At 43.0% G+C, this 288,358-nt stretch overlaps 5 protein-coding genes, 5 non-coding genes and 1 pseudogene across 22 annotated transcripts; 9 read left to right on the forward strand and 2 right to left on the reverse strand.

The window, feature by feature from the left end:
- Positions 1 to 47,158: 47,158 nt before the first annotated feature.
- On the forward strand, positions 47,159 to 58,512 carry LOC132875439 (splicing factor C9orf78-like; annotated as a pseudogene).
- A 44,070-nt stretch (positions 58,513 to 102,582) lies between these two features.
- LOC132876113 (splicing factor C9orf78-like) lies at positions 102,583 to 119,485 on the forward strand. Its single transcript, XM_060913385.1, has 9 exons — positions 102,583 to 102,765; positions 102,923 to 102,982; positions 109,882 to 109,933; positions 110,034 to 110,104; positions 110,216 to 110,287; positions 113,181 to 113,378; positions 115,827 to 115,963; positions 116,142 to 116,240; positions 118,807 to 119,485. The coding sequence occupies exons 1-9, from the start codon at positions 102,683 to 102,685 to the stop codon at positions 118,899 to 118,901; spliced, it is 867 nt and encodes a 288-aa protein (XP_060769368.1). The 5' UTR covers positions 102,583 to 102,682; the 3' UTR covers positions 118,902 to 119,485.
- Position 119,486: 1 nt separating this feature from the next.
- Positions 119,487 to 132,544, reverse strand: med22 (mediator complex subunit 22). Of its 3 annotated transcripts, none has more exons than XM_060913387.1 (5): positions 132,466 to 132,544; positions 132,095 to 132,229; positions 127,753 to 127,833; positions 127,415 to 127,623; positions 119,487 to 120,073 (listed from the first exon to the last, which is right to left on the reverse strand). In XM_060913387.1, exons 2-5 carry the CDS (start codon positions 132,215 to 132,217, stop codon positions 119,884 to 119,886), a joined length of 603 nt encoding a protein of 200 aa, XP_060769370.1. In that variant the 5' UTR covers positions 132,218 to 132,229; positions 132,466 to 132,544; the 3' UTR covers positions 119,487 to 119,883. The 3 variants fall into 3 exon arrangements, with proteins under 3 accessions (XP_060769370.1, XP_060769371.1, XP_060769372.1); XM_060913388.1 differs by having other exon boundaries at positions 132,462 to 132,543; XM_060913389.1 differs by lacking the exon at positions 119,487 to 120,073 and having other exon boundaries at positions 123,528 to 127,623; positions 132,466 to 132,543.
- On the forward strand, positions 132,524 to 138,368 carry rpl7a (ribosomal protein L7a). The gene is made up of 8 exons (XM_060913386.1): positions 132,524 to 132,590; positions 133,566 to 133,686; positions 133,916 to 134,065; positions 134,971 to 135,111; positions 137,261 to 137,340; positions 137,594 to 137,724; positions 137,925 to 137,994; positions 138,206 to 138,368. Exons 1-8 carry the CDS (start codon positions 132,588 to 132,590, stop codon positions 138,308 to 138,310), a joined length of 801 nt encoding a protein of 266 aa, XP_060769369.1. The 5' UTR covers positions 132,524 to 132,587; the 3' UTR covers positions 138,311 to 138,368.
- Positions 133,407 to 133,482, forward strand: LOC132876184 (small nucleolar RNA SNORD36). The gene has a single exon (XR_009651920.1). It is a non-coding gene; the product is annotated as a small nucleolar RNA SNORD36 (small nucleolar RNA).
- LOC132876186 (small nucleolar RNA SNORD24) lies at positions 133,755 to 133,827 on the forward strand. Its single transcript, XR_009651922.1, has one exon. It is a non-coding gene; the product is annotated as a small nucleolar RNA SNORD24 (small nucleolar RNA).
- LOC132876187 (small nucleolar RNA SNORD24) lies at positions 134,178 to 134,243 on the forward strand. The gene has a single exon (XR_009651923.1). It is a non-coding gene; the product is annotated as a small nucleolar RNA SNORD24 (small nucleolar RNA).
- On the forward strand, positions 137,409 to 137,486 carry LOC132876182 (small nucleolar RNA SNORD36). Its single transcript, XR_009651919.1, has one exon. It is a non-coding gene; the product is annotated as a small nucleolar RNA SNORD36 (small nucleolar RNA).
- On the forward strand, positions 137,779 to 137,846 carry LOC132876185 (small nucleolar RNA SNORD36). Its single transcript, XR_009651921.1, has one exon. It is a non-coding gene; the product is annotated as a small nucleolar RNA SNORD36 (small nucleolar RNA).
- A 938-nt stretch (positions 138,369 to 139,306) lies between the features above and the next one.
- Positions 139,307 to 153,725, reverse strand: LOC132876112 (surfeit locus protein 1). The gene is made up of 9 exons (XM_060913384.1): positions 153,562 to 153,725; positions 148,322 to 148,391; positions 146,225 to 146,352; positions 145,771 to 145,853; positions 145,484 to 145,675; positions 145,264 to 145,336; positions 142,821 to 142,983; positions 142,000 to 142,081; positions 139,307 to 139,962 (listed from the first exon to the last, which is right to left on the reverse strand). The coding sequence occupies exons 1-9, from the start codon at positions 153,622 to 153,624 to the stop codon at positions 139,896 to 139,898; spliced, it is 921 nt and encodes a 306-aa protein (XP_060769367.1). The 5' UTR covers positions 153,625 to 153,725; the 3' UTR covers positions 139,307 to 139,895.
- Positions 153,726 to 153,775: 50 nt separating this feature from the next.
- On the forward strand, positions 153,776 to 222,683 carry LOC132875513 (kynurenine--oxoglutarate transaminase 1-like). Of its 11 annotated transcripts, XM_060912335.1 has the most exons (16): positions 153,776 to 154,026; positions 154,142 to 154,261; positions 157,258 to 157,482; positions 159,289 to 159,368; positions 207,801 to 207,859; positions 210,161 to 210,308; positions 210,536 to 210,685; positions 212,016 to 212,102; positions 213,302 to 213,427; positions 213,620 to 213,740; positions 213,944 to 214,020; positions 214,332 to 214,421; positions 217,045 to 217,231; positions 221,321 to 221,397; positions 221,498 to 221,584; positions 222,204 to 222,683. In XM_060912335.1, the coding sequence occupies exons 2-16, from the start codon at positions 154,168 to 154,170 to the stop codon at positions 222,261 to 222,263; spliced, it is 1,668 nt and encodes a 555-aa protein (XP_060768318.1). In that variant the 5' UTR covers positions 153,776 to 154,026; positions 154,142 to 154,167; the 3' UTR covers positions 222,264 to 222,683. The 11 variants fall into 11 exon arrangements, with proteins under 11 accessions (XP_060768318.1, XP_060768327.1, XP_060768322.1 ...); XM_060912339.1 differs by lacking the exons at positions 153,776 to 154,026; positions 154,142 to 154,261; positions 157,258 to 157,482; positions 159,289 to 159,368 and adding exons at positions 184,869 to 184,968; positions 198,958 to 199,057; XM_060912340.1 differs by lacking the exons at positions 153,776 to 154,026; positions 154,142 to 154,261; positions 157,258 to 157,482; positions 159,289 to 159,368 and adding exons at positions 184,871 to 184,968; positions 198,961 to 199,057.
- The last annotated feature ends 65,675 nt before the right edge of the window (positions 222,684 to 288,358 follow it).

Raw genomic sequence — 288,358 nt, forward strand, 5'->3', positions numbered from 1 at the left:
AGGGTGCTCCGGTTTCCCCCACAGTCCAAAGACATGCAGGTTAAGCTAACTGATGGCTCTAAGGCCAAGTTTACATTAGACCGTATCTGTCTCGTTTTCTTCGCGGATGCACTGTCCGTTTACATTAAAACGCCGGGAAACTGGAATCCGCCAGCGTCCACGTATTCAATCCAGATCGTGTCTGGTCCGGTGCTGTGTAAACATTGAGAATACATGGATACGCTGTGCTGAGCTCTAGCTGGCGTCGTCATTGGACAACGTCACTGTGACATCCACCTTCCTGATTCGCTGGCGTTGGTCATGTGACGCGACTGCTGAAAAACGGCGCGGACTTCCGCCTTGTATCACCTTTCATTAAAGAGTATAAAAGTATGAAAATACTGCAAATACTGATGCAAATACTGCCCATTGTGTAGTTATGATTGTCTTTAGGCTTGCCATCCTTCCACTTGCAAGTGGTAAGTGACGCGCATACCCGATATGCACTGGGATCACACACACACAGCGGCTCAGTCCCGAATCACTGCTCGTGCACTTCACTCGCGCGCTCTGTGAGCTGCGCAGGGCCGGAGTGCGCACCCTCCAGAGGGCAGTCGCTGTTCAGGGCAGAGTGATTTGGAGCACAGGATGCCTGCGGAGCCGAGCGTATCCGTGTATTGGTGTTGCTGTGTGCAGGCGAATTGTGTATTGGTGTTGCTGTGTGCATGTTAATCGTTTTAAAAACGTTAATCTGATGATCCGCTGATACGGTCTAATGTAAACCCCACCTAAGTTGACCGTAGGTGTGAATGGTTGTCTGTGGTGGTGTTTACATTAGACCGTATCAGCGGATCATCAGATTAACGTTTTTAAAACGATTCGTGTGCACACAGCAACGCCAATACACGATTCGCGTGCACACAGCAACGCCAATACACGGATACGCTCGGCTCCGCAGGCATCCTGCGCTCCAAATCACTCCGCCCTGAACAGCGAGTGCCCTCTGGAGGGTGCGCACTCCGGCCCTGCACAGCTCACAGAGCGCGCGAGTGAAGCGCACGAGCAGTGATTCGGGACAAATAGCAGGAAGTGAAAGTCCGTGCCGTTTTTCAGCAGTCGCGTCACATGACCAATGTGGCATGACCAACGCCAGCGAATCAGGAAGGTGGATGTCACAGTGACGTTGTCCAATGACGACGTCAGCTAGAGCTCAGCACTGCGTATCCTCGTTCCTCAATGTTTACACAGCACCGGATCAGATACGTAATGGATTGAATACGTGGGCCCTGGTGGATTCAAGTTGTTCCGCCTGTGGAGTCGTTTCCCAGTGTTTTAATGTGAACGGACAGTGCATCCGTGACGAAAATGAGACAGATACGGTCTAATGTAAACACCACCTGTGTCTACAGTGCTCAGCGTACCGGTAAATGAGTGTACCCCTTTTGAAAAGTAACATTTTAAACAATATCTCAATGAACACTAACAATTTCCAAAATGTTGAAAAGACCAAGTTTAATATAACATCTCTAACTTATAACGTGAAAGTAAGCTTAATAATATAACTTAGATTACACATTTTTCAGTTTTACTCAAATTAGGGTGGTGCAAAAATGAGTACACCCCACAACAAAAACTTTGTATGGCCTGCATGATTTTTAATGACAGCACCAAGTCTTCTAGGTATGGAATGAACAAGTTGGCGACATTTTGCAACATCGATCTTTTTCCATTCTTCAACAATGACCTCTTTTAGTGACTGGATGGAGAGTGATGCTCAACTTGTCTCTTCAGAATTCCCCAAAGAAAATAATTTATTTACAGCACAAAGATGAAGGCTACAAGAAGATCAGCAAAGCTTTACTTATCAGTCAGAATACTGTAGCAAAAGTCGGACAAAAATTTAAGAAAGATGGAACCGCAACCATCTCACAGAGACGTCCAGGTCGTCCACGGTAGTTAACACCTCGACAGGAGCATCTTCTGATGAGAAGGGTTGAAGAAAATCATCATGCAAGTTCACTGCAGTTATCTAAAGAAGTAGAAAGCCAAGCTGTGGTGACTATTTCCCGTGACACAATACGGTGTACGCTGCAGAGGAATGGCATGCATGGATGCCCTCCACGAAAGAAGCCTCTCCTAAAGCCCAGGCACAAAAAAACCCACCTAGAGATTGCCAGGGCCCATGCTGACAAAGATGAAGACTACTGGGACTCTAGACTCTGGAGTGATGAGACCAAGATAAATGTTTTTGGAACTGATGGCTTCAAAACTGTATGGCGTCGCAAAGGTGAGGAATGCAAAGAAAAATGCATGGTGCCTACAGTGAAACATGGTGGTGGCAGTGTCCTTATGTGGGGCTGCATGAGTGCTGCTGGTGTCAGGGAGCTGCATTTCATTGATGGCATCATGAATTCACAGATGTATTGCTCTATACTGAAAGAGAAGATGCTACCATCACTCCGTGCCCTTGGTCGTCGCACACTTTTCCAACATGACTAAACACACATCTAAGGCCACTGTTGGATTTCTGAAGAAGAACAGGGTGAAAGTGATTCAGTGGCCAAGTACGTCTCCTGATCTGAACCCAATCGAACACCTGTGGGGAATTCTGAAGAGACAAGTTGAGCATCACTCTCCATCCAGCATCCAGTCACTAAAAGAGGTCATTGTTGAAGAATGGAAAAAGATTGATGTTGCAAAATGTCGCCAGCTTGTTCATTCCATGCCTAGAAGACTTGGTGCTGTCATTAAAAATCATGGAGGCCATACAAAGTACTAGCTGTAGTAGTTTTTGTTGTGGGGTGTACTCATTTTTGCACCACCCTAATTTGAGTAAAACTGAAAAATGTGTAATCTCAGTTATATTATTAACCTTACTTTCACGTTACACGGCTCGAAATTCGTGGTGGTCCGGTCACCCAAGGCGACTGAATTTGTCATTTGGCGGGTAATTCCTGTCACTAGCCAGCCCGGCTGGCTAGTTGAAAATAAAAAATATATATGAAGCGAAGATTCAGACACACCGTCAACTAAAGCCGCCACATATTAAGCGTGTGCCGTGTCTGTGTTAATCGATGTGTTTATCGGCAGGATGAAAATATTCCGAATCATATCGTGTACAAGTCAGGCTGTCTGTTTTTTCACTACTGCGCATGCATATAATGCATCTCGTTGAATATTGCGGTAATCACGTTATCAAATTCAATAGATGTGGCCACATTATCGCCCATTTAAACACGTATTTTTGTTGTTGTTTACATCTACATCTGCCAAAGCTACGTTGCGATGTGGAATTTTCTGAAAGGTGTACAGCAGGCCTATTCAAATAGCGGCCCGGGGGCGAAATTGGCCCAATTGAAAGTTAATCCGGCCCGCGGCAGATTTTTAAAAACAAAACAAAAAAACATATCTACGTATCTGCCGCGGCCACAGTTTTCTCTACCGCTCTGGCACAGACCAGAATACAGGTCATCTCCATGGTGACAAACACTCATACTCGCCGACACACTCCACGCAGCTACAGCAGTGGCAACATGGCACTGTCCAAGCAACATCGCAAAGTTGACAGAGAAAACCATAAATTTCAAAGCGAATGGATTGAAAAGTACTTATTTACTTTGCCAACTATGGCAAGCGATAGACCTGTGTGTTTATTGTGCAACGAATCCGTAGCTGTGGCCAAAGAGTCCAACGTAAAGAGACATTTTACAACAAAACTTGCTTCATTTTCTGAGCAATACCGAGACGGCTCCGAGGAGAGACGAAGGAGAATAGACAGACTGCTAACTTCTTTGGAACAAAGTCAGCGTGCAATTGGTGGCTTTTGCACCGAACAAGAGAGCTCACTGATAAATAAGGTAAACTAAATGAGGAAAAAAACTACTCGTTAGTAGTCAGTTTTCATCAAGAGTATGTTTACAGCACATTGTTTTAATTAGCAGATTTGTACTTACTGTACACTTGAAATGTTGATCTCGTTTTAAAATGTGTACTGTTTTAAAAGAATATTTCAGGGATATTTGAATGTTGTTATCACCCCAAATAAGATTTGATGCTTGAAACTGCAGTTGCAGTTTGCACTTATGGCAGCTTTATTTTGATTGTCTGAATTTGTTATATAAGCTATTACTTATGTTTACTGTGTATATTTCTCAATATACTTGTTATCATCACAAGTATTATGCAGTATTTGCATTTGCAATTTTGCACTTAGGGAAGCTTTTGTTGTAATCATTACAACATGTTGAATGTGTTAAATGCTTTCATAATAAAGGAAAGGAAAATAATAATGTACCTTATTTTATTTCATATATTATGTACCTTAGTATAGTATATTTTAATTGCCTTTAGCTGATATCAATTTTATGTCAATTGTCCGTCCGGCTCTCACAAATTTTGTAATTTTCTAGTTTGGCTCCCCTGCAAATGTATTTGAATAGCCCTGGTGTACAGAAACCGCCAGAGACGGGGACAAAGCGACCTCGATCTGAAGAGGAGAAAAAGGCCGCCGACAAAGCGTATGAGAAGGAGAAACGACAAAGGACTCATAAGCAAACGTGGGAGCAGGGTAGGCCTTGGCTGCGATACGATTTTTATGGAATAATTAATTTTTTTCAAGTTGATTCCTAGTCAATATGCTAATGCTTTCTCTCTCATAAATGGTTAAATACAGAAAGCATGTTGGACATATTTTGGGTGCTATAGTCATGATAGTAAGTAGATTTGTTTTCAATACTCATACACCAAGTTGCCAAGTTTTCCAATATATTATTATTTGTTGATATTATATTATAGTGCTCTGTGTTGTTCTCATTTATCTACAGGTATTTAACAACAGCATCAAAACACTCGGGTCTTGAAATAAATGCACATTAGTCATGAACAATGGTAACTACTCTCTTTTGTGTTATTTTTGACAGAAGTAAAATTCATACATGAACAAATTTTGGCTAGTTGATTTTCTGTTTGGCTAGTTACTTTGGAAGGTAACTAGCCTGGCTGGCTGGTGAAAAAATATATGAATTTCTAGGCCTGCGTTATAAGTTAAACAGATGTTATATTAAACTTTGTCGTATCAACATTTTGGAAATTGTTTGTGCTCATTGAGATATTGTTTAAAATTATACTTTTCAAAGGGGGTGTACTCATTTATGCTGAGCACTGTATGTGTTAGCCCTGCGATGACCTGGTGACTTGTCCAGGGTGTACCCCACCTCTCACCCACAGTCAGCTGGGATAGGCTCCAGCTTGCCTGCGACCCTGTAGGACATGATAAGCGGCTACATGGATGGATGGATGGAAGTTCCATAACATTTTTCCTCGTGTCCGAAGGGGTTAAGGCCCATCTACTGAAGCTGGGGTTCATTATAAAAGATCCCAGGGTTCTCCGCTTTTCAAAAATAAAAGGTGGTGGCAGGGGTTTGGGGGTTTGTCAGGGGGGTAAAGCCCCCTTTGAAGCTGACAGACTTTGGGCTTTTTTGACAGTGAAACTGGCCAATAAATGAATAGGAAATGCTAAATCATTGTTAATCATTTTACAAAAAATGAACTCATTCTTACTGTACATATCATCTGATGGACAACGGCCAAAGATAGAACTTTTAATACAAGATGTTTTATTGGGTCCGGTTTCCCAAAGTAGCAGCAGAAATTTAACACAAAATAAATTATAATAATAAAATAAAAGTTCAAGTAATTATTCCAACAAAAAAAATACCTTGTCTACAAAACATAATACTGTATTACATTATGTTTGCACCACCTGATTACATGTACATTACATGACTACTGCATAACAGCCAGTGCCCATGACCCAACTAATCCACCTCCCTTCAGAGGGCTAGATATAGTGGCCTGTCCCCACCCACTGGAAGATACCAATTACTTTATATTACCAACATTGCATAAACCATACATTTACATAACAATTTCAAGTCTAAGTGCATGCCAATAATCTCTATAATTCATAAACAAAATACCCAATTACAATAAATGCATACATTTTTTTTACAATACACATAATTAATGTTAATTGGGTGAAACCACTCCAATCCATGCACGAGCTGGTGCACGTGCCCGAGACCAACACTACAAAGCCACCCCGGCCTCCACAGTTCGGGTCCTTTGACCTAGGAACCCGGAAGTCCTGCAGCAAACAAACAGCAAAGCAACGGGAAAATGCAGCTCTCGCCTGTACAATCACAGATATGTAAAATAAAATACCTGAACTTAACTAATGTGTGTGTGTGTGTGTGTGTGCTGTTATATGATTACTGTAACTATGTATGGTCAGAAAAGATGATAGATAAGCTTAACCGTTGCACAATAACGCTACAAACAATCTGCGTGTGCACCGCAAAGTTATTTAGCTGCTGGCTAGCTGCAGCTTGTAGCTTCCAGCATTACTCTGTGTCAGTATAGTGTAATGTGGTGCAGTGTAGTGTAACGCAGGGATAGACCTCAAGCTGCAGAGCTCTGTGTCACAATCTGTATGCAGCTGGCCGGATGTTTTTCTACTGCAATTGTGTGGCCACTTCAGGTAGTCCCGTACGCATTTGTTTAATGATCTTCTGCGTGTTAAATAGTTACAAAATTATAATAAAGTGAATACAATTTATTTGGTGTATACTGATGAAGTTACAGTTTTGGTTTGGTTTTTTTTGGCCAAGGGAAGGGTGTGCCACTTTAAAAGCACCCGTGGAGAACACTGGATCCCCAATTATTTTGGCTCATCTATTCTAATAGAATCTAATTAGCCCAAGAGCATTAGCTCAAAATTGAGTCCAACCCGGAACAAATTAGTAACAAGCTGAATTTTTCAGAATATGTTCAGAATACCCTTAGGAATAACATACTAAAAGTCCCCGGGAATCCACCTTGTGCTCTCTGAGAAATTCAAGATGGCGTCCAAAATGGCCGCCGATTGGAGATTTTTCAATATCTCAGGGATAAAACATTATATAAATGCAATTAAAATGTTAAATTATATGTTCTCTCATACAAGCAATGCAAATTCACCATTGTCACACTGTTAAAATTAAAATTAACCAAGATTACAAGGTCATTAATGTGGAAATTACATGGAATTTGATGGTTGACATGATTGACAGATTAGCTTAGTAGGCTACCTACATACATGAACATAATGTAAGACAACAATTAGACATCAATTTCCTTAATATTTAGTGCATCTTTAAGCTTTGATAAAATATTAAAGGGAAATTAAATTTGAGAACTCTATCTTCTAAAACTACAATGGCAAGCTGTTTCAGTACACTTCTTCAACATTCCGGCGACTTTCATGACAAAAAGGTCTGCCTCAATAAGAGCTCTTGCTTATAAACAATGAGTAGACTTAAACACTTCTCAGTGCCTCAGTTGTAATGCTTGGACCTTTGTTGTACCATCAATGAAGTAGGGAATTTATTCAAGCTTGTTTAAGGGTGGAAAAAAATTAATCTTTGAGTTTCTAGCGCCAGTCTTTACTACTAGCAATGCCAGTGTGTTCGGACAAAAAATGACTAAACTCAGCATGACCTTTTAAAAATGACTGAACTCAGCATGACCTTTTAACATGCCATTTTTCATTTTACACCACCAATTTACTTTAATATTAATGAAAATAAGTGCTCCAACTCCTAGTAATTGTGTTTGTTGTTTTGTGAACAGAATAGGATGATACGGAGTGAACGAGTAACCAATGGATCCACACTCTATAATCGGTAGTGTACATTAAATAGCACATGTATAGATTTACAATTATAAGTCTGTAATTATTAGTCCTAAACATTAAGAACTGAAGCCATTTCAAAAACATATGAGATATCGTCATGATACCATAACGATTATTTTGTCATAACAGTCATTGTTATTTCTTCTTGGATGTGAATTTATGGACCAAGGCGTTTCAAGATTGATACTTGATTCAAGGATCGGACTGGATGAAACCTACACACATTCATAGTACTGTGCACATTCATAAATGTGAACTGGTGAAGTGCCAAAAATATGACAATCTAACCAGACATGGCAAGCGAACACATTATACACAAATATACTGTTATAATAATGTGTACATTGTTATTATATAATGTTAATACACAATGTAATTAATACACACATGTTGGCATTTACTCTCCTACCCTACAAAACATATATTCTGACCTTTTAATTGCATTAATATTTTGTTTTGGGCCTGAGATATGGGCAGAGCTCCATTTGGCAGCTATTTTGGACGCCATCTTGAATTTCTCAGAAAGCACAAGGGGGATTTCCGGGGACTTTTAGTATGTTATTCCTAAAGGTATTCTGAACATATTCTGAAATTTTCAGCTTGTTACTAATTTGTTCCGGGTATAACCCTATTACTCCTGGGCTAAATAATCTTTTGTAAAGTGTATCAGTGGAATGCAGCATCACTCCATGTTACAAATGGGAGCCCAGGAATTAAATAAATGCATTAAAAACAAGCTGTTTTTAATTGTAGGTATTGTATTTAAAACTGTATGGACGTTCCAGAAGCCAACATAAAATCATGCATGCAGGGCATTCTCAGTCAAAAGGAATTAATGATCCAAAAGTGAACTCTGGTCGAGTAACACAACAACTTATTGTCATGTTTGTGTACAGCAAAGAAACAAGTTATTACACTTAGTACACTCAAAAGAAGTGGATATAGAAACCACTCAATGGGATTAGATCCTTACACATTAACAAAGAAGGATTTTTCCTACGAGTTGGAAAATTATCCATCTGTTGAATTCCCCGACATCTCAAACTACCTGGTGCTGCAGACATCATTCTACACGGACACACAGATGAAAACCTGGAAGAGCATGGGGGCGTACAACTTTTTATATGTGACTGGGTTAATAATCTGGGAATCAAGACACTACAAGCTGGACTCTACTCTCTCTTTTGACTCACACATTAAAAGTATCACTAAAACAGCTTTTTTTCACCTGAAAAGTCTCTCCAAACTCCGTCCCTCCTTGACTTCATCTGCAGCTGAAACGCTTATACATGCTTTTGTCACCTCAAGACTGGACTACTGCAATGCCCTGCTCGATGGCATCCCAGCCAAGTGACTAAATAGGCTGCAATATGTCCAAAACTCAGCTGCTAGGGTACTCACTCACACCAGGCCCTGGGTTCATATCACTCCTATAACCTGCACTGGCTCCCAGTTAAATACCGCATTCAGTACAAAATTATCTTACTTGTTTACAAATCCCTACATAACCTGGCCCCTCCCTATTTATCAAATCTCCTAACTCCATATCAGTTACCTTTAAATCTTCGCTCCACAGATGCCCACCTATTAGCAGTCCCTTACTCTCGGCTCTGCTCTATGGGTGACAGGGCTTTCAGTGTAAATGGCCCTAAGCTGTGGAATGCCCTGCCACTAGTGTTGCGCCAATGCTTAACACTGTCCTCTTTCAAAAAACAGCTAAAAACACATCTCTTTAGCGTGGCCTTTTCTCTTAGATTTTTAATAACGTTGTTATTATTATTATTGATTTCTTATTATTTTATTATTGTTGTTATTTTATTGTTTTGCTTTTATTGTTTGTTTTTTACTGTTCAGTGTCCTTGGGTACCTTGAAAGGCGCTTATGAATAAAATGTATTATTATTAAGATAAATCCTGTATCGTTTATGCCAGGGTAAGTAGGCATTTTTGGGCTTATTGTATGCGTCTTTGTGATGTTTGCGAGGAAGCTACAAGTTTTAGTATTGGGTGTAAACAAACCACAGCCACTCGATTCTCAATCCTCCCTGCTCTTCTCTTCCAGCAGGCATCATATAACCACAATCACAGATCCACACTGTAAAAAAAAATAGTTGAGAATACTTGAAATTTCAAGGCAACCGTCTGCATTAAGAATTTTATGTTTTGCCAACGATGTGCCCATGATAATCCAAACTATGATAAAACTGTTATCTTTATTAAGAATTCTTAATTAAGTCAATTTTCAATTCCTCATTCTGCCAACATAGATTTCTCTTTTTGCTGAACAGTGGCATTCACAGTAGTGCAAAAAGGCAATCACAATTTTTTTTTTTAGATTTTTTTGGGACTTTTTTCACCTCTATTTGGATAGGACAGCGTAGAGACAGGAAATGAGCGGGAGAGAGAGAGACGGGGAGGGATCGGGAAATGACCTCGGGTCGGAACCGAACCTGGGTCCCCGGATTTATGGTATGGCACCTTATCCACCTGAGCCACAACGCCCCCAAGGTTATCATAATTTATACATGCCTTTTTTCATTGTTCTACACAATTACAAAAATTTTTCAAACCCATGTCATGGGTGTGGCTCAGGTGGATAAGGCGCCATACCATAAATCCGGGGACCCAGGTTCGAATCCAAGGTCATTTCCTGATCCCTCCCTGTCCCGCTCATTTCCTGTCTCTACACTGTCCTATCCAAATAAAGGTGAAAAAAGCCCCCCAAAAAAGTCTGATAACCTCAATTGCCTTTTTGTACTACTGTGAATGCCACTGTTCAGCAAAAAGAGAAATCTATGTTGGCAGAATGAGGAATTGAAAATTGACTTAATTAAGAATTCTTAATAAAGATAACAGTTTTATCATAGTTTGGATTATCATGGGCACATCATTGGCAAAACATAAAATTCTTAATGCAGACTGTTGCCTTGAAATTTCAAGTATTCTCAACTATTCTTTTTTTACAGTGCACATAATTTACCCACAAATGTATTTACTTATTCTGCCCACTGTGTGCTCTCTCTCTCTCTCTCTCTCTCTCTGTCTCTCTCTCTCTGCATATGCATGGTGGAGGAGTGAGCATGGTGTGTAGAGCACGTGAGAACAGTTGGCATTTTGTCAGCTTTTTTCAGCATTTAATGCTTTTTTTCCGTACAACATCTCAGACTTTTTGCATGAGCAAATAATTCTGTGTGTGTGTGTGTGTGTGTGCGTGTGTGCAGCGTGCTGGAGAAGCATGGTGCTTCCCAGCACAAGGCTGTGTGAGAGTTTAACTCGCCAGCACGGTGTGCGGATTATGTGCGGGGCAAGTGTAGAGGAGTGTGTGTTGGTGGTTGAAAATGTGGTGGGGCATGAAAATATATTGTCTGCATCCATGACGTGAAGCAATTTAGAAGAGAAGGAGCTTTTATTAATGTGGAAGTTTTTCATCAAAGGAAACTGATTACAAAGTTGAACAGAGAAATTTCTGATGATGATGTATAAAGTGGCTGGTGTTTTTTATTCTAGAACAGTTTTCATTATCTGGTTGTTTTACCTACACATTTTTTTAATGAGTAGGATTCATATTACAAGTTTAAATATCAATGGAGTAAGACAATATGAGAAGAGACTTAAACTATATGAGCCAATAAAGCAGAAGTATGTGGATGTTACAATCAGAGGTGGACAAAGTACCCAACTTCATTACTTAAGTCAAAGTACAGATCACACTGGTCAAATGTTACTCCGATACAAGTGAAAGTTGTCCAGTCGAATTTTTACTTAAGTTAAAGTACTGAAGTACTTGCTTTTAAAACTACTTAAGTATTTAAAGTGCATTTTCTGTCAATGCACTGTTGTATTATTGCCACAATGCTTACAAAACCTAATGCCACTACCAAGGACAGAAATGTGAATTCACAAAATGAACGCATGCTGTGCCATCATGGTGGTTTAATGTTAAGCTAGCTAGTCAGTGAAACTCCACCTGACATGCTAGCAAACTCTTTTCAAACTCGAAATCATATTGGGTAGCTAACACTACTAGAAAAGAAAGATTTATATATTCTGTTTATTTGGCAAGATTATGGTGAAACATATTTCTGAAAGGACTTTTAGAGACGTTAACATTATTCATGTTAGTGTAACTCCGTTTTTACATGCTAATTAACAGTGTCCAAGTTAACTAGCTATGTGTAAACATTAGCTGTGGACAAGGCTATGGCAACTTGGCAGGCAAATCCATAGAAAGTCATTTGACTAACCAGACTGCATAGCTTTGTTTGCAACATTATTGCTAGCTCTAAAAGCAGAGACAACTTCACTGCAAGCTTTCTTTTGGAATTAAACATTTAAATACTTCGATATGATTCCGCAGGTTGGATGGCGAGTTTTTGTTGGCCGTGATGTGGTTCGTTTTCGGTAAACAAAGCAAACATTTAAAATGAAATGTATCTTTAATCCTTTCAGAAAACTGAAACATGGGTTCATGGACCATGAGTGTGTGCATTCCCCAGAAGAACCGCCTCCTTCCATTCTGTCATCAACTGATCGTGTGAAATAATGCTGTTGAGAAATCATTGAGCTTGATTTTATACAGTCTATGGATGTGATGTGACCCTAGTGATTACTGATAGACTGTCTCAGTGTCACCTGTGAAAAAACCCCATCATGTTTTAGAAAAGAAAAGAAAAAACATCCACTTTCAAAGCCGCTTCATAGTAGCGAGTAACGAGGACCATGACAGAAATGTAGTGGAGTGAAAGGTACGATATTTGTCTTTCAAATGTAGTGAAGTTAAAGTCATAAGTTAAAAAAAAAACTCAAGTAAAGTACAGATACTCAAAAAGTGTACTTAAGTACAGTACTCAAGTAAATGTACTTCGTTACTGTCCACCTCTGGTTATGATGTTACAAGAGACACACAGTCTTGCTAGCGAAGCAGCTGACTGGGTTAAGGAGTGGAACAGGTTGGTGATTTTAAGTCATAATACATCACTTGGTGGTGGGGTTGCATTGCTGTTTCAGGGTGTTTGCGCAAGTCTTGAAAGTCTTAAAAAGTATGGAATTTTGAAATGCTGTTTTCCAGACCTTGAAAAGTCTTGGATTTTGTGTGAAAGTCTTAATAAAGTATGGAAAAAAAATCTCAAAGACACAGATGCTCAAAGACACATAATATTGTGAAATAAGAAACAGGAAGGGTGTAAAAACTATGATTTCGGTAACCGGTCACGTACCCAGACAGCAAATTAGGTCTTGCTGACATTGGGGCAACAGGCGCCGCCCGACATATGGTGCATCGGTGAGATGTATTATGGAGATCGGTAGCTAATTGGCAATATATCGGGAAGATGTTGGCATTAGAATGGTGGCCGAACATGAGCCAACGTACACCCGACATAACTGTGACCTATGCGGCTCATGAGCCAACGTACACCCGACATAACTATGACCTATGCAGTGCGATCCCACTAGAGCGGGGAAAGCATTCGGACGCCTCGCTCTCCCATTGGCTTAACACTGAAACAGCTGACTTTCACGGCATCGCTGGAAACACTGCAGCACATTTGAAAATCAGCCCTTCCAAAGTTAAGTCAACGGGAGGGAGGCATCTGAATGCTTTTCTCCGCTCTAGTAGGATCCCACCGTTATATTAGTTCTTATTGATTTGTTTATTTAGGCTGCATCAAAATCTAAAACCCTTGTATGTTTCACAAATGAAGAGACCGAAGGTTCAAAGTCAGAAACGTCATTTCATTTATTTTGATATAGGCAACATTACAAGGCAAGGCAAGTAAGAAATCATAATTTTTTGGCACCTTAGCTTAGGCTACTTTTACGATACTTGCGCAGCTCATCCATGATGTCCTGCAGCCACAACTTTGCTGTCATCTCAGCCTCAGTGGAATTAGGAAGGACTGAATTTCTTAACACAGCACCTAAATAAAAGAAATAAAGCAACAGGGGAAAATAAGACACAAATAATGTAACCGCAACAGACGTCAAAGGTTATCATATAATCACTTCTACTATGAGAGAACAAACGTTTTATCATCTTAACTGCTTAGCAAGTTAGCAGCTATGCTAACCACATAGCTTGAAGCCATAACTTACTTTTCACAACTTCTCGCTGTCATCTCAGACTGAATTTCTTAACACAGCACCTAAACAAAAGAAATAAAGCAACGGGGGGAAAATAAGACACAAATAATGTAACCATGACAGGCGTCAAAGGTTATCATATAATCACTTCTATGAGAGAACAAACGTTTTATCATCTTAGCAAGTTAGCAGCTATGCTAACCGCATAGCTTGAAACCTTAACTTACTGTTTCCAAAAAGTTAGCCGACACCGGATTGTGACTATGCATTCTACCAAATCAAATAATATATCATATATCACATCATATATCATATCATAACTTTACACAAGCTGAACGTAATACCTGAACCCGTGCTTACACAGCCGGCTTGATGTGGTGTGGCAGCATCACTTAAGCTGACCCCACACTACACGATTTTGAAATCTTATAAGTTTTTAAAATCAGGACTACGCCACACACATGAAGAGAATCTTGACCAATATTTTCTCTCTCCGACTGTAAACACGCTCGTATAAGATTCGAACGCACAATAGAACACCACACACTACATGACAATCATGCCCGATTGCTTCTCCCCGATTCTGATATTAGGCTACCAGTCATGGGCTGTAGGCTATCTGAGATAGGCTATTCTCTCATAATGTTTGATCAAAGCATGTGATCCATGATCGCATGCTCAAGGACTTAAGAACCAAGAAAAAGGTGTCAGAAAAGCAGGTATTTGCCCTTCGCACCAGCACCAAAACATTCATTCAGGCTACGGTTGCCAAATTACTTGAGAAATGCCCACTTAGATATTCTCTTGTTCGAAATTTGGTGTGGTTGGACCCTACACAAATTGTTTAGAATTCGGACAAGTGCAAACAGAAATTAAAGGTCTGTCTCGAGCACCTTGTAAGTGCCAAACAAATGAAAGAGGGGAACTGTGATGATATCCTTAAGCAGTTTAGTGACTTCTCTACATACTGCAGAGCAGATGAGGAGTTTGTGACCGATGATCCTCAGTCCAGACTCGATAGCCTGATGTACAAACATATGGGAAATAAACCTGAGTGGAAAAACTTGTGGGATTTGATGAGAAGGGTCCTCTTGCTGTCTCATGGACAAGCCTCAGTTGAGCGTGGCTTTTCTGTGAACAGAGAAATAGAGGTAGAAAATATGAAGGAAAGAACACTTGTCACACAAAGGATCATCAGTGATCACATCTTTTATGTTGGAGGTTTGACGAATGTCGCAATTACAAAAGAACTCCTTTCGGCATCATGTGCTAGACAGAAGTACAGGTGTTTCTTGGAAGACGAAAAAAAGAAAAAAGAAGACTTGCAGCGTGGAGAAAAGAGAAAGGCCATCTTGGAAGATGTTGATGAACTAAAGAAAACAAAAAAACGGATCGAGTTGAACATCAGTGGCCTCTTGTCCTCCGCTGATGACCTGGCTACCAAAGCGGAAAAGCTCGGTCAAATACAATTGATAGCCCAGTCAAATGCTATGAGGAAGTCTGCCAAAGAAAAGGAACGGGAACTTAGTGATATCCAGAAGAAGCTGGATTTGAAGTTAAATGAAATTAGAAATTAGACAAGTCTTTGCCATTTGCAACTTTTTTTTTTCTAACCAAATGCTTGGTGGTATATATGCACTTTTGTGAATGTTCTTGCGATACAGCTTGTTAAAGTTAAATAGAACATAACATATGAGAACATAAAGATAGGTTCAGTTATGTCAAGGATAGAAAATAAGGTGTGAATGAATTGACTGAATTCTACATACTTTCATCCATTCATTTCTGGTTTTATATTTACAGATGACCTCTTAGTGAAACTTGTTTGTGTGAAATTCTTTCACTTGTTATTTTTATCCTGAGTTCATTTTGTTAATTCGATTTTATTAAAATGTACTAAACACAACTGGTACTATCTCAACCAATAAAGTAGGCAGTAGGCACACAAGTGTAAAAATACATAAAGTCAAGGTCTTGGGAATAAAAATATCAGTTTTGAAAAAGTCTGGAAAAAGTCTGGAATTTTGATTTGGAAAAAGAGCAAGCACCCTGTGTTTGCTTGCAATTTTATCCCCCAGCTCTTATATGGTAGAAGAGTTTTTAAAGGAGAGGCTTTCAAAAGTAAAAGCTTTTTATGAAAATGAGGTTTTTGTTTTTATCCGTGTGTACACTCCCACCAATGCAATGGAGAGAATGTTGTTTTTAGACAAGCTCAGTCATGTAAGTGCTAACTGCAGCACCTCTGACATTTTAATTCTGGGTGGAGATTTTAACTGTACAACTGATAATTTGGATAGAAACCATATACAGTGTCTTGCAAAAGTATTCATCCCCCTTGGTTTTTGTCCTGTTTTGTCACATTACAAGCTGGAATTAAAATGGATTTTTTTTTGGGGGGTGAGCACCATTTGATTTACACAACATGCCTACCACTTTAAAGGTGAAAATTGTTGTTTTATTGTGACAAGAACAATAATTAAGATGAAAAAACAGAAATCTGGAGTGTGCATAGGTATTCACCACCCAAAATCAATGATTTGTAGATCCACCTTTCGCTGCAATTACAGCTGCAAGTCTCTTGGGGTGTGTCTCTATTAGCTTAGCACATCTAGCCACTGGGATTTTTGCCCATTCCTCAAGGCAAAACTGCTCCAACTCTTTCAAGTTAGATGGGTTGTGTTGGTGTACAGCAATCTTCAAGTTATGCCACAGATTCTCAACTGGATTGAGGTCTGGGCTTTGACAATGCCATTCCAAGACATTTAAATATTTCCCTTTAAACCACTCCAGTGTAGCTTTAGCAGTATGTTTAGGGTCATTGTTCTGCTGGAATGTGAACCTTCATCCCAGTCTCAAACCTCTGGTCAACTCAAACAGGTTTTCCTCCAGAATTGCCCTTAGTGTTGCCACCTGTCCCAGTTTTTCCTGATTGTCCCGGATTTTCATGGTCTGTCCCGGAAAAAAAAAAAAATCCAGGACACTGAATGTCACGGTTTTTTTTTTTTTTTTAAAGATATTTTTTTGGGCTTTTTGCACCTTTATTGGATAGGACAGTGTAGAGACAGGAAATGAGCGGGAGAGAGAGACGGGAAGGGATCGGGAAATGACCTCGGGCCGGAATCGAACCCGGGTCGCCCGCATTCATGGTATGGCGCCTTAACCACCTGAGCCACAACGCCCCCAATGTCACGGTTTTTTGTACATGATAGGCAAAATGTGTATTTCAACTTGCGAGCCAGCTGAGAACCAGTTTGCTTTTCCGTAGCTCGCCGTGCTAAGGGGAGCCATGTCATTACGTCGCTGAATACGTCACTTATGTCGCTGTATACGTCAGTTACGGCGCCACGTTTACATAAACCTTGGCGCGAATGTCGAAGCAAAAACAACACGGAAGAAGCAACAGCAATAATAATAATGGATGACTTCCCGTTTGTACAGCTGCTGCTTCTCGGCGCTTAAAAATGGCGATCTTTCGCGGTCTTGTTATTGTTGTTGGTCTTAACAACTCCGCCCCCCTGCTGACGTAAGCGGTTCTTTCCTCTGGCCCAGCAGAGAGTTGGTGCTAGCCTGGAACCGGCTTGGACTGATAAAAGAAACAGACTCTCTGTTGCAATGGTGAAGGCTGAGCTTCAAGTCAGGCTAAACTTTCAGTTGTCCTGTACTGAGTTCAAGACATTCATTGAAAATTAGCCAGGACTCATAGCAGCAGCAAAGAAAAACACCAAATATAAATGGAAGATTAGGTAAGGTTTTGGTGAATTAAATGATATAGTGTAGTACAGGGGTTTTCAAAGTGTGGGAGAGTCAGCCCCCCCTTAGAGAGCAAATAAACAACAGCGCCCCCCTTACAATTTTTGTTGTTGCTATACTTAATGTTCCATTCTTATTTAAAAAAATGGTTGTTGTACACATTTTTATTTTTTTTCTTTTACACATTTTAAACATCTGTGCTTTTTGAAAACATCTTTTTTTACACATTTAAAACATCTGTGCTTTTTAAAACATCTTTTTTTACACATTTTAAACACCTGTGCTTTAAAAAAAACATCTTGTTTTACACATTTTAAACATCTCATAGCATCGTTAGCTAGCACCTCTTGGCAGACAACACACTGTGGCAGTGGAGCATCTTCAGATCCAGTCCATGAAAATCCAAACTTTAAATAATCGTCATCATACTTCCTTCTTTTTTTGCTTGGCCCAGACTCTGTCTCCTCACTCACTGTAGCTTTAGGTACTAAAAATCGATCCATTTTGTCTCTGGCAAAGGCTAGCTGAAGTTCGCTAAGTGTCCGTAATAGTAACTTATTCTGGTTTATTTTTCCTCACGTTGCGCCCCCCCTGAAGAACTCTGGCACCCCCTAGGGGAGGCATGCCCCACACTTTGAAAAGCCCTGGTGTAGTACATACTCCTGTATGTACTGTATGTGCCCAGTTATATCAGTTACATGTCCTCCTATGTATTTGTTTAGCCAAGAGCAGCAAGCAGCAGAGGCACAAGCAAAGCACACACCACACTCTAAGCAATCAGGTAAGCTGTTTGACACTACACCTTACATTGTTACATTCAGGTATTCTTAGATACAATGAAAAATTAGATTATTTATTTTTATTCCACATAAGCAAACAAACAGAACTTAATTATGTATTCCCCTTTTACCTGTGCCCATTACTACCCCCAGGTGTCCACAACCAAAAACTGTTGGAAATAAACCAAAATAATGAAGACCTGCTATATTATGTAAAGCAATTAACTAAACAAATAACTAGCAAAAGCGTCATTTTTACTAATTAGAGCAATACAATTTCAGCGTAGAAGGGTGATTTTTGTCTTGGGTTAGATGTGCGAAGGGCGCCATTGCTTACAAGCAAAAAGGTCGATTGGATGGTCGAAATGTCCAGGATTTTTGTCAGACACAGGTGGCAACCCTAATTGCCCTGTATTTAGTGCCATCCATCTTTCCCTCAATCCTGACCAGCTTTCCTGTCCCTGCAGATGAAAAACATCCCCACAGCATGATGTTGCCACCACCATGCTTCACTGTAGGAATGGTGTTCTCAGAGTGTTGGGTTTGCGCTACACATGGCATCACCCATGATGGCCAAAAAGTTAAATTTTAGTCTCATCTGACCAGAGAATCTTCTTCCATGTATTTGGGGAGTCTGCCACATGCTGTTGGGCAAACTCCAATGTGTTTTCTTATTTTCTTCCTTTAAGCAATGGCTTTTTTTCTGGCCACTCTTCCATAAAGCCCCACTCTGTGGAGTGTATGGCTTAAAGTGGTCCTATGGACAGATACTCCCATCTCCACTGTGGATCTTTGCAGCTCCTTCAGTGCTATCTTTGGTGTCTTTGTTGCATCTCTGATTAATGCCCTCCTTGCCCGGTCTGTGAGTTTTGGTGGGTGGCCTTCTCTTGTCAGGTTTGTAGTGGTGCCATATTCTTTCCATTTTGTTACAATGGACTTAATGGTGCTCCTTGGGATATTCAAAGTTTGGGATATCTTTTATAACCCAACCTTGATCTATACTTCTCCACAACTTTGTCTCTGGCCTGTTTGGAGTGCTCCTTGATTTTCATGTTGCTTGCTTAGTAGTGTTGCGGAGTCAGGGTCCTTCCAGAACAGGTTAATTTATACAGACATCATGTGATAGATCATGTGACACTTTGATTGCACACAGGTGGATCTTATTCAACTAATTATGTGACTTATGAAGTGAATTGGTTGGACCAGCTCTTATTTAGGGGTTTCATATGAAAGGGGGCAAATACCTATGCACACTCCAGATTTCTGTTTTTTCATCTTAATTATTGTTTGTGTTACAGTAAATAAAAAAAATCTATTTGCACCTTTAAAGTGGTAGGCATGTTGTGTAAATCAAATGGCGCTAACCCCCCAAAATCCATTTTAATTCCAGCTTGTAATGTGACAAAACAGGACAAAGACCAAGGGAGATGAATACTTTTGCAAGACACTGTAGAACCTCATACCCAGATAGCAATATGATCTGAGCCCGATCAGCACCAGATGTACCCCAAAGTCCGGTCTGAATACAGCAAACGGATCTGTCCCACATAACTTTTGCTCTCCGCCCCATATCCGGCACAGATACAATTTTTGGATCTGGAACGGATGTGGGCCAGGTCCAGCACAGATCACTAAAAACCTCTCTCGGCACTGCCCAAATCAGGTATGGATGTGAGTTGGATCAGTGCCAGATCAGGGCCGGATGTAGTCCAGATATATACAACAACCGTCTGAGGTAAACCCCCAGCCCCAAGTTTGCTTCATTAGCATTAATAAGACAAATGTTAAGAAAAATCTTCAATCACAAAGTGCTTTTATTACAATGTGAGCATGTGACTTTGTAGATCAGCTACTTTCATATTGGTAATCGGTATCAGCTCACAAAATTTCTGGCACAGTGCAATAATGAACAGTGCAAAAAAAAGTTAAACAATGTCAACAATGTTCAAAATGCTGAACTGCACCATATATGTAAAACATGGATTAAGTGCTGAACTGCATTATAAACACCATACAAGTAAAACATGGATATAAAATCAGAATCAGAATAATTTATTTGTCATTGTAAAATATTGTAAGACATTGTCACAACGAAATTTAAAATGCTACTCATTCTGGTGCATAGAAGTATACATTCATACACTCACTCACGCCATACTCTCATATCAAACTCATACCGATACATACACATCATAGGACAGGTCACATAAGAAAACAGTATAAAAATAGATATTAGACAGTATAAAAATAGATTTTTTTTAAAAGGATCAGAGTACTGGAAAAGTGCAAATGCAGTGCAAACAGGCAAGATAATCATTCAGCATGATGAAGTCCTATTTCTGTAATCAAATGTTTAAAGTTGTGATGGCTGTGGGGAAAAAGCTGTCTCTGAATCTGGTCGTGCGGGTTCTGGCAGACCTGTAACGCCTTCTTGAGGGGAGTAACTGAAAGTGTTCATGGCCTGCGTAAGAAGAGTGCTTGATTATGTTTTTTGCTCTGCTGAGGTAACGGGATGAGGCGATGCTGTCAAGTGTGGGCAGGGAGCAGCCAGTGATCTTTTCTGCAGACCTGATGACCCTTTGCAGTGATTTTTTCTGTGCCACAGTGCAGCTTGCATACCACACTGTGATGCAGTACATCAGTATGCTCTATATAGCAGAGCAATAAAAGGCCACCAGCAGCATTTCCCTTAGGTTGTTTCTCTTTAGCAGTCTCAGGAAGTAGAGATGCTGCTGTGCCCTTTTGATGATGGTAGCGGTGTTTGCTGTCCAGAAGAGGTCGTCGGTGATATGGACTCCCAGGAATTTGAAGATGTGGACCCTCTCGACACTGGCACCTTCTATGAGGAGTGGCGGTGGGTCCATATGCCGCTTCCTCCTGAAGTCCAGGATCAGCTCTTTGGTCTTTGATATGTGGAGCTCGAGGTTGTTGTTATGGCACCATGCTGTCAGCCTCTCGATCTCAGCTCTGTAGTGTGTCTAATCATCTCCCTCTACTGTGTGACTGACGACTGTGGTGTCATCTGCAAATTTGATGATGGTGTTGGAGGGATCATCAACATATGGCTTTCACACCAAAATGTACTCAGGTTCATGGTCCAGGCTTGTAAAGTGAACCTTATGCATGCTGTCGCTGAGAAGAGGTTGCTTTCACACCAAAATGTCCTGAAGTTCACACAGGCCCAGCATGTCAAGTGAACCATGGCTTTAAAAATTGGGTTTAAAAAAAAGAAAAGAAAGAAAATGGCAGCCTATGGTATTGGTACAAAGTTTTCACACATGTGATTTAATCAGCGATCACACCACTACAAACGAATCAAACCAACGGAGGACACTGACCAAACTTCCTGGTGTGACTGCGCCCTCAGAGAGCACCCCTCTCTACAATCACACATCATCATTAGCCTCGTGCTCAGCCCCTTGTACCTGAAGATGAAAAACATTTATCAGTTCTCAAAATGGCATGATTCAAACATGATCACACACAAAATAACTTATCCCAAACAACCTTAGCTTCATTCCGTAAAATACTATGGTTATTCATCCAAAAGAATCATATCATAAAACCACTTAATGCCAAAAAGGCACTTTCCAAAAAAGTCTGCCAAGTGCTGCATACAGTGAGTGGACTGGACTGAAGTGGTGTCTGTTGAAACTATTGAAGAAATTGTTGGTGTTTGTTGAAACTGTTGAAGAGCGTGCCTGCGCAGTCCCGCCCCACGGGTGTATAAACCTATCACTGTGTGTATCATTCTGCTCACATCCGACGCTGACCCAGGGAAAGGGTTGGCCTGTCACACAGAGCCAATGCAGACCTTAGAACATCAGCCGTGGACTGTAATGCTATCTGGGTATGGCCTCCCATAAGTGATTATTGGAGATGATGGAGAACTTTAAATGCCTAACTGGGTCCAGGGGCAAGACAGAATCAATACGGCTGGAACTAGGTCGGGATGCAGTGGATGGCCAACAGTGTTCTAAGTGTTGCACTGTGCCCTGATTGCACTCCACAAATGTTTTGCTGGGTCCGCCTTCCTGCTCATTGAACCATCAGGTGGTGGTCTCCTCCACTCAGTCTGCTGAGTCCAATCTATGGTCGTAACCCTGACCAGGAGGAGTGAGGGGTTGCAAGTGCCTGCTCAAGGTACCACCCCAGGCTAGTGGAGGTAAGGAGATGCCTTACTACTCCATTGCATGGTGGTCAAGGATGGCACATGCTCACTGCCCTAATTTATTGTGTGTATCTATCTATAATAATGTACTACCACCTTAATCACCACAGGAAGCACATATTTATGGTGTGATAGTTTATTTCCAATCACAGCAGCACTGACAACAATGCTGGTGTTCTGAAATTGTTTCCTGCCAAAACATTTTCCTACCAGTAGTGTAAATTTATATTAAATTTATCAATAGTCCTACCTTTGGAGAATAAACTATCACACCATAAATATGTGCTTCCTGTAGTGATTAAGGTGGTGCACATTATTATAGATACATTATTACAGACTGTAGCAGTTCCTGATGTGGGTGGAGCACAGAAGCACGGCAGGCAAGAGTTGATGGTCACACACAAACTCATTATTTCACTTATTTTGCTTTTCAGCTTTTACTCACTCACTCACACTATCACACAATACATGCACACATGCGTTGTGGTCGGGAGGGGAGCCTCTTCCCTGCTCTCCCCCTCCTTTTATGCTCCGTCCCTGCCACAAACAAACACACACACACACATTAATTGACAGCAGGTGTAATGACTTGGCTACTTACCTTCCCCAACCCCGCCCTCCATTCACAAACTGCTGCTTGGCCACGCCCCTGCTGCCACATACCCCCACCGCCTGACTCAGGCCGGGGAGCCGTCCGGCCTGAAGCTGACTCCCCTCCTTACGGGATAGGAAGTCCACCACCACCATCTGTGCCCCTGGTCTGTGGACCACCTTGAACTTAAACAGCTGGAGGTCGAGATGCCAACGGGTGATCTGTGCATTGGCATCCTTCATGTGGTGGAGCCACTGGAGGGGTGCATGGTCCAAACAGAGAGTGAAAGGGCAGGTAGTATCGGAGGGCGAGGACCACCCACTTGATGGCAAGACACTCTTTTGATGGTGCTGTACTTGCTTTCATTCATCGAGAGTTTACGGCTGATGTACAGCACAGGGCGCTCTTCACCCTCCACCTTCTGGGACAAAACGGCCCCCAGCCCTCTGTCCGATGCGTCAGTTTGCAAAATAAAGGGGAGAGAGAAGTCAGGGGAGTGCAAAAGTGGCCCCCCACACAGCGCAGCTTTTACCTCAGAGAAAGCCTGTTGGCACTGCTCCATCCACTGGACTGGAACTGGAGCCCCCTTTTTAGTGAGATCAGTCAGCGGGCTGGTGACATCTGAATAATTAGGTATAAACCTACGATAATAGCCAGCCAGCCCCAGGAACCGTCTCTCCTCCTTTTTGGTCTTGGGCCTTGGGCAGGCCGCAATCACTGCAGTTTTGTTAATTTGGGGACACACCTGCCCATGACCCAAGTGGAACCCCAGATACCGTACTTCCACCCACCCAATTGCACACTTTTTATGGTTAGCTGTGAGGCCCACATGCCTCAGCAGCCTTAGAATGGCCCTCAGATGTTCCAAGTGCCGCGGCCAATCATGGCTGTAGATTATTATATCATCTAGATATGCGGCCACATAGGCAGCGTGAGGGCAGAGGACCCTGTCCCTGAGCCGCTGGAACATAGCGGGTGCCCCAAATAACCCAAAAGGGAGCGTGACAAATTGGTGTAATCCAAACGGTTTGGAAAAGGCCGTTTTCTCTCGGGATAGAGGAGTCAAGGGGATCTGCCAATATCCCTTTGTTAGATCCAATGTCGAATAAAAGCGAACAGCGCCTAACTGATCAAGCAACTCATCAATGTGAGGCATTGGGTATGCGTTGAATTTAGACACCGTGTTGACTTTTCTATAGTCCCCACAGAACTGGACCAACCCGTCGGTCTTGGGAACCAAGACCACCAGGCTGCTCCAGTCACTGTGGGACTCCTCAATTATGGCCACTTCGAGCATGGCCTTGAGTTCATCCTGAACCACCTTTTTCTTGTGTTCGGGTAAGCGGTAAGGGTGGCTACGCACTACCACCCCTGGGGGCATTCCTATGTGGTGTTCTATGAGGCGGGTATGACCAGGAAGGGACGAGAACATGTCAGGAAATTCCTTTTGCAACCTCCATGAGTTGGGTTGGTAAGAGGTGGTCTCCACAAGGGACCAGAGTGGTTCGAGATGTTATCCTTTTTACCTACAGCCCCAGCTCCGCCTTCTCCAGGACTACCAACGCCAACGCCATGGGGACCCCCTCATTCCAGCATTTTAAAAGGTTGAGGTGGTAAATTTGCAATGCTCCGCTCCTATCCATTTGCTTCACCTCATAGTCGACGTCCCCGACTCGCCGTGTGACCTCGAAGGGCCCTTGCCACTTGGTGATTAATTTAGAACTTGACGTGGGCAATAATACGAGTACTCTGTCTACCGGCGTGAACTCTCTAAGGCGTGTGCCCCTGTCATACAGCCAGCTTTGATGTTCTTGTGCCTGCCGCAAATTCTCCTGGGTTAGGTGCGTGAGGGTGTGGAGTTTTGCTCACAGGTCAAGAACGTACTGGATTTCGTTTTTGCTAGGTGAAGGTCCCTCCTCCCAATTTTCCCGTAGCACATCCAGAATGCCACGCGGCTTATGCCCATATAATAATTCAAATGGAGAAAACTCTGTGGAGGCTTGCGGGACCTCTCGTACTGCGAATAACAGGGGCTCAATCCACTTATCCCAATTACATGCATCTTCACTTACAAATTTCCGGACTATGTTCTTGAGTGTTTGGTTAAATCGCTCTACTAAGCCATCCGTTTGTGGGTGATAGACACTGGTGCAGATAGACTTAATCCCCAGTAACCCATACAGCTCGTGCAGTGTGCATGACATAAACGAAGTGCCTTGGTCTGTCAGGATTTCTTTCGGAATCCCGACCCTGGAGATAAAGCGGAAGAGCGCTTTTGCAATACTGCATGCTGAGATATTGCGGAGAGGCACTGCTTCCGGATTTCGCATTGCATAGTCCACCAGAACTAAAATAAAGCGATATCCCCATGCTGACCGATCTAATGGCCTGAAGAGATCCATCCTAATTCACTCAAACGGGGTCTTGATTAGAGGAAGAGGGCGCTTTTGGAGTGGCCACAGGATTGACTAATTGGTATTCACGGCATGCCGCACAACACCAACGGACATCCCCGCAAATCCCTGGCCAATAGAACCGGGCCATTATTCGGGCTAGAGTTTTGTCCTGCCCCAAGTGTCTAGCCATGGGATTAAAGTGAGCTGCATAGAGTATTAGTTCCCTACAGCTCTTTGGGATCAATAATTGAGTTATCTGTTCTCCCATTTGAGTGTCCTGTGTCACTTGGTACAACCTATCCTTAATAATAGCAAAATAAGGGAAGCCAGTGTCTCGCTCGGCTGGAGAGTTTGACCATCGATTACTCTCACTTGGTCAAATGCATGCCACAGAGTCTCATCTCACAATTGCTCTAACAGGAAATCCCTAAGGGAATCCCCGAGAGAGGGAGGAGGGGTGGGGTGCTCTTCACTCCTCATATCGCTCTGACACGGTGCTGATGTGGAAGGCTCTGCAACAGCTTCCCCAGTCAATGCCACATCGGGAGCTTCCCGTAACGTATTTATGCAGGACCCACCTCGCATTATGTGTTCCATCAATTCTTTAAACCCTGGCCAATCAGTTCCCAAAATTAACGAGTGGGTGAGATGAGGGTTAACCGCCACCTTAATTCAATGCATTTGGCCCCGGAATAGAATATGGACAGACACTAGAGGGTAATGGTGAACATCCCCATGCACACATAACACCTTCACAGTTTGTGTTCTCCCCAATGCCTCACCTTGCACCAGGCGTTGGTGAATTAAAGTCTGGTTACAACCGGAATCCACCAACGCGTGATATGTATCCCCTTGAACACTTACTGGTATGCGATATGTTCCGGCCTGATCGGGGCGGTTTCTGGCCCATCGGGGATCTGGATCACAGCTCCCACCTCCCTTGCGGAGCTCTGACTCTGGAGATGCTCCGACTCCCTGCCACACCAGCACACTGGCCCAGGCTTTCCCTCTGCACCGGTGTTATGGGTGTCACTCACCTGATGAGGAGATAACACAGAGATGGAAGAGGAAGATGGGAAGACACCACGGGTGCGACGGGCCGGCTGGGGAGGAGCCAGCCACCACCTTTGCAGCAGGGGAACGGGGTGGGGAGGGGAATGAGAGATGGGGGGAAAGGGAGAGAGAGAAGAGAAGCGAGGGGAGATGCCTCGTCTGCCTGCCGTCGGAGCCGCCTCAAGATGGTCCTCCGCCAGCTCAATGGCTCGTTCCAGCGATGACAGCCGATGACACTGGACCCATTCCGCTGTTCCTTCCGGAAGTCGAGAGATAAACTGTTCCAGTGCCCCCAGATCGATGATCTCGTTGGCGTCGCGGTCTTTCACCCTCAGTCACCACCAGCAGGTGTCCCGGAGTTGCTGGCCGAATGCAAACAGCTAGCTGACCTCTTCCAATGCCAGTGTCCGGAAGCACTGGCGATGTTCCGGGGAGCGGCCGACCAGCTGCAGGATGGCTTTCCTCAGGTCAGCATACACCAGTTGGCTATCAGCAGAGAGCTGCGAGCTGCGCCTCACCAGTCAGGATTGGGAGGAGGCGCGCCATGCGCTGCTCCAGTGGCCACCCACACACCTCGGCTGCTTGCTCGAAGAGGGCGAGGAACTCTTCTGGATCGCCCTGCAGGCCCATCTTTGTAAGAGTACCGGCTGTAGTGATGGTAGACGCCCCTGCTGACACAAGCAGATGCATTTAACCCATCTGTATGTGTGTGGCACACATACCCAGAGCAGTGGGCCACTGTGCTGCAGCACCCAGGTGCTCTGGAGCACTTCAACCATTCCTGCTGGTCCAGGGAATCAAACCAGCAATCTTTTGGGCCCAAAGCTGCTTCTCTCACCTTTAGGCTATGGTTTCCCCAGATGATCTGCTATTCCAATATTGTCAGACAGTACAATAACAGTATTGTAGTTCCCAGACCTGGGCACATCCTGGAAGTAAAGCTCTATTATTAAACAATGGGAAATTGCACTTATGCCAATCGCTATAATGACTAATAAACTGGGAAGACTGTTAAAAAAAGACCCCATAGAAAAAATTAAGCAAAATGAGACTGTAAATCAGAAGTAATCCATCCATCCCAACATCCATTATCTATACTACTTATCTGTCAGGGTCATGGATGAGCTGGAGCCAATCCCAGCTAATTGCAAGCAAGAGGTGGGGTATAACCTGGGCAGGTCACCAATCTATCGCAGGACTAACATAGAGAACAACCATTCATACCTATGGGCAATATAGAGTAGCTAGTCGACCTAATCCACATGTCTTTGGAACGTGGGAGGAAACCTGAGCACCTGGAGGAAACCCACACAGGCACAGGGAGAACATGCAAACTCCACACAGAAAGGCCCCAGTTGACTGCAAGATTTGAAGCCAGAACCTTCTTGCTGTGAGGAAACTGTGTTAACCACTGCATTTGCAATTTTTAGAACCATTTTTATCATTAATATATTATTTTAATTGTATTATTTTATTTGAAATGTTTGGCACAAAATTAGGTCCATACAGAGAGCCTTGACCTCAACCCCATTGAATGAATTTAAGATGATCTAGATTCTAGAACACTACTGTGCCCCAAGCCTTCTCACCTGACATCAGTGTCTGACTTCAGTGTGGCTGAATGAACACAAATCCCTGCAGTCACACTCCAAAATCTCGTGGAAAGCCTTCCCCAGAAGAGTGGAAGTTATTATAACAGTAAAGGGGGACAAAATCTGAAACAGGATGTTGAAAACCACAGCATGTCCAAAAACTTTTGGCCATGCAAAAGTATTTGAAATGTATTTGAATTTATTCAAATGTACAGTGGTGCTTGAAAGTTTATGAACCCTTTAGAATTTTCTATATTTCTACATAAATATTACCTAAAACATCATCAGATTTTCACATAAGTCCTAAAAGTAGATAAAGAGAACCCAGTTAAACAAATGAGACAAAAATATTATACTTGGTTATTTATTTATTGAGGAAAATGATCCAATATTACAAATCTGTGAGTGGCAAAAGTATGTGAACCTCTAGGATTAGCAGTTAATTTGAAGGTGAAATTAGAGTCAGATGTTTTCAATCGATGGGATGACAATCAGGTGTGAGTGGGCACCCTGTTTTATTTAAAGAACAGGGATCTATCAAAGTCTGATCTTCACAACACATGTTTGTGGAAGTGTATCATGGCACAAACAAAGGAGATTTCTGAGGACCTTAGAAAAAGCGTTGTTGATACTCATCAGGCTGGAAAAGGTTACAAAACCATCTCTAAAGAGTTTGGACTCCACCAATCCACAGTCAGACAGATTGTGTACAAATGGAGGAAATTCAAGACCACTGTTACCCTCCCCAGGAGTGGTCGACCAACAAAGATCACTCCAAGAGCAAGGCGTGTAATAGTCGGCGAGGTCACAAAGGATCCCAGGGTAACTTCTAAGCAACTGAAGGCCTCTCTCACACTGGCTAATGTTCATGAGTCCACCATCAGGAGAACACTGAACAACAATGGTGTGCATGGCAGGGTTGCAAGGAGAAAGCCACTGCTCTTCAAAAAGAACATTGCTGCTCATCTGCAGTTTGCTAAAGATCACGTGGACAAGCCAGAAGGCTATTGGAAAAATGTTTTGTGGACGGATGAGACCAAAATAGAACTTTTTGGTTTAAATGAGAAGTGTTATGTTTGGAGAAAGGAAAACACTGCATTCCAGCATAAGAACCTTATCCCATCTGTGAAACATGGTGGTGGTAGCATCATGGTTTGGGCCTGTTTTGCTGCATCTGGGCCAGGATGGCTTGCCATCATTGATGGAACAATGAATTCTGAATTATACCTGAAAATTCTAAAGGAAAATGTCAGGACATCTGTCCATGAACTGAAACTCAAGAGAAGGTGGGTCATGCAGCCAGACAACGACCCTAAGCACACAAGTCGTTCTACCAAAGAATGGTTAAAGAAGAATAAAGTTAATGTTCTGGAATGGCCAAGTCAAAGTCCTGACCTTAATCCAATCAAAATGTTGTTGGAAGGACCTGAAGTGAGCAGTTCATGTGAGGAAACCCGCCAACATCCCAGAGTTGAAGCTGTTCTGTACAGAGGAACGGGCTAAAATTCCTCTAAGCCAGTGTGCAGGACTGATCAACAGTTAACGTTTAGTTGCAGTTATTGCTGCACAAAGGGGTCACGCCAGACACTGAAAGCAAAGGTTCACATACTTTTGCCACTATGTAATATTGTTCATTTTCCTCAGTAAATAAATGCCCACGTATAATACTTTTGTCTCATTTGTTTAACTGGGTTCTCTTTATCTACTTGTGTGAAAATCTGAAGACGTTTTAGGTCATATATATGCAGAAATATATAAAATTCTAAAGGGTTCACAAACTTTGAAGCACCACTGTATTTGAATGACCCTTTTAAATCACAGTAGGTTATCATTTACTGCTTTTTTTTTAGTGCAGCCTCCCGATTTGACTTAATCTAAATAATGCAAAATTCCAAACCGTCACTTCTCAAGAAAAAAAAAATCCAACACCCATAACAGTTCAAAAGCTTTAAAAGGGAAAGCAAAGGACCTGGCAACACTACTAGCAGCCATCTGCAGGACAATGAATCTTAAATTCATTTTTCAAGTGTGCCGATTGTACTGGAGGCAATAAATAAATAAATAAAATCTCTCTGCTGCTCTGTTGTTGGATTATTAATGTCAGTATCATAATGATTAATGATAAAGATAGTATAGTAATATTAATGATACCGATGGCATATTAATTATGGGAAATCACTTTCGTATTTAAGTGTGTAAAATAAGAGAAAAGTAATAAAATGTAGAAACTTTTTAAACCATAGAATGATGAGACTGCTTCTGGAATGTATGACAAAACAACAACAATAACAAAAGAAATTCCTTAAAATCCCTGAACGAAATTAGCCATCATTTTATCATAGTAGTAGTGAAACCATGGTGAGTATAGTTGTTTAGCAATGTGAAAAAACATGGCTTACAACCATGATATTGTGGCCACTGTCATATTATTATTTTTGTCTACATTATAAGTAAAACAGAAATGAAAAAGTTTCACATAGAATGTGAATGGAATAATTAGGATAATTAAGAAATGGGGGGCGGCACGGTGGGGTAGTGGTTAGCGCTGTCGCCTCACAGCAAGAAGGTCCGGATTTGAGTCCCGTGGCCGGCGAGGGCCTTTCTGTGCGGAGTTTGCATGTTCTCCCCATGTCCGCGTGGGTTTCCTCCGGGTGCTCCGGTTTCCCCCACAGTCCAAAGACATGCAGGTTAGGTTGACTCTAAATTGACCGTGAGTGTGAATGGTTGTTTGTGTCTCATTCCTAATTAAAGGACTACATTTATGGAATAGTTTGCCCCCTGAAATCAAGGCCATTCATAGTCATGGGTGGTTCAGGAGTCAGATGAAGGAGTTCCTAAAAAGCAACCAGGTATGTAGCCATGTGTGAATATGCATGTGTGTGTGTTGGGTGAGTAGGATGTCGATTTAATATGTGTGTGTGTGTGTGTGTGTGTGTGTGTGTGTGTGTGTGTGTGTGTGTGGTGATCTTAAGTGTGTTGGTGGGTTGGGGGATGGGGGTTGTTAATTTTGAGTGTGTGTGTTTGAATTAGTAGGTGTGCGTGTGTGTTCGTGACAGTATGTTTATTATGTAGAGCAGGTGTAAAGAAAGGTAGGTAATGTCTGACCATTTTTATTAATTTTACTAATTTTATATTTAGTGGATGAATGGCTATGTGGATGGACATTGACATATGGTTAGTTATGTATATGTATATTGGCTGTATTTTAGATTAAATGAATGGCCTGGATGAATGGATAGGCTGCTCTTTAAAATAAAAATAAATAGTTATCTATATATTATTTTAAAAGCCCTTCTAGGGACGGGCATTGGAAATTAGCCTATGGCTATAAATGTTATGATGCCTCCTGTTAGGTTGTTGTACAGCCTGCATGATATGTATCTGTCCCTATCAAATAAACCATAACTAACTAACTAACTAACTATATGTCAGTCCTGTGATGACCTGGCAACTTGTCCAGGGTGTACCCCGCCTTTCGCCCGTAGTCAGCTGGGATAGGCTCCAGCTTGCCTGCAACCCTGTAGAACAGGATAAAGCGGCTAGAGATGATGAGATGAAGAAATGGGACCAGAGTTGTTGTGAAAATAATAATATAATAAGAATAATAAGTTACATTTATATAGTACCTTTCTCAAATTCAAGGTCACTTTACTAGTGCATCTCAAAAAATTAGAATACCATGAAAAAGTTCCTTTTTTCATAATTTAATTCAAAAAGGTAAACTTTCATATATTCTATATTCATTACATGTAAAGTGAAATATTTAAACCCTTTTTTGTTTTAATTTTGATGATTATGGCTTATAGCTCATGAAAATCAGAAATCCAGTATCTCAAATTATTAGAATATTCCCTAAGATCAATCAAAAAAAGGATTTACAATACATAAATGTCCAACTTCTGAAAAGTATATTCATTTATACACTCAATACTTGGTTGGGGCTCCTTTAGCATGAATTACTGTATCAATGCGGTGTGGCATGGAGGTGATCAGTCTGTGGCACTGCTGAGGTGTTATTGAAGCCCAGGTTGCTTTGATAGTGGCCTTCAGCGTATCTGTATTTTTGGGTCGGGTGTTTCTCATCTTCCTCTTGACAACACCCCATAGATTCTCTATGGGGTTCAGGTCCGGCAAGTTGGCTGGCCAATCAAACACAGTAATATCATGGTCAGCAAACCATTTGGTAGTAGTTTTGGCACTGTCGGTAGGTGCTAAGTCCTGCTGGAAAAGGAAATCAGCATCTCGAAAAAGCTCGTCAGCAGATGGAAGCATGAAGTGCTCTAAAATCTCCTGGTAGATGGCTGTGTTGACTTTGGACTTGATAAAATACAGTGGACCAACACCAGCAGATGACATGGCACCCCAAATCATCACAGACTGTGGAAACTTCACACTGGGCTTCAAACACCTTGGATTCTGTGCCTCTCCACTCTTCCTCCAGACTCTAGAACTGTGATTTCCAAATTAAATGCAAAATGTACTTTCATCTGAAAAGAGGACTTTGGACCACTGAGCAACAGTCCATTTCTTAATCTCCTTAGCCCAGATAAGACACTTCTGACATTGTCTCTGGCTCAGGAGTAGCTTGATATTAGGAATGCGGAAGTTGTATCCCCTTTCTTGAAGATGTTTGTTCGTAATGGGTCTTGATACACTGACACCAGCCTCACTCCACTCCCTGTGAAGCTCTCTCAAGTTCTTGAATCAACTTTTCTTGACAATCCTCTCAAGACTGTGGCCATCCCTGTTGCTTGTGCACCTTTTCCAGCCACCCTTTTCAGCAATGGCCTTTTGTGGCTTACCCTCCTTGTGGAGGGCGTCAGTGATCATCTTCTGGACAACAGTCAAGTCAACAGTCTTCCCCATGATTGTGGTTGTGTGTACTGAACTAGACCGAGAGATACACTGTGTTCATACTGTTTTACTCAAACTCGAAATGAAATATTCTAATATTCTGAGATGGGTTTCTTTTATGTTTTTGTACTGTATGCCATACTGATTAAAATTAAAATAGAAAAATGCTTGAAACATTTTAGTTTATGTGTAATGAGTCTATAATATATAACATTTTCACTTTCTTAAATAACTGATGGAAAATATTGAACTTTTTCACAATATTCTAATTTTTTGAGATGCACTAGTACATAGGTCAGAGAAAACACCAAAAAAAAAAAGTTGCTAAAGATTGGTGAGTTTATGCACTGGTGGAGAAATGTTCATGAAACAGAAAGGTTTTGAGATGAGATTTGAAGAAAGAAAGAGAAGCGCAGTCACAGAGGGGTTGAGGAAGGGAATTCCAGAGCTTGGGGGCCATGGCACCGAAGGACCTGCCACCCAGGGTAGAGAGTCTAGTGCAAGGAACAGCAAGGAGATTATAGCTAGAGGATCTGAGAGAGTTGGATGGAGTATAAGGGGTCAGGAGATCACAGATGTAAGTAGGAGCAAGATTATGGAGAGCTTTGAAGGTGAGTAGTATGATTTTATATTTAATTCTGGACAGAACAGGCAGCCAGTGAAGCTGAGAAAGAATGGGGGTGATATGAGCAAATGGTTTGGTATGGGTGAGGAATCTCACTGCAGAGTTCTGAATGTATTGTAATCTTTGAAGGGATTTAGTAGGGAGGCCAATGAGAAGGGAGTTACAATAATCTAGGCGGGACATAATGAAGGAGTGGACCAACGTTTGAACATCACTAGTGGAAAGAAAGGGGCAGAGGCAGGCAATGTTCTGGAGGTGGAAGAACGCAATCTTGGTGAGGGATTTAATGTGGGGATCAAAGCTGGGTGAGGGGTCAAGCAGTATTCCAAGGTTTCTAACAACAAGTGAAGATTTAACAAGTGCACCGTCGATGTTAGCCACCCACAGAGGTAGCAGTAGGGGACTGGTGCAATGTGGATTGGGTGGCAGTCGAAGGCAGGGGCCTCGACGACCTGATCCCCGGACACAGCGGCTGGCTGTTGGGACATGGAATGTCACTTCGCTGGGGGGGAAAGAGCCTGAGCTTGTGCGGGAGGTTGAGAGGTACCGGCTAGAGATAGTCGGGCTCACCTCCACGCACAGCTTGGGCTCTGGAACCCAGCTCCTCGAGAGGGGCTGGACTCTCCACTTCTCTGGAGTCGCCCGTGGTGAGCGGCGGCGGGCTGGTGTGGGCTTGCTTATAGCTCCCCAGCTCAGCCGCCATGTGTTGGAGTTTACCCCAGTGAACGAGAGGGTCGCCTCGCTGCGCCTTCGGATTGGGGAGAGGGCTCTTGCTGTTGTTTGTGCCTATGGCCCAAATAGCAGTATAGAGTATCCGGCCTTCTTGGAGTCCCTGGGAGAGGTACTGAGGAGTGCTCAGACTGGGGACTCCATTGTGTTACTGGGGGACTTCAATGCTCATGTGGGAGATGACAGTGACACCTGGAGGGGCGTGGTTGGGAGGAACGGCCTCCCCGATCTGAACCCGAGTGGTGTTTTGTTATTGGACTTCTGTGCTAGTCACGGTTTGTCCATAACGAACACCATGTTCGAGCATAGGGGTGTCCATAAGTGCACGTGGCACCAGGACACCTTAGGTCGGAGGTCAATGATAGACTTTGTAGTCGTTTCATCTGATCTCCGGCCCTATGTCTTGGACACTCGGGTGAAGAGAGGGGCTGAGCTGTCAACTGATCACCACCTGGTGGTGAGTTGGATCCGCTGGCGGAGGAGGAAGCTGGACAGACCTGGCAGGCCCAAACGTATGGTGAGGGTCTGCTGGGAACGTCTGGCCGAGCACTCTGTCGGGGAGGTCTTTAACTCCCACCTCCGGGAGAGCTTTTCCCAGCTTCCGAGGGAGGCGGGGGACATTGAGTCTGAGTGGACCATGTTCTCTACCTCCATTGTGGACGCAGCTGTTCGGAGCTGTGGCCGCAAGGTCTCCGGTGCCTGTTGTGGCGGCAATCCCCGAACCCGGTGGTGGACACCAGAAGTAAGGGATGCCGTCAAGCTGAAGAAGGAGTCCTATTGGGCCATGTTAACCTCCAGGACTCCCGAGGCAGCTGACGGGTATCGGCAGGCCAGGCGTGCTGCAGCTCGGGCAGTTGCGGAAGCAAAAACTCGGAACTGGGAGGAGTTCGGGGAGGCCATGGAGAAGGACTATCGGTCGGCCTCGAAGAAATTCTGGCAAACCGTCCGGCGCCTCAGGAGGGGGAAGCAGTACTCTGCCAACACTGTTTACAGTGCGGGTGGGGAGCTGTTGACCTCGACTGGGGACATTGTCGGGCGGTGGAAGGAATACTTTGAGGATCTCCTCAATCCCACCGTCATGTCTTCCACTGAGGAGACTGAGGCTGATGACTCAGAGGTGGACTCGTCCATTACCCAAGCCGAAGTCACTGAGGTGGTTTGCAAGCTCCTCGGTGGCAAGGCACCGGGAGTGGATGAGATCCGCCCTGAGTATCTCAAGTCTCTGGATGTTGTGGGGCTGTCTTGGTTGACACGCCTCTGCAACATCGCGTGGCGGTCAGGGACAGTGCCTCTGGAGTGGCAGACTGGGGTGGTGGTCCCTCTTTTTAAGAAAGGGGACCGGAGAGTGTGCCCCAATTATAGGGGAATCACACTTCTCAGCCTCCCAGGGAAGGTTTACTACAGGGTACTGGAGAGGAGAATTCGACCAATAGTCGAACCTCGGATCCAGGAGGAACAATGCGGTTTTCGTCCTGGTCGCGGAACACTGGACCAGCTCTATACCCTTCATAGGGTGCTCGAGGGTTCATGGGAGTTTGCCCAACCAGTCCACATGTGCTTTGTGGATCTGGAGAAGGCATTCGACCGTGTCCCCCGTAGTATTCTGTGGGGGGTGCTTCGGGAGTATGGGGTTCGGGGCTCTTTGCTAAGGGCTGTCCGGTCCCTGTACGAACGGAGCAGGAGTCTGGTTCGCATTGCCGGCAGTAAGTCAGACCTGTTCCCAGTGCATGTTGGACTCCGGCAGGGCTGCCCTTTGTCACCGGTTCTGTTCATAATTTTTATGGACAGAATTTCTAGGCGCAGCCAGGGGCCAGAAGGAATCCTGTTTGGGAACCACAGGATTTCATCTCTGCTTTTTGCGGATGATGTTGTCCTGTTGGCTTCTTCAAACCAGGACCTTCAGCATGCACTGGGGCGGTTTGCAGTCGAGTGTGAAGCGGCTGGGATGAGAATCAGCACCTCCAAGTCCGAGGCCATGGTTCTCGACCGGAAAAGGGTGGCTTGCCCTCTCCAGGTTGGTGGAGAAGTTCTGCCTCAAGTGGAGGAGTTTAAGTATCTCGGGATCTTGTTCACGAGTGAGGGAAGGATGGAGCGTGAGATCGACAGGCGGATCGGTGCAGCCTCCGCAGTGATGCGGTCGCTTTACTGGTCCGTTGTGGTGAAGAAGGAGCTGAGCCAAAAGGCGAAGCTCTCAATTTACCGGTCGATCTACGTTCCGACTCTCACCTATGGTCATGAGCTTTGGGTAATGACCAAAAGGACAAGATCGCGGATACAAGCGGCCGAAATGAGTTTCCTTCGCAGGGTGGCTGGGCGCTCCCTTAGAGATAGGGTGAGAAGCACAGTCACTCGGGAGGAGCTCGGAGTAGAGCCGCTGCTGCTCCACATCGAGAGGAATCAGCTGAGGTGGCTCGGGCATCTTTTTCGGATGCCTCCTGGACGCCTCCCTGGGGAGGTGTTCCAGGCATGTCCCCCCGGGAGGAGGCCCCGGGGAAGACCCAGGACACGCTGGAGGGACTATGTCTCTCGGCTGGCCTGGGAACGCCTCGGTGTTCTTCCCGAGGAGCTGGCCGAGGTGTCTGGGGAAAGGGAAGTTTGGGCTTCCCTGCTTAGACTGCTGCCTCCGCGACCCGGTCCCGGATAAAGCGGAAGAAGACGAGACCGTCGATGTTAAGACTGAAACTGGAGGATTTGGACAATGAAGGTTTGGAGCCAATAAGCATGATTTCTGTTTTATCTGTGTTAAGTTTTAGAAAATTATTCTGCATCCACAACTTTAGGTCTGATAGAGAGTCACTGAGGGAACTGGGAGGGGGGTCAGCGGGGGAGTATGTAGTGAGATATAATTGGATGTCCCCAACATAGCAATGGAAGTTAAGACCATGGTTACGAATAATTTGGCCAAGGGACAGGATGTATATAAGGAAAAGGAGGGGCCCAAGAACAGACCCCTGGGGGACACCATGAGTAATAGGGGACATGGAGGACTTATGTAAACCCAGTGCGACAAACTGTCATCTGTTGGTGAGGTAGGACCGAAACCATTGGAGAGCTATGTCTGTGATACCAATATCTGACAGACGGGAGATGAGTGTGTCATGATTGATGGTGTCAAATGCAGCAGATAAGTCAAGAAGAATAAGAATGTTAAGTGAACCACTATCAGTAGACAGGAGGAGGTCATTTACCACTCGCAGGAGAGCAGTCTCTGTCCTGTGATGTGTGCAGAAACCAGATTGAAAGGGCTCATACAGATAGTTTTCAATGAGAAAGGAATGAAGTTGTGAAGCAACCACTCTTTCCAGTATTTTTGCTAAAAAGGGGAGGTTGGAGATTGGTCAATAATTAGACAGGCAGGTTGGATCTAAATCAGGCTTCTTTAAAATGGGAGTAACTGCAGCCATTTTGAGGGCAGTGGGAACAATACCAGAGTTGAAGCATGAATTAACCAACAATGCAATTGGTTCACAGATGATTGTGGAGCATGCCTTGAGTACAGGAGTTGGGGCAGGGTCAAGCTGACATGAGGAGGAGTTAGACTTAGCAATGATATTAGAGACAGAAAGGGAGTCAACAGTTGTTAAGTGGGTGAGTTTAGGACCCAGAGGAGGAGAATAAGGTGAGAAAAATAGAGCAGTAGGTTGAAAGCACTGGTAAATTTGGTTAATTTTGTCCTCAAAGAAATTTAAGAAAGCCTGACACTGTTCAGCTGTCTTGGGGCAGGCTGCCACAGGAGGTTTGAGAAATTTATCAACAGTCCTAAACAGTATTTTCGGCTTAGACTTAGAACCACTTATGATTAATGAGTAGTAGTTAGAATGGGCAGCATTTAAGGCATCCTTAAGGCATACTTATGAATGTGCTCAGTGTAGAGCAACGAGTGGACAGTAAGGCCAGTTTTCTTTTGCAAGCACTCAAGACGTTGGCCAGTGGCCTTCATTACTCTGAGCTCAGGGGTGAACCAGGGACAGGTGCGGGTGACAGGGACAAGCCTATTCTTTACAGGGGCTAAGTCATCCAACAAGCTACAAAGATTGTCATTATAAATGGCAACCAGATTGTCAGGGGAGGAGAGCTCATCATGTAGATCAAACAAGGATGATGCTTATATAGAAGCAGCAAAGAGGTTGTGGTTAATAGACCTAATATTCCGGTAGGTGATAGACGTTTTCTTAAAGGTGGGAGGAGGAATGGTAGTATGGAAGCTGCATACAATGTGCTTATGATCAGAGATACCAGAGACAGAACCAGAGACAGATGTCATTTAGACCAGTGGAACAAAGCAGGTCAAGAGTGTGACCTTGATTGTGGGTGGGGAAGTCAACATGCTGCATCAGGTTAAAACAATCCAAAACAGAAATGAACTCAGAGGTGTAAGAACATTTGGTATCAACATGGATGTTAAAGTCACCAAGCATAATTACAGCAGGACAAAGAGGTGAGATAACTGTAACTAGACTGCAGTTTCCCCGCATTTCCGGTGGAGTGAACGCTGTGCACGTCTGGCTGCCGCTACTCTCTGGTGTTTTTCACAACTGTTTTTTGTTTTGGGAAACTCCTAGGACACTATCAGATTACTTTCACCTTTACTATCTGGTGTTTTGCTGAACTTTTGCTGATACTTTGGACTAAATTGCTGGTATTGCCGATGTTTACCGGATTGTACACTCGCTTTGCCAGTTTACTACTGTCTGTCTCCTAGCACACCTGCTTCTCACCTATATGAGCCCTCGTTATGGCCAGCGTGTTTCTGTGGTAAGTGTATTAAACTTGCGTTGATCATAGTTCTTGCTGGGTTGTGTTGGGAGTTTGCTTGGTTAACATGCAGCATTAGCATGGTGGTATTATGTACAGTGGTGCTTTAAAGTTTGTGAACCCTTTAGAATTTTCTATATTTCTGCATAAATATGACCTAAAACATCAACAGATTTTCACACAAATCCTGAAAGTAGATAAAGAGAACCCAGTTAAATAAATAAGACAAAAATATTATACTTGGTCATTTATTTATTGAGGAAAATGATCCAATATTACATATCTGTGAGGAGCAAAAGTATGTGAACCTCTAGGATTAGCAGTTAATTTGAAGGTGAAATTAGAGTCAGGTGTTTTCAATCAATGGGATGACAATCAGGTGTGAGTGGACACCCTGTTTTATTTAAAGAACAGAAATCTATCAAAGTCTGATCTTTGCAACACATGTTTGTGGAAGTGTATCATGGCACAAACAAAGGAGATTTCTGAGGACCTCAGAAAAAGCATTGTTGATGCTCATCAGACTGGAAAAGGTTACAAAACCATCTCTAAAGAGTTTGGACTCCACCAATCCACAGTCAGACAGATTGTGTACAAATGGAGGAAATTCAAGACCATTGTTACCCTCCCCAACAAAGGGTTTGTTTGACCAACAAAGATCACTCCAAGAGCAAGGCATGTAATAGTCGGCGAGGTCACAAAGGATCCCAGGGTAACTTCTAAGCAACTGAAGGCCTCTCTCACATTGGCTAATGTTAATGTTCATGAGTCCACCATCAGGAGAACACTGAACAACAATGGTGTGCCCAGGGTTGCAAGGAGAAAGCTGCTGCTCTCCAAAAAGAACATTGCTGCTCGTCTGCAGTTTGCTAAAGATCACATGGACAAGCCAGAAGGCTATTGGAAAAATGTTTTGTGGATGGATGAGACCAAAATAGAACTTTTTGATTTCATGAGAAGCATTATGTTTGGAGAAAGGAAAACACTGCATTCCAGCATAAGAACCTTAGCCCATCTGTGAAACATGGTGGTGGTAGTATCATGGTTTGGGCCTGTTTTGCTGCATCTGGGCTAGGACGGCTTGCCATCATTGATGGAACAATGAATTCTGAATTATACCAGCAAATTCTAAAGGAAAATGTCAGGACATCTGTCCATGAACTGAATCTCAAGAGAAGGTGGGTCATGCAGCCAGACAACGACCCTAAACACACAAGTCGTTCTACTAAAGAATGGTTAAAGAAGAATAAAGTTAATGTTTTGGAATGGCCAAGTCAAAGTCCTGACCTTAATCCAATGGAAATGTTGTGGAAGGACCTGAAGCGAGCAGTTCATGTGAGGAAACCCACCAACATCCCAGAGTTGAAGCTGTTCTGTACGGAGGAATGGGCTAAAATTCCTCCAAGCCGGTGTGCAGGACTGATCAACAGTTACCGCAAACGTTTAGTTGCAGTTATTGCTGCACAAGGGGGTCACACCAGATACTGAAAGCAAAGGTTCACATACTTTTGCCACTCACAGATATGTAATATTGGATCATTTTCCTCAATAAATAAATGACCAAGTATAATATTTTTGTCTCATGTGTTTAACTGGGTTCTCTTTATCTACTTTTAGGACTTGTGTGAAAATCTGAAGATGTTTTAGGTCATATTTATGCAGAAATATAGAAAATTCTAAAGGGTTCACAAACTTTCAAGCACCACTGTAGTGACAGTTCTACTGTTTGGCGTTTGCTGGTGTTTGGATTAAAGCCTTCTCAGTCCATCTTTTCATGCTCTGGTGTTGTGCTATGCATGTGTACTTTTTTTTACCATCTGGCAATGCAGCCTTTATACACCTCGACTAATCTCAAACTACTCCGTTGTCACGCCTCTCTGGACTCGGCGACTTATAACCTATGCCACTCACTTGTAATTACTCGTCACTAGGGGTGGGCGATATGTATCGTCTGCGATGTCATCGTGAATGTTGTTTTGACGATGTGTAATTTTGCATTATCGAGTTTTTTTAATTAAGCCGCCAAAAATCAATACAGAGCGGAGCAGACCCGGCGCCAGACACGGACTGACGGACGGGCCTTGAATTGCTTTGGGGGGCACACATTTTATACGCCAAGCCAGGGCAACACAACTGTTTCTAGCAACCCAGGAGAGCAGCACAGACGTGACGAGTTAAATATTCTAAGAAACCTATAAAGCAACCAAAACAACTTTCCAAAATGTATCAAACATTGCTCAGCATATTAAAAGTTTTTTTTTTTTTTTTTTTTTTTTTTTGCTCCGCTGGCCTCACAACGCACAAAGCTGATTTCGGGTATCTACCGGAAGATGTCGTGATATGATCCCGTCCAGCAATAAAATGTGATTGGCTGAGACAGCTGCTCATTTACCCAGATACCATCTGAAGAAAAAATGCGATTGGTCGGTTGGGTCATTCCATTACATTAAGCCATTGGTTCCCAAGAAATATTAGTCCACGTTTATAGCAATGATCCAGAAATTATTACTAGTGTTTCTGTTCTCACGGATAATAATGAATGAACCGATCAGCCGATTTCGAATAGTTTCAATACATTTTAAATTGAGCACATTTTTCTTTATTATTGTTATACTGAAAAACTTTGACTTGTAGTTTACGGTTTTTTTTGAGGGGAAAAAAAAAACAAAGAAGAAGAAGCAGCTGTGACGGGCTCCTATCAGGCCAAGTGCGGTCACTCGCCGGCCACTTTCAGGCATCTTTTTCGGATTAGTGAGACCAGACCCTCTGAACATGAATGGGAAGATATCAATACTGGACTCTGTGAAAACTAACGGTCGCGAAGAGCATATGATTGAAATCGCCATGAAAAGTTGATTATACTTGAGTGTTAGGTTGGTTCTCATGACTCAGAAAAAGCTTTAAAATCCACTTTTCTCGTGGATTATTTAGACACTGCGCAGGCGCAGTACTTCTATAACGGCAGGAGAGGGACAGCGGAGCACGAAGCTGCAAGATGATTGGAAAGCTGTTGGTTCAGATCGACATATGATTGGTTGTTGGCAGCGGAACAGGCGAGATATTTGCAGACCCGTACTGCTGTCAGAGACGGTTGATTAGAATGTTTGATGCCGTTACGAACTGTCAGTTGAATTATTCATTTTTATTAATTTAAAGTCTCATCTCATCTCATTATCTCTAGCCGCTTTATCCTGTTCTACAGGGTCGCAGGCAAGCTGGAGCCTATCCCAGCTGACTACGGGTGAAAGGCGGGGTACACCCTGGACAAGTCGCCAGGTCATCACAGGGCTGAGACATAGACACAGACAACCATTCACACTCACATTCACACCTACGGTCAATTTAGAGTCACCAGTTAACCTGCATGTCTTTGGACTGTGGGGGAAACCGGAGCACCCGGAGGAAACCCACGCGGACACGGGGAGAACATGCAAACTCCACACAGAAAGGCCCTCGCCGGCCCCGGGGCTCGAACCCGGACCTTCTTGCTGTGAGGCGACAGCGCTAACCACTACACCACCGTGCCGCCTAATTTAAAGTTGTTTAAGAAAATAAATATGGCTTTTCCTTAAATACTTGTGTCACTGCAATGATTCTTTTAGTCATTGAAATTATTGTAATCTTTAAGCAAGTGTTTTTTTTTAAATATCGTCAAAATATCGTTATCGTTAAAATCCTAAAAAATATCGAGATATTATTTTTTGCCCATATCGCCCACCCCTACTCGTCACCCACGTTACATACACTGCTCCAAATGAGGACCATTGCTTATCTACAGATGTGATGCTCAAATTCCAACTCTATGTACTTACAGTATGCTAGTCGACCCCTGAAAAAAGCCAGCAGAGAAAGTGAGAGAAATGCAGGAAATATCCAGGAAATATAAGATGGAGAAACAGAAGGGAAGAATTTCACTACACACACACACACACACACACACACACACACACACACACACACAATATATATATATATATATGTAATACACACACACAGCTCTGGAAAAAATTAAGAGCCCACTGCAAAATTATATATAAATTTCATTCAATGACTTAGTCATTGTGGAATAAATTAAACTTTTAAAATGATTGGGAAGCATAATATAGAGAGCTGTCATGTCAGCAATGTCAGTCTCATGTCAGTGTAGTAAAAAACTGAAATGTATTTTGAGAGAAATGAGTATTGATTGGTCCAATCTAAAAATGCTACTATAGACTGAATCACAGTAGATTAGCACAGCACAATTTACATTTTACTGAAAGTAGGGTTGGAGAATAGGACACAGAGACTCTGCAGCCTGTGATTGATTGATTGATTGATTGATTGCCTCCACCAACTTTGTTGGAGGAGGTTATGTTTTTGCTTCTGTCTGTTTGTTTGTTTGTCTGTTCCCAAAGTAGTGAATGGATTTTGATGAAATTTTAAGGAAAGGTGGGCCATGGGCCAAGGAACAATTGATTACATTTTGATGCAAATCCAGATATGTATGTAAACATAGTACACATCTGGATATTCTCAAATGTGGCTTGGCGGAGGTATGCGCTCTCCTGATTGCCCTTCTAATTTATTTATTCATTCAACTGTCACAGTAATGTAAAACAAGTTGACCTATAAATAATGTAAACTTAAAGCTAATGTTTGATGTTACTATCAATGTTCAGGAATAAAAGCTTTGTGGCTCAAATAAATAGCCAGAATATTATTGCACACTTCTGAATATCCATCCATCCATTACCTGTAGCCACATATCCTGTTCTACAGGGTCGCAGGCAAGCTGGAGCCTATCCCAGCTGACTATGGGCGAGAGGCGGGGTACACCCTGGACAAGTCGCCAGGTCATCGCAGGGCGAACACACAGACACAGACAACCATTCACACTCACATTCATACCTACGGTCAATTTAGAGTCACCAGTTAACCTAACCTACATGTCTTTGGACTGTGGGGAAAACCGGAGCACCCGGAGGCAACCCACGCAGACACGGGGAGAACGTACAAACTCCACACAGAAAGGCCCTCATCGGCTGCTGGGCTCGAACCCAGGACCTTCTTGCTGTGAGGCAACAGTGCTAACCACTACACCACTGTGTTGCCCCCCGCTTCTGAATAATGACCCTGATATTTTTGAGTAGATGGATTATTTATGTTCAGGGTGTTGTTGGGTGTGTGTGTGTTGGGGGGGGGGGGGGGGGGGGGTGGGACGATTCTAAGGGCCCATCATTGACAGAGGGCCCTCAGAGGACAATATTAATATTATTACCATGTATAATTTAATTTAATAAAAATATTTTTAATAATTTTGTCTCTTCAAATGAGCAAATACAATGGCCTCCTGGTTTGCGTTTCCATTTTCTGCAAAATTATTAGAATAGATAGTCTTTATATTTCATCCCTCTCCCTATTCATTACATGGCAGAGCCAGAGCGTGACACCATGTTAGGGTTGATGCTTTCCAATCCACCACTAACGTTAGCTGCACACAGTACAAGCAGAATTGATGGTGAACCATCAGTAGATTGATACCATCATGAAGAAGTCGGGTTACCAGAAACATAAAGAGAGGCAGCAGAAAGCTGAGAGAGAGAAAAAGGGTCGACAGTTAGTCACCCAGTTTTTTTTCCAAAGAACGGCAGCCTATACATTTATTCACTGATGTTCCTTTGGTGGCTATTAACCTAACATACTAACATTAATGCTACAGAAGATTATTATTAGAAGCTACAGATGAAACAGAAGGAGGTGAGCAGTATTTTGTTGATAATGTATTGACAGAGCAATCTGTGAATAAATGGCTTTGGGGTTAAGTGTCTGTGAAGATTCTCAGTCATCCAGGTCATAGTAAACTGTGGGTGGTAAAAGAGAGCAACTGGACTTGCTTGAAGATTCTTGAAGACGGCTTTCTTCAAGAGCAGAAAAAGGAACATAACGGACAAGGAGGACAACAGGAACAAACGCAAGAACATTGTCATTCCCTATATTTCTGGTCTATCTGAGAAACTCAGGAGGATCTTCTACAAACACAACATTCCGGTACATTTCAGACCCAGTAACACCCTGAAGCAGAAACTGGTCCACCCTAAGGACAGAATAGCCAGACTCAAACAGGACAACGTAGTGTATGCAATTCAGTGCAGTGAGGAATGCACGGATTTGTATATTGGGGAAACAAAACAACCGCTTCACAGGTGCATGGCTCAACACAGGAGAGCCAGTTCCTCAGGCCAGGACTCTGCTGTCTATCTTCATCTTAACAACAAAGGACACTCATTTCAGGATTGCAACGTATGCATTTTAGCCAGAGAGGATCGTTGGTATGAGCGAGGAGTTAAAGAAGCCATTTTTGTCAACCTGGAATGGCCATCACTGAACAGAGGTGGGGGTCTAAGACATCATTTATCAGCCACCTACAATGCAGTCCTTGGCACACTTCCCAGACAACTGAATGCACACCAGCTGTTTTCAGTGACTCACAGGAGGACAGAGAGAACCAACAATCCATTGATCACCCCAACGACTCTCTAGGCCGTTCACACCCAGCCCCCATTGACCTACACTAACAGGATGACTCAACGACACCTTAGGATTGCTTTTCATCCATGAGAGGATAAATACCTGATACTCCCTATTAGACAGAACTGAAGAAGCCTTTCGGATGAGAGGTGAAACATCTTCAAGAATCTTCAAGCAAGTCCAGTTGCTCTCTTTTACCACCCACACTTTGGGGTTAAGGCTCATACAGACCGATTTTTAGTATTTTTGCTGCAATAACCATGTGAGCAGCTAGCAAAGACATGCAGGTTAGGTTAATTGGTGGTTCTAAATTGACCGTAGTTGTGAATGTGAGTGTGAATGGTTGTGTGATCTGGAGACTTGTCCAGGGTTTACCCCGCCTCTCACCCATAGTCAGCTGGGATAGGCTCCAGCTTGCCTGCAGCCCTGTAGGACAGGATAAGCCAGCCTTTCTCAACCGGGGTGCCATCAAAAAATAATATATTCTAACATTGAAATAAATAAAATTAATTAAAATTCCAAAAAACGATAGTTACACGAATGCAGATCATCGCCGCCTCATGCATCATCAAAATTTGTCTCACGGCCCCCTTTCCCATGTCACAACATCACTCCTGGGGTCAGCGTATGGTCAGCGTGACTGTGTATATTTTATATGGGGGTGCCTTGAGAATTTGCATACTTCTGAAGGGTGCCGTGACTGAAAAAAGGTTGAGAAACGCTGGGATAAGCGGCTATAGATAATGGATGGATGGATGGATGGATGGATGTACAGCTTGGACTTCAAAACAACCCATGCACATAAACTTGAAATATGTCCACTTTTCAAATTTGTAAACTTTAGATTCTTCTTATTTTTTATTCCATTTATATAACTACTTTTTGGGGCGGCACGGTGGTGTAGTGGTTAGCGCTGTCGCCTCACAGCAAGAAGGTCCTGGGTTCGAGCCCCGGGGCCGGCGAGGGCCTTTCTGTGTGGAGTTTGCATGTTCTCCCCGTGTCCGCGTGGGTTTCCTCCGGGTGCTCCGGTTTCCCCCACAGTCCAAAGACATGCAGGTTAGGTTAACTGGTGACTCTAAATTGACCGTAGGTGTGAATGTGGGTGTGAATGGTTGTCTGTGTCTATGTGTCAGCCCTGTGATGACCTGGCGACTTGTCCAGGGTGTACCCCGCCTTTCGCCCGTAGTCAGCTGGGATAGGCTCCAGCTTGCCTGCGACCCTGTAGAAGGATAAAGCGGCTAGAGATAATGAGATGAGATAACTACTTTTTGTCCTTTTTTTCATTCATCTATCTTAGCTGTTCAAGCACCAATCACCAAAGCAAATTACTTGGATGTGAGAACGGACTTGGCGGCGTAGTTACCGTTGCTATGGGGTCACGTGACGGTGCAAAGCCATAAAAATTCGATTCTGATTCCGATTCTGGAAAACTCTTGAGAGCAGTACACTCTCTAGCCCAGTAGGTGGCAGTAATAAACCATAACCTTGGCTGTCTTCTGTCACAGTTAGTAAACATAGTGAAAGTTGTTTCCTAAAACATTTACAGTCAGGAGCAGTTTCATAAAAATACACAGTGAAATATTTCATCATGCCCGCGGGTAAAAATATCAGGAGAAGGAAAGAGGACTCTTCTGATGAAGAGGAATCTGATGAAGTAACTGCTGAACTCAGGTTGATCATCTGTCCACTGTATTAGTTACTGCTAATCAGTTATTTTTTCTAAATAAACCAATTTGTTTGGAAACTACTTCAAAACTCTTTTTCTGAGACTGGCCCGTTATGAAGACAGTGTGTTGTAATTTTAAGTTTTAAATTACTGTGTCCACAGGACTAAACTTGATGAAGCAAAGGAGCTGCAGAGTTTACGGAAGAGACAGAGCGGTGTGAGGTGAGGCTTATCTAATGTAGCTTTATACCCTAATGGAGAATATTCTCGATTCTGATTGGTCAGTAGGTGTTGATTAAGCAGCTCTGACAGTAGATCCGGCTGCAAGGCAAATCACAGCTTTATATTACTGCGCGCCTTCTGAGGCCTTCCAGTTTCTATACTACAACCCCGATTCCAAAAAAGTTGGGACAAAGTACAAATTGTAATAAATAAAAACTGAATGCAATGATGTGGAAGTTTTAAAATTCCATATTTTATTCAGAATAGAACATAGATGACATATCAAATGTTTAAACTGAGAAAATGTATCATTTAAAGAGAAAAATTAGGTGATTTTAAATTTCATGACAACAACACATCTCAAAAATGTTGGGACAAGGCCATGTTTACCACTGTGAGACATCCCCTTTTCTCTTTACAACAGTCTGTAAACGTCTGGGGACTGAGGAGACAAGTTGCTCAAGTTTAGGGATAGGAATGTTAACCCATTCTTGTCTAACATAGGATTCTAGTTGCTCAACTGTCTTAGATCTTTTTTGTCGTATCTTCCGTTTTATGATGCGCCAAATGTTTTCTATGGGTGAAAAATCTGGACTGCAGGCTGGCCAGTTCAGTACCCGGACCCTTCTTCTACGCAGCCATGATGCTGTAATTGATGCAGTATGTGGTTTGGCATTGTCATGTTGGAAAATGCAAGGTCTTCCCTGAAAGAGACGTCGTCTGGATGGGAGCATATGTTGCTCTAGAACCTGGATATACCTTTCAGCATTGATGGTGTCTTTCCAGATGTGTAAGCTGCCCATGCCACACGCACTAATGCAACCCCATACCATCAGAGATGCAGGCTTCTGAACTGAGCGCTGATAACAACTTGGGTCGTCCTTCTCTTCTTTAGTCTGAATGACACGGCGTCCCTGATTTCCATAAAGAACTTCAAATTTTGATTCGTCTGACCACAGAACAGTTTTCCACTTTGCCACAGTCCATTTTAAATGAGCCTTGGCCCAGAGAAGACGTCTGCACTTCTGGATCATGTTTAGATACGGCTTCTTCTTTGAACTATAGAGTTTTAGCTGGCAATGGCGGATGGCACGGTGAATTGTGTTCACAGATAATGTTCTCTGGAAATATTCCTGAGCCCATTTTGTGATTTCCAATACAGAAGCATGCCTGTATGTGATGCAGTGCCATCTAAGGGCCCGAAGATCACGGGCACCCAGTATGGTTTTCCGGCCTTGACCCTTATGCACAGAGATTCTTCCAGATTCTCTGAATCTTTTGATGATATTATGCACTGTAGATGATGATGTGTTCAAACCCTTTGCAATTTTACACTGTCGAACTCCTTTCTGATATTGCTCCACTATTTGTCGGCGCAGAATTAGGGGGATTGGTGATCCTCTTCCCATCTTTACTTCTGGGAGCCGCTGCCACTCCAAGATGCTCTTTTTATACCCAGTCATGTTAATGACCTATTGCCACTTGACCTATTGAGTTGCAATTTGGTCCTCCAGCTGTTCCTTTTTTGTACCTTTAACTTTTCCAGCCTCTTATTGCCCCGTCCCAACTTTTTTGAGATGTGTTGCTGTCATGAAATTTCAAATCAGCCAATATTTGGCATGAAATTTCAAAATGTCTCACTTTCGACATTTGATATGTTGTCTATGTTCTATTGTGAATACAATATCAGTTTTTGAGATTTGTAAATTATTGCATTCCATTTTTATTTACAATTTGTACTTTGTCCCAACTTTTTTGGAATCAGGGTTGTACATAGGTACTTACCAACTTTTCAAAATTCTCATGGGGGAGAAAAGTGTATGAACGACATTTTCAGTCGGACGAGGCTATGATGTGCAGTTGAAACGATAAAAACAGTGGATCCCAATTAATTGCAAACCATTTCAGATTTATACAATTAAAGAGTTTTTGAATTGCTGATATTGTTCTATCAGTTACTCTCGGTTATGGGATTCATGTATCAGGCATGAGAGAGCTCAGAGTGAAACATCTGAAATAATACTCTTGTCTTGAATTTTAATCTAATAACAATGAAAGGGAAGTCTTAAATCAGATTTTGAGCTGAAAAATCTCATGCCTGAATATTGTATACATACACAGAAAATAACACAAGCGATGCTTTAGAAGAATGTTTATCGTTTCTTAAAATAGTCAAAGTGAATGAAAGTATTATTGGATTGCATCAAATGTGTTTTCCTTCTGTAAGCTCATGTAAAAATACAGAGAACTATAATATCATATAGAAATTAAATTTTAATAAGATTTAACCAAAATAATAACAACTCAATTAAATAGTAAATACTGCACTTTCTTAGTACTACTAAAATGCATCTCTCCCACTAAACACTTTCCAACAGAATTTTTAAAAAGCACTAGAAATCCGATCAAAATCCTGTCGGAATGCATCAAAGGAATTTGCTCATTTGCAAACTTTGACTGAAAGTTTTCAAACAAAATTTAAAAATGGCACTATAAATACTACCATACTATCAAAATATACTCCACAAAGAAATTCACTCGAATGCAAAATTTTAGTCCGACCAAAATACACTTAATCTTTCACTTAAAACCTCAAAACTCTATCAAAATCAATCACTTTCCAGATAATTCACTTGTAAACTTTCACTTAAAACTTTCAAACATAAATTCAAAATAGCACTAATGGCCCTTTTCCACTACCCTTTTTCAGCTCACTTCAGCTCGACACGGCTCGCGTTTCGACTACCTCAGAGCAGCACGACTCAGCTCGCTTCAGCCCTACTCAGCACCCAAAACTTGCACGGTTTTGGAGTGGGGCTGAAGCGAGCCAAACCGAGCCGAGTGGGGCTAGGGGCGTGAGGAGACACTCCCCTGTGCACTGATTGGTGAGGAGGAGTGTCCTCACATGCCCACACACGCCCCGCGAGCACGCTGGGATCTGTAAACACCGTAAACCCGGAAAAAGAATAATTACGAATTACGAGAATTTCTGAAGCCTTATGCGCCTCGCCTCATCTATACGCTCTTGCCAGTATCTGTTGGCGTTGTCGGTGACAACAAGCCACAGCACCAAGACCAGCAACACTAACGACTCCATGTCCTCCATGTTTATTGTTTACTATCCGGGTCGTGAGACGACCGCTTAAAAGGTCACTGATGTCACTGTTTGCGCCGCCTAACGACATCACGTGACATCCACCCACTTTCGCTAACTCCACCCAATGTGTCCACCCACTTCCAGCCAGCACGGTTCAGCGCGGTTGTAGTCGAAATGCAACTCCAACAGCCCCGCTCAGCTCGACTCAGCTCAACTCAGCACCGCACGGCTCAGCCCAACTCAGCCGCGTTGGTAATGGAAAAGGGGCATAAGACACGACCACACTATTCAAATACACTCACCAAACAAATTCTCTGTCATGCAAAATTTCCCTCAACACTTTAGAAGTTGTACAGTTTGTTTCTGAAATGGTATGGAAGACTAGTTTAATTTCACACTCAAATGTCCATTATATTCTGATTTAAGGTATCTTTACCTTAAAATGTGTAACTGGCTGGTCGAACATTTGCTTATCCATGGAAATTCATTCTCTCATGCAACCTGGTATTTGCATTCATATTTTTGCCGTTTGGTATTGGGCTTAGTGGCCATGATGAATGACTGCTTGTAAAAAATGTCGGACAGCCTGGGTGAATCCTACATTACGGAAGTGACTGTCGTTCTGTTCGTTGATTGGTTAAAAATCAGTTGACGTCAGCAGTGTTTCTCATACGATTCTGATTGGACATAATCGGGAGTATTTTTAACTTGGCGGTAGGGATTTCCCAAAACCGGGAGATTATCCAGTTTTTAAACAAATACGATCGGGAGGCGGGAGACGGAGGCTAAAATCGGGAGCCTACCGCCGAAATCGGGAGGGTTGGCAAGTATGATAGTATCAGTTTATTCACAGGGACTAGTGCAGCGGAAGATTTACACAATCTAAGGTTAATAAACGGATTAAAAAAGTCTAATCATTGATGGTTGTGTAAAGAGACCTTTCACATTCTGAACCTGATACAGATTTAGACTTGTGTTTATCTTGCATCAATGAGGTGAATGTTTTCAGTGCTCTTGAATGGAAACCTCTGCCCTAAAACACATTATATTATAGTATAATATTATTATACATACAGGACATTTTTTCGATGGAATAAAAACATATATTCTATTCCCTTCTAGCGGGTTTAATTCATTTGGTTTGATAGCATGCAATATTGTTAGCATATCACTTATCCTACATGTATTACATCACTCTACCCAATGGAGAATGAGCGTTGAATATGCTTTACAATATTGCATGGTTGTCAAGATAACATGACGTCAGATGTCAGAGCTGATGTGAATATTCGATTAGTTTTCTGCTGTGCATGTGCTGAAGCATTTCTTTGTTCGCCGGGAAAGAGAAAGATGCGTTGAACACCCGAAAGGCTACCAAAAATTCATTAGATATTCTTCATGCATGTTTACAAGAGAAAAACTTGTTGGTATAATGGACATCGAAAAACTGGAAAAGCGAATGTGAATAATAATAATAATAATGGTAGGCATTGAGTAGTATATCAGCTATATTCCATATAGCTGATATATGAAATATCTAATGGGGCAGCATGGTGGTGTAGTACAGTAGTTTGCACTGTCGCCTCACAGCAAGAAGGTCCTGGGTTCAAGCCCAGTGGCCGACAGGGGTCTTTCTGTGTGGAGTTTGCATGTTCTCCCCGTGTCTGCGTGGGTTTCCTCCGGGTGCTTCAGTCTCCCCCACAGTCCAGAGACATGCAGGTTAGGCTAATTGGTGGCTCTAAATTGGCCGTAGGTGTGAATGAGTGTGAATGGTTGTTATGTGTCAGTCCTGCGATGACCTGGCGACTTGTCCAGGGTGTACCCCGCCTCTCGCCCATAGTCAGCTGGGATAGGCTCCAGCTTGCCTGCAACCTTGTAGAACAAGATAAGCAGCTACAGATAATGGATGGATGATGGATGGAATAATAATAATAATATTGGTAGGCATTGAGTGGTATATCAGATATATTCCATTCAGCTAGCATGACATTGAACGAGTCGAAGACAAGTTTTCCGATATTTCACTCCGATGAAGTCACTCCCAGTGTTTTCCCGCTGACTGGACGCGCATTGTCAAAATGAAAATTCTTTTGATTAATTTGCATATTTTTTGTGGATGTGTCCATATAATAAAAAGAACATTACATGGTGGCATGAAGATATGTTTATCTTCTCATTTTTTGGGGAAAAAATGATATATTTCACCACTCAAAGATAAACTTCATATCTTTGTGCAACTATGTATATGTGTGTGTATATATGTGATGTGTGTAGCGATTCTGGTTTGTGGGTTAGTGCTCTATTCTCATTATTCCAGTGAGACGTTATGTCATGGGGCAGTTTACCTACATGTACTTTAACACTATTGAGACCTCTCCTGGAAGATATTTGCTTTTTGTCAATATTCCTTTTTAACCCCCGATGGCTGAAAGGCCCGAAGGGGGGATGTTGTGGAGATATCCGTCCGTCCCGGGAACGGTACTCACCTTCTGAAATCAACTCCTCTCACAATTTTTGGAGGAATTTCACAAAACTTGTCAGGATTCTTTGTTATATGTTGGTAATATGCATATTGCAATTTTGTTCAATTCAGTCGCATTTTACCAGAGTTATGGCCTAGTTGCCAGCAGGGGATATTGTGCTCGCAGAGCACTCTTTTTTTTTTTCTTTTTTACATTAAAATGTTCTAATTAGGTTGTACATCTCATTTCAAAGTTTGTTTAATCCACAGTATCTATGGAACTGTGAGGATAATTGAAGTAAATAGTGGGTTTTTTTTTTTCATTTTACTGTAGTGAACCTTAAGCTGGGTGAGGTAATGTCATCAGTAGTTCAGAATTCACCATGTAAATTCTTATTGCCAACATTTTAATGTGTCCTAAGAGTAAAAACCAAATATTGAGAGAGAATACTGAGTCCTATTTCTCCTCATGTGTGATATAATACGATTAACAGCAGCCTTCCATCTTTCTTTGAATAACATCGGGGCCCTGATTCATGATAACTTTCAGAACCTTGAATAATCCTAACTTGTTTTGTTCATTTGGTCAGTTGAAGCATCTGTGAGGTGGGTCTTCACGCAGAGGTGTGGCGTTTGTGTCGGGAATCAAAATGTCGGACAGCAAAGGACACACGTTTTGCGATGTCACGTGAAAACAAAGGATGGGGGGAATGTAATTGATCTCAAACGTAAATGATAACAGTCCAGCTGTGCTGTTAGCTCCTAAAACAAAACAAAAGAGCAAGTGCTTGTTTTCTCACTCCTCATTTTCCAGCAGAGTTCATAGTCCTATTAACGAGGAATCCGGTGCAGAAGTTGTGGAGACGGCACTTTTTTCTGTTGTAGGATGTGAGATGTTTTCCCACAGCTCTTAATTTAACTATTAATGTCAACGAGGGTAAAAACTTGAGTTAATAAGCATAAGTGCTGACTTTTATCATAATTCTTGATTGTATTGTAGCAGGCATTCATAGGAAAAATGACTTAAATGAATGTGGAAGTCAGTTTCCGTCTGTCATTTGTCTTACATATTGTACAATAACAGTAGCATAAGGCAAAACTTAAAGATTTTCTCCACTTTTTTTTTTCCCTCCCCAGTTTAGCATCGTTACTTGTGGGAGAGAAGCTGCCATTGGAAGCAGAGCTAGAGGTATGCTTATTTTATGACTGAAGATGTTACGTGTTTAATTAATATGCTGACAGTGAGTTCTGTGGATTTTTCCTCCCTGTATTTCAGGATGATCCATTTAAGCTCAAGACAGGAGGCATTATAGACATGAAGAACCTGAAAGACAGAACCGCAGATAAGTAAGTGCCCCAGCGACTATATTGTTTGGTCCGTAGGTTCTTTTACAGTGGGTGAGTGTATTTAACAAATTCTGCTTTTTTTTTTCTTCCCTTCAACTCCAGTGCAGAGGATGATCTGTGCCTGGGAACTGCTTTCTCTGCTGAGACAAACAGAAGAACTGGAGATGCAGACATGTATGTATCCAAAATTATATAGGGAGATTAATATTAATGGCTTAAATTGAGGGTTTAAAGATGGGTTAAATGGACAGTAGAGCTGCATTAATAAAAAAAATTATTTATTAAGGAAAAAGAAGGGGGAAATGAAAAGTGAAATATACTTTTTTTTCTTGTATTATCATAATCTGTTTTTCCTCCTTTCAGGATGAAGTACATTGAAACTGAGCTGAAAAAGAAGAAGGGATTATTGGAGGCAGAGGAGCAGAAGGTGAAGATGAAGAATGCTGAGGATCTCCTGTATGAGCTGCCTGAGAACATCCGCGTCAATTCTGCCGAAAAGACAGAAGAAATGTTGTCCAATCAGATGCTTAGCGGCATCCCAGAAGTGGATCTGGGAATCGAGTAAGTACAAACGCAGTTTCTTCTGCCATGTTGAATTACAGCCTGAGTAATAATCAGGAATATTCACAGCTGCTGAATGGGAAGATCCTGAGCTGAGGTGTATAAATTGAAGCAATTTTGACCCACTCTGGGTTTAGCAAGTGTAGCTGGCTTCATTTAATCAGATCTCCACAAGCTGGGTTAATTGAGGTCCTGATAATAGGGATAAGACGCCAGCAAGAGAACTGTCTGCTCGTGTTCCTGTAAAACTGGGTGGATCTCATGAACTGAAAGTCACTGGGAAATGAAGAGGCTGACAGAACGTCTTGTTGGAGTGGTGTGATCATTTCTCTTAAAGGGATCCTCCAGCTGATTTATTCTCATACTTATTTTAAGTAAAAATAGTCACAGATTTCAAAAATCAACATTTCATTTTTGGAGACCAAATAGTGTTCGAGAAAAATGAATTTTCTTTAAAATGCCAGATGGGCTTGACGTATGTGATGACCTCAGGTAGTGGTCACTTGTAGCAACTCAGCTGTTTATATTCTCTGCTTACATCGTAGTTTTGCTAGTTTTACAAGTACTTTACCAAATTTATCAGTTTTTAAATAAGTATGCCTTGTTGTGTAGCATATAACTGCCACGGTGATGCTAAAAAGAGAGCACAAGCTGGAACTAGACTGCATTTCCACAGAGAAAATGCAGTGTGCTTGATCAGCTGTGGCAGAGGGTCACCGACAGAAACTGGATCAGACATGAGACTTCACACTGCAAAGTCTTTTTTTTTTTTAATATGATCTACATGGTACTGGCTCTGGGTAGATTAACAGAGAGAGAGAGTGTGTGTGTGTCTGTACCTGTGCACTTTAAAATCTTGGTTTAAAGTGTCTGAACTTGCAGCGTGACATGACACTTCATGCTCTAAATTTTTTTTACATGATCTACAGCTGGTGCTGGGTAGATTCACAGAGTGAAACAGAATGGAGTTTCGGGAGAGAAACTTGGTGTCATGCCACGCTTGCGTGCCTTGCGCTCTAATCTGTTTTAAATCATGCCTCACACTCTTAATTTACCCAGCACCATGTCGATCATAAAAAAACAGATTTGAGCAAGAAGTGTCGTGTCACATGTTGAGCCATTTTAAACTGAAATTTTAGGCGGCACGGTGGTGTAGTGGTTAGCGCTGTCGCCTCACAGCAAGAAGGTCCAGGTTCGAGCCCCGTGGTCGGCGAGGGCCTTTCTGTGTGGAGTTTGCATGTTCTCCCTGTGGGTTTCCTCCGGGTGCTCCGGTTTCCCCCACAGTCCAAAGACATGCAGGTTAGGTTAACTGGTGACTCTAAATTGACTGTAGGTGTGAATGTGAGTGTGAATGGTTGTCTGTGTCTATGTGTCAGCCCTGTGATGACCTGGCGACTTGTCCAGGGTGTACCCCGCCTTTCGCCCGTAGTCAGCTGGGATAGGCTCCAGCTTGCCTGCGACCCTAGAACAGGATAAAGCGGCTAGAGATAATGAGATGAGATGAGATTTTAGAGTGCGCAGGCACACACACGGACGCGCACACACACACACACACACTCTCTCTCTCTCTCTCTGTTAATCTACCCAGAACCAGCACCATGTAGATCATGTTAAAAAAAAAAGATTTCAGCATGAGGTCTCATGTCTGATTCAGTATCTGTCGGTGATCCTCTGCCACAGCTGAGCAAGCACACTTTGCATTTTCTCTGCAGAAATGCAGTTTAGTTCCAGCTTGTGCTTTCTTTTTAGCATCATTATGGCCTTTATATGCTACACAATGAGGCATACTTATCTAAAAATGGAAATTTGGTAAAATACTTGTAAAACTAGCAAAACTCCGATGTAAAGAGAGAATATAAACAGCCAAGTTACTCCAAGTGACCGCTACCTGACATCATCGCATACATCAAGCCTATCTGGCATTTTAAAGAAAATTAATTTTTCTCAAACACTATTTGGTCTTTGAAATCTGCAACCACTTTTACTTAAAATAAGTTTTAGAATAAATTTGCTGGAGGATCCCTTTAACAGCACATTGAGAAACGTGTGGGTTTTGTTGTGGTGTTTTTTTTGCTTTACTTAATCTGTTTACTGTTAGATGTGGAGCATCTGCTGTAGTCCCTGTAAATTAGTTATAATATAAACCTGTGATTTCCTGCACTAATTTTTATAGGCGTGTGTATGCATCCGAAAGGCTCTTGTTTGTGTCCTGTGCAGTGCAAAGATAAAGAACATAATCAGTACAGAGGAGGCCAAAGCAAAGCTGATTGCCGAGCAGAGGAATAAGAAGAAACATAGCGGTACCTCATTTGTTCCCACCAACATTGCTGTGAACTACGTCCAGCATAATCGCTGTGAGTATTATTATCCATCGTTTAGGACCACTAGCTCTTACATACACTCTCCCTACTTTTGCGTATCTGTTAAAATGTCTATTTTAGCATTAAGAACATGAACACTGAGCATTCTGTTGTGTGTCATCTGAATATATAAGATGGTTCAACAATTGACTGTTACTCACTTTTCAGTCTACCATGAAGATGTGAACGCACCTCACAGACGCCACCGAGAAGAACCTAAAGCACGACCACTGCGTGTTGGAGACACTGAGAAACCAGCACCGGAAAGTAAGTGTAAAACATTGCAGTCACACATGAAAGCCATTCAGAATCAAATCACTGTTTGTCCTCTTATGCATATATGAATTATTGTTTATCATGAGTAGGTGATAATCGAATTGGGCACCCAGGTTTATACACAACCTGGTAATGAAGACTTTTTATTTATTAAGCCATTCTGAGGAGAGAGAGAGAGAGAGATACAAACAAAACTAACAGACATGTGTCAGTGCTTCTTTATCAGTGATACAGTGTTCTATACAATGTTTAATTTTAATGTAGGTGGAACATGACAATTTAACATGGAAATGTGTAACAACAAATAAAAGTCTCTAAGTTAAAAAGGGTAAATGCAAAAATAGTAACTGCAATAATTATACTGTAACCTTAACTTTATTGGAAATCTGAACAAATAAAAAGGAAAAAGATAAATATTTAAGGGTTATTATTAAGTTCCAGGAGTCCAACAGACAGGTGAGTTAGAGAGAGGTGTGTGTGTGTGTAAGAGAGACCCCATTACACTTGAGCTGACGAGTGAATAGAGTGACTTTAAACAGAGCTGCGCTTAGTGCAATAGTGTAAGTCCAGAATAAAAGCAGCATAATATAATAAATACACAGGACAGTATGGAAAAGAACACGGTGTACAGAGTGAACCAGAGGGTAAAAAAACTGAGGCTCTTTGCTATTTTTCAACTCATGGAAAATTAATCCAAAACTATTCATCACCAAAGACGAGGTCCTGTTCACATAATGAAGTGTACACATTTTGGTACTAATTTTGCTAGCTTTTATTCATTTGATATTTAACAGTATCTTACATTTAATGGGTTCTGGTCTCCCCCCCAGAATCACCAGCCAACTACCACAAGAGACCAAACAATGAGAAGGCCACAGATGACTATCATTATGAGAAATTCAAGAAGAGGATCCGAAGATACTGATCCCTCATGACCTTTTCAAAAACTCAGCCAGTATTTATTTAGCTAGCCATCCATCTGTTTGTACTGTCAATTGTAATACAGAACTTGGTAAAACATCTTTCTCATCATATGTACCAAATGTCTGGAATGAACTCCAAAACACTTTAAATCTAGAATCACTTCCATCTTTCAATACTTTTAAAAACCTTTTAATATCAACTCTGACTGAACAGTGTAATTATTTTTAACTACGTGCCCTTTAAGTTGTGTGTCTGCATTAGCTTTTTATTTGTCATATTAAGTGTAATGTCTTGTTTGTGTTTTAGTATGTATAGTATGGGATTTGTGGTGTAGTATGTAACTTTGTCTTGTTTTTTATGTATTTTGAAACTTTTTGCCGCCAGTCTTGGCCAGGACTCCCTGGGAGAAGAGTTATTGTAACTCAATGGGACTTTTCCTGGTTAAATAAAGGTTAAATTACATTTTAAAAATACTGATTAACCAATAACCAGTAATAAAATTTGTGCACTTGTGATCATACAATGTTAATGCCTGGCAATGAAAGAACATGAACTTATAAACAGTGACTTAGGCCAGTTTTCAAGATGTACACTCGTTAAACTTGGGTATACATACACACTGACAGATGTAATACAGATTACAAATTAGACATAAAACAAAAAAAATAAAAAGGGAGCTTTTGTGAATATTATTATTACATAATAATTACATAAAGGAAGTTTTGCTTACAATGGAGGTAGAAAGGACGTGGGTTTGTATGGTGTTATCTACACTAATGTACAACACTCACAAACTATGCAGGTGACAAATATATAGATATATGAAGTGGATTATAAAGTGACGGAGGGGAACTGAATTGATTCCAGCAATTCAAGAAGAGGGTTCCATATCCTGTAAAAAATTTGTGGTGGAGCCATGCAGCATAGAGCTCATCTTCTCTAGCTTAGAATAGGGCAAAAGGTCTCATCCAGTGAAAGACTGGTGGTAGAGTGGAAGATTTCCATCTCCGTAAGACTAATCTAGCTAATAGTGGTGAATGCTATGAAGTCAGCCTTATATTTAGGTATCAGTAGGGTGGAGGGTAGCACTCCAAACAAAATAGTTACTGGAATGGGATCGAAAGGTACATTTAATATAGTAGATAGGATGTTGAAGACGTCAGTCCAGTAGTTATGAAGAGAGGGGCAAGACAAGAATGTATTAAAGAGGCTGGGACTTGCTGGCATCGGCCACAGAGGGGGCTTATGTGTGGGTATATCTTAGAGAGCTTCTCCTTTCTCCAGTGCATATGGTGGAGAATCTTAAACTGTAGGAGGCCAGAACGAGGAGGAATGTACTCGATACAAGATTTTCTCCCAAATGTCATCAAGCACCTCTCCAAGATCCCGTTCCCAGAGGTTCTTAACGGAAGATAAGATATGGTTTTATTCAAAGCAAGTTCTACTATACACCCATCTATCCATAATCTGTAGTCGATTATCCTGTACAAGGTTGCAGGCAAGCTGGAGCCTATCCCAGCTGACTATGGGCGAGAGGCGGGGTACACCCTGGACAAGTCGCCAGGTCATCACAGGGCTAACACATAGAGACAAACAACCATTCATACTCACACCTACGGTCAATTTAGAGTCACCAGTTAACCTAACCTGCATGTCTTTGGACTGTGGGAGAAACCGGAGCACCTGGAGGAAACCCACACAGACACAGGGAGAACATGCAAACTCCACACAGAAAGGCCCTCATCAGCCTCTGGGCTCGAACCCAGGACCTTCTTGCTGTGAGGCGACAGTGCTAACCACTACACCACCGTGCTGCCTTCTACTATACATATAGAATATAATGCCCTTTTCACTATGAACTGGTTTTAGAAATATATCTATTTGTGTATTTTCTGGTTTAAAAGGAAAGTTAGAAGTCTTGGTGTAACGGGGGAAATGTTATACATGAGATAATGGGGAGGTGGGGCAGCCTGTGTATGTTCGTGGGGTGTGTTGGTGTTGTGCTTGTGGTATATTTTCTCTTCAGGTGTTCCCGATATCGGCGTTGATCAGTCGCCAGCAGGGATTGGTGGAAAGCCTCTTTAAAAGGAAGCTCTGGAGATTCACTGATGCGCACCTGACTATTGATGCCTGAGAAGAGAAGAGAAAGGAGCTGAGTAGAGCTGACGTCCTTTGTTCACCCTAGTTGCAACTCGCTGGAGCGAGTATACAACGCACTCGACCCTTCTACTAAAGGGAAGTAATTGTGTTTTTACTGTGTGCGTGTGTGAGTATGGTTTCTCTAACTGCTGTAGCTGACTGGTGCTGATTGTGTTCTCCCCCTCCTGCACTTCGCAGCCCCGGAAGAAGTGGACACTTCTGTGACGGGCAACCCAGCAGATAAATTTTTAATGCACTCAATTCATCTCATAAAGTTTGGACGCAGCGGCCAACGTTACCAAGAGGGCGCGTAGGCGTAGTCAAGCGACCTATGCGTTCAGTGCAACGTCTCCCCTTGGACTGCCGAAGGAGACTGTGGGTGGGGTCGTGAGTAAATGTGGACTGTGATGGGCTCTTGGAGCCGTCCCTTTCTCCTCAACGAGTGTTAAGTGTAGTTTTTTTCCTTTTTTTGATCTGTACTTTGTTGAGGTTTTATACTGGCAACTCTCTTAATTGTTTGTGTAGGAGTATTACCCTGTCTAAGTGATAAGCCTAGTCCACTGATGAATTATAGCGTGGTGTTTCGTTTGTAGTGGCTTTCTTTGTGTGGCGTGTGGACCTTTGAAATTGGTGTGAAAACGAATGCACAAGTTTTACTATTATCAGTGTTCACTGGGCTTGTTCTTGGATTATAGTATCCCCTACCTGCTATTTGGTCGGCCTACGGGCTTCTATTGCAGTGGTTTGATCTGCCCTCATGACTGTGATGTGTAATTGTATTATTACACTTATTGTCTACATGTTTGTAATTTGTACATACTGAGTGGGTTTTTTTTTTGTAGTGGTGTGGCATCTATCTCGCTCGCATGTTGCTTGTACTGTTTCTTTCCCAAGTTGCTTTTGCTGCTTAGGCTTTTGCATGCCTGTGTGTGTTGCCAATGGATTTTACTTGCAATTTGCACTTGCTGCATAGCCCATGTGAATTGGTTTCGTAGGGCAAATCAGCCATTAGTCAATTTTGACCTTTTTGATTTGTTCTAACTGTTTTTTTTAAACTAGTGCCACTTATTTACATTTGATAGTTGTTTTTGTTCTTATTGTTTGTTTTTTATTATTAGTGTTTATTAAGCCTTCAGCAGTGTGTTTTTTTTTTTTTTTTTAGATATTGTCAATTAAAATATATATATATATATATATATATATATATATATATATATATATATATATATATATATATATATATATATATATTAGTTTGCGCTCACGTCCTTGTGTTGTTGTGTATTTCAAGGGTCCATTATTCCAACCTGTAACGCTACATTGGCATGGACAAAGCTATGGATCTGCAGATACTAAAAAAAAAATTGCTTTTGTTCAAAGGACAGCCTTGTCTGTTAGTTGCTGAAACGAGGCAAAAGTTCCACCAATGTACAGTACATATCACTGAAAGAAGTGATGCCTGCTTGTGCCCATGCTGAGAAAGCCTGGTCCATTAGTGATGGAGGGAAAGAATGGTTGTATTGAATGGGGCGACCAAGACTGTATGCTAAAATGTCTTTTAAATTGCATCCAGATTCTGAGGGTCGATTTAACTAAAACATTTTTAGTGCAGTGTATAGTAGGAGAGCCTCCTGAAGAATATAAGAGTGCTGGGAGGGAGGATGGTTTACAAGAGACTGATTCAATCTTCAGCCAGGCAGCAGTATTGTTTGAGTTGTCAACTTATAACTAGTGATATAACACAAGTAGATTTGTAGCCCAGTAGCAGTACTGAAAGTTGGGGAGCACAAGTCCTCCTAGGGTGTTCTAAGAACGCTTTATGAAGTCTTGGAGCCCATCCTTGCCAGAGGAACTCAAGTATTACCCCATCTAATCTACAGAAAAATGATTTTGTTAAATAAACTGGTATACATTGAAAGAGATATGAAAATTTGTGGAGAATGTTCATTTTAATTGAGTTAACACGTCCAGCTAGAGATAAAGGGAGTAGCGACCAGCGCTTTAGATATTGTTTGGTTCTAATAAGGAGAGGCTCAAAGTTTGCCCTAAAGAGATTTCCAAAGGAATTTGTAACCTGGACACCCAAATATGCAACTTTATCAAGGACTAGTTTAAATTGTAGTTTGTGTAGTGGAGAATTATGGGCAGCTGCATTTAAAGGAAACTGCTCACGTTTGTCATAATTGAGTTTATAACCTGAGATTGAGCCAAAGGTCTCCAGTGTGGATAACATGTGGCAGTGACAAGCTGAGGTTTGAGATAAAAACGAGGAGCTCATCGGCATACAGTGAAACTTTTTGTTCAGCATCCCCTCTAAAGACTCCTGGGCTCTGTTGATGGCAGTGTAAGACTATGGAAAGGGGCTCAATGGCAATAGCAAAGGTGTAAAGGAGATAAAGGACAGCCTTGTCTGGTCAGCTTCTAGACTAGTCAATGAAGAAGGGGCGTATATAATATTAAACAGACGTCTGACATTGAAGAAGGAGTGCCAATTTTTAATGAATCCAGTTTGATCATTAGAAATTAATGTAAGAAGGATTGAATCTAAACACACTGCCAACACTTTAGCTAACAGTTTTGCATCTACATTGATCAATGAGATGGGTCTGTTAACATCTTAACAGCTTCCATATTTAACATCTATTCTAGTGTTACTACCATCATTTAAGCACACTAAATTCTTCTAATCTAACAACTCTTCTATTACTTGACCATTAGTGTCTGTCCTATCACTCCCCCATAATGTATTGTGTCCATTAAAATTACAGCACCAAACAATATTATCATTATGTCCTTCTATTTCCTCAAGTTTACTTAATTCTATTTTTTTTTTGCATGGATTATAATAATTCACAATCACCAATTCTTTATTATCAGCTCACACTTTCACTACTACATATTCTTGTATACTTCCTATTCCCAGAACTCTACAAGGAATGCCTTGCTTTATAAAGGTGGCACATCGTCCTCCTCGTCCTCCTCCTCCTTCTTGCCTGTCTCCCCTCACTGCTAGGTAACTATATAAAACAGAATCCAGTTGTGGTTTTAACCAGGTCTCTTGAATACACACGATGTCTGGTTTTTCTCTTCTACTAACTATGAACTGCTTGAGTTCTTGTCCATTAGCAATCAGACTTCTTGAGTTCCATTGAAGAATTAACATTATTAGTATAACGAATCCATACATGCTGTCTCTTGACTTCACTGTACCCTGAGCTCATCCCTTCTTCCCACTTTAAGCCTGTCATATCAAGGTGGTGTTCTGCAGCTTTCACAATAATCGGAATCCTCTCAATTTTAGATTTGATCTCATATGTTGCATTTAGTACTCCTGCTACAAAGGTTACCAATAAATTTTTTTCTATCCATACATTCATCTTATCTTGCTTTTCTTTTGTTGCCTCTTGTTCTTTATTACATTCCCCCTTCTTTTCATGTTTTTCCTGTCTAACCAACTTAACTGCTTCAGCATATGAGACTTTTTCCTTCACTCTTATTTGTTGTACCTCCACCTCTTTTTTCAACACTTCACATCCCTGGTAAGCTACACTGTGATTTCCTCCACAATTGTAGCACTTTGGCTTTACTCCTCCATATTTTCCATATTCATGGTCCCCACCACACTGAGCGCATCTTCTCTTTCCTTTCTATACTTTGGCCACATGTCCATATTCCTGGCAATTAAAGCACCTCATAGGTTTTGGGACAAATTCTCTTATTTTATATCTCAGAAATCCAAAGTATACCTCCTTTGGAATAACCTTTACATCAAACTCTATCAGGACAGTTTCCGTCTCCTTTCTTTCTGCTCTCCTTGCCATTCTTTTCACACTCTTCACCAAACTATTCCCTAATGGTTTTTTGTTCTCCAATAGTTCCTTCTAATTAACACTGAGGGGAACCCCAGAAATCACCCATTTACTACCATTGGACCCTGGTCACTTTAATTTTACCAAAATTAGTTATCTTCATGGGTTTCAAGGTTGTCATAGTGGTGGTAGTGGGAACAAGCTCCTTTATCTATAAAATGCCCCCATACAGCGTGCATCTCAAATAGCCTCTGACAACCGAAGTCCAACTCCTGGCCTGCCCATGTGGCTTAGCCTCTAAGCCCAGCAGAACCTTCTTTTACTGACAGGAGAAGGGGCGAAGGCAGGTCATTAGCACCTTAAAACCAGTTGTTTTCAGGTAGATGGGGCTCATCAACCTCAGCTGGTAGTCCACCTAGGAGAAGGAAAACTCTGATCTCAAAACTCCACTGCCTTACAGCCATACCCACTCATGGGAAAGGCTTCAGGAGTAAACCCAGAGGAAAAATCCGGAGTTGGAGTCCCTAAGTCAGTTCGACATTGTTTACAACCTCCTGGTAACTCCTGCGACAACACTGGTGCCAGGATGTATTGGTAACTGCCCCTCCTCTGGATCACATCAGTGGAGTGGAGAGTGGGGATCTGCTGCATGAGCAACAGCTTGTTCTCCATATTTCACTGCCCAGGCTTGGGCCCTGGAGAGGACACTCCAACATCGCTTTGCAGCATTGACACAACATGGGGAGCAGCAGTTTACTGGTCATAAGCCTATGCACTCGACTGGCATAGAGTGAGGTGCCAAGGGTTGCTCTCGACAATAGGAGGGATTCTAGGATCCCATTGGGCAGCTACCACCCACTTCAAGCTAAGCAATCCTGTCAGTTAGGTGCTGCCTCACCACGGTCCACTTGCTCCACTGGGTGTGTGGTACTTAGGGAAAAACCCGACAGGTGGATCAACAACCTTACACCAGGCAGAACAAAAGAACAGAAAAAACATCCAGCCCTCAGGATGGGCACCTGGAATGTGAGGACCATGACTCCTGGACTCACAGACGACCTGCAAGAAGTCAATGATGCTCACAAGACTGCAGTGATCAACAATGAACTACACAGACTGTGGATGGATATCATCACCCTGCAGGAAATAAGACTGCCTTCATCTGGGAGCTTCTGAGAGAAGGACTTCACCTTCTTCTGGCAGGGAAAAGCACCAGATGAGACTAGAGAACATGGCATAGGCTTTGCCATCAGAAACAGCCTTGTTGGGTTGGTCATCCCACCAATGGAGGGAACAGAAAGATTGCTTAAGATCCAGCTTCAAACATCAGTGGGTCTAGTTAGCCTTGTCAGCGTCTATGCGCCAACTCTACCCTCCACTCAGGAAGCAAAGGACAAGTTCTATGATGAACTCAGCAAAGTCATCAATGACATCCCTTTCAATGAGCCACTGTTTGTCCTTGGGGATTTCAATGCCAGAGTCAGCAGTGATCACCACAGCTGGCCTTCCTGTCTGGGACAGTTTGGTACAGAAAAGATGAACGAGAATGTTCAGTGACTCCTTGAACTTTGCTGCCAACACAACCTCTGCATCACCAACACCTTCTTCAACACCAAGCCCCAGCGCAAGGTATCATGGAGGCACCCAAGACACCATTTACAACACTGTGATGTCAACATTTGGGGAGAAGACTACCAAGTCTGCTGACTGGTTCGAAGCACACTCTGTGGAGTGGCTACCTCTGATTGAGGAGAAGAGACATGCACTGACAGTATACAAGTCCACCCCAGTGAGAAGAACTTGCAGTCACTCCAGACAGCTTGGAGTAAAATTCAGCAGGCTGCCAGGAGGTGTGCCAATGAATATTGGCTCCATCTTTGCTCCAAGATCCAGACAGCAGCTGACACTGGCAACATCAGAGGGATGTATGATGGGATCAAGCAGGCCATTGGCCCAACGCAGAATAAAAGAGCCCCACTCAGGTCATCCACAGGAGAGGTCATCAAGAACTAGACTCAACAGATGGAACGCTGGGTCGAACACTACTCAGAGTTGTATGCCAGAGAGACTGTTGTTACAGAGGCAGCCCTCAAAAGTGTTGATTCATTGCCTGTTATGGAGGAACTGGATGCTGCACCCAACTTTGAGGAACTCTGTGAAGCACTGGAAGCACTTGCATCTGGCAGAGCACCAGGAAAAGATGGCATTCCTCCAGAAGTCCTCAAGTCTGCCAAGGGCACCCTCACCAAAGAACTACATGATCTCCTCTGCCACTGCTGGTGAGAAGGCATGGTGCCTCAAGACATGAGGGATTCAAATATAGTCACCATATCCCCTTCGGACATAATGTGTACAATTGTACACAAAGTTCCACTGCATGAAGTTTCATAGCAGTTTTCCTGGTGTCTGAAGGGGCTATACAAGAACAAGGGAGACAGGAGCGATTGTAACAACCATCACAGAATTTTGCTTCTCAGCATCATGGGGAAGCTCTTTACTAGAATTGTTTTGAAGAGGCTGCAGGTCCTTGCTGACAGAGTCTACCCTGAATCTTAGTGTGGGTTCAGAGCAGAGTGGTCCACCATCAACATGATCTTCTCCATCAGGCAACTACAAGAAAAGTGCAGAGAACAGAAGAAACCTCTGTATCTGGCCTTCATCAACCTAACCAAGGCATTTGACCTTGTGAGCAGAAAAGGCCTGTTCGACATCCTGGCCAAAATCAGCTGCCCTCCAACCCTGCTTAGCAATGTCAAATCCTTCCACAAGGACACAAAGGGGACCATCATTTACGACAGCTCCACATCTGAGCTGTTTGACATCCACAGTGGAGTGAAGCAGGGTTGTGTGCTTGCGCTGATGCTGTTTGACATCTTCTTTGCAGTCCTGCTCAAGCACACTTTTGGAACAGCCATAGAAGACATCTATCTCTGCACAAGATCTGATGGAAACCTCTTCAACCTCTCCAGGCTCAGAGCAAAGACCAAAGTGCAGACCAGATGTCTCAGAGACTTTCTGTTTGCTGATGATTCAGCTGGTGCCACTCACTCCCAGCAGGAGCTACAATCTCTGATGTCCTGCTTCACTGATGCCTGCAGAGAATCTGGCCTCACAATCAGCCTGAAGAAGACACAGGTGATGGGCCAAGACATTGAACAGCCACCATCCATTAGCATTGTTGACTAAGAACTGGAAGTCTCATCTCATCTCATTATCTCTAGCCGCTTTATCCTTCTACAGGGTCGCAGGCAAGCTGGAGCCTATCCCAGCTGACTACGGGCGAAAGGCGGGGTACACCCTGGACAAGTCGCCAGGTCATCACAGGGCTGACACATAGACACAGACAACCATTCACACTCACATTCACACCTACGGTCAATTTAGAGTCACCAGTTAACCTAACCTGCATGTCTTTGGACTGTGGGGGAAACCGGAGCACCCGGAGGAAACCCACGCGGACACGGGGAGAACATGCAAACTCCACACAGAAAGGCCCTCGCCGGCCCCGGGGCTCGAACCCAGGACCTTCTTGCTGTGAGGCGACAGCGCTAACCACTACACCACCGTGCCGCCCCGAACTGGAAGTCATCCATGATTTTGTGTACTTGGGGTCAACAATCTCAGACAGCCTGTTGCTTGAGAATGAGATCAACAGACATTGGAAAAGCAGCCACAACCTTTTCTTGACTGACAAAGAGAGTCTGGTCAAACAGCCAACTCACAGAACACACCAAAATCCAGTTTTACTTACCTTGTGTTCTGGCAGTGAGACATGGACCCTGCTTTCAAAACAAGAACAGATGCTGAACTCCTTCCATATGTGCTTGAGGTGCATCCTGGGCATCACCTGGAAAGACAGTCACCAACAATGCAGTACTGGAGAGGACACATACCACCTCCATGTTCACCCTTCTCAAACAGAGGTGCCTGTGCTGGTTGGGTCATATCTCTCACATGGAAGATGGCCGGATCCCCAAAAACTTCCTGGTCAGTGAGCTGACATCTGGAAAAAAGCCAACAGGATGGCCCCAGCTGTGCTACAAGGACATCTGCAAGCATGACCTCAAGGCAGCTGCTATCAGCACTAGTACCTGGCAGCTGCTTGCCTCAGACAGAAAAACCTGGAAACAGGTGGTGCACAAGGGCCTCTTCAACCATAAGACCACACTGAGGTGCCAAGCAGACAACAAGAGGTCTCACAGAAAGTCCTGCCCCCAAGACACCAGTTCTGCCCCCACCTTTTACTGTGCAAGATGTGGCAGGGCCCGCCACTCTTGCATTGCACTTCATAGCCACAGCAAACGCTGCTTGGAAACATCCACCGGCACACATTCATGATCCCCTGGGATCAACGGCTACATACTACTACATTGCCCTTTGCACCTGCCCTTCATTTATACATCCTATTAGCAAGTTTCCATCTCCTAAAACTCTCGCATACTTCACTTCTCCAACTTCGTCTTGAATTATTTTAGCTAACTTAAGCAGATTTAGGTTTTTTTACTCCCTCTTTTCCCTCAAATCTTATTATTATATTATACAACCCTCCTTTGGGGTCCTTCTGAACATCTCTATCCTCGGTTTCTGAATCTCTTCCACTATATCGGTCATTTTTCATCCATTTACAACTAATTGCCTTCTTCCCTCTCACCACCTCTTCCCATTCAATCTCCCCCCCCCCCCGTCTTCCTCATTAAATTCCATTGTGTTAGTGTTATTGTCTGTCTCCCTCCCTGCCATCCTGTCAGAGCCTGTGAGGAACACTGGAAGAACACCATTCTGGACCTACACAGGCCATCAGTTGGTATTTCCACCCAATGTCCCCCACAATACCCAGTTCTATTGCTCACATTTCCAGGTGAAGAGAATGTTCTCTGAAGTGCTATTGCGCTTGTCAGTAACAGCACTGAAAACCTGAGTTCGGAACAGCCTCCAAACATGGCTGCTCCAGACTACACTTCCTATGATACACAGCACCCCATCACCAGAGTTTTAACCACATCACCTGTCTCCACTTATCCCGCAATTACCTTCTTTATATAAGCTCAGCAGCCACAAACACACCTCATGAAGTATAACTCTGTGTCCCATACCTGACTTTACCAAGCCATTTGTTTTTTGACGGACTTTCTGTTAAAGACCACTGTTTACATTTACTTCCTACTTCATCTTCTTGTCTGCCCAGCACTGCTCTATTTGCCAATCGATCAACCTCCCCCATTTCCTGACTATGATTCCTGATTTGGCTTTATCTGCAGTTTGCGCCGTACCTGCTCTCCCCTGCATCTGCATCCATAAGTGCCTGCAATCTGACAGGATACTTCGCCATCCATGGATGCAGCTGAAGAGGCAAAGCAGACTGCAATCAACGTGCAGGGGCGTCTGTTAGGAGAGCACCAGCAGATGATCAGTGATCTCAACACCAGGATATCACAGCTCACTGCTGTAGTGTTGCAGGCCATCCTCACATGCCCCTCATCACCCGCAGGTGCACCTTGATGCATTCCTCTGCCTGAAAAATTTTCCAGGGAAGTTTCCAACTGCAATGGATTCCTTCTTCAATGTTCTCTGTATTTTTCATCACTCACAGGAGTAACCAATGAACACAAGATCTCCCAGTTCATCAGTCTTCTCACCAGTAAAGCTCTCCAGTGGACAAGCATTTGGATGCATGGGGCGAACACACAACTTCTTATGACTGTTTTCTGGAGCTGTTCATGAGAGTCTTTGACCATCAACCTGAGGGAATAGAGGTCAGAGACAGTCTACTGATGATCTGACAGGGAAAAAGGAGTGTCACAGAGTATGCACTGGACTTCTGCACCTTAGCCACTGGCAGCAGCTGGAACGAGCCTGCCTTGAAAGACACATTTTGCCAAGGTTTGCATCCAGAGGTGCTCAGCGAGCTGGCATGCTGTGATGAACATCTCTCTCTGGACTCTCTCATTGACCTGACCATCCATCTAGATCACCTCATCCAAAAGCAACCTTCATTAGAACTACCTCCTGCTCCCTCTCCCAACACGAATCCCGTAACTCCTATGGAGTTCTCATGTACATGACTGCAGCAGTCAAAAAGGGAGAGATGGTGTGAGGGCCTCTGCTTTTACTGCAGTGAGGCCGGTCATCTGATCTCAAAGTGCCCTACTTGACCCCCATGGGACTGTCAGCCAAGCAAAGCTACCAGCCCTACTAACCCGGTGAGTCCAGAAATGTCTCACAACTCACAATCTTTCCAAGTGCCAGTGTTATTAAAGTTACCAAACTCGACCCATGTGCTTTCTGCATTCATAGTCTCTGGGACAGAAGGAAACTTCATAAACAGCATGACTATGCATGTTCCACCCAGACTTAGAGGAAAACTAATCACCTGGGCACACTCCTCTCCTGTCACCGGACATCCCAGCAGCCAGTACACTTATCAGTTCCTCCAACACAAGTACTGGTGGGAAAACATGATCACAGACATCAACCATTACGTCTCCTCATGCTCTGTCTGTGCCCAAGCCAAGGTTCCCAGAACTCCCCCTGCCAGCAAACTATGTCCTCTCCCAGTACCCCAGCGGCCCTAGTCACACATTGCCCTTGATTTCATCACTGACCTACCCCAGTCTCAAGGCAACACTGTCATCCTGGTCATCATTGATAGGTTCTCTAAGACATTCAGACTCATCCCACTATCGGGTCTTCCCACTGCATTTGAAACTGCCAAACTACTATTCAATCACATTTTCCACTACTATGGTATCCCTGAAGACATTGTCAGTGATCAGGGCCCCCAGGTCATATCACGGTTATGGTCACATTTCATGGACAGGCTGGGAGTGTTAGTTAGCCTCACCTTTGGATATCACCCACAGTCCAACAGTCAAGCAGAACGAACAAATCAAGAAGTGGGCTTCCTCCACATGCAGAACCAGAAGGATTGGGCATGATTCCTTCCATGGGCTGAGCACACACAGAATTCTCTCAGACATTCAGCCACTTAGCTAACCCCATTCCAGTGCATACTCGGATACCAACCCCCATGTTTTCTGTGGGATGATACTCCTATGCAGATTCTGGCTATAGACCCCTGGTTCCAGAGGAGTCAGCAGATATGGGAGGAGGTACATTAAAAAATGGAAGATGTTAATACAAAGTACAAACACTATGGTGACAAGCACAGAAGTGCCACTCCAGAGCATGTCCCAGGTGATAGAGTATGGGTTTCCAAGAAGAACATCAGAGCCCCCAACTCCTGCAAGAAATTACAAGCCAGATTCATCAGGCTGTTAAAACTTTTATGCAAAATCAACAAGGTCTCTTACAGGCTTGAGCTTCCCCCTCACAGCAAGATGGGTCTGTGGCAGCGGGGGCGTGGCCAGGCAGCAGTCTGTGAATGGAGGGTGGATTCGGGAAGGTAAGTGGCTAAGTCATTCCACCTGCTGTCAATTAATGTGTGTGTTTGTTACAGGGACAGAGCATAAAAAGAGGGAGAGAGCAGAGAAAAGGGGCTCCCTCCCGACCACAACGCATGTGTGTATAAAGTGAGTGAGTGAATGAATGAATGCAAGCTGAAAAGCTAGTAGTAAAGGGAAATAAAGAGTTTCTGTGTGACCATCAACTCGCCTGCTGTGCTTCTGTGCTCCACCCACATCAGGAACTGCCACAGTCTCCAACATTCCATGCCTCGTGCCTCAAACCTGCTATCCAAGGTCCTCTAGCCTCAGACACACCCACCCAAGAAACCTCCTACCCAGACATCGAAAGCGAGCCCATCTACCAGGTCAACAAATCCTCAATTCCCGCTGCAGACAGGGACAACTTGAGTACTTGGTCAACTGGGAGGGTTATGACCCAGAGGAATGTAGTTGGGTCAGTTCCAGGGACATCTTAGACCCCCTCCTCACTCAAGAATTGTACAGCTAGCACCCTGAAAAACCTGCGCCAAGAAAGAGGTTGGCCAAGGAAAGATGTTGCTCCCAGAGGGAGCTCCTTGGGGGTGGGGGGTTCTGTCACTAACAGCACTGAAACCCTGAATTTGGAGCAGCCTCCAAACATAGCTACTCCAGACTACACTTCCCATGATACACAGTGTCCCCCTGTTAGGGCTGGTGGAGGTATGGTGAAGTTAAGATCCAAAAACAGAACACAGACAGTAATCCAATAAATAAGATGATTTAATACAGGGAAGAAAGGGTGTGGCAAAAGATAAACAGGACAAAAAACAAATAGCAAAAATAGTCAGGGCAAAATGAGAACAAACAACTTGACAAAAACATGAGACAGGCAAAGACAAAAACGCTAGCACAAAAAAACCATAAACAAGAAAAAGACCCTTAGTGCAAGAAACCATGAACCAGAAATAACCCTTAGTGCAAAAAAACAAGAACCAGAAATAACCCTTAGTGCAAAAAACCAAGAACCAGAAAAATGCTAGTGTAAAAACCATGGACAAGAGAAAATAGCTAGAGAGAAAAACCATGAGGAGCAAGAAAGGCACAGAAATGGCTAAAGAAGCAAACAAGACATTCTAGCAAAAACAAAGTCTGAGAATGGCCTTTAAATAAGCAGCAATGAAACTAACTCTGATCGCCCTGATTTCTTCTGCAAAATTTTCAATCTTGTGGCCAACGACAGCACTCACAATATTATCATAGGTGGAGACTTCAACTGTTATCTAGACCCTCAGATTGACAGGTCTTCTTCAAAACCAGCCCCACCTTTAAAATCTGTACCCACTCTTAATAATCTCATGAAGTCACTTGATTTAGTAGACATATGGAGACTTCAGCACCCCTCTGACAGACAATATTCTTTTTTCTCCCCAGTCCATGGCAGCTTCTCCAGAATTTATTACTTCTTAGTTGATGCTAGATTAATATCAAAAGTAGACAATTCTGCATATCATAGTATCTTAGTCTCAGACCATGCTCCCCTCTCAATGAACATTAATTTTAACTTAAATGCACATCACTATAACTGGAAGTTCAACCCTACTCTACTCACAGATAAAGGTTTCTGTGAATATATATCCATTAAGGGCCATGTGGCTGCAGGTTTTCATTCCAGCCATGCAGCAGCACACCTGACTTGGCTCATTCAATCAACTGAACTGTCTTCACACAGTCAAATACTTGCAGCCACACCCACTCTTGATTAAAGGGTGGGTGTGTCAGTTGATTGAATAAGCCAAATCAGGTGTGCTGCTGCATGGCTGGAATGAAAACCTGCAGCCACACGGCCCTTTATGAATCAGTTTGGACACCCCTGCTTAAGATCTCAGACTTCCTGCAAAGTAATGACACAGGGGAGGTCTCAGATTCAACATTATGGGAGACTTTTAAAGTTGTTGTGAGGGGGCAAGTCATATCATACCAGTCTTCCTGTAAAAGAGCTTGGCTAAGACGTCTTTCTGAGATTGAGTCGGAGTTATCTGCATTAGAAGAATCTTATAGAAACTCAAAATCTGAGGACACCCTCAACTCTATTTTGAAAAAAAATATGAGTACAATCAGATTCTTGGTGGGCAGGTGAGGCATTGTATTAATAGGCTGAGACAAACACACTTTGAGCTTGATGAGAAAGCACATAAGCTGCTTGTTATACAGTTAAAAGGAGTGCAAGCTGATCGGGCAATACATAAAATTTACTCTACTAGTGGTCAGCTGATAACCGATCCCAAAAACATAAACAAAAGATTTTTGGATTTTTACAGCCATTTATATACATCAAGGTCCACAGCCACTGACACAGAGATAGCAAACTTCCTCAATGCGCTGGAAATTCCATCCCTTGATGATGATGCCAGACAGGTTTTGGATGCGTGTATCACACTGGATGAAATAAAAAATGCCATACGCTCCTTTCCTAATGGCAAAGCTTGCAGTCCCGATGGATTTGGTATTGAATTTTATAAAGCTCACACTGACACCATTGCACCCCTTTTACTTCGTATGATAAACTGCTCTTTGGAGGATGGAATGTTTCCCCAAACCCTCTATGATGCCCATGTCTGTCTGCTTCTGAAGAAGGACAGAGATGAAGCTGATGTGGCATCTTATTGTCCCCTAAGCCTGCTAAATTCTGATCAAAAGATTATAGCCAAAGTTCTAATGAATCGACTGAACAGATACATTGGCACCTTAATCCACTCTGATCAAACTGGGTTCATTCCTGATAGATTCTCATTCACTAACACCCGCCGTTTGTTGAATATTATGTACTCTACTAAATTGCCCCATGCTGCTGTTATCTCACTAGATGCTCAGCAGGCTTTTGATCAAGTTGAATGGAGATACATGTTTGCAGCCCTGGAAAAATTTGGTTTTGGCGACAAATTTATGACATTATTAAGAATGCTGTATGCATGTCCCAAGTCCTCTGTTCTGACAAACTTTGATAGGTCTCCTCAGTTTACGTTAGGGCGTGGTACAAGACAGGGATGCTGTCTTTCCCCCATGCTTTTCGCCCTGACTCTTGAGCCTTTGGCAATAGCTATTAGAGCCAACTCTCAAATTAATGGGATAAGATGTGGCATATCTGACTGTGTCATTGGTTTGTATGCAGATGATGTGATTTTGAGTTTGTCGGATGCGAAATCATCCCTATCCCCCCTCCTTGATTTGATAAAGCGATTTGGGCAATTTTCTGGGTTCACTATTAACTGGGATAAAAGTCTGTTCATGCCTTTGTCTAGTGGCCTAGACTCCACTTTTATCAATGCTCTGCCATTCAAGCTTGCAACAGACCACTTTAAATACTTAGGGATTAACATCACTAGAAATCCCAAACTTCTCTTTAAACACAATTATATGGAATTTATTGCAAAACTTAAAGGTATGGTTGAAAAATGGAAGTTTCTCCCTTTATCATTAATTGGGCGTGTTAATATTATTAAAATGATTGTGCTACCCAAATTCATCTATCTTTTTCAAAATGTACCCATCTTTCTTACATCCTCCTTCTTTAAGACAGTAGATTCTATCATCATGCCCTTCATTTGGGCCAGCAAGCCACCCCGCATAACCAAGGCACATCTACAGAAACCCACAACTGAAGGTGGCCTTGGACTCCCTGTATTGCGCCATTATTACTGGGCCTGTAATGCCAGAACATGGGTTTTTTGGTGTCATGCTGCAACTGCTGGTGGACAAGAGAGCAACCTCCACCCCAGCTGGCCTGCGATGGAGTCTCATAAGGCACTATCACTAACAGGAGCATCCTTACCTGCAGCTCTATTCTCTGAGTCAAACCTGCTCACCAAACTACTCAAGCAGCTTAAGGCGGACTTTATTTTATCTATTTCACTTAGAATTCTTAAGCAAATTAAAAGTGTGCTGAAGCTCTCTGATTTGTCCAGTTACGCCCCCATATGGCAGAATCCTACTTTCAAACCAGGTTTATTGGACTCTACATTTACTTCCTGGGCTGTGCAGGGCCTGTCTGTAGTTAGAGATTTCTATATAAACAAATGTTTTGCATTTTTTGCTCAACTTCAGGAGAAATATCAAATTCCCACTGGGCATTTCTTTCGCTATCTACAAATCAGAAACTTTGTAAAACAGTCTCTACCTCTTGGTCAGTTGCCTGACCAACATAACTTCTATAATCTTTTGACTACAAGCCCTATATCCAAAGGTCTCATTTCTCGGTTTGTTTCACTTTTCCCAGTAAACATATCCTCTCTTCACATTAGGGATGCCTGGATGAAGGACACAGGTGTGGAGATTTCGGATGGGCTATGGGCAATGGGGTTAGAAAGGATTAAAGTATGTTCTATTAATGCTAGACTTCAGCTTATTCAGTATAAAGTCATCCACCGCTTACATTACTCAAAAACTAAACTTAATAGGATATTCCCCTCTGTCTCAGCTATCTGTGATAAGTGCAAATCAAATGATGGGACCCTGGCTCACCTTTTTTGGGACTGTCATAAGCTCAGAGGTTTCTGGGATGACATTTTTCATTTATACAGTGTTATTTATAACAAGCCACTGCAACCAGATGGTATCTTTGCTATATTACACTGCTCCACCTACTCCATAACTCTTCCAACGGCTCTACAAGAGGCTCTTATGTTTGGTATGGTTATAGCAAAAAGGGTGATCTTAAGGGAATGGAAATCTTGTTCTCCACCATGTTTTAAACAATGGCTGAATGATATGGTGTCTTGTTTATTCCTTGAAGAACTGCGATACACAATATCAGATAATTGCACCAAATTCTTTAAGATTTGGGGTCCCTTTATTGATTATATTAACAGGGACAGAGAGACAGTGTCGAATTAGGCACACCTGAGTATTCTATAATGTACCTTTTTGTATAGCTGTCTGTTTTCCTACCCTTAGAATATTAAAAAAAAACACTCTGGGACATTGCCTTTGGGACCTCTCTGATCACTTCTGGCCTTCACCTCATGGACAGTTCCTGACATCTAAAGAACATTTCTATCATTTGTTGGACTGACTTATTGAGATGCGTATCTTGAATAGACTGGCAGTATTTGTAGATGTAGTTTGTGTTGTGATGCTGTCTTGTTGTGGTTTATGTTTTGTCTGTTTGCTGTGAGCTGTCTTTACCTGTGTCTTAACTTGTCAAAAAAAACCTTTCAAAAATAAAATGCTTAAAAAAAAAGAAATGATGTTGGTGGGTAGTCCATGTAGGTGGAAGACATGGTGGACGAGTAATTCTGCGGTTTCTTTTTCTGAGGGGAGCTTGGGCAGAGGAATTAAATGGACGGTCTTGGAGAAACGGTCAATGACAGTGAGGATGCATGTGTTGCCACCTGAGTTGGGGAGTCCTGTGATGAAGTCCAGGGCGATGTGAGACCAAGGTCGATGTGGAGTCAGGAGGGGTCTTATCAAGCCGGCAGGGGGTTGATTGGCTGTCTTGTTCTGGGAGCATGTGTCGCAGGCTGCCACAAACTCCTGGACGTCCTCCTTGATGGATGGCCACCAAAAGTGCTGCTGGATGAGTGCCAGGGTTCGGGTGGCTTCCGGATGACAGGCCAGTTTGGAGCCATGACCCCACTGCAGCACCTGGGTTCGCACAGGACAGGGAACAAATAGATGTTTAGGAGGAGTGTTACTTTCACCGGGGTCCTGCTCCAGGGCTTTTTGCACAAGCATCTCAACCTCTAGAATGGCGGCTCCCACCAGGCAGCGTGGAGGAAGGATGGTCTCGGGCGGCTTGGATTCCTCTTGGTGGGAAGAGAACATCCTGGACAGGGCGTCGGGTTTGCCATTCTTGGAGCCTGGGCAGTAGTTGAACTGGGAGAAGAAGAGAGACCAACAGGCTTGATGGGAATTCAGGCGTTTGGTGGACTTAAGGCGTTTTGGTGGACTTGAGGTATTCCAAATTCTTATGGTCAGTCCAGACTAGGAAGGGGAGCTCCGACCCCTTGAGCCAGTGCCTCCACTCCTCCAAGGCTAGTTTAACAGCCAGTAGTTCTCGGTCGCCAATGTTGTAATTCTGTTCGGCTGGGGATAGCCGGCAGGAGAAGAAGGAGCATGGGTGGACCTTGTCATCACTGGCCCTCTGGGATAGTATAGCTCCGACCCCTGACTCAGAAGCATCGACCTCGACAATAAACTGCTTGGTAGGATCGGGTATGGTGAGAATGGGTGCTGTGACAAACCTGTGCTTGAGCATGGAAAAGGCTTTCTCTGCTTCCTCCCCCCACTTGAATTGGGTCTTGGTCGAGGTCAGGGTTGAAAGAGGTCCGGCCACTGTGCTGAAGTTGCAATTGAAGTGCCTGTAGAAGTTGACAAATCCTAGGAAGCGCTGGAGCTCTCGTCTCGAAGATGGGGTGGGCCAATTGACAACTGCCTCAAGCTTGAGGGGGTCCATCTGGATCCTTGCCAGGGAGATGATGAATCCCAGAAATGAGACAGAGCTCTGGTGAAATTCACTCTTTTCCACCTTGATGAATAACTTGTTCTCTAGCAGGCGCTGGAGGACCTGCCGGACGCGACCCCGATGTTCCTCCAGGGAGCGGGAGAAGATCAGGATGTCATCCAGGTACACAAAAACAAAGATGTTTAGAAAGTCCCTTAAGACGTCATTAACAAGTGCCTGGAAGACTGCGGGCGCGTTGGTCAGGTCGAAAGGGACCACGAGGTACTCGTAGTGACCAGTGGTGGTCTCTCAATTACGTTCATTATGTCTTATATTAGATATGGTTAGTTTTTTTCTTTTTTATCAGACATCTAGTTTTAGGTTTGTTTACCTGACATGTTTCGACGTACGTACGTCAAAACATGTCAGATAAACAAACCTAAAACTAGATGTCTGATAAAAAAGAAAAAACTAACCATGACCAGTGGTGGTGTTAAAGGCCGTCTTCCACTCGTCCCCCTCCCTGATCCTGACAAGATGGTATGCATTGCATAGATCTAGCTTGGTGAATACCTTGGCTCCCTGGAGTAGTTCAAAGGCTGTGGTCATGAGCGGTAGTGGGTAGCGGTTCTTGACCGTGATGGTGTTGAGACCCCGATAGTCAATGCAGGGACAGAGTGACTTGTCCTTCTTTTCCATGAAGAAGAATCCCACCCCTGCTGGGGAAGAGGAAGGACGGATGATCCCAGCTGCCAAAGATTCGGAGATGTACTTCTCCATGGCTTGCCTTTCGACAGGAGAGAGTAGAGTCGTCCTTTGGGTGGTGCTGTCCTGGGTAGGAGGTCAGTACCACAGTCATAGGGTCTGTGAGGAGGGAGGGACACTGCTTGGGTTTTGCTGAAAACAAGTTTGAGATCCAGATATTCCAAAGGCACATGAGCGAGGTCGGGGAACTCACTGGCTGAAGGCTGCGGTGGTTTGGTGGGAGGCAGAGCGGAGTTCAGACAGGAAGCTAAGCAGGGCTGGCTCCAGCCTAGGATGGTGTTGTCAGCCCAGTTAAGGTGGGGGTTGTGCTGCATTAACCATGGTAATCCTAGGACAATGGGTACGTGGGGGTTGTTCATGACGTGAAGCTGGATGGTTTCTGAGTGGTTATCAGAAATCCTTAGGGTGAGCGGGGCAGTAAGGTGGGTGAAGCTCGTCAAGCCGGTGCCATTGAGTGTCAAGACAGTGAGAGGGACGTCAAGAGCAAGTAGCGGGATTCTCAGACGCTTGGCAGTGGTGGAGCAGATCAGATTCCTGTCCGCCCCTGAGTCGACGAGGGCCTGGAGGTGGTGATGCTGGTTGTCATGGATAATGATAACAGGAAGTAACAGACGATTAGCGGGGGACTGGTTCCGAGCGTTGCCCACCAGGGCCCCTTGATTCACTGGTGGGCTCATCCTTTTAGCGGGCAGGCTCGGCAGATGTGTCCCAGATGACCACAGTAGAAGCAGGCCCCTGTGCTCTGCCGGCAATGTCGTTCCTCCGCTGAACCCAAACCCGGTCTACCTGCATGGGTTCGATGGACGCGGTGGGAGGTAGAGAGGAGGTGAATCTGGGGGGGGGTTCTTCTCTCTCCTCTGTTGCTGGATCTGAGCGTTGATGCGGTTGGCGAGGTCCATGAGGCTGGAGAGGTCTGATGGCAGTTCCCACGATACCAACTCGTCCTTGATGGTGTTGGACAAGCCATGCAGGAGCGCGTCGATCTGGGCGTTATCGTTCCAACCGCACAAAGCTGCCAACATCCGGAACTCGATGGCGTAATCTAAGGTAGACCGGGACCCCTGCCGCAGCTCCATGAGCTCTCTGGCTGCCTCCCGGCCGGACAGAGAACAGTCGAAAGTTCGTCTCATTTCCTTGGAGAAATCCTTGAAACTGGAACAAAAGGGTGCATTGGCATCCCAGACCGCAGTTCCCCACTCTCTGGCCTTGCTGGTGAGGAGCATTATTGTATATGCTACCCGGGAGCGTTCTGTGGGGAAGGCCAGAGGTTGCAGTTCTAGAATCAACGAACATTGAGACAAAAACAATCTGCAAGTACCTGGTTCTCCAGTGTAGGGCTGAGGTGCTGGAAGTCTCGGTTCGTGGAGAAAGGCGGTAGCAGGAGCTGAAGTAGGAGATGGCTGAGCAGGGGTAGGCACGGCTTGACAGCGCTGCATCTGCGTGGTGAGAAGGTTGAGTGCATTGGACAGGGTGGTGAGGTTCTGGGTAATTTGTTGTAGGTCTTGTTGGTGGGTCCCGAGGAGAGTCCCTTGCTGCTGGATGGCTGTTCTCAGATGGGCGAGTTCCGCTGGATTCATGTTGGCCAGAACGTACTGTTAGGGCTGGTGGAGGTATGGTGAAGTTAGGATCCAAAAACAGAACACAGACAGTAATCCAATAAATAAGATGATTTAATACAGGGAAGAAAGGGTGTGGCAAAAGATAAACAAACAGGACGAAAAACAAATAGCAAAAATAGTCAGGGCAAAATGAGAACAAACAACTTGACAAAAACATGAGACAGGCAAAGACAAAAACGCTAGCACAAAAAACCATAAACAAGAAAAAGACCCTTAGTGCAAGAAACCATGAACCAGAAATAACCCTTAGTGCAAAAAAACAAGAACCAGAAAAACGCTAGTGCAAAAACCATGGACAAGAGAAAATAACTAGAGAGAAAAACCATGAGGAGCAAGAGAGGCACAGAAACAGCTAGAGAAGCAAACGAGATGTTCTGGCAAAAACAAAGTCTGAGAATGGCCTTTAAATAAGCAGCAGTGAAAACCAGGAAGTAAGTTCAGGGAGAAAGAATTCCTGTCCAAGATCCGGATCGGTGCTGGCATGAGAGATCTGTAATCTCTGGAGTGGATGTCCAGGGTGGAGCATGACACCCCCATCACCAGAGTTTTAACTACATCACCTGTCTCTAATTATCCCGCAACTACCTTCTCTATATAAGCTCAGGGGCGGCACGGTAGTGTAGTGGTTAGCGCTGTAGCCTCACAGCAAGAAGGTCCGGGTTCGAGCCCCGTGGCCGACAAGGGCCTTTCTCTGTGGAGTTTGCATGTTCTCCCCGTGTCCGCGTGGGTTTCCTCCGGGTGCTCCGGTTTCCCCCACAGTCCAAAGACATGCAGGTTAGGTTGACTCTAAATTGACCGTAGGTGTGAGTGTGAATGGTTGTCTGTGTCTATGTGTCAGCCCTGTGATGACCTGGCGACTTGTCCAGGGTGTACCCCGCCTTTCGCCTGTAGTCAGCTGGGATAGGCTCCAGCTTGCCTGCGACCCTGTAGAATAGGATAATGCGGCTAGAGATAATGAGATGAGATATAAGCTCAGCAGTCACAAACACACCTTGTGAAGTATTGTTCTGTGTCCCGTACCTGACTTTACCAAGCCGTTTGTTTTCTGACGGACTTTGTGTTAAAGACCACTGTTTACATTTACTTTCTACTTCATCTTCTTGTCTACTCTGCACTGCTCTGTTTGCCGATCAACCGACCTCCGCCCGTTTCCTGACTATGATTCCTGATTCATGATTTGGCTTTATCTGCAGTTTGCTCCATACCCACTCTCCCCTGTATCCGTAAGTGAGAGCAATCTGAGAGCACTAAAATTGCAAAGCAATATCCAGCCGCTAGTCACCAACTTGAACAAAACATACTTCAAGGGAACTTCACTTCTGCCTTTCGGCTTGCCAGGTCTTTACAGAATCAATGCCATATGCATGAAAACCAACACAAGACAGCACAGAGGGGAATATTTAACAGTTGTTCCACGAAATCAAGTCGTACAAGTTCATAGCTGATGAGGAGCGTTGCACCAAGTTGGCTATAATCCATGTATGACAAGACTGAGTGGAATAATTGGTTTTTTTAAAAATCCACATTCACTGGATTTTGAGAAATGGAGCATTTTTATTTTTATCTTTTGCAAATTCGATAAATAAAAAACATACAAAATGTCCAACAAAATCATTTCTGCTTAGGATGTAAATAAACTGGCAAAATAATAGTAGCAATTTGTGAAAAATGCTAGAATAATAATTCTTGAAAAATAAACCACATTCACTGAATACGAGCAATCACGTGCTCTGATTTGTGACTCTACTACTAGGCTATGAGCTCATATACCATGAGTAGAGAAAAAAATGGTGGAGTGTGTTGCTGAACCAACCAAGGATGAAATAAAAGCTCTACTCAAAAACAAAACCCCCCAAAATACAAAAAAGCAACAAAATATGGAATAAAAGTATTTGATGGTAAGAATGTATTTTTTTATTTTTCAAGAATTATTATTCTAGCATTTTTCACAAATTGCTACTGTCATTTTGCCAGTTTGTTTTACATTCTTAGCAGAAATTATTTTGTCCGACATTTTGTAGAAAGTTTTTATTTATCGAATTTGCAAAATAAAAATGCTCTGTTTCTCAAAATCCAGTATATGTGAATAGAACAAAACAGTTATTCCACTCAATCTCATCGTACATGGCTTATGTATGACTTGATTTCATTTAATAACTTAATTATACCACAGAGCTGTTGAAGTCTCCACCATGACCTGTCAAAAGTTATTGATTAATTTCCAATAACAGCAGCTCTGACAACAATGCCGCTGTTCTGAAATTGTTTCCTGCCAAAACATTTTCCAACCAGTAGCATAAATTTATAACCATATCTGATAAGGAGTCCTACCTTTGGAGAATAAACAATCACACCATAAATATGTGCTTCCTGTAGTGATTACGGTGGTAGTACATTCTCATCTCATTATCTCTAGCCGCTTTATCCTGTTCTACAGGGTCACAGGCGAGCTGGAGCCCATCCCAGCTGACTACGGGCGAAAGGCGGGGTACACCCTGGACAAGTCACTAGGTCATCGCAGGGCTGACACATAGACACAGACAACCATTCACACTCACATTCACACCTACGGTCAATTTAGAGTCACCAGTTAACCTAACCTGCATGTCTTTGGACTGTGGGGGAAACTGGAGCACCCGGAGGAAACCCACGCAGACATGGGGAGAACATGCAAACTTCACACAGAAAGGCCCTCGTCGGCCACAGGGCTCGAACCCGGACCTTCTTGCTGTGAGGCGACAGCGCTAACCACTACACCACCGTGCCACCCGTGGTAGTACATTATTATAGATAAAAACACACTGTAAATATGTGCTTGCTGTGGTGTTTAAGGTGGAAATACATTATTATAGATAAAAACACACAATAAATATGTCCTTGCTGTGGGGATTAATGTGGTAGAACATTATTATAGGTTAAAAAGCACCATAAATAGTATGTGCTCCCCTTAGTGTTTAAGGTGGTAGTACATGACTGTAGTTAAAAAAAAAAAAACACCATAAATGCACTCCCATTCGTGTTTCAGGTGGTAGTACATTATTATAGATAAATACACACTATAAATATGTGCTTCCTGTAGTGATTAAGGTGGTAGTGCATTATTATAGATACATTATTACAGACCTATATTATGATATAGATTATTACAGAACACAGTGAAATTCTGTCTCTGCATTTAACCCATCTGTATGTGTGTGGTACACATACCCAGAGCAGTGAGCAACTGTGCTGCACCACCCAGGTGCTCAAGGGCATGTCAACCATTCTTGCTGGTCCAGGGAATCAAACCAGCAACCTTTTGGGCCCAAAGCTGCTTCTCTCACCTTTAGGCCATGGCTTCCCCAGATGATCTGCTATTCCAATATTGTCAGACAGTCTAATAACAGTATTGTAGTTCCCAGACCTGGGCACATCCTGGAAGTAAAGCTCTATTTTTAAACAATGGGAAATTGCACTTATGCCAATCTTTATTATGACTAATAAACTGGGAAGACAGATATAAAAAGATCCCATAGAAAAATTTAAGCAAAATGAGACTGTAAATCAGAAGTAATCCATCCATCCCTCCATCCATTATCTATACCACTTATCTGTCAGGGTTGTGGATGAGCTGGAGCCAATCCTACCTGACTTCAAGCAAGAAGTGAGGTACAACCTGGGTAGGTCACCAGTCTATCACAGGACTAACATAGAGAACAATCATTCACACACATTCATACCTATGGGCAATGTAGAGTAGCCAGTCAACCTAATCCACATGTCTTTGGAATGTGGGAGGAAACCAGAGCACCTGGAGGAAACCCACACAGGCATAGGGAAAACATGCAAACTCCACATAGAAAGACCCCAGTTGGTTGCGAGATTTGAAGCCAGAACGTTTTTGCTGTGAGGTGACTGTGTTAACCACTGCATTTGCAATTTTTTAAAACATTTTGATCATTAATATTTTCAATTTTACTATTTCATTTGAAATGTTTGGCACAAAACTACCTCCATACAGAAAGCCTTGACCTCAACCCCACTAAATGAATTTAGGATGACCTAGATTCTAGAACACTACTGTGCCCCAAGCCTGACATCAGTGTCTGACCTCACTGTGGCTGAATGAACACAAATCTCCGCAGTCACACTCCAAAATCTTGTGGAAAGCCTTCCCCAGAAGAGTGGAAGTTATTATAACAGCAAAGGGGAACAAAATCTGAAACGGGATGTTGAAAAACATGGTGTGTCCAAAAACTTTTGGCAACATAGTGTATTTGAATGCCCCTTTTAATCACAGATCACAATAGGCTAGCATTTATAGTTTTCTGGTGTTTTTATTTATTTATTTATTTATTTAAATGCAGCCTACATGTTTGACTTAATCTAAAGAATGCAAAATTCCAAACGTCACTTCTCAAAAAGGGAAAGCAGTGGACCTGGCAACACTACCAGCAGCCATGTGCAGGACGATGAATCTTAAATTTATTCTTAAAGTGTACTGATTGTACTTGAGAAAAAAATTGTGTCTGCTGCTCTGTTGTTGGATCGTTAATGTCAGTATCATAATGATTAATGATAATGATGCCAGTATAGTAATATTAATGATAATAATGGCATATTAATTATGGGAAATGACCTTCATATTTAAGTGTGTAAAATTGTCAGTCCTGCGTGCTGTGGCGCGTGCACCTGAAGATGCGCTGAGTGGACTCCAGCACGCGCGCCATGAATGATGCGCACCTGAACTCAATGAAGGAACTATGTGTGCACCTATTTAAGGACTGTGCTGATGCACAGTCAGTGCAAAGTATTACACTACATCAGTACGCATTACCAAGCCTTACTACGCGTGTTTCTGATTTCTGTGTCTGTTTCTCGTTCCCGTTTTCGCTTTGCCTCTGATATTCTGTTTGTGCCTCACCTGACCCTGTTGCCTGTTTCACATTTTGTATTTTGCCTGTCGATTTGGATTGTTTGCCTGTATGTGTGTTTTGCACTTTTATTATTAAACTGAAACTTTCTGCACTTACATCCGCCTACCTGACAGAATACTTCACCATACAATGGATGTAGCAGAAGTTTTTCAGCATGCGATTCCACGCCGCTTCCGGGTTTCCCTAAGCCATTATGATGGGTAAGCTTCATCATAATGTTTATTGCTGGATGAGCATGCAGATGGGTGGATTACCTGATCTGAGTCGAGCACCTGTGCCTTCGAAGCTCACAGACTTTCTTTAGCATGCTGAAGTTCTTGAATCATTGGAATAGGAGGAATCCCATGAAATTTTTTTTTTGGGGGGGTGGAGGCAATCATTCCGATGGCCGACATCCCAGAGGAGGCCGTCACTCCAGAGCTCCCTCCAGTGGCTGACGCAGCGGAGGATGCCATCACTTCAGAGCTCCCTCCAGTGGCTGATGCAGTGGAAGTGGTTGTCACTCCAGAGCTCCCTCCAGTGGCCGATGTAGAGACAGCAGAGGAGGCTGTTGTTCCTGAGCCCCTCCTAGAGGCGGTCTCTCCAGAGCTGGTTTCTCAGCCAGAACCAGCACCTGAATCAATGCCTGAACCAGAGTCTGTATCAGAACCCATGCCTGAAGCTGAGCCAGCACCAGCATCTGTTCCAGCACCAGCATCTGCTCCAAAAGCCAGTGCCAGAGTCAGTCAGCGCCAATGCCTGTTCCAGTGCCAGAGTCACAGTGCCAATGTTGGCTCCAGAACCAGTGCCAGAGCCAGCGTTAGAGTCTGTGCCAGTGTCTACTCCAGAACCTATGCCAGTGTTGGAGTCAGCTCCAGAGCCAGTGTCAGAATCTGCATCAGTGCCTATTCCAGAGCCAGTGCCCAGGTCAGCTGGAGCATCAGAACCTATGCCAGAGTCGATGCCTGCGCCAGCTTTAGTGCCAATGCCGGAGTCAAGGCCAGTGCCAGAACCTAAGCCTGTTCCAGAACCCATGTCAGAGGACGTCTGAGTGATTGCTGCCTCAACCAGTTATGAAGACATTGTCGTCCCTCTGCTGCCCGGCTATGAAGACGTCATCGCCTCTCCACTGCCGCCTGGCCAGGACCATAGCAATGCGCTGACAGAGCTCGAGCCCATGCCTGAGCCAAGTCCAGAGTTCAAACTAGAGCCAAGTCCTGAGTCTGAGTCCCATCCAGAGTTTGAACTGGAGCCAAGTCCTGAGTCCAAGTCAAGTCCAGAGCTTGAGTCCTCTACTGAGCCTGAATACAGCCTGGAGCCTGAGTCAAAGCTCGCTTCCTGCCCTGTGTCCAAGCCAGTTCAAGAGCTCCAACCTGAGTTATCTTCTGAACTTGAGCCAGAATCTAGCCCAGAGTTCAGTTTGTCACCAGAGCTCAAGATGTCTCCAGAGCTTGAGTCCAGCCCTGTCTCCAAGCCAGTTCCAGAGCTTCAATCTGAGTCATCTCCAGAGCTTGAGCCAGAGTCCACTCCAGAGCCCAGGCCATCTCCAGAGCTTAAGTCATCCCCAGAACTCAAGTCATCTTTGAAGCTTGAGCACAATTCCAGCCCTGTGCCCAAGCCAGTTCCAGAACTCCAGTTCGAGTCATCTCCTGAGCTGGAGCCAGAGTCCAACCCAGAGCTCAAGCCATCTCCAGAGCTTGAGCCCAGCCCTGAGTCCAAGCCAGATCCAGAGCTCAAGCCTGAGTCATGTCCTGAGCTGGAGCCAGAGTCCAGCCCAAAGCCCAACTTGTTTCCAGAGCCTGAATCCAGCCCAGAGCTTGAGTCCACCCTCAGTCCTGGATCTGAGCCAAGTCCAAGACCCAAGTCAAGTCCAGAGTCTGAGCATGATTCTAGCCCAGAGCCCAAGTCCAGTCCCAAGCTCAAGCCCACTCCTAGTCAAGAATCCAAGTCTTGTCCTGAGCCTGAGCCTGAACCCCCACCGGAGCCAAGTATGATGGATTTTCGCTCCCAGTGGGAGCTCTTTGGGAGGGGGTTCTGTCAGTCCTGCACAATGTGGCACGTGCACCTGAAGGTACTCCTCAGGCTGCGCGCACACCAAGTGGACTCCAGCGCATGCACCGTGAACGATGCGCACCTGAACGCAATTAAGAAACTATGTGTGCACCTATTTAAGGACTGTGCTGATGCACAATCAGTGTGACATATTACACTACATCAGTACGCATTACTGAAACTTACTACGCGTGTTTCTGATTTCCTGTTTCTTGATTCCTGTGCCTGTTTCTCGTTCCCATTCTCACTTTGCCTCTGATATCCTGTTTGCGCCTCAGCCAACCCTGTTGCCTGTTTCACGTTTTGTATTTTGCCTGTCGATTTGGATTGCCTATCCAGCCTGAATCCGGCTTGGGTTCAGGCTGGATAGGCTCCAGCTTGTCTGTGACCCTGTAGAACAGGATAAGCAGTTACAGATAATGGATGGATGGATGGATGGATGGATGGATTTGGATTGTTTGCCTGTGTGTGTGTGTTTTTTGTACTTTATTATTAAACTAAACTTCTGCACTTACATCCGCCTACCTCGCGTACCTTACAAAAATAATAGAAAAGTAACAAAATATGGAAACTTTTTAAACTGTAGAATGATAAAACTGCTTATGGAATGTATGACAATGCAACAACAACAAAAAAATCCCTTAAAAATCCCTGAAGAAAATTAGCCATCATTTTCACATAGTAGTTAAACCATGGTGAACATACAGTGGTCCTTGAAAGTTTGTGAACCCTGTAGAATTTTCGATATTTCTGCATAAATATGACCTAAAACATCATCAGATTTTCACACAAGTCCTAAAAGTAGATAAAGAGAACCCAGTTAAACAAATGAGACAAAAATATTATACTTGGTCATTTATTTATTGAGGAAAGTGATCCAATATTACATACCTGTGAGTGGCAAAAGTATGTGAACATCTAGGATTAGCAGTTCATTTGAAGGTGAAATTAGTCAGATGTTTTCAATCAATGGGATGACAATCAGGTGTGAGTGGGCACCCTGTTTTATTTAAAGAACAGGGATCTATCAAAGTCTGGTCTTCACAACACGTTTGTGGAAGTGTATCATGGCACGAACAAAGGAGATTTCTGAGGACCTCAGAAAAAGTGTTGTTGATGCTTATCAGGCTGGAAAAGGTTACAAAACCATCTCTAAAGAGTTTGGACTCCACCAATCCACAGTCAGACAGATTGTGTACAAATGGAAGAAAAACCATTGTTACCCTCCCCAGGAGTGGTCGACCAACAAAGATCACTCCAAGAGCAAGGTGTGTAATAGTTGGTGAGGTCACAAAGGACCCCAGCATAACTTCTAAGCAACTGAAGGCCTCTCTCACATTGGCTAATGTTCATGAGTCCACCATCAGGAGAACACTGAACAACAGTGGTGTGTATGGCAGGGTTGCAAGGAGAAAGCCAGTGCTCTCCAAAAAGAACATTGCTGCTTGTCTGCAGTTTGCTAAAGATCACATGGACAAGCCAGAAGGCTATTGGAAAAATGTTTTGTGGATGGATGAGACCAAAATAGAACTTTTTGGTTTAAATGAGAAGTGTTATGTTTGGAGAAAGGAAAACACTGCATTCCAGCATAAGAACCTTATCCCGTCTGTAAAACATGGTGGTAGTATCATGGTTTGGGCCTGTTTTGCTGCATCTGGGCCAGGACGGCTTGCCATCATTGATGGAACAATGAATTCTGAATTATACCAGCGAATTCTAAAGGAAAATGTCAGGACATCTATTCATGAACTGAATCTCAAGAGAAGGTGGGTCATGCAGCAAGACAACAACCCTAAGCACACAAGTCGTTCTACCAAAGAATGGTTAAAGAAGAATAAAGTTAATGTTTTGGAATGTCCAAGTCAAAGTCCTGACCTTAATCCAATCGAAATGTTGTGGAAGGACCTGAAGCGAGCAGTTCATGTGAGGAAGCCCACCAACATCCCAGAGTTGAAGCTGTTCTGTACGGAGGAATGGGCTAAAATTCCTCCTAGCCAGTGTGCAGGACTGATCAACAGTTACTGGAAATGTTTAGTTGCAGTTATTGCTGCACAAGGAGGTCACACCAGATACTGAAAGCAAAGGTTCACATACTTTTGCCACTCACAGATATGTAATATTGGATCATTTTCCTCAATAAATAAATGATCAAGTATAATATTTTTGTCTCATTTGTTTAACTGGGTTCTCTTTATCTACTTTTAGGACTTGTGTGAAAATCTGATGTTTTAGCTCATATTTATGTAGAAATATAGAAAATTCTAAAGGGTTCACAAACTTTCCAGCACCACTGTAGTTGTTTGGCAATGTGAAAAACATGGCTTTCAGCTATGACATTGTGGCCACTGTCATATACTGTAGACATAAATAAATAATGTATTTTGCCTCTGTTTGTTTGTCTGTTCCCAGTGTAACTCAGTGTCATGAATGGATTTTGATGAAATTTTCAGGAAAGGTGGGCCATGGGCTAAGGAACAATTGATTACATTTTGATGCAAATCCAGATATGTATGTAAACATAGTGCACATCTGGATATTTTAATATATGGCTTGGCAGAGGTATATACGCTACCGAGTGCCCTTCTAATTTATTTATTTAACTGTCACAGTCATGAAAACCATGTTGGCCTGTAAATAACGTCAACTTAAATCAAATGTTTGCTGTTAATATGTTGATGTTCAGGAATAAAAGCTTTGTGGCTCAAATAAATAGCCAGAATATTATTGTACACTTTTGAATAATGACCCTGATATTTGAATAGATGGATTATTTATGTTCATAAAATAAATTCATGGAATTTATATTCGTATATTACATTTTTTTTTTAAAGAATCCCTGAGTTAAACCAATACTGTGCAGCTTGGACTTCAGAACACCCCATGCACATACCCCTTAAATATGTCCACTTTTCAAATTTGTATATTTTAGATTCTTCTTATTTTTTATTCTATTTATATAACTATTTTTGTCTTTTTTTAAATTCTTCTGTCTTAACTGTTCATGCACCAATCACCAAACAGGGGCAGATCCAGGAAAATGGGAAGGGGGGCATCAACCCAGTAAGGTAGGGGGTCCAGAGGCCCCCGGAAGCTCTGCAGTTTTTAAATGCCCAGAGATATATTTTGAGCTGTCAGAGACATGTTGCAAATGAAATCTTTTAAAGAAAATTACCATATCAAAAATATGTTTTAAAACTAGGAACTTTCAAAACCCTTTTATTAGTCACTGAAAATTATATTGGCAGAGTTGCAGGTATATGCGTAGAACATAATTACAATTGATATATGGTAATATTTATGAAAGTTGTATTGTCATATACTGCTGTGGCAGTGGGGGCATGGTCAAGAATTGGTCTGTGACAGGAGGGCGGAGTCAGGGAAGGTAAGTGGCAGAATCACTACACCTGATGTTAGTTAACCTGTGTTTGTGTGCCTTCCCCAGTGACCATGCCCTATATAAGGAGAGAGAGAGCAGAGGAGGAGAGCTCTCTCCCCAACCCAGATGACTTATGTGTGTGTGTATGCGTGTGGCTGGGAGAGTGTGTGTTTGCAACTGAAAAGTGCAAATAAAAAGAGTTTTGGAACTCAGTTCTGTGCTCCACCCACCCGCTCTGATTTCTACAGTGGTGCTGAAATCCGGGACCGAGCACAGAAGAGAACAGCCCCATGGAGTCCTACCCCTTTGCAGACCTGATCCACGCCCTCACCACGGCCCAACAGAGCCAGCACCAGGCACTGCTCACCCTCCAGAAGGAGCAAGAACAACGGTTCGAGGCCCTGGTGCTGGCGCAACAGGAAGATCGTCAGGCGTTCCGGCACCTCCTCGCGTCGGCGGGGTCCACCATCTCCACCGCTGTGGGCCCACTCCACCTCACCCTAACAAAGATGGGCCCGCACGACGACCCCGAGGCCTTCCTCACACTATTTGAACAAGCAGCAGAGGCCTCGGGGTGGCCGGTGGAACAGCGCGCAGCACGCCTCCTCCCCCTGCTAACAGGCGAGGCGCAGCTGGCCGTGCTACAGCTCCCCGCCGACAGCCGGCTGGTCTACGTGGACCTGCACCGGGCCGTCCTCCAGCGTGTGGGGCGCACCCCCGAACAACATCGTCAGCGCTTCCGCGCTCTGCACCTAGAGGAGGTCGGCTGCCCGTTCGCATTTGGCCAGCAACTCTGGGACGCCTGCAGGTGGTGGCTGAGGGCTGACAACCGCGATGCCGAGGGAGTCGTCGACCTGGTGGCACTGGAGCAGTTCATCGCGCAACTTCCCAAAGGAACAGCAGAGTGGGTCCAGTGCCATTGCCCGGCGTCGCTGGATCAGGCCATGAAGTTGGTGGAGGATCATTTGGCGGCTGTTCCCGTGGCAGGATCACAGATCCCCTCTTCGCTTCGCTTCTCTCTCTCTCTCTCTCTCTCCCCCTCCCCTTCTGTGTCTCGTCCTTTCCCCGTTCACAGGGACCGGCTGTGAGGGAGCTGGCCCCAGCCTCCGCGGTGCCCTCCCGTTTCCCGCTTCCATGTCTGTCTCTCCCCCCCCTCAGATGAGTGAGCCCCAGAGTACCGGTGCAGAGAGAAAGCCCAGGCCAGTTTGCTGGCGCTGCAGGGAGCCGGGGCACCTCCAGCATCAATGCTCGGCAAAGGAGGTGGGCGCAGTGGTCCGGATCCCTGACGCGCCAGGAGCCGCCCTCGATCGGGCCGGAGCATATCGCATACCGGTGAGTATCCAAGGGGATACGTATCAGGCTTTGGTGGACTCTGGCTGTAATCAGACCTCAATCCACCAAAGCCTGGTGCAAGATAAGGCATTAGGGGGAGCACAATTGGTGAAGGTGTTGTGTGTGCACAGGGATGTTCACAACTACCCTTTAGTGTCGGTCCACATTCTATTTTGAGGGGAGAAATTTAGTGTAAAGGCGGCGGTTAATCCTCACCTTACCCACTCAATAATTTTGGGGACTGATTGGCCAGGATTTGGGGAGTTAATGAGTCATTTAGTAAAGAGTGGGTCCTGCTGTAGTTTAGCAGGGGGAGGTCCCAGTGTCGCATTGGCGGGAGCAGCTGTCACAGAGCCGTCTACATCATCTCCACGTCAGAGTGAGGAGCCGCAGGCTCCTCCTCCCTCTCTCGGGCAATCCCTAGAGGATTTCCCATTAGAGCAGGCGCGAGACGAGACTCTGTGGCATGCGTTTGACCAAGTGAGAGTAATCGATGGTCAAACGCTCTAGCCAAACACCACCCCGCCCTTCCCCTATTTCTCTATTATGAAAGATAGATTGTACCGAGTGATGCAGGACACTCAGACTAAAGAGCAGATCATGCAGCTTTTGATTCCAAAGAGCCGCCAGGAATTAGTATTCCAGGCGGCTCACTTTAATCCCATGGTTGGACACTTGGGGCACGATAAGACACTAGCCTGAATAATGGCCTGGTTCTATTGGCCAGGGATTCGCGGCAATGTCCGTAGGTGGTGTACGGCATGCTGCAAATGCCAGTTAGTAAATCCAGCGGCCATTCCAAAAGCACCTTTGCGCCCTCTACTATTAATTGAGACCCCGTTCGAAAGAATTGGGATGGATCTCGTCGGGTCATTAGATCGGTCAACACAAGGGTACCGCTTTATTTTAGTCCTGGTGGACTATGCAACACGATACCCGGAAGTAGTGCCTCTGCGCGAGATCTCAGCATGCAGTATTGCGGAAGCGCTCTTCCACGTCATCTCCCGAGTTGGAATCCCCAAAGAGATTCTGACTGATCAAGGCGCCTCGTTTATGTCACGCACACTGAGCGAATTGTATGGGTTATTGGGAATCAAGCCGATCCGCACCAGCGTTTATCACCCACAAACGGACGGTTTAGTCGAACGGTTTAATCACACCCTCAAAAACATGATTAAAAAATTTGTAAGCGAGGACGCACGTAATTGGGATAAATGGCTCGAACCCCTGCTTTTCGCAGTGCGAGAGGTCCCACAAGCCTCCATGGGGTTCTCCCCGTTTGAATTATTATATGGGCATAAGCCGCGTGGCATCCTAGATGTGCTGCAGGAAAATTGGGAGGAGGGACCTTCAACCAGCAAAAATACAATTCAATACATTCTCGACCTGCACACAAAACTCCACACCCTCATGCACCTAACCCAGGAGAATTTGTGGCAGGCCCAAGAACAGCAAATCTGCCTGTACGACAGGGGCATGCGCCTTAGGGAGTTCACACAGGGAGATAAAGTGCTCGTGCTGTTGCTCACGTCGAACTCCAAATTGGTTGCCAAGTGGCAAGGACCCTTTGAGGTCACACGGCGAGTCGGGGACGTTGACTATGAGGTGAGGTGAATGGACAGGGGCGGGGCATTACAGATTTACCACCTCAATCTGTTAAAACTCTGGAACGAGGAGGTCCCCGTGGCGTTGGTGTCGCTGGTTCCAGAGAAGGCAGAGCTGGGGCCGGAGGTTCAAAAGGGAACATTGACTACCACTCCGGTCCCCTGTGGAGACCACCTCTCCTTGACCCAACTCTCGGAGGTTGCCCAGTTGCAAGCCGAATTTTCGGACATGTTCTCGCCCCTGCCCGGCCGCACCTGCCTCATAGAACACCACATTGAGACGCCCCTGGGGGTGGTAGTGTGCAGCCACCCTTACAGGCTGCCCGAACACAAAAAAAAGGTGGTTCCGGAAGAACTCGAGGCCATGCTCAACATGGGCATCGTTGAGGAGTCCCACAGTGACTGGAGCAGCCCAGTGGTCCTGGTTCCCAAGGCCGACGAGTCGGTCCGGTTCTATGTGGACTATAGAAAAGTCAATGTGGTGTCTAAATTCAATACGTACCCAATGCCTCGTATTGACGAGTTGCTTGATCGACTAGGCACAGCTCGTTTTTATTTGACACTGGATTTGACAAAGGGATATTGGCAGATCCCCTTGACTCCATTATCCCGAGAAAACATGGCCTTTTCCACACCGTTTGGCTTACACCAGTTTGTCACACTTCCTTTTGGGCTGTTTGGGGCGCCTGCTACGTTCCAGTGGCTGATGGATAGGGTCCTCCGCCCCCACGCCACCTATGCGGCCGCATACTTAGATGACATAATAATCTATAGTAATGACTGGCCGTGGCACCTGCAACATCTGAGGGCCGTCCTTAGGTCACTGAGGTGAGCGGGTCTCACAGCCAACCCGAAGAAGTGTGCGATTGGGCGGGTGGAAGTACGGTATCTGGGCTTCCACTTGGGCAACGAGCAGGTGCGTCCCCAAATTAATAAGACGGCAGCAATTGCGGCCTGCCCGAGGCCCAAGACCAAAAAGGGGGTGAGACAGTTCCTGGGGCTGGCTAGCTACTATAGTAGGTTTATACCTAATTATTCGGACGTCACCAGCCTGCTGACTGATCTCACTAAAAAGGCGGCACCAGATCCGGTCCAGTGGACGGAGCAATGCCAGCGGGCTTTTTCTGAGGTAAAGGCTGCACTGTGTGGGGGCCACTGTTACACTCCCCTGACTTTTCTCTCCCTTTTATATTGCAGACGGACGCGTCGGACAGAGGCTGGAGGCTGTTTTGTCCCAGGAGGTGGAGGGGGAGGATCACCCAGTGCTGTACATAAGCCGGAAGCTGTCAGTGCGTGAGGGGCACTACAGCACCATAGAGAAGGAGTGCCTGGTCATCAAGTGGGCGGTCCTCGCCCTCCATTACTACCTGCTGGGACACCCTTTCACCCTCTGTTCGGACCACGCGCCCCTCCAGTGGCTCCATCGCATGAAGGATGCCAACGCGTGGATCACCCGTTGGTATCTGGCACTCCAACCCTTTAACTTCACGGTGGTCCACAGGCCGGGGGCGCAGATGGTCGTGGCGGACTTCCTGTCCCGTCAAGGGGGGGGGGGGGGGGGGGGGGAGTCGGCTGCGGGCCGGACGGCTGCCCGGCCTGAGTCGGGTGGTGGGGGCATGTGGCAGTGGGGGCGTGGTCAAGCATCAGTCTGTGACAGGAGGGCGGAGTCAGGGAATGTAAGTGGCAGAATCACTACACCTGATGTTAGTTAACCTGTGTTTGTGTGCCTTCCCCAGTGACCGTGCCCTATATAAGGAGAGAGAGAGCAGAGGAGGAGAGCTCTCTCCCCAACCAGATGACTTATGTGTGTGTGTATGCGTGTGGCTGGGAGAGTGTGTGTTTGCAACTGAAAAGTGCAAATAAAAAGAGTTTTTGGAACTCAGTTCTGACCTGCCATACTTCTGTGCTCCACCCACCCGCTCTGATTTCTACAACTGCATTACCACATGACACACTACAGTGTAGTACACTGACCACAAAACACCTTATATCAATAAATTATTACTATTTTAGCAACTGCAGTCTGAGCTCCTGCTCAGGACATTCAATGTACATATAAGACAGTGAATATACCCAGGTAAACTGAAGTAATGAAAGTGGCCACTTAAGACAGAGCTTAATACTGAGAACTATAAACAAAGACTACAAGAGTTGCATGTCTATAATACAAAGTCAGTAACTGCAAGCTGAGCTCCTGAGTCGAACAGACTGAGATCACTATACGATGATTGTGTGAGTTGTGAACAAATCTTATAAAAAGTCTTAGTTCCCAAGACTCAGGGGATTTCAAGCAGATTTTCTTCAGAGCTGTTGCAAAAATCAACATCTCTCACAGACCTATCCAGCTGCTGTCAAAATATCAAAGTGAGGCTCACCCCAAACAACACGTGTACCATGTACATACACAGGGTATAGTAAGTACAGAGATATCCTGTTAATGAATACGAGCAGTAGCTGGACAGCAGACGTGTGTGTATGCAGTAAGCCTACTGCAGCATCTTATCATTTTGGCTTGTGAACATGCGTGCTAACCAGGGTGACCAGACATCCCCGTTTTCCAGGGACAGTCCCCATTTTTGGTGGTCTGTCCCTGGAAATGTCTCCGTTATTAACTATGACCGAGAGACCCAGAAAAAAAAATAGACCGGAAAAAACAAACAAACAAACAAACAAACCAAAACGTCTAGCAGATTTCAGCAGACACCTCGTGTATAGAGGCTTGCACCATCACGTGACCCCATAGCAATGTTAACTAGGGCGCCATGACAGGGGACACATTTGTAGTGCTTTATTCAGACAAGTTAGTTGTTATTGATCGGTATGGGAAGATTTTGCTGCATTTTTGGATGTACAAATCATTTTGAACAAAACAAAGACATCAGATTTTTTAATTTACCAAAAGTAATTCATCATAGGGGGAAAAATTGAGAAATTTCTAAATGTAGAAGGGGAAAAATGAAAAAAAAAAACATTCTGTGGGACTCGGTGTCAAACGGAGAGGTCAAAAACCCTATGGCAGGGGTCTTCAATCCTATCCACAAAGGGCCAGTGTGGCTGCAGGCTTTCATTCCAACCAAGCAGGAGCTACACCTGATTTCACTTGTTTAATCATTTCATCCTCGTCTCCAATCAACAATCAAGTGAGCCTCCAATTTGGCTGTAATGAAAGCCTGCAGCTACACCGGCCCTTTGCGGATAGGATTGAAGACCCCTGCCCTATGGTATGCTCACTTCATTTCCACAAAGGTAAGGATTTAAAATAATTATTTCACAACTGCAGCAGGATGCTCTTTCTTATACAGTGAAGTGAACATGAGCTTTAACACAGCCTCACCTTCACTGAGACAGGTGCATTTACATTTGGGGATCCTTCGGAGTGCGTTGTGTGCGTGCTTGAGACCCAGTCATTATGGGAAACACCTGATCCTGATTTGAGCGCAATCAGCATGCTGTTTTCACAGAGACTTTTGTGAAGTATTCTGTCAGGTATGTGACGGTAGATGGGTCTAAGTGCAGGAAGAGTGTTTATTAGCAGGCGTGATATTTACAAAACCAAAAGCAGAGTCATAAACATGGCTGCAAACAAATATGACAGTGGTAATGATAATACTTTATAAAGCCTCTGTGTCCTTAAGCACGTGTTGATTGAGGTCAAATCAGGATCAGGTGTTTCCCATAATGGCTGGCTCCTAAGTGCGTGCATAATATGCTCCAAAGGATCCACGAATATAAATACACTTAAGTCTCGGTGAAGGTGAGGCTGTGCAAAAGCTCATGTTCATTTCATTGTATAAGAATGAACACCTTGCTGCAATTGTGAAATTATTATTTTTTTATTCTTATCTTTGTGGAAATGAAGTGAGCATACCATAGGCCAGGGTTTTTGACCTCTCTGTTTGACACCGAGTCCTGCTGAATGTGTTTTCCCCATTTTTTCCCCTTCTACGTTTAGAAATTTCTCAATTTTTCCCCCTCATGATGAATTACTTTTGGTAAATTAAAAAATCTGATGTCTTTATTTCATTCAAGATGATTTGTACATCCAAAAACACAGCAAAACTGATTAATAACAATTAACTCAGCTAAATGAAGCACTGAAGCTTGCCCCCTGTCATGGCGCCCTAGTTAGCTACCATTGCTATGGGGTCACGCGATGGTGCAAAGCCTCTATTGTTTTGTGGATCGCTTTAAGACAGGCTCAGGCCGAGAGCAGAGATGTTTTAGAACACCTCTGGTGATAGCCTTTCCAGTATTTTGATTGGTGGAGCTGAGGAACAACTTTTTAGCGGAGCGCTAGAATCTTTGCCTAAACTAAAGTCATTCATTCAGCTTTGACAGATTGCTTCATCTGCTCCTGGACAGGTGAGCCATAGTCTTTTCTTGTAGGCCTAAGTGATACTGTTTGTCATCTATGTTATTTAGCCTTTAAATGTGTAAGCTACATTTTGCAATGTTGTATATGACATAACACTGCTTGTCACACTGTATTGAGATGTAGCTGTACGGGTTGACCTAACAAACCATAGCCTACTGCAACCAATGCTAGCAGGAGAAAGCTCAGTGCAGCATCAATCAGTCAGCTGAAGTTGTTGCTACAGTAGATGTAGTGTTGCTGTAACAGAAATCCAGCTGAGGTAAAATTGTAACAGCTCTACGGCATAAGCTAACTTACACACAAATTGGTTTGTTATCCCACAGAGTAGCCGGCTATGTAAAGCTGTAGGCTTATGGTAATCTTACCAAAGTGTCAGTAGTGTATATAATTTGTTGTGATGCGTAGGGGACTACACATTTTGATCATGGCTACTCAATTAGGCTAGGTCATCAATTCAGTTATGAGAGATCGGGAATCATTTGTATCCTCAATAATAATAATAATAATAATGTTACCATACCTTGAAATTGCTTGGATTGAAATAAACTGTTTATTTAAATTGTGTTGTGTGTTTTGTATATTTTTAAATACATTGTCCATTACTAGTGGCATATATGGTAATTATCCATCCATCCATTATCTGTAGCCGCTTATCCTGTACAGGGCCGCAGGCAAGCTGGAGCCTATCCCAGCTGACTATGGGTGAGAGGTGGGGTACACCCTGGACAAGTCGTCAGGTCATTGCAGGGCTAACACATAAAGACAAACAACCATTCACACTCACGGTCAATTTAGAGACCCCAATTAGCCTAACCTGCATGTCTTTGGACTGTGGGGGAAACCAGAGCACCCAGAGGAAACCCACACAGTCATGGGGAGAAAATGCAAACTCCACACAGAAAGGCCCTTGTCGGCCACTGGGCTCGAATCCAGAACCTTCTTGCTGTGAGGCAACAGTGCTAATCACTACACCACCATGCCACCCTAGATGGTAATTAATTTAATATATTTACTTTCATCGGTCTAAAACATCTATTTCAGCTAACCTACAATTTAAGACTTTATAAATCTAAACTATGTACCCATACCAGAGATTTTCACATTGTCTTTAATTAATGTTAACCTAAAGCAGTGGCAGAATAGGCCTACAGTGCACTCAGTGAGGAAAATCCCACTTTTTAGGCAATGGATGATCAAAAAACATGAAAATCAGAAATGTCCCCCCTTTTTATTACAAAGATGAAAACATTAGCCGTTTTAATATTTTCACTGCCGAACCCAAAATGTCCCTGGTTTTCTTCTCAGAAATCTGGTCACCTTAGTGTTCATGATACCATAAACATAAAAGGATAGTGCACACCCTTTACATGTAGTCTACAGTGCAGTCCGGGAGTACAGTATGCTATTACGTCTATGCACAAAGTTCCTGCGCCCTGTTAAAATCCAACAGGACTCGTCCAGCTTGCTATTCACTGTATTTGTGTCACGAGTGAAAAAACCTAAACTTGAGCTGACTATTAAATATAAATTTATACCATAAACTCTTCAGCTCACTCCCACATAACAGTTTATTTTCTCATCTCATCTCATTATCTCTAGCCGCTTTATCCTTCTACAGGGTCGCAGGCAAGCTGGAGCCTATCCCAGCTGACTACGGGCGAAAGGTGGGGTACACCCTGGACAAGTCGCCAGGTCGTCACAGGGCTGACACATAGACACAGACAACCATTCACACTCACATTCACACCTACAGTCAATTTAGAGTCACCAGTTAACCTAACCTGCATGTCTTTGGACTGTGGGGAAAACTGGAGCACCCGGAGGAAACCCACGCGGACACAGGGAGAACATGCAAACTCCACACAGAAAGGTCCTTGTCGGCCACGGGGCTTGAACCTGGACCTTCTTGCTGTGAGGCAACAGTGCTAACCACTACAGGCTTATGGTTTATTATCGCCACCTACTGGGCAGCACGGTCACCTCACAGCAAGAAGGTTCTGGGTTCGAGCCCAGTGGCCGGCGGGGATTCTTCTGTGTGGAGTTTGCATGTTCTCTCCGTGTCTGTGTGGGTTTCCCCCACAGTCCAAAGACATACAGTTAGGTTAATATGGGACGGCCTTGGGCTGAGGTGCTCTTGAGCGAGGCACCTAACTCCCAACTGCTCCCCAGGCCACTGCTTTGGGTATGTGTGTGTGCTCATTGCTCACATGTGTGTTCACTGCTTCAGATGGGTTAAATGCAGAGAGGAATTTCACAAGCATGTGATGAATAAAGTTCTTCTATTTGAATGTGAGAACGAACTTAGATTACGTTCAGACTGCACCCTGAAACGACCCATATCCGATTTTTTTGCCCATATGCGACCTGCATCCGATTTGTTATTGACAATCTGAACGACACAGATCCGATTTTTTCACATGCGACCCAGGCCGCTTGGATATGTGGTCCTAATTCCGATGCATATCCGTTATTTTCACATGCGACTGCAGTCTGACCGGACAGGTCGCATTCATGCGACCTACACGTCATCAGCAAGAGACAAACGTCACTATTCTGTGTTGGCTAATCCCGCCTCTTTGATGGAAAACAACAACATTTGTACAGTTTTCAGAATTTAAATAGACTTTTATAGAATTGATCAAGCTAATCAGGGCTTAATTTGAGGGGGAGCAAGCCGGAGCGTGCTCCGGAACCTCGGACGTTGGCTCCAGCAGCTATTTACACTGGATCCGGTGGTCCGCCACCTCTCTTGACTATGTAACAAAATTAAAAAAAAACCCAAATAATTAAATAAATAAATGCAAGTTTATTTAGTGTTAATGTCTGATTTTGATATCTGTCTTGTTGGTGATTTCTCTCATGAAACGACATCCACAAAATATCTGTTTGTATATAAGAAGGGTGCACACTTCCGTGGCCGCGGGAGGAAGACGCGCTGTTCGGGGAAAAAGAAGTGGAAGCGCTCTGCCAGCAGTTTTGCATCAATGACCCACGACATGTCATCAGGGCATTTAGGGAATTCAGGGAAAGTAATGGAGAATTCATCCCAGATGAACTGAAGGGCCTCTTGGTCGCGATCAACACTGTCCCTATCTCAAGTGCAGAGTGTGAGCGTGGTTTTTCGCAGATGAACTTAATTTGCAGTGTTATTACAATACATGCCCAGAAGCGCCCCCCCCCTTCTTTTTTTTCGCACCGGAGCCACTCATCCTCTGCGCTCCGGGACCTCCCACTTTACAAATTAAGCACTGAAGCTAATGGTGGATTTGGTAGGGACCTGGATGTTAAACCATCCTGTATTACAAGATTATAAGATTGTTCTGGAAATTTCCAGTAATTTGACACCTTCAGTCTCATTAGTCTGCTGCCCACATTAATCAGATTATTGTGTGAGTTCCGCCGCCGCCACAAAAACCACATCGCCAGGTCTCGCCTCATCTCCATGGTTTACTTGCAAACTTGAAGAGTGCGCTTTTTTTTGTTTACGTATTACGTAGATGTGCTTATATTACTTGTCAATTTGCGCATGCGGGACACTTTTGGGTCGTTTTCCATTCATATTGGAGATCGCATACAAGTCTCATATAATTGGTAATGTGAACGGCCTAACAAAAAAATCGGATTTCACAACAAATCGGATATGGGTCGTTTCAGGTTGCAGTCTGAACGTAGTGTTAGTATTTCTAAGTTCACTTGGCTGTGATTGTCTCATCTCATCTCATCTCATTATCTGTAGCCGCTTTATCCTGTTCTACAGGGTCGCAGGCAAGCTGGAGCCTATCCCAGCTGACTACGGGCAAAAGGCGGGGTACACCCTGGACAAGTCGCCAGGTCATCACAGGGCTGACACATAGACACAGACAACCATTCACACTCACATTCACACCTACGCTCAATTTAGAGTCACCAATTAACCTAACCTGCATGTCTTTGGACTGTGGGGGAAACCGGAGCACCCGGAGGAAACCCACGCAGACACGGGGAGAACATGCAAACTCTGCACAGAAAGGCCCTCGCCGGCCTCGAACCCAGACCTTCTTGCTGTGAGGCGACAGTGCTAACCACTACAGCACCGTGCCGCCCCTGGCTGTGATTGCCTCATCTCATTATCTCTAGCCGCTTTATCCTGTTCTACAGGGTCGCAGGCAAGCTGGAGCCTATCCCAGCTGACTACAGGCGAAAGGCGGGGTACACCCTGGACATTGTGATTCTGAAAAACTCTTGAGAGCAGTACACCCTCCAGCCCAGTAGGTGGCGGTAATAAGCCATAACACTGTATGCCACCCGTCTCAGTAGAAGAAGTGAACGTTGTTTTCCAAAACGCTTTCACTTAGGAGCAGGAGGAATTTACGTTTCATAAAAATACACAGTGAAATATTTCATCATGCCCGCGGGTAAAAATATCAGGAGAAGGAAAGAGGACTCTTCTGATGAAGAGGAATCTGATGAAGTAACTGCTGAACTCAGGTCGATCATCTGTCCACTGTATTAGTTACTGCTAATCAGTTATTTTTTCTAAATAAACCAATTTGTTTGGAAACTACTTTAAAACTCTTTTTCTGAGACTGGCCCGTTATGAAGACAGTGTGTTGTAATTTTAAGTTTTAAATTACTGTGTCCACAGGACTAAACTTGATGAAGCAAAGGAGCTGCAGAGTTTACGGAAGAGACAGAGCGGTGTGAGGTGAGGCTTATCTAATGTAGCTTTATACCCTAATGGAGAATATTCTCGATTCTGATTGGTCAGTAGGTGTTGATTAAGCAGCTCTGACAGTAGATCCGGTGTTCTGATAAACTGTCCTACACGTCAATGCGTCCTACAAAGCCCCATTGCGCATGCGCAGAGCACAAAACGTCATTTCTTGGCATTTGAACAGATTTTTGTCCTACATCAGCTGTGCTATAAACGGTGCAGATTAACGGCGTGCATTCAATCTTTACTACTTAATTTAACATAATGCTGATTTCTAACCATTGCGTGAGTCTTGCAATACATCCGAAACAGTGGCGGCTGGTAGTCTTTCAAACAGGGGAGGCTGGTCGGTTACGATATTTTCAGATTTTAAAAGAAAAAACACATCAATTTTGCCCATACTCTTGCCTCTGATCTGGCTGGTTGTTGGCAGCGTCACAAACTGTGAAATAACAGGTTCTTTTGGCCCATTAGCCTACTGTCCAATATACATGATGGTGGTGTTGGGGGGGGGGGTATATTTTAACATTTTATATTTTAAAATTGTGGCATGTTGTTTAAAAATTGATCATTATTGAAAGCAGCTCTTTGTCAGGAACCTCAGCAGTAACAACAGAGTGTTCTGGAATAGACACAAGCACTGACCTTGGGGAGCCAAACATAGAGCTGGGTGTCACACATTTCATTCAAACACACTTTCCCTATATTTTACTTATTTTGACTGAGAAATGTTTTATTGACAATTTTGATAACCCTTCACTTTTAATCCAGGTCTGTAGTGTGAAATGTTCTCGGCTGTGTTTTTGTTTAAAAATGTTTTCCAAATTGTAGCTGTGTTTAATTCATATCCAGAAAAATATATATTCCAATATAATATACTCAGCATAAACATTTTAAATAGATTCTATATTTTTGGTCCATCCATGACATATTACTAAAGTAGCCTATTTACTGTTGTTGATGTGGGTCACTTGCTGTTAGCCAATTCACTTTCTCGTACCAGGAGAGCTGAAAGGAACGAGTATTATTCCCTACCTTTTTAACCAAGTCAATTTGAGGCGTTGGTCTACCCTGCTCTTTAATTTTAATTTTTTCCTCGAAAGGAAGACTGGCAAATGGCTTCGCCAAAATTAAATCAGCAATGCTTGGCATCCGTGCGCAGCTTTCTTGCTAGCTGACTAGCCCCCTCAAGTTCAGGTTCAGTCACTCAAATAAACGAAATTTCTGGAACTAAGATAGCAAACTTGACAACACTATATTTACACTTTATTTACAATGAAAACATATACAAACTAAAAAAGCTGGTAGAAACCGTATGTAATGAATGAAATTGAAATGTAAGCTGATCTCTTACAATACATCACACCACTTGCGAATCCGCATGGGACTGAACTGAGATTCACCGCTGCCTGTCTATATTTGAAACGAGCTGTCAATCAAAGAAAATATCCGGCCGCTTTCACCAATCACCAGTCTCCTCGCGGAAAGCTTTGCCATGTCCCTCCCACTGTGAGGCTGGGAGTCCGTGGGCGGGCATTTTCACAGTATTTGTCCAATAACCATCTTGCATTTTGAGATTGAAAAGCGCATAGCTCCCAAATGCCATTGAAGTGCACTGAGGCTGGGAGTCCGTGAGACTCCGTGGGCAGGCATTTTCGCAGTATTTGTCCAATAATCGTCTTGCATTTTGATATTGAAAAGCGCATAGCTCCCAAATGCCATTGAAGTGCACTGAAGCTGGGCTGCATCGCGCTGTCACGAGGGGGAAAAACTCACGCACACATTAGGTGAACTGGGGAAAGTTATAACAGAATGATTTCGCACTGTAGTTGGGTTGAGCACATATATTTCTATGATTCTGGATCTGAAATAGCAATGTTATAAGGTCGGCTATAACATAAGCCTAGCGCAATTCATCCTACACGATGTTCGTCATTTTTAGAGGAGGCTGAGCCTCCCTCATTGTCTTAGAGCAATCGCCCGTGATCTGAAATATCTCCCCTTCACGATCTTCCACCAAAGCGCTTCAACTTCTGACCTATCTGATCAAACGTAAAGATAACTTGAAAGAGAACAAGTTATATTACTTCATTTATTTGAGGCAACGAGTTTCCACCTTTTTTCAAGTAAGCTTAACTTATTCTTTTTTACAGTGAGTGTAGTATATTCTGGTGGGGTCATTTGAATTGTCAAAACGTCCTACATTCATATGTTAATGTAAAGGCATATTCTGATGGTCATTGAGTTGTCAAAAAGTCCTGCATTCATATATTAAAGTAAAAGAATATTCTGACAAGGTCGTTTGAACTGTCAGAACGTCCTACACTCCTATTTTAATGTAGAAGCATATGTCAGAACACCCTACATTCATATATTGTAAAAACATATTCCAATGGTCATTTGAATAGTCAGAACGTCCTACTTACTGTAGAAGCATATCCTGACGTGGTCATATGAGTTGTGAGAACGTCCTGCGGCGTCATTTGAATTGTAAGAACGTCCTACACTCATATTTTAATGTAGAAGCATATCCTGACGTGGTCATATGAGTTGTGAGAACGTCCTGCGGCGTCATTTGAATTGTAATAACGTCCTACACTCATTTTAATAGAGCAAATGGTACTTGTGAATAGTGACAAAAAAAACCTATTAATTCTGCATATTCTGACAGGGTCAATTGAAGAGTCAGAGCGTCCTAGATTCATATGAATGTAAAAGCAGCTTCTGACGGAGTCGTTTGAATTGTCAGGACGTCCTACATTTATATGAATTCTGACAGGGTTGGTGGACGTTGTATCAATGTAGAAGCATGTTCTTTGCAGGGGGAAAAACCGCGAACTATGACTAAAAGTTAAAGTTGAATCACACTGTAGGATTTCCTGCAATGTAGGACTGCTCGACAGACATGTCTGACATCCCCTCCTACCGTAGGACGCTTCGTGGATGTAGGACCGTTTATCAGAACACCGGCTGCAAGGCAAATCACAGCTTTATATTACTGTGTGCCTTCTGAGGCCTTCCGGTTTCTATAGTATCAGTTTATTCACAGGGACTAGTGCAGCGGAAGATTTACACAATCTAAGGCTAATAAACGGATTAAAAATCGTCTAATCGTTGATGGTTGTGGAAAGAAACCTTTCACATTCTGAACCTGATACAGATTTAGACTTGTGTTTATCTTGCATCGATGAGGTGAATGTTTTCAGTGCTCTTGAATGGAAACCTCTGCCCTAAAACACACTATCTCATCTCATCATCTCTAGCTGCTTTATCCTGTTCTACAGGGTCGCAGGCAAGCTGGAGCCTATCCCAGCTGACTGCGGGCGAAAGGCGGGGTACACCCTGGACAAGTCGCCAGGTCATCACAGGGCTGACACATAGACACAGACAACCATTCACATTCACACCTACGGTCAATTTAGAGTCACCAGTTAACCTAACCTGCATGTCTTTGGACTGTGGGGGAAACCGGAGCACCCGGAGGAAACCCACGCAGACACGGGGAGAACATGCAAACTCCACACAGAAAGGCCCTCGCTGGTCACGGGGCTCGAACCCGGACCTTCTTGCTGTGAGGCGACAGCGCTAACCACTACACCACCGTGCCACCCCTAAAACACACTATATTATTATACATACGGACACTTCTTCGATGGAACAAAAACATGTATTCTATTCCCTCCTAGCAGGTTTCATTCATTTGGTTTGATTGCATGCAATATTGTTAGCATATTGCTTACCCTACGTGTATTACGTCAGTCTACCCCAGCCTTTCTCAACCGGGGTGCCGTCAAAAAAATTATATATTCTAACATTGAAATAAATAAAATGAATTGAAATTCCAAAAAAACGATAGTTACAGTAATGCAGATCATCGACGCCTCATGCATCGTCAAAATTTGTCTCACGGCCCCCTTTCCCATGTCACAACGTCACTGCCGGGGTCAGCGTATGGTCAGCGTGACTGCATATATTTTATATGAGGGTGCCTTGAGAATTTGCATACTTCTGAAGGGTGCCGTGACTGAAAGAAGGTTGAGAAACGCTGCTCTACCCAATGGAGAATGAGCTTTGAATATGGTTTACAATGTTGCATGGTTGTCAAGACAACATGACGTCACACGTCAGAGCTGATGCGAATATTCGATAGGAGAGTTTTCTGCTGCGCATGTGCGGAAGCATTTCTTTGTTCGTCAGGAAAGAGAAAGATGTGTTGAATGCCCAAAAGGCTACCAAAACTTCATTAGATATTCTTTACATATATTTACAAGAGAAAAGCATATCAACAGACATTGAAAAACTGCAAAAGAGTATGTATAATAATAATTATTATTATTAATATTGGCTGACTTTTTTTGTGATATAGTATGATATTGAACTCATCTTCGACTCGTTCAGTATCATGCTAGGTGAATGGAATATATCTGATATACCACTCAACGCCAGTCAATATTATTTAAATATATTGTATTACATAGACATGAGTGTTTTACTGGGAAATACACCACTCATATTTTTCATACGAGCTACATCTGGGACATGGAGATCAAAAACCGTGACATAAATCTCTGTATGTCATTCACGAGGAAATCAATGAATTGCTTTGATAAATGTGGGTACTTTTTGTTTGTGAATGTGTCGATATAATAAAAAGAACATCACATATTGGCTTAAAGATGTGAAGTTTATCGTCTTGTGTTGAAAAACTCACATTTTTCATACGAAATACATTGAAGATCTGAGTGATGTATTTAAATAATATTGGCTGGCTTTTTTTCATGGTCTACCAGATGTATTCCACTCGGCTAGCATGATCTTGAACGAGTCAGAGGAGTTCAATATCATGCTAGCTGAATGGAATATATCTGGTAGACCATGAAAAGAGCCAGCTACTATTATTATTATTATTATTACTACTACTACTACACATACTCCCTTCATATCAGCATTCTCAAAGGCCAGCGTGAGCTTACCTGTGACTCGGTGCTGTTAGCACCGCAGTGCAGTTACCTTCCTGCCAGTGTAGCATTCATCAGTAGTGTTAGCAAAGGCCAGCGCTAGCGCAGTCAAGCCAGTGCTATTGAGAGCAAGTAGCATATGCTAATGACCGAGAAACTAAGATTTCTGTCTCCAGACTCTTCTTCCACACACACTTGCCACAGTATTTTCACTCAGTATTCATTTCCCTATGAAATTTACTTCGTTACTTTTAAAATCAATATCAGCAGTTACACACAACAGAACGAGCTGACAGCCAAAATTCTCTCAAAATCTTCCGTTTTTAACAAAGTGAACCTGGCAGCCATGTTTGTTTACAAATTGGCACAGTCGCTCACTAGCGCTGAAGTTTTACATGTCCGACATGTGACGTCATCTTGTCTTGGCAATGTGCAATATTGTAACAATATTGCACACTCATTCTCCATTGGGTAGTGACGTAATGCACGTAGGATAAGGGATATGCTAACAATTTTGCATGCTATTGAACCAAATCAATGGAACCCGCTAGATTAGAATAGAATACATGTTTTTATTCCATCGAAAGAGTGTCCTGTATGTATAATAATTCCTGGTATTTCACTCTGATGACGTCACTCCCAGTGTTTTCCCACCATTGTTGTCAAAATGGCAAACTGGTTCGGAATCAAAATTCTTTTGATTAACTTGCGAATTTTTTGGTGGAGTGTCTATATAATATAAAGAACATTACACAGTGGCGCAAAGATATGAAGTTTATCTTCTCGTGTTGAAAATATATCTATATATTCACCACTCAAAGATAAACTTCATATCTTCATGCAGCCGTGTAATATCTTCTATATATGCGATGTGTGTAGCGATTCTGGTTAGTGCTCTATTTTCATTTTTCCATTGAGACGTTATGTCATGGGGCAGTTTACCTACATGTACTTTAACACTATTGAGATCTCTCCTGGAAGATATTTGCTTTTTGACAGTATTGTTGATGTTCTTTTTTTTACCATTAAAATGGTCTAATCAGGTAGTACATCTCATTTCAGTTTGTTTAATCTACCGTATCTATGGAGCTGTGAGGATGATTGAGTTAAACAGTGTATATATTGTTTTGTTTTACTGTAGTGAACCTTAAGCTGGGTGAGATAATGTCATCAGTAGTTCAGAATTCACCATGTAAATTCTTATTGCCAACATTTTGTGTCCTAAGAGTAAAAACCAAATATTGAGAGAGAATACTGAGTCCTATTTCTCCTCATGTGTGATATAATACGATTAACAGCAGCCTTCCATCTTTCTTTGAATAACATCGGGGCCCTGATTCATGATAACTTTCAGAACCTTGAATAATCCTAACTTGTTTTGTTCATTTGGTCAGTTGAAGCATCTGTGAGGTGGGTCGTCATGCAGAGGTGTGGCGTTTGTGTCGGGAATCAAAATGTCGGACAGCAAAGGACACGTTTTGCGATGTCACGTGAAAACAAAGGATGGGGGGAATGTAATTGATCTCAAACGTAAATGATAACAGTCCAGCTGTGCTGTTAGCTCCTAAAACAAAACAAAAGAGCAAGTGCTTGTTTTCTCACTCATCGTTTTCCAGCAGAGTTCATAGTCCTATTAACGAGGAATCCGGTGCAGAAGTTGTGGAGACGGCACTTTTTTCTGTTGTAGGATGTGAGATGTTTTCCCACAGCTCTTAATTTAACTGTCAACGAGGGTAAAAACTTGAGTTAATAAGCATAAATGCTGACTTTTATCATAATTCTTGATTGTATTGTAGCAGGCATTCATAGGAAAAATGACTTAAATGAATGTGGAAGTCAGTTTCCGTCTGTCATTTGTCTTACATATTGTACAATAACAGTAGCACAAAGCAAAAATTAAAGATTTTCTCCACTTTTTTTTTCCCTCCCCAGTTTAGCATCGTTACTTGTGGGAGAGAAGCTGCCATTGGAAGCAGAGCTAGAGGTATGCTTATTTTATGACTGAAGATGTTATGTGTTTTTAATTAATATGCTGACAGTGATGTGACGGTGAGTTCTGTGGATTTTTCCTCCCTGTATTTCAGGATGATCCATTTAAGCTCAAGACAGGAGGCATTATAGACATGAAGAACCTGAAAGACAGAACCGCAGATAAGTAAGTGCCCCAGCGACTACATGTAAAAGCCAGTGTTTGGTCCACAGGTTCTTTTGCAGTGGGTGAGTGTATTTAACAAGTTTTGTTTTGTTTTTTCTCCTTCAATTCCAGTGCAGAGGATGATCTGAACCTGGGAACTGCTTTCTCTGCTGAGACAAACAGAAGAGATGAAGATGCAGACATGTATGTATCCAAAATTATATAGGGAGATTAATATTAATGGGTTAAATTGAGGGTTTAAAGATGGGTTAAATGGATAGTAGAGATGCATTAATTAAAAAAAATATATATTTTAGTTATTAACCCTCTGGGGTCGAGAGCTTCACTGGCGAAGCTCTGCAAGTTTAGAATGAGTAGGTCATATATTGAGAAATATCTTTGCGAGTTTTTCATTATACAAGCATGATAAACATATTGACAAACTTTGTACTATGTGCCCACTGCCAAATAATATTATAGTTTTTAAATTACCTAAATTAGATGGAACATAAAACTTGTCACCTTATTCAGTCACACTGGAGTCGGTGTGCTGAGCGCTGACTTACGCATTCATAAAAGACTATTCACATGGTAACGGCATGATGATCACTTTCGCTCTTTCGGTTTCGATTGGTTTCTCTAAGCAATGCCTACCGTAAACAGGATAAGCTCTGTCAGACATAGTTTAGGCTATTTGGAGGTAAAACTTGTTGCGAGATGGATTTATGTACTTCGGATGATTCAGGACAGCGATTTGATTCATGATTCATTTCATGATTCAGGACAACGATTCAATTCAATCTTGAGAACTGCAACACTGATGATGAACGGTGCCTTTTTTTTTAATACTTCGACTCGATTCACTCAAAGATCAACTGAAGTAAGTGTAATATTTCTTCTGTTTATTATGAGCAGATCGGTTGATATCTGTGCTGTAGTGCATACACAGGAAACATGACTGAGCAATTTTTCGCAGAGTTAAAAGTATTTTCTTCAAAAATAGTTCATTTTGCTCTATTTTGAGTTTAGAGAGTAAAAGTTGGAGTGGGAGTAATTAAAAAAATTACTCTAAAATTAGAGTAATTGTGTAACAGAGTTGTTTGTGGCTCTGAACTGAGTAAAATAGTGCAAGAGTTAATTTCAAGACACAGTGAATAGAGTCAAATACCAAAATAAACTCAAATACCAGATAAATGAAGCTGTTGTAAAAAGCAGTTTTAGACCTGTGTTCTAAAACGTTACCTGTTGAGACTTGACCTGATGGGATTAAGAGTTGGCAGTGGGAGGGGTTTTCACTCTTCCCATTGAATTAATGGAAATTTTTTTAAACTTCTCATTGAATACCCCTCCCAGTAGCACACTTCCCACTGGCACCCTGCTGACCAACAGTGGAGGCGGTCGTTGTTAACCCGGGCCCCGACCGATCTGGTATGGCATTTCTCTTTTCATTCCGCATGTTAGATTTGGCACAGTTTTACGCCGGATGCCCTTCCTGACGCAACCCTCTCCAATTTATCCGGGCTTGGGACCGGCACCAAGAGTATGCTTATGCACCCCCAGTGGCTGGATTAATCTTGTTCAAGGTTCGCTGGGCTCGAACCTAGGACCTTCTTGCTGTGAGGCGACAGTGTTAACCACTACACCACCATGCCGCCCAGTAGTGAGCAGTGAGGTGTGCAGTTGGAACAACTGAATGGTTCAAGGTGAAGGTGGGACTCCATCAAGGATCCGCTTTGAGTCCTTTTTTGTTTGTCATAGTGTTGGATAGCTTGACGGACGAAGTGAGGCAAGAGTCACCATGGAACATGATGTTTGCGGATGATATTGTGATATGTGGTGAAGGTAGAAAGGAGGTTGAGTTGGGTTTGGAGAGATGGAGGTATGCATTGGAACAAAGAGGAATGAAGTTGAACAGTAGCAAAACAATACATGTGCATCAATGAGAATGGGGATGAGAGTGTAGTGAAGATGCAAGGAGTAGACATAAAGAAAGTTGGTGAATATAAGTACCTGGGGTCAACTGTGCAGGAAAATGGGGGCTGCGATAGTGAGGTGAGAAAGAGAGTGCAGGCAGGGTGGAGCAGTTGGAGAAGGATTTCGGGAGTCATTTGTGATAGGAAAGTCTGAGCAAAAGTGAAGGGTAAGATGTACAAGACAGTAGTAAGACCAGCTGTGATGTATGGATTGGAGACCGTACCCTTAATGAAGAGACAGGAGGCAAAGTTGGAGGTGGCGGAGTTGAGGATGTTCAGGTTTGTGATGGGAGTGACAAGGTTGGACAGGATAAGGAACGAGCACATCAGAGGGACAGCACATGTGGAGAGCTTGGGAATTAAGCTAAGAGAGATGAGACTGAGATGGTATGGGCACATCCTGAGAAGAGATGCAGAGCATGTGGGAAGGAGAATGTTGAGGATGGAGCTGCCAGGCAAACGAAAATGAGGAAGGCCAAAGAGGAGATACATGGATGTGGTGAGAGAGGACATGAAAGTGACAGGTGTGGTAGAGAAGGATGCGGAAGACAGGGAGCAATGGAGACGAAAGATCCGCTGTGGCAACCCCTAATCGGGAGCAGCCAAAAGAAGATGATTGAATACTCCTCCCACTGCCAACCCTTTATCCCAAAACAATAGGACATAATTTTTTTGATGGCCAGTTAATTGTCCAAATCAATGGAGCAGATTTAAGTCTTTGTGCTTGATACATTCCTAAGACTGAACAGAATCACCTCAAGTGACCAAAATGGTTCGACAGAATGGGTAAGGTCATGTTTTTTCACACATTCCAACACAGTTCTAAAACTGCTTTTTACAACATCTTCATTTACCTGTTATTTTTTAAAAAAATACAATCATGACATACATACTGCATATATTATTGTAGCTGAACTTGTGCTGAATACAAAAAAAGTCATATGACTTTGAAAATACTGCTTAGGTTTGTTGAAATTGAAAAAAAAAAAAATCAGAATATGCTGAAATCATTAGTGCCAGGGACCCCAGACCCCAGAGGGTTAAGGAAAAAGAAGGGGGAAATGAAAAGTGAAAATGTACTCATTTTTGTATGATCGTCCTTTATCTGTTTTTCCTCCTTTCAGGATGAAGTACATTGAAACTGAGCTGAAAAAGAAGAAGGGATTATTGGAGGCAGAGGAGCAGAAGGTGAAGATGAAGAATGCTGAGGATCTCCTGTATGAGCTGCCCGAGAACATCCGTGTCAATTCTGCCGAAAAGACAGAAGAAATGTTGTCCAATCAGATGCTTAGCGGCATCCCAGAAGTGGATCTGGGAATCGAGTAAGTACAAACGCAGTTTCTCCTGCCATGCTGAATTACAGTCTGAGTAATAATTAGGAATATTCACAGCTGCTGAATGGGAAGATCCTGAGCTGAGGTGTATAAATTGAAGCAATTTTGACCCACTCTGGGTTTAGCAAGTGTAGCTGGCTTCATTTAATCAGATCTCCACAAGCTGGGTTAATTGAGGTCCCGATAATAGGGATAAGACGCCAGCAAGAGAACTGTCTGCTCGTGTTCTTGTGAAACCGGTGGATCTCATGAACTGAAAGTCACTGGGAAATGAAGAGGCTGACAGGACGTCTTGTTGGACTGGTGTGATCATTTCTCTTAAAGGGATCCCCCAGCTGATTTATTCTCATACTTATTTTAAGTAAAAATAGTCACAGATTTCAAAAATCAATGTTTTATTTTTGGAGACCAAATAGTGTTTGAGAAAAATGAATTTTCTTTAAAATGCCAGATGGGCTTGACGTACAGTGGGGCAAAAAAGTATTTAGACAGTCACCAGTTGTGCAAGTTTTCCCACTTAAAAAGATGAGAGACGCCTGTAATTTTCATCATAGGTATACCTCAACTATGAGAGACAAAATGAGAAAAAAAAATCCAGAAAATCACATTGTCTGATTTTTAAAGAATTTATTTGTAAATTATGGTGGAAAATAAGTATTTGGTCAATAACAAAAGTTCATCTCAATACTTTGTTATATACCCTTTGTTGGCAATGACAGAGGTCAAACGTTTTCTGTAAGTCTTCACAAGGTTTTCACACACTGTTGCTGGTATTTTGGCCCATTCCTCCATGCAGATCTCCTCTAGAGCAGTGATGTTTTGGGGCTGTCGCTGGGCAACACGGACTTTCAACTCCCTCCAAAGATTTTCTATGGGGTTGAGATCTGGAGACTGGCTAGGCCACTCCAGGACCTTGAAATGCTTCTTACGAAGCCACTCCTTCATTGCCCAGGCGGTGTGTTTGGGATCATTGTCATGCTGAAAGACCCAGCCACGTTTCATCTTCAATGCCCTTGCTGATGGAAGGAGGTTTTCAGTCAAAATCTCACGATACATGGCCCCATTCATTCTTTCCTTTACACGGATCAGTCGTCCTGGTCCCTTTGCAGAAAAACAGCCCCAAAGCATGATGTTTCCACCCCCATGCTTCACAGTAGGTATGGTGTTCTTCGGATGCAACTCAGCATTCTTTCTCCTCCAAACATGACAAGTTGAGTTTTTACCAAAAAGTTTTATTTTGGTTTCATCTGACCATATGACATTCTCCCAATCCTCTTCTGGATCATCCAAATGCTCTCTAGCAAACTTCAGACTGGCCTGGACATGTACTGGCTTAAGCAGGGGGACACGTCTGGCACTGCAGGATTTGAGTCCCTGGTGGCGTAGTGTGTTACTGATGGTAGCCTTTGTTACTTTGGTCCCAGCTCTCTGCAGGTCATTCACTAGGTCCCCCCGTGTGGTTCTGGGATTTTTGCTCATCATTCTTGTGATCATTTTGACCCCACGGGGTGAGATCTTGCGTGGAGCCCCAGATCGAGGGAGATTATCAGTGGTCTTGTATGTTTTTTCCATTTTCTAATAATTGCTCCCACAGTTGATTTCTTCACACCAAGCTGCTTACCTATTGCAGATTCAGTCTTCCCAGCCTGGTGCAGGTCTACAATTTTGTTTCTGGTGTCCTTTGACAGCTCTTTGGTCTTGGCCATAGTGGAGTTTGGAGTGTGACTGTTTGAGGTTGTGGACAGGTGTCTTTTATACTGATAACGAGTTCAAACAGGTGCCATTAATACAGGTAACGAATGGAGGACAGAGGAGCCTCTTAAAGAAGTTGTTACAGGTCTGTGAGAGCCAGAAATCTTGCTTGTTTGTAGGTGACCAAATACTTATTTTACCGAGGAATTTACCAATTAATTAATTAAAAATCCTACAATGTGATTTCCTGGATTCTTTCCCCCCATTCTGTCTCTCATAGTTGAAGTGTACCTATGATGAAAATTACAGGCCTCTCTCATCTTTTTAAGTGGGAGAACTTACACAATTGGTGGCTGACTAAATACTTTTTTGCCCCACTGTATGTGATGACCTCAGGTAGTGGTCGCTTGTAGCAACTCGGCTCTCTGCTTACATCGTAGTTCGTGTTCCTGTAAAATTGGGTGGATCTCATGAGCTGAAAGTCACTGGGAAATGAAATGTGTTGAGGACAGGATGACAGGACGTCTTGTTAGAGTTAAATGATGGAGTGTTGTGATGAGTTGATCATTTCCCTTAACAGCACATTGAGTTTTTTTTTTTTTAAACTTAATCTGTTTACTGTTAGATGTGGAGCATCTGCTGTAGTCCCTGTAAATTAGTTATAATATAAACCTGTGATTTCCTGCACTAATTTTTATAGGTGTGTGTATGTATCCGAAAGGCTCTTGTTTGTGTCCTGTGCAGTGCAAAGATAAAGAACATAATCAGTACAGAGGAGGCCAAAGCAAAGCTGATTGCCGAGCAGAGGAATAAGAAGAAACATAGCGGTACCTCATTTGTTCCCACCAACATCGCCGTGAACTACGTCCAGCATAATCGCTGTGAGTATTATTATCCATCATTTAGGACCACTAGCTCTTACATACATACACTCTCCCTACTTTTGCGTATCTGTTAAAATGTCTATTTTAGCATTAAGAACATGAACACTGAGCATTCTGTTGTGTGTCATCTGAATATATAAGATGGTTCAACAATTGACTGTTACTCACTTTTCAGTCTACCATGAAGATGTGAACGCACCTCACAGACGCCACCGAGAAGAACCTAAAGCACGACCACTGCGTGTTGGAGACACTGAGAAACCAGCACCGGAAAGTAAGTGTAAAACATTGCAGTCACACATGAAAGCCATTCAGAATCAAATCACTGTTTGTCCTCATCTCCGTTGCTCCCTGTCTTCCGCATCCTTCTCTACCACACCTGCCACTTTCATGTCCTCTCTCACCACATCCATGTATCTCCTCTTTGGCCTTCCTCATTTTCGTTTGCCTGGCAGCTCCATCCTCAATATTCTCCTTCCCACATGCTCTGCATCTCTTCTCAGGATGTGCCCATACCATCTCAGTCTCATCTCTCTTAGCTTAATTCCCAAGCTCTCCACATGTGCTGTCCCTCTGATCAATTATTGTTTATCATGAGTAGGTGATAATCGAATTGGGCGCCCAGGTTTATACACAACCTGGTAATGAAGACTTTTTATTTATTAAAGGGCCCATGGCATGAAATTTTCACTTTCTGAGGTTTTTTTAACGTTAAAATGAGTTCCTCTGACCTTCTTAAGTCACCCCAGTGGCTAGAAATGTCATAATGTGTAAACCAAACTATGCCCACCCTTTGTCAACATTTGAGAATGACGCGTCAAAATGGCGCGTTGATAGGCTCTTCCCTTTACTACATCAGCAAGGGAGATGATCCCCACGCCCCCCCCGGATTCCCACCCACTGTATGGATTGCCCGCCCAGCTCAAAAGTTGCCACCATAGATACGTCACTTCAATTTTGTAGTGAGGAGACCATAGAGGACACGACAACATGGCGTCACCTAAGCGAGCGAAACATGGAAATTGCGCTGTACATGGATGTGACAACACAGAAGGAGTCTGTTTTTACTGCTGACGGGAGAGCCCCTGAAGACGCAGTGGCTTAATTTTATTTACTCCAATAATACGCCGTCGAGTCTACCTAAGACGGTGTATGTTTGTCGGAAGCATTTTTCTGATGAATGTTTCCACAACTTGGGACAGTACAGGGCAGGTTTTGCACATCAACTGTCACTGAAGCCTGGGTCCGTACCAAGCATCCCTGCCGCATCAGCCACAAACACCGAACAAGTAAGTGTGTAACTGTTAAGTCGTTTTGCCGTGTTTTAAAATCGGTGCCACGTTAGCCTTGCAATGGCTACATTAGCTGTGCAGCTAACCGCTTCCTGCAGTTAGCCAGGTACTCTGCGCTACAAAACCAAAAAGCATGCAGCATGCTCTGTTAAACTGAGTTTAGTCTGGAAATTGACTGTAACTTATGAGCTTATGTTTGACTATTGCTCCGCAATGCATGTCTTCTGTTGGATAAGCGATATGTTGCTGTAGTTGCTGCTTCTATCCTCTTTGGTTATGGAGTGCGTGTTCAAGCCTAGGGTATTATACGTTCGTAAACTACCACTCCGAACACGCTCACTCTCTGTTCTCTGTGTCACGTTGAGTTTACAAAAGGAGTCCGAGGGAGAACGGGGTTTTGTTCAACTGCTTGCGCTTCTGCTTCGGGGTCGGACTCCGGGTCAAACGCGAAAGCTTGGACTGTTGCTTGACCTGCCATTGCTACTGTTCACACACAGGTAGCATGCCCGCAGCTTGGTCAAGCCCCTCCCCCTCCCCCCACGGCCCACCCTTTACACTTCCCCCTTCCCCGCCTCCATGCTTCTCATTAGCAAAACGACGCACTGGGAAAAGGGCTGAAATGGGGCTTTATCCCAGGAGGCTATATCTACGTGCCGAGGGTTCATTTCGAGAAAGGCTGCGGATATAACATCCGGAAACCTCCACGAGCCCGTTTAAAGCATCAACAAACCACCATGCCATGGGTCCTTTAAGCCATTCTGAGGAGAGAGAGAGATACAAACAAAACTAACAGAGAGGAGTCGGTGCGTCTTTATCAGTCATACAACGTTCTATACAATGCCCAGACTGTGTTTAATTAATTTTAATGAAGCTGGAACACTAAAATATATAAAATGGAAACGTGTAACAACAAATGTCTCCAAGTTAAAAAGGGTAAGTGCAAAAATAGTAACTGCAAAAATTATACTGTAACGCTAACTTTATTGGAAATGTGAGCGATGCAAATAAAAAGATCAATATTTAAGGGTTATTATTAAGTTCCAGGAGTCCAACAGACAGGTGAGTTAGAGAGAGGTGTGTGTGTGTGTGTAACCCCAGTACACTTGAGCTGATGCGGGTGAGTGAGTACAGCGACTTTAAACAGCGCTGCATTTAGTGCAATAGTGTAAGTCCAGAATAAAAGCAGCACAGTATAATAAATACACAGGATAGTATGGAAAAGAACAGTGTACATTAGCTATACTGAGATCGTACTCATGTTGCACAGCCACTTGTTACTCTTTTTAGTTGCGTTAACTGTATACCAATCTAAGCAGATGTAGGTTTTAGTAAATCTAGGCAGAATATGTAGAGTAGTAAAAAAAAAAAACAGGACTCTTTGCTATTTTCACCTCATGGAAAATTAATCCAAAACTATTCATCACCAAAGACTAGAGGTCCTGTTCGCATAATGCAGTGTACACATTTTGCCAGCTTTTATTCGTTTGCTATTTAACAGTATCTTAATGGTTCCTGGTTTAATGTGATGGTCTTTTCCCTCCCCGCCAGAATCACCACCCAACTACCGCAAGAGACCAAACAATGAGAAGGCCACGGATGACTATCATTATGAGAAATTCAAGAAGATGAACCGAAGATACTGATCCCTCGTGACCTTGTCAAAAACTCGACCAAAATTCTTTGAAGCATGAAAAGAAACATTTGTCAAATGTTCAAAGGAAGATGTTGGTTGTAGTGTAACAGGAGTGGCATGGTGGCACAGAGATTCATTGCTGCCTCATAACTCCAGGGCTTTTTCCTGCGTTCGGGTTATTGTCTGTGTATTTTATTTTGACATGTTCTGCCTGTTCTCTGGTTTCCTACCATCTTGCAAAAACATGCCAGTAGGTGTTCTGTTTATGCTAAATTTCCCCAAAGTGTGTGTGTGTAAGAGATGCCCTCAGATGGACTTGCATCCCATCCAAGGAATATTCCTGGCTCACATCCAGAGTTCTTGGGATTCCTCTGGATCCATTGTTCAGGATAATGAATGAATGAATGAATGAATGAATGATGTCTCTCTTCAGGTGCGCCTGGATTTCTTAAGTATTTCTGTTCGTTTTGGATGTTATGTAAATATTTAGTTGAACAGTTTGTATTGCAGATGATCAGAAAGGATTCTTGAGTGAATTGCAAACACTTAATATACCTATATCCTGTTTCTAAGTAAAGAAAAAGAATTCAGAAACTTATTGTCCAACCATTTTATTCATAGTGGTTGCAACTAAGGAAATGTGCCTTCAAATGGTATCACAATGAAAATTACACAAAACTGAGATTCTGTGTGCTAAAGTATCAAGTAAAACAACTGGGGGGGAATCAAACAATATAAATCGTATCTAACAGGGCCTTCCTGACCCAAGAGCTATAAGTCATGTATAGTAAACACAAACACTAATACTGTGAGGTATGAGAGAGCAATGTACAGTAGTCAGACATACAAAAAGAGAATCCAGTATTTGTTCCACTGCAGAGATGTAAAGGAGTGCACTTCGTTTAAGTGAAAGGTTGTTTTTTTTTGGCTCAGGAATGAATGTAGACAGCAAATATTAAGTGAGTAGCTTATGTGATCGAACTGATCTGTTTTCAAGACTGTTCATTTGTGCTGCTTCCATGGCCATTGAGGTGATGCGACATTGTTTCTGTAGCGACAGGCCGTTCCGAATCATCTGTAATGGGGTTTGAGGGATCAATGGCCGTATTGGGTGACCCCCAACTGTCTCGCTGACGAAACGCCTCACAAAGTGGCAACTCGATGCCGTCCCATTGTCCACAGCTAGAAATGTCACATATAAATGCATTACATACATCCACACTAAACACTCTTCAGAAACGTTCAAGCCCTACATGAACACACAGTAAAGGTTCCCAACCCTGGTCCTGGAGTTTTCCCATATCCTGCCCATTTTAGTGTTTTCCCTGCTCTAACACAGCTGACTAAGCTAATCAATTGTCTAACAGCACTTCTTGACTCAAAAGAGGTTGTATTAGAGCAAGGAAAACACCAAGATGTGCAGGAGGTATTCCTTAACCAGGGCTGGGAACCTGTTCAGTGAAGGAAAACTAAGATTATCTACCACCTCGCCTCTGTAGCATATGTAATTACCACAACCAAGAATCGCTATTTCCTTGTATTGAGTAAAAATATTTAAAAACCTCATATGGAGGGGTGGTCTGCTCCCCCCGGCTGGCCAGGTGGTGGGTGCAAATTGGCTGGTAACAAAATTGAGGATTGGTGGGTAGCAGTTTTGTCTGGATTTCTGGCATTAGTTCAATACAGTAAAAAATAAACTGATTATTAAGAGCTTTCCGGTGTTTTTATTTAACAGCCTAAATAACAAGTGTGGTCCTCCATCGTCTATAAACAAATAACCTCAGGTGGGGAAAAAGTCCTACAGATTTAATGTCATCTTTTTTTTTTCCACCAAAAGTACACCAACATTCAGAAAACAGGTGTGAAAAATTAAGTAGACCCTTCCTACTTCCACAATCATTAACAGAGTAATTAACAGCCAGATGTTATTAATGAAATGCACTAGATTGTTTAAATCATCAAGAAGTGTGACTACCTCTATAAAAGCAGAACTTTTAGCAGCTGTTATGGAGCACTCGCATGTATGCAGACATCGTGTCAAGAAGAAAGAATGTCAGCCATAACTTCAGAGAAGCACTTGTTGCTGCTCATCAATCTGGGAAGGGTCACAAGGCCATCTCCAAATTATTTAAAATTCACAATTCTACGGTGAGAAGGGCTGTTTACAAATGGACAACCTTAAACAGTTGCCAGTCCTCGCAGGAGTGGGTGTCTTTTAGCAATTTCAGTCCAAACGCAGACTGTTTAATGCTCAGAAATATAAAGAAAACCCCTTGAGGCCTCTGTAAGCACATTAAATGTTTACATTCATGACCACATAATCAGAAAGACTGAATAAGTATGGCTTTCATGGAGGGGTGTCTGGGGGGGAAAAAATATCCCCCCCCCCCAAAAAAAAAGGCACGATAGCATGAATTAGGTTTGAAATATTGCATCTGAACAAACCACAAAAGTTCTGGAACAATGTCCTTTGGACTGAGACAAAAGTAGAAATGTTTGGTCATCATGCACAGTGCCATGTTTGGTGAAAGCCAAAAACAGTGCATTACCACAAATACTTCATACCAACAGCCAGGTCTGATGGTTGAGGGGGTCATGATTTGGGCTTGTTTTGCAGCCACAGAAACTTGCAGTCGTTAAGACATCGATAAACTCCACTGTATACCCGAATATTCTTGAGACATATGTAAGGCCATCTGTCCAACAGCTTAAGCTTAGCCAAAATCGGTCAAGCAACAGGACAACGATCCAAAGCACACCAGCAATTTGACATCTGAACAGATAAAAAAGGGGGGGAAAATGTTGGAATGCTCAAGATGTTGGAATGCTCAAGTTAAAATCCAGACCTCAACCTCACCGAGATGCTGTCGTGGAACCTTAAGAGAGCTGTGCATAAACAAACACCCTCGAACATCAACGAACTAAATGTTGTAAATAGTAGGCCAAACTGATTTGAGAGTCTGCTAAACTCCTACAGAATACATTTTCTTCATTATTAATAAAAGTTAGTTAAGTCAGGTAGCTAGTTATCGCTGCCAAAGGAGGTTCTACATGTTACTGAATGTACTTATTTTTTCCCACCTGGTTTCTGAATGATGGTTTACTTTTTTGGGGGAAAAAACCCCCAAAACAAACCCAAAACTACATATTGAAATCTGTGATTTTTTTTGTGGTTGTCACCTGAGGCTCTTTGGTAGTATATCGAAGTTGGTGAGAACCCCACAATTGTAATTTAGACCCTGATAAACAGAAACACAGAATTGAAGGAGAGCTTACTTTTTTCCATGACTGTACACTGGTAATGCATAACCCCAGATTCTTCCCTCTGAAAAATACTACTACTATATTCTAAATGAACAAATTTAAAAATTTATGAAAAAGTGTTTTCCCAAAATATGTGCTTTGCATAATCATTTATTGGTGGCAACAACCTCTCTTCGACTTCCATTATAGGAGTTATTTTTGTTGTTCTTGTCTCAATACAAAGAAAACCTTATCCATGGTAAATTCACATACATTACAGATGTGGTAGACAATGATTAGTTTGAAAACAACTGGAGTATTCCTTTAAAAGATCTGACAGCAAGTTGAAGCAAAAAAACACACAAAACAGAAGGTACTGAAAGTACTTTTAAAAGCATGCAGGCAGCTAAAAGCTGAAAGAAGCCAAGTGAGTTTAAAGGAACAGTCCCACCGTACTTCCATAATGAAATATGCTCTTATCTGAATTGAGACGAGCTGATCCGTACCTCTCCGAGCTTTGCGCGACCTCCCAGTCAGTCAGACACGCTGTCACTCCTGTTAGCAATGTAGCTAGGCTCAGCATGGCCAATGGTATTTTTTGGGGCTGTAGTTAGATGCGACCAAACTCTTCCGCGTTTTTCCTGTTTACATAGGTTTATATGACCAGTGATATGAAACAAGTTCAGTTACACAAATTGAAACGTAGCGATTTTCTATGCTATGGAAAGTCCGCACTATAATGACAGGCGTACTAACACCTTCTGCGCGCTTCGGCAGCGCATTGATACGGAGCTCAGATATCAATGCACTGCCGAAGCGCGCAGAAGGTGTTAGTACGCCTGTCATTATAGTGTGGACTTTCCATAGCATAGAAAATCGCTACGTTTCAATTTGTGTAACTGAACTTGTTTCATCACACTGGTCATATAAACCTATGTAAACAGGAAAAACGCGGAAGAGTTTGGTCGCATCTAACTACAGCCCCAAAAAATACCATTGGCCATGCTGAGCCTAGCTACATTGCTAACAGGAGTGACAGCGCGTCTGACTGCGTCTGACTGACTGGGAGGTCGCGCAAAGCTCGGACAGGTACGGAGCAGCTCGTCTCAATTCAGATAAGAGCATATTTCATTATGGAATTACGGTGGACTGTTCCTTTAAGCCCTGTTATGATTATAAAAACATTTTAATGTGACATATATTACAACTCTACTCAATAGTCTATCTTTTCAGCAGTCTAATCTTTTCTAATGTTAAAGATATTGAATATTTAAGATGCCTCACTGTAGCTGAAAGAAGAAAATGCTTAGAGCAGGAAAGACTTTTCAGAAGACTGAAGGAGAAGCAGAAAATCCAATTTGGAAGAGACCAATAAATACTAAAGACATCAAAATTGCTCTCTTTCCTTTCTGATTTATTTGTAAAATGGCCAATCAGGCCCAGTGGGGAGGGGGAATGTTAACATTACAACACTCTGAACAGTAAAGTTATTTATCCATAGCTGATATCTTACACTGTTTAAGCTACTAGTTTCTAGTTCAAGAAGAACTGATGATGAAAAATCAACTCCGCTTTAAAAAATAAGATCAGAGTAAACATTATTAGATGTTACCAGTGGAAGCTAAAAATTTACTTATAAAAATCATACAACTTTTCGTTAACATTTTAACAGGACAATGGTGATCTCTTTGAACCAAATGCAATAAAATACAGGCTATAAAATGACAAGAAGTACTCAACATTATTAAAACTCCCAGAGTGCTCCTCATTTCAGAGGTACAGAGTCTATATAAGTACCGACTTTAGTGCATTACAACATCGGTTCAACCAATTTAACAGCACAGGATATAAAAGCCAAACAAGTTCAGTATCCTAAGACATACAACATGGACTCATTCTAACCTGCAAATTCTCTGTACATGTATATCTGTGTAACGTTAAAGCATAAGCACCATTTACAATTAGGCACCAGCAGCTCAATGTCCTCCATCTTTATTATTAAAGCTTAACTTAACTAACATTTCTCTTACACAAAACCAGTGGCCAAAAATGACAGCCTTGGACGCTATACTGGACATACTATAGTATAATAGTACTTGAACATGTCAGTGGTAAATTGCTAAAAATCTTTTTATACTGTTAATATGAGAGCGAAAAACATGTTTGCACTGCTTGGATTAAATTGGGGAAAAAAATAAAATAAAATCACACACAAACACCCACAAAATAAAATAACTCTGTGAACTCAATGAAACACAACCCGATAGCTTGGTTTGTGCAATACTCTGACCCGACCTTGCATTTCTGTATGTACTAAGTTGGAGTCATCAATTGGTGGACTGTGCTCCAAACAAAGTATTTCAGCAGACTGAACTGCGTACGTGGAAAAAATAAAAATACTGTAGCAGAACTGGTAAAAGTACAGAAAAACTGGCTGAGTTTTCTAAACATGAACCAGCTCGGTTTCTGCAGCAGATCCTCTGTTGTGGCTTATGCAATCACCGACATTTGGGTAAATTTAGCCGAAGGCAGCTCATCAGAGCAGAGAATAGCTACTGGGCTAGAAGCATTAGAGCAGAAAGAGCAGAGTTTTCAAAGACTTTCACTGATATTTCATTTTATTTTATTTTTTATTTTATGTATAAAAAGTAGATTTTATGAAATTGTAGTAAAATACCCATGCTTTAAAGCCCCAGAAAAATAAAACAATTACAGGTTTAAGTATCAAGTTAATGTTGGTTTCCTGAGTCCATAATATAATATATAAAAGGGCAGACATTGTGGTAAAATGTAGAAATACTTTGTAAACACAATGTCCGCCCTTTATGATATACAGTGGATGGCTGTAACCTTGGATTAAGCTTGTATAAGCTTCACTGAGGTTGTTGTTGATCACCCTGTAGAGCCAATTTTGGTTAAAAATTCACTGAATCTGAACCAGCAAAGCAAATTGGCTGGTGTGGCTACAGGCTTTCATTCCAACCAAACAACTTGTTAACCGTCAGTTGGCCTAGTGGTTAGCGTGTCCGCCTCTCGATCGGGAGATCGCGAGTTCTACTCATGGTCGGGTCATACCAAAGACCATCATAAAAATGGTGCCGTCTGGCAAGGCACACTGCAATACAGATGTGAGCGGGGAGTCAGACTCTTGCCAGAGGACCAGAGGACTAGCCCCCGCTGTAACCCCAGCTATGTAACAGGCGAGAGGCCGAGGGCTATGGAAACGGAGATCGGCGGCGGCCTATGCGCCACATGGCGTGGGAAGGACTTTTTTTTAACAACTTGTTAAATCAAGTGCCTTCTGTTTGGCTGGAATGAAAGCCACAATTGTTGTGGCTTAAATAAATCTTAATTTATTTTAAAAATATATTAAAAGGCGGCACGGTGGTGCAGTAGTTAGCTCTGTTGACTCGCAGCAAGAAGGTTCTGGGTTTGAGCCCAGTGCCCAACGAGGGCCTTTCTGTGCGGAGTTTGCATGTTCTCCCCGTGGGTTTCCTCCGGGTGCTCCGGTTTCCCCCACAGTCCAAAGACATGCAGGTTAGGTTAACTGGTGGCTCTAAATTGACCATAGGTGTGAATGAGAGTGTGAATGGTTGTCTGTGTCTATGTGTCAGCCCTGTGATGACCTGGCGACTTGTCCAGGGTGTACCCCGCCTTTCGCCTGTAGTCAGCTGGGATAGGCTCCAGCTCGCCTGTGACCCTGTACAGGATAAGTGGTTACAGATAATGGATGGATCTTATTTTATGTATCCACTGTGTTAAGGAATTTACAGATTTTTTTTAAATTACACACAGTGCATTTACTGGTATTTTAGTGACAAAGATCATAAACTGTGATTAGTCATGAACATGTAGCACTGTAATAAGGGGGGAGGTTAATCAAGCTTGCTCGTTAGACCATTAGGCCACGTGCACTTTGGCCAGTTCTTGCATAGGTCTCATCAGTGAGTTCAGCTGCTTTTTAAGCTTTTTTTTTTTTTTTACATTTTCCTGTTTAAACTGCTGCATGTTCAACATTAACACTGAGCTTTAAGATCACACAAACATGTTAATATTTTACATCATGTTCCTGGGTTCATGAAGGGATCTGAAATGTATATTTAACATTGTTAATTATGTGCGTAATAAGGCTACATTCGCCCGCATTAGAAATAAGCTTACTGTGCACAGGTCTATGTGAATTTAAACTTTCTATGACTGAGATTCTTCACAGATATACACTACCGTTCAAGAGTTTGGGGTCACCCAGACACTTTTGTGTTTTCCATGAAAAGTCACACTTTTATTTACCACCATAAGTTGTAAAATGAATAGAAAATATAGTCGAGACATTTTTCTGGCCATTTTGAGCATTTAATCGACCCCACAAATGTGATGCTCCAGAAACTCAATCTGCTCAAAGGAAGGTCAGTTTTATAGCTTCTCTAAAGAGCTCAACTGTTTTCAGCTGTGCTAACATGATTGTACAAGGGTTTTCTAATCATCCATTAGCCTTCTGAGGCAATGAGCAAACACATTGTACCATTAGAACACTGGAGTGAGAGTTGCTGGAAATGGGCCTCTATACACCTATGGAGATATCGCACCAAAAACCAGACATTTGCAGCTAGAATAGTCATTTACCACATTAGCAATGTATAGAGTGGATTTCTGATTAGTTTAAAAAGTGATCTTCATTGAAAAGAACAGTGCTTTTCTTTCAAAAATAAGGAAATTTCAACGTGACCCCAAACTTTTGAACGGTAGTGTATATATATCATTGTAGAACTTTTTTTTTTTAAAGCAAAGCATATTTATTTTGGAGACAATATTACTAAATCTTTTTTAACATTAAGTCCCATAATGTGCTGTATTTTTGTTTTAATTTATTTGACTTTTAGTAGTAGTGCAGTCATTTTCATGAAATGTATGATGAAAATTTTTTTTTTTAAAGTGTCCAAGCCCACTTTCATATAATTTTTTTTTTTTACTTTGGTAAAATATTTTTTGGTGAATTCAATATTTCCTTTTTAGTTGTTTTGACTATCCTGCTATAATAATAATAATAATAATAATAATAATAATAAATGATAAAATTACAAGTTTAACCCGTCTTTATCTTCCTGTTCCGTTTTAAAGGCACTAAAGTTTGTGAATGTCCTTATGAATGAATTTGGACACACACACACACACACACACACACATACACATTTGTCTAAAGCACAAGGATATGTGTTCTACGGTATGTGCATATGATACTTGACTACAGGACTGCAGGGTCTCTGGAGGATCTATTTGTACCTGGAGGAGTAATACTCTTCCTCGAGCTCGTACAGGTCAACGGCGATCTCATCACGCAGGGAGATGAGCTTCTTGTCGCATTCCTCCTGCAGGGCACGCAGCTGCTGGTTGCGCAAGCTAATGGCCTCGTTTACAGACGGGAAATCGTTCAGAATCAGGAACTGCTTCAGGTCTGACACCAGCTTCATCAGAGACTCACCAGCTCGCACCTTTTTTTAATCATATGTACAGTTTAACAGCCAGTAAAAAAAAAAAGACAAAGAAATTACATATTTATATGCGTTTCAAATTTGGCTTTAGAGAATCAAGTTCTTGACAGAACATGAAAGATTTCTTACGATGTTGGCAGCTCTGACGTGCATTTCATAATGGTCCTGCTCTGCTTGTGTTGCTCTAGACACCTGCGTTTCATCTTCTACCTGAGAAATGATGTGACATTTATTTCTTAGACACATTCTCAATGGGGCGGCACGGTGGTGTAGTGGTTAGCGCTGTCGCCTCACAGCAAGAAGGTCCTGGGTTCGAGCCCCGGGGCCGGCGAGGGCCTTTCTGTGTGGAGTTTGCATGTTCTCCCCGTGTCCGCGTGGGTTTCCTCCGGGTGCTCCGGTTTCCCCCACAGTCCAAAGACATGCAGGTTAGGTTAACTGGTGACTCTAAATTGACCGTAGGTGTGAATGGGAGTGTGAATGGTTGTCTGTGTCTATGTGTCAGCCCTGTGATGACCTGGCGACTTGTCCAGGGTGTACCCCGCCTTTCGCCCCTAGTCAGCTGGGATAGGGTCCAGCTTGCCTGCGACCCTGTAGAAGGATAAAGCGGCTAGAGATAATGGGATGAGACATTCTCAATGGCAGGTGGAAAGGTTTGGTCAATTTGGGGATGTTCATGCTTGAACACTGCTCATTCTACTCTAGTTTAACTAGTTAATCACTAGTTAAACTGATGTGTGATCTGGTGTCAATGTTAAAGTTTACATATTTCACAAAAAAAAAAAATTCACCAAACTGGTTTCCAAATAGCTTGGAGTCAGTGATTTTACGTCTGTAATATTCTGTGAAATTCTCCTTGCACTCAGATAGCCTAAATAAACTATCTGTTTTGTGGAAACTTTCTGTGGTGCCTTAGATTCCATATACAAAAGAAAAAAAAAAGTGATGTCGACCACCAACATTTGAACAAAAATGGAACAAGGACGTGTCTCGAATCCCTCGTCTAGTCAGAAAGTTGCCTCTCTTACACTAGTGTTCAGGCATTCTAGCCTCTCGAGAGGAAGGCTTTGGAGAAAATACTGAAGTCAAATCTGTTATCAGCAAACTTTTAGTATCTATTTTATTGTTAAGTACAAAATAAAGCTACAGTGCTGAGCGTAAATGAGTGCACCCCCTTTGAAAAGTAACATTTTAAACAATATCTCAATGAACACAATTTCCAAAATGTTGACAAGACAAAGTTTAATATAACATCTGTTTAACTTATAACGGGAAAGTAAGGTTAATAATATAACTTAGGTTACACATTTTTTTCAGTTTTACTCAAATTAGGGTGGTGCAAAAATGAGTACACCCCACAACAAAAACTACTACATCTAGTACTTTGTATGGCGTCCATGATTTTTAATGACAGCGCCAAGTCTTCTAGGCATGGAATGAACAAGTTGGCGACATTTTGCAACATCAATCTTTTTCCATTCTTCAACAATGACCTCTTTTAGGTGACTGGATGCTGGATGGAGAGCGATGCTCAACTTGTCTCTTCAGAATTCCCCATAGGTATTCGATTGGGTTCAGATAAGGAGACTGTGGCAGCGGGGGCGTGGTCAAGCGTCGGTCTGTGAACGGAGGGCGGAGTCAGGGAAGGTAAGTGGCAGAATCACTGCACCTGATGTTGGTTAACCTGTGTTTGTGTGTCTTCCCCAGTGACCGCGCCCTATAAAAGGAGAGAGAGAGCAGAGGAAGGGAGCTCTCTCCCCAGCCAGAAGACTTGTGTGTGCGTGCGTGGCTGGGAGAATGTGAAAAGCTGAAAAGCTGTAAATAAAAAGAGTTTTTTTGAACTCAGTTCTGGCCTGCCGTACTTCTGTGCTCCACCCACCCACTCTGATCTCTACAGAGACATACTTGGTCACTGAATCACTTTCACCCTGTTCTTCTTCAGAAATCCAACAGTGGCCTTAGATGTGTGTTTAGGATCATTGTCATGTTGGAAAAGTGCGCGACGACCAAGGGCACAGAGTGATGGTAGCAACTTCTCTTTCAGTATAGAGCAATACATCTGTGAATTCATGATGCCATCAATGAAATGCAGCACTCATGCAGCCCCACATAAGGACACTGCCACCACCATGTTTCACTGTAGGCACCATGCATTTTTCTTTGTATTCCTCACCTTTGCAATGCCATACAGTTTTGAAGCCATCAGTTCCAAAAACATTTATCTTGGTCTCATCACTCCAGAGTCTAGAGTCCCAGTAGTCTTCATCTTTGTCAGCATGGGCCCTGGCAAACTCTAGGCAGGCTTTTTTGTGCCTAGGCTTTAGGAGAGGCTTCTTTCATGGACGGCATCCATGCATGCCATTCCTCTGCAGTGTACGCCGTATTGTGTCATGGGAAATAGTCACCCCAGTTTGGCTTTCTACTTCTCTAGATAACTGCAGTGAACTTGCATGCCGATTTTCTTCAACCCTTCTCATCAGAAGACGCTCCTGTCGAGGTGTTAACTACCGGTGAGAATAAGAGGGCGCAGCGCCCCTGTTCCCCCGTTTAGACGAAAGCCTGTATATCATCAATGAAACTGACTTCATGTTAAAGCTGTTAATGTTATAGTTATGTTGTCTGTTTTTGTCCAGGTGAGGATTGGTTCCCTTTTGAGTCTGGTTCCTCTTGAGGTTTCTTCCTCGTGTTGTCTGGGGGAATTTTTCCTTGCCACCGTCGCCACGAGCTTGCTCAATGGGGATAGATTAGGGATAAAATTGGCTCATGTCTTGGGTCATTCATCTCATCTCATTATCTCTAGCCGCTTTATCCTTCTACAGGGTCGCAGGCAAGCTGGAGCCTATCCCAGCTGACTACGGGCGAAAGGCGGGGTACACCCTGGACAAGTCGCCAGGTCATCACAGGGCTGACACATAGACACAGACAACCATTCACACTCACATTCACACCTACGGTCAATTTAGAGTCACCAGTTAACCTAACCTGCATGTCTTTGGACTGTGGGGGAAACCGGAGCACCCGGAGGAAACCCACGCGGACACGGGGAGAACATGCAAACTCCGCACAGAAAGGCCCTCGCCGGCCCCGGGGCTCGAACCCAGGACCTTCTTGCTGTGAGGCGACAGCGCTAACCACTACACCACCGTGCCGCCCACGTCTTGGGTCATTCAGATTTTGTAAAGCTGCTTTGGGACAATGTCTATTGTTAAAAGCGCTATACAAACAAACTTGACACGAGGAGAACATACAAACTCCACACAGAAAGGCCCCCGTCGGGCACTGGGCTCGAACCCAGAACCTTCTTGCTGTGAGGCAACAGAGCTAACCACCATGCTGCCCATAAACTCAGAACCTACTGACCAGGAAAACCAAAGCATTTACCACTGAGATATAATAAAGATATAATTAAACTCAGTGGCGGCCCCTCCACATCTGGCACTGCCCTCCCAGATGTGGAGGGGGAAAAGAAAAATTATATATTACAAATTTTATCATCAATGTCAGTTTTACTTAATAGTGTGTGCCTACATGCAATCTGAATTATTTAAACAACATTTCCACCAACTGACTCGTATCATTTCTCTTCTTGGGTGCTCGTCAAAGCGCCCCAGAAGTGCAGCGAAATAGCCAATCGTGTATGGTTGCTAGGGAAAAATAATAAATATTTGGCCAATCAGCATCGCCGAATTTAATGGTTTTGGAGCGCTGGAAATTTCGCCCCTGCTACAGAAAATGTCTCTCTCTCTCTCTCTCTTTGGTTAGAGGTGATGCTCAAAACTAGACTTTTGGTTTATACTGGACAATAATCACACATCTTTCTTGTCATAATTTGTATTCACAACAAGAGTGTCAACACTGTATTTCACTCCCCCTCTCTCTCTCGTTTCACAGAAACACACCGAGCTCAGAACACACACACCTCATTTCATAGTCACTCTCTCTCACACAGAAATCTTACACTCACCTTAGAATCAGACACACACCACCTCTCTCTCTCTCTCTATTTCTTTTCATACAATCACTCAGTCCCACACTCACCTTAGAAACCTTCCCCCTCTCTCTCTCATTCACACACACACACTCACTCTCACTCACTCTCACTCACACACACACTCTCACACACACACACTCACACACACTCTCACACACAGTTGATTTGTATAGATTGAGCTGAAATCATACCCTTGCTGTAAACTTCTCTCAAGAACTTGAGTATTGTATTTGATACCGTTCCTTTCCAAAGCATAAATGGAGCCTAATAAAGCTGTAAATTGTTAATTTACTTTATCTGTGAAACTGCTGATTTTGAGAAGGAAATTAAATTATTATTGTGGAATTGTTGTCATTTTCTGACTGTTCATTTGAATGCTTATACTGGACTAGGCAGGGAAATCTACTGACACACACCAGCACCACCAAGAATTTTTTTCACCAGCCGCCACTGGTTAAACTGGCATGTCTCCCACAGACCCACCTTGGCAGTTTTGATGATCTCGGTGAAGTTGTCCAATATGGATCTGATATCATCTTTTAGTCTCTTGTTGTAGTTCTGCAGAAGAGTCTCTTTACTTTGCGGGAGCACTCGTTGTGTAGCCATTATTTATTCTCTCTGGAGGAAAAATGGAAAAGGACATCATTCTTACTGTTTTGAAAGTTTGTACTTTACCGCTTTCTCCCAAACTGCGACTCAAATTCACGACTGACTTTTAGTTTATCCAACATGGCTGCTAAAATCATCAAGAAATAACCAAATAAAGCTAATATTAACTGTGCTAAAATTAAACAAATAAAAAGTGTTTAAAAATACAAGCATTACTGCATTAAAACGAAGAATAATTTACGTGCATTCTGCAAACAACAACAACTCCGCTGTTCTTCTGTCGCTTGGCTATGACGTCACTTCCCAGCGTCGCGCGACTTAAAATTACCCACAAGCCCTTTCTTCTTCCTTTCTGATCCTATCCGACATGGTGAGCGTTAAACTGCTATTCACTTAGCCTTTTAAAATCGTCAAACATCTATCATATACTATCAGTTAGGTTCACGGAAATGGCGTGTGTACACTTTAGACTGTTGTTAAATCATTTATCGATGTGTATTATGAAAAAATAAAACTGTAATTTTGTAATTATTTAGGTTTTAATTCAGTGAGACGCTCAGTGGCTGTGCAGTGTTAGCTCTGTAGTATGGCGTGTTGGCGCAGCGGTGTCCGTCTGCTGTCTGGGTTTTCGGAAGGGCTTTATTTTGGGGAAATTTGTAAGATTTATTCTGTTGTATTTGCGTTTGTTGGAAGATGTTGGCTCTGATGTAGCTTGCTGGGCCAAGAATGGCCTCCTGTTTAGAGAGAAGGTGGGTTAGCCGCTTAGCGTGCTGAAGCTAGTTGGCTAATGAGGTTAAATCTCGTTTTTAATTCATTGACTGCAGTTCAGACAAGAAAGTAACTTTTTTTTTTTAACATGGGAATATTTTCAGCTACCTGATAAAAGGTAGCTTTGGAAAGAATTTTGTGAAGTTATTGATTCAATAATGTTTATTCAAGTCAAGCTGTGGATACTAAAGGAGTTGTAATATTCCCTCAGAGGCTGTATTTCACTGTATACATAAATTTTATTTATTGAGACTGGCTCAATTCATGCGTCACATTTTCAGGAGGAGTATTTATTTGAGAAAATGCAGCATAACTCTGGAAAGAGGTAGTTGTGTCTTTAATCAGGAATAATTTTGAAAGTTTAACTTAAGAACTGTGTTACACTAAAACGAGTTGTAGACATGGACACATGCGGCTTCTGCAGTGATGGTTTGAATTTCTTCACCTGAAAATCCATGTGGAGCAAAAAGTCGAACTTTGTAAATCTGAGCATAAGCTGCAACTGTGTCTCTTGTTGATCATGTTTTTTTTTTTTTTAAATATATAAATTTTAAAAAAATATATATTTTCTTTCCAGCCTAAAGGAAAGAAGCCTAAGGGGAAGAAGGTGGCACCTGCCCCTTCAGTGGCCAAGAAGCGTGAAGTCAAGAAGGTCGTGAACCCCCTGTTCGAGAAAAGGCCGAAGAACTTTGGCATTGGTTGGTAATGTTTCAGTGCATACATCCAGTATGCTTTTATCCTGTCACAGAAGCCTTTGTACAAGTGGTGCAGATGATGTCAACGAATATTTGCTATCTTAGCAGCAATGCAGACAATTTCCCACCAAGATCGCTGATGCACCCTAATGTTGATCTTTGACCTGGTGTATGTGTGTGTGTGAAGCCTTGTAACTTTCCCTCACTAGTTCTCCTTCTCTTGCTCTACCAGGTCAGGACATCCAGCCCAAAAGGGATCTGACCCGGTTTGTGAAATGGCCACGATATGTTCGCCTGCAGCGTCAGCGGGCTATCCTGTACAAGCGTCTGAAGGTCCCTCCTGCAATCAACCAGTTCAACCAGGCTCTGGACCGCCAGACCGGTAAGTCAGCTGCTATCAAGTGGGATTCATGGTCCTGTAGGTCCAGTTTTAGCTGTGGAGTTCTGGTTTTCTTGACTTGCACACTGTTAGAAATGCCAGTGTGCTAAAGTCGTGCAAATGATGTGAAGAAAATCTGATTAGTCAGTGATGACATTTTCCCACCAAGATCACTGATGCACGGATTGTCCTTTTAGCACAGATATTTGACTAAAATTTGTGGAGGTTTAGCTAAATCAGACTGCTTGCTTATAAAGGTCTGGATGAGCAACTAAATTAAACCAATGGTAAGTTACCATGGATTATTTTTAGATTATATTTATTTATTATTATTATTATTATTATTATTATTATAATATTTGTTCTATACATGAGGGATTGGTTTTCATACAAGGTTTCATGTTGCTTTTAACAAATGCCAAGGACTGAACGGATGATGTGTAGAATTGATTTATCTAAAAAAAAAAAGTTTTCAACCTCCTTTTTTTTTTTTTTTTCCATTTGGAATGAGCCATGTCTTCCCTAATTGGGTAAATGAGGGTGATTGAATTTGAGTCTGAAAATTCTCCACTTTTCCTTCTTGTGCTGGGCCTTGGCTGTTTTAAGTTTTTGGTGGTTTGCTGAAATATTCTTGGTTCTCCCAAAGGTCTGACCTATGGTCTTTACTATAGTATGCAATAAGACTGTTAGATTATATAACATTCAGTTGTAATTACTTGAAATGCAGTATATTCAAGTGCATCTGTATTTGAGCCTAATGCTTCTCTTAATTGGGGAACAGCTTTTATTCTGATTTGCTTTTGTAAAGATTTTACAACTGGTTCCCACTCTAACCATTGCCATAGATGTACATTTTTAATATCCTCAATTGTCTCAAGTAAGCTTTTTCGGCCATGCTTGTTCTCCAGCTACCCAGCTGTTCAAGTTGGCTCACAAGTACAGACCTGAGACCAAGCAGGAGAAGAAGCGCAGGCTGCTGCTTCGTGCTGAACAGAAGGCTGCAGGGAAGGGAGATGTCCCAACGAAAAGGCCACCTGTCCTCCGTGCAGGTGAGTGGATTTCTGTTCCCGTGTTCATGAGCTTGTTTTTGGCAACAGAAAAGAAGCTGCAAGCAGCAGGAGACTTGATGCTATGGAATTCTATGGGAGTGAACTAACACAGCTTCTTTTCACAAGTGATTTTTTTTTTTTTTTTAATATACTTTGTACTTAATCACTTATTACCAAATTAGCTGCATAGATGATTTTTCAACAAAAGCTTCTTTGCTTACAATGAATGTAGTTCTGTTAAATATTTCAGCTGATGCTCTTGTCAGTTGTGTGGTTGGCATGGTGCTGTCCCATTTATTGACATGCACTCAGATTTGTGGTAAAGTTTCTGTTTTGGGGTTTTCTTGTTGGTGGCAGTGTTAATTTTGTCAGATTTTGACCAAGTATCTGCTGATGACCTTTAATTTTGTGACTAAATTTTAGCGTAAATGAGATGACGGCAAAAATCTGTTTTATGCCCTGACGAATAAAGACACGATGAAATGGCTGATTCTGTTTGGCCAGACAACCTAGCTTGCTTGTCAAGGAAATTTTTACAACCAGGAGAAATGGCCTTCAGCAAAATCCATTACAATATGTTAGGTTTTCTGTTTCGTGTTCCTTACTCTAGTTGAGAAGTGCGGGAATCCGGCTCATGCAGCTTTTGCAATGCTCCTGGTAGGTATGAGTTGGGACATGCGTGATTTTGGTCTGAAGGTTTTTTTTATATGAAAATATTGGTCATCAGTGTACAAAATGCCATCTTCATTTGATAACTAGCAAAACAGTAACTTCATAATATCAGTTATGCGTACCAAAAACAATATTAAAATTAGACTGAAATTAAAATGCAGTTCTGCTGATGAAAACAAAGACGAGTCTAACTGCAACTTTCAGTAAGCAACCAAATTCAAAATTCTTGTCATAATGAACACTGGTTGGGGTGTTTGCACCTTGAACACAGACTCTGGGAACCAGCATATGAATTCCAGGGGATGGGGCGACTCCGTAGTCACTTATTATGCTAGTCATAATTATGGTGCACGTTGGTCCGCTTGACACAAAAGCAGGTCATGGGGCAGTGTTTTAGTGAGGAGCTGTGGTGGTCTGTCTGTAGTGATTTAGTTAGCTTTATTTTCTCTTTAAAGGGGAACTGAAGGCAAAAAATTTTTAATCAAAATTCTATTTCTCATTTTTATTAAATATAGGAATGCATTTTTGACAGCTATTTTGTCACTGCTATAGCAAGTTGAGTGTTTGAAATATGCTCTGTAATGTCAGTCCATATGTCAAAGCAATGGCCGCAAACAAGATTCGTTGAGACCTGTGCGAGACATCGTAGGACAGAAGTAAAACGTTCAGCGGAAATCAGTGATAAACATCTGCCATTGTCAAAATGTGCGCGTTCTCTTTTGAATGCTGATGTGATCAAGCCGGAAATTTTGTTTGTTTTGATAGCAATCAGGAAAGTTTTGGGGGAAAAAAAGTAGGCAGTCATTTAAACTTGTTTTTGTGCAGTATTTTGTTTGGAAAAGTTTTCAAAATGGCGGCGCTGACACTTCACATTTCGAAGATCATGCGGATAAGCGACGCCTGCCGTGGACCAAACTAACTAAATTCAACATGGCTAAAAACCGAATAAGCCGATAAGTATAATATTTAATTGCAATTAGTTGCCAATACGAATCATAAGATTACCAAAAACGTAATTGAATAGCATGTTAATTTAGTTTAAAAATGACTTCAGTTCTTCAACTGCAAAGTGACTGTTGTGCTGGCAGAATTATGACTGACTGACTGTTTGTATAAGCAGTTTATTTTGCTTGGTTTTCAGTTTACACCTCACCGTATGTTCCAGATTCTGAGACTCACTCACGAATTAAAACTGATCCTAGATGTAATCAGCTTGGCTAGGGCACTTGGGCTTGTGACTCTGAACTGTTGCGCTTAAATTACCCACAAACGTTTTCCCTAGCTTTTCTTGGTTTTCATTCGTAGATCTGGAGTGCCCCCTGCAAACAGCACCACTGTTGGAAATAATCTTGGGGGGAGGGAATACCAGGACATGTGTTTTTGATCATTTTGCAGTCCAACAGGGAAATGCTGCTGGCTCACAGCTGAACTTGGAAGATGAAACAGTTTAACTTTTTGTTCATTTTTCTTCATACAGGAGTGAACACTGTCACTTCACTTGTAGAAAGCAAAAAGGCCCAGCTGGTCGTGATTGCTCATGATGTCGACCCAATTGAGGTCAGTGCTCTTTTTGCCTGAGGGACATCAGGTTTAGCATGTTTAGTTGGTAAATCCTGTTGTGGTTGCTGCAATGATGTCTTGAATTTCTTCACCTGAAAGCAATATGAAGATCAAAATAGACGAGCTTTTTAACCCTGAGCGACAACCACAGCAGTTTCATTCACACGCACTTTTAAACTAGTGATTCAACATGGGCTTTGTAGTTTGAGTGACCTATCGAACAGTTTACTGACTCTGCATGTCGTCTTAGCTGGTGGTGTTCCTGCCTGCTCTGTGCCGTAAGATGGGTGTCCCATACTGCATCGTCAAAGGAAAAGCCAGATTGGGCCGACTCGTGCACAGAAAAACCTGCACCTCTGTCTGCTTCACACACACCAACCCGTAAGTAACAGGTCTCCCCATCCCTCTCCCCCATGTATGCATGCTCAGTCTCTGTGGCTATGATGTCTTTCTTTATCTGAACAACCATGTGGTTTCAAATGAGCTTTTTAACCCTGAGCCTAAGAAGCTTGTTTTCCTTTAATGTGAGAATGCAGCTCATTAAAGGACTTATTGCTGACATGAATTTTCTGATCTGCTAGTGAGGACAGAGCTGCTCTTTCCAAGCTGGTGGAGGCCATCAAGACCAACTACAATGACCGATATGAGGAGGTCAGTGCAACACGTGTGGCTACAATTATATTTGGATTATTGCTTTTAAGTCATGAGTGATGAGGCATGGTGGATATTGTGATTTGTCTAGTTTTGTGCTAGAGCTTAAAGGTTAATGTAATGGGGTGTGTGTGAAGACTTTCTACAAAGTATGTAGATGTTCTAATGTGGTTTTTTTTTTTTTTTTTCCCTCCTCCTTCCCCTCTCTCAGATCCGTCGCCACTGGGGAGGTAACATCATGGGCCCCAAGTCGACTGCTCGCATTGCTAAACTTGAAAAGGCAAAGGCTAAGGAGCTGGCTACCAAACTGGGTTAAACTCGGAGCAAAGATGCATGCGTTTTATTAGTAAAACAATAAAAAAAATAAAAACCCAGGTGTTGTGGTGCTTTGTTTGGTGATCTTAAATTTGTCATCTGGCAAAAGTAAACTGATGCACTCTATAGATTGGGGGGTGTAACTCATCTCATTATCTGTAGCCGCTTTGTCCTGTTCTACAGGGTCGCAGGCAAGCTGGAGCCTATCCCAGCTGACTACGGGTGAAAGACGGGGTACACCCTGGACAAGTCGCCAGGCCATCACAGGGCTGACACAGACAACCAGTCACACTCACATTCACACCTACGGTCAATTTAGAGTCACCAGTTAACCTAACCTGCATGTCTTTGGATTGTGGGGGAAACCCACGCGGACACGGGGAGAACATGCAAACTCCACACAGAAAGGCCCTCGCTGGCCACGGGGCTTGAACCCAGACCTTCTTGCTGTGAGGCGACAGTGCTAACCACTACACCACCGTGCCGCCCCGGGGGTGTAACCATTATTGATAAAACAGAAAATTGTACAATGGGCATTTTTGATCAGTACATCAAGTTATAAAGCAATGATTGAAATGAAGTACCTGGTCCTGATGATGTAAAGTACAAAACTGGTTTAAATAATTCTTAGCATTTTGAAGCTAAACTTAAGACTAGCAAGGTGACTTTGAATAACTGTTCAAGTGGTCCTCTTTAATTTGAAAAAGTTATGGTGGGCTTAACCCAGTTTCTGACCACAGATGGTATAATTCAGTGGCATAAAACTGGTTTAAGAACAAAGTGTTGTGGAAACCACTAGTGGCCAGGATACCACAGCTTGATTTGTTTACTGTGCCGTTTTCATTTTAACCATAATCCTTAATATAAACTTTTGTATTTTAGGACTCTCACTCTTGGCTTCCCCATATATGCATTAATAGAACAGTGGAATACTTTTTGTAACTTCAGCCACAAAGATCAAGTATTTATCTACATAATAAAGAAAAGGGGCTACATCTCAACAAAAGCAAACTTTATTTGGTGCCACAGAGAATCAAGTGTTCTTAAACAATTTCTAACTCTAGTCATTGAATACTGCTGCCCTGTATAAATATTCTTTCCTATTAGATAAGTTTAGAGTGAATAAAGAAAACACATCAGGGAAGAATGAGGAGAGAATTCAAGAGCAGGAAGGCTCAATCAACTCTTCTGGTAAACTCCCTTATCCAGAGGTACTTGTCAGCTGAGGGTTAAGAGCCTTGTTCAAGAGCCCAGCAATGACAGCTTGGAAAGTTGCAAGTTCAAATCTCCGTAGTACTAAGAAATCCAAAATTATTAACCACTGAACCTTGTAGAAGCAGTAGATAAGATAGAGTTTGAGGTGTTGCAGCAGGAGAAATCAATCCTAAGCTGGGCAGGGTTACTACAGTTTTAAGAATTACTCTGAGTACTCCAAAAGGTGTTGGAGCTGTGTTCAAAATTAACAAAAAAACCCAAAATGCTGGTTTCGGTCAGGAGCTTAAAGAATTGGTTCACTCACGTACTTGACCACCAACTTTTTAAAAAAATCCAGTGTTTTTACACCATGGTCTGTACAAAAACTGGTTTCATAAGCTAAGGCGTTTGATGAATTTTGCATACCACATGTAGGAAGTAGCAGCACACAGTCCGTACCTAGGAAAAGAAAACATCTTTGAAATCTCATATACTGCTTGGATATTACTTCCTATACTGTTTCATGCTCCATTGTAGACCACGTTTATTAAATTCTTAAACTGCTTTTAATGTGGGAAGTCTGTTTTTTTCAGTGTAATACACCTTGAAAAGGCGGCCAAACAAGTTGACATGAAGCTAAACGTAGATTAAGGGTTTTCAGAATTTTTTTTTTTTTTAAATCCTTGAATGTTCAAGACTTAATATGGCCTTAGTTTAAAATAAAGCAAGACAGGCCAACATCATTGCTATGTGTTCCTAGGGAGGACTAGATTATTGTAATAATTAATATACCAGGCACGAAGAGGCTCCGGTTGAAATCAGGGATTCTCTTTGGTGACTGGCAAAGCACTATTTTGTGAGGGACGCAGCCAGTCACCGAAAAGAATCCCTAATTTCAACCAGAGCCTCTCAGTGCCTGGTATATTTGATTTATATCCTTCCTCAGAAACTTCCAAACGAAGTGTTAACATTTAACTTTTGTCTCAGATTGAATCTTCGCATAAACTCACTGGAGGCAGCCATGTTTGTTGTTTACATCAGCACGACCTTCAACCTGCACAGGTGCAATGTATCATGATCCGTAGATACACACACACACACGCTTGCGGAGCTACAGCTGCAACTTGAGTTGGCCAAAGAGCTTGAAATGGTGACGTCAGTTCATGGTGTATCGACTGGCACCATATCCTTTTTTTTTTTCTGACATCACAGGAAACATTGCTTAATCAATGGTGGAACTATTTTATGGCACAGGAGCCATCCTTGGCCAATCCCTGCACGGGAATTTTTTATGAGGGATATAATTAACAATTATTCCATGAAATTGAGTTGTATGTGTGCTGATACGCACCTCGTCGGCCATAAGCCGTGTACGATAAGATTGAGTGGAATAACTTGTGTCCACATTCACAGGATTTTGAGAAAAACCGTTTTAATTTTTTGCAAATTCAATAAATAAAAACTTTGTCATGTTTCGTATGATTATTTCCGCTTAGGCGGACTTCTTAAAAACCTATCGATGGCTGCATGAATTTACTTTATGCCTCGGTCACAACCGGCCGTACGTGCTCCTACGGCCGGTCTACGTGCAAAAAACGCAAAGAGGGCGCGCGTGTGACGTGCTGATTTTCGAGCCGTAGACTGGCCGCAGACCAGCCACAGAGGTTCTTTGTCATGTCAAACAAACTCTACGGGCGCTTACGTTTTTTTCAGGTTGCAAGACAAACTTACGGCCAACGTGCGTCTTTCTCCATGAACAAAAAAACCGCAGCGATTTGGGAAACGCTAAAAATCGCACGGCCAAAAAAAATCGTACGTCCGGTTGTGACCTAGGCTTTAGTGTTTTTTTGGAGAAAGTTCCATCTTGCTGTCGTGCTGAGGTATAGAATAGCTTTAGGCATTTAATTCTTCCTTGGACATTTCAGTTATGTAATTTTCAAACTTCTCTGAGCTTTTGAACCAGTCTTAAAAAAAAAAAAAAAAAAAAAGGCAACAAATTTTAATGCTTAAAGATGAAGATTGTAAACAAACCGGCAAAATGACAGTAGCAAATTTGTGAAAAATGCAATAATAATTCTTGAAAAATTAAAAAGATACGTTCTTACCATCAAATACTTTTATTACATATTTTGTTGCCCTTTTTTTGGGGGAGTTTTGTTTTTGAGTAGTTTTTATTTCATCCTCTGCTGGTTTAGCAACATGCTCCGCCATTCTGTTTTTCTCCACTCATGGTATATGAGCTGACAGCCTAATAGCAGAGCAGCCAATCAGAGCACGCGACTGCTCATATCCAGTGAATTTGGATAAAATAATACAAAATATACATTATAATGGAGAGTTCTGTAATTCAAACTGAAATAATTATGTCTTGGGTGTGTTTCAGATGTTCCAGTAAACTATATTTTTCCAGGTCTTTGGCCTGCCTGCATCTCATTCCCAAAGTTAAAGCAGGGGAAAAGCAGAATCTTACAAATGTGGTGGCAGTTGCTGACTCACCATGTAATGATGTACTGCATGTGTTCATTGCGCAGTGTTACTCTTGTCTGGCCTCCTATTGGTCCTCCTGGTATTGTACTTTCTGTATGGGAAGTTAGGATTTACATTTGGTGTCATTATCATTCACTTCATTCATTATCCAGTAAATGTGAGCAAAGGAAATCGAAACCATTCCAGATGTGACTAAAAACTGAAAACTACATGACAGGAAGTCAAATAAAACAAGATGGTAAGTAAGGCTGGGCAATATATCGATAAATTATCATCATCACGATATGACCATTGATATCATCAGACAACTGAATATCGTATCATATACAGACTGTTGTGTGTGTGTGAACTTCCCAGGAGATCAGCAGTTTCTGAAATACTCAAACCAGCCCATCTGATACCAACAACTATGCCATGATTAAAGTCACAGAGCTCACATTTCTTCACTCTGAAGTTTGACGTGGACATTTCCTGAAGCTCTTGACCTCTTGAATTAAGCTGCTGCCACATGATTGGCTGATTAGATACCTGCATGAATGTGCAGATGTTCCTAATAAAGTTGACGGAAGTCTATTTGCTGAACTGATGAAAACGTAATTAGAATGGGAAAATAATCATTGTACTACATCAATATCAACAAAAGGCCTACGAAATTCTTCCAACTGGTTATTGCATATCCGACAAGTATCAAGTTAGGAAGCATATTCTTGCTCAAGACTGAAAAGAGGCTCTCTGGAAATCCAGGTTTTTCAACCTTTTGGTTACTTGTGAGGAACCACAGAGTATTTGCGTGTATAAGCAGATAAGTGTAATTAAAAAGGAACTCTGACCCAACACAGCATCGATGAAGATCTCTTCGGCATCAGTTGCTTTCGCCATGGCCTCCAAGTCGCGGTAGTGCCACCGATTCGCCTCCACGTTGTTCTTGGGGACAAACGGCTTGCGCTGCTCTGTCAAACGCACCACACCCACCAAGTCTACTTCATCTGTCACCTTCAAATGAAACAGAAAAAACGCTCAGTTACACAAACATGGTGTGTATATGCGCTGTCAGTAAAATCTCTCTTTGCACATGGGCATTTCTTCAGCATAGCATTTTTCTTTCCAGTTTCTCTCACATGACAATCGACAATAACCAGAGCTCAGTATTTAACCCCAGAACATGGTGACATTTGGGATGTATGTACAGTGGTGCCTGAAAGTTTGTGAACCCTTTAGAATTTTCTATATTTCTGCATAAATATGACCTAAATCATCATGAGATTTTCACACAAGTCCTAAAGTAGATAAAGAGAACCCAGTTAAACAAATGAGACAAAAATATTATACGTTGTCATTTATTTATTCAGGAAAATGATCCAATATTACATATCTGGGCGGCACGGTGGTGTAGTGGTTAGCGCTGTCGCCTCACAGCAAGAAGGTCCGGGTTCGAGCCCCGGGGCCAGCGAGGGCCTTTCTGTGTGGAGTTTGCATGTTCTCCCCGTGTCCGCGTGGGTTTCCTCCGGGTGCTCCGGTTTCCCCCACAGTCCAAAGACATGCAGGCTAGGTTAACTGGTGACTCTAAACTGACCGTAGGTGTGAATGTGAGTGTGAATGGTTGTCTGTGTCTATGTGTCAGCCCTGTGATGATCTGGCGACTTGTCCAGGGTGTACCCCGCCTTTCGCCCGTAGTCAGCTGGGATAGGCTCCAGCTTGCCTGCAGCCCTGTAGAAGGATAAAGCGGCTAGAGATAATGAGATGAGATTACATATCTGTGAGTGGCAAAAGTATGTGAACCTTTGCTTTCAGTATCTGGTGTGACCCCCTTGTGCAACAATAACTGCAACTAAACGTTTGCGGTAACTGTTGATCAGTCCTGCACACCGGCTTGGAGGAATTTTAGCCCGTTCCTCTGTACAGAACAGCTTCAACTCTGGGATGTTGGTGGGTTTCCTCACATGAACTGCTTGCTTCAGGTCCTTCCACAACATTTCGATTGGATTAAGGTCAGGACTTTGACTTGGCCATTCCAAAACATTAACTTTATTCTTCTTTAACCATTCTTTGGTAGAACGAGTTGTATGCTTAGGGTCGTTGTCTTGCTGCATGACCCACCTTCTCTTGAGATTCAGTTCATGGACAGATGTCCTGACATTTTCCTTTAGAATTCACTGGTATAATTCAGAATTCATTGTTTCATCAACGATGTCAAGGCGTCCTGGCCCAGATGCAGCAAAACAGGCCTAAACCATGAGACTACCACCACCATGTTTCACAGATGGGATAAGGTTCTTATGCTGGAATGCAGTGTTTTCCGTTCTCCAAACATAACACTTCTCATTTAAACCAAAAAGTTCTATTTTGGTCTCATCCATCCACAAAACATTTTTCCAATAGCCTTCTGGCTTGTCCACGTGATCTTTAGCAAACTGCAGACGAGCAGCAATGTTCTTTTTGGAGAGCAGTGGCTTTCTCCTTGCAACCCTGCCATGCACACCATTGTTGTTCAGTGTTCTCTTGATGGTGGACTCATGAACATTAACATTAGCCAATGTGAGAGGGGCCTTCAGTTGCTTAGAAGTGACCCCGGGGTCCTTTGTGACCTCACCGACTATTACACGCCTTGCTCTTGGAGTGATCTTTGTTGGTCGACCACTCCTGGAGAGGGCAACACTGGTCTTGAATTTCCTCCATTTGTACACAATCTGTCTGACTGTGGACTGGTGGAGTCCAAACTCTTTAGAGATGGTTTTGTAACCTTTTCCAGCCTGATGAGCATCAACAACGCTTTTTCTGAGGTCCTCAGAAATCTCCTTTGTTTGTGCCATGATACACTTCCACAAACATTTGTTGTGAAGATCAGACTTTGATAGATCCCTGTTCTTTAAATAAAACAGGGTGCCCACTCACACCTGATTATCATCCCATTGATTGAAAACACCTGACTCTAATATCACCTTCAAATTAACTGCTAATCCTAGAGGTTCACATACTTTTGCCGCTTACAGATATGTAATATTGGATCATTTCCATCAATAAATAAATGAGCAAGTATAATACTTTTGTCTCATTTGTTTAACTGGGTTCTCTTTATCTACTTTTAGGACTTGTGTGAAAATCTTAAGTTTTATGTCATATTTATGCAGAAATATAGAAAATTCTAAAGGGTTCACAAACTTTCAAGCACCACTGTAACTTCTAACACCTATTATTGGTGAGCAATAAAAATTTCAAGCCATGACCGAGTGAACACCATTAATAAAGTAAAAAAAAAAAAAACAGTTTATTTACCTGCCCCTTCATCCTCGTTTCTGGTCTAATTTTATTTTTGGGTACATAACCTCGATTCACCAAGATGGTAATCCTGAGGAATAAAAAGGGTGAAATAACTGAAAATAATTCTGATTTCTCAAATTTGTTTCTTAGCAAAGCATTCTAATGAATTCTTTTTAAGTAATAATGTATGGTATTTGAAACAGAGAAGCTAGATGTCGTGTATGTTGATACACACCCTAGATCAGTACAGTGGAACGGGGTGATAACGTTAGCTCCACTCTCTGCACTGGATGACAGTCTGCCTGCGTCTCGGGCTTCTCTCTCAGGATCCACTAGCGAACGGGGCAGGATGTACAACTCCAGAGAGTGATCGAACCAGCCACGGACCTTCACGCGCCGGTACTCGAGATCCTTCAACTCTGCAGGACTACAGCATATAAACATTTACAGTACATCCAACTTGTATGAATAAGACTTTGCGACCAATTTTGAAGGTATGGAATAAAAATTGCCCTAACTCACTCTGTGGGTAGTGGGATTGGATCGGCAGTCGTCAATATATGAAGATCTTCGATCAGCTTTAGCTTCCATTGCCTCCGCTTTACCTTTAAATATATAAAATGCTATTAACACAAACCGTTCAATCACAACCATTCACTCATCTTCAGTAACCTGAGGATCAGATTGATCCTGGTCAGATTGCACTGGGTCCAGAACCTATCCCAAGAACACTTGATAATGATGCGGGATCACACCCAGTCCATCACAAGGTACCAGTCACATGATCATTCACACCTAGGGCAATTCAGAGTAGCCAATCCACCTTTCATAATGTTGAGAGAGGTAGGAGGAAACCGAAGAACCTGGAGGGAACCTACATGAAATGCTAGAAACACTTCCACAGAACCGATACCAACCACACCAACGCATTCCTAAGCAATATAATTTATTAGGGTGAACATAGTGAAGGAATTACCTGCCAGGTTCCAAGGCCAAAGGTGGTGAGAGGGATCAACAGCAGAAACCATTTCAGTATGGAATCCTCACTCTGTTCTTCCTGGACAACAGTGGATTTGAACTGCTGACACTTGATTGCAGATTTAACTGTAAAACAGATCGGAAGCTGAACTCAAAGAGCAAATATTGTGCTGTCACTTTTCCATTTACTACTGGGAATTCACAATAAGAACTAGGGGTATTAATGATACATAGTGACACAACGCATTGCGATATCTGGACAACCCGGATTATTATAAAATACTTCTTTAGAAAGATAAAATACTGTATTTAGAGAGCAGCTTTGTATTGGACGTGTTCAAGGAGATCGCTCTCGCATTGCATGCAACCATCCCATACCACATCAGCATATTCCATTATTGGTCTAATCACTGATTTATAGAGTTGATCCAGAGTTTTTCCAATCGACCTTAAATTTGATGCCCTTAAGCATGTTAACTCTTTTACATGCTTTCTCATACACGTTAAGAATGTGTGGCCGCCAGGAGAGGTTGCTAGTTAACGTAACACCCAGATGAGTGTGCTGTAAAACTTCATTAATTATGTCATTGTTGAAAAAAAGATCAGGGTGGAGCACTTTTAGCCATTTGACTGAAAATGTCATACACTTGGTTTTAGTAGGGTTGATAGAAACGAGCCAACGACTTGCCCAATCTCTAATTTGCGCAAGATCACAATTCAATTTAAATGCACTACCATCAGGATCGTCTACTATATTAAACAAGGAGGTGTCATCAGCATATAGCAGACAATCAGACTGAAGATTTTCTGAAATATCATTGATATAAATCAAAAAGAGTAGTGGGCCAAGTACTGAACCCTGAGACACACCGGCATTTATGCTTGCCCAATCAGATGACTGGCCATCTATAACCACGCGTTGCTTACAGCCAGAAAGATAACTCTTAATCCAACTTAACAAAGGATCCTTCACCCCAATTGACTAATTTATATATATATATATATATATATATATATATATATATATATATATATATATATATATATATATATATATATATATATTTTTTTTTTTTTGTAGCGCTAAAGTTTCGCAATTCCCAAAAACTGTTCATGTGCAAACATCATCCTCATCTCAGCTGGATACTGTAGACTTGTACCTAAAAACTAGTGCTATAACCGTAAAGACTGTTCTGTGCCCTTTCCAGGACACTTAGTCACAATATGCTTGTACTGAACATTCTTTCAGCACACTTAGTACTGTTTAACTTTATAGGAGAGTTATAGAAGAGTAAATGATTTATAATGTCACATTCTGATGTCACCCAGAAGATTGTATGTTCCCTTTCGAGTCTGGTTCCTCTTGCAGTCTCAGGGACTTTTTCCTTGCCACTGTCACCTCTGTCTTATTCACTGAATCTAAATTTACATCTGGATTTTTGAAAAGCTGAACTGTGACAATGTCTACGGTTAAAAGCACTCTTCAGATAAAATGTAATTGAACTGGATATCATGCTGCCTTAGTGAACAGACCACTTATTGCCTCATATGAACTTTTAGACCTGGACAAGTGTACGGTCTCATTCATCTCATCTCATTATCTCTAGCCGCTTTATCCTGTTCTACAGGGTCGCAGGCAAGCTGGAGCCTATCCCAGCTGACTACGGGCGAAAGGCGGGGTACACCCTGGACAAGTCGCCAGGTCATCACAGGGCTGACACATAGACACAGACAACCATTCACACTCACATTCACACCTACGGTCAATTTAGAGTCACCAGTTAACCTAACCTGCATGTCTTTGGACTGTGGGGGAAACCGGAGCACCCGGAGGAAACCCACGCGGACACGGGGAGAACATGCAAACTCCGCACAGAAAGGCCCTCGCCGGCCATGGGGCTCGAACCTGGACCTTCTTGCTGTGAGGCAACAGTGCTAACCACTACACCACCGTGCCACCCCAAGTGTACTGTGTTACCAAATATATATAAAACACTTCTTATTCCTCTCTAAACAGGAAGAAACAGGAAGACAACCTGAAGAAAAATTATTCCAAGGCAAAGAACATGACCACTGTCCAGACAGCCATTCTTACCACGTTCATGTTTAAGGAGGTCTTGTCGTGACCTGTGGAAAAGATTCCTTGAGGGAGTGAGTGATTGTGCCTAGAAAAACAAAATATGAACTGTGAACAAATGTAAACCGATACAAAAAAAAGGCAATGAACGTTATAACAGAGGATGAAATGGACATTTCATTGGCTGAATGTCTGATGGTTTATTTACAGGCCCAATAAAACTTTTTTCATAATTTTATTTTCACGCAATATTGGTACAATGTCAAGGCACAATTTTCAACAGTTGCATGTCAAATATATTTTCTATGACAAAAAGCAATAAAAATAAACAAAAACAAAAAAGGAAAGCTAGCATACGGGCTTTAAATGAACTTCAAGCTTAATCTGAGCGATCGCATTTATAAAATTTCTGGTTGTGTTGAAAGCAGAACTTTGTTCATGTGGATTTTTTTTTTAATTACATAAATCAGTGGACAAGTGATGCGTATGAAGGCATCCTTCTGTAAAATTTCATTCTGTACATAAACGTAGCTAATATTATGATCAAATTTACTGACTGAAGTATTAACTAGGTCTAAACAAAGGCTTGTCAAAGAGAAATGCATGTTCCATGGATTCACATGCATTACTCACATAAAAAATAACTACTTATAGTATCATTAACAGCAAACTATCTATACTTATACGGGCGTGTCTAAATTAGTACAAGTTGTGAATTTGTTGAACTGACCATTTAATCCTTGTGTTTTGTACATGGAACAAGGCCATGGCATGGATGTTAGTGCAATAGGTTGGTTTGAGCATTTCATAAACTGTTGACCTCCTGGGATTTTCACACACAGTCTCTAAAGTTTACACAGAATGGTGTGAAAAACCAAAAACATCCAGTGAGGGGCAGTTCTACTGGTGGAAACCCCTTACTGATGAGAGGTCAGAGGAGCGTAGCCAGACTGCTTCACATTAATGTAAGTCTCTTGCCAAGGCCACGGGGGCAGCCATGGCCTAAGGTTAGAGAAGCAGCCTTGGGCCTAAAGGGTCGCTGGTTTGATTCCCAGGACCGGCAGGAAACATCTGAGGGGAGTTGAGTGAATGAACAGCACTTTCCCCTTCCTCTGTATCATGGCATATCATTAGGTGCCTTGAGCAAGGCACCTAATCCCCAACTGCTCCCTAGGTGCTGTAGCATAGCTGCCCACTGCTCTGGGTATGCGTGTGTGCATGTACGCATTCACTGCTTCAGATGGGTTAAATGCAGAAAAGGAATTTCACTGTGCTTGAGTGTACATGCAACAAAGGCTTCCGCTTCACTGACAGGAAAGCTACAGTAACCCAAATAACCACTCTTTACAAACATGTTGAGCAGAAAAGCATGTCAGAATACATAATGTCTAACTCTGAGGCAGATGGGCAAAAACAGTAGAAGATGCTTCATTTTTTTGTTTGTTTTATTTTTTCCTCACAATTCGGTTTAAACCATAAACTCTAGAGTCTGTAAAACCTCCCCCCCCCCCATGTTCAATAAATAAAATTAAGCGCATACATAAAGCACACACTCGGTTTGCAGCCGAGTGCAAAGCGGCTGGGATGAGGCTCAGCACCTCCAAGTTCCGTGGCCATGCCACTCAGCCGGAAATGGGTGGAGTGCCTACTTCGGGTCGGGGGGAGTTGCTACCTAAAGTGGAAGAGTTTAAGTGTCTCGGGGTTTTGTTCACGAGTGAGGGTAAGGGGTAGGGTTGCAAAGGGGTGGAAAGTTTCTGGGAATTTTGAAGGGCCCGGGAATATTGGGAAATTTCAATTTTGGCATTTTTGTTTTAAACATTTTAAAACATTTCATCACCCAGAAAAACAAATTAAAACCCATGTTAAGCCTTTCTTTCAATTATGCACTGTTTTGTGCTCATTTAGAATAGGAGATATTGCTAAAGGCCAATTAATAAAAGGCTTTTAGTTTTTCAATATTAGTATTATATTCAGATTTTTCAGTGAAAAATTATTATTCTCAATCTCAATTAACTAGTCCGAGGGACACTTAATAGAAATCCAGTCAAAATTGTCAAAGGTCAAATGCGCATTCCCAAGTTCCCTACCACAAAAGTGTAGAAGGTCTTGTATCCCTTGGTCTACTACACATATTTTGAATACGTTTTTTTTTTTTTGCGCTGGGGACCTCTCGAATCTGCATTTGAATAGATTTCTATTAAGTGTCCCTCAGACAAGATATCTAGTAATTTTGAATTGAACAGATTATTTTTCTAGAGTGTATCCTTGGGTAAAAATTAACTGGAAATCTAACTCATTGCATAACAAGTAGTGATTTCTAAAAATCTTGCAAAAACTCAATTTTGACCATTTTTATTACAAAATTTTACAAAACTAGAAGACTTGTCTACAGATTTAATCACAAAGGTATCACATCATAAAATAATAAGGAATATTAAACTGTAAAATTTAAAATTTCTAATTACTAGTAGTCTTGAAATAGGTTTTGCTGCTTGTAAAATACATTAGTGCCACTTTTTTCTTTGAATCTGGAGCAAGGCTGTTTAATGTCATTGTTTTAATAGCATTGTGTACCCTAATCATTACTTCTAATCCAATAATTTGCAAGCATATGGTTTACAAACCAGTTGCAAAATGAAAAAGGAATTCAAGTTGTTGAAGTATAATTAGTAAACAAAAAAGTTACAGGAAGCAGTCTTCAAAATCATACGTAGAGTTAAAGTTGCTTTTGAAGATAAGTTCTCACAAAGTCTAAGGTTATTGTTTAATTCATTATCCACGTACCAGGGAAAACCCATATTGTTTTTGTAAAGCATTTGGTGGTTATTAATTTTCCCAGTTGTTTAATTAGTTACATGCTTGTTTTTGCTTGTATGTTCTTCTGAACAGAACAGAGACCCAGAGAAATATCCTAATCTGAATAAAAGGACCTTTTTTGAATCAATTTTTAAGTAAAGTTGGTTTTGAAAATTCCCAAAAGTTCCCAAAAATTCCCGTTAATTCCCAAAATTTCCATGGAAATTTGCAACCCTTGTAAGGGTCAGTGTCAGCAGTGATGTGGGTGCTAAACCGGTCCGGTGTGGTAAAGAGAGAGCTGAGCCAAAAGGCAAAGCTCTCAATTTACTGGTCCATCTACGTTCCCACTCTGACCTATGGTCACGAGCTATGGGTAGTGACCGAAAGAATGAGATCATGGATACAAGCGGTAGAAATGAGTTTTCTCCGCAGGGTGGCTGGGCTTAGAGACAGGGTGAGAAGCCTGGTCATTCAGGAAAGACTCAGAGTAGAACCGCTGCTCCTCCACATCGAAAGGAGTCAGTTGAGGTGGTTTGGGCAGCTTGTTAGGATGAACCCCTGGACGCCTCTCAAGGGAGGTTTTCTGGGAGACCCCGGGGCAGACCCAGGACACGCTGGAGAGATTACATCTCTTGGCTGGCCTGGGAACACCTCAGTATTCACCCGGAAGAGCTGGTAGAGGTGGCCGGGGAGAGGGAAGTCTGGGTGGCTCTGCTACCCCCATGACCCGGATCTGGATAAGCGGTAGAAGATGGATGGATGGATGGATGGATGGCAGGCACACACACAAAACTGCATGTTGAAAAAAACCCCAGTATGGCTGTACTTTAAGTAAAAACAGAACACAAGGCTTAAATGTCACTCCAGGAAGAGCTTGAATGATTAATAGCCGCCTTGATTGATTGATTGCTTTATTCCGAACAGTAATGAAGATATAAAAACAAACAAACAAAAAAAACTAAAAATAAAAAAATGCAATCATCAAAACATCGTCATAAACAGAATAGCGTAGCCACAAGGCAATAACATAATAATGTTCGGAAAGGATTAGGAAGAAGTAAATAACTTATCAAATCCTAACCCTCTATACCACCGTTAATCAAACGTCACTTTCCACCATAATAAACTATATATACACAAAAGAAAGCAAAATAAAAAAACAAACAAACAAACAAAAAAAAAAAACATACCCACATACCTGGTATAATATCGCCCAAATCAAATCATATATATACACACACACACACACATACATGTATACAGTACATACATATACGCATACCTATAACTATACACATCCATATGTACACAGACGCCCATATCATAATTATGCATATTATGCTATATATTATATACAATTATGCACTAATATATATATATATATATATATATATATATATATATATATATATATATACACACACACACACACAAATACTCACTTTTTATATAATATATCCGAATGTACCCATACCCACATATATAGACTTATATTATCAGTAGCATGTTATTGTAAGGCGGCACGGTGGTGTAGTGGTTAGCGCTGTCGCCTCACAGCAAGAAGGTCCTGGGTTCAAGCCCCATGGCCGGCGAGGGCCTTTCTGTGTGGAGTTTGCATGTTCTCCCCGTGTCCGCGTGGGTTTCCTCCGGGTGCTCCGGTTTCCCCCACAGTCCAAAGACATGCAGGTTAGGTTAACTGGTGACTCTAAATTGACCGTAGGTGTGAATGTGAGTGTGAATGGTTGTCTGTGTCTATGTGTCAGCCCTGTGATGACCTGGCGACTTGTCCAGGGTGTACCCCGCCTTTCGCCCGTAGTCAGCTGGGATAGGCTCCAGCTTGCCTGCGACCCTGTAGAAGGATAAAGCGGCTAGAGATAATGAGATGAGATGTTATTGTAATTCCTCCTCCCTATACCTCATAAAGATCTGTTCCTTATACCTTTTTTTGAACTGGTTTATAGTTGTACATTTTATGAGCTCCACAGTCAAACTGTTCCATAGCTTTACTCCACAAATAGAAATACTGAACATTTTTAACGTTGTCCTAGCACTGCGAATTTTAAATTTCAATTTCCCCCTAAAATTATAGCCCCCCTCTCTATCCGAGAACATTATTTGGATATTCCTTGGTACTTTATAATTCCTCACTTTGTACATTACTAAGGCAGTTTTATATTCTATAATATCCCTGAATTTTAAACATTTTGAATTTAAGAATAGTGAATTAGTATGATCTCGGTAACCAGCACTATGAATTATTCTTATAGCTCTTTCTTGAAGTATAGTTATTGCATGAAGTGAACATTTATACGTATTTCCCCGCACCACTGAGCAGTAATTTAAGTACAGTAAAACCAGGGAACAGTAAAGAATGCGGAGTGAATTACAGTCGGACGCCTTCAGTTTTCATAACTAGAGTATGTTTATCAAACTGATGTCATAACTCATGAAAAGAGACTTACATTAATGCGAATGATCCTGCGGCTGCAACTGCATAGAGTCAGCATAAATCTCAAACTACTCATGATTACTCACGAAATATTTCTTCACAATGAGCTCTTATGTACCTGCTTAACCTGAATAAGCAATGGGACATCAACAAGAACACATATTAGCCTCATAAGGATATGCGCTAAGGGGAATGTTTTTAATGTAACCATATCCGGGACGTCTGGAAGTACGCGCATGCGCGGTGTAGACACACGTGTCTGAGCTTAAAGTTACTGTAGAGGCTCGCAGTTTTTATTTTATTTTATGTTTTGTACCCCGTAATGTTTATGTTTAGTTCTAAGTTTTAGAATTGGGCACGATTTAAGTGTTTGATCTAAAAAGATTTAAAAAAACGTAACGACAGATTTTTTTCTTCACTGATCCAATGCAGAAATACGTTTACTCTTAGTGGAGGAGCTTTATAAACTGTGAAGCAGGTAAATAACAACACATTCAAGTGTAGGATCATTTTATTGTTGCATTTTCGCTTACAGAGCAGTGTTTGTGAAAATCGGATGCATGTTAACTTGTATTTTTTTTTTTTTAATCTAGCTTTATTTACAGTTTCCTCTCTAAAGATGTCCAGCCTTGCTGCCAAATACGAGTACCTGGAAAAGTTTACCCGGAAAAAGTGGCATTCTGAGGATCAGAAGCCCAAGACAAGAGGCTATGGTATGGAGTCATGTAATGCTTAAATGTCTACATACAGTGGTGCTTGAAAGTTTGTGAACCCTTTAGAATTTTCGATATTTCTGCATAAATATGACCTAAAACATCATCAGATTTTCACACAAGTCCTAAAAGTAGATAAAAAGAGCCCAGTTAAACAAATGAGACAAAAATATTATACTTGGTCATTTATTTATTCAGGGAAAATGATCCAATATTGAATATCTCTGAGTGGCAAAAGTATGTGAACCTCTAGGATTAGCAGTTAATTTGAAGGTGAAATTAGAGTCAGGTGTTTTCAGTCAATGGGATGACAGTCAGGTGTGAGTGGGCACCCTGTTTTATTTAAAGAACAGGGATCTATCAAAGTCTGATCTTCACAACACGTTTGTGCAAGTGTATCATGACACGAACAAAGGAGATTTCTGAGGACCTCAGAAAAAGCATTGTTGATGCTCATCAGGCTGGAAAAGGTTACAAAACCATCTCTAAAGAGTTTGGACTCCACCAATCCACAGTCAGACAGATTGTGTACGAATGGAAGAAAGACCATTGTTACCCTTCCCAGGAGTGGTCGACCAACAAGGATCACTCCAAGAGCAAGGCGTGTAATAGTTGGTGAGGTCACAAAGGACCCCAGGGTAACTTCTAAGCAACTGAAGGCCTCTCTCACATTGGCTAATGCTAATGTTCATGAGTCCACCATCAGGAGAACACTGAACAACAATGGTGTGCATGGCAGGGTTGCAAGGAGAAAGCCACTGCTCTCCAAAAAGAACATTGCTGCTTGTCTGCAATTTGCTAAAGATCACATGGACAAGCCAGAAGGTTATTGGGAAAATGTTTTGTGGATGGATGAGACCAAAATAGAACTTTTTGGTTTAAATGAGAAGTGTTATGTTTGGAGAACGGAAAACACTGCATTCCAGCACAAGAACCTTATCCCATCTGTGAAACATGGTGGTGGTAGTATCATGGTTTGGGCCTGTTTTGCTGCATCTGAGCCAGGACGGCTTGCCATCGTTGATGGAACGATGAATTCTGAATTATACCAGCAAGTTCTAAAGGAAAATGTCAGGACATCTGTCCATGAACTGAATCTCAAGAGAAGGTGGGTCATGCAGCAAGACAACGACCCAAAGCACACAAGTCGTTCTACCAAAGAATGGTTAAAGAAGAATAAAGTTAATGTTTTGGAATGGCCAAGTCAAAGTCCTGACCTTAATCCAATGGAAATGTTGTGGAAGGACCTGAAGCGAGCAGTTCATGTGAGGAAACCCACCAACATCCCAGAGTTGAAGCTGTTCTGTACGGAGGAATTGGCTAAAATTCCTCCAAGCCGGTGTGCAGGACTGGTCAACAGTTACCGCAAACGTTTAGTTGCAGTTATTGCTGCACAAGGGGGTCACACCAGATACTGAAAGCAAAGGTTCACTTACTTTTGCCACTCACAGATCTGTAATATTGTCTCGTTTTCCTGAATAAATAAATGACAACGTATAATATTTTTGCATTTTGTTTCTTTGACAAAATGTTTTACTTTCCTGGGACGGTCATGTTAGCTGTTTCTGTAATATTTTTTGCATCGTCTTAGAGGTGAGAATCTTTCGGCCCTTACGATTCAGGGTGCTGCAAACTATTCTTGATTCATTTCAATTCTGTAACACTAGTGATGGCAAAATGAAGCTTTTCTCCCAAATGTAAGAAATCTTTGTGTTTTGAAAACATTTTTATTTTTCTTAATAATAAAGTCAGCTGGTAACATGTATTATGTAAGAAAAAGCAAGCCTCTTTTACTTTTATTTCATGGTATAGACAAAGCTAAGTTCTTACTCGTTATTTATAAGCAATTTATATTAAAAGCCATGGCCTAAAGGTTCGAGAAGCAGCTTTAGGACCAAAAGGTTGCTGGTTCAATTCCTTGGACCAGCAGGAATGGCTGAAGTGCCCTTGAGGAAGGTACCTAACCCCCAACTGCTCCTCAGACTGCTCGGAGTATGTTGTATGTCACTCTGGATAAGCACGTCTGCTAAATGCCATTAATGTAATGTATTAAGACAACCATATTTGTTAATGAGTTCAAATTCTTCTCAAACTTGAGAACACCCTCATTTCTTTGTTGATTCCCGAACTACAAACTATCTCTGTATCGCTAATCTCTCGAACTAACTCAAACTACTATTTTCTTGGCCTTTGAAACTTTTATGTCTTCAGAATCAGTTTTCAAAGAGGCCTGTGGTTTGGTACTGAAGCAAAGCTTCAGACATCAGAAGGCCTCGAGCACTAATGTAGCATTTCAAAGCAAATGTGTTTGTGGTTTTTGTTTTTTTTTTTTGACAGGAACTTTTTTTTTTCTTGTAGCATAAAGTAAAACGCTGTAGTATTGGGCAACTGTTTTCAACACCAACATGGGGCACAAAACCTTAGAAAGAGAAAATGGAACCTGGTAATTTTGCTTTGCCTTTTCTAAATGCAGAGAGAATCGAGATCTATGCATTATTTTTTTTCCCGACCGACATATTGCATGCCTTTTTTTTTTTTTTGCATCGCTATCTCAACACCAGAACTTCAACTTTGTGTATTCATTTATTTTTGCTGTCATCAAAAAGGTGTATACTTTTTTGATGGCCGTATTTTTCAACTAACACTCCTTATTCTGTCATTGCACTTTAAATTCATGCGTCCAGAAAATATTGCTACTACTAATGTGACAGTGTTGCACTGATTGATTGTACCGAGTGTGTGGTAGTACAACATTATTCACCAGATTATGCACCACAGGAGAAGTTGTAGTGTGACATAAAAGATTAGATATTTGTATAAGCTTTATAGCTGAGAGTTTTAGCCGAGTGTGTTTTTAGTAATGAGGTGTCACATGGGGTTAGTGCCATTTGAGATTTGAAAAACGCTCATCCCATTTGGTGAGTGTGCGAAGTCCAGATAATGTTGGCTAGGAATGTAGACTGTATAGTTCCTCAGTAAAGAAATTTTCATTTCAGTTCCATTTCGAGGCAAAGGTGACCGTGAAGGTGGCCCACCCAAGAAGAAGCAAAAGAACAACCAGGAACCTAGAAAAGGACATAATATGAACACAAATTACAGGAAGCCAACTCCAAAGAGTATTCATAAACCAACACAGAAGCAAAGCAGTACAACTCTACAGAATGCTGCCCAGATCAAAGTTCAGCATGGGGAACAAGTAAAGGTGCAGCAGAAAACTGAAGGTAAACCACAAGTGCAAATCTGAATTAATCATTAAAGATTCCAGGTTTGTAACTTGGAGCATCAGACAGAAGTTTGGACACTCCTCCTAATTCAATGGTTTTTCTTTATTTTTATTAATTAAGTCACTTCATATCTTAAAGTAATGATGGATGTCATTTCTCTTTACTTAGTTTACTTAGTTCTTCGCATAACAATGATTACTGCAGTTGTGGAATAGGGCTATTTACTGTATTTTTATTTATTTTTATTATTATTTACTCTATCCCTCATCAAAAAATTCCCGTGCAGTGATTGGCTAAGGATGGCTCATGTGACATAAAATAGTTCCACCATTGATGATGCAATGTATCTTGTGACATAAAAAAAAAAAAGAAAAGAATACAGTGTGAGTCAATCATGGTATATCCTGGATATACTATGATCTGACGTCACAATTTCAAGCCATACGGCTTTTTTTTTTTAAACAATAAAGACAGACAAAAATAGAAGTCATTTATACAATCGAAACAAAAACATTAACGTTTCAGCCAGGGGGATGTTCAACTGAACACATTAAAATAACTAGACAAATCAGTAGTTTTAACGGCTTTCTAATTTTGTGAATTAGAAAATTGTTTATCTATTGCTTGGTCCGATACCAAAAATAACAATTTAGTAACCGACTCGAATCACAGCTGTAGCTCCACGAGCGTGTGTGTGTGTAGATCTACATATCATGATTCATGCCTAGCGATGCAGGCAATAGCATGGTACATTGCATATGTGCAGGTTGAAGGTCGCGCCGATGTAAACGACAAACATGGCTGCCTCAAGTGAGTTTATGCTGAGATTCAATCTTAACACTTTTCCAGTTTGGAATTTTTTGATGAGGGATATAAATCAAATACACCATGCGCTGAGAGGCAACGGGAATTATGGATTCCCTTCGGTGACTGGTATAGTATGATTTTCTTTGCAGTTGCACCGCTCACAAAGGAGTACTCTGCCAGTCACCTCAGAGAATCCATAATTTCAACCAGAGCCTCTCAGTGCATGGTATATTTGATTACTATTTACTGTTTGATCTCGAACACATTAAGAAGGCAGGAAATTGCACTAATTTACTTTTGACGAGGCACGGCTGTTAATTGAAAAGCATTCCAGATGACTACCTCATGAAGCTGGTTAAGATAATGCCAATAGCATGCAAAGCTTCATCGAGGTAAACACTGAATACTTTGAAGAATCTGAACATGAAGCATTTTTTTAACCCTTTTTTCTGTTCACAAGACATCCGTACATCAGTTTTGATGTCTTGTCTGGGTGGTACAGTGGTGTAGTGGTTAGCACTGTTGCCTCACAGCAAGAAGGTTCTGGGTTCGAGCCCAGTGGCCGACGAGGGCCTTTCTGTGGAGTTTGCATGTTCTCCCCGTGTCTGCGTGGGTTTCCTCCGGGTGCTCTGGTTTCTCCCACAGTTCAAAGACATGCGGTTAGGTTAACATGGGGTGGCCTTGGGCTGAAGCATCCTTGAGCAAGGCACCTAACCCCTGACTGCTCCCTGAGCGCTGTAGTATGGCTGCCCACTGCTCTGGGGGAGTGTGCACGTGTGTTTACTGCTTCAGATGGGTTAAATGCAGAGGATGAATCTCACTGTGCTTGAAGTGTGCATGTGATAAATAAAGGTTTCTTCTTCTTCAGTATTGTTCTACAATGTAGAAAATCGTCAAAAACCAGAAAAACCTATGAATGAGTAGTGATGTCCAAACTTTTGACTGACTGGTACTGGATGTACTTTTGTATATTCATTAACATGTTTAACTTCCAAGGTATAAAGTCTGAAGAGTTTAGTACGGTGGATATTTTAAGGAAAAGACTTCATGAGAAGATTGAGGCATCTCGAGGACAGGTATGTAAACTTGAAATCTCAAACTGGAAAACACTGAACCATTGTAGTACAATTAAGGAAAGGAAATCGTTCCGGCCAAGGTCGGGTTTTTTTAATCAAGGGTTTGATAACTACTAATTTGAAGGATTTAGGTACATGGCCAGTGCTAAGGGAATAATTGATTATTTTTAGAAGGGGTTCGATTACTTTTGGTAGTATCTGTTTTTGAAGAAACGTGTTAAGGGATCTAGTACACAAGTTGATTTTGATGAGGAAATGAGTTCAGTCTTTCTAACTGTTCATCTGATATGGTTATATTGCTGTCTGCAGGGCTCGTTATCAAATTGTCTGAATTTTTTGGCTATTTTCAATTTTGTCATTAAAAAATTCAAGTCGTTGTTACTACATATTAAAGGTATGCATGTTTCTGCGGTGCTCTTATGCCTAGTTAATTTTGCGACAGTATTCAATAAAATATGAATTTAGGATTATTTTTGTCATCTTCTGTTAGGGTGGAGAGAGACGTTGAGACGTCTAGCAGCACTAAGAGCTTTTCTATAGTTCAGGAAGCTCCCTTTCCATTCTAAATTGGAATTCAATTTAGTTTCGTGCCATTTTATGTTCTAATTTTTGAGTGGTCTGTTTTGAGGTGCATGTGTGATAATTATACCAGCGTGCTGGTTTTTTCTCTCATTTATTTTTCTTTTTAGTGGCGCTACACTAAACTATAGCAGAATACTGACTAAGTATTCCGTTGCATTATCAAGCTCTGTGGGGTCTGACAGTGATCCAGTCAAAGTTGACTCTAAAAATAATTATTAGAGGAAATAAATATTTGTCTGTAAATACAGTGGTGCTTGAAAGTTTGTGAACCCTTTAGAATTTTCTATATTTCTGTATAAATATGACCTAAAACATCATCAGATTTTCACACAAGTCCTAAAAGTAGATAAAGAGAACCCAGTTAAACAAATGAGACAAAAATATTATAGTTGGTCATTTATTTATTGAGGAAAATGATCCAATATTACATATCTGTGAGTGGCAAAAGTATGTGAACCTTTGCTTTCAGTATCTGGTGTGACCCCCTTGTGCAGCAATAACTGCAACTAAACATTTCCGGTAACTGTTGATCAGTCCTGCACAGCGGCTTGGAGGAATTTTAGCCCGTTCCTCCGTACAGAACAGCTTCAACTCTGGGATGTTGGTGGGTTTCCTCACATGAACTGCTCGCTTCAGGTCCTTCCACAACATTTTGATTGGACTAAGGTCAGGACTTTGACTTGGCCATTCCAAAACATTAACTTTTATTCTTCTTTAACCATTCTTTGGTAGAACGACTTGTGTGCTTAGGGTCGTTGTCTTGCTGCATGACCCACCTTCTCTTGAGATTCAGTTCATGGACAGATGTCCTGACATTTTCCTTTAGAATTCGCTGGTATAATTCAGAATTCATTGTTCCATCAATGATGGCAAGCTGTCCTGGCCCAACAGGCCCAAACCATAGTACTACCATCACCATGTTTCACAGATGGGATAAGGTTCTTATGCTGGAATGCAGTGTTTTCCGTTCTCCAAACATAACACTTCTCATTTAAATCAAAAATTTCTATTTTGGTCTTATCCGTCCACAAAACATTTTTCCAATAGCCTTCTGGCTTGTCCACGTGATCTTTAGCAAACTGCAGACGAGCAGCAATGTTTTTTTGGAGATCAGTGGCTTTCTCCTTGCAACCCTGCCATGCACACCATTGTTGTTCAGTGTTCTCCTGATGGTGGACTCATGAACATTAACATTAGCCAATGTGAGAGATGCCTTCAGTTGCTTAGAAGTTACCCTGGGGTCCTTCGTGACCTCGCAGACTATTACACGCCTTGCTCTTGGAGTGATCTTTGTTGGTTGACCACTCCTAGGGAGGGTAACAATGGTCTTGAATTTCCTCCATTTGTACACAATCTGTCTGACTGTGGATTGGTGGAGTCCAAACTCTTTAGAGATGGTTTTGTAACCTTTTCCAGCCTGATGAGCATCAACAACGCTTTTTCTGAGGTCCTCAGAAATCTCCTTTGTTCGTGCCATGATACACTTCCACAAACATGTGTTGTGAAGCTCAGACTTTGATAGATCCCTGTTCTTTAAATAAAACAGGGTGCCCACTCACACCTGATTGTCATCCCATTGATTGAAAACACCTGACTCTAATTTCACCTTCAAATTAATTGCTAATCCTAGAGGTTCACATACTTTTGCCACTCACAGATATATATAATATTGGATAATTTTCCTCAATTAATAAATTACCAAGTATAATATTTTCATCTCATTTGTTTAACTGGGTTCTCTTTATCTACTTTTAGGACTTGTGTGAAAATCTGATGATGTTTTAGGTCATATTTATGCAGAAATATAGAAAATTCTAAAGGGTTCACAAACTTTCAAGCACCACTGTAATTAGCAGAATCAACTGGGAAATCTTACATTTTATGGCCACATATGTTAGTCTAAAGAACTTCAAATACATTGAATTTATGTCCTTTTTTTTGTGTGTGTGTGTGATGCCTAGATTATGATTATAAATAACTGCCAGGCCTCCTCCTCCTTTACCAGTTAGATAAAGCTGATTTTTATATAGCTGTCTCCAGGAGGACCGGCTTCATTTAATGCTACGTACTCCTTTGGTTTGATCCACGTTTCTGTTAAACACAGTTCATTAAACTCCTGATCAGTATTATTATTATTATTAATAATAAAATTATTAAACACTTTATATGTAAGGCGGCACGGTGGTGTAGTGGTTAGCGCTGTTGCCTCACAGCAAGAAGGTCCTGGGTTCGAGCCCCGTGGCCGGCGAGGACCTTTCTGTGCGGAGTTTGCATGTTCTCCCCGTGTCCGCGTGGGTTTCCTCCGGGTGCTCCGGTTTCCCCCACAGTCCAAAGACATGCAGGTTAGGTTAACTGGTGAGACTAAATTGACCGTAGGTGTGAATGTGAGTGTGAATGGTTGTCTGTGTCAGCCCTGTGATGACCTGGCGACTTGTCCAGGGTGTACCCCGCCTTTCGCCCGTAGTCAGCTGGGATAGGCTCCAGCTTGCCTGCGACCCTGTAGAACAGGATAAAGCAGCTACAGATAATGAGATGAGACTTTATGTAAGAGACCTAATATTTACCACTCCTAGCTTTAGATCAAATGTGCTAGCTGTACATCAGAATCTGAAAAAGCTTTATTGCCAAGTAATTGTGGCAACTACAAGGAATTTGGTTTGGAGTTAAGGTGCTCCATGAATAAATGCTAAATAAAGACAGTGTATTCTAATAAAGGCGCTATATAAACGGTCTATTCTAAGATATTAAGAAATAAGAACTAAGTAAACAAGATAAAAATAAGATTAAATAAATGTGCAACTTAGGTAAACAATAAGATAAAATAAACAAATGTGCAAATCAGGTAGACAAAGGGGGGGGCAGAGTAAATGGGGTCACTGGTCTTGTTTATTGAGGTGGGGAGGGCAGAGTGGGTCAGGAGTCTGAGGTATGGTACTGGCGGGGGGGGGGGCAGAGTAAGTGGTGGTCACTAGTCATGTTTATGAGGCCAGCAGCGGTAGGAAAGAAACTGTTTCTGTGGCGTGAGGTTTTGGTCTTGATGGACCACAGTTTCCTGCTGGAGGGGAGTGTCTCAAAGAGTTTATGTCCGGGGTGGGAGGGATCAGCCACAATCTTTCCTGCCCGCCTCAGTGTCCTGTAGGCGAACAGGTCCTCAAGTGAAGGCAGGCTGCAGCCGATCACCTTCTCTGCCGAGCGAATGATACCTTGCAGTCTACCCTTGTCCTTGGCAGAGGCAGCAGCGTACCAGATGGTGATGGAGGAGGTGAAGATGGACTCGATGATGGCTGTGTAGAAGTGCACCATCATTGTCTTTGGCAGGTTGAACTTCTTTAATTGCCGCAGGAAGTACATCCTCTGCTGTGCTTTTGAGATGAAGGAGCTGATGTTCAGTTCCCACTTCAGGTCATGGGTGATTATGGTGCCCAGGAAGCAAAAGGACTCCACAGTGTCCACTGGTGAACCATGCAGGGTGATGAGGAGAGGAGGGGCTGGGTTCTTCCTGAAGTCCACAGTCATTTCCACTGTTTTTGCAGCATTTAGCTCCAGGTTGTTTTGGCTGCACCACATCACCAGATGGTCGATCTCCCACCTGTAGGCGGACTCGTCCTCACCAGAGATGAGTCCAATGAGGGTGGTGTCATCCATGAACTTCAGGAGCTTGACGGACGGGTGGGTGGAGGTGCAGCTGTTTGTATACAGGGAGAAAAGCAGAGGAGAAAGAACGCAGCCTTGGGGGGAATCTGGTGCTGATTGTCTGTGTTGGAGACATGCTTCCCCAACCTCACTTGCTGCTTCCTGTATGTTCCTGTAACATTCAGTATGATCTAATTTTATGTTAATTAGCTCACTAAAACAAACTTTCTGATTTATTTCTGCATTTTTGTTTAATTCCGGGAACAGATGCAGTCTCAATATAGTGGAACCTGTGTGATGACTCAAGGCACCTAGCAGACAGTCAGTTTAGCCTGTTTGTCTGCTCCCTGGCCTTGGCCTTACTGTCACAGATTTAACTAGGTCTGTTCTGAGACTATGAATGAATGAACCCTTTGTCACTTAGTCACAAGTACCAGCGAAATTAGCCGTCAACCCATCCGTACACATACATACAATTGACACAGGGGGAATAGACAGGACAGGAAGACAGGGATGAAAAATACAGAGTAACATGAGGGGAGGGGAGGAGAAAAAAGCAACCCCCACACTATGCTCCTGTGGGGAGTACAGTGTGGGAACATTAAAAAAAACACCTCAGCACATAAGCACAAAATAACACAGTACACTTTACAACATGAAAACTCAAGGGGGAAGGGGGTGAGGGAGGGGGCGATCATGGGAGGGGCAGAGGTATAGGTAACCCAGCGCAAACAAGCAGTCCGGTCCTGCAGCCACGACGGCGCTTACCCACTTGTCACACTGGGGGTAAAGGCGGCGACCGTGGGAAGTGGGGGAAGGAATACGAGAGAGTCTCACTGCAGTGATCTTCAGGGGGAGTTATTGCCCCAGCAACGACCTTGGCCAAGGCCAGTGCTGTCTGAGGGAGCCGAAAGCAGATAAGATTGGGATTGTTTGGTCTTGGGGCGAGTAGACGCATTCCTTTACACGACTACTCTGTCCATTCTGGTCTCCGAATTGATCCATTTTCCTTTGCAAAGCCAAAAGCTTCTCCATGATGTTATCCATGTTGCAGTTCAAGTTCTGAATAGCCACAATCTGAGTGCCGACAGCTCTGCCCACCGCTTCAATCATGTCGGGCAGCTTTATGGGGCTTTGGACAGCTGTCACCGTTTTCTGATTTCCTCAATAAACCAGGGCAATGCCTAATCCAGTCAGCAAAAGTCCTGTAATCATGGTTCCGATAGGTAGATGTCTTCAATGTCCTCCACAGAAAGAACCGCCAGGCACACGACCCGCCACCTCTCCCACGCGTCCATCGTGTAGCCAGCTGCGAACGTTCCGGCAGGACAGGCTGGTTCCCCCGAACCCAGGCTTCTCGTCGAGAAGATTGTGTCAATTGCGTGAAGAGACCAGTTTATCAGTTCCATGATTTTTAGTTTGGAGAGCAGTGTGGAGAGAGTCTCTCAAAAGTATAGACAGACAGATGAGACAGCAGAAGCAGGGAAGATAAGATAAGGGAAGGGAGAGGCAGAGAAATGCAACCGCCTTCCGTGAGAGCACGAAGAAAGACCATGGGCTTTTATATAAGAAATGAGAGCAGCACCTTCCCGAGTGGAATGGATACTATCCCACCCTAACAGGCCAGGCTTGCCCTCAAAACTACTCATTATCTATAAAACCCACATTGTTTTCAGAGCAATGCCTGGACAACCAGCAGTTCAGCGACCATAACCTGCTGTAAGCCATGCCGCATTGGGAATGGGGCCAGAGCATATTACTGCATCAGACATTCCCTTTGCTAATTTAAATACTTCTACAAAGTTAGTCTCGGTAACCTCTTACTGACGAAGGCATATATCTTTAACTTCTACATGAATAGCTAACTTTGAAAACCTATGCTTGCCTAAGATCCTAAGATTACCTGCTATGTCTGGCTCCTGGTACACGCCTAACTAAAGCTGCTGGTGCCCCGAAAGGCCTAGCTAATTTCACATGCTGTAAGAGAGTCTCCTACAGCCAGAGCTCTTTCGGGTTTCTCAGTGGGTGCCTCACTGAGAAGAGCAAACCTGTTAGACATGTGAAGTGGAGAGGAGTGGTGCTCCCATGGGCGAGCATTAGCTTTGGCTCTGCAGTTATGCCACCGAGTCATCACTCATCACCCTGCTGTGAGGACTCTAATGCCAGAGTTGGGTGATCACTGACTCCCGCTAACAGCATCCAGACTTTCTCCTACAGAAACTACACTGCTCTCACTCTCACTAATCCTCTCTAGAGTCTGAATGCGCACCTCTAATGTCCAATACTAACAACTGTGGAATCAATTTTGTGCCAAAATGTTCATACAATACTTTTGAAATATCAAACAAAAGACAAATCAAAATACAAAAAAAAGTAAATTTTTTTTAGACTGGCAAACAAATTATTCGTGTAATCGTGCAAAATATCAGTCTATTACTCTTCAGAAACCTTTTATTTTTGTTCCGCGTCTTTCTCAGTTTTGTTTAACGTAATTTATTTTGGTTGCGATTCCAGCTTTCTTGTTTGCGCTCCCTGACTTTTTGCTTGTAGTTTTGGCACACACTTCATGTGTGGGTGGGCTGTCCAGGAATGCATTCCCATTGGGTAACTTGTGTTTGACTGACAGCTACGCTCAGCCATTCCCTACTCAGATTCTGGCGGACTGTTTGACGAGTGACCGATCCATTGACGGTAAACAAGGATCGAGTGGACTTCAGTGGCGACTATGATATTGAATTAATTCAGCAAAGTGTAAGTACAAGACAAGTGTGTTGTATGTGTTGCAGTAGTACACATTATGCAGGTGTGTTTAATGTTAGCAAGACAGCTATTATATTGGGTAGTGGAGCTAAGTCTAACATTTGACTTGCCACGAAACACCTGCATAATGTGTACTACTGCAACACATACAGCACATTTGTCCCGTACTTACACTTTGTTGAATTAATTCAATATCATAGTCGCCACTGAAGTCCACTCAATCCTTGTTTACCGTCAATGGATCGGTCACTCGTCAAACAGTCCGCCAGAATCTGAGTAGGGAATGGCTGAGCGTAGCTGTCAGTCAAACACAAGTTACCCAATGGGAATGCATTCCTGGACAGCCCACCCACACGTGAAGTTTGTGCCAAAACTGCAAGCAAAAAGTCAGGAAGCGTAAACGAGAAAGCTGGAATCGCAACCAAAATAAATTACGTCAAACAAAACTGAGAAAGATGCGGAACAAAAATAAAAGGTTTCTGAAGAGTAATAGACTGATATTTTGCACGATTATACGAATAATTTGTTTGCCAGTCTAAAAAAAATTGACTTTTTTTTTTTTGCATTTTGATTTGTCGTTTTTGTTTGATATTTCAAAAGTATTGTATGAACATTTTGGCACAAAATTGATTCCATAAACAACAGAGGAAGAATGACTAAACATCCTGTACTTGACAAACTGAACAAGCTCAGTGTTTGCCATGATAAATGATTAACGTAGCTTAGTTGAAGATTTGTTGATAAGTTGACATGAATAGCCTCTTCTTGCTGTCTTTATTTTGGGGGAAAGCATTCTTCAAGAAAATGAAATTGCAGCAGAAGGGAAAGTGAGAAATTAGATGGAGATGTATTGATGAACAGAAAAAAGGGTCTAGGTTAATCACCATCACTGACAAGAAGCTCCCAGCAAGCGATTCAAAAACTGTCACAGGAAATATTTCTGCTCTCACAGTTGTCTTCGAGCAGTGGATCGTGACCCCTTCATCCCTGCTCTGTGGAGGTCGTTGATGTCACTGACTGTTGTTTTAGGGTTTTTCTTCACAGCTCTGTTTGTCAACTGCTGCTGTTTTCCTTGGCCGACTTATTCGATGTCTGGTTGTTAGCACACCAGTGGATTCTTTCTTGTTCAGCACATTCGAGACTGTTGTATTGCCTTTTCCTTTGATCAGTTTTCCCTCTTTTCTCAGTTTCAAAATGGCTTGCTTTTCTCCCAAAGACAGCTCTCTGATCCAGTGTTAATTTTGACAAGAATTTTAGATTTAGTTTAGCTTAGTTGCTTATTGAAAATTGTAGCTACATTTTCGTCTTTTTTTTGTTTTAGTCAAGACTTAGTCAGTGGAACTCAATTTTAAATGTAATCTAATTTTAGTCAATGTTTTAGTCATAATTTTCTCAGGCAGTTTCATGATGCTTGTTGCAAAATGTGACCTGCAGCTTTAGGGGCTATTACAGGAGGGGTATTGCTGAATATGGGTGGGTTTTTTTGCACAGCTGTTGTTATTGTTGCTATGCCGAAGTTATGTGGAGTGAACCACGACTCCGTTGCAGTTTTTGCTCATTATCAAGTGAAGATGGCATTTTATGTACTGTGGTGATGACCAGTATTTTCATATAAAGATGTTACTTCACATGTAGACTTCGGTGTTGGTAAACGACCTTATAAAGACTAAACTTTTGTTCCAACACATAAGGACTTGGACTTACCTGAATTTTCGACTGGCTTACTCCAGTCCTTGTCAAGGAATGACCCTCTGCTTCTGGCCCGTGACTTTACGTGATTGGAGCAGAGGATCAAAGGTCGTCGATAAGATGTTACTTCGTTCAGACAAACGCTGTGTGTGTACTAACAAATGTACAGTACCATTCAAATGTTTGGACCCACCAAACCACCATTTGTAGGTTTTTCTGTATTTTGACTATTTTCTACATTGTAGAACAGTACTGAAGACATCAAAACTATGAAATAACACATGGAACATATTATGTGGTAAAGTGTTAAACTGAGTATTTCATATTCTAGATTCTTCATAGTAGACACTGTTTACTTTGACATGGTTGTGACAACTGTAGTAATCCATAATATGTCAAGAACCACTCATTTAAGTAAGGAGAAATGACAGTCCATCATTACTTTAAGGCCTGGAGTGTCTTTTAATTAATAAAAATAATCACTGAATTAGAAGGTGTGTCCAAACTTTTGACTGGTACTGTACCTGTTAGAATCCAGGAGAAATGTGAAAGCCGTGTAAATGAGCCTAGCGAGCCAGGTTCCTCCACTTCCCAACTACGGTCAGGAACATGAAACAGGGAAGGAAACATACTGTAATGGATTTTGCTGAAGGATACTTCTCCTGGCTGTAAAAATTCCCTTGAGAAGAAAGCTAGGTTGTCTGGCCAGTCAGAGCCAGCTATTTTTTGTCTTTTCTCATCAGGACATTAATGAACAGCGATTTCATCATTATTCATTGTCAAATATTTTTTCATTTACGTTGTTACAATTTAGTCATGAAATAAAACGTCAACAAATACTTAGTCAAACTTTTCATTGACAAAGTTAACACTACTCTGGTCTTTATGCTGATTTATCTTTTTTAACAACAAATGCAGCCTTCACAAGCAAAACCCAGGTCTCAAACCAAGAGTAGACATTCACAGCTATTAATTGTTTAATCAGTCAGTATAATGGGGCATAGCTGGGCAACAAAAACTGCTGTCAGTCAGGTGTTCCAATATTTTTAATCATCTGAAAAATGGTTGGGTTCAAACAAAAGCTGCCATGTTCTAAGTTGTTTAACATATCTAGATCTAAATATCAAGAAATGAAAGCTGGAATTCTGATCTTCGATCTCAATCATCTTTTGATTTCAAAGCCAAATATCTTCAATGTTTAGCAAAAACAATAGAATTGCTCAGGTGCGTAATTTTATAATTAGTGTCCTCCATATGTGTCTAGCCGCTTTATCCTTCTACAGGGTCGCAGGCAAGCTGGAGCCTATCCCAGCTGACTACGGGCGAAAGGCGGGGTACACCCTGGACAAGTCGCCAGGTCATCACAGGGCTGACACATAGACACAGACAACCATTCACATTCACACCTACGGTCAATTTAGAGTCACCAGTTAACCTAACCTGCATGTCTTTGGACTGTGGGGGAAACCGGAGCACCCGGAGGAAACCCACGCGGCCATATGTGTCTAATGCCTTGAATTAAGGGTGGATTTTTTTGTTTGTTGGTTGTTGTTTTTTTTACCTTTTTTCTTTTTTTGGGGGCGGGTTTGTAGGGCACTCCAAAAGACTCCTCCTTGGAGGAAGTGCAGAAACGGCGAGCAAAACGGAAACAGGAGAGGGAGCGCAAGAAGAGGAAAAGGAAAGAATTCCGCATGAAGAAGTTAGCGGACAGTGCTTCCCTAGAGGTCAAAGTAGAAAGTGAAGCAGAACCGGCACCCGTGCCTCATAGTGATTCTACAACAAGCAAAACTGCCAAAAAGGACACAAACGCCATCGTTTTTAACAAGATAGAAGTAGGGGAGGATTATGTCGACAAAGCGACCAAGTTAAAGGAAAAGAAGAAAAGGAAGGCAAAAGGAATTCTCTCTCCCCTCACAGGCAGGAACTACAAACAGCTTTTGTCCCGAGTAGAGGCTAGAAAGGCCTGTCTTGAGGAGCTGAGAGAAAAGGATGAAAAGAAAGCCCAGAAGGAAGAAGAGAAAATGCGTTGGACTAACGTCCTCTATAAGGCAGAGGGCATGAAGATCAAAGACAATGAAGACCTTCTGCGTGCTTCCTTGAAGAGGAAGGAGAAAATGAAGACCCGGAGGAAGAAGAAATGGGCTGAAAAGAGTCAGCATGTGCTGGAGAAGATGCAGCAAAGGCAAGATAAAAGACGGAGAAACATCCAGAAATTCAAACAGAACAAGATGGAGAAGCGTAAACAGAGAGCCAGGAAGAAGGGCAGGGTGCTGCCTGAGGATCTAAAGAAGGCCACGGTGTCGAGAAAAGAAATGAAATGAACTCTTAGAAATGAGCAGGTTTAGGTAAGAAAAAGACAAACTCCAAACTTGGTTCCCAATCTGTGAAGTTCTGCCACGATTCAGTGGAAAATATATTGGATACTCTTAATTCTAATAGTGATGTAAATGCCTCATAAATAACTTGATCATTATCTTAAGTAGGAAAAATGCAAAAATCTGTGGAGTTTGTGAAACAATGACGGGACTGATTTATATGCATTTGTCTTACTGCCAATTTTGATGCTGTCATGGAATTTTCTGTTTGTGAGAGAGTTGTTTGTCGGCCTTCTCTGTATATTTGTAGTTCAGTAAATATAGTTTTGCTTAATTTTCAGTGTTTATCTTTTGGTGTGAATCCACCGTGATTTCAAAATGTGGTGTAATTTTGGAATCAATTTCATTATGAAGATTTACTGTATGAGGCATAAAACTGGACATTACATGTATGGAGTGTGTCGGCTTATGCTGCAGAAAAGTTGGTACTTTTTTTCTTCTTGATTGTGATGGCCCTGCCTTGATTAATTAAAACAGTAGATTTATAAATGTTGCTCTGTAATAAACACATTAAGTCAGAACAGTACTTGAGTATCTTGTACATTGTTGACTGATGGGCAGTGACAGTAGTGTTAAATATAAAAAAGAATTATACATACAGGACACTTTTGATGGAATAAAAACATGTATTCTATTCAACTTCTGCAGACATTATCGAATTAATGTCTAGCTGAAACATCATGGACATTTTGAAGGCTTTCTGTCTGGAAAACGGACCATTTTGGGTTGCGCACACAATTTCATGTCAGATTTACAATAACTTCCCTTGGTTCAATTTCACTTTGGTTGGTATTTCCTGCATACAGAGGCTTGGTAGTGTAATGCAGCAGGTATAACTCGATCCATAATCTGTATGCAAATCTGGTGGACTGACACATACAGTGGTTTTTGAAAGTTTAACACAAACATAACTCAGCGTTAAATAAAGACATGTTCATTCCACATTAAAAGTGAACTCTCAGCTTCTCGAATGCAGTAAAATAATTTGTTTTTCTGCCAACCGTAATAATAGTTCATGTACAGTGGTGCTTGAAAGTTTGTGAACCCTTTAGAATTCTCTATATTTCTGCATAAATATGACCTAAAACATCAGACTTTCACACAAGTCCTAAAAGTAGATAAAGAGAACCCAGTTAAACAAATGAGACAAAAATATTATACTTGGTCATTTATTTATTTGAGGAAAATGATCCAATATTACATATGTGAGTGGCAAAAGTATGTGAACCTTTGCTTTCAGTATCTGGTGTGACCCCCTTATGCAGCAATAACTGCAACTAAATGTTTCCGGTAACTGTTGATCAGTCCTGCACACCGGCTTGGAGGAATTTTAGCCCATTCCTCCGTACAGAACAGCTTCAACTCTGGGATGTTGGTGGGTTTCCTCACATGAACTGCTCACTTCAGGTCCTTCCACAACATTTCAATTGGATTAAGGTCAGGACTTTGACTTGGCCATTCCAAAACATTAACTTTATTCTTCTTTAACCATTCTTTGGTAGAATGACTTGTGTGCTTAGGGTCACTGTCGTGCTGCATGACCCACCTTCTCTTGAGATTCAGTTCATGGACAGATGTCCTGACATTTTCCTTTAGAATTTTCAGGTATAATTCAGAATTCATTGTTCCATCAATGATGGCAAGTCGTCCTGGCCCAGATGCAGCAAAACAGGCCCAAACCATGATACTACCACCACCATGTTTCACAGATGAGATAAGGTTCTTATGGTGGAATGCAGTGTTTTCCTTTCTCCAAACATAACACTTCTCATTTAAACCAAAAAGTTCTATTTTGGTCTAATCCGTCCACAAAACATTTTTCCAATAGCCTTCTGGCTTGTCCACGTGATCTTTAGCAAACTGCAGACGAGCAGCAATTTTCTTTTTGGAGGGCAGTGGCTTTCTGCTTGCAACCCTGCCATGCACACCATTGTTGTTTAGTGTTCTCCTGATGGTGGACTCATGAACATTAGCCAATAGATTCCTTAGATAGTGTGACCAGCTTGTCTGTGTCAACCCTGTGATGACCTGGCGACTTGTCCAGGGTGTACCTCGCCTTTCGCCCGTAGTCAGCTGGGATAGGCTCCAGCTTGCCTGCGACCCTGTAGAACAGGATAAAGCAGCTAGAGATGAGATGAGTGTGACCAGCTTGCTTGGATTGACAGTGTGTATATATGTATACACACACATATATACAGGTGCTGGTCATATCATGAAAAAGTTGATTTATTTCAGTAATTCCAATCAAAAAGTGAAACTTGTATATTATATTCATTCATTACACACAGACTGATATATTTCAAGTGGTTTATTTCTTTTAATTTTGATGATTATAACTGACAACTAATGAAAACCCCAAATTCACTATCTCAGAAAATTAGAATATTGTGAAAAGGTTCAATATTGAAGACACCTGGTGCCGCACTCTAATCAGCTAATTAACTCAAAACACCTGCAAAGGCCTTTAAATGGTCTCTCAGTCTAGTTCTGTAGGCGACACAATCATGGGGAAGACTGCGGACTTGACAGTTGTCCAAAAGACGACCATTGACACCTTGCACAAGGAGGGCAAGACACAAAAGGTCATTGCTAAAGAGGCTGGCTGTTCACAGAGCTCTGTGTCCAAGCACATTAATAGAGAGGCAAAGGGAAGGAAAAGATGTGGTAGAAAAAAGTGTACAAGCAATAGGGATAACCCCACCCCGGAGAGGATTGGGAAACAAAACCCATTCAAAAATGTGGGGGAGATTCACAAAGAGTGGACTGCAGCTGGAGTCAGTGCTTCAAGAACCACCACGCACAGACGCATGCAAGACATGGGTTTCAGTTGTCGCATTCCTTGTGTCAAGCCACTCTTGAACAAGAGACAGCGTCAGAAGCGTCTCGCCTGGGCTAAAGACAAAAAGGACTGGACTGCTGCTGAGGGGTCCAAAGTTATGTTCTCTGATGAAAGTAAATTTTGCATTTCCTTTGGAAATCAAGGTCCCAGAGTCTGGAGGAAGAGAGGAGAGGCACAGAATCCACGTTGCTTGAGGTCCAGTGTAAAGTTTCCACAGTCAGTGATGGTTTGGGGTGCCATGTCATCTGCTGGTGTTGGTCCACTGTGTTTTCTGAGGTCCAAGGTCAACGCAGCCGTCTACCAGGAAGTTTTAGAGCACTTCATGCTTCCTGCTGCTGACCAACTTTATGGAGATGCAGATTTCATTTTCCAACAGGACTTGGCACCTGCACACAGTGCCAAAGCTACCAGTACCTGGTTTAAGGACCATGGTATCCCTGTTCTTAATTGGCCAGCGAACTCGCCTGACCTTAACCCCATAGAAAATCTATGGGGTATTGTGAAGAGGAAGATGCGATACGCCAGACCCAACAATGCAGAAGAGCTGAAGGCCACTATCAGAGCAACCTGGGCTCTCATAACACCTGAGCAGTGCCACAGACTGATCGACTCCATGCCACGCCGCATTACTGCAGTAATTCAGGCAAAAGGAGCCCCAACTAAGTATTGAGTGTTGTACATGCTCATACTTTTCATGTTCATACTTTTCAGTTGGCCAACATTTCTAAAAATCCTTTTTTTGTATTGGTCTTAAGTAATATTCTAATTTTCTGAGATACTGAATTTGGGATTTTCATTAGTTGTCAGTTATAATCATGAAAATTAAAAGAAATAAACATTTGAAATATATCAGTCTGTGTGTAATGAATGGATATAATATACAAGTTTCACTTTTTGAATGGAATTACTGAAATAAATCAACTTTTTCATGATATTCTAATTATATGACCAGTACCTGTATATATAAAATGTATACACACACACACACACACACACGTGTGTGTGTGTGTGTGTGTGTATATATATATATATATATATATATATATATATATATATATATATATATATACACACACACACGTGTGTGTGTGTGTGTACAACCCCGATTCCAAAAAAGTTGGGACAAAGTGCAAATTGTAAATAAAAACAGAATGCAATAATTTACAAATCTCAAAAACTGATATTGTATTCACAATAGAACATAGACAACATATCAAATGTCGAAAGTGAGACATTTTGAAATGTCATGCCAAATATTGGCTCATTTGAAATTTCATGACAGCAACACATCTCAAAAAAGTTGGGACAGGGGCAATAAGAGGCTGGAAAAGTTAAAGGTACAAAAAAGGAACAGCTGGAGGACCAAATTGCAACTCATGAGGTCAATTGGCAATAGGTCATTAACATGACTGGGTATAAAAAGAGCATCTTGGAGTGGCAGCGGCTCTCAGAAGTAAAGATGGGAAGAGGATCACCAATCCCCCTAATTCTGCGCCGACAAATAGTGGAGCAATATCAGAAAGGAGTTTGACAGTGTAAAATTACAAAGAGTTTGAACATATCATCATCTACAGTGCATAATATCATCAAAAGATTCAGAGAATCTGGAAGAATCTCTGTGCGTAAGGGTCAAGGCCGGAAAACCATACTGGGTGCCCGTGATCTTCGGGCCCTTAGACGGCACTGCATCACATACAGGCATGCTTCTGTATTGGAAATCACAAAATGGGCTCAGGAATATTTCCAGAGAACATTATCTGTGAACACAATTCACCGTGCCATCCGCCGTTGCCAGCTAAAACTCTATAGTTCAAAGAAGAAGCCACATCTAAACACGATCCAGAAGCGCAGACGTCTTCTCTGGGCCAAGGCTCATTTAAAATGGACTGTGGCAAAGTGGAAAACTGTTCTGTGGTCAGACGAATCAAAATTTGAAGTTCTTTATGGAAATCAGGGACGCCGTGTTATTCGGACTAAAGAGGAGAAGGACGACCCGAGTCGTTATCAGCGCTCAGTTCAGAAGCCTGCATCTCTGATGGTATGGGGTTGCATTAGTGCGTGTGGCATGGGCAGCTTACACATCTGGAAAGACACCATCAATGCTGAAAGGTATATCCAGGTTCTAGAGCAACATATGCTCCCATCCAGACGACGTCTCTTTCAGGGAAGACCTTGCATTTTCCAACATGACGATGCCAAACCACATACTGCATCAATTACAGCATCATGGCTGTGTAGAAGAAGGGTCCGGGTACTGAACTGGCCAGCCTGCAGTCCAGATCTTTCACCCATAGAAAACATTTGGCGCATCATAAAACGGAAGATACGACAAAAAAGACCTAAGACAGTTGAGCAACTAGAATCCTACATTAGACAAGAATGGGTTAACATTCCTATCCCTAAACTTGAGCAACTTGTCTCCTCAGTCCCCAGACGTTTACAGACTGTTGTAAAGAGAAAAGGGGATGTCTCACAGTGGGAAACATGGCCTTGTCCCAACTTTTTTGAGATGTGGTGTTGTCATGAAATTTAAAATCACCTAATTTTTCTCTTTAAATGATACATTTTCTCAGTTTAAACATTTGATATGTCATCTATGTTCTATTCTGAATAAAATATGGAATTTTGAAACTTCCACATCATTGCATTCCGTTTTTATTTACAGTTTGTACTTTGTCCCAACTTTTTTGGAATCGGGGTTGTGTGTGTATATATATATATATATATATATATATATATATATATACATACACACACACACGTGTGTGTGTGTGTGTGTATATATATATATATATATATATATATATATATATATATATATGTGTGTGTGTGTATTATATACAGTTGGACAGAGGCAACATTTTTCTAATTTTGGTTCTGTACATTACCACAATGAATTGTGAACAAAACAATTCAGATGCAGTTGAAGTTCAGATTTTCAGCTTTAATTCAGTGGGTTGAACAAAATCTCATCTCATCTCATCTCATTATCTCTAGCCGCTTTATCCTTCTACAGGGTCGCAGGCAAGCTGGAGCCTATCCCAGCTGACTACGGGCGAAAGGCGGGGTACACCCTGGACAAGTCGCCAGGTCATCACAGGGCTGACACATAGACACAGACAACCATTCACACTCACATTCACACCTACGGTCAATTTAGAGTCACCAGTTAACCTAACCTGCATGTCTTTGGACTGTGGGGGAAACCGGAGCACCCGGAGGAAACCCACGCGGACACGGGGAGAACATGCAAACTCCGCACAGAAAGGCCCTCGCCGGCCCCGGGGCTCGAACCCAGGACCTTCTTGCTGTGAGGCGACAGCGCTAACCACTACACCACCGTGCCGCCCGGTTGAACAAAATGATTGCATAAAAATGTGAGGAACTAAAGCATTTTTTAAACACAATCCCTTCATTTCAGGGGCTCAAAAGTAATTGGACAAATTAAATAATTGTAAATAAAATGTTCATTTCTAATACTTGGTTGAAAACCCTTTGTTGGCAATGAATGCCTGAAGTCTTGAACTCATGGACATCACCAGACGCTGTGTTTCCTCCTTTTTAATGCTCTGCCAGGCCTTTACTGCAGCGGTTTTCAGTTGCTGTCTGTTTGTGGGCCTTTCTGTCTGAAGTTTAGTCTTTAACAAGTGAAATGCATGCTCAATTGGGTTGAGATCAGGTGACTGACTTGGCCATTCAAGAATATTCCACTTCTTTGCTTTAATAAACTCCTGGGCTGCTTTGGCTTTATGTTTTGGGTCATTGTCCATCTGTATTATGAAATGCCGACCAAACAGTTTGGCTGGATTTGAGCACACAGTATGTCTCTGAATACCTCAGAATTCATCCGGCTGCTTCTGTCCTGTGTCACATCATCAATAAACACTAGTGACCCAGTGCCACTGGCAGCCATGCATGCCCAAGCCATCACACTGCCTCCGCCGTGTTTTACAGATGATGTGGTATGCTTTGGATCATGAGCTGTACCACACCTTCACCATACTTTTTTCTTTCCATCATTCTGGTAGAGGTTGATCTTGGTTTCATCTGTCCAAAGAATGTTCTTCCAGAACTGTGCTGGCTTTTTTAGATGTTTTTTAGCAAAGTCCAATCTAGCCTTTTTATTCTTGAGGCTTATGAGTGGCTTGCACCGTGCAGTGAACCCTCTGTATTTACTTTCATACAGTCTTCTCTTTATGGTAGATTTGGATATTGACACGCCTACCTCCTGGAGAGTGTTGTTCACTCGGTTGGCTGTTGTGAAGGGGTTCCTCTTCACCATGAAAATTATTCTGCGATCATCCACCACTGTTGTCTTCTGTGAGTGTCCAGGTCTTTTTGCATTGATGAGTTCACCAGTGCTTTCTTTCTTTCTCAGGATGTACCAAACTGTAGATTTTGCCACTCCTAATATTGTAGCAATTTCTTGGATGGGTTTTTGCTGTTTTCGCAGCTTAAGGATGGCTTGTTTCATCTGCATGGAGAGCTCCTTTGACCGCATGTTTTCTTCACAGCAAAATCTTCCAAATGCAAGCACCACACCTCAAATCAACTCCAAGCCTTTTATCTGCTTAATTGAGAATGACATAACGAAGGAATTTCCCACACCTGCCCATGAAATAGCCTTTGAGTCAATTGTCCAATTACTTTTGGTCCCTTTAAAAACAGGGTGGCACATGTTAAGGAGCTGAAACTCCTAAACCCTTCATCCAATTTTAATGTGGATACCCTCAAATGAAAGCTGAAAGTCTGGACTTTATGTCCATGTCCATTATATAACTATAATTTGAATATCTCATCTCATTATCTCTAGCCGCTTTATCCTGTTCTACAGGGTCGCAGGCAAGCTGGAGCCTATCCTAGCTGACTACGGGCGAAAGGCGGGGTACACCCTGGACAAGTCGCCAGGTCATCACAGGGCTGACACATAGACACAGACAACCATTCACACTCACATTCACACCTATGGTCAATTTAGAGTCACCAGTTAACCTAACCTGCATGTCTTTGGACTGTGGGGGAAACAGGAGCACCCGGAGGAAACCCACGCAGACACGGGGAGAACATGCAAACTCCGCACAGAAAGGCCCTCGCCAGCCACGGGGCTCGAACCCGGACCTTCTTGCTGTGAGGCAACAGCGCTAACCACTACACCACCGTGCCGCCCTAACTTGAATATGTTTCAGTAAACAGGTAAAAAAAACAAAATTTGTGTCAGTGTCCAAATATATATGGACCTAACTGTGTATACATATACACATACATACATACACACACACACACACACAGATATACAGTGCTGAGCGTAAATGAGTACACTCCCTTTGAAAAGTAACATTTTAAACAATATCTCAAGGAACACAAACAATTTCCAAAATGTTGACAAGACAAAGTTTAATATAACGTCTGTTTAACTTATAATGTGAAAGTAAGGTTAATATAACTTAGATGACACATTTTTTCAGTTTTACTCAAATTAGGGTGGTGCAAAAATGAATACACCCCACAACAAAAACTACTACATCTAGTATGGCCGCCATGATTTTTAATGACAGCACCAAGTCTTCTAGGCATGGAATGAACAAGTTGGCAACATTTTGCAACATCAATCTTTTTCCATTCTTCAACAACGACTTCTTTTAGTGACTGGATGCTGGATGGAGAGTGATGCTCAACTTGTCTCTTCAGAATTCCCCAAAGAAAATAATTTCTTTACACCACAAAGATGAAGGCTACAAGAAGATCAGCAAAGCTTTACTTATCAGGCAGAATACTGTAGCAAAAGTGGTACAAAAATTTAAGAAAGCTGGAACTGCAACCATCTCACAGAGACGTCCAGGTCGTCCATGGAAATTAACACCTCGACAGGAGCATCTTCTGATGAGAAGGGTTGAAGAAAATCGGCATGCAAGTTCACTGCAGTTATCTAAAGAAGTAGAAAGCCAAGCTGTGGTGACTATTTCCCGTGACACAATACGGCGTACACTGCAGAGGAATGGAATTCACGAAAGAAGCCTCTCCTAAAGCCCAGGCACAAAAAAGCCCACCTAGAGTTTGCCAGGGCCCATGCTGACAATGATGAAGACTACTGGGACTCTATACTCTGGAGTGATGAAACCAAGATAAATGTTTTTGGAACCGATGGCTTCAAAACTGTATGGTGTCACAAAGGTGAGGAATACAAAGAAAAATGCATGCTGCCTACAGTGAAACATGGTGGTGGCAGTGTCCTTATGTGGGGCTGCATGAGTGCTGCTGGTGTCAGGAAGCTGCATTTCAGTGATGGCATTATGAATTCACAGATGTATTGCTCTATACTGAAAGAGAAGATGCTACCATCACTCCGTGCCCTTGGTCATCGTGCACTTTTCCAACATGACTAAACACACATCTAAGGCCACTGTTGGATTTCTGAAGAAGAACAGGGTGAAAGTGATTCAGTGGCCAAGTACGTCTCCTGATCTGAACCCAATCGAACACATATGGGGAATTCTGAAGAGACAAGTTGAGCATCACTCTCCATCCAGCATCCAGTCACTAAAATTGTGTTCACAGATAATGTTCTCTGGAAATATTCCTGAGCCCATTTTGTGATTTCCAATACAGAAGCATGCCTGTATGTGATGCAGTGCCATCTAAGGGCCCGAAGATCACAGGCACCCAGTATGGTTTTCTGGCCTTGACCCTTACGCACAGAGATTCTTCCAGATTCTCTGAAGCTTTTGATGATATTATGCACTGTAGATGATGATCTGTTCAAACTCTCTGCAATTTTACACTGTCGAACTCCTTTCTGATATTGCTCCACTATTTGTCAGCGCAGAATTAGGGGGATTGGTGATCCTCTTCCCATCTTTACTTCTGAGAGCCGCTGCCACTCCAAGATGCTCTTTTTATACCCAGTCATGTTAATGACCTATTGCCAATTGACAATTGCAATGAATTGCAATTTGGTCCTCCAACTGTTCCTTTTTTGTACCTCTAACTTTTCCAGCCTCTCATTGCCCCTGTCCCAACTTTTTTGAGATGTGTTGCTGTCATGAAATTTCAAAATGTTTCACTTTCGACATTTGATATGTCTATGTTCTATTGTGAATACAAGATCAGATTTGAGATTTGTAAATTATTGCATTCCATTTTTATTTACAATTTGTCCCAACTTTTTTGGAATCGGGGTTGTATATGCCACTGAACAGCTTAAGCCTATCCCAACTTACTATGGGCGAGAGGTGGGATACACCCTGGACAAGTTGCCAGATCATCACAGAGCTGACACATTGAGACACATTCTCACCTACGGTCAATTTAGAGCCACCAATTAGTCTAACCTGCATGTCTTTGGACTGCGGGGGAAACCGGAGCACCTGGAGGAAACCCACACAGACACGGGGAGAACATGCAAACTCTACACAGAAAGGCCCCTCGTTGGCCACGGGGCTCGAACCCAGAACCTTCTTGCTGTGAGGTGACAGTGCTAACCACTCCATCATGCCGCCGAGCCAAACTTTGTTTTGGATAAAGCTAATAAGCCTTTATTATTATCTCATCTCATTATCTCTAGCCGCTTTATCCTGTTCTACAGGGTCACAGGCAAGCTGGAGCCTATCCCAGCTGACTACGGGTGAAAGGCGGGGTACACCCTGGACAAGTCACCAGGTCATCACAGGGCTGACACATAGACACAGACAACCATTCACACTCACACCTATGGTCAATTTAGAGGCACCAGTTAACCTAACCTGCATGTCTTTGGACTGTGGGGGAAACCGGAGCACCCGGAGGAAACCCACGCGGACGCGGGGAGAACATGCAAACTCCACACAGAAAGGCCCTCGCCGGCCACGGGGCTCGAACCCGGACCTTCTTGCTATGAGGCGACAGCACTAACCACTACACCACCGTGCTGCCCACTGAGGAATAATATACAAGTTATTGAACTCTATCAGGATCGCTTCATGTGTGATGTGAATTATGTGACCAATAACCTGTTAATACATGACTGAGAATGAAGTGAAAATGGCAAATAACATGAGAAAATAATTCTGTTTCAACAACTGTCTTAAATAGAAAGGAAGAGGAAATATACGAACGAGAAAGATGCCCTGTATCAGAGAAAAGCTGAAATAATCTCTGTGAAAATAATTATAGTTGTAAAAGAGCCGTTCAGAAAAAGAAAAATGATCAGAGACTGAAAAGGAAAAAAATACAATAACAACAAAGAGGGAGCGCTATAAAGATATGTAAGGAATGTGGATAACGTTAAGAAAATAAGAGGAAGTAATGAAAAGAGTAAAAAGCCGGGAGATACTTTTCTTAGGGCAAATTTGATCGGATACAACGGTTTAACATATAAACCAAATACACGCGATGTGAGTGGTAAGATGGCGGCCAGCTGGCTTCACTCGTCTCTCCAGCGCGGATCGGACAATGAGCTCTCCAGATATTTTACGTCGAAATCAGGGTTCAATGTGGGATGAAAATTCTGGCTCTTTTCAATGAATCGGATCATCTAGCTCAGAGGTTGGGTTTTTTTTTTTTTGCTTTTCTCCTCTAAAGGCTCAAATCTCGTGACACAAACAGTCCGTACAGCTCCCAGATTTTGTGCGCGTTGACTGCGCATGTGCAAAACTGATAGCGTTTCCCCCGTCCAGTTAAGTGAGCAGGCGATGCATGAAATACAAAATAACGTTTTTCCTCTTTCTTGTGTCGTTATTCTTTTCCAACATCAGCATAAAAACCTTATTTTCTCGAGTTTCAGACAACTACACATGACTTTTGTATTCTTGTTTTTATCTTATTCGGTTGATTTAACGTTCTCGGTAGGTGAAGCGGATATTCAACAAAGTGTACTTCCGCGCACGCGCGCGCTGGTGTCTCCGAACCCGGAACTCGATTTTCTGTTGAACGGGTCACATGCCTCTGGGCGACAGGAAATGACGTTACTTTTGTAGCCCCTGACCCACATGTTATCTCCAACAATTGTTTCAACAGTTGAAATGTTTTATAAGAATATCGACAGCAGTGTTTTGTTATACCCATATACCACACAAAGGTTCCCTGTCATGAGATCTGTTCGTCAAGGTTGTCCCATCTCACCTTTTTTATTTTTGACTGTTGTTAAGTTCCTTTCATTACACATTCTCCATGATCTTGTCCTTAAAGGTTTATTCATTTTTGGTAAAGAGCTAAGAATAACTCAACTGGCTGATGACACAGCTTTATTTCTAAGGGATAAACAACAGATTGAACATTCTATATCTCTAGCAGACTCGTTTTCAGCTGCATTAGGCCTAAAACTGAACAAATCCAAATGTGAAATCCTGTGTTTATTTCAAACTGAGGACAAAATCTTGTATAACATACCTGTTAAAAACTGTGTTAAATATTCTTGGAATTCATGTTTGTAAGGACCCGATGGAACGCCAGCTTCTCAACTTCTCCCCAAAACTTCACAAAACCAAATCCATTTTAAACATGTGGCTACAAAGAGACCTTTCCATCATAGGAAGAATTTTGTTAACTAAAGCTGAAGGAGCGTCACATTTTGTCTACCCTGCTCTCTCTCTCACTGTCTTGGACTCAACCTGCAAAGACATCAATACCATCTTCATTAACTTTGTGTGGAAGAATAAACACCATTACCTGAGGAAGGAGATCTTGTCTGGATCCAGGGAGGAAGGTGGCTTTGAACTTTTGGACTTTAAGGACTTAAATTACACATTTAAATTGAAATGGGTGAAAGAATGTTTGAGAACACCTGATTCTATATGGTATTTCATCCCACACAACATATTTAAAGAAGTAGGAGGTCTACATTTTCTGTTAAGATGTGATTATAATGTATCCAAGCTCCCCCTTGGTCTATCAAAATTCTATCAACAGGCTTTATTAGCATGGAAATTGTGCTACTCACACAATTTTTCTCCACACAAAACAATAATTTGGAATAACGAGAATATTATTAAAGGACGCAAGTCCCTCTATTGTCAAAACTGGGTCGAAAAAAACTTAATATTTTTAAAGGATCTTTTTAACAACGAAGGTCATATATTGTCATATGAGATGTTTCTGCGAAAAAAAGGATTTCCCATCAAACCCAAGGAATATAGATTTATAGTTAGCTCTATGGGGCGGCACGGTGGTGTAGTGGTTAGTGCTGTCGCTGAATGGTTGTCTGTGTCTATGTGTCAGCCCTGTGATGACCTGGCGACTTGTCCAGGGTGTACCCCGCCTTTCGCCCGTAGTCAGCTGGGATAGGCTCCAGCTTGCCTGCGACCCTGTAGAAGGATAAAGCGGCTAGAGATAATGAGATGAGATGAGATGAGTTAGCTCTATTCCCAGCGGTTTGAAAGAGCTAATGAAAGGCTGTAGTAATCTACACAAGGTTATTAACCTTCAACAGACACTTTATTGAGATGGAATCCAGTTTATTAGTTATAAATGTACAAATAAACATATTAGAAGATGCCTTTATAGCAAAAGAAAAATAACTCCTCATGGAAAGACTTATTGGAACTCCCTCTTCAAAGATATAAACTGGAGTAGAGCTTGGCTTGTCCCATTTAAATTTTTAATTTCTAACAAAATCAGAGAATTACATCTTAAACTATTACATAACATCTATCCTACTAATGCATACATCTCCAGATTTTCCGATATCGATGACAGCTGTACCTTTTGTAAAAAAGATAGAGAAAGTATTATCCATTTATTTTATAAATGCCCATTTTTTATCACCTTTTGGAAAGATTTGGGAAATTTTCTTTTCGCTAAAACTACAGTCAAGTATCACTTTGATGAGAAAATCATTATTTTTGGCACTTTCTCATATAATAATAAATTTAACATAATTAATCTCTTTATATTACTAGGTAAATTCCATATACATAAAGTCAAAAATGTCCAAGGCAACTCCCTCATTCCCGTTATTTTTAATTGAATTAAAAATGTATTTCTCTGTCACATGTCAAATCCAACAAAAAGTGCTTATCAGCTATTCAATTTTATTCAAATTACATTAAGTGAAATTCTCTGTCATTTCAATTTGCCGTTTTATATCTCCTTTTCTTTCTTTAAACTTATTATTTTATGTTATTCTATTCACTTATTTATCTTATCACCCCTATTTTTTTTTTCTACATTATTTTTTTTATTTATGCCTTTGTCATGTCTTGGAATGTCTGTCACGTTGTCTTTCACATGTTCTTACTGTTTTGTTCTTGTATTGTCTAATCTTAAATTAAAAAAAAAAAAAAAAGCTATCTCCATCTTTGTGTAAACAGGAACTGTTCTGTCGTTGTAATGCACACTTAAAGCGGACAACGTTTGGGATACTTTGACCAGTGATTTGTTTTTCTTTCCATAACTATGGCTGCAATTATTTCCTAAAACCTGTTATTTACTATATGTTCTAAATAACAGAATAAGTATGCGTTGCAATCCATACAATCTTTCGAATAATTCAGAAGATTCATTTGACATTTACTTAAAACTCAAGGAACCGATTCGTTCATGAGCGACCCATCGCTAATGTCCAAACGCCTTCTGGATCCTTATTGATCCCCTAGTGCACTAAAAGCACTGCTTACCACGTGTAGTGCACTCAACGTCATGGGGGAAAAAGGAGGTGTTTGAGATTGAGCCAGTACTTGATGGTTCACAGCCCGACTGAAGAAATGAAAGTCAGCTGCAACACACTGTGGACAAAGGATTAACAACTTCGGTAACTGTCATACTGGCAATATTAAAGCTTAATTATGCTTTTATAAAAGCCGTCATTATCCCGATCAGGATGTGTGTTAGCATTCATTAACAGGAAAGCTAAAAGTCTGGATTAGAACCTTTCCAGCTCATAGGAGTGAACTGACAGGTTTTTAGACCCTGAAGGAAGAACAGAGGGATTCAGTGAAATGGAGGCATAACTTTTGTGTTCATTGGTAAGAATTTCAGGGCTCGAAATTCGCAGTGGTCTTAATTTCTCATCTCATTATCTGTAACCGCTTTATCCTGTTCTACAGGGTCGCAGGCAAGCTGGAGCCTATCCCAGCTGACTACGGGCGAAAGGCGGGGTACACCCTGGACAAGTCGCCAGGTCATCACAGGGCTGACAGCTGGGCCATAGAAGGTTCACGCTGCACGCGTGTAAAGAAAAGTGGACAAACGTAGCATGACTTGCTCTGGGCCATAGAACGGCGTTCACGTTGCACGCTGCACACTTCACGCGTGAAGCGTGAAATGAACATGCACACTTTTTTCTAGGCGTAAAGATGGAAATTCCAGTCAATGCATGCGGTCACCGCCGCGCCAGCCAATCAGAACGGGTCTAGGGAGATAACTCTATGCTTTCAGGGGAAAACTTCAGAAAAAATATAATTGAATGGTATAATTGAAAAATAGTTCTTCATCGGGATTGTCAAGCAGATTATAGAATGTTCGGTGAAATTCACCACGGGTTTCTCTCAGAAGGAAGTGTTCTCGGCTCCAAATTCTGTTCCTTTTTCTCTTCCTCTGTCTCAGTAAAAGCAGAATGAGGCAATCGTCGTCATCCGAAGAGTCCATATTGTTGGTTACTCGGTCAAAGTAGAACAGGCGCAACACGTGAACATCCAAGCATGAAGTTTAATGGCCCAGGGTCCGGTTCTTCACGTGAACGTGTAGCATGCAGCGTGAACCTTCTATGGCCCAGCTGCCTTAGACACAGACAACCATTCACATTCACACCTACGGTCAATTAGAGTCACCAGTTAACCTAACCTGCATGTCTTTGGACTGTGGGGGGAAACCGGAGCACCCGGAGGAAACCCACGCGGACACGGGGAGAACATGCAAACTCCGCACAGAAAGGCCCTCGCCGGCCACGGGGCTCGAACCCGGACCTTCTTGCTGTGAGGCGACAGCGCTAACCGTAGTGATTTATGTGAAATGTATTTTTGTGCAATGCGCAACCACTTAATATTTTGTATTTGAAAATGCAAATTATTAATACGTCTATAATACATTATATTTTCATAAGAAAACAATTAAGTGATCTGAGTCTCCGTTGAGGGGGTGGGGCTGTAGCCACGAGGGGGCGACGCCCCCTTTCGCCCCCCCATGGCGCCGGGCCTGTGTGTATTGCATCGTTTTCAGCAAGCGTTGCGTTGCCATATGAACCTGAAATTTTACTGATCCGTTGCCCATGTGGACGCAATATTTAAAAAAAAAAAAAAATCTCGTTGCCGTTGTCGTGTGGATGTAGCCTCAGACACACTGTCAACTAAAGCCGCCACATATTAAACGCGTGCCGTGTCTGTGTTAATCGATGTGTTTATCGGCAGGACGAAAATACAGAAGAATTCCAAATCATATCGTGTACGAGTCAGGCTGTCCGTTTTTTCACTACTGCGCACATAGACATATAAACATAGACGCCGCGTTCTGCGTAGAATCATACGTCATCCTTGCCGCCATATTGGATGTGGCAAAGTGGAGATTCTTCAACCGTCTCTGGTATAGCGTCTAGACAGCAGCCGAGAATAAAGATGCCTCATTCATGTGCTGCGTTTAACTGTACCAACAGGTTTACCGTCCAAACGAGATCACATGGGATTACCTTTCACAGGTGAGACTGGAAAAATACTTTTCAATACTGTTCCTTCAGTCTTCAGTTTCCCAGCTCATCTCCACCGGGTAGGTGTATAGTTATAAGCAGTGAGAATTAGATAATACAGTGCCACACTATGATGAACGTTTTTGAACGTACAGTAGGATGAATGTTTTTAACCTTTGAATGTGAAGGAATCAGTGATGTATTTTGTTTTGGTATGGCGTTAGAACCTGGCCGAACTCAGTTTGGCGGTCATTCAGCTCACTTTATTCAACGAGAGTAGGTCTGTGTGGTGACTCAATAAATAAAACAGTAAATTTTTATTTTCATTCACTGTTTCCAGTTTTTCCACTATTTCCATCATTTATCATATTCAGTCTTGTAGGTTGGTTATTGTGGCCTCAGGTTTTGGTAGCTTGCTACGGTATGCTGACTGATTAGCTTACCTGAGCTATCTATTGCGTATCTGTCGCTAGTTTGCAGTGTACAGGGTATTTCGCACACTTCATAACCATCACATTAAAAGTTATATATGTTGTTTTGATGCCTGTTTGTCTCATCTCATTATCTCTAGCCGCTTTATCCTTTTCTACAGGGTCGCAGGCAAGCTGGAGCCTATCCCAGCTGACTACGGGCGAAAGCCGGGGTACACCCTGGACAAGTCGCCAGGTCATCGCAGGGCTGACACATAGACACAGACAACCATTCACACTCACATTCACACCTACGCTCAATTTAGAGTCACCAGTTAACCTAACCTGTGTGGGTGCAATCAGTTAATTATTGATATCAAGTGATCAATCTCATTAAATCACTCATTAAATTTGAAGGTTAATAATTGAAACGAATCAATCCCATTGAATCGTTTACTTTGACTCATTTGAATTGAATCATACCATAGAATCAGTCTCATTTGAAGTGAATCATTTAGTGAATCGTTCAATGAATCATTTAGTGAATCGTACCATTAATCCTGGTGCTTAATAATAAATTACCAAACAGCTAAATTATGGTATATTTCCAAATTATTACGATCACTTACAACATTACATTAACTTTTATATGCACCCTTTTGAATTCGAGGGAGATTGGGGACTTCATATCGTTCACACAAACAGTTTGTTTCATCTCATCTCATCATCTCTAGCCGCTTTATCCTTCTACAGGGTCGCAGGCAAGCTGGAGCCTATCCCAGCTGACTACGGGCGAAAGGCGGGGTACACCCTGGACAAGTCGCCAGGTCATCGCAGGGCTGACACATAGACACAGACAACCATTCACACTCACATTCACACCTACGGTCAATTTAGAGTCACCAGTTAACCTAACCTGCATGTCTTTGGACTGTGGGGGAAACCGGAGCACCCGGAGGAAACCCACGCGGACACGGGGAGAACATGCAAACTCCACACAGAAAGGCCCTCGCCGGCCCTGGGGCTCGAACCCAGGACCTTCTTGCTGTGAGGCGACAGCGCTAACCACTACACCACCGTGCCGCCCAAAAAGTTTGTTTAATAAATGAATTTATTATAACAAAGATAAAAAGAATAAATCAATATATACAAGCAGTGAGGTGTGTATATACATGTGTGGTGTGTGTATGGCCTAGCTTGTTGCTAGCTAAAACAAAAGAATGTTATCTAAATAGAACAAAGGATTAGGTCTGTTGCTAATGTGTGCTTGTGTGTGTGTGTGTGGAACTTGACCATGTGTTTAGCCTCGTGTAGCTAACTACACGTGGTGGAGGCCTAGATTAGCCTTGTGTTGCTAGTGTGTGTTTGTGAAAGGCCCTATGGCCTAGCTAAAGTGTGTTTGTTAGGCCTGGTGAGGCCTACTGAGCACGTGTTGCTAAAGTCAAAGGGAAGCTATCTAAAGTGTATCAGGCCTGGTCAGGCCTGTTGAGCACGTGTTTTCTCAGTAACAAAAAGATTCCACACTCATAACATTACCAACTCATCGAAACCTTGATAAGGTCAAAACGTATGATAAGGAAATTAGTGTTAGTCAGAATAAGAGAGAGAGAGAGCAGGAGCATGCACAACCTATCAAACAATTGAGAGAACATAGAACCAAAATAAATCAACACGCTGCGTGTCTAACAGTGTAACAGATAAACCTGGGTTTAAATTCACACTATTTCAAATAAAAGCAAATTCCTAAGACTATCCTAATTATGCCCAAATGCCAAAATCTTACTTAATCCTGCCTTTAGCAAGATATGAAGATGTTTGCCGGTGTAGTTTCGGGCCTCGCCGTGGGAGCACGTGAGCCGTTCGTGATGGAGGCGCAGAAAACTTTCGGTTCCAGCGGAGCACTTGGGTGGTTCCCGTAGAAAGCAGAGGATTCTTGGTCCGAACCTCAGCGTTCGTGAGGAAAAGTCTCTGATCAGATGCACAGTGCTTTTGAGTTAAAAAGGATTTAATCACTTCTTAACTTTTAACTGCCTGGGCTGCAGTCATGACGTCACTTCTAATGCAAGTAATCCGGTTGTAACTCAGGTTGAGTTTAAAGATCGCGCAACTCTAGAGTTTACCTTTGCCAAGGGTAAGAAAGAAAATCGCGTTGAGTGATGGATCTTGCAAGAAAGAAGACGTCTTTTTGATGGAGAGCGTCCCTTTAGGCGTCTAGATCCGTTGAAATCCAGACACGAGAAACAACATGGCGGAGCTTCCGCTTGGATTTATGCGTGCATGGCAGACTGACGTAGGGGATCCCGCCCACGCGTGACGTAGGTCACGCGGAAGTTGCCTGGGAATTGTAGTTCTGACACAAGATGGCGGCATGATACCTACAGTCCCCCTTTTGGTCTCAGGGGTACGACGGAGTCGTAGCACTGAGAGCACCGTATCGTATCATCGCCGTGTCCATAGTCCTTGAGGTAGACTTGTTCTGCACAGTCCATGGTGTCCTGTGAAGACTGTGTAAACTTGTGAGTTCCAGTAAGACAGTTGGAGACAGAGGCATTTTGGGCATATCACTATGGGCATTTTGGGCATATAATCACTATCTATCTAACTAGATCAAAACCACATAAAAAAAAAACATTGAACATGAAACATGTAGTGTTCAATTTCTTGTGCATAAAAAAAAACAAGAGAAGAAATGAAGGAAGGAAAGAAGTATTAGTGTTTGGGTTGGCAAACCTAATCTTCTAGAAATCATCTGTGTTTGGTAATAGCAGTGGGTGGTCTGGCCAGAGAGCGTGCGCTACTGCAGCTAAAGCTATCAGGGACACAGACCATCTTATCTAACTTGGCATGTAGTGTCATGTATGGGTTGCCTGGGCAGACCCAGTGGATGTCTTTAGTGGAGGTGCATATCTCTAAGTCTTGTGGATTCAGAAAAATGAGGATACCAATGCCAAGACTATATGCCAGGTGTATTTGCGATGAATACACACTAGTAATAATAGCAGTGTTATACTGAAGGGTTATTACTTCATTGGGTTGGTGAAGTCTGACCGGGAAGGTTAGTGTACGCTTATGGTTGAGTGATGCGTACAAGCTAGGTGGACATGATGGGCCTAGCTGTCGTCCACCCCCTTTTGGAGTGAGGACTGTTCAAAAGGTTTGATTCGATTATCATGGAAATCAATATGAAAGTGTTTGATTAGGCCTAGATGTCCTAATGTGATACGCGACGGGGAACGGTTTTCCCACGATCGAAAGGTCTCGACCAGGGTGGTAGGAACTTCTCTGAGATTCGGGCGTAGTAGGCTTTGTGTCCTCCTACTCTCGAATCGAGATTCTTTTGGGCACCTGTAAAGGTTGACTGTAGGTGGCGTCGTAGGTCGGCGACATGTTGATGTGCGGTGTATGCAATCGCGACGCTCATGGCCTCTGGGTTGTATAGGAGATGCGGGGGAAGAACCGACTCTCGCCCAGTCATCATCCCAAAGGGTGTGACTTCAGTGGCGCAATGAGGGGTGGACCAAATGGCCCTTAGCACCAAGGGAAGTTTCACGTCCCAAATTTTACCATGGTTTGTGATATACTTTCGCAGCATGCTCACAATGGTTTGAATGGCTCGTTCAGCCTGACCAGAGAATTGAGGGTGGTACGCGATATGGAATTTCGCCTTGACGCCTAACATGTTCCACAGCGCAGCCATTACACCAGCAGTGAAATGGGTGTCTGTGTCTGAGTCGATGGATAGAGGGAGATTTTTGCCACTAGGGGGAGTCGCGATGTCGGGTGTTTCGACATCGGACTCGGTGTACAAAGACATGAACTGAAGTTCATCGGAAATTTGATCTCGCGTGGCGTTTGGTTGATCAGTGTTCGCACTAATCTCGTCGCAACGGGTTTGTGCATATTTTGTGGGATCCAACGACTGTGGGGTTTTGTTTTGTGTGAAGCTGACTAAGTTTATGTTGCAGGGCTTGGTTGGGATTGGGTCGCCTTGTGAGAGCCGTGTGTCTGAAAAATGGTGGTGAAGACTTTAGCGCACATGAGAGGTGCGTTTTGTGTGTTTGCCTTCGCCACCAGGGGGGGCCCTACATCCTGACCCTCGCCTGCTGTTTCAGAGGGATCTCCTCCCCCTTTCACGAGATATACCCGTGGTTCCTGGCCTAGTCATGCCAGCGAATAGCTTTTTGTCATTTTTCTTGGGCTCTTTTGTTTTATCTGTTGAGGGGTCTGACGTCTCCTGTAACAGTTCTTTAATCTCAGCCAACTGGGCTTTTAAAGAGTCCAGCTCTGAGGGGAACTCACCAGGTTGGTCTGAGTCACTGTGTTGGTCGTCTCTACCCTTACATTTAGAGCTACGGTCGGAACGCTTCTGCCGTTTCTGGTCAGAGCAGGGATGACGGTTTTGCTGCCAACCGTTTTGTTCCCTACGACCCTTTTCATGTGATGGGCAATTGCCATAGTCACTGTGGACTCGCCCTCGGTCCCTCCTGGCCTTACCTTGTCAATTTTTCCACTCACCCTTGTGATGGCTCGGCAAGGATCGGGCTGGACCGGAATTTTTCCAGGTGGGTCCCCCTTTTGGAGCTTCGCCTCCTTCTAAGGTTAGCGGGGGCCCATTTGCATCCTGGAGCCTAAGGACTCTGGGGTCATCATCGTTTCCGTTTGCGGTTTTGACGATGGTCTCCCAGGTCATTTGGGCTAGTCGCCTAATTTCCCTCATCGAATAGTGACCTTGTCGACACGTCAGTGTGACATGGGTCCGCACGCTTGGGTGGAGGTTATGTAAGAAGAGAGATATGAAACCTCTATCTTCTTCCAACCCTGGTGCGCTACTACCTTGGAAATAGGCAGTACGTAGCCGTCTGTAATATTCACGAGGTGCCTCAGACCGTTTTTGTTTGATTTGTAATGCACACAATATCGCGGAGGTTTCGTCCGTGTATGGCGCATATTCTTCCCTCATGTAATTGCGAAGTTTCGAATAACTATCGCGAATGTTTGGGGGTAGTGTCTCTAAAAAGGCACGAACGCTACTACTGGAGGTCTTCCAGATTAGTCTAAGTTTTTCACGTGTTGTGGCGTTCGGCAGGTCCATCAGGCATCGATCAATTTCTCGTAAATAGTTATTTACATTAGTTCTTTGATTGTTGGGATCGAATTGCCCGACATCTTTGGCAAGTAGGTCAATTTGCCATAAGCGAAGGGTTTGGTGCATGTCCTTGTGCGACCTTCTTGGCTCTTCTGAGCACTCACTATCTAAGCTACTCTGGTGTTGTTCCCGTTTCGCACTAGATGCGTGGTCTGATTCATCTGAAGATGGATCAGGGAAACTGAAGCGCACTGACCTAGGTGTGCTACGGGCCTGGGCTCGGGATGAGCGCAGGGCGGCTCCATCCTGGCTAGACGACGACGGAGTCGTGTAGCGAGTTGATGGAGTTTGGCGGGATGTCTGGTTCTCGACCAGATCATTTATGGTGTCCGGTTCGGATGCCTCTTCCCGCTCTGAGCTTTGGCGCATTGTTGGGGGTCCTTCACGCCCCTCGCGCTGCTCTTGGGGGGTCTGCTCCTGGGCAGCCCTCTTAGCAACCATTTCGGCTTTCTCTAGCCGTTCGGTGCAATCATCAAGGGAGGTCTTCAAGAGCTCAAGCTCCCTATGTAAATCATTATTATCAGCTGTCAGCTTGGCGTTGCTGGTGGTCAGCCTTTCAACCTCTCCGCGAAGGCGTCTGATTTCTGAATCAGCATCTTGGAAGTATGATAGGAATAGCTTACCTAGTGCCGCTTGGACACTAATAGTTGTTCTTTTTGGATCTCTCATGTTTGTTTGAATTGTCTATGTTGTTTTGGCATTCACTCTCACTCGTGCTCTTAATGTTTGCCTTTCCGGAGGCAGAGCAGTGAAGGAGGTCTGCGATGACCTCAAGGAGAGACACGTCTTGAGCGTTGTCTTCCATTTTTGAGACGCGAGGGGATGCCAATTTACTTAGGCTGGATACTAGATAATTAATAAATGAGTTAATTATTAATTTAGTCATTATTAATTAACTATGTAATTAATTAATAAGGTTTGTTTGGAAAGGCTCTCTTATTCTAAGTTAAATAGGTTATGAGTATTTGTGATATGGTTATCACACTACTGTTAACCGTTTTAGCACACCTGGGGATATACCTTAGCAGTTGCTGAATTAAACTGATAGTTTATTTGTTGCTGCAACAATATTTCAAGAAGTCAACAAACCAATCTTCCTCACACGAGGCACCAATTTAACTGTGGGTGCAATCAGTTAATTATTGATATCAAGTGATCAATCTCATTAAATCACTCATTAAGTTTGAAGGTTAATAATTGAAACGAATCAATCCCATTGAATTGTTTACTTTGACTCATTTGAATTGAATCATACCATAGAATCAGTCTCATTTGAAGTGAATCATTCAGTGAATTGTTCAATGAATCATTTAGTGAATCGTTCAATGAATCATTTAGTGAATCGTACCATTAATCCTGGTGCTTAATAATAAATTACCAAACAGCTAAATTATGGTATATTTCCAAATTATTACGATCACTTACAACATTACATAACTTTTATATGCACCCTTTTGAATTCGAGGGAGATTGGGGACTTCATATCGTTCACACAAACAGTTTGTTTAATAAATGAATTTATTATAACAAAGATAAAAAGAATAAATCAATATATACAAGCAGTGAGGTGTGTATATACATGTGTGGTGTGTGTATGGCCTAGCTTGTTGCTAGCTAAAACAAAAGAATGTTATTTAAATAGAACAAAGGATTAGGTCTGTTGCTAATGTGTGTGTGTGTGTGTGTGTGTGACTTGACCATGTGTTTAGCCTCGTGTAGCTAACTACACGTGGTGGAGGCCTAGATTAGCCTTGTGTTGCTAGTGTGTGTTTGTGAAAGGCCCTATGGCCTAGCTAAAGTGTGTTTGTTAGGCCTGGTGAGGCCTACTGAGCACGTGTTGCTAAAGACAAAGGGAAGCTATCTAAAGTGTATCAGGCCTGGTCAGGCCTGTTGAGCACGTGTTTTCTCAGTAACAAAAAGATTCCACACTCATAACATTTACCAACTCATTGAAACCTTGATAAGGTCAAAATGTATGATAAGGAAATTAGTGTTAGTCAGAATAAGAGAGAGAGAGAGAGCAGGAGCATGCACAACCTATCAAACAATTGAGAGAACATAGAACCAAAATAAATCAACACGCTGCGTGTCTAACAGTGTAACAGATAAACCTGGGTTTAAATTCACACTATTTCAAATAAAAGCAAATTCCTAAGACTATCCTAATTATGCCCAAATGCCAAAATCTTACTTAATCCTGCCTTTAGCAAGATATGAAGATGTTTGCCGGTGTAGTTTCGGGCCTCGCCGTGGGGGCACGTGAGCCGCTCGTGATGGAGGCGCAGAAAACTTTCGGTTCCAGCGGAGCACTTGGGTGGTTCCCGTAGAAAGCAGAGGATTCTTGGTCCGAACCTCAGCGTTCGTGAGGAAAAGTCTCTGATCAGAATCAGATGCACAGCGCTTTTGAGTTAAAAAGGATTCAATCGCTTCTTAACTTTTAACTGCCTGGGCTGCAGTCGTGACGTCACTTCTAATGCAAGTAATCCGGTTGTAACTCAGGTTGAGTTTAAAGATCGCGCGACTCTAGAGTTTACCTTTGCCAAGGGTAAGAAAGAAAATCGCGTTGAGTGATGGATCTTGCAAGAAAGAAGACGTCTTTTTGATGGAGAGCGTCCCTTTAGGCGTCTAGATCCGTTGAAATCCAGACACGAGAGACAACATGGCGGAGCTTCTGCTTGGATTTATGCGTGCATGGCAGACTGACGTAGGGGATCCCGCCCACGCGTGACGTAGGTCACGCGGAAGTTGCCTGGGAATTGTAGTTCTGACACAAGATGGCGGCATGATACCTACACCTGCATGTCTTTGGACTGTGGGGGAAACCGGAGCACCCGGAGGAAACCCACGCGGACACGGGGAGAACATGCAAACTCCGCACAGAAAGGCCCTCGCCGGCCACGGGGCTTGAACCCGGACCTTCTTGCTGTGAGGCGACAGCGCTAACCACTACACCACCGTGCCGCCATGCCTGTTTGTTTCCCAAATATATACGTGTGTGTCTTAATGGGTGAATAAAAGGCATCGAGTTAAATATTATTGTAGAAAGGGGCTTTATGAAGTTCAGTCCATTTACTTGCATTGGTTTACGGAGAAGATTTGCCACATCCAATATGGCGGACACTCTGACGTATCCCAGCAACGGGGCCACCAGCTCAATGCGGCGTCTATGTTTATATGTCTATGACTGTGCATGCCAGACCCTCCGGGATGTTGCGAATTGCAACTTCAACCAATCCCCGCGAATTCAGGGCGGTGTTGCAATTATACCCAATCACCACAACTTTCCCGCATGTGCGCAGTGTTGCCAGATTGGGCAGGTTTTGAACATATTTTGGGCTGGAAAACGTCAGCAGTATCTGGCAACACTGCGAGTGTGCGAGTCAGTGTTTATGTAGGCTTAAATTCTGTTACTGAAAGTGTGTTATGTTTACAGTGAAGGACTGTGTGCACTTTATTTTTTTTTTTTACTTAATACAAGAAATTAATGGATGCCAACATTTTTGCCAAAATGGTATTTTATTTTCCATTGTTTAGGCAGCTTCAGCATCATACTGTGAGATTCTGTTCAAATTGTTTTTTTTTTCTTCTATGAAGCCTGAGCCATTTATTTTATTAGTTTATAATTATTGTTTAATTTAGTCTTCAGGAGAGACTGCCTGCACACAGTACTAGTATTAATAAGTTTTTTTTTTTCTTACATGAAAGCTGAGGCATTTATATTATATTTTAAGGTAACTTCATGTTGTGCTGTGAGGTTCTATGCACTTTAACTTTTGAACCAACAGGTGCATTTGGATAAGTAAAGCCTATTTTTCTGCATTTTTGTAGTCCTGGTAATCTTTTATATTGGTAAAGTTGTTTATAGGACCATTTCTCAGTGTCTTTGTTTTATTAATCAATAGTTTTTCAGTAATAACTTTAATATTTAACATATCACTCAATTTTAATCACAAAAAGAGAAAATCGCAACAATTTCTCGCAACTTTCACTTCCTCCCGCAATGTAATCGCAACAAAAACCTAAAAAACACCGCAACTTTCATCGCAATTTTTTGGAACACCCCCCCCCCCCCCCCCCCCCCCCCAACATCAGACATTTTAGCCCACAACAATCACAAAAAAGGCCCGTGAAATCCTGGGGGGACTGGCATGCATATAACGCATCTCGTTGAATATCGCGGTAATCACGTGTAGTATTGGACCAGGTGGGTGGAGCACAGAAGCACGGCAGGCCAGAACTGAGTTCTCACACACACACACACACACACACACACACACACGTGTTCTTGTTGGGGAGAGAGAGCTCCCTTTCTCTGCTCTCCTCTCCTTTTAAAGGGTACGGTCACTGGGGAAGACACACAAACACAGGTTAATCCCCATCAGGTGCAATGATTCCACCACTTACCTTCCCTGACTCCGCCCTCCATTCACAGACCGACGCTTGGCCACGCCCCCGCTGCCACATCACGTTATCAAATTCAATAGATGTGACCACATTATCGCCCATTTAAACACGTGTTTTTGTTGTTGTTTACATCTACATCTGCCAAAGCTACGTTGTGATGTGGAATTTTCTGAAAGGTGTACAGAAACCGCCAGAGACGGGGACAAAGTGACCTCGGTCTGAAGAGGAGAAATGACAAAGGACTTGGGCCAAACAAAATAATATATGTGTTTCCGGCTACCCGACCGACCCTGTAAAAACACTGCGACCCTTCAACTGTTTATGACCACGATAAACAAACTATTTCTCGCGCCCGACCCTACCTGTTTGGCAGCCACCTGGCGAGTCAAACGAGAACCGCTAGGGCGTGTCATATAAACCACTCGGTATTTGCCGAAAGACACGAGGCCCATCAGGAGTAAATTGACAACCAACACGCCCAGTTGCGTCCCGAGGCGCGGGGCTAGCCGGCCCAGGCAGAGCTGGTTCGTTGGGGACAGGGCAGAGGTTGCTGGCTGTAAAGTTTGGGGAGGCTGGGACCTCCCCTGCCCGAGTTACGAGCGTCCAAAGTTGGGCTGGTGCGGGCGATAGAAACGAAACTAAAGCGGAACACCGTGGCTCTTCGTCCTGAGGCGCGGGGCTAGCCGGGCCTGGCAGCACTGCTTCGTTGGGGGAGAGGGCAGAGGTCTCATGTGGGGAAAATAATTTAGCGTGGATATGGCTAGATAGTGATTGAAATAATGCATACATCACAAGGAACTGTTTGCTCAGGGTATAAATCAGGTATTCAACACTTCCAATGCTATTCTATACTTAACTTAAGATATCTGAATTGATAAATCTGAAATTGGAGGAGTCTGTGTCAGTGAAATGATACATTCCTTGATTTCCTCCTGATTTAAACCGTAGAGCAAAAAGTATGAACCATGGACTAACAGGGCTGAAAAATGAAAGCATTTGCATTTATTTTGCAACACAATTTACAAACACAGAATAGGAAACTTTAAATATAGGAAATTTAGTTTCTTTATTTGAAAAGAAAATGGCACGGAGCAGCTGTATTCATAAGAACAACATAAGTGAACATTGCATTCATAGACAGAATAAGAAAAAACATGAAGCAAATATAATGTCATTAAGGCCGAGATGTTAGGCATGCACCCAATTTTGATAAACACACAAGACATCAGTTTTAAGTATGAAAGTCCCCACTAGTATATAAAAATATATTTTGGAAATGTTCAGAACTGAAGGGATAGATCTAGGTACTGGACCACCACCAAATAGATCATCCACCAAAATATTCCCATTTTACCTGGAAAATGAAAGTATGCCATCATTATTAGAACAATTTATATACAAGTGCATCTTTATATCATCAATGATATCTGATGACTAGGTTTAGTTTTGAACGAGTATTTTGCAAAAAAAGTTTTCAAAGGAAACTTCTCACTTTTTCCTACCTACCCTAGAAAATTTGTCGTAAAGTTTTGGGATAAACAAATTTTTTTTCCCTACCTACCTACCCTATTTTGAAAACCTAGGAAACACATATTTTGTTTGGCCTTATAAGCAAACGTGGGAGCAGGGTAGGCCTTGGCTGCGATACGATTTTTATGGAATAATTAATTTTTTTTTCAAGTTGATTCCTAGTCAATATGAAGCTCCTAATGCTTTCTCTCTCATAAATGGTTAAATACAGAAAGCATGTTGGACATATTTTGGGTGCTATAGTCATGATAGTAAGTAGATTTGTTTTCAATACTCGTACGCCAAGTTGCCAAGTTTTCCCAATATATTATTTGTTATTATATTATGGTGCTCTGTGTTGTTCTCATTTATGTATTTAACAACAGTATCAAAATACTCAGGTCTTGAAATAAATGCACATTAGTCATGAACAATGGTAACTACTCTCTTTTGTGTTATTTTTGACAGAAGTAAAATTCATACATGAACAAATTTTGGCTAGTTGATTTTCTGTTTGGCTAGTTACTTTGGAAGGTAACTAGTCCGGCTGGCTGGTGAAAAAAAAAAAAAATGAATTTCGAGCCCTGAATTTGAATATTCTATAATTGTAAAATGCTGTATTTCTAATATACAAATTAATTTCTTTCCTTGAAGCAGTAAATTGCATTCTGACATGTTCAAAAGAGTGGTGGGGATCAACAGTGTTGCAGTTTGGAAATCATCATCAATAATTCTCAGGAACTGGCAGAACAAGGTTGGTTAGAGTGAAGAAATATCTCTGCTCTCAGACTTTATACATAGCCGGAACTTTAAGATGTACTTTGGTGTATGAGTCACTGACGTCAACAAAGTATTTTTTTTTTTGTTCTATTATAAATTTTTTGTTCAGCCCCAACTATTCATGTTATTACAGGAGAACCTTTTATTTTTAAATACATTTCTGAGTGGCTAGTATCTCCAGCCTTGACTCTTGTATGCTGCATAAATGGGAATTTAAAAATGTATATATTTTTGAGAGTTAAAATCGACCGCAAAGTTGGCATTCGAGCTACCCAGCTGAGCCAGCCAGCCCTGAGTGTGTGATGTCACAGTAGGAACCGGTTTTAAAGCCAAGGCCTTTGACAGCTATAGACCAAAGTCTCATCTCATTATCTCTAGCCGCTTTATCCTGTTCTACAGGGTCGCAGGCAAGCTGGAGCCTATCCCAGCTGACTACGGGCGAAAGGTGGGGTACACCCTGGACAAGTCGCCAGGTCATCACAGGGCTGACACATAGACACAGACAACCATTCACACTCACATTCACACCTACGGTCAATTTAGAGTCACCAGTTAGCCTAACCTGCATGTCTTTGGACTGTGGGGGAAACCGGAGCACCCGGAGGAAACCCACGCGGACACGGGGAGAACATGCAAACTCCACACAGAAAGGCCCTTGCTGGCCATGGGGCTCGAACCTGGACCTTCTTGCTGTGAGGTGACCGCACTAACCATTGCACCACTGTGCCGTCTAGACAAAAGTCATATAAATAATTTATGGTGAAAGTAAGAAATACCGTTACCGACTTGCTCAACTAAGACTGATTTGATTTCATTGATTGTAGGTTGACTCTTATTAAAACAGGATAGGTGTTATAACTTATGCAACATACATGTACATGCATGCATTTTTCACTGATAAAACGTAAAAGGGGGCGGCACGGTGGTGTAGTGGTTAGCGCTGTCGCATCACAGCAAGAAGGTCCAGGTTCGAGCCCCGTGGCCGGCGAGGGCCTTTCTGTGTGGAGTTTGCATGTTCTCCCCGTGTCCGCGTGGGTTTCCTCCGGGTGCTCCGGTTTCCCCCACAGTCCAAAGACATGCAGGTTAGGTTAACTGGTGACTCTAAATTGACCGTAGGTGTGAATGTGAGTGTGAATGGTTGTCTGTGTTGGCCCTGCGATGACCTGGCGACTTGTCCAGGGTGTACCCCGCCTTTCGCCCGTAGTCAGCTGGGATAGGCTCCAGCTTGCCTGTGACCCTGTAGAACAGGATAAAGCAGCTAGAGATGAGATGAAAACGTAAAAGACGAATTAAATAATCAGATCAACTGAGACAATCACATTCTGAAGCAAATTAAATAATCTTATACCGGTAACTTAAATACATAATACAAGTTACAGGTATTAATCTAAATGCAGGTAAACGTGTTTTGTATCCAAATGAGAGTCGGCGCTTACCCGTCTGTGTTCTCGCTTCTTGAAGGCCGACCTTGTGGCCGATTATTTTGAAGCAATCTGACTTTCAGTTGTTCGTTCAGTTCTCTGTTCATTTGCTTCTTCCATGTAAGGGTGAGATGGCAGCAATATCCAGCGGCGAAATCAGACAGCTGCTCCATTCACTCTCCATACTGAGTACTCCATGATTACTGCTCGGCTCAGGCAATTACTAAAACCCGGGACGGGATGAAACGTCACTGGTTTTAGCAACAACCGCGGGGAGGTCACTGCCCGAGCGATATGTCACGTCCCTTTCCGTCCTGGGTTTTACCAACAGCCCTCGGCTCAAACTCCGGGAGAACTGGTGCAACTGAATTTACTTTCCTTTTTTTAAAAATTAAATAAAATACTTTCCTTTTCTTGTAGTTTTATTTAATTATTGGTACTGCACCCTCCTTCAATAAGGGCTTATAGCCAACGCTCCTCAACAGATCAGAGGTCTCGTATGAGTCTTCAGTAAAATGTGGAGAGGAGAGACCACTTCATAGCTGCCCCAACGTGCCCATGAACTTCTCGCAAAACGCATCCAAATCTTTGCAGTTTGAACGTTCTTGGGCCATGAATGCAACGCAAGTCCATCTTCTGTCGTGTTGCTGCACCTGCCAGCAACACCTCTACGTGGCATGGCAATAAATTAGCTCAAAATGGAGGATCGGAGTTGCACTCAGCTCTGTGTTTTAGTATAGCAGAAATGGCGATGAGACCAATAGACTTCCTGCTGTGACGTTACGGACGTCAAGGTCATTCACTCAGACCGCTACCTCCAGTATATGAATCACTTTAATCGTAAAAATTACTATATTAGTTTTATTGTTAATGCTTAAAACTATTCCTGTGCCATTCTTGAGGTCTCAAGGCCTCAAGAATAAATGAAAGTGAGGCCATGGTTCTGCGTATCTCCTTTAAGGTTTGGATTAAACCCATTCAGTTTAAGTGGCCAGTCAAAAATAAACAAATACATACATCCTGGACTCTGGTGACGCTAAATGGACCCCACTGTGGTTGGGTTATCATGGCTTAGGCCCTTGAGCGAGGCACCTACCCCCTGACTGCTCCTCATGTGCTGTTTAGCTGCCCACTGCTCTGGGTATGTGTGTGCACATTGCTCATGTGTGTATTCACTGCTTCAGATGGGTTAAACGCAGAGAGGAATTTCACAAGTGTACATCTGATGAGTAAGGTTGTTGTTCTTCTTTGAGAACCACTGACTTGCAGACTAAACTAAATCTAATATTTTAGAAATGGCTCCAGCAGTATTTTTTTTTTCAAAGTATTTTTTATTCTTGTACTGAAGTTGCCATTTTTATATATATATATATATATATATATATATATATATATATATATATATATAGACCCTTTCCAAAAAATTAGAATATCATGGAAAAGTTGTTTAATTTCCATAATTCCATTCAAAGATAAACTTTCATAGATTATAGATTCAGGGCCCACAATTTAAACGAGTTCAAGTATTTATTTGTTTATTTTTACATAATTTGGGCTTCCAGCTCATAAAACCCACGAAAACAGGAATTCAAAAAATTAGAATACTGTGAACAAATCACCATTTACTTATCAGTTTTTGCAGAAAAAAAAGAAAGAAATTAGGTTAACTGGTGACTCTAAATTGACCGTAGGTGTGAATGTGAGTGTGAATGGTTGTCTGTGTCTATGTGTCAGCCCTGTGATGACCTGGCGACTTGTCCAGGGTGTACCCCGCCTTTCGCCCGTAGTCAGCTGGGATAGGCTCCAGCTTGCCTGCAGCCCTGTAGAACAGGATAAAGCGGCTAGAGATAATGAGATGAGAAATTAGAGAAATGAAGCAAAATCAATATAGAAAAACAATGACACGATTGTCATTTAAAATGAACACTCTGGGCTTCCTGTGTTTTCGCATATGCACTTTGGTTCTCTGGCGCCATATTGAATTCTCCTGTTGGGCGTGCACAAGGAGAGAGAGAAAGAGTGCATGAACAAGGATGTCAGTGATAAAATTTTCGCTATGCAAACAAGGAGGCGTATACTAGAAGATTCATCTCAACTGAAAGAGAGTGGACAAGCTGATGGAACTAGCAGAACAAGAACGCAAGATAGTGCATGTCACGAAAGCCAACAGTTTCAAGAGGACAATAAAGGATGTGGAACTCGAGGCTAATGAGCTAAACGACAAAATTAAGGTGCTAAAGAAGTTCAAGCCTTAACGTTTTTAATTTTGAGTGAACCAAATCGCTTAACCGCAATGGTTACATTGCTATAACAGAGACAGTTTGTTGCAAACAAATTCTGCTGTATAGTTTTTTAGAAAGTTTTCCATGTTTAAATTTGTTGTTGAAATGTAACAGATTTCAATTACATCAGTGACAGTGTTTCTAGCGATTGTTTTCAAAATCTGTTTTAAAATATAACAAGCAAAAATAAAAGAAACGAATAAAATGTAACACCCATGCAAAGGCCACGCTTTTTTCTAATAACAAACGAAACAAAAGGCTCGGCTACCAAGCTTTGAACCATGAGTGACTTTAACGATTGTAAATTCCAAAACTAAACACCTCAAAAAGCAAATAATACTAAATATAAACACAAACTATGTCTATCATGGTTGTGAAACTGGTTGTGGAGTATTTTGGAAAGGTTTTTGCAACCCCAAACGCCAGTTTTCCTCATTCAAAAGTTCAATCAAATGTTCATTATCCTGATTGTACCCATCGTGATGTGGTCCTTGAAAATTTTGATTTTGGTCCTTGAATACTCCTTGAAATGTCCTTGAATGTCTTCACAAAAATCCTGCACGAACCCTGTGTATTTATTTTAATTGCAATTTAGAACTTGGGTAAATTTTGGTCAGTAATGTAGTTTTAATAGTTTGAGGTGCGAAATTAAAATTAGACAAATGAGACTAGCAAAGGCCAGCGCTGCTTTCGGGAGACTTCGTGAGAATGTCTGGGAACAGAGAGGGCTCAGCCTTGCCACTAAGCTGAAGGTCTACCGTGCTGTGATGCTTGCCACCCTACTTTACACCTGTGAGACCTGGACTGCCTACAACAGACACACTAAGCAGCTCAATCGCTTCCACTTGACCTGCCTTCAATGAAAGATCATATCAAGTGGCAGGACAAAATCTCAGATGCAGAGGTCCTAAAATGGGCTGGACTTCCCAGCATTAACACTCTTCTGCAGAAAGCCCAAGCCAGATGGACTAGCCATGTTGTCAGGATGCCAGACAGTCGACTGCCCAGACAGTTGTTGTATGGAGAGTTGTGCCAAGGCAAGCACTCATCTGGCGGGTAGAAAAAATGCTTCAAGGACAATCTCAAAGTGTCCCTCAAAACCCTAGTAATCAATCTCAACTCCTAGGAGTCGCTTGCTCAGGATTGTCCAACATGGCGATCAAAGCTCACCAGTGGCGCACGTGCAACAGAAATGAAAAGCATCACCGAGGCCCAGAAGAAACGAACTGCACGGAAGGCTCGAACTATCGCCACTCCCACTACAGCACCTACCCACGCGTGCCCAACATGTGGCCGTACCTTCAAAGCCCAGATTGGCCTCATCAGTCACCTCCGGACCCACAACCACCACCCACCAAATTGAAGTCATGGTCATCTTTGACCCCAAAAGATGAACATCATCATTTAGCTGAGTGAGGTTTAAACTTCATAAAGTGAAGTCTGTTGATTTGGTGGAGTTTGTTGCCAGTAAAAATCACATGTTTATAGAAGATTTCTGATTAGACTTTTTAGAATTAGAAGCCTTTATTTGTCACGTGTATATATACATTACAGTACAATGAAGGTTTTTTTTTCTCTGTAGTCAACCCATCTGAAGCAGTGAAAAGATATGCACACACTAACACTTCCCTCTTATTTAATAACAAGCCGGCGTGCCAGGCAGTAAAACACTGCCAAACTTTGTCAGGGAGTATGCAGGTTAAGTCAAAGGAAAAAAAGAAAGGGAGAAATGCACAAGAACACATGCATCAGCTTCAAGTATCGCATGAATCCTTAGTTTCAATGGTTAACTAGTGCAGTATACTTTTAATCTAGAAGACACTTAAGAAGATTTAGTACTGAAATCATAGGCAAGAATTAAATTATTATTACCAGCATCCACCACATCACACAATGAAAGAGCCCAAATAATTCACAAAATCAGTCATTTGTACATTTCATAAATGTATTCTCCACCAGATCAGTCCAACACCCAGAATCACAGTTCAGTTCAGAATACCCAGACTACAGTTTAGCTCTATTCAAATCCAGCAATGTAGTTCACCAGTTTGCACCTTCTTCCCGTGATTTTATCAGAAGTAAACGAAAAAAGGAAACCTTTAAACAAAATGACCAAAAGTTTAGTCAAGTCAGTCAGCTTTGCTTCGTTACTCACAACTCGGACACTCCCCCAAACAATTGAAAGTTCGTCGCGATAATAGTTCCAGTTATCCCCCAAGCTCTTCCACTTCTGTTGGTGGTGTCATCGGCTGATGGTTTTTAACAAGGCGCAGTGGCGACGGCAGGAGGGAGTTACAATGGGAGTCCTTTTGACAATTTACAATGAAAAAAAGGAGAGAATAGTGTGAATCAACTGCCCACTGCGCGCCTTTGTTTTCCCTTGTTAAATCCTGCTGCGTCCCTTCATCCCGGCGGCATCCGCAACATCTGAAAGAGCTTTCTCCACCCTCAAAAGGGTGTTGACATACCTTCGGTCTTCGATGACTGAACAACGACTTAACAACTGTACACTGCTACATGTACATAAAGATATCGTGGACACCATGGACTTGACCCCTGTTGCTGCTGCCTTCTCGTCTTTCAATGACGAGAGAATGTGCTACTTTGTTTCCTTCAATTAAGCAAGGTACAACTGAATGTTGTACGTGTATTTACTCACATGTAAACACAGTAGAAAGTACCAAACCCATGGTAAGAGGGCGTTATCCTCTCAACAGTACTAAGTACAGTATCATTGGTTCTGTTTCAAACAGGAAAAAAAAATACATGGACAAAATGCACACTCTAATAGAGACATTAAACTTAGCTTTACTCCACCAAAATTTGCCTCTCAAAATCTGAGAAATAGCATTTTGGAGGGTTACAAATTCCAAAATTTCCCGGGGGAGCATGCCCCCGGACCCTCCTAGATTTGGCGTGCCATTGGTGCACCCCCCCCCAAAAAAAAAAAACTTCCTGCCGCTGCCACTGAGGAGGATGTGTGATCCAGAACAAAGTTTCGAAGACACTGGAGAAGGGAATCCACCTTAGCATGGTGAAATTAGCGCTAGTGACACTTCTGTTTTTTTTCCACTTGCAGACAAATGGCGAAACAGGTAAACCTTTCCTCCTTATTTCAACAACCAGGTGTTTGTCAGTTCCTTTCTCCTGCTAATGACCGTAGAAGAGTCCGTTGGTTTTAACATATGGTACAACTACGGATATTTTTGCTAGAAAGAAACCATGAAGGCACACAGCAACGGGAACTCGTGAAGAGTAGCAGACTGACCAACCGACACCTTACAGCACGCACCATCTTCCTTTTAAATGGGATCACGTCATTTCCAAAGAAAAAGGGGGGGGGGCCTTTGTCGCAATGTGATTGGCACATTGAAACATGGGTTGGACATGACACTATATGTGACAAATATAAGAGGAAGGAGAAAAGAAAAAGATGTATTGCATTGGGGGCAGCACAGTGGTGTAGTGGTTAGCACTGTCTCCTCACAGCAAGAAGGTCCTGGGTTCAAGCCCAGCGGCCAACAAGGGCCTTTCTGTGTGGAGTTCTCCCCGTGTCCGCGTGGGTTTCCTCCGGGTGCTCCGGTTTCCCCCACAGTCCAAAGACATGCAGGTTAGGTTAACTGGTGACTCTAAATTGACCGTAGGTGTGAATGTGAGTGTGAATGGTTGTCTGTGTCTATGTGTCAGCCCTGAGATGACCGAGCAACTTGTCCAGGGTGTACCCCGCCTTTCGCCCGTAGTCAGCTGGGATAGGCTCCAGCTCGCCTGCGACCCTGCACAGCATAAGTGGCTACTGATAATGGATGGATGGATGTATTACATCGCTACAATACACAGAGAGAGAAAGAGAGAGCAAGCAGTGATGCAATTTTTTTAAAGAATTTATCTCATTCTCTGTAGCCGCTTTATCCTTCTACAGGGTCGCAGGCAAGCTGGAGCCTATCCCAGCTGACTACGGGCGAAAGGCAGGGTATACCCTGGACAAGTCGCCAGGTCATCACAGGGCTGATACATGGACACAGACAACCATTCACACTCACATTCACACCTACGGTCAATTTAGAGTCACCAGTTAACCTAACCTGCATGTCTTTGGACTGTGGGGGAAACCGGAGCACCCGGAGGAAACCCACGCGGACACGGGGAGAACATGCAAACTCCACACAGAAAGGCCCTCGCCGGCCCCGGGGCTCGAACCCAGGACCTTCTTGCTGTGAGGCGACAGCGCTAACCACTACACCACCGTGCCGCCATAAAGAATTTATAATTTTATAATTTTTTTAAAAAGAATTAGATGTCTTAATTTGAGGGCTCTGTGTAACGAAGGTAAACAGCGTTCTAGTGTGCCATTAATGTCACAGGCCGAGATCTGGTTTTAGTGCAAACAGTTGTCCAGGTAAGCCTATTTTTAACAGTATCATAACTTTTAAAAACGGATAAATTATTGCTATCAAGTATTATTTTTTATTTAAATGCGTGGGGGGGCACCTATCGTGATTGGCAAACAGTATTTATTTTTGAGTTTTGTTTGACTTTAAGTACACATTAATCTTGCAAGCTGTCTTTTGTTCTCGAGTCTGGTACTTTTCAGTGCTAAATATGATCAATGCTGCTACGACAGAAACTGCATGACAATGCGAACGACTGACACAGACAGTTATCTGTAACGAGTTATCAAACATGCAAGATTATCTCAAGTGAGTTTAAGTGTGATTTCATGATCATGGTGCAGTTTAGCTCTGCTGACTCTCTTAAAACTGAAATGTTATTTTTATTTTCAAAATTGAATACTGTATAAGAAACATGCAGTAAGCGTTCAAAAATGTCTTTCAGGCAAAAAAAAACCCTCATATCAGGCAACAGTGTCATTTTATTTCATTGTATTTACTGTCTAACTGTGTAACGTGGTTGAACATTACATTGACAAAGACACTTAAGTTTGTAATGTGTAATTCTTACACATCTGATTTCTTAGGCTATAACCTCACATCTTTTTTTTTTTTCTTTCTTCCAGACAAACATGTCCCGCCAATTGCATGCACGAAGGCTTGAGAACACGGACAAGAATGTGTGGTAATTTTTAACTGGCAAGGTTTTTTTTTTTTTTTAGGTTTGCTTAAGATACCCCAAGATGACCAAAGTGCACATTTGGTTTCGTCTAGAGAAGCACTCATCCCTGAATCTGGCTTCTTTTTTATATAGAGCACAATAGGCCTGTTATTAGGATCATTATTTTCTTTACCTCATGCCATTTTCTAGCACTTGTCATGTGGTTTTGTTCCATGGCACACCTGCACGTTTATCCGACATACAAAATATTTTTGCACTTTTGGATTATGTTCAGAACTGCATACTACTGAACTCTGTCTAATTTGTTCAGTAGACAGTTTTGCATTTACCTGGATTATTCATATAGTACTTTCCACAGGTCAGTTACCAGGAGGTCAGTAGGTATTATGGAGGTATGTTTTGGGAAGCAGCCTTGTATTACATTAAGGTGGGGTTTACATTAGACCGTATCAGCGGATCATCAGATTAACGTTTTTAAAAACGATTAGTGTGCACACAGCAACGCCAATACACGATTCGCGTGCACACAGCAACGCCAATACACAGATACGCTAATCACATGACTAATTCGGCACGTAAGTTGAAATGTGTCGGTGCGGCTCATCGCTTCTTCCTCAGCGGCTGCGCTCCAAATCACTCTGCGCTGAACAGCGAGTGCCCTCTGGAGGGTGCGCACTCCGGCCCTGCGCAGCTCACAGAGCGCGCGAGTGAAGCGCACGAGCAGTGATTCGGGACTGAGCCGCTGTGTGCAAGTCACTTACCACTTGCAAGTGGAAGGATGGCAAGCCTAAAGACCATCATAACTACACAATGGGCAGTATTTGCATCAGTATTTGCAGTATTTTCATACTTTTATACTCTAATGAAAGGTGATACAAGGCGGAAGTCCGCGCCGTTTTTCAGCAGTCGCGTCACATGACCAACGCCAGCGAATCAGGAAGGTGGATGTCACAGTGATGTTGTCCAATGACGACGCCAGCTAGAGCTCAGCACAGCGTATCCGCGTATTCTCAATGTTTACACAGCACCGGACCAGACACGATCTGGATTGAATACGTGGACCCTGGCGGATTCCCGTTTCCCGGCGTTTCCAGGCGTTTTAATGTAAACGGACAGTGCATCCGCGAAGAAAACGAGACAGATACGGTCTAATGTAAACTTGGCCTAAGAAACCGAGTCAATCAACAAGAATGACATCTTTTAAACAGTGGAATTGTTATGGCCCCCCTATGAGATAAAAAAAAAATCCATCAAAATGGAGATGTAAATTTCCCAAGGTTAAAGTATATTTTCATAAATGAAGCTAAAAGAACATTTAAATTTAGGAGCTGCTGTTATGCCAGTGTTATAAATAAGGCATAGTGTGGTTTCTGGTATTTCCATTATACTCAGCTTTATAATAATCTCATCTCATCATCTCTAGCCACTTTATCCTGTTTTACAGGGTCGCAGGCAAGCTGGAGCCTATCCCAGCTGACTACGGGCGAAAGGCGGGGTACACCCTGGACAAGTCGCCAGGTCATCACAGGGCTGAAACATAGACACAGACAACCATTCACATTCACACCTACGGTCAATTTAGAGTCACCAGTTAACCTAACCTGCATGTCTTTGGACTGTGGGGGAAACCGGAGCCCCCGGAGGAAACCCACGCGGACACGGGGAGAACATGCAAACTCTGCACACAAAGGCCCTCGCCGGCCACGGGGCTCGAACCCGGACCTTCTTGAGGCGACAGCACTAACCACTACACCACCGTGCCGCCCCGCTTTATAATAATAATTATTATAATTTAAAACACACACACACACTTACTTGGTCAATAAATTTTAAAAAGTTTTTTTTTTTTTTTTGGTCTAAATACCCATCCTCCTCACTGTAAGAGGTAGCAGAGTACATTTGTGTCCTTTTCAGGCAGGTTCATTACAGTGCTGGGTGTTTTTTTTTTTTTTTTTAAACTTCTTAATTATTGCCCTAACAGTGAATATGGACGTTTTCAGGCATGTCGATTATTTTTCATAGCCACTGCCTTATTATTGAAGGCCAATACATTTGTCATTGTGAGATTAATTAACCACAGTCATTTTTCATCACCTCTTTTATCCATCTTTACCAAGGGTGCCAATAAATCTGGAGCTGACTGTAGGGTTTGTTTTGTACAAATGTCCATATTTAGTTAAATATTTAGTGAATTGAATCCTCATATTTCACCCATAGACATACCTAGCTCAAATGAAGCATACTAAAAGCACTGGTGTGTTTTGAGTTATTTGCTGATTGTAATTATGTGTATTTATCTGCTAGGGTGGAATTTGTACAGCTAGCTGCTGAGTATAATGTAGTGAACTTGGGTCAGGGATTCCCTGACTTTTCTCCTCCCAGCTTCCTCTTGGAGTATCTCTACAATGCCATCAAAGGAGGATCTTCCATGCACCAGTACACACGTGTCTTTGTAAGGCTTTTTTTTTTTTTACTGTCTTTCTTTTATGGTTTGTGAAGTCATATTAAAAAATAATAATCTGAAAAAGGTTTAGTAAGAGTAGTAATAAAAGACATCTAGAAATGCACACTAATCTTTCAGATGCACATAAATCCTAGGTTTAATTGGGCTTATGGATTAAAATTGTATTATTCATGGGAATTCTGTTATATTGAGTAAAAATGCAATCTGATTCACAGGGCCATCCACCTCTTGTCAAGAGCCTTGCCAAATTCTATGGGAGGATTTTGGCCCGTGAAATAGATCCCATGCAGGAGATACTGGTCTCTGTGGGAGCCTATGGGGCCCTTTTCTGTGCCTTTCAAGCTCTGATTGATGAGGGTGATGAAGTAAGCTTGTGTGTGATAATTATGGTTTGAGCCAAACATTTTATGATCTAAATGCTTTCTATAGACCCCTTTGCAGTACACGTCATTCATACGTAAGAGGAAATTGCGTGCGCAGCCTGGACTCAAAAGACTCAGCGATGCCTAGTTGTTGTGTTGTCGGGTGTCAGAATCGTAGCAGTGATGGGGTTAAAATGTTCAGAATTCCAGCAGGATCTCACCCATTCCAAAAAAATCGCCGACGTCTATGGCTACAAGCCATCAAACGTGTAGACTGGGATGAAAGCACTATCAAAAATGCGTGGGTTTGCAGCGCCCACTTGATCACAGGTAAGATCAGGCTATTTATTAAATCGTTCTTTTTTTATTCTTTCTAGTCTTCGTTTATTGATGTAGCAAAATACTTTGGTAACGTTTGTCTGATTAGCTGGGTCATAGTTACACAATGTAATGAATTGTTAGCTTGTTAACTTAGCTTTGCATGCAATTTTGTTTGTAGGAGAGGTCTCGCTTGACTCAAGCAGTCCAGATTTTGTGCCATCATTATTTGTGTATGCCAAATCACAATTTTAAAGCAAGGATGGAAAGGTAAAATTGTGTGCCCTCACTCTAAATGCCAACTTGCGTTGACTGCTCTAACCTAGCTCCCGCCCTGTCCAGTTTCATTTCTGCTCTCTGCCTCTCGCTTTTTACGCAGCTCTGATTTCTCTTAGCTGCACTCTTTACACTATCATTCCTTTCATGCCATTACCTCCTGCAAATTGCTGTTTAGTGTTGGTATTTGCTGTTGTAGCTAAAGCCACATTGCCATCACATCACTGGCATAATTTGATTAAAACAAAATGAATATGAATGTCCCATTGTTAATCAAGTTGTACATGTCCGCACATAACATAATCATATGCGTCTAAAGACTTGTAGGCACGAAGTTTTTCGTGGGTGTACACTGAAGTCTTGTCAATAAGGTACGAGTATATATCTGGCCATTGTATACCAGGGAACTTACTAACATCGTCCGTCCACTCTTTAATTAAATACGGATCCGGTAGGCCATGTCCACTTGTTAGAGTTAACTTATTTATGTAGCATTCTCGATCTTGTAACGACAATTGTTTTGCATAATCTTACAGCTCATAATGCCGGTCTATGGGCAGCGCCATTGTTTGAGTCCAGGCTGCGCGCGCATCCTGGCAATGGTCGGTTTGTTTACAAACACGCGAAGGGGTCTATATGCCACAGATTTTACAGTTAAATTGAACATATGTGAGTATCATCATCTATGAGAGCCTCATGTTTTATTTCCCTACACTCTCATGTTTATTTTGTGGTCAAGGTGATCATTGTGGAGCCTTTCTTTGACTGCTATGAATCCATGACATTAATGGCAGGAGGAAAACCAGTCTATATCCCCTTGAAGCCTGTGAGTGTTCACTTTCAAAAGCTCGAGTGAAACATGAGTTGCTTTAGTTGTAATATACATTTATTTATTCATCATATATTATATTTAAAGGAACAGTCCACCGTACTTCCATAATGAAATATGTTGTTCTCTGAATTGAGACGAGCTGATCCGTACCTCTCCGAGCTTTGCGCGACCTCCCAGTCAGTCAGACGCGCTGTCACTCCTGTTAGCAATGTAGCTAGGCTCAGCATGGCCAATGGTATTTTTTGGGGCTGTAGTTAGATGCGACCAAACTCTTCCACATTTTTCCTGTTTACATAGGTTTATATGACCAGTGACATGAAACAAAGTCCAGTTACACAAATTGAAACGTGGCGATTTTCTATGCTATGGAAAGTCCACACTATAATGACAGGCGTACTAACACCTTCTGCGCGCTTCGACAGCGCATTGATACCTTCGGAGTGCAGGTATCAATGCGCTGTCGAAGCGCGCAGAAGGTGTTAGTACGCCTGTCATTATAGTGCGGACTTTCCATGGCATAGAAAATCGCCACGTTTCAATTTGTGTAACTGAACTTTGTTTCATGTCACTGGTCATATAAACCTATGTAAACAGGAAAAACGTGGAAGAGTTTGGTCGCATCTAACTACAGCCCCAAAAAATACCATTGGCCATGCTGAGCCTCGCTACATTGCTAACAGGAGTGACAGCGCGTCTGACTGACTGGGAGGTCGCGCAAAGCTCGGAGAGGTACGGATCAGCTCGTCTCAATTCAGAGAAGAACATATTTCATTATGGAAGTATGGTGGACTGTTACTTTAAGGGCGGCACGGTGGTGTAGTAGTTAGCACTGTCGCCTCACAGCAAGAAGGTCCTGAGTTTGAGCCTAGCGACCGACGAGGGCCTTTCTGTGTGGAGTTTGCATGTTCTCCCCAGCTGGGGTGTGGGTTTCCTCCGGGTGCTCCGGTTTCCCCCCACATTCCAAAGACATGCAGGTTAGGCTAATTGGTGGCTCTAAATTGACCGTAGGTGTGAGTGTGAATGGTTGTTTGTCTCTGTGTCAGCCCTGCGATAACCTGGTGACTTGTCCAGGGTGTACCCCGCCTCTCACCCATAGTCAGCTGGGATAGGCTCCAGCTTGCCTGTGACCCTGTAGAACAGGATAAGCAGCTGGATGGATATTATATTTAAAAAATGCTGTTTGTATCTTGCAGCAAAAGGTTACTGGTCCAACTGTGTCTAGTGCTGACTGGGTATTATGTCCTGAAGAGTTGGGCAGTAAATTTAACTCCCGTACAAAGGCCATCGTCATTAACACTCCCAATAATCCATTAGGCAAGGTGAGTCTGCCCATTTATTTCCAGGATTGAATAGCTTAAGTTTTTACTCAAAATGGAGTCAATGTTTCATTTATTATGTACTTGAAGAACCAGATTTATCAAAGATTCATTAAAACAACAACTGAAACTAATAGGTGAGGAATAATTGCAGATCATATAAAAATATGAACAATCTCACCATTTATTCTGCAGGTCTTTCAGAGGGAAGAGCTGCAGATGATAGCTGACCTGTGTATAAAGCATGATGTTATTTGCTTCAGTGATGAGGTGTATGAGTGGCTTACATATGATGGAGCACAACACATTAAAATGTGTAAGAATCAAAATTCCTGTGAATTTACAGACATTCACAGTAATCTTCAAAATTTTGAATGTAAACACCATAGCGTATGAGTGTACAGTATATAACTGTTTTTAATTAAGGGTCTGATATATGATGCAGTAATAAAGGTTGCTGAAAGTTTTATTGACCTCGTAGAGCTGAATTGTTTATCTTGATCTGTGTTTCAACTGTAGCAAGTCTCCCAGATATGTGGGAGCGTACCATCACTATTGGCAGTGCAGGCAAGTGCTTCAGTGCGACAGGATGGAAGGTAATAGAATAAAACAGAATAAAACATTTTTTTGCATATCACAGCATGAGTGTGACGTATCATATGTGTAGCTAAGCACACTTGTGCAATTTGCATTTTTAAACAGAACAGCATTAACCTCTGTGATGTTGCTATGAAATTATTTGGTTTTGTAAACCTCTGATTCTAATTATTTTAATGGATTTGTTTAGAAGGTTGCTTTTAGCCTTCAGTAGAGTTTCATCTATTGTGGTTATTCTTTTAAAATGGCTACTTTGTTTGTGAATGCATTTCCTGATTTCACTTTCTATCCCAACCTATGTGGGCTTCAGGTGGGCTGGGCAATGGGGCCAGGACACCTACTGAAACACCTATGTACTGTCCATCAGAACTCCTTATACCACTGTCCCACTCTTAGTCAGGTAAAAACACACCTGGGGATCTAAGGAATTTGACTGAATAATTTGACTAAATAAAGATATGGGAACTATATGGCAAGGAAAGAACACACAGGAAATTTATGGCAAGGCGTATGTATGTATGTTTTTAATTTGACTTTATCCATGACCATACAAATCTATACAATCCAACTGACCTGTCAGAACTGAAATGTTAAATATACGTATACAGTACTGTCAAAGTCTTAGGCACATGTAAAGAAATTCTGTAGACCAAAAATGGCTTCAAAATAATTAAATGAAATGTTTATACACAATGGTGCTTGAAAGTGTGTGAACCCTTTAGAATTTTCTATATTTCTGCATAAATATGACCTAAAACAACATAAGATTTTCACACAAGTCCTAAAAGTAGATAAAGAGAACCCAGTTAAACAAATGAGACAAAAATATTATACTTGGTCATTTATTTATTGAGGAAAATAATCCAATATTACATATCTGTGAGTGGCAAAAGTATGTGACCCTTTGCTTTCAGTATCTGGTGTGCCCTCCTTGTGCAGCAATAACTGCAACTACTGTAAATGTTTCCGGTAACTGTTGATCAGTCCTGCACACCAGCTTGGAGGAATTTTAGCCCATTCCTCCGTACAGAACAGCTTCAACTCTGGGATGTTGGTGGGTTTCCTCACATGAACTGCTCGCTTCAGGTCCTTCCACAACATTTCAATTGGATTAAGGTCAGGACTTTGACTTGGCCATTCCAGAACATTTAACTTTATTCTTCTTTAACTGTTCTTTGGTAGAATGACTTGTGTGCTTAGGGTCGTTGTCTGGCTGCATGACCCACCTTCTCTTGAGATTCAGTTCATGGACAGATGTCCTGACATTTTCCTTTAGAATTCGCTGGTATAATTCAGAATTCATTGTTCCATCAATGATGGCAAGCCATCCTGGCCCAGATGCAGCAAAACAGGCCCAAACCATGATACTACCACCACCATGTTTCACAGATGGGATAAGGTTCTTATGCTGGAATGCAGTGTTTTCCTTTCTCCAAACATAATGCTTTTCTTTAAACCAAAAAGTTCTATTTTGGTCTCATCCATCCACAAAACATTTTTCCAATAGCCTTCTGGCTTGTCCACGTGATCTTTAGCAAACTGCAGACGAGCAGCAATGTTCTTTTTGGAGAGCAGTGGCTTTCTCCTTGCAACCCTGCCATGCACACCACTGTTGTTCAGTGTTCTCCTGATGGTGGACTCATGAACATTAACATTAGCCAATGTGAGGGAGGCCTTCAGTTGCTTAGATGTTACCCTGGGGTCCTTTGTGACCTCGCCGACTATTACACGCCTTGCTCTTGGAGTGATCTTTGTTGGTCGACCACTCCTGGGAAGGGTAACAATGGACTTGAATTTCCTTAATTTCTACACAATCTGTCTGACTGTGGATTGGTGGAGTCCAAACTCTTTTTTTGAGATGATTTTGTAACCTTTTCCAGCCTGATGAGCATCAACAACGCTTTTTCTGAGGTCCTCAGAAATTTCCTTTGTTCATGCCATGATGCACTTCCACAAACGTGTTGTGAAGATCAGACTTTGATAGATCCCTGTTCTTTAAATAAAACAGGGTGCCCACTCGCACCTGATTCCATACTCCATTGATTGAAAACAACTGACTCTAATTTCACCTTTAAATTAACTGCTAATCCCAGAGGTTCACATACTTTTGCCACTCACAGATATGTAATATTGGATCATTTTCCTCACTAAATAAATGACCAAGTATAATAATTTTGTCTCATGTGTTTAACTGGGTTCTCTTTATCTACTTTTAGGACTTGTATGAAAATCTGATGATGTTTTAGGTCATATTTATGCAGAAATATAGAAAATTCTAAAGGTTCACAAACTTTCAAACACCACTGTGTGTGTGTGTGTGTGTGTGTGTGTGTGTGTGTGTGTGTATGTGTATATATATATATATATATATATATATATATATATATATATATATATATATATATATATATATAAATTATATAATGAAACAAAGTCAATATTTGGTGTGAGATGAACCTTTGCCTTAAAAAAATAGTAGTCTAGTAGTCTCAGGTACAGTTGGTGCAGTTTTATAAGGAAATGAGCTGTAGGTTTTACTGAGCATCTTGCAGAACCAGCTACAGTTCTTCTGGACACTTTGACTGTCACACTTTCGTCTTAATTTTGTAGCAAAACCCAGTAGCCTTCGTTATATTTTCTTTTTTAATCTGAAAAGTGGCCTCTTATGCTGCTCAGATACAAACTTTTTTTTTTTTCTGTAACATTTAATTTTGTGCTGGAAAACTAATTCTAAAATGTTTTTGTACTGATTCGATAATGTAGAAATCATAAAATAGAAATCTATTACAAAGTTTGTATGAAAAAATTAGGGTGCCTAAGACTTTTGCACAGGACTGTACATGTACTATAACAATAAATTACAACCCCAATTCCTCTGAATTGGGAATATAAATAATTGAATGCTTGCCTGTTAAAGGAGTCTCTCAGTTTTAATCATATTCAATTGTTTTAATCTGTTTTGCTTATTGTGCATATTCTATTGCAACATTTTTAAAAAAAAATCAAATTTACACGTTTTTTAGGAGGCTTTTGCTGCGGCTTTTGAGAGGGAATATGAATTGTTTGGCACAGAGGAAAGCTACTTCAAACAGCTACCTAAACAGCTCCAGGCCAAACGGCTCAGCCTAGTGGAGTGTCTGAAGAGCATAGGGCTGCAACCCTTCATGCCCGAGGGTGGCTACTTCATAATGGCAGACATCTCCTCCCTGAGTGAGTCCTAATATTCAGACAAATGTGTATAAAGTGGAGTGAAAAATTAAGTCTCCAGGATGACAAGACTTACAAGACCATGCAGAGGCTCAGTACAGAGGACTTCATTAAAGGCTAATAAACTAAGTGTAACACAACCAATTACCGGTATGTAACAGAAGGTAACCACACAGTGCCAGCTAATTACTCACGAAGAACAGTAATATCAGGATAAACAAGATAGTATAGAAAATCTGTATGTATCTCATGTACCTACGCATCTCTTCACAATCCTCAAGCACATAGCCACTGAATTTCACTTCAGAAGATGAAACAATGCCTTGATTTAATTTTCAAGAACTGCACAAAAACTTTCTAGTGGTTGTCATCAAGCTAGCAACTCCAACAATTTACCTAGCACTAAAAGGAAAGTAGCTTGGTCTTATGGTCCCCGTCATCTCTGAGCAAGGGTGGCTCTTCGGTGGTGCCGCTGACATCTTTCTTCCACGCACCGTTGTAGCCTCGTCTCGGACAAGGTCTTTCCACTGTGAATGTGGTCTCTCCACACAGATCTGTCAGCTGTGGTGTTGTACCAGTCGTCACCAAGTCAAGTTTGTTTGTATAGCGCTTTTAACAATAGACATTATCCCAAAGCAGCTTTACAGAATCTGAATGACCCAAGACATGAGCAAATTTTATCCCTAATCTATCCCCAATGAGCAAGCCTGTGGCAACAGTGGCAAGGAAAAACTCCCTCAGACAACATGAGGAAGAAACCTCGAGAGGAACCAGACTCAAAAGGGAACCCATCTTCATTTGGGCAACAACAGACAACATGACTATAACATTAACAGTTTTAACATGAAGTCAGTTTCACTGATATAACTCTTCATTAATGGAAACTTGAGTGCAAAACTGTTCATGACAACTGCAGTCCTAAAGTTAGCAAGTCAACTGTAGTCCTCAGCCATAAAAGCATTACTGTAAGTGTCCAGAGCGTCTTCCAAGTGTGACTTTCAACTGTCCATATGGGGCCATCCTCCACAGGCGCGATGTGATGAGATTCCAACCAGACATAGGGCATCAGGATGGATCAGGCAGGTCCGAGGAGCAGAAGAGGTCAGCATCTCGATCTCAGGATTGATATGTAACTCAGAGGGACAGATTTTTTTTTTGGGGGGGGGAGGAGAAAACACAGGTTGTTAGGTATGCCCAATGTCACCTGAATAAGTAGGAACAGTATACATTTTGTGCTGAGTACAAGCAGGGACTCCGGCAAAACTAACTATGACAGCATAACTAAAAGGGGAGAGCCAGAAGGTAACACAAGCATGAGGGAGCCCCGGGACATAAAGCAACCAGCCACCACACCGTCAACAAACTCGAGTGAGCAAGCGATTGGGGGACTGACAGCATCCCTACATCCCAGTTTACCAAAACACTCTATGTCTGAGGACCCTCCAGATCTATACCTTTACCTCATAAACACCATTAACAAAAGGCTTGACTAAACAGATGTTTTCAGACTAGACTTATGCTGAGACTGTGTCTGATTCCTGAACACTACTTGGAAGGCTGTTCCATAACTGTGGGGATTTGTAAGAAAAGGCTCTGCCCCCTGATGTAGCCTTCACTATACGAGGTACCAGCAGATAGCCTGCACCTTTTGATCTAAGTGTGACGGGTCATAAAGGACCAGAAGTTCGCTCAGGTACTGTGGTGCAAGACCATTCAGTGCTTTAAAGGTCAATAGTAGTATTTTATAATCAATACGAAATTTGATTGGGAGCCAATCAAATATGGTTAAATCCTCTTTCACGCAGTCTTTCCACTGCTTCTTGGGGTGTCCACGAGATCTAATTCCATAGGCAAGCTCTCCAAAGAGAAGTTGCTTTGGAATTCTATAATCAGGCATCCTGCAGATGTGCCCTAACCAATGGAGGCAGTTGCTGTGTACCATGGTCTCTATGGTTGTTATCTTGGCTCTTTGTAGCACTTCTGTGTTAATGTGGTACCACCATTGGATCCTCAGAATTTGCCTCAGTGACCTTTGATGGAACATTTCTAATAGATGGATGTGTGGGGTGAGGGTGCTCCATGTTTCGCTCCCATACAAAAGACAGGGCAATACCATGGCTTTGTACACTGCCACTTTGGTTGTTATAGTCAAGCCTCTCCGGTTCCAGCATCTGGTTGTGAGTGACTTAAATGCAACTGCTCCTCTGGCCAGTCGTCTCTTGATTTCTGCATCTAATCATGCATCAACAGTTAGTTCACCACCTACAGTAAGTACAACCCCGATTCCAAAAAAGTTGGGACAAGTACAAATTGTAAATAAAAACGGAATGCAATAAATTACAAATCTCAAAAACTGATATTGTATTCACAATAGAACATAGACAACATATCAAATGTCGAAAGTGAGACATTTTGAAATTTCATGCCAAATATTGGCTCATTTGAAATTTCATGACAGCAACACATCTCAAAAAAGTTGCGACCAGGGCAATAAGAGGCTGGAAAAGTTAAAGGTACAAAAAAGGAACAGCTGGAGGACCAAATTGCAACTCGTTAGGTCAATTGGCAATAGGTCATTAACATGACTGGGTATAAAAAGAGCATCTTGGAGTGGCAGCGGCTCTCAGAAGTAAAGATGGGAAGAGGATCACCAATCCCCCTAATTCTGTGCCGACAAATAGTGGAGCAATATCAGAAAGGAGTTCGACAGTGTAAAATTGCAAAAAGAGTTTGAACATATCATCTACAGTGCATAATATCATCAAAAGATTCAGAGAATCTGGAAGAATCTCTGTGCGTAAGGGTCGAGGCCGGAAAACCATACTGGGTGCCCGTGATCTTCGGGCCCTTAGACAGCACTGCATCACATACAGGCATGCTTCTGTATTGGAAATCACAAAATGGGCTCAGGAATATTTCCAGAGAACATTATCTGTGAATACAATTCACCGTGCCATCCACCGTTGCCAGCTAAAATTCTATAGTTCAAAGAAGAAGCCGTATCTAAACATGATCCAGAAGCACAGATGTCTTCTCTGGGACAAGGCTCATTTAAAATGGACTGTGGCAAAGTGGAAAACTGTTCCATGGTCAGACGAATCAAAATTTGAAGTTCTTTATGGAAATCAGGGACACCGTGTCATTCGGACTAAAGAAGAGAAGGACGACCCAAGTTGTTATCAGTGCTCAGTTCAGAAGCCTGCATCTCTGATGGTATGGGGTTGCATTAGTGCGTGTGGCATGGGCAGCTTACACATCTGGAAAGACACCATCAATGCTGAAAGGTATATCCAGGTTCTAGAACAACATATGCTCCCATCCAGGCAATGTGTCTTTCAGGGAAGACCTTGCATTTTCCAGCATGACAATGCCAAACCACATACTGCATCAATTACAGCATCATGGCTGCGTAGAAGAAGGGTCCGGGTACTGAACTGGCCAGCCTGCAGTCCAGGTCTTTCACCCATAGAAAACATTTGGCGCATCATAAAACGGAAGATACGACAAAAAAGACCTAAGACAGTTGAGCAACTAGAATCCTACATTAGACAAGAATGGGTTAACATTCCTATCCCTAAACTTGAGCAACTTGTCTCCTCAGTCCCCAGACGTTTACAAACTGTTGTAAAGAGAAAAGGGGATGTCTCACAGTGGTAAACATGGCCTTGTCCCAACTTTTTTGAGATGTGTTGTTATGAAATTTAAAATCACCTAATTTTTCTCTTTAAATGATACATTTTCTCAGTTTAAACATTTGATATGTCATCTATGTTCTATTCTGAATAAAATATGGAATTTTGAAACTTCCACATCATTGCATTCCATTTTTATTTACAATTTGTACTTTGTCCCAACTTTTTTGGAATCGGGGTTGTAAGTGAAGCTCTTTGCCTATGTTAGCTGATGATCGTCAATGGTAATAGGTTGGACACCATCATTTTGCGGGAAGTGCATCACTTCTGTTTTCGGCTTACTAATTGTAAGACCAAAATCATTGCATGCCCTGTTGATGGCGGTGGCCACTTGGTAGGAAAGGTGAATTTGTAAACAATGGACATGCCCAGTATTAAATGTGATTCGTCTGTCCTGTAGAAGTTGACCTGAATGACGCAAGCTCCAAGGACGAACCCTACGACTATAGATTTGTTAAGTGGCTTATTAAAGAGAAGGTAGGTGTAAATCACTAACTTTTTTTTTTATCTTTTCAAAGTGATACTTGATATTTTATTGTAAAATTAATAGGATGTGGGTTTTTTCCCCTTCTTTTAGCGTTTGGGTACTATCCCTGTATCTGCATTTTACAGTGCAGAAAGCAGAGCAGATTTTCAGAAGTACGTTAGATTCTGCTTTGTCAAGGTACAGTAATTTGTTACTTATGATGCACTATGTCCAAAAGTATCTGGACAACTGACCATCACACCCATACAAGAGCTTTCCACCAAATGTTGGAAGCACACAATTGAACACCTTTGGAAAGAATTGGAATGAAGACTGGACCCCAGGCCTCCTCACCTGACATCAGAGCCTGACCTCACTAATGCTTTTGTGGCTGAATAAACAGAAATCCTCATAGCCTTACTACAAACTCAAAGTCTTCCCAGAGAGTGGAGGCTGTTACAGCAGCAAAGGTGTGAGAAACAGCATATTAATGCCCTTTGCTTTACCGTGCGATGTTCAAAACGTCTGGGTGTGATGGTCACATGTCTATATATTTTTGGCCATATACTGTACAAAATAATAGGAATAATACAGAATAAATAAATTGGTGCACATTTAGATATTAGCTAATCAAGACCCACTCAGTACCTTGTACTTTGTAATACATTTCCTGATACATTCTTAATTGATTTTAAAATCATACCAATCCATTGATTTTTAAGTGTTTGTCTTGATACAGTAAGTCTATATGCAGACAGTATGATAAATGAGATTATCATGCTAAATATTCATACTTTTTTTTTTTCTTTATAAAAAGGATGACTCCACCCTCAAAGCAGCTGAAGATATTCTAAGACGGTGGAAAGACCAAAAATAGATGGAATAATATGATTGTCCAAAATGAGCTTTGAAAGTCACATATTTGCTCACACATAGCAACTCATTGCTCATAGAGTATATGACCATTTAGAAGAATCTTATTTGAACTGTGTTTAAAATCATGGAGATAAATGTTTGCCCATGTTTTCCTTCTCCTCTATCTGTAAATTTATTTTACTTGTATGTTTGTCAGTCAATCATCTTTGACAATACCCAGTTAAGTTGGTAACAAGTAAACCTCAGTGCATGTGCTCACTTAAGTCACTCAACAATTGTAGCTGGTTTTATAATCATAGAATTTAATTGTTGTGAAAAACATAATTTAAATGATCATTTGTTTTGTCTGTGAAATACAGATTTAATGTGACTTTAGTCCTCCACCCTCAATGATTATTATTAAATGACTGATACATGGTTATATCTCGGGTCATTATTTTGTTTTTGTGCAAAGCTTCATCAGGAATACTGTTAAGAGTTTAAAGAAGATATGCAGAACCATGGCCTCACTTTTTGTTTATAAATGCCTTGAGACCTCAAGAATGGCATAGGAATAGTTTTAAGCATTAACAATAAATCTAATATAGTAATTTTTACGATTAAAATGATTCATATAGGTAGCGGTGTCAGGAGTGGCGAGCTGAGGTGAAGTGAGGACCCAAGAGCAGACTCCGAAAACAGGCAGTGTAAAGAAAAATCTTCTTTAATGAAGTAGATGGCAGAAAGGCAAAGGTACAGTAGGGCTCAGGCAAAAATCGGTAGTCAAAAAACAGGCCAGGGGGTCAAAAACACAGAGGAGCAGGTAGACATGATCAGGGACAAAAAAACAGGACAGAAAAGTCTTCACAAAAACTGATGAACACAGGGATAAGGGAAATCCAGGCAGAGGTAGCAAAAGACACAATTCAAAAGAACAGACAGGCAAAAACAGGGACAAAACTGGACAGAAAAACTTGACCGGGGGGCGCTAATGAGCCATGAGCTGGTAGGTCGCTTTACCCGATAGCTCTCGCAAAGATTTGATTAAAATATGGTTATAACTTGATATTTTAGTAATTGTTTCGTACAAGTGGTGTGTGTGTGTGTGTGTGTGTGTGTATATACACACACACACACACACACAGACAGTGGGGCAAAAAAGTCTTTAGTCAGTCACCAATTGTGCAAGTTCTCCCACTTAAAAAGATGATAGAGGCCTGTAATTTTCATCATAGGTATACCTCAACTATGAGAGACAAAATGAGAAAAATCCAGAAAATCACATTGTCTGTCTGATTTTTAAAGAATTTATTTGCAAATTATGGTGGAAAATAAGTATTTGGTCAATAACAAAAGTTCATCTCAATACTTTGTTATATACCCTTTGTTGGCAATGACAGAGGTCAAACGTTTTCTGTAAGTCTTCACAAGGTTTTCACACACTGTTGCTGGTATTTTGGCCCATTCCTCCATGCAGATCTCCTCTAGAGCAGTGATGTTTTGGGGTTGTCACTGGGCAACACGGACTTCCAACTCCCTCCAAAGATTTTCTATGGGGTTGAGATCTGGAGACTGGCTAGGCCACTCCAGGACCTTGAAATGCTTCTTACGAAGCCACTTCTTCGTTGCCCAGGCGGTATGTTTGGGATCATTGTCATGCTGAAAGACCCAGCCACGTTTCATCTTCAATGCCCTTGCTGATGGAAGGAGGTTTTCACTCAAAATCTCACGATACATGGCCCCATTCATTCTTTCCTTTACACGGATCAGTCGTCCTGGTCCCTTTGCAGAAAAACAGCCCCAAAGCATGATGTTTCCACCCCCATGCTTCACAGTAGGTATGGTGTTCTTTGGATGCAACTCAGCATTCTTTCTCCTCCAAACACAAGTTGAGTTTTTACCAAAAAGTTCTATTTTGGTTTCATCTGACCATATGACATTCTCCCAATCCTCTTCTGGATCATCCAAATGCTCTCTAGCAAACTTCAGACTAGCCTGGACATGTACTGGCTTAAGCAGGGGGACACGTCTGGTGCTGCAGGATTTGAGTCCCTGGCGGCGTAGTGTTACTGATGGTAGCCTTTGTTACTTTGGTCCCAGCTCTCTGCAGGTCATTCACTAGGTCCCCCCGTGTGGTTCTGGGATTTTTGCTCACCATTCTTGTGATCATTTTGACCCCATGGGGTGAGATCTTGCGTGGAGCCCCAGATCGAGGGAGATTATCAGTGGTCTTGTATGCCTTCCATTTTCTAATAATTGCTCCCACAGTTGATTTCTTCACACCAAGCTGCTTACCTATTGCAGATTCAGTCTTCCCAGCCTGGTGCAGGTCTACAATTTTGTTTCTGGTGTCCTTTGACAGCTCTTTGGTCTTGGCCATAGTGGAGTTTGGAGTGTGACTGTTTGAGGTTGTGGACAGGTGTCTTTTATACTGATAACGAGTTCAAACAGGTGCCATTAATACAGGTAACGAGTGGAGGACAGAGGAGCCTCTTAAAGAAGTTGTTACAGGTCTGTAAGAGCCAGAAATCTTGCTTGTTTGTAGGTGACCAAATACTTATTTTACAGAGGAATTTACCAATTAATTTATTAAAAATCCTACAATGTGATTTCCTGGATTCTTTCCCCCCATTCTGTCTCTCATAGTTGAAGTGTACCTGTGATGAAAATTACAGGCCTCTCTCATCTTTTTAAGTGGGAGAACTTGCACAATTGGTGGCTGACTAAATACTTTTTTGCCCCACTGTGTGTGTGTGTGTGTGTGTGTGTGTGTGTGTGTGTGTGTGTGTGTGTGTGTATATATATATATATATATATATATATATATATATATATATATATATATATGTATGTGTGTATATATATATATATATATATATATATATATATATATATATATATATATATATATATAAATAGTGTGTGTAATTAGTAACATCCTGGACATTGTTTTCATTCACTGGAGTCGAGATGAAGACAAGCTTGAGGCCACAGTCTTCCGAGGAGCTAATGCTACAGGTACTTCAGATGAAGCTAATACCTCCCCGCCGAGCTATGCTACAATCCTGTATGCTCTTAATGTGCTACGTACCGACCTTCAGAACACTAAAACTGAAACATGTCAGACTATTGACACTCGAATTCAAGAGATAGCTTCTACTATTAGGGGAGAGCTTACTGTTTTCAAAACGGAGACTCAGGCTGATATCTTGGCCCTACAGGCTGCAAGTCCTCAACATACCTCAACTATTACAGATTTAGAACAGTCTGCCACATATAGCTCTGATGCTGTAGCTAAACTCCAGTCAGAGGTGAAGCGCCTTTGCACAGAAGTTGACTACCTTACAGATAAATGTACAGATCTGGAAGGGCACTCAAGAAGACAGAATGTGAGGATTGTGGGGTTGAAAGAAGGACCTGAAAAGGGCATGAATATTGGAACATTTGTATCTCGGCTCCTGAAGGAGATGCTGTCCTTGGAAGATAACCCGTTAGTGGATCGCGCACATGGGGCTCTGCGAAAACGGCCTGGTGATACAGAGCCACCTTGCGCACTCATCGCACGACTCCACTATTATCATGATGTAACAGCGGTCTTTAAACAATCTGCCAAAATGAAAGCACTTCTTTTCAAGGGACAGAGAATTCGTATCTTTCCCGACTTTACTCCTGAGGTGGCGAAGTGCAGAGCTGCGTTTAACAAAACCAGGGAACTTCTACAAGATCAACCAGGAGTTCGATACGGAATGCTTTACCCAGCGAAGTTGAGAGTGGCATTCAATGGTACAGAGACTGTATATACCGATGCAAATAAAGCTCAAGAATTTGCGGAGCGCCACTTTGGAAGCAAGATCACAGAGGACCAGTCTGCTGATCACAGTAACTCGGACGATAGGATGGAGTAGCATTGAAGTGTGAAATGGCTCACCCTCAATCCAGAACTGGCGTCCAAATCCCTGATGACTTGGGTGACCTATGACTCAGAAAGACTAATTGCAATACTATAGGCTATTATGTTCAGATTAAATCACTTGTGTAAAAATGTTAATTTTGGTTAGAGAAATAGATTTGGTTGCGGAGCTATTTGACTTCTTACTAGAAGTGCTAGGTAAGGGAGGTAATTTGTATCTCGGCTCCTGAAGGAGACGCTGTCCTTGGAAGATAACCCGTTAGTGGATCGCGCACATAGGGCTCTGCGAAAACGGCCTGGTGATACAGATCCACCTTGCGCACTCATCGCACGACTCCACTATTATCATGATGTAACAGTGGTCTTTAAATAATAGGTTTATATTGTGTTTGCTACTTAGATGTTTGGGTTTTTTTTCTTTTTTATGTAACTTCCTTAGAGGGGTCGCGCCTTACTATGAGGTTTTCTTTAGTATAGGCAAGACATTGAGTTCATGGGGAGGGTGGTATTGGGACTTCCTTAAAAAGCATGTGGACACATCTATTGCATTAATAAGGCAGAAAATGGTTGTGTTTGTTTTAGAATTACACAAGATAATGTGACACAACTGGAGAAGGGGAGACTAATTACTGTAGTTCCCTGGAATGTTAAAGGTCTGAATCAGCCAGTGAAAAGGGGAAAGATTTTAGCACATTTAAAAACTTTTATCCAGTGACAATGTTTCTTCAAGAAACTCATCTGAACAGGAATGAATATATTAAATTGCGCTGTAGATGGATTGGACAAACTTATCATGCTACATGTGCAGTAAGATCAAGAGGGGTGGCTATTTTATTTAGGGTACTCCATTCATCCACAAAACCACAATTGCTGATAGAGAAGGTCGATTTCTAATAGTAGCAGGTGAATTGTATTCACTTCCTGTCACTCTGGTCAATGTCTATGGGCCTAATCTAGATTCACCATCTTTTTTCAGACATGTCCTTGCTCAGATTCCCGATATCTCCCAAACTAATCTACTTATAGCAGGTGACATATTTGGATCGGTCATCAAGTCATAGAGCACCATCTTCAAAATCAAGCATATTTTTGAAATAATTTTTAAGAAATTCAAATATTTTTGATGTTTGGAGAATTTTTCATCCCCAGGAGAGGGCTTATTCCTTTCATTCTAATGTTCATTATGTCTATACATGAATTGATTATTTTCTGGCAGACTCCAAATTGCTTTCACTTACAGATAAAGTTAAATACCATGATATAATCATTTCAGATCATGCCCCTCTCTCACGTTCTTTAAAACTTAAAGACCTACCCAAGTGTAATAAGCTGTGACGACTTGACCCACAACTTTTGAAAGAGCCAGAGTTTTGTGCATTTGTTGGGGCACAAATTGCTTTCTTTTTTGAAATGAATGATCTACCTGACACATCGCCATCTATATTGTGGGAAACTTTGAAGGCTTACATAAGAGGATGCATAATATCTTTCCAGGCTGAAAGAAAGAGAATGAAACGGGCTGAACTGGCTCAGCTTGAAAAACAAATCAACCATATGGACAGAGAAAATTCTGCGTGTCCTTCTACTGGCAAATACAAGAAAATACTTTCATTGCGGTATAAATACAATCAGATACTCTCAGAACATATAGCCAGGGCTTTTATGTTTACACAACAAAAGTATTTTGAATTTGGGGAAAAACCTCATAAATTACTGGCTAGACAACTTAGAAAGATGGAAAATGATCGCACAATAACTCAAGTGAAATCAGAACATGGGGATTTATTAGTATCCTATAAAGATATTAATCATAGATTTCAACAATTTTATGAAGAGTTGTATGCATCTAGGACTTCAGGAGATAATTCTATTATAGACAAATTCTTGGATAGCTGTGACCTTCCCACTTTAGAACAACAGGACCAGGATTTCCTTAACCTCCTAGGGCTTAGCGGTCACATGCGTGGACAGCACTTAATGGAAATTCATAACAAGAATCCACATATGTGGACATACTTTTTCTCTAAAAGTACATCTTATCAAAAGATGATGCTTAGTTTTTATTCTAATCAGGTTCTAATAAGCCCAAATAGCAAAGAGAAATAAAAAAATGCATGTAAAAAAACAGCTTGGGCCTTAGGAGGTTAATGCTGACCTTTCCATTTTACAAATACAGGAAACAATTCAACTAATGAAAAATAGTAAGACTCCAGGACCTGATAGTTTTCCAAATGAGTTTTATAAAGAATTTAGTGATCATCTCTCTCCATACCTATTGAAAATGTATATGCAAGCAAAAGAAGATGGCACTCTGCCTCCTCCTTTGAATGAGGCCATCATAACAGTATTGCCCAAAAAAGGAAAAGATCCAGTGGAAGTGAGCAGCTATAGACCAATTTCACTTTTGACATCCGACCAAAAGATATTAGCTAAAACTCTTTCTCTCAGACTTAATTCTTTAGTTAGTAAACTTATCCATCCTGATCAGACAGGTTTTATACCAAATAGACACTTTTTTTTTTTTTTATCTCCGACGCCTCTTTAATGTAATCTACTATCAGAAAAAGAACACAGATGGTTTAACTATCCTGTCGTTAGATGCGGAAAAAGCTTTTGATCAATTAGAATGGCCTTACCTATTTTCTACACTGAGGAGATACAAAGTTGGTAACTGTTTTGAAAAATGGTGGTTGATTTCTGTATGACAGACCTTGTGCCAGAATGGTAACTAATGGCATACTTTCCCCACCCTTTTTTTTTACACAGAGGCACTAGACAGGGCTGTGCTTTATTGCCTCTACTTTTTGCCCTGGCTATTGAGCCTCTGGCACAAATGATTCGGTCTGAGCCCCGCATACATGGATGTGGTTTAAATAACACATTAAGTAAGATTTCACTATATGCAGATGATATCTTATGTTACTGAACCTTTTTCTTCAGTACCAGCCATACTAGACATAATATCCCAATTTGGAAGCTTCTCAGGTTACAGGATTAATTGGTCTAAGAGTGAATTAATGCCTATAAAGATCCAAGACCTTTCAGCCTTGCGAAGATTTCCCTTCAAGATATCACTGCAAGAATTCACATATTTAGGCATCAGAGTTACCAAAGACTTCCAGTCACTGTATAAGTCTAACTTCCCTCCTTTAATATCCAAACTGCAGAACAACATTCAGTTTTGGAGATCACTTCCCCTTTCATCAGTAGGAAGAGTTAATGCGATAAAGATGGTCTTTCTCCCTCAAATTCTCTATCTCTTTCAAAACATTCCTATATTCCTTCCCAAGAGATTCTTTAAACAGCTTGATTCAATTATTAATCCATTTTTGTGGGACTATAAAACACCTAGAATAAGAAAAGCACATCTTTGCAAATTCAAGGCAGATGGTGGGATGGCCCTTCTGGATTTTTTTTTTTTTTGTATTACCAGGCCTGTGCTTTCTGCACCATTATAATGTGGTTGGATTACGCTTTTATAGATCCAACCTGGATTGTAATGGAAAGAGCGGATTGTGCTCCATATGACATTGGCACATTGGTGTTAGCACCAACAAAAATAGACAACTCATGTTACAGTCATAACTGTATAATTCACAATGTTATCCACACTTGGCAGCAGATTAAGTCTAGATTCAATGTCAAGTCTCTATCCTTCTCTTTACCTATAGCTAGAAACCCATTTTTTGCCCCATCCTGCATGGACTATGCCTTCTCACAATGGAGAGATCTGGGTATTCTAAACATTGGCAACCTCTTCATAGATAGAAATTTTGCTTCTTTCAGTCAGCTTCAAAGTCAGTATGGTCTACAGTAAAATAATTTTTTCAGATACTTACAAGTGAGGGACTATGTAAAGAAACATATACCCCAACTTGAAGGTGTTGAACCTATGACTTTGGATGGGTTGTTTAAACTTGGAGGTAGGGCTAGACACTTAATCTCCATACTTTATACCTCATTATTAAGCAAATCCTTACCATCTACACAGGGGATTAAAATACTCTGGGAACAAGAGTTTGGAGAGGGGATAAGTGATGAACTTTAGAGCTTTAGAGAACATACATAAGTGCTCTGTTAACTCAAGGCATTGCCTTATTCAGGTTAAGATAGCCCATAGACTTCACCTTGCTAAAACATAACTACACAGAATATTTCCAGACATTTCCCCACCGTGTGATAAATGCATGGCAGATGAAGCCTCTCTTCAGTTATTTTCTTTGCCCCAAGTTAATGCCATTCTGGGTCCAGATATTTCATTCAATATCAGACATGCTAGAGACATTGCTGGAACCAGATCCATTCTTGGTTGTGCTTGGAGTCTCAGATAAATTTTACTCACTTCCAACATGTCAACAAAAACTGTTATCATACACGTTAATTACAGCGAAGAAAGTAATTTTACAGTTTTGGAAGAAAAGTGAGACCCCTTCTGCTAAAATGTGGCTGGAGGAAATGATCAGACTGTTGCACCTGGAAAGGATATGGTTTGTGCTATCAAACAGACTTGACAAATTTGAAAAGATTTGGTACCCAGTTAATATTGACTGGTTGAGTTAATTCATGGTATGATCTGACTGCCTCAATGTTGCCATGGTTCAGGAGGTCCCGGGGGGGGATAGGGGTGTGTGTGTCTCTTGTTGTTGTTACATTTGTTTGTTGTCTTTAATCTTAAAAACTGAGTATATCTGTGTGAATGTCTTTGTGCTAAGATACTTCTTTCAATAAAACAGATTTAAATACAGAAAAACTTGACAAAAAAAAACAAGGAGAAATTCAGGCAGGGGGAATCAAGAAGACACAATACCAATGAGCTGTACCAAGGTGAGGAAAGTCTACAAATGGAGTCTGGCAAATGGAGTAGCTCCAAACAGTTCTTAAAAAGCCCTGGCTGATGGGAGAGGAGTGGTAGCAGGTGTGGGAGTACCGCTTCAGGAAATGGCCTTCAGCAAGGCAGGACTGAATTCCTGTCCTGGATCTGGCCTGGAGCCGGCATGGAAGTCCCACAATCTAAGGCATGGATGGACTGGACTGTGACAGTACCCCTCCTTCAACAGGCGCCTCAGAAAGTGCCTCAGGGTGTTGTTGGTAGAAGTCCGTGATGAGGGTGGGATTCATGATGAACCTGGCAGGAACCCAGCTCCTCTCCTCAGGACCATATCTCTCCCAGTCAACCAGGTACTGGAGTCCTCTGCCTCAGTGTCATATCTTCAGCAACCTCCTGACAGTGAAGACCTCACCACCATCTATGAACCTGGGAGGAGGAGTTTGGAGGGTGGGGACAGGGAACTGGAGACAAGGGGTTTGACTTGGGAGACATGGAAAGTTGGGTGAATATGGCGCATGGTTATGGGCAGAGACGGTCTTACAGAGCAGGGATTAATTACCTTGGAGACGGGGAAAGGTCCTATGAACCTGGGAGTCAATTTGCGGGAGACCGTCTTGGGGGCAAGTGGAGAGCATTACCCGCTGCCCCACCCAATAGATGGGAGCTGCCGAGTGGTGCTTGTCGGCTTGCTCTTTAAACATCTTGACACCACGTAGGAGCTTTTTCCTGGTCAATGCCCACATTCTCCTGCAGTGGTGCACAAACATCTGGGCAGAGGGCATGGTGACAACTACAGTGGTGCTTGAAAGTTTGTGAACCCTTTAGAATTTTCTATATTTCTGCATAAATATGACCTAAAACATCATCAGATTTTCACACAAGTCCTAAAAGTAGATAAAGAGAACCCAGTTAAACAAATGAGACAAAAATATTATACTTGGTCATTTATTTATTGAGGAAAATGATCTAATATTACATGTCTGTGAGTGGCAAAAGTATGTGAACCTTTGCTTTCAGTATCTGGTGTGACCCCCTTCTGCAGCAATAACTGCAACTCAACGTTTCCAGTAACTGTTGATCAGTCCTGCACACCGGCTTGGAGGAATTTTAGCCCGTTCCTCCGTACAGAACAGCTTCAACTCTGGGATGTTGATGGGTTTCCTCACATGAACTGCTCGCTTCAGGTCCTTCCACAACATTTCCATTGGATTAAGGTCAGGACTTTGACTTAGCCATTCCAGAACATTAACTTTATTCTTCTTTAACCATGCTTTGGTAGAACAACTTGTGTGCTTAGGGTCGTTGTCTTGCTGCATGACCCACCTTCTCTTGAGATTCAGTTCATGGACAGATGTCCTGACATTTTCCTTTAGAATTCGCTGATATAATTCAGAATTCATTGTTCCATCAATGATGGCAATCCGTCCTGGCCCAGATGCAGCAAAACAGGCCCAAACCATGATACCACCACCACCATGTTTCACAGATGGGATAAGGTTCTTATGCTGGAATGCAGCGTTTTCCTTTCTCCAAACATAACGCTTCTCGTTTAAACCAAAAAGTCCTATTTTGGTCTCATCTGTCCACAAAACATTTTTCCAATAGCCTTCTGGCTTGTCCATGTGATCTTTAGCAAACTGCAGATGAGCAGCAATGTTCTTTTTGGAGAGCAGTGGCTTTCTCCTTGCAACCCTGTCATGCACACCATTGTTGTTCAGTGTTCTCCTGATGGTGGACTCATGAACATTAACATTAGCCAATGTGAGAGAGGCCTTCAGTTGCTTAGAAGTTACCCTGGGATCCTTTTGGACCTCGCTGACTATTACACGCCTTGCTCTTGGAGTGATCTTTGTTGGTCGACCACTCCTGGGGAGGGTAACAATGGTCTTGAATTTCTTCCATTTGTACACAATCTATCTGACTGTGGATTGGTGGAGTCCAAACTCTTTAGAGATGGTTTTGTAACCTTTTCCAGTCTGATGAGCATCAACAACACTTTTTCTGAGGTCCTCAGAAATCTCCTTTGTTTGTGCCATGTTACACTTCCACAAACATGTGTTGTGAAGATCAGACTTTGATAGATCCCTGTTCTTTAAATAAAACAGGGTGCCCACTCACACCTGATTGTCATCCCATTGACTGAAAACACCTGACTCTAATTTCACCTTCAAATTACCTGCTAATCCTAGAGGTTCACATACTTTTGCCACTCACAGATATGTAATATTGGATCATTTTCCTCACTAAATAAATGACCAAGTATAATATTTTTGTCTCATTTGTTTAACTGGGTTCTCTTTATCTACTTTTAGGACTTGTGTGAAAATCTGATGATGTTTTAGGTCATATTTATGCAGAAATATAGAAAACTCTAAAGGGTTCACAAACTTTTAAGCACCACTGTACTTCTTGGATGGGGAAGAGTGGTGGCTGGTAACCCAGAGAGCACTGGAAGGGGGAAAGACCTGTAGCAGAGGTGGGTAAGGAGTTGTGAGCGTACTCTATCCAAGGAAGGGTCTTGCTCCAGGAGGCAGCATCCTTGGACACCATGCACCTGAGAGCCACTTCCAGCTCCTGGTTGGCCCGTTCCATCTGTCCATTGGTCTGAGGATGAAAACCTGAAGACAGACTGCGAGAAGCACCAATGAGTTTACAGAAAGCCTTCCAGAATTGGGCAGAGAACTGGGGTCCACAGTCTGATATAATGTCTGAGGGGAGTCCATGTAGACGGAAAACATGGAGTATCAGCAATTCGGCAGTCTCCTTGGCGGTGGGAAGCTTGGGCAGAGGGATAAAATGAACAGCTTTAGAAAAACGGTCGACAACAGTGAGGATACAAGTATTGCCACCTGAATTGGGGAGTCCTGTGACGATATCCAGGGCTGTGTGTGACCAGGGCCAGTGGGGAACAGGAAGGGGTCTCAGCAGGCTGGCAGGGGGTCTGTTGCCAGTCTTGTTCCTGGCGCAGATGTCGCAAGCTGCCACAAACCTCTGGACGTTCTCCTTGATGCATAGCCACCAAAAACATTGTCGGATGAGTGCCAGAGTCTGGGCTGCTCCTGGGTGGCATGCCATTCTGGAGCCATGACCCCACTGCAACACCTGTGCCCGCACAGAAACAAAAAGATGGTTAGGAGGTGCATTTACTGGGCCCTGGGTCCTGCTCATGGGCCTTCTGGACCAGGGTTTCCACCTCTAACAGAGCGGCCCCCACCAGGCACCATGGAGGAAGGATGGTCTCGGGGCGGTCAGTTCCTCCTGGAGGGGAGAAAACATTCTGGACAAGGCATTGGGCTTACCATTCTTAGAGCCTGGGCAGAAGAAAAGTGTGAACTTGAAGTGAGAAAAGGAGAGACCATCGGGCCTGACGAGAATTGAGGCACTTGGCAGTCCTGAGGTATTCGAGGTTCTTGTGATCTGTCCATATGATGAAGGGAAGATCTGACCCCTCCAATCAATGTCTCCATTCTTCCAAGGCCAGTTTAATGGCCAACAGTTCCCTATTGCCAAGTCATAGTTTCTCTCAGAGGGGGAAAGCCAACAAGAGAAGAAGGAGCAAGGAAACAGAACTTCTATGGAACTCACATTTCTTGGCCTTAACAAAGTTTATTTTCCAGGAGTCGCTGAAGGACCTGCCTGATGTGGATGCAGTGTTCATCAAGGGAGTGGGGAAAAAAAATCAATATACCATCCAGATAAACAAAAACGTTAAGGTAGTCCCTCAGGACATCATTAACAATGGCCTGGAAAACCGCGGGAGCATTAGTCAGGCCGAATGGAACCATGAGATATTCGTAGTGGCCCATGGGGGTGTTGAACGCCGTCTTCCATTCGTCCCCTTCCCTGATCCTCACGAGGTGCTAAGCATTACGCAGGTCTAGCTTGGTGAAAATCTGGGCTCCCTGGAGTAACTCAAACACCGTAGACATGAGAGGTAGGGGGTAATGGTTCTTGATGGTGATGTCATTTAGCCCAAGGTAATCAATGCAAGGGTGCAAGGATTTGTCCTCCACAAAAAAGAATCCTGCCCCTGCAGGAGAAGAGGAGGGACAAATAATTCCAGCTGCTAAGGACTTGGTGATGTATTTATCCATGGCTTGCCTTTCAGAAGGAGAGAGAGAGAGAGAGAGAGAGAGAGAGTAAAGTTGCCCCTTAGGTGGTGCAGTCCCAGGGAGAAGGTCAATTCCACAATCATAGGGCCTATGGGGAGGAATGGAAACTGCTTGAGACTTGCTGAACACAGGTTTTAAGTCATTATACTCAGGAGGCACGTTATGCCTCGGTCACAACCAGAGTTAGCCAGGGCAGACCAAGAACTATGGGCACATGGGGATTACTCATGACAAAAAACTGGATGGATTCAGAGTGGTTGCCAGAAATTCTTAAGGTGACCAGGGCTCTTCTATGGGTGATGGTGGTCAGACCAGTACTGTTAAGGGTCAGGAGAGTGAGGGATGGGTTCAGAGCCAGTAGTGGAATCCCCAGGCACTTGGCAGTGGTTGAGCAGATCAGGTTTCTGTCAGCCCCTGAATCAATGAGTGCCTGGAGGTCGTGGGGCTGATTGCCATGGATAATGACCACTGAGAGTAGCGGTCGATTGGTAGGGGGCTGATTCTGGACATTGCCCACCAGGGCCCCTAAACTCACTGGTGGGCTCTTCCTTTTAAAGGGCAAGATTGGCAGAAATGCCCCAGCTGTCCGCAATAAAAACATGCTCTCATATCCCAATGGTGCTGTCATTCCTCAGGTGAGATGTAGACTCTGTCTGCCTGCATTGGCTCAGCGGAAGGAATGGGAGGCTGAGTGGGAGCAAGACTAGTCAGAGTTCTCTCTTTCACCCACTGTCTGATCCGGGAGTCAATATGACTGGTGAGGTCCATGAGACCGGGGAGATTAGGTGGCAGTTCTCGTGAGACCAGCTCATCCTTGATGGAGTCTGACAGCCCATTCTAAAATGCGTCAAACAAGGCACTCATTCCAGCCACAAGATGCCGCCAAAGTGCGAAACTCAATCGCATAGTCAAAAGCGGACCGGGCACCCTGCCGCAGCCCCATGATTTCTCTTGCTGCCTCTCTGCCAGACAGAGAGCAATCAAAGGTTCGCCTCATCTCCTCTGTGAAATCCTTGAAGCTGGTGCAGCATGGTACATTGGTGTCCCACAAAGCTGTTCCCCACTCCCTAGCTTTGCCAGTGAGGAGAGTGATGGTGTAGGCCACTCAGGAATGCTCTGTAGGGAAGGCCAGTGGTTGAAGCTCAAGGGTTAGCAAGCATTGAGATAAAAATGATCTGCAGGTACCTGGTTCTCCGTTGTATGGCTGTGGGGCGGGAAGTCTCGGCTCTCTGAAGAGGGCTGGAGCAGGAGCTGGAGGAGCGGTAGGTGGAGGGGGTTGTGTAGGAGCAGACGTTACTTGAAGCTGTTGTAGCTGAGTGGCAAGAAGATTGAGCATGTCAGAGATGGCGACAAGGTTTTGATTCACCTGTTGGATGTCCTATTGGTGGGTCCCAAGGAGCGCTCCCTGTTTCTGCACCGCTGCTCTTAGCTGGGCGAAATGTACTTTTGTCCCAACTTTTTTGGATTTGGGGTTGTACAAGAAAAGGAAAGTAAGTTCAGTTGCACCAGTTCTCCCGGAACGTGAGCCGAGCAGTAATGGTGGAGTACTCAGTATGGAGAAAATGGAGAATGAGTGGACCAGTCATCAGATTTTTCCACTGGATATACTTGCCTCAGCAGCAATATTTTGCCCTTATGTGGAAGAAGCGAATGAACAAAGAACTGAACGAAGAACTGAAAGTCAGATTGTTTCAAAACAATCGGCCACAAGCTTGGCCTTCAAGAAGCGAGAGCACAGACTGCTAAGATGCGACTCTCATTTGGTTACATAACAACAACAACAACACTCGTTGTTTACCTGCATTTGGATTAATAAGCTCTTTACAGGCTCTCTTGAGGAACCTAATGTTTAAGTTCATGTTTCGGCTGGATAAGTCTCAAAACTGTATTATAATGACTCTCACAAGCCCCAGATGCAGCTCTGTTAGATATCAGTCATATTTGTGGAAACATTGGTATGGATGCCTGTTAAGACTGTCATGACTGATAATATATTTGTATGTATCTGTGTTTTTTTTTTTTTTAATGTATGTGTATGTCTTGTTATTGGGCCTAGAGCTTGTAATAAAGTTTAATTATAATACATGTAATTTGTATTGTGTATTTAAGTTACTGGTATAAGATTATTTAATTTGCTTCAGAATGTGATTTTCTCAGTTAATCTGATTTTTTTAATTAGCCTTTTACATTTTATCAGTGAAAATGCATGCATAAGTTATAACGCTGTGGCAGTAGGGGCGTGGCCGAGCGTCGGTCTGTGAATGGAGGGCAGAGTCAGGGAAGGTGAGTGGTCATGTCACTACACCTGTTGTCAATTAACGTGTGTTTGTGTATCTCTTCCAGTGACCACGCCCTATAAAAGGAGAGTGAGAAGGGGAGGTCGGTGCGGAGGGCTTGCTAGTAGCCTTGTGTATGTGTGTGTCTGTGAGAGAGAGTCTGAGTTGTGTGCTGAAAAGCAGCAATAAAGAAAATAATTAAATCGCAAACAACTGCCTGCCGTGCTTCTGTGCTCCACCCACATCAGAGTCTCGCAACAGTGGTGCCGAAACCTGGGAAGAGTGCAGAAGGGAACAGCCCCATGGAGTCCTCGCCGTTTAAGGACCTGATCCATGCCCTCACCACAGCCCAGCAGAGCCAGCACCAAGCACTGGTCACCCTCTGAAAGGAGCAAGAACAACGGTTCGAAGCCTTGGTGCTGGCCCAACAGGAGGACCACCAGGCATTCCGGCGCCTGCTTGCATAGGCGGGGCCCACGACCGCCACCGGAGCAGACCCTCCCCACCTCCCCCTAACAAAGATGGGTCTGCATGACAACCCGGAAGCCTTCCTTGCGCTCTTTGAGAAGGCAGCGGAGGCATGGGGTTGGCCAGTGGACCAGTGCGCAGCGCACCTCCTCCCCCTGCTGATGGGTGAGGCGCAACTGGCCGTGCTGCAGCTTCCCGCCGACAGCCGGCTCGTGTACTTGGACCTTTGAAGAGCCATCCTCCAGCATGTCGGCCGCTCCCCAGAGCAACAACGGCAGCACTTCCGCTTGCTGTGCTTGGAGGAGGTCGGCCGGCCATTCGTGTTCAGGCAGCAACTCCGGGACGCCTGCCAGCGGTGGCTGAGGGCAAACGACCGCAACGCCGAGGGAGTGATCGACCTGGTGACACTGAAGCAATTTGTCGCGTGACTTCCGGAAGGAACGGCAGAGTGGGTCCAGTGTCATCACCTGGCATCACTGGACCAGGCAATCAAGCTGGCAGAGGACCACATGGCAGCAGTTCCGATGGCAGGACGGCGTGTCTCCTCTTCTCTCTCTCTCTCTCTCTCTCTCTCTCTCCCTCTGCTTCCTGTCCTCGCCCCATTCCCCCACTGCGGGGGCCGGCTCCCCCCCAGCTGGCCTGGCGCACCCGTGGTGTCCTCCTGTTTCCCCCTTCCTTGTCTGTGTCTCCTCCCCCTCAGGTGAGTGATGTCCGGAACACCGGTGCAGAGGGAGAGCCTGGGCCAGTGTGCTAGCACTGCAGGGAGCTGGGACATCTCCAACATCATTGCTCCGCGATGGAGGTGGGCACGGTGGTCTGGGTCCCCAACGTGCCAGAAACCGCCCTCGATCGGGCCGGAGTGTATCGAATACCGGTAAGCATCCAAGGGGATACGTATCAGGCTTTGGTGGATTCCAGCTGTAACCAGAGCTCAATCCACCAAAGCCTGGTTCAAGATGAGGCATTGGGGAGAGCATGAATGGTGAAGGTGTTGTGTGTGCACAGGGATGTTCACAACTATCCTTTAGTGTCTGTCCACATTCTATTTCGAGGGGAAAAACATAGTGTAAAGGCGGCGGTTAACCCTCGTCTCACCCACTCACTAATTTTGGGGACTAATTGGCCGGAGTTTAAGGAATTAATGACTCACATTGTGAAGAGTGGGTCCTGCCGTAATTCAGCTAGGGAAAGCCCCGGAGTAGCATTGGCGGGAGAAGCTGTCACAGAGCCATCTACGTTAGCACTGCGTCAGGGCGATACGCAGAGTGAGGAGCACCCCGCCCCTCCTCCCTCTCTCGGGGATTCCCTTGGGGATTTCCTGTTAGAGCAGTCGCGAGACGGGACTCTGCGGCATGCATTTGACCAAGTGAGAGTAATCGATGGTCAAATTCTCCAGCCAAATGCGACGCCGGCCTTCCCCTACTTTGCTATTATTAAGGATAGGCTATACCAAGTGATGCAGGACACTCAAACTGGCAAAAAGGTAACACAGCTGTTAATTCCAAAGAGCCGCCGGGAATTCATATTCCAAGCGGCTCACTTTAATCCCATGGCCGGACACTTGGGGCAGGATAAGACACTAGTCCGAATAATGGCCCGGTTCTATTGGCCAGGGATGTGCGGGGATGTCTGTCGGTGGTGTGCGGCGTGCCGCGAATGCCAATTAGTAAATCCCGTGGCCACTCCAAAAGCGCCTTTGTGCCCTCTCCCTTTAATTGAGACCCCGTTTGAAAGAATTGGGATGGATCTCGTCGGGCCATTAGATCGGTCAGCACGGGGATATCGCTTTACTTTAGTTCTGGTGGACTATGCAACGTGATATCCGAAAGCAGTGCCTCTCCGCAATATCTCAGCATGCAGTATAGCAGAAGCACTCTTCTGTTTATCTCCCGGGTCAGGATTCCGAAAGAAATCCTGACAGACCAAGGTACTACATTCATGTCACGCACACTGCGCGAGCTGTATGGGTTACTGGGGATTAAGCCTATCCGCACCAGCGTCTATCACCCACAAACGGATGGCTTAGTAGAACGGTTCAACCGAACTCTCAAAAATATAATTAGGAAGTTCGTAAGCGAAGATGCACGTACTGTAATTGGGATAAGTGGCTCGAGCCCCTGTTATTTGCAGTACGAGAGGTCCCACAATCCTCCGCAGGTTTTTCACCATTTGAATTGTTATATGGGCGTAAGCCGCGTGGCATTTTAGACGTGCTACGTGAAAATTGGGAGGAGGGACCTTCACCTAGTAAGAACGAAATTCAATACATTCTCGACCTGCATGCCGAACTCCACACACTCACGCACTTAACCCAGGAGAATTTGCGGCAGGCGCAAGAATGTCAAGCCCGACTGTACGACAGGGGCATGTGCCTTAGGGAGTTCACACCGGGAGAGAAAGTACTCGTATTACTGCCCACGTCGAGCTCCAAATTGGTTGCCAAGTGGCAAAGGCCCTTCGAGGTCACACGGCGAGTCGGGGACATCAACTATGAGGTGAGGTGAATGGACAGGGATGGGGCACTGCAAGTTTACCACCTCAATCTTTTAAAACGTTGGAATGAGGAGGTCGCCGTGGCGTTGGTGTCGGTAATTCCAGAGAAGGCGGAGCTGGGGCCAGAGGTTCAAAAAAGAAAATTTACATCGCCCACCACTCCGGTCCCCTGTGGAGAACACCTCTCCCCGACCCAGCTCACGGAGGTAGCCCAGTTGCAGAAAGAATTTCCCGACATGTTTTTGCCCCTGCCCGGCCGCACCCACCTCATAGAACACCACATTGAGACGCCCCTGGGGGTGGTAGTGCGCAGCCGCCCTTATCGTCTGCCCGAACACAAAAAAAAGGTGGTCCAGGATGAACTTGAAGCCATGCTCGAAATGGGCATAATCGAGGAGTCCCACTGCAACTGGAGCAGCCCAGTGATCCTGGTCCCCAAGACCAATGGGTTGGTCTGGTTCTGTGTGGACTATAGGAAAGTCAACGCAGTGTCTAAATTTGACGCATACCCAATGCCTCGCATTGATGAGTTGCTCGATCGATTAGGCGCTGCTCATTTTTATTTGACACTGGATTTTGACTCCTCTGTCCTAGAGAAAACGGCCTTTCCTACACCATTTGGCTTACACCAATTCTTCACACTTCCTTTTGGGCTGTTTGGGGTGCCTGCTACGTTCCAGTGGCTTATGGACAGGGTCCTCCACCCCCACGCCACCTACGCAGCCGCGTATCTGGATGACATCATCATCTACAGTAATGACTGGCCGCGGCACCTTGAACACCTTAGGGCTGTCCTAAAGTCGCTGAGGCGGGCGGGTCTCACAGCCAACCCAAAGAAATGTGCGATTGGGCGGGTGGAAGTACGGTATCTGGGCTTCCACTTGGGCCATGGGCAGGTGCATCCCCAAATTTATAAGACGGCAGCGATTGCGGCCTGCCCGAGGCCCAAGACCATAAAGGGGGTGAGACGGTTCCTGGGGTTGGCTGGCTACTATCGGAGGTTCATACCTAATTATTCGGATGTCACCAGCCCGCTGACTGATCTCACTAAAAAGGGAGCACCAGATCCAGTCCAGTGGATGGAGCAATGCCAACAGGCTTTCTCTAAGGTAAAGGCTGCACTGTGTGGGGGGCCACTGTTACACTCCCCTGACTTTTCTCTCCCCTTTATTTTGCAGACAGACATATTGGACAGAGGGCTGGGGGCCGTTCTGTCCCAGGAGGTGGAGGAGCGTCCCGTCCTGTACATTAGCTGGAAGCTGTCGATGCAGGAAGGCAGGTACAGCACGATTGAAAAGAGTGCCTAGCCATCAAGTGGGTGGACCTCGCCCTCTGGTACTACCTGCTGGGGCGCCCTTTCACCCTCTGTTCGGACCATGCGCCCCTCCAGTGGCTCCATCACATGAAGGATGCCAACGCACGGATCACCCGTTGGTATCTGGCACTCCAGCCATTTAAATTCGAGGTGGTCCACAGGCCGGGGGCACAGATGGCGGTGGTGGATTTTCTCTCCCGTTGGGGGGGGGGGGAGTTGGCTTCAGACCGGACGGCTCCTCGGCCTGAGTCGGTCGGTGGGGGTATGTGGCAGTGGGGGCGTGACCGAGCGTCGGTCTGTGAATGGAGGGCGGAGTCAGGGAAGGTGAGTGGTCATGTGGTCATGTCACTACACCTGTTGTCAATTAACGTGTGTTTGTGTGTCTCCTCCAGTGACCGCGCCCTATAAAAGGAGAGCGAGGAGGGGAGGTCGGCGCGGAAGGCTTGCTAGTAGCCTGTGTGTGTGTGTCTGTGAGAGAGAGTCTGAGTTGTGTGCTGAAAAGCAGCAATAAAGAAAATAATTAAATCGCAAACAACTCCCTGCCATGCTTCTGTGCTCCACCCACATCAGAGTCTCGCTACAAATGCCCATCCTGTTTTAATGAGAGTCACATGAGACTGTCAGTTCAATTCCATCCAATTCTCTAGACGGCTTTGTTCTCTGGCTTTATTTCGTAAGGTGGGGGCCTCCGTGGCCGATGTATTACTATCGGATTCACTTTCCGATGGTTCGAACTGATACGGTTCTACATGTATAGCAGTAGCATGTGTACACACTCCAATTTCAGGACCATCACAGTCAGATGTATTACTATCTGAGGAATCTGAAGAATCTCCAATAAATCCAAACGAAGAGGCCATTGCAACCACTCTCGCCTGCCGAGTCTGGCTTTGGTCTATAGCTGTCAAAGGCCTCGGCCTTAAAACCAGTTACCACTGTCACGTCACGCACTCAGGGCTGGCTGGCTCAGTGGGGCAGCTTGAATGCCAACTTTGTGGTCGATTTTAACTCTCAAAAATATATATATTTTTATTCTCATTTATACAGCATACAAGAGTTAGGGATGGAGATACTATCCCCTCAGAAATGTATTTAAAAATAAAGGTTCTGCGTATCTCCTTTAAAATATAAAATAGTTTTAATTTCTTTCAAAATTTTCTTTATTGGTAATTCTATTTGTGTCTTTCATAGTATTAATGTCTTCATTGTTGTTCTAAAATGGTGAAAGTGAAGAAACCCCTTCTATGGGAAAGTGTGTCAAAAAAGTGAAAACTAAATACTCAGATATGCTGGGCTGCAATAATAAAAGAAAAAAGATTTATTATTTGAGCAGGACCTTAAAGAAACAGAGATGTACAGAGTAAATGCAAACACACCTGAACAGCAAAACACATTCTAGTTAGCTATTAGACTGGAAATAGATGCATGCTACTTGGACAAGTGTCACATGAACAGTGAGTGGCAAGAATGTAACTGAGGTCAAGATGTAATGGTTACATTCAGAACTGTTCTCTCTCCACATATTTCCTGTGGTTGAATACCAAGCATTTAGTCTAGCAGTCGTAGTGCATTCCAAATGATGCACAATGCCATGTTATAACCTATGTAGACAGTATAAGTAGTAAATGAAGAAATTTGGTATTCAGGCTAATTGCATTTTGGTTTTTAAAAAAGTATTCCTGTATGATGAAGATGGTAAATGTTGAGTTGCAGGCCTGATAAATGTAAGGTGTGGCAAACTCCAAGTCCAAAATACTTCTACAACTTCCCTTCTAAACCACCTTCTCAACAGCCAGTGGGCAATATGAATACCTGGTATGACCCGTATGGCCTGGCCAGTCTTTTATGAACGTGCTCAGTGATATGCTCCACAGGTATGCCGTGGTTTAAACTATTGACATCTTGGTGTATTCCCTCAGTCTCCCCCCCCCCCCCCCCCCCCCCCCAGGGTTCTCAATGCCAACTCCATCCATTATCTGTAGCTGCTTATCCTGTTCTACAGGGTCGCAGGCAAGCTGGAGCCTATCCCAGCTGACTATGGGTGAGAGGCAGGGTACACCCTGGACAAGTCGCCAGGTTATTGCAGAGCTGACACAGAGACAAACAACCATTCACACCTATGGTCAATTTAGAGCCACTACTTAACCTAACCTGGATGTCTTTGGACTGTGGGGGAAACCGGAGCACCCGGAGGAAACCCACACAGACATGGGGAGAACATGCAAATTCCACACAGAAAGGCCCTCGCCGGCCGCTGGGACCTTCTTGCTGTGAGGCAACAGTGCTAACCAACTGCACCACCATGCCGCCTCAATGCCAACTCATCTCCCGAAAACATCATTTTGGTCACAGCTCTGATTTTCTGATCTAATTTTGCCATTCACTATTAAGGTATATGCCTCAGAGATGGGAGTAGGGGTTGTTCTGTCACAGAAGCAAAGAGTCCTGTTTCTTGTAAAATAAACTCACCCACTGAAAGGAAGTAAAATGTGTGTAACTCCATCAAGCTGGTCCTTGAGGAGTGGCACCATGAGCTGGAGGGCCTAACAAAACTCATGAAGGCTCTTTACCAGGTTCTCTTTTACAATTTCCTACACACAATACAGTTCACTGCCACCCAGCAATGAGCCCAGCTGCTTAGTTGCTCTCATTCTCTGGGAGAGGGATATGAATTCTCTGAAGTCTTGGACTGAGTGATCTCTGCAGAAGGTATACATTCCAGTCGCCAGCTAGGGCAAGCTAATTACATGGACGTACATATTCATCACTATACCTTCTGCAGCATCTGCTCAAAGGCTGCCAGACTGGTTAACAGCATTGACCTCCAGGCTGTCAGACTCCTGAACACTGTGCTACCCCACTTCAAAAACATTGCCCTGGGATCCAAGTAACATCCTCCACCCCACTCCAGACACTTTATTATTAACAACACACATCTCACTTTGTTCATTTACTGCAATGACATATTGTTTATAGCACACCAACACTTTGTACTGACTTATTACAGTACTGTGTGCTCACTTAAACTCAGTTCCTGTCATGCTCCGCCCCAGACATCCACTCCAGAGATTACGGATCTCCCATGCCAGCGCCGATCCGGATCCGGAATTCCATCTAACTTGAACTCACTTCCTGGTTTTCACCGCTGCATATTTAAAGGGCGTTCTCAGACTCTGACTTTGCCAGAACGTCTTGTTTTGCTACTCTAGCCGTTTCTGTGCCTCGTTGCATTTCATGGTTTTTCTCTCTAGCTTATTTTTCTAATTCATGGTTTTTTTGCACCGAGTTTTTTTTTTTCTTGTTCATGGTTTTTTGCACTAGCGCTTTTTCTTGTTCATGTTTTTTTTTGCCCTTATCTGTCTTGTGTTTGTCAAGTTTTTTTGTCTCTTTTTACCCGGACTATTTTTGCCATTTGTGTTTTTGTCCTGTTTGTTTACCTTTTTGCCACGCCCTTTTTTTCCCCTGTATTAAATCACCTGGGCGGCACGGTGGTGTAGTGGTTAGCACGGTCGTCTCACAGCAAGAAGGTTCCAGGTTCGAACCCGGTGGCCGGCGAGGGCCTTTCTGTGTGGAGTTTGCATGTTCTCCCCGTGTCTGCGTGGGTTTCCTCCAGGTGCTCCGGTTTCCCCCACAGACCAAAGACATGCAGTTAGGTTGACGTGGGGTGGCCTTGGGCTGAGACGCCCTTGAGCAAGGTACCTAACCCCTGACTGCTCCCCGGACGCTCTAGTGTGGCTGCCCACTGCTCTGGGTGTGTCTGCTTCAGATGGGTTAAATGCAGAGGATGAATTTCACTGTGCTTGAAGGCTGTCATCGTGACACCATTTAAGCCAAACAGACCAGAAGCAGCTCTGTGTTTACTTGCAAACCGAGCACACATTTAGGAGGTTCATTTATTTAACCACTTTCTAAATATACCTTTTTTTTGCTGGAGAGAAACATACAGGGTCTGGGCTCACGCTAGCCGCTCGCACGTCCGCAAATTGCGAAGTTTTATTCCAATTTGCGAAAAGAAAATCATCTGTATTCGCATTTTATGTGAAAGTCATTTAAAGTTTAAGCAAAATCCATCAAACAATTGCGATTTCTCAAGATGAACAGTACCTTTCGTGTCTATCTTCGATGTTTTGATTTATAACCAACGCCCCCGAGTTTCGAAGATTCTTATTGGTTGACCGCAAATTATGTCTTCCAATAGCAGCGCATAGACATATAAACATAGACGCCGCCTTCTGCGTAGAATCATACGTCATCCTCGCCGCCATATTGGATGTGACAAAGTGGAGATTCTTCAACCGTCTCTGGTACAGTGTCTAGACAGTAGCCGAGAATAAAGATGCCTCATTCATGTGCTGCGTTTAACTGTACCAACAGGTTTACCGTCCAAACGAGATCACATGGGATTACCTTTCACAGGCGAGACTGGAAAAATACTTTTCAATACTGTTCCTTCAGTCTTCAGTTTCCCAGCTCATCTCCACCGGGTAGGTGTATAGTTATAAGCAGTGAGAATTAGATAATACAGTGCCACACTATGATGAACGTTTTTGAATGTATGATGAATGTTTTTAACCTTTCTGAATGTGAAGGAATCAGTGATGTATTTTGTTTTGGTATGACGTTAGAACCTGGCCGAACTCAGTTTGGCGGTCATTCAGAATATTGACGGGTATTTTGCACACTATTTATAACCATCACATTAAAAGTTATGTGTTGTTTTGATGCCTGTTTGTTTCCCAAATATATACGTGTGTGTCTTAATGGGTGAATAAAAGGCATCGAGTTAAATATTATTTTAGAAAGGGGCTTTATGAAGTTCAGTCCATTTACTTGCATTGGTTTACGGGGAAGATTTGCCACATCAAATACGGCGGACACTCTGACGTATCCCAGCAACGGGGCCACCAGCTCAATGCAGCGTCTATGTTTATATGTCTATGTAGCATCGGACCTTACATATAAAATGATCAATTTCCGAGTTGCGCTGATAATGTCGGTGTAGCGCTTACAAAGTGTGGGTGGAGCACAGAGGACGGCAGGACAACGCTTTAGAGGCAGAGAAGGCTTTTTATTAAACAACTTTTCAGTTTCAATCGGCAGTTTCTAGTATGCGGCGTAATACACACACACACACACACACACACACACTCTGCGTTCTGGTCCCGGGTTGCGCTCCCTCTGCTCTCCCTCTGCCTCCTTAAATAGGGAGCAGTTACTGGGAAAACACACAAAACACAGGTTAACTACCGTCAGGTGTAGCGATTCTGCCACTCACCTTTCCTGGCTCCGCCCTCCTGGCACAGACCGGCGCTTGACCACGCCCCCGCTGCCACATACCCCCGCTGCCACATACCCCCACCGCCCGACTCAGGCCGGGCGCCCGTCCGGCCTGCAGCCGACTCCCCCCCCCCCCCCCCCCCCCCCCCTTGACAGGAGAGGAAGTCCACCACGACCATCTGCGCTTCCGGCCTGTGGACCACCTTGAAGTTGAAGGGTTGGAGTGCCAGATACCAACGGGTGATCCGCGCGTTGGCATCCTTCATGCGGTGGAGCCACTGGAGGGGCGTGTGGTCCGAACAGAGGGTGAAAGCGTCCCCAGCAGGTAGTAACGGAGGGCGAGGACCGCCCACTTGATCGCCAGGCATTCCTTTTCAATCGTGCTGTAGCGCCCCTCACGCACTGACAGCTTCCGACTGATGTATAGGACGGGGCGATCCTCCCCCTCCACCTGCTGGGACAAAACGGCCCCCAGCCCTCTGTCCGACGCGTCCGTCTGTAACATAAAAGGGAGAGAGAAGTCAGGGGAGTGTAAAAGTGGCCCCCCACACAGTGCAGCCTTTACCTCAGAAAAAGCCCGCTGGCACTGCTCCGTCCACTGGACCGGATCTGGCGCCCCCTTTTTAGTGAGGTCAGTCAGCGGGCTGGTGACGTCCGAATAATTAGGTATAAACCTACGATAGTAGCCAGCCAGCCCCAGGAACTGTCTCACCCCCTTTTTGGTCTTGGGCCTCGGGCAGGCCGCAATCGCTGCTGTCTTATTAATTTGGGGACGCACCTGCCCGTTGCCCAAGTGGAAGCCCAGATACCGTACTTCCACCTGCCCAATCGCACACTTCTTCGGGTTGGCAGTGAGCCCCGCCCGCCTCAGCGACCTAAGGACGGCCCTCAGGTGTTGCAGGTGCCGCTGCCAGTCATTACTATAAATGATAATATCATCCAGATAAACGGCCGCATAGGTGGCGTGGGGCCGGAGGACCCTGTCCATCAGCCGCTGAAACGTAGCGGGCGCCCCAAACAGCCCAAACGGAAGTGTGACAAACTGGTGTAAGCCGAACGGTGTGGAAAAGGCCGTTTTCTCCCGGGATAATGGAGTCAAGGGGATCTGCCAATATCCCTTCGTCAAATCCAGTGTCGAGTAAAAGCGAGCCGTGCCTAGTCGATCGAGCAGCTCATCAATACGAGGCATTGGGTACACGTTGAATTTAGACACCACGTTGACTTTTCTATAGTCCACACAGAACCGGACCGACCCGTCGGCCTTGGGTACCAAGACCACCGGGCTGCTCCAGTCACTGTGGGACTCCTCGACGATGCCCATTTCGAGCATGGCCTGAAGTCCTTCCCGAACCACCTTTTTCTTGTGCTCGGGTAGCCTATAAGGGCAGCTACGCACTACCACCCCCGGGGGCATCTCTATGTGGTGTTCTATGAGGTTAGTGCGACCGGGCAGGGGCGAGAACACATCCGAAAACTCGGCCTGCAACTGGGCGACCTCCGTGAGTTGGGTCGGGGAGAGGTGGTCTCCACAGGGGACCGGAGAGGTACGTGATGCCAATGTCCCTTTTTGAACCTCCGGCCCCAGCTCCGCCTTCTCCGGAACTACCGACACCAAAGCCACGGGGACCTCCTCGTTCCAGAGTTTAAGCAGATTGAGGTGGTAGATCTGTAGTGCCCCCTCCCTGTCCGTTCGCCTTACCTCATAGTCGACGTCCCTGACTCGCTGTGTGACCTCAAAGGGTCCTTGACACTTGGCGATTAATTTGGAGCTCAACGTGGGCAACAGGACGAGTACCTTATCTCCCGGAGTGAACTCTCTAAGGCGCGTGCCCTTGTTGTACAGGCGGGCTTGCCGTTCCTGGGCCTGCCGCAAATTCTCCTGAGTTAGGTGGGTGAGCGTGTGGAGTTTTGCGCGCAGGTCCATAACGTACTGAATTTCGTTTTTAGTCTGTGAAGGTCCCTCCTCCCAATTTTCCCACAGTACATCTAAGATGCCGCGTGGCTTATGCCCATATAATAATTCAAATGGGGAGAACCCCGTGGAGGCTTGGGGGACCTCTCGCACTGCAAATAACAAGGGTTCGAGCCATTTATCCCAGTTACGTGCGTCCTCACTTACGAATTTTTTTATTATATTTTTGAGGGTGCGATTGAACCACTCAACTAAACCGTCCGTTTGTGGGTGATAAACGCTGGTGCGGATCGGCTTAATACCCAGTAGCCCATACAGTTCGCTCAGTGTTCGTGACGTAAACGAGGTGTCTTGGTCAGTCAGAATCTCTTTCGGGATTCCAACCCGGGAGATGATGTGGAAGAGGGCCTCTGCAATACTGCGTGCTGAGATATTGCGAAGAGGCACCGCTTCCGGGTATCGCGTTGCATAGTCCACCAGAACCAATATAAAGCGGTACCCTCGTGTTGACCGATCTAATGGCCCGATGAGATCCATCCCAATTCTTTCGAACGGGGTCTCAATTAATGGTAGGGGGCGCAAGGGCACTTTTGGAATGGCCGCTGGATTTACTAACTGGCATTCGCGGCACGCCATACACCACTTACGGACGTCGCTGCGAATCCCTGGCCAATAGAATCGGGCCATTATCTGGGCTAGTGTCTTATCCTGTCCTAGGTGTCCAGCCATGGGATTAAAGTGAGCCTCCTGGAATACCAATTCCCGGCGGCTCTTTGGAATTAATAACTGTGTGACTCGCTCTTTCGTCTGAGTGTCCTGCGTCACTCGGTATAATCTATCCTTCAAAATGGAAAAATAGGGGAAGGACAGGGTGGCGTTCGGCTGGAGCATTTGACCATCGATTACTCTCACTTGGTCAAACGCGTGTCGCAGAGTCTCGTCTCGCAATTGTTCTAGTGGGAAATCCGCGAGGGATTCCCCAACAGAAAGAGGAGGAGCCGGCGGCTCCTCGCTCTGTCGCGGAGATGACGTAGACGGCTCTGCGACCGCAGCTCCAGCCAAAGCGACACCGGGACCTCCCCCTGTCAAATGGCAGGACCCACTCTTTACTAGGCGCGTCATCAAACCCTGAAATCCTGGCCAATCAGTCCCCAAAATTAAAGAGTGGGTAAGGCGAGGATTAACCGCCGCCTTCACTATAGATTTTTCCCCTCTGAAATATATGTGGACCGACACCAAAGGGTATCTGTGAACATCCCCGTGCACTCACAACACCTTCACCCCCTGTGCTCCCCCCAATGCCTCGTCTTGCACCAGGCTTTGGCGGATCGAGGTCTGATTGCAACCCAAATCCACCAACGCCTGATATGTAGCCCCTTGTACACTCACCAGTATGCGATACGCTCCAGCACGATCGAGGGCAGCTTCTGGCACGTCGGGGATCCGCACCACCGCGCCCACCTCCATTGCTGCGCACTGTTGCTGCAGGTGGCCCGGTTCCCCGCAGCGCCAGCAAACCGGCCCGGGCCTTCCCTCTGTAGCTGTGCTCTGGGGCTCACTCACCTGAGGGGGGGGGGAGAGACAGACACAGAAGGGAGAAACGGGAAGGCACCACAGGTGCGGCGGGCCGGCTGGGGTGGAGCCGGCCCCCGCCTCCGGTGGTGGGGGAATGGGGCGAGGACGGGACACAGAAGGGGGGGGAGAAAGAGAGAGAGAAGAGGAGAGAAGAGACGACGTCGTCGGCCATCCTGCCGCCGGAACAGCCGCCAAATGATCCTCCGCCAGTCCTACGGCCTGATCCAGCAACGCCGGGCGGTGGCACTGGACCCACTCCGTGGTTCCGGCTGGTAAGCGGGCGATGAATTGCTCCAGCACCACCTGATCGATGATTCCCTCGGCGTCGCGATCGTCAGCCCTCAGCCACCGCCAGCAGGCGTCCCGGAGCTGCTGGCCGAATGCGAACGGCCGGCCGACTTCCTCCAACCGCAGCGCGCGGAAGCGCTGGCGCTGTTGTTCGGGCGTGCGCCCCACGCGCTGGAGGACGGCCCGGCGAAGGTCCGCGTAGGCCAGCCGGCGGTCGGCGGGGAGCTGCGCCTGTCCCGTCAGGAGGGAGAGGAGGCGCGCCGCGCGCTGCTCCATCGGCCACCCCGAGGCTTCGGCAACCTGCTCGAACAAGGTGATAAACTCCTCGGGGTCATCCTGCGGGCCCATCTTGGTCATGGTGAGGGGAGACGGGCCCGCGGCCGGGGCGCTGGTAGACCCCGCCGACGCGAGGAGATGCCGGAACGCCTCACAATCTTCCTGCTGGGCCAGCACCAGGGCTTCGAAGCATCACTCCTGCTCCTTTCGGAGCGTGACGAGTGCCTGGTGCTGGCTGTGCTGAGCCGTGGCGAGGGCGTGGACCCAGTCCGCGAATGGGGAGGATTCCATGGGGCTGCAAGGTTGGTGCTCCACCTTTCCCAGGTTTCGGCACCACTGTAGCGCTTACAAAGTGTGGGTGGAGCACAGAGGACGGCAGGACAACGCTTTAGAGGCAGAGAAGGCTTTTTATTAAACAACTTTTCAGTTTCAATCACCAGTTTCTAGTATGCGGCGTAACACACACACACTCTGCATTCTGGTCCCGGGTTGCGCTCCCTCTGCTCTCCCTCTGCCTCCTTAAATAGGGAGCGGTTACTGGGAAAACACAAAACACAGGTTAACTACCGTCAGGTGTAGCGATTCTGCCACTCACCTTCCCTGGCTCCGCCCTCCTGTCACAGACCGGCGCTTGACCACGCCCCCGCTGCCACAGTCGGCAATTCTCACTCATTAGTGAACAAGATTATAGCGAGGTTTGTTTAAAATAAATTATCCGACTTTACGTATGACAAACTTATCTAAAAAGTGAGATAACATATTAGAATATTCTGTTAGCTTTCTCAGTTAGGGATAAAAACACGATATAACCATTCTAAAGACGCATTTTCTACATAATATCAACTCTGACAGAACTTTGGAAGAACTCACAGATGAACCAGGATATATCGACCAAGTGTACCTTGTTTTCAGAGCATTTTGACGCACATGGTTCAAAGTTTTGACTGCAAGTGTTTCATTTGAGAAATTAATGGTGAATATCGTTATATTTGGGTTATGAGATTAATTTAGGCGGCACGGTGGTGTAGTGGTTAGCACTGTCGCCTCACAGCAAGAAGGTCCGGGTTCGAGCCCCGTGGCTGGCGAGGGCCTTTCTGTGCGGAGTTTGCATGTTCTCCCCGTGTCCACGTGGGTTTCCTCCGGGTGCTCCGGTTTCTCCCACAGTCCAAAGACATGCAGGTTAGGTTAACTGGTGACTCTAAATTGACCATAGGTGTGACTGTGAGTGTGAATGGTTGTCTGTGTCTATGTGTCAGCCCTGTGATGACCTGGCGACTTGTCCAGGGTGTACCCCGCCTTTCGCCCGTAGTCAGCTGGGATAGGCTCCAGCTTGCCTGCGACCCTGTAGAACAGGATAAAGTGGCTAGAGATAATGAGATGAGATGAGATTAATTTATAAGAAACAACCATTGATTTTAACTCCCTGAGCTCCCTTCATCCTACCCATAAATACACCCCCCTCCCCCTAAACACAAACACACACACACACGGATCCCAATTACACACACACATACATACCCCAATTATACACACACACATACATACACACATCTCAATAATGAAAACACACACGCGAGGCAATACCAGTGGTTGAGATGTTAAAATAGAATTTTGAAAAAAATAAAATAAAAAATAAAATTAATTTAGCAAGGACAGCCACTGATATTGGTCAAGTCAGACACTGATGTTGGCCAGTTCAAATTTAAACATGACCCATAGGTGTGATAAATCCCTGATAGAGTTGGAAGCCACTCACCATGCAGTTATGTTACACAGCCAGTCAGCATACTACAGAGGTTGACTAAGGGCTAAAAGGTGCATAGATGGCAAACAATGCAAAGCACATCACACCAGATGTTAGATATCTCATCTCATTATCTCTAGCCGCTTTATCCTGTTCTACAGGGTCGCAGGCAAGCTGGAGCCTATCCCAGCTGACTACGGGCAAAAGGCGGGGTACACCCTGGACAAGTCGCCAGGTCATCACAGGGCTGACACATAGACACAGACAACCATTCACACTCACATTCACACCTACGGTCAATTTAGAGTCCCCAGTTAAGCTAACCTGCATGTCTTTGGACTGTGGGGGAAACCGGAGCACCCGGAGGAAACCCACGCGGACACGGGGAGAACATGCAAACTCCACACAGAAAGGCCCTTGCCGGCCACGGGGCTCGAACCCGGACCTTCTTGCTATGAGGCGACAGCGCTAACCACTACACCACCGTGCCACCATGTTAGATATAATTATAATGAAAAATATGGACTCTGTAAACCAGATTCAGCGGGTTAAATTAAACACACAATTTCATTACATATATACATTTGATGAAATGATCAAAATAAGAGGATTCAAGAATAAATAAGCATGCTATGAACATAAATCAAGAACATGGAAAGACAAAGGCAGGAAACAAGCTTGCAAACACTATTGAAACACCAACAAACTACAATAACAATTCATTTTTCAATATTATGTCAGTGCAAGAAATATTTAGAAGTATAACATATCTTGCTAAAAAAATTACTTTGCTAAAAAGAAAATTGTTCTTTTAGCATTTCTTGCTAAGCGAAATTGCAAATTGCTAAAGAAAAATTTGAGTCTTTAGCACGTTTCGCTAAAACAATTTGGGTTCTAGAGTGAGCACAGAGGGTTAATTTTCAACAATTCAGTAATAACATATACTAGGCCATTTAATGGGGTTACCCACTGATGCGCACAGGGGGACACATAATCCCTATATAGAACGTGGATTAGTTTATATTGCTAATATAATTTATTGCTAATATTAATACAAGCATTATACTATTTATAGCCTACTCTAAACATACACACAAACAATCACGTTAGTCAATAGCATGCTAGCAGGTAGCCACTGCAACTCAACTTCAACTTAGTGGCTACTTTATTAGGAACACTTGTGTAAAACCATGCACAGACATATACACTGAGCATGTCAGTCATTGTCATGTTAGCTGTGACTAATCAACTTCAACTTAATGGTCACATTATTAGGAACACGTGTGTCTGGATAAACACGCACGTACATTTAGCATGCATATGGCATGTAAACCATTAGCATGCCCACAGGTATCATTTCAGCAGTGACAAATTAACTTCAGCTTAGTGGCCATTTCATTAGGAACACTTGCATTTGGATACACAGACATTTATCATGTGAGTCAATAGCATGTTAGCACGCTGGCAGGTAGCCATGACAAACTATCCCTTTTGTCTCATTTACACAATGATTGTACAGGATCCCTCAGGATTCTTTACTTGAAAAATTGCAAGCAAAGGTAAAAATATGTTTATCTCCAATCTTCTCCTTTTTGCTTGAGCACTGCTGGTCCGTTTCTTCTTTGACTGCTTGCTTTTGTGCTTGAATTTTGTTGAAACAGCGTCAGGTTTGAGCTTCTCTGTCCAACACTGACACCTAAACTCTCCAACAGATGGGGATTCTTCAAAAATGAGCCTCGTCCAGGGGCGTAGCTAGGATTTTTCAAAGGGGGGTCACACACTGACTGGCACCCTGAGTACATAACCATAGGTTTGTAAATGAAAAAATACATTTGAGAAAATAATGTGGTCTTTACATCATTCTTTCATCTCATGTTGCAGGCTATTGAGATGTTGGACAATGATTAGGCCAAATCAGCTTCATCCGGCAGTGTATGGATAGCAGCTCAACATCTTACCCTAGTCATCATCATCATCATCATTCTTCCCTCACGGCGCACAATTAGGGGCCTTGGGGCGCTTCTGCTGGATTGAATCGAATGTCCAACAGTCGCATTAATTTCGCTTTATCTATCATCGTTCTTTTGATTTGATTTTCATCCATTCCCAGAACCAATGCAGCTTGATCATGCTTTCTAGTGCGACCGTGTTGCAGAACTGGGTTTTCGCGCCCAAACCACAGGAAATCCATACAAGGTTATAGAAACCCTAATGAGGCTGAGGTGACAATCTAGTTATAAAAAAAAAAGTTAGAAAAATTAGTGGGTGTTTTCTAATATTCTTATGCGGCTATTGAAGAAACGTATGGTCCACCACCCCTACCCAGCTACGCCCCTGTCCTCGAAGTGATCGGAGCACAGAGCGGCGTATTTACCTGGCTGCCAACCCTCTTGCTTCACATGCACAATCCACTCTCTCCTCCTCTTTTGGAAAAAGGTAAAAACTTCTTCCTGAACCGGTCCCGTTGTTACAGTTCACTGCACAACAATAAGGCATGGTTTTTCTTTGGAAATTCCCGAATGTACGTTTGCACTCAAGCCGAACATCAATGAGACTACACGGAAGTGGACTCAACTCAAGAGGTTTGTTTGGCTTAAATGACGTCACGCGCTGAGTGGTCACGGAAATGGCCGACAGAAATTCGCCACGATCCGCGCTAACTTATTAGGGCCCGAGCCCGAAAGGGCGAAGGCCCTATTGATCTTGTTCGGTTTTTTATTATTATTCTTATTAGGGCCCGAGCCCGAAAGGGCGAAGGCCCTATTGATCTTGTTCGGTTTTTTATTATTCTTCTTCTTCTTATTATTATTATTAGGGCCCGAGCCCAAAAGGGCGAAGGCCCTATTGATCTTGTTCGGTTTTTTATTATTATTATTAGGGCCCGAGCCCTATAGGGCGAAGGCCCTATTGATCTTGTTCGGTTTTTTATTATTATTATTCTTATTATTAGGGCCCGAGCCCTATAGGGCGAAGGCCCTATTGATCTTGTTCGGTTTTTTATTATTATTATTATTATTATTATTATTATTCTTATTATTATTATTATTATTCCTTAGTCGCGGTCGCTGTTCGGCCTTTTTTGGGGCACTTCCTGTGGACGAAAACGCGCATATTTTGGATCATTTTATCGGCATCCCCTACGCTACTCAGATCCAAAACCCCAGATCTGGGCGGGGCTCTGGGCCTCTATAGCGCCCCCTAACGCCTTGAAAATTTTGCCTTTTTTCGAAGGCTCCTGGTTGCCATATAGTTTGTCGTAGAGGAACGAAATTTGGTTCACATATGTATCTTACTGACACGAACAAAAAAAGTTCTATGACTGCATAGCCACGCCCAACAGGAAGTGAGGTAATTTTACTTTTGTGCGAAATGCATGGCCACGAAGACGGCGCAACTCCTCCTAGACCGTTCATGGGAATGTCACCAAAATTGATACACATCATCTACAGACATGGCTGACAAAAGTTACTAAATACGTTTCACGTAGGATAAAACGTTCAGAAGTTATACGTCAATCAATTTTCACTTCAAAATTTTACATGCTAAAAAATTCATAACAAATCTTCTAATTGCTCAAAACTGCTCATACTTCACACGCAAATCACTCATTGGGCTTCTGACATGTTACCCAATTTCTGTGATATTTCGCCACTGGGGGCGCTATTTTTGGGCAAAAAATCCAATCTTTCCTCAAATTTGGTCAAACTTCACGGCCACCCTCTTACTACCTCCCATGTCATGTATACCGCATTTTGGGAATTTCCGTCCATGGGGGGCGCTGTTTTTGGCCGACGCAATTGCTCCAAAACGGGTTTTTGGTAAATAATTCCATAATGCTTTTCCTTCACACCACTACCTTGTGATAGTGCGTTCCTGTTGTAGACACTTATTTTTCCAACTCATAATCGCTCATGTACAGCATAGCGCCACCTTCTGACATGGGAAAAACCAAAAAATTTATTCTTCAAAAATCTATATCTCATCTTCTATTTACTCAATTGTCATCAAACTTCATACGCAAACTCTTCATAGCTCACCTGACATGTCCGCCAAATTTTGTGCACTTTCGCCCCTGGGGGTGCTGGTTATGGCGGAAATGATATTGCAGCTTCTGATTTGTCAAACTTGGCAAGCAAACTCTTTTCAAGACCCTTATTGGGGCGCTTGCCATGGTCGACAACGCACGAAATTTGGCTCCTTTTTCTTAGACTGCCACCGCTACTGAGAACCAAAAGCCCAGATCCAGCCGGGCCTCAGGGCCTCTATAGCGCCCCCTAACTCGTTGTGATTTTGGCCTCCCGCTTTAAGGTGCCTGGTTGCCATGTAGTTTGTAGGAGTGGCATGCCATTTGGTACGCATATGTATCTCACTAAGCCGGACAAAAATGTAATGCCAATGCATTAGCCACGCCCAACAGGAAGTGAGGTAATTTCACTTTTGTGCGAAATGCATGGCCACGAAGACGGCGCAACTCCTCCTAGACTGTTCATAGGAATGTCACCAAAATTGATACACATCATCTACAGACATGGCTGACAAAAGTTACTAAATAAGTTTCACGTAGCTTAAACCGCTCAGAAGTTATACGTCAATCAATTTTTAATGCAAAATTTTACATGCTTAAAAATTCATAACAAATCTTCTAATTGCTCAAAACTGCTCATACTTCACACGCAAATCCCTCATTGGGCTTCTGACATGTTCCCCATTTTCTGTGATATTTCGCCACTGGGGGCGCTATTTTTGGGCAAACAATCCAATCTTTCCTCAAATTTGGTCAAACTTCACGGCCACCCTCTTACTACCGCCCATGTCATGTATACCACATTTTGGGAATTTTCGTCCATGGGGGGCGCTGTTTTTGGCCGACGCAATTTCTCCAAAACGGGTTTTTGGTAAATAACTCCATAATGCTTTTCCTTCACACCACTACCTTGTGATAGTGCGTTGCTGTTGTAGACACTTATTTCTCCAACTCATAATCGCTCATGTACAGCATAGCGCCACCTTCTGACATGGGAAAAACCAAAAAATTTATTCTTCAAAAATCTATCTCTCATCTTCTATTTACTCAATTGTCATCAAACTTCATACGCAAACTCTTCATAGCTCTCCTGACATATCCGCCAAATTTTGTGCACTTTCACCCCTGGGGGTGCTGGTTATGGCACAAATGATATTGCAGCTTCTGATTGGTCAAACTTGGCAAGCAGACTCTTTACGGTATTTCGCGGGGACGCATGCCCCCGCCCCCCCTGGCCGCTGGCGCGAGGGCCCGTCAAGGCCGCTTGCGGCTTTAATTATTATTATTATTATTCCTTAGTCGCGGTCGCTGTTCGGCCTTTTTTGGGGCACTTCCTGTGGACGAAAACGCGCATATTTTGGATCATTTTATCGGCATCCCCTACGCTACTCAGATCCAAAACCCCAGATCTGGGCGGGGCTCTGGGCCTCTATAGCGCCCCCTAACGCCTTGAAAATTTTGCCTTTTTTCGAAGGCTCCTGGTTGCCATATAGTTTGTCGTAGAGGAACGAAATTTGGTTCACATATGTATCTTACTGAGACGAACAAAAAAAGTTCTATGAATGCATAGCCACGCCCAACAGGAAGTGAGGTAATTTTACTTTTGTGCGAAATGCATGGCCACGAAGACGGCGCAACTCCTCCTAGACCGTTCATGGGAATGTCACCAAAATTGATACACATCATCTACAGACATGGCTGACAAAAGTTACTAAATACGTTTCACGTAGGATAAAACGTTCAGAAGTTATACGTCAATCAATTTTCACTTCAAAATTTTACATGCTAAAAAATTCATAACAAATCTTCTAATTGCTCAAAACTGCTCATACTTCACACGCAAATCAGTCATTGGGCTTCTGACATGTTACCCAATTTCTGTGATATTTCGCCACTGGGGGCGCTATTTTTGGGCAAAAAATCCAATCTTTCCTCAAATTTGGTCAAACTTCACGGCCACCCTCTTACTACCTCCCATGTCATGTATACCGCATTTTGGGAATTTTCGTCCATGGGGGGCGCTGTTTTTGGCCGACGCAATTGCTCCAAAACGGGTTTTTGGTAAATAATTCCATAATGCTTTTCCTTCACACCACTACCTTGTGATAGTGCGTTCCTGTTGTAGACACTTATTTTTCCAACTCATAATCGCTCATGTACAGCATAGCGCCACCTTCTGACATGGGAAAAACCATAAAATTTATTCTTCAAAAATCTATATCTCATCTTCTATTTACTCAATTGTCATCAAACTTCATACGCTAACTCTTCATAGCTCACCTGACATGTCCGCCAAATTTTGTGCACTTTCGCCCCTGGGGGTGCTGGTTATGGCGGAAATGATATTGCAGCTTCTGATTTGTCAAACTTGGCAAGCAAACTCTTTTCAAGACCCTTATTGGGGCGCTTGCCATGGTCGACAACGCACGAAATTTGGCTCCTTTTTCTTAGACTGCCTCCGCTACTGAGAACCAAAAGCCCAGATCCAGCCGGGCCTCAGGGCCTCTATAGCGCCCCCTAACTCGTTGTGATTTTGGCCTCCCGCTTTAAGGTGCCTGGTTGCCATGTAGTTTGTAGGAGTGGCATGCCATTTGGTACGCATATGTATCTCACTAAGCCGGACAAAAATGTAATGCCAATGCATTAGCCACGCCCAACAGGAAGTGAGGTAATTTCACTTTTGTGCGAAATGCATGGCCACGAAGACGGCGCAACTCCTCCTAGACTGTTCATAGGAATGTCACCAAAATTGATACACATCATCTACAGACATGGCTGACAAAAGTTACTAAATAAGTTTCACGTAGCTTAAACCGCTCAGAAGTTATACGTCAATCAATTTTTAATGCAAAATTTTACATGCTTAAAAATTCATAACAAATCTTCTAAATGCTCAAAACTCCTCATACTTCACACGCAAATCCCTCATTGGGCTTCTGACATGTTCCCCATTTTCTGTGATATTTCGCCACTGGGGGCGCTATTTTTGGGCAAACAATCCAATCTTTCCTCAAATTTGGTCAAACTTCACGGCCACCCTCTTACTACCGCCCATGTCATGTATACCACATTTTGGGAATTTTCGTCCATGGGGGGCGCTGTTTTTGGCCGACGCAATTTCTCCAAAACGGGTTTTTGGTAAATAATTCCATAATGCTTTTCCTTCACACCACTACCTTGTGATAGTGCGTTGCTGTTGTAGACACTTATTTCTCCAACTCATAATCGCTCATGTACAGCATAGCGCCACCTTCTGACATGGGAAAAACCAAAAAATTTATTCTTCAAAAATCTATCTCTCATCTTCGATTTACTCAATTGTCATCAAACTTCATACGCAAACTCTTCATAGCTCTCCTGACATATCCGCCAAATTTTGTGCACTTTCACCCCTGGGGGTGCTGGTTATGGCACAAATGATATTGCAGCTTCTGATTGGTCAAACTTGGCAAGCAGACTCTTTACGGTATTTCGCGGGGACGCATGCCCCCGCCCCCCCTGGCCGCTGGCGCGAGGGCCCGTCGAGGCCGCTTGCGGCTTTAATTATTATTATTCTTATTATTATTAGGGCCCGAGCCCGAAAGGGCGAAGGCCCTATTGATCTTGTTCGGTTTTTTATTATTAGGGCCCGAGCCCGAAAGGGCGAAGGCCCTATTGATCTTGTTCGGTTTTTTATTATTATTCTTATTATTATTAGGGCCCGAGCCCTATAGGGCGAAGGCCCTATTGATCTTGTTCGGTTTTTTAATAGGGCCCGAGCCCTATAGGGCGAAGGCCCTATTGATCTTGTTCGGTTTTTTATTATTATTAGGGCCCGAGCCCTATAGGGCGAAGGCCCTATTGATCTTGTTCGGTTTTTTATTATTATTATTATTATTATTATTATTATTATTATTCCTTAGTCGCGGTCGCTGTTCGGCCTTTTTTGGGGCACTTCCTGTGGACGAAAACGCGCATATTTTGGATCATTTTATCGGCATCCCCTACGCTACTCAGATCCAAAACCCCAGATCTGGGCGGGGCTCTGGGCCTCTATAGCGCCCCCTAACGCCTTGAAAATTTTGCCTTTTTTCGAAGGCTCCTGGTTGCCATATAGTTTGTCGTAGAGGAACGAAATTTGGTTCACATATGTATCTTACTGAGACGAACAAAAAAAGTTCTATGAATGCATAGCCACGCCCAACAGGAAGTGAGGTAATTTTACTTTTGTGCGAAATGCATGGCCACGAAGACGGCGCAACTCCTCCTAGACCGTTCATGGGAATGTCACCAAAATTGATACACATCATCTACAGACATGGCTGACAAAAGTTACTAAATACGTTTCACGTAGGATAAAACGTTCAGAAGTTATACGTCAATCAATTTTCACTTCAAAATTTTACATGCTAAAAAATTCATAACAAATCTTCTAATTGCTCAAAACTGCTCATACTTCACACGCAAATCACTCATTGGGCTTCTGACATGTTACCCAATTTCTGTGATATTTCGCCACTGGGGGCGCTATTTTTGGGCAAAAAATCCAATCTTTCCTCAAATTTGGTCAAACTTCACGGCCACCCTCTTACTACCTCCCATGTCATGTATACCGCATTTTGGGAATTTTCGTCCATGGGGGGCGCTGTTTTTGGCCGACGCAATTGCTCCAAAACGGGTTTTTGGTAAATAATTCCATAATGCTTTTCCTTCACACCACTACCTTGTGATAGTGCGTTCCTGTTGTAGACACTTATTTTTCCAACTCATAATCGCTCATGTACAGCATAGCGCCACCTTCTGACATGGGAAAAACCAAAAAATTTATTCTTCAAAAATCTATATCTCATCTTCTATTTACTCAATTGTCATCAAACTTCATACGCAAACTCTTCATAGCTCACCTGACATATCCGCCAAATTTTGTGCACTTTCGCCCCTGGGGGTGCTGGTTATGGCGGAAATGATATTGCAGCTTCTGATTTGTCAAACTTGGCAAGCAAACTCTTTTCAAGACCCTTATTGGGGCGCTTGCCATGGTCGACAACGCACGAAATTTGGCTCCTTTTTCTTAGACTGCCACCGCTACTGAGAACCAAAAGCCCAGATCCAGCCGGGCCTCAGGGCCTCTATAGCGCCCCCTAACTCGTTGTGATTTTGGCCTCCCGCTTTAAGGTGCCTGGTTGCCATGTAGTTTGTAGGAGTGGCATGCCATTTGGTACGCATATGTATCTCACTAAGCCGGACAAAAATGTAATGCCAATGCATTAGCCACGCCCAACAGGAAGTGAGGTAATTTCACTTTTGTGCGAAATGCATGGCCACGAAGACGGCGCAACTCCTCCTAGACTGTTCAGAGGAATGTCACCAAAATTGATACACATCATCTACAGACATGGCTGACAAAAGTTACTAAATAAGTTTCACGTAGCTTAAACCGCTCAGAAGTTATACGTCAATCAATTTTTAATGCAAAATTTTACATGCTTAAAAATTCATAACAAATCTTCTAATTGCTCAAAACTGCTCATACTTCACACGCAAATCCCTCATTGGGCTTCTGACATGTTCCCCATTTTCTGTGATATTTCGCCACTGGGGGCGCTATTTTTGGGCAAACAATCCAATCTTTCCTCAAATTTGGTCAAACTTCACGGCCACCCTCTTACTACCGCCCATGTCATGTATACCACATTTTGGGAATTTTCGTCCATGGGGGGCGCTGTTTTTGGCCGACGCAATTTCTCCAAAACGGGTTTTTGGTAAATAACTCCATAATGCTTTTCCTTCACACCACTACCTTGTGATAGTGCGTTGCTGTTGTAGACACTTATTTCTCCAACTCATAATCGCTCATGTACAGCATAGCGCCACCTTCTGACATGGGAAAAACCAAAAAATTTATTCTTCAAAAATCTATCTCTCATCTTCTATTTACTCAATTGTCATCAAACTTCATACGCAAACTCTTCATAGCTCTCCTGACATATCCGCCAAATTTTGTGCACTTTCACCCCTGGGGGTGCTGGTTATGGCACAAATGATATTGCAGCTTCTGATTGGTCAAACTTGGCAAGCAGACTCTTTACGGTATTTCGCGGGGACGCATGCCCCCGCCCCCCCTGGCCGCTGGCGCGAGGGCCCGTCAAGGCCACTTGCGGCTTTAATTAGGGCCCGAGCCCTATAGGGCGAAGGCCCTATTGTTCTTGTAAGAGTTCACTATTATTAGGGCCCGAGCCCTATAGGGCGAAGGCCCTATTGTTCTTGTAAGAGTTCACTATTATTAGGGCCCGAGCCCTATAGGGCGAAGGCCCTATTGATCTTGTTCGGTTTTTTATTATTATTATTATTATTATTATTATTATTATTATTCTTATTATTATTATTATTCCTTAGTCGCGGTCGCTGTTCGGCCTTTTTTGGGGCACTTCCTGTGGACGAAAACGCGCATATTTTGGATCATTTTATCGGCATCCCCTACGCTACTCAGATCCAAAACCCCAGATCTGGGCGGGGCTCTGGGCCTCTATAGCGCCCCCTAACGCCTTGAAAATTTTGCCTTTTTTCGAAGGCTCCTGGTTGCCATATAGTTTGTCGTAGAGGAACGAAATTTGGTTCACATATGTATCTTACTGACACGAACAAAAAAAGTTCTATGAATGCATAGCCACGCCCAACAGGAAGTGAGGTAATTTTACTTTTGTGCGAAATGCATGGCCACGAAGACGGCGCAACTCCTCCTAGACCGTTCATGGGAATGTCACCAAAATTGATACACATCATCTACAGACATGGCTGACAAAAGTTACTAAATACGTTTCACGTAGGATAAAACGTTCAGAAGTTATACGTCAATCAATTTTCACTTCAAAATTTTACATGCTAAAAAATTCATAACAAATCTTCTAATTGCTCAAAACTGCTCATACTTCACACGCAAATCACTCATTGGGCTTCTGACATGTTACCCAATTTCTGTGATATTTCGCCACTGGGGGCGCTATTTTTGGGCAAAAAATCCAATCTTTCCTCAAATTTGGTCAAACTTCACGGCCACCCTCTTACTACCTCCCATGTCATGTATACCGCATTTTGGGAATTTTCGTCCATGGGGGGCGCTGTTTTTGGCCGACGCAATTGCTCCAAAACGGGTTTTTGGTAAATAATTCCATAATGCTTTTCCTTCACACCACTACCTTGTGATAGTGCGTTCCTGTTGTAGACACTTATTTTTCCAACTCATAATCGCTCATGTACAGCATAGCGCCACCTTCTGACATGGGAAAAACCAAAAAATTTATTCTTCAAAAATCTATATCTCATCTTCTATTTACTCAATTGTCATCAAACTTCATACGCAAACTCTTCATGGCTCACCTGACATGTCCGCCAAATTTTGTGCACTTTCGCCACTGGGGGTGCTGGTTATGGCGGAAATGATATTGCAGCTTCTGATTTGTCAAACTTGGCAAGCAAACTCTTTTCAAGACCCTTATTGGGGCGCTTGCCATGGTCGACAACGCACGAAATTTGGCTCCTTTTTCTTAGACTGCCACCGCTACTGAGAACCAAAAGCCCAGATCCAGCCGGGCCTCAGGGCCTCTATAGCGCCCCCTAACTCGTTGTGATTTTGGCCTCCCGCTTTAAGGTGCCTGGTTGCCATGTGGTTTGTAGGAGTGGCATGCCATTTGGTACGCATATGTATCTCACTAAGCCGGACAAAAATGTAATGCCAATGCATTAGCCACGCCCAACAGGAAGTGAGGTAATTTCACTTTTGTGCGAAATGCATGGCCACGAAGACGGCGCAACTCCTCCTAGACTGTTCATAGGTATGTCACCAAAATTGATACACATCATCTACAGACATGGCTGACAAAAGTAACTAAATAAGTTTCACGTAGCTTAAACCGCTCAGAAGTTATACGTCAATCAATTTTTAATGCAAAATTTTACATGCTTAAAAATTCATAACAAATCTTCTAATTGCTCAAAACTGCTCATACTTCACACGCAAATCCCTCATTGGGCTTCTGACATGTTCCCCATTTTCTGTGATATTTCGCCACTGGGGGCGCTATTTTTGGGCAAACAATCCAATCTTTCCTCAAATTTGGTCAAACTTCACGGCCACCCTCTTACTACCGCCCATGTCATGTATACCACATTTTGGGAATTTTCGTCCATGGGGGGCGCTGTTTTTGGCCGACGCAATTTCTCCAAAACGGGTTTTTGGTAAATAATTCCATAATGCTTTTCCTTCACACCACTACCTTGTGATAGTGCGTTGCTGTTGTAGACACTTATTTCTCCAACTCATAATCGCTCATGTACAGCATAGCGCCACCTTCTGACATGGGAAAAACCAAAAAATTTATTCTTCAAAAATCTATCTCTCATCTTCTATTTACTCAATTGTCATCAAACTTCATACGCAAACTCTTCATAGCTCTCCTGACATATCCGCCAAATTTTGTGCTCTTTCACCCCTGGGGGTGCTGGTTATGGCACAAATGATATTGCAGCTTCTGATTGGTCAAACTTGGCAAGCAGACTCTTTACGGTATTTCGCGGGGACGCATGCCCCCGCCCCCCCTGGCCGCTGGCGCGAGGGCCCGTCAAGGCCGCTTGCGGCTTTAATTATTCTTCTTCTTTATTTTTCTCCGCTGTTGGGCCATTTTCGGGGCACTTGCCATGGGCGAAAACGCGCGAAATTTGGCGCCACTTCCGAGAATTGCCACCGCTACTCAGAACCAAAAGCCCACACTTGGCCGGGGCTCAGGGCCTCTATAGCGCCCCCTAAGTCGTTGTGATTTTGGCCTCCCGCATTAAGGTGCCTGGTTGCCATATAGTTTGTAGTAGTGGCATGCCATTTGGTATGCATATGTATCTCACTAAGCCGGACAAAAATGTAATGCCAATGCATTAGCCACGCCCAACAGGAAGTGAGGTAATTTCACTTTTGTGTGAAATGCATGGCCACGAAGACGGCGCAACTCCTCCTAGACCGTTCATAGGAATGTCACCAAAATTGATACACGTCATCTACAGACATGGCTGACAAAAGTTACTAAATACGTTTCACGTTGCATTAACCGTTCAGAAGTTATACGTCAATCAATTTTCACTTCAAAATTTTACATGCTAAAAAATTCATAACAAATCTTCTAATTGCTCAACACTGCTCATACTTCACACGCTAATCACTCATTGGGCTTCTGACATGTTACCCAATTTCTGTGATATTTCGCCACTGGGGGCGCTATTTTTGGGCAAAAAATCCAATCTTTCCTCAAATTTGGTCAAACTTCACGGCCCCCCTCTTACTACCTCCCATGTCATGTATACCACATTTTGGGAATTTTCGTCCATGGGGGGCGCTGTTTTTGGCCGACGCAATTTCTCCAAAACGGGTTTTTGGTAAATTATTCCATAATGCTTTTCCTTTTCACCACTACCTTGTGATAGTGCGTTGCTGTTGTGGACACTTATTTTTCCATCTCATAATCACTCATGTACAGCATTGCGCCACCTACTGACATGGGAAAAACCAAAAAATTTATTCTTCAAAAATCTATATCTCATCTTCTGTTTACTCAAATGTCATCAAACTTCATACGCATACTCTTCATAGCTCACCTGACATGTACGCCAAATTTTGTGCACTTTCGCCCCTGGGGGTGCGGGTTATGGCAGAAATGATATTGCAGCTTCTGATTTGTCAAACTTGGCAAGCAAACTCTTTACAAGACCCTTTTTGGGGCGCTTGCCATGGTCGACATCGCACGAAATTTGGCTCCTTTTTCTTAGACTCCCACCGCTACTGAGAACCAGAAGCCCAGATCCAGGCGGGCCTCAGGGCCTCTATAGCGCCCCCTAACTCATTGTGATTTTGGCCTCCCGCATTAAGGTGCCTGGTTGCCATGTAGTTTGTAGTAGTGGCATGCCATTTGGTACGCATATGTATCTCACTAAGCCGGACAAAAATGTAATGCCAATGCATTAGCCACGCCCAACAGGAAGTAAGGTAATTTCACTTTTGTGCGAAATGCATGGCCACGAATACGGCACAACTCCTCCTAGACCGTTCATAGGAATGTCACCAAAATTGATACACATCATCTACAGACATGGCTGACAAAAGTTCCTAAATACGTTTCACGTAGAATAAACCGTTCAGAAGTTATACGTCTATCAATTTTCAATGCAAAATTTTACATGCTTAAAAATTCATAACATATCTTCAAATTGCTCAAAACTGCTCATACTTCACACGCAAATCACTCATTGGGCATCTGACATGTTACCCAATTTCTGTGATATTTCGCCACTGGGGGCGCTATTTTTGGGCAAAAAATCCAATCTTTCCTCAAATTTGGTCAAACTTCACGGCCACCCTCTTACTACCTCCCATGTCATGTACACCTCATTTTGGGAATTTTCGTCCATGGGGGGCGCTGTTTTTGGCCAACGCAATTGCTCCAAAACAGGTTTTTGGTAAATAATTCCATAATGCTTCTCCTTCACACCACTACCTTGTGATAGTACGTTGCTGTTGTAGACACTTATTTTTCCAACTCATAATCGCTCATGTGCAGCATAGCGCCACCTACTGACATGGGAGAAACCAAAAAAATTATTCTTCAAAAATCAATATCTCATCTTCTATTTTCTCAATCTTGATCAAACTTGATACGCACTCTCTTAACAGGTCACCTGACATATGTGCCAAATTTTGTGAACTTTTGCCACTGGGGGCGCTGTTTTCAGGCAACAATTTATATCTCGGCTTCTGATTGGTCAAACTTGATCAAACTTTACAAAACAACTCTTCATAGGTCCCTTGACATGTATACCAAATTTGGTGAACTTTCACCACTGGGGGCGCTCATTGCGCTGTAGCAGTTGCAGGAGAGGTGTTTACAATCATGAGGCACCAGGAGTATGTTGTTTTGGTTGCCTTAAACACACATGACTTGTGGACCACTGGGGGCGCTCATTGCACTGTAGCAGTTGCAGGAGAGGTGTTTACAATCATGAGGCACCAGGAGTATGTTGTTTTGGTTGCCTTAAACACACATGACTTGTGGGGAATGGGTAGGCAGTCGGGAGCAAGTGTTGTAGCATAGCGCCACCTACTGACATGGGAGAAACCAAAAAATTTATTCTTCAAAAATCAATATCTCATCTTCTATTTTCTCAATCTTGATCAAACTTGATACGCACACTCTTAACAGGTCACCTGACATATGTGCCAAATTTTGTGAACTTTTGCCCCTGGGGGGCGCTGTTTTCAGGCAACAATTTATATCTCGGCTTCTGATTGGTCAAACTGGATCAAACTTTACAAAACAACTCTTCATAGGTCCCTTGACATGTATACCAAATTTGGTGAACTTTCACCACTGGGGGCGCTCATTGCGCTGTAGCAGTTGCAGGAGAGGTGTTTACAATCATGAGGCACCAGGAGTATATTGTTTTGGTTGCCTTAAACACACATGACTTGTGGACCACTGGGGGCGCTCATTGCACTGTAGCAGTTGCAGGAGAGGTGTTTACAATCATGAGGCACCAGGAGTATGTTGTTTTGGTTGCCTTAAACACACATGACTTGTGGGGAATGGGTAGGCAGTCGGGAGCAAGTGTTGTAGCGTTTCATACAGACTAATAGATGTCTAACAGAAGACAATCCTATGTAGCTATAGCTTGGTGACTGATGAGGTAAATACATTAATTTGGTTGGGAAGTCATGGCATAAAATGTTCTGTCCATGACAACATCTCAGCGCACCGTGTACTCTGTGTCCAATTCTGTGCTTTGTCACCATTGTGGGAGTAATGTCTCTTGCCAAAGAAGCTGTGGAAGGTATTTCGCGGGGACGCATGCCCCCGCCCCCCTTGGCCGCTGGCGCGAGGGCCCGTCGAGGCCGCTTGCGGCTTTAATTATTCTTCTTCTTTATTTTTCTCCGCTGTTGGGCCATTTTCGGGGCGCTTGCCATGGGCGAAAACGCGCGAAATTTGGTGCCACTTCCGAGAATTGCCACCGCTACTCAGACCCAAAAGCCCACACTTGGCCGGGGCTCAGGGCCTCTATAGCGCCCCCTAAGTCGTTGTGATTTTGGCCTCCCGCATTAAGGTGCCTGGTTGCCATATAGTTTGTAGTAGTGGCATGCCATTTGGTATGCATATGTATCTCACTAAGCCGGACAAAAATGTAATGCCAATGCATTAGCCACGCCCAACAGGAAGTGAGGTAATTTCACTTTTGTGTGAAATGCATGGCCACGAAGACGGCGCAACTCCTCCTAGACCGTTCATAGGAATGTCACCAAAATTGATACACATCATCTACAGACATGGCTGACAAAAGTTACTAAATACGTTTCACGTTGCATTAACCGTTCAGAAGTTATACGTCAATCAATTTTCACTTCAAAATTTTACATGCTAAAAAATTCATAACAAATCTTCTAATTGCTCAACACTGCTCATACTTCACACGCTAATCACTCATTGGGCTTCTGACATGTTACCCAATTTCTGTGATATTTCACCACTGGGGGCGCTATTTTTGGGCAAAAAATCCAATCTTTCCTCAAATTTGGTCAAACTTCACGGCCACCCTCTTACTACCTCCCATGTCATGTATACCACATTTTGGGAACTTTCGTCCATGGGGGGCGCTGTTTTTGGCCGACGCAATTTCTCCAAAACGGGTTTTTGGTAAATTATTCCATAATGCTTTTCCTTTACACCACTTCCTTGTGATAGTGCGTTGCTGTTGTGGACACTTATTTTTCCATCTCATAATCACTCATGTACAGCATAGCGCCACCTACTGACATGGGAAAAACCAAAAAATTTATTCTTCAAAAATCTATATCTCATCTTCTGTTTACTCAATTGTCATCAAACTTCATACGCAAACTCTTCATAGCTCACCTGACATGTACGCCAAATTTTGTGCACTTTCGCCCCTGGGGGTGCGGGTTATGGCAGAAATGATATTGCAGCTTCTGATTTGTCAAACTTGGCAAGCAAACTCTTTACAAGACCCTTTTTGGGGCGCTTGCCATGGTCGACAACGCACGAAATTTGGCTCCTTTTTCTTAGACTCCCACCGCTACTGAGAACCAGAAGCCCAGATCCAGGCGGGCCTCAGGGCCTCTATAGCGCCCCCTAACTCATTGTGATTTTGGCCTCCCGCATGAAGGTGCCTGGTTGCCATGTAGTTTGTAGTAGTGGCATGCCATTTGGTACGCATATGTATCTCACTAAGCCGGACAAAAATTTAATGCCAATGCATTAGCCACGCCCAACAGGAAGTAAGGTAATTTCACTTTTGTGCGAAATGCATGGCCACGAAAACGGCGCAACTCCTCCTAGACCGTTCATAGGAATGTCACCAAAATTGATACACATCATCTACAGACATGGCTGACAAAAGTTCCTAAATACGTTTCACGTAGAATAAACCGTTCAGAAGTTATACGTCAATCAATTTTCAATGCAAAATTTTACATGCTTAAAAATTCATAACATATCTTCAAATTGCTCAAAACTGCTCATACTTCACACGCAAATCACTCATTGGGCATCTGACATGTTACCCAATTTCTGTGATATTTCGCCACTGGGGGCGCTATTTTTGGGCAAAAAATCCAATCTTTCCTCAAATTTGGTCAAACTTCACGGCCACCCTCTTACTACCTCCCATGTCATGTACACCTCATTTTGGGAATTTTCGTCCATGGGGGGCGCTGTTTTTGTCCAACGCAATTGCTCCAAAACAGGTTTTTGGTAAATAATTCCATAATGCTTCTCCTTCACACCACTACCTTGTGATAGTACGTTGCTGTTGTAGACACTTATTTTTCCAACTCATTATCGCTCATGTGCAGCATAGCGCCACCTACTGACATGGGAGAAACCAAAAAATTTATTCTTCAAAAATCAATATCTCATCTTCTATTTTCTCAATCTTGATCAAACTTGATACGCACACTCTTAACAGGTCACCTGACATATGTGCCAAATTTTGTGAACTTTTGCCACTGGGGGCGCTGTTTTCAGGCAACAATTTATATCTCGGCTTCTGATTGGTCAAACTTGATCAAACTTTACAAAACAACTCTTCATAGGTCCCTTGACATGTATACCAAATTTGGTGAACTTTCACCACTGGGGGCGCTCATTGCGCTGTAGCAGTTGCAGGAGAGGTGTTTACAATCATGAGGCACCAGGAGTATGTTGTTTTGGTTGCCTTAAACACACATGACTTGTGGACCACTGGGGGCGCTCATTGCACTGTAGCAGTTGCAGGAGAGGTGTTTACAATCATGAGGCACCAGGAGTATGTTGTTTTGGTTGCCTTAAACACACATGACTTGTGGGGAATGGGTAGGCAGTCGGGAGCAAGTGTTGTAGCATAGCGCCACCTACTGACATGGGAGAAACCAAAAAATTTATTCTTCAAAAATCAATATCTCATCTTCTATTTTCTCAATCTTGATCAAACTTGATACGCACACTCTTAACAGGTCACCTGACATATGTGCCAAATTTTGTGAACTTTTGCCACTGGGGGCGCTGTTTTCAGGCAACAATTTATATCTCGGCTTCTGATTGGTCAAACTTGATCAAACTTTACAAAACAACTCTTCATAGGTCCCTTGACATGTATACCAAATTTGGTGAACGTTCACCACTGGGGGCGCTCATTGCGCTGTAGCAGTTGCAGGAGAGGTGTTGACAATCATGAGGCACCAGGAGTATGTTGTTTTGGTTGCCTTAAACACACATGACTTGTGGACCACTGGGGGCGCTCATTGCACTGTAGCACTTGCAGGAGAGGTGTTTACAATCATGAGGTACCAGGAGTATGTTGTTTTGGTTGCCTTAAACACACATGACTTGTGGGGAATGGTTAGGCAGTCGGGAGCAAGTGTTGTAGCGTTACATACAGACTAATAGATGTCTAACAGAAGACAATCCTATGTAGCTATAGCTTGGTGACTGATGAGGTAAATACATTAATTTGGTTGGGAAGCCATGGCATAAAATGTTCTGTCCATGACAACGTCTCAGCGCACCGTGTACTCTGTGTCCAATTCTGTGCTTTGTCACCATTGTGGGAGTAATGTCTCTTGCCAAAGAAGCTGTGGAAGGTATTTCGTGGGGACGCATGCCCCCGCCCCCCTTGGCCGCTGGCGCGAGGGCCCGTCGAGGCCGCTTGCGGCTTTAATTAGGGCCCGAGCCCTATAGGGCGAAGGCCCTATTGATCTTGTTCGGTTTTTTATTATTATTAGGGCCCGAGCCCTATAGGGCGAAGGCCCTATTGATCTTGTTCGGTTTTTTATTATTATTATTCTTATTATTATTATTATTATTATTCCTTAGTCGCGGTCGCTGTTCGGCCTTTTTTGGGGCACTTCCTGTGGACGAAAACGCGCATATTTTGGATCATTTTATCGGCATCCCCTACGCTACTCAGATCCAAAACCCCAGATCTGGGCGGGGCTCTGGGCCTCTATAGCGCCCCCTAACGCCTTGAAAATTTTGCCTTTTTTCGAAGGCTCCTGGTTGCCATATAGTTTGTCGTAGAGGAACGAAATTTGGTTCACATATGTATCTTACTGAGACGAACAAAAAAAGTTCTATGAATGCATAGCCACGCCCAACAGGAAGTGAGGTAATTTTACTTTTGTGAGAAATGCATGGCCACGAAGACGGCGCAACTCCTCCTAGACCGTTCATGGGAATGTCACCAAAATTGATACACATCATCTACAGACATGGCTGACAAAAGTTACTAAATACGTTTCACGTAGGATAAAACGTTCAGAAGTTATACGTCAATCAATTTTCACTTCAAAATTTTACATGCTAAAAAATTCATAACAAATCTTCTAATTGCTCAAAACTGCTCATACTTCACACGCAAATCACTCATTGGGCTTCTGACATGTTACCCAATTTCTGTGATATTTCGCCACTGGGGGCGCTATTTTTGGGCAAAAAATCCAATCTTTCCTCAAATTTGGTCAAACTTCACGGCCACCCTCTTACTACCTCCCATGTCATGTATACCGCATTTTGGGAATTTTCGTCCATGGGGGGCGCTGTTTTTGGCCGACGCAATTGCTCCAAAACGGGTTTTTGGTAAATAATTCCATAATGCTTTTCCTTCACACCACTACCTTGTGATAGTGCGTTCCTGTTGTAGACACTTATTTTTCCAACTCATAATTGCTCATGTACAGCATAGCGCCACCTTCTGACATGGGAAAAACCAAAAAATTTATTCTTCAAAAATCTATATCTCATCTTCTATTTACTCAATTGTCATCAAACTTCATACGCAAACTCTTCATAGCTCACCTGACATGTCCGCCAAATTTTGTGCACTTTCGCCCCTGGGGGTGCTGGTTATGGCGGAAATGATATTGCAGCTTCTGATTTGTCAAACTTGGCAAGCAAACTCTTTTCAAGACCCTTATTGGGGCGCTTGCCATGGTCGACAACGCACGAAATTTGGCTCCTTTTTCTTAGACTGCCACCGCTACTGAGAACCAAAAGCCCAGATCCAGCCGGGCCTCAGGGCCTCTATAGCGCCCCCTAACTCGTTGTGATTTTGGCCTCCCGCTTTAAGGTGCCTGGTTGCCATGTAGTTTGTAGGAGTGGCATGCCATTTGGTACGCATATGTATCTCACTAAGCCGGACAAAAATGTAATGCCAATGCATTAGCCACGCCCAACAGGAAGTGAGGTAATTTCACTTTTGTGCGAAATGCATGGCCACGAAGACGGCGCAACTCCTCCTAGACTGTTCATAGGAATGTCACCAAAATTGATACACATCATCTACAGACATGGCTGACAAAAGTTACTAAATAAGTTTCACGTAGCTTAAACCGCTCAGAAGTTATACGTCAATCAATTTTTAATGCAAAATTTTACATGCTTAAAAATTCATAACAAATCTTCTAATTGCTCAAAACTGCTCATACTTCACACGCAAATCCCTCATTGGGCTTCTGACATGTTCCCCATTTTCTGTGATATTTCGCCACTGGGGGCGCTATTTTTGGGCAAACAATCCAATCTTTCCTCAAATTTGGTCAAACTTCACGGCCACCCTCTTACTACCGCCCATGTCATGTATACCACATTTTGGGAATTTTCGTCCATGGGGGGCGCTGTTTTTGGCCGACGCAATTTCTCCAAAACGGGTTTTTGGTAAATAACTCCATAATGCTTTTCCTTCACACCACTACCTTGTGATAGTGCGTTGCTGTTGTAGACACTTATTTCTCCAACTCATAATCGCTCATGTACAGCATAGCGCCACCTTCTGACATGGGAAAAACCAAAAAATTTATTCTTCAAAAATCTATCTCTCATCTTCTATTTACTCAATTGTCATCAAACTTCATACGCAAACTCTTCATAGCTCTCCTGACATATCCGCCAAATTTTGTGCACTTTCACCCCTGGGGGTGCTGGTTATGGCACAAATGATATTGCAGCTTCTGATTGGTCAAACTTGGCACGCAGACTCTTTACGGTATTTCGCGGGGACGCATGCCCCCGCCCCCCCTGGCCGCTGGCGCGAGGGCCCGTCAAGGCCGCTTGCGGCTTTAATTATTATTATTATTCTTATTATTATTATTCCTTAGTCGCGGTCGCTGTTCGGCCTTTTTTGGGGCACTTCCTGTGGACGAAAACGCGCATATTTTGGATCATTTTATCGGCATCCCCTACGCTACTCAGATCCAAAACCCCAGATCTGGGCGGGGCTCTGGGCCTCTATAGCGCCCCCTAACGCCTTGAAAATTTTGCCTTTTTTCGAAGGCTCCTGGTTGCCATATAGTTTGTCGTAGAGGAACGAAATTTGGTTCACATATGTATCTTACTGAGACGAACAAAAAAAGTTCTATGAATGCATAGCCACGCCCAACAGGAAGTGAGGTAATTTTACTTTTGTGCGAAATGCATGGCCACGAAGACGGCGCAACTCCTCCTAGACCGTTCATGGGAATGTCACCAAAATTGATACACATCATCTACAGACATGGCTGACAAAAGTTACTAAATACGTTTCACGTAGGATAAAACGTTCAGAAGTTATACGTCAATCAATTTTCACTTCAAAATTTTACATGCTAAAAAATTCATTACAAATCTTCTAATTGCTCAAAACTGCTCATACTTCACACGCAAATCACTCATTGGGCTTCTGACATGTTACCCAATTTCTGTGATATTTCGCCACTGGGGGCGCTATTTTTGGGCAAAAAATCCAATCTTTCCTCAAATTTGGTCAAACTTCACGGCCACCCTCTTACTACCTCCCATGTCATGTATACCGCATTTTGGGAATTTTCGTCCATGGGGGGCGCTGTTTTTGGCCGACGCAATTGCTCCAAAACGGGTTTTTGGTAAATAATTCCATAATGCTTTTCCTTCACACCACTACCTTGTGATAGTGCGTTCCTGTTGTAGACACTTATTTTTCCAACTCATAATCGCTCATGTACAGCATAGCGCCACCTTCTGACATGGGAAAAACCAAAAAATTTATTCTTCAAAAATCTATATCTCATCTTCTATTTACTCAATTGTCATCAAACTTCATACGCAAACTCTTCATAGCTCACCTGACATGTCCGCCAAATTTTGTGCACTTTCGCCCCTGGGGGTGCTGGTTATGGCGGAAATGATATTGCAGCTTCTGATTTGTCAAACTTGGCAAGCAAACTCTTTTCAAGACCCTTATTGGGGCGCTTGCCATGGTCGACAACGCACGAAATTTGGCTCCTTTTTCTTAGACTGCCACCGCTACTGAGAACCAAAAGCCCAGATCCAGCCGGGCCTCAGGGCCTCTATAGCGCCCCCTAACTCGTTGTGATTTTGGCCTCCCGCTTTAAGGTGCCTGGTTGCCATGTAGTTTGTAGGAGTGGCATGCCATTTGGTACGCATATGTATCTCACTAAGCCGGACAAAAATGTAATGCCAATGCATTAGCCACGCCCAACAGGAAGTGAGGTAATTTCACTTTTGTGCGAAATGCATGGCCACGAAGACGGCGCAACTCCTCCTACACTGTTCATAGGAATGTCACCAAAATTGATACACATCATCTACAGACATGGCTGACAAAAGTTACTAAATAAGTTTCACGTAGCTTAAACCGCTCAGAAGTTATACGTCAATCAATTTTTAATGCAAAATTTTACATGCTTAAAAATTCATAACAAATCTTCTAATTGCTCAAAACTGCTCATACTTCACACGCAAATCCCTCATTGGGCTTCTGACATGTTCCCCATTTTCTGTGATATTTCGCCACTGGGGGCGCTATTTTTGGGCAAACAATCCAATCTTTCCTCAAATTTGGTCAAACTTCACGGCCACCCTCTTACTACCGCCCATGTCATGTATACCACATTTTGGGAATTTTCGTCCATGGGGGGCGCTGTTTTTGGCCGACGCGATTTCTCCAAAACGGGTTTTTGGTAAATAATTCCATAATGCTTTTCCTTCACACCACTACCTTGTGATAGTGCGTTGCTGTTGTAGACACTTATTTCTCCAACTCATAATCACTCATGTACAGCATAGCGCCACCTTCTGACATGGGAAAAACCAAAAAATTTATTCTTCAAAAATCTATCTCTCATCTTCTATTTACTCAATTGTCATCAAACTTCATACGCAAACTCTTCATAGCTCTCCTGACATATCCGCCAAATTTTGTGCACTTTCACCCCTGGGGGTGCTGGTTATGGCACAAATGATATTGCAGCTTCTGATTGGTCAAACTTGGCAAGCAGACTCTTTACGGTATTTCGCGGGGACGCATGCCCCCGCCCCCCCTGGCCGCTGGCGCGAGGGCCCGTCGAGGCCGCTTGCGGCTTTAATTATTCTTCTTATTATTATTATTCCTTAGTCGCGGTCGCTGTTCGGCCTTTTTTGGGGCACTTCCTGTGGACGAAAACGCGCATATTTTGGATCATTTTATCGGCATCCCCTACGCTACTCAGATCCAAAACCCCAGATCTGGGCGGGGCTCCGGGCCTCTATAGCGCCCCCTTACGCCTTGAAAATTTTGCCTTTTTTCGAAGGCTCCTGGTTGCCATATAGTTTGTCGTAGAGGAACGCAATTTGGTTCACATATGTATCTTACTGAGACGAACAAAAAACGTTCTATGAATGCATAGCCACGCCCAACAGGAAGTGAGGTAATTTTACTTTTGTGCGAAATGCATGGCCACGAAGACGGCGCAACTCCTCCTAGACCGTTCATGGGAATGTCACCAAAATTGATACACATCATCTACAGACATGGCTGACAAAAGTTACTAAATACGTTTCACGTAGGATAAAACGTTCAGAAGTTATACGTCAATCAATTTTCACTTCAAAATTTTACATGCTAAAAAATTCATAACAAATCTTCTAATTGCTCAAAACTGCTCATACTTCACACGCAAATCACTCATTGGGCTTCTGACATGTTACCCAATTTCTGTGATATTTCGCCACTGGGGGCGCTATTTTTGGGCAAAAAATCCAATCTTTCCTCAAATTTGGTCAAACTTCACGGCCACCCTCTTACTACCTCCCATGTCATGTATACCGCATTTTGGGAATTTTCGTCCATGGGGGGCGCTGTTTTTGGCCGACGCAATTGCTCCAAAACGGGTTTTTGGTAAATTATTCAATAATGCTTTTCCTTCACACCACTACCTTGTGATAGTGCGTTCCTGTTGTGGACACTTATTTTTCCAACTTATAATCGCTCATGTACAGCATAGCGCCACCTTCTGACATGGGAAAAACCAAAAAATTTATTCTTCAAAAATCTATATCTCATCTTCTATTTACTCAATTGTCATCAAACTTCATACGCAAACTCTTCATAGCTCACCTGACATGTCCGCCAAATTTTGTGCACTTTCGCCCCTGGGGGTGCTGGTTATGGCGGAAATGATATTGCAGCTTCTGATTTGTCAAACTTGGCAAGCAAACTCTTTTCAAGACCCTTATTGGGGCGCTTGCCATGGTCGACAACGCACGAAATTTGGCTCCTTTTTCTTAGACTGCCACCGCTACTGGGAACCAAAAGCCCAGATCCAGCCGGGCCTCAGGGCCTCTATAACGCCCCCTAACTCGTTGTGATTTTGGCCTCCAGCTTTAAGGTGCCTGGTTGCCATGTAGTTTGTAGGAGTGGCGTGCCATTTGGTACGCATATGTATCTCACTAAGCCGGACAAAAATGTAATGCCAATGCATTAGCCACGCCCAACAGGAAGTGAGGTAATTTCACTTTTGTGCGAAATGCATGGCCACGAAGACGGCGCAACTCCTCCTAGACTGTTCATAGGAATGTCACCAAAATTGATACACATCATCTACAGACATGGCTGACAAAAGTTACTAAATAAGTTTCACGTAGCTTAAACCGCTCAGAAGTTATACGTCAATCAATTTTTAATGCAAAATTTTACATGCTTAAAAATTCATAACAAATCTTCTAATTGCTCAAAACTGCTCATACTTCACACGCAAATCCCTCATTGGGCTTCTGACATGTTCCCCATTTTCTGTGATATTTCGCCACTGGGGGCGCTATTTTTGGGCAAACAATCCAATCTTTCCTCAAATTTGGTCAAACTTCACGGCCACCCTCTTACTACCGCCCATGTCATGTATACCACATTTTGGGAATTTTCGTCCATGGGGGGCGCTGTTTTTGGCCGACGCAATTTCTCCAAAACGGGTTTTTGGTAAATAATTCCATAATGCTTTTCCTTCACACCACTACCTTGTGATAGTGCGTTGCTGTTGTAGACACTTATTTCTCCAACTCATAATCGCTCATGTACAGCATAGCGCCACCTTCTGACATGGGAAAAACCAAAAAATTTATTCTTCAAAAATCTATCTCTCATCTTCTATTTACTCAATTGTCATCAAACTTCTTACGCAAACTCTTCATAGCTCTCCTGACATATCCGCCAAATTTTGTGCACTTTCACCCCTGGGGGTGCTGGTTATGGCACAAATGATATTGCAGCTTCTGATTGGTCAAACTTGGCAAGCAGACTCTTTACGGTATTTCGCGGGGACGCATGCCCCCGCCCCCACTGGCCGCTGGCGCGAGGGCCCGTCAAGGCCGCTTGCGGCTTTAATTATTATTATTCTTATTATTATTATTAGGGCCCGAGCCCTATAGGGCGAAGGCCCTATTGATCTTGTTCGGTTTTTTATTATTATTATTATTATTATTATTATTATTATTATTATTCCTTAGTCGCGGTCGCTGTTCGGCCTTTTTTGGGGCACTTCCTGTTTACGAAAACGCGCATATTTTGGATCATTTTATCGGCATCCCCTACGCTACTCAGATCCAAAACCCCAGATCTGGGCGGGGCTCTGGGCCTCTATAGCGCCCCCTAACGCCTTGAAAATTTTGCCTTTTTTCGAAGGCTCCTGGTTGCCATATAGTTTGTCGTAGAGGAACGAAATTTGGTTCACATATGTATCTTACTGAGACGAACAAAAAAAGTTCTATGAATGCATAGCCACGCCCAACAGGAAGTGAGGTAATTTTACTTTTGTGCGAAATGCATGGCCACGAAGACGGCGCAACTCCTCCTAGACCGTTCATGGGAATGTCACCAAAATTGATACACATCATCTACAGACATGGCTGACAAAAGTTACTAAATACGTTTCACGTAGGATAAAACGTTCAGAAGTTATACGTCAATCAATTTTCACTTCAAAATTTTACATGCTAAAAAATTCATAACAAATCTTCTAATTGCTCAAAACTGCTCATACTTCACACGCAAATCACTCATTGGGCTTCTGACATGTTACCCAATTTCTGTGATATTTCGCCACTGGGGGCGCTATTTTTGGGCAAAAACTCCAATCTTTCCTCAAATTTGGTCAAACTTCACGGCCACCCTCTTACTACCTCCCATGTCATGTATACCGCATTTTGGGAATTTTCGTCCATGGGGGGCGCTGTTTTTGGCCGACGCAATTGCTCCAAAACGGGTTTTTGGTAAATAATTCCATAATGCTTTTCCTTCACACCACTACCTTGTGATAGTGCGTTCCTGTTGTAGACACTTATTTTTCCAACTCATAATCGCTCATGTACAGCATAGCGCCACCTTCTGACATGGGAAAAACCAAAAAATTTATTCTTCAAAAATCTATATCTCATCTTCTATTTACTCAATTGTCATCAAACTTCATACGCAAACTCTTCATAGCTCACCTGACATGTCCGCCAAATTTTGTGCACTTTCGCCCCTGGGGGTGCTGGTTATGGCGGAAATGATATTGCAGCTTCTGATTTGTCAAACTTGGCAAGCAAACTCTTTTCAAGACCCTTATTGGGGCGCTTGCCATGGTCAACAACGCACGAAATTTGGCTCCTTTTTCTTAGACTGCCACCGCTACTGAGAACCAAAAGCCCAGGTCCAGCCGGGCCTCAGGGCCTCTATAGCGCCCCCTACCTCGTTGTGATTTTGGCCTCCCGCTTTAAGGTGCCTGGTTGCCATGTAGTTTGTAGGAGTGGCATGCCATTTGGTACGCATATGTATCTCACTAAGCCGGACAAAAATGTAATGCCAATGCATTAGCCACGCCCAACAGGAAGTGAGGTAATTTCACTTTTGTGCGAAATGCATGGCCACGAAGACGGCGCAACTCCTCCTAGACTGTTCATAGGAATGTCACCAAAATTGATACACATCATCTACAGACATGGCTGACAAAAGTTACTAAATAAGTTTCACGTAGCTTAAACCGCTCAGAAGTTATACGTCAATCAATTTTTAATGCAAAATTTTACATGCTTAAAAATTCATAACAAATCTTCTAATTGCTCAAAACTGCTCATACTTCACACGCAAATCCCTCATTGGGCTTCTGACATGTTCCCCATTTTCTGTGATATTTCGCCACTGGGGGCGCTATTTTTGGGCAAACAATCCAATCTTTCCTCAAATTTGGTCAAACTTCACGGCCACCCTCTTACTACCGCCCATGTCATGTATACCACATTTTGGGAATTTTCGTCCATGGGGGGCGCTGTTTTTGGCCGACGCAATTTCTCCAAAACGGGTTTTTGGTAAATAACTCCATAATGCTTTTCCTTCACACCACTACCTTGTGATAGTGCGTTGCTGTTGTAGACACTTATTTCTCCAACTCATAATCGCTCATGTACAGCATAGCGCCACCTTCTGACATGGGAAAAACCAAAAAATTTATTCTTCAAAAATCTATCTCTCATCTTCTATTTACTCAATTGTCATCAAACTTCATACGCAAACTCTTCATAGCTCTCCTGACATATCCGCCAAATTTTGTGCACTTTCACCCCTGGGGGTGCTGGTTATGGCACAAATGATATTGCAGCTTCTGATTGGTCAAACTTGGCAAGCAGACTCTTTACGGTATTTCGCGGAGACGCATGCCCCCGCCCCCCCGGGCCGCTGGCGCGAGGGCCCGTCAAGGCCGCTTGCGGCTTTAATTATTATTATTCCTTAGTCGCGGTCGCTGTTCGGCCTTTTTTGGGGCACTTCCTGTGGACGAAAACGCGCATATTTTGGATCATTTTATCGGCATCCCCTACGCTACTCAGATCCAAAACCCCAGATCTGGGCGGGGCTCTGGGCCTCTATAGCGCCCCCTAACGCCTTGAAAATTTTGCCTTTTTTCGAAGGCTCCTGGTTGCCATATAGTTTGTCGTAGAGGAACGAAATTTGGTTCACATATGTATCTTACTGAGACGAACAAAAAAAGTTCTATGAATGCATAGCCATGCCCAACAGGAAGTGAGGTAATTTTACTTTTGTGCGAAATGCATGGCCACGAAGACGGCGCAACTCCTCCTAGACCGTTCATGGGAATGTCACCAAAATTGATACACATCATCTACAGACATGGCTGACAAAAGTTACTAAATACGTTTCACGTAGGATAAAACGTTCAGAAGTTATACGTCAATCAATTTTCACTTCAAAATTTTACATGCTAAAAAATTCATAACTAATCTTCTAATTGCTCAAAACTGCTCATACTTCACACGCAAATCACTCATTGGGCTTCTGACATGTTACCCAATTTCTGTGATATTTCGCCACTGGGGGCGCTATTTTTGGGCAAAAAATCCAATCTTTCCTCAAATTTGGTCAAACTTCACGGCCACCCTCTTACTACCTCCCATGTCATGTATACCGCATTTTGGGAATTTTCGTCCATGGGGGGCGCTGTTTTTGGCCGACGCAATTGCTCCAAAACGGGTTTTTGGTAAATAATTCCATAATGCTTTTCCTTCACACCACTACCTTGTGATAGTGCGTTCCTGTTGTAGACACTTATTTTTCCAACTCATAATCGCTCATGTACAGCATAGCGCCACCTTCTGACATGGGAAAAACCAAAAAATTTATTCTTCAAAAATCTATATCTCATCTTCTATTTACTCAATTGTCATCAAACTTCATACGCAAACTCTTCATAGCTCACCTGACATGTCCGCCAAATTTTGTGCACTTTCGCCCCTGGGGGTGCTGGTTATGGCGGAAATGATATTGCAGCTTCTGATTTGTCAAACTTGGCAAGCAAACTCTTTTCAAGACCCTTATTGGGGTGCTTGCCATGGTCGACAACGCACGAAATTTGGCTCCTTTTTCTTAGACTGCCACCGCTACTGAGAACCAAAAGCCCAGATCCAGCCGGGCCTCAGGGCCTCTATAGCGCCCCCTAACTCGTTGTGATTTTGGCCTCCCGCTTTAAGGTGCCTGGTTGCCATGTAGTTTGTAGGAGTGGCATGCCATTTGGTACGCATATGTATCTCACTAAGCCGGACAAAAATGTAATGCCAATGCATTAGCCACGCCCAACAGGAAGTGAGGTAATTTCACTTTTGTGCGAAATGCATGGCCATGAAGACGGCGCAACTCCTCCTAGACTGTTCATAGGAATGTCACCAAAATTGATACACATCATCTACAGACATGGCTGACAAAAGTTACTAAATAAGTTTCACGTAGCTTAAACCGCTCAGAAGTTATACGTCAATCAATTTTTAATGCAAAATTTTACATGCTTAAAAATTCATAACAAATCTTCTAATTGCTCAAAACTGCTCATACTTCACACGCAAATCCCTCATTGGGCTTCTGACATGTTCCCCATTTTCTGTGATATTTCGCCACTGGGGGCGCTATGTTTGGGCAAACAATCCAATCTTTCCTCAAATTTGGTCAAACTTCACGGCCACCCTCTTACTACCGCCCATGTCATGTACACCACATTTTGGGAATTTTCGTCCATGGGGGGCGCTGTTTTTGGCCGACGCAATTTCTCCAAAACGGGTTTTTGGTAAATAATTCCATAATGCTTTTCCTTCACACCACTACCTTGTGATAGTGCATTGCTGTTGTAGACACTTATTTCTCCAACTCATAATCGCTCATGTACAGCATAGCGCCACCTTCTGACATGGGAAAAACCAAAAAATTTATTCTTCAAAAATCTATCTCTCATCTTCTATTTACTCAATTGTCATCAAACTTCATACGCAAACTCTTCATAGCTCTCCTGACATATCCGCCAAATTTTGTGCACTTTCACCCCTGGGGGTGCTGGTTATGGCACAAATGATTTTGCAGCTTCTGATTGGTCAAACTTGGCAAGCAGACTCTTTACGGTATTTCGCGGGGACGCATGCCCCCGCCCCCCCTGGCCGCTGGCGCGAGGGCCCGTCGAGGCCGCTTGCGGCTTTAATTAGGGCCCGAGCCCTATAGGGCGAAGGCCCTATTGATCTTGTTCGGTTTTTTATTATTAGGGCCCGAGCCCTATAGGGCGAAGGCCCTATTGATCTTGTTCGGTTTTTTATTATTATTAGGGCCCGAGCCCTATAGGGCGAAGGCCCTATTGATCTTGTTCGGTTTTTTATTATTATTATTATTATTATTATTATTATTATTATTATTATTCCTTAGTCGCGGTCGCTGTTCGGCCTTTTTTGGGGCACTTCCTGTGGACGAAAACGCGGATATTTTGGATCATTTTATCGGCATCCCCTACCCTACTCAGATCCAAAACCCCAGATCTGGGCGGGGCTCTGGGCCTCTATAGCGCCCCCTAACGCCTTGAAAATTTTGCCTTTTTTCGAAGGCTCCTGGTTGCCATATAGTTTGTCGTAGAGGAACGAAATTTGGTTCACATATGTATCTTACTGAGACGAACAAAAAAAGTTCTATGAATGCATAGCCACGCCCAACAGGAAGTGAGGTAATTTTACTTTTGTGCGAAATGCATGGCCACGAAGACGGCGCAACTCCTCCTAGACCGTTCATGGGAATGTCACCAAAATTGATACACATCATCTACAGACATGGCTGACAAAAGTTACTAAATACGTTTCACGTAGGATAAAACGTTCAGAAGTTATACGTCAATCAATTTTCACTTCAAAATTTTACATGCTAAAAAATTCATAACAAATCTTCTAATTGCTCAAAACTGCTCATACTTCACACGCAAATCACTCATTGGGCTTCTGACATGTTACCCAATTTCTGTGATATTTCGCCACTGGGGGCGCTATTTTTGGGCAAAAAATCCAATCTTTCCTCAAATTTGGTCAAACTTCACGGCCACCCTCTTACTACCTCCCATGTCATGTATACCGCATTTTGGGAATTTTCGTCCATGGGGGGCGCTGTTTTTGGCCGACGCAATTGCTCCAAAATGGGTTTTTGGTAAATAATTCCATAATGCTTTTCCTTCACACCACTACCTTGTGATAGTGCGTTCCTGTTGTAGACACTTATTTTTCCAACTCATAATCGCTCATGTACAGCATAGCGCCACCTTCTGACATGGGAAAAACCAAAAAATTTATTCTTCAAAAATCTATATCTCATCTTCTATTTACTCAATTGTCATCAAACTTCATACGCAAACTCTTCATAGCTCACCTGACATGTCCGCCAAATTTTGTGCACTTTCGCCCCTGGGGGTGCTGGTTATGGCGGAAATGATATTGCAGCTTCTGATTTGTCAAACTTGGCAAGCAAACTCTTTTCAAGACCCTTATTGGGGCGCTTGCCATGGTCGACAACGCACGAAATTTGGCTCCTTTTTCTTAGACTGCCACCGCTACTGAGAACCAAAAGCCCAGATCCAGCCGGGCCTCAGGGCCTCTATAGCGCCCCCTAACTCGTTGTGATTTTGGCCTCCCGCTTTAATGTGCCTGGTTGCCATGTAGTTTGTAGGAGTGGCATGCCATTTGGTACGCATATGTATCTCACTAAGCCGGACAAAAATGTAATGCCAATGCATTAGCCACGCCCAACAGGAAGTGAGGTAATTTCACTTTTGTGCGAAATGCATGGCCACGAAGACGGCGCAACTCCTCCTAGACTGTTCATAGGAATGTCACCAAAATTGATACACATCATCTACAGACATGGCTGACAAAAGTTACTAAATAAGTTTCACGTAGCTTAAACCGCTCAGAAGTTATACGTCAATCAATTTTTACTGCAAAATTTTACATGCTTAAAAATTCATAACAAATCTTCTAATTGCTCAAAACTGCTCATACTTCACACGCAAATCCCTCATTGGGCTTCTGACATGTTCCCCATTTTCTGTGATATTTCGCCACTGGGGGCGCTATTTTTGGGCAAACAATCCAATCTTTCCTCAAATTTGGTCAAACTTCACGGCCACCCTCTTACTACCGCCCATGTCATGTATACCACATTTTGGGAATTTTCGTCCATGGGGGGCGCTGTTTTTGGCCGACGCAATTTCTCCAAAACGGGTTTTTGGTAAATAACTCCATAATGCTTTTCCTTCACACCACTACCTTGTGATAGTGCGTTGCTGTTGTAGACACTTATTTCTCCAACTCATAATCGCTCATGTACAGCATAGCGCCACCTTCTGACATGGGAAAAACCAAAAAATTTATTCTTCAAAAATCTATCTCTCATCTTCTATTTACTCAATTGTCATCACACTTCATACGCAAACTCTTCATAGCTCTCCTGACATATCCGCCAAATTTTGTGCACTTTCACCCCTGGGGGTGCTGGTTATGGCACAAATGATATTGCAGCTTCTGATTGGTCAAACTTGGCAAGCAGACTCTTTACGGTATTTCGCGGGGACGCATGCCCCCGCCCCCCCTGGCCGCTGGCGCGAGGGCCCGTCAAGGCCGCTTGCGGCTTTAATTATTCTTATTATTCTTCTTATTATTATTATTATTCCTTAGTCGCGGTCGCTGTTCGGCCTTTTTTGGGGCACTTCCTGTGGACGAAAACGCGCATATTTTGGATCATTTTATCGGCATCCCCTACGCTACTCAGATCCAAAACCCCAGATCTGGGCGGGGCTCTGGGCCTCTATAGCGCCCCCTAACGCCTTGAAAATTTTGCCTTTTTTCGAAGGCTCCTGGTTGCCATATAGTTTGTCGTAGAGGAACGAAATTTGGTTCACATATGTATCTTACTGAGACGAACAAAAAAAGTTCTATGAATGCATAGCCACGCCCAACAGGAAGTGAGGTAATTTTACTTTTGTGCGAAATGCATGGCCACGAAGACGGCGCAACTCCTCCTAGACCGTTCATGGGAATGTCACCAAAATTGATACACATCATCTACAGACATGGCTGACAAAAGTTACTAAATACGTTTCACGTAGGATAAAACGTTCAGAAGTTATACGTCAATCAATTTTCACTTCAAAATTTTACATGCTAAAAAATTCATGACAAATCTTCTAATTGCTCAAAACTGCTCATACTTCACACGCAAATCACTCATTGGGCTTCTGACATGTTACCCAATTTCTGTGATATTTCGCCACTGGGGGCGCTATTTTTGGGCAAAAAATCCAATCTTTCCTCAAATTTGGTCAAACTTCACGGCCACCCTCTTACTACCTCCCATGTCATGTATACCGCATTTTGGGAATTTTCGTCCATGGGGGGCGCTGTTTTTGGCCGACGCAATTGCTCCAAAACGGGTTTTTGGTAAATAATTCCATAATGCTTTTCCTTCACACCACTACCTTGTGATAGTGCGTTCCTGTTGTAGACACTTATTTTTCCAACTCATAATCGCTCATGTACAGCATAGCGCCACCTTCTGACATGGGAAAAACCAAAAAATTTATTCTTCAAAAATCTATATCTCATCTTCTATTTACTCAATTGTCATCAAACTTCATACGCAAACTCTTCATAGCTCACCTGACATGTCCGCCAAATTTTGTGCACTTTCGCCCCTGGGGGTGCTGGTTATGGCGGAAATGATATTGCAGCTTCTGATTTGTCAATCTTGGCATGCAAACTCTTTTCAAGACCCTTATTGGGGCGCTTGCCATGGTCGACAATGCACGAAATTTGGCTCCTTTTTCTTAGACTGCCACCGCTACTGAGAACCAAAAGCCCAGATCCAGCCGGGCCTCAGGGCCTCTATAGCGCCCCCTAACTCGTTGTGATTTTGGCCTCCCGCTTTAAGGTGCCTGGTTGCCATGTAGTTTGTAGGTGTGGCATGCCATTTGGTACGCATATGTATCTCACTAAGCCGGACAAAAATGTAATGCCAATGCATTAGCCACGCCCAACAGGAAGTGAGGTAATTTCACTTTTGTGCGAAATGCATGGCCACGAAGACGGCGCAACTCCTCCTAGACTGTTCATAGGAATGTCACCAAAATTGATACACATCATCTACAGACATGGCTGACAAAAGTTACTAAATAAGTTTCACGTAGCTTAAACCGCTCAGAAGTTATACGTCAATCAATTTTTAATGCAAAATTTTACATGCTTAAAAATTCATAACAAATCTTCTAATTGCTCAAAACTGCTCATACTTCACACGCAAATCCCTCATTGGGCTTCTGACATGTTCCCCATTTTCTGTGATATTTCGCCACTGGGGGCGCTATTTTTGGGCAAACAATCCAATCTTTCCTCAAATTTGGTCAAACTTCACGGCCACCCTCTTACTACCGCCCATGTCATGTATACCACATTTTGGGAATTTTCGTCCATGGGGGGCGCTGTTTTTGGCCGACGCAATTTCTCCCAAAACGGGTTTTTGGTAAATAATTCCATAATGCTTTTCCTTCACACCACTACCTTGTGATAGTGCGTTGCTGTTGTAGACACTTATTTCTCCAACTCATAATCGCTCATGTACAGCATAGCGCCACCTTCTGACATGGGAAAAACCAAAAAATTTATTCTTCAAAAATCTATCTCTCATCTTCTATTTACTCAATTGTCATCAAACTTCATACGCAAACTCTTCATAGCTCTCCTGACATATCCGCCAAATTTTGTGCACTTTCACCCCTGGGGGTGCTGGTTATGGCACAAATGATATTGCAGCTTCTGATTGGTCAAACTTGGCAAGCAGACTCTTTACGGTATTTCGCGGGGACGCATGCCCCCGCCCCCCCTGGCCGCTGGCGCGAGGGCCCGTCGAGGCCGCTTGCGGCTTTAATTAGGGCCCGAGCCCTATAGGGCGAAGGCCCTATTGATCTTGTTCGGTTTTTTATTATTATTATTCTTATT

This window comes from Neoarius graeffei, chromosome 28, assembly GCF_027579695.1.
Source record: "Neoarius graeffei isolate fNeoGra1 chromosome 28, fNeoGra1.pri, whole genome shotgun sequence".
Taxonomy (NCBI): Eukaryota; Metazoa; Chordata; class Actinopteri; order Siluriformes; family Ariidae; genus Neoarius; species Neoarius graeffei.

What these genes read in the sequence shown, in the direction of transcription:
- LOC132876113 (XM_060913385.1), top strand. Translation starts at nt 102,683, where the DNA reads ATGCCCGCGGGTAAAAATATCAGGAGAAGGAAAGAGGACTCTTCTGAT. An exon ending in CATTGGAAGCAGAGCTAGAG is followed by an intron (nt 109,934 to 110,033) that starts GTATGCTTATTT and finishes CCTGTATTTCAG; the next exon opens with GATGATCCATTTAAGCTCAA. An exon ending in CTACGTCCAGCATAATCGCT is followed by an intron (nt 115,964 to 116,141) that starts GTGAGTATTATT and finishes CTCACTTTTCAG; the next exon opens with TCTACCATGAAGATGTGAAC.
- med22 (XM_060913387.1), bottom strand. Translation starts at nt 132,217, where the DNA reads ATGGCTACACAACGAGTGCTCCCGCAAAGTAAAGAGACTCTTCTGCAG. An exon ending in ACGTCAGAGCTGCCAACATC is followed by an intron (nt 127,624 to 127,752) that starts GTAAGAAATCTT and finishes GATTAAAAAAAG; the next exon opens with GTGCGAGCTGGTGAGTCTCT. An exon ending in GAAGAGTATTACTCCTCCAG is followed by an intron (nt 120,074 to 127,414) that starts GTACAAATAGAT and finishes TGACATTTCTAG; the next exon opens with CTGTGGACAATGGGACGGCA.
- rpl7a (XM_060913386.1), top strand. An exon ending in GGCTCTGGACCGCCAGACCG is followed by an intron (nt 134,066 to 134,970) that starts GTAAGTCAGCTG and finishes CTTGTTCTCCAG; the next exon opens with CTACCCAGCTGTTCAAGTTG. An exon ending in GCCACCTGTCCTCCGTGCAG is followed by an intron (nt 135,112 to 137,260) that starts GTGAGTGGATTT and finishes TTCTTCATACAG; the next exon opens with GAGTGAACACTGTCACTTCA.
- LOC132876112 (XM_060913384.1), bottom strand. Translation starts at nt 153,624, where the DNA reads ATGAGTAGTTTGAGATTTATGCTGACTCTATGCAGTTGCAGCCGCAGG. An exon ending in CCAATCCCACTACCCACAGA is followed by an intron (nt 145,676 to 145,770) that starts GTGAGTTAGGGC and finishes TATATGCTGTAG; the next exon opens with TCCTGCAGAGTTGAAGGATC. An exon ending in ATGCAGTACATCATTACATG is followed by an intron (nt 139,963 to 141,999) that starts GTGAGTCAGCAA and finishes TTCTTTTCCTAG; the next exon opens with GTACGGACTGTGTGCTGCTA.
- LOC132875513 (XM_060912335.1), top strand. Translation starts at nt 154,168, where the DNA reads ATGTCCAGCCTTGCTGCCAAATACGAGTACCTGGAAAAGTTTACCCGG. An exon ending in TGATTGATGAGGGTGATGAA is followed by an intron (nt 210,686 to 212,015) that starts GTAAGCTTGTGT and finishes TTTGTGGTCAAG; the next exon opens with GTGATCATTGTGGAGCCTTT. An exon ending in GGCAGACATCTCCTCCCTGA is followed by an intron (nt 217,232 to 221,320) that starts GTGAGTCCTAAT and finishes TCTGTCCTGTAG; the next exon opens with AAGTTGACCTGAATGACGCA.